General features: G+C 45.0%; 1 long non-coding RNA gene across 1 annotated transcript; it reads left to right on the top strand.

The window, feature by feature from the left end:
* The first annotated feature begins 30,429 nt into the window (after positions 1-30,429).
* On the top strand, positions 30,430-215,708 carry LOC144807780 (uncharacterized). The gene is made up of 2 exons (XR_013606440.1): positions 30,430-30,622; positions 214,729-215,708. It is a non-coding gene; the product is annotated as an uncharacterized LOC144807780 (long non-coding RNA).
* Positions 215,709-256,040: the final 40,332 nt, after the last annotated feature.

The following is a 256,040-nucleotide window of genomic DNA, read 5'->3' as shown; positions in this document are numbered from 1 at the left end:
GAAAAGAGGCAATGCGTTTCGACCTTTCTTGGGGGACCAAGATGATGTATTTACTAGAAGGTCTTCATCAGGGCCGTACAGTATTCACGTAGGACCTATGTTACCAGGTATGCTTTTCTTGGTGTGCCAGAATGTGGTTATTTATGATCACCCAGGCTCGTCAGTTAAGTCTTTTTTTCTTTGTTTGTGGCCCGCCGGCGGAGAACAAACAAACGCCTGGAGGAACAAGGAGTGGTAACCCAAAGAGCCAACACGGGAGCGTCGAGGGACCAATAAATGCGTCCTTCAAGAAGGAAGATCGAGAACACCTAATTATTGAAGGCACCAAGTTCTTCAAAGAAAAGACTGAACTGACCAGCCTGGATGATCATAATAACACATCCATACTGATGTTTGTTTGACCTCACAACAGGGACCTGGGATGTGTGCCATGTGAGTGTGTCACATTCACTATAGCATCTTGGTCAGAGTTGCAGTCACAGGGCCTCATAGTAGTTGTAGTCAGTTCAATGTAACTTTAGCAACACTTGACAAATGTTAAGCTGTATGACTAGTGCAGATCAGTGGTGACATGGTAGACCAGTGAGAAAGGGAACAAGCATTGGCATAGCCAATAGGTCTCGCTTTCGGGACCTTATAAGTGTTTAGTTATGCAGCACAATATCCTTGGTGCAACAAAATCAACTGTTGCATGGCTAAACACTTATACAGTCCCAAAGGCGAGACCTATTGGCTATGCCAATGCTTGTTTATATTAATGCTGGCAGGGGTATGATGCGGGTTATATCTATGGAAGTGGGTTGGGTTTGGGTGGTCGGACATAGGGTTAGTGTGGTTAGGATTGGAGTCTGGTTAGGGTTACAACTAGGGTTTGTTTTAGGTTCAGGAAATGATGTAATATTAGGGTCAGAGTTTGTGTTAAGTTTAGGGTAGAAGTAGCTGTAAAGACAAGGTGATGTGTTGATTCAGTAGTCAATTACAATATAAACTGGCTCAGTCAACTGGCACCTTTGATGTAGTGGTATATTGACATGGTGGTTATCAGTGTAGTAACATACAGCCAAGTGTACCCCTTAATGTTCTGCTTTGGGGGCATTTATTTTCACTTACTCACTCTTTGCACTTAGAGAATAGTATAACACAAACAAATAACCAGTATTTTTTTCACCCAAAAATAAAAGGGCGGCAATGCTGCACTCAAGTGACATTTGCAACTCCTATTAATTTAATCCACCACAAAGAAGCTGGAGTAAATGCATGAAATTGTTTACTTCATAGCACAGAATATCAAAACAAGCAAAAACTACTAAATTTTCCGCGGTGCCGGAGTTGCATGTTAGCCACCACAAAGCACTCTGACACCTTGTCAAGGACAATAAGAGGTATATCAATGCAATAACAATCCAATGTAACGCAAAAAGCATATAAAAAGTACCTCATCACACCTTAGTGCCTTGTTGTTGCCCTGAGTAGATCCCGAAGGAAGCACTTGCCCATGTTTACTCGTAGGGGTCACAATATTACCCATGGCGGAATTCCTCCTGTTGTCAATGCTAGCATCCCCCATTCTGTGCAGATTTTTTTTTCCTCACTCCTGTTTGTGTTGAGCCAGTATTTGATAATGATGGCGTACCGGTATTCAATAAAGCTCCTCCCTTGGCAGATGTTTTGTGTGGCATCTTTGATAACGTGGGGGAATAGAGTAACTGGTTATGAGACGTGCTGGTTTGAGCTCCACAGAATGCGAGCGCCCGTCTAGTCCTCCTGCCCCCCAAAAACTGACCTTGTGAAATGGGGTCCAACGAGAGAGCAAACCGTAGTTCCAAGCCTAATAATTGCAGCAATGTTTGTACCTTCTGATGCTGTATCCCCCAGAAGCAACCAGCTAGTCAACAGAGATTGTGGCTGTTAGATAGAATGAGACAATTTACAGCTGTTAGAGCGGTAACATTCATTTGGCATTCCCCACCCTTTAGTGAAATTTCTTTGCAATCAATATCCAAACATTGGGGTAAATGAAAATGGGTACCTATGCCTCCTTTGCTTACCCTCGTTACTTATCCAAAGCGGTGAGTCCGCTGGAAGCCACAATCTGCTCAGTCTGTTCCAGAGAACGCTGGAGATGAATCGGCCAAATCTGTCAGTTGGAGCCAAACACCAAGGCTTCACCGAGTAAACCCGCCCAGCAGCCTGGGTAGGTGGGACGGCCTGGCCTCTCTGGGCACTCCAGGGCCCTTAAGGATGACTCCCTCTGAAGCGTCGGTAGAAGTGCACCTGCATCCCCCCAAAGTCTGGCCCTGGTCTGTCCAGTATTTTCAAGGAAACAAAAGGTCCTCAGCATAAAAGAATAAATGCAAACAATGTTATATAGACCACAATAGGCTACTATATATCTCAGTCCCTTATCCAGCCGGACAGGGAGTTTAATAATCAAGGGAAGCACAGCTCGCAACCCGCGTCCCCACATCCCTTCAACAAACAGGCGGATTAGTCACTGAACTCACCGCGATTCCACAGATGGCGTCAAGGCTCACGCTGCCCCCACTCGGGTTACTTAGAAGTTGAAAGCAGGAAACCAAAAACGCGGGGCACTTATCAGTACCCCCACAATGCCAACTGAAGCCCGCACGGAATTATAACTCTGGCCGTGCTCCCGGAGACGGCCTCAACGTGCACGCTGCAGCCCCTGTAGCGCGGCTCTCTCAGATGCTCAGACGCTCAGGAGGACCTCTCACAGATTTCACGTATCCTTGTGACTCCTCGTAACCGAAGCCTCCATTGAGCTGCCCATCGAGGATCGCTGCAACCCAACCGGGCGCCTTCCAAATTGCCACCAACTGGCGGTTTTAATTCCTGTTCAGGCAAAAATAATTCCTTAAGTCCTGAAGATGATCCCTTTATAATTTGAGCATGGATCGAAACGTCGACTCTTTTGAGTAAAACATACGCCTTACCTTATTGTATCATTGCTTGTATGGTTTACTTCAGAACACACTGCTAATTTTGATTTATGACAGTGGCCTGTTAGCTCTCCTTGTTTGCCTGATAACCTCTCACTTTACTACTTTCTCACTCTTCACTGTACGGTACAGGACTGTGCCCTACTGTAACTACAATGCTTGTAGCTAATATGTACCCTAACCTTGAACAATTTGATTATTAAACTCCCTGTCCGGCTGGATAAGGGACTGAGATATATAGTGGCCTATTGTGGTCTATATAACATTGTTTGCATTTATTCTTTTATGCTGAGGACCTTTTGTTTCCTTGAAAATACTTGATACCCATGGTCCTAAGCTACCTACTGGGTTCCCCTTGTTTTCTAAATAACCTGGTCTGTCCCGTGGCAGCACCTGCCCGCACCGGCTCCAGCGATAGTATGGTGGCAGGACAGCAGGGCTGGGTCAGCAGCAGTGGCAGCAACAACATAGATGGATCAATGGAAAAGAGGCAGGTAAGACCAGGAATACTTTAAATCATTTCAGACCAATTTGCGGTTGGTTAAAGAATAGTTTTGGCGGTCCCTGCAGCCGAAAATCATGCCTCTAGTCCTCGGCCTGTGATCTTGGCGGAGAGCTCCGGCGCACAACAAGTGCTGCGACGCCATTTTGCCCCAGGGTGGAACCAGATGATTAATTTGTTAATAAATTGTAAAGCATTGGTCCCCACCTTTTAGTAAACAATTTGTAAATGTTGTGAACACCAAGTGAGCAAAATGTGCTAGGCTTTGAAGATTTATGGCTTTCCTCCCAAAGAATTTGTGTCACAATGCGTATTTTTGAAGCACAGTAAATCAGTAACTTGATAAAACAAGCATTGGCCGCACGACCCGGCCGGGAGTTTTGTGCGTGCGCAAAAATTACATTTAAAAAAAAACGCGAGTGGTGCGCTCGAGCACACTCGACGGAAAAAAGTGTTAGCACGTTGGGCGCGCCTGTGCAGGTAATAGCAAGCTGGTGGCCGGCCTGGGTAGTACTTTTAAACCACCTACTACATTTCTCGCCAGAGCAGCGCATGCGCTGGCTCTAGCGAGACCTAAAAAGGGGTTAGCATATTGGTCAGAGTTACAATCATAAGGATTTATGGTAGTTGTAGTCAGTTCAATGTCACTTTAGCAACACTTAAGAAATGGTAAGTTGCATGACTAGTGAAGATCAGCAGTGACAAGGCAGACAAGTGAGAAAGGGAAAAAGGAGTGTAGCATCTTGGTCAGAGTTACAATCACAAACCCTCGTGGTAGTTGTAGTCAGTTCAATCTCACTTTAGCAACACTTGTGAAATGGTAATCGGCATTACTAGTGAAGATCAGCAGTGACATTGCAGATAAGCCAGAAGGGGCAGATGTTATATGTGACAGACATTAATAGGTGTGATATCAATGAGGAGGTGGTGTTGTGAACACAAATTAATATACACATCACTATCACTGATTTGTTTCAAATGATGGTTTTGAAACAATCCCAGACAGGGTGGTCCCTGTATACCTGTAAATTACTTGGGGACCCCAACTCCCTTGCCTAGTTCATGGTGGGGCATCGTTTTGCAGAGGAGTCTATGGCAACAGGTAGTTGTATGACTTACTGCTGATTTCGTCCATGAAGGACTGGGTTTTTAAGGTGGTCGAGGTGGTAGAGCAGCTGTAGGACGTGTCCGATAGTCCCCATTGACGGTAGAAGACAGGTAGAGGTGAGTTTCGTCCTTATATCCCTCCCTTTCCACTGTCTCTAATGTGGTGGTTGGACAGCCACGGTCATGTTGGCTGTAAAGCAACTCATAATTGGACCAGCGGTTTCACTGGCAGTCAAAGCCTCCAAAAGCCTCACATGCCTGCTCTGCAGCTGCTGCACTTGGAGTGCGCTTGCACTGTCAGCAGGTCAGCAGTGGTCTTCGCAAAGCCAATTCGCACAACTCATAACACATCGGTCGGACCTCTGAGCTCACCACAGTTGGACTGCCAGGACAGGGGTCCATGGACCGCAAAACTCATAATAAAGTCCCTAATCTGGCATTAAAACAAAAGTGTCGGACCACACTCAAAGTAGAATTTTAAGAATAACATTATCCCTAGTGAATGAAAATCATATTACTGCCGATGACACTCCATGCAGATCATGCAGGCAAGTTCATACATATGCTAATTGCCATTCAATCTTACCTGATGAAGGATGATGAAGGTGATGAAGGAGCCTTTCCTAACCTGGGGAACGTCACCCTATAGTCACACACAGCAGGAATATATAAAGAGGCTCTTTACTCCCAATGCCATAGAGAATATTTACATCTATTTATTTAACTTGTCTAACACACAGGGCCTAGGGTCTCTATCGTCATTATCATCCATTCCACTACGTATCTTAATCTAATGTGCACTAGACGGTGCATACTGTCAGCTGTTCACATTATTAAATACCAAATAAAAATCTTCCTTAGAATATGACATGTTAATATTATCCAAGTTCCTGTACCTTGCCCCCGTAAGTATAGTATATATGATCTTTAGTTCAATATCTGTCCAAACAGGACATGTGAAAGTCATTTATATCCAATGGAAATATTGCCATAAACATATAAAAATACACATTACATACAAGTCAAAAGCCCAATGTAGCAGCATGATTTGAGAACGGAACACCCTCCAGCTACAAAAAAGGAAAGTTCCCACTCACTACTTCAAGAGACTGACACCGCCGACCTGCTGTTGTGTTCCCTCTGCCGATGGCTCTCAAATCTATTAGTCTCCTTTATTTCCATTGTACCTGCATATGTGCCTACATCCGGCGTCATTACACATAGAACTCTGCAGGAGTAAAGAGCATGTGATGGCTATCTTAGTAGTAAGGAATCTGCATCTAACATGTGTGAACAAGGTTTTATTGCCGAAACGCATAGCGTGGAAATAAACTTCCTGATTTATTTACTATATACTTCATTTGAAACCTGAAAGTGCATTATTATCGCGAAGCGAAAACGCATTTGGGATATATATATATATATTCACTGAAAAAAACATAGGTTTCACACAATAATACATATATTTAAATATTTAAACATTACTCACTAATATTTATTTTTCAGAAAGACACACATTCACTGGATGGTGTCATCAGTGATGTCATGAGTGATGTCACTGACCATGTCATGAGTGATGTAATATGTGACGTTATCAGCAGTGCATTGCACGCGCAAGTTATAGTGAGTCCAACTAACTATAACGTGGGAATTTCAATGGTTTTATGCGAGTAAAATTTCCAGCTAACTATAACTGGTGTGAAACTTATGTTTTTTTCAGTGAATTTAATAGGTTTTTTAAATGCTAATTCCTAACTATAACTGGTGTGAAACCTATGGTTTTTTCAGTGAATTTCATAGGTTTTTTAATAGCAAATATCTATAGGTATGAAAGTAATAATTTTTATAACAAATTTTTAATTGTGTAAATATATATATATTTTTATATTTTTTTATTGTTTGCCCCGGGGCGCGTACCGGTGCGCGTACCGGTGAACGTACCGGGGAGCGCAATGTGGCGAAGCGCCCCGGTGCACGTACCGGGGAGCGTCCCGAGAGCGCTATTCCCGCGAACGAAAACAACATCATGACGTTTCGCGTAGTCGCGTGATGCGTCATATGACGCACTGCGTAAGCGCACCCGGAAGCACGCGATCGCATACGATCGAGCAACGCCCCGGGGCGCGTAGCGTAAGCGCGTCGGGTCATGTGATCTGAAAATAACACTTTTCACTGGTGCAGATCAGTTTTGGTTTCCAAATGATGAGAGCTTGGATCATGTGACTTGAAAATAACACTTTTCATTGGTCCAGAACACTTTTGTTTTCCAAATGATGAAAGCCCCCTCCTTTTTTCCTTATTCTGACTTAGTCCTTTGACTGAGGAAGACCTGTTTCGAGTTCTATCTCAGAAAATGGCTACAGTAGTATCAGCAGCTGGAGCATCTGGCCCACCACCACCACCACCACCATCTAAAAGACCACCAGAAGATTATATTGGTGGTGAACAGGAAGAGGAGGAGGATGAGGAAGAGGAGGCACAGACAAGGGAGTTCCTGCCAGAAGATAAACAGCTCTACAAACCCAAAGAGCACTTTGTATGGCAGTTCTACAAACTCCCAAGGGGTTTTAAAAAAGTCAACGCAGCAAAGGTGACTTGCTTAATTTGTGGTGCTGAGCTATCCAGGGGGAACCCTAACAAAAAGTATTCCTTCGGGAATCACATGATGATTCGCCACATGATGCGTGCGCATCCAAACAACTACTCTAATGCAGAGTTAAGGGACCTCTGCAGTAAACTACCCCCATCAACTTCTCGACGCTCAACATCAAAACAGACAAAGTGTAATAGGGTGAAAATGAGAAAAGTAAAATCCCTAAAGGAGCGAAAGAAGGGAAGAGAGAGGAAGAACACTAAACTAGAGATAGTGGGAGAATGTGAGTGGGTTTTGAAAGAAAAAGATAGGACAGAAAAAAATTGAGAATGAACGGTAGTGGCGTAACTGGGATAAATGAAGAACGGTGAGGGAGGGTAAGAAAAGACCAGTTAGTATAAGTAAAGAGGGGTGAAAGAGAGTGAAAAATTGAATTAGGATAAGAGATGGGGAGTGACAAACACAAAGGACAGAGAAAATAAAGGTAACAGTACCTGAATGTGTTTGAGTGAAATAGCAAACAAAGATAAGTAATGCAGTTTGTGTGAGTTATAGGGAGTCAATGGGTGTAGGTCGGGGTGTCGGTGTGTAAGGTGTTTCTGTGGTTGTGGCTGTGTGGGGTGTTTCGGTGTGAGTGGAGGTGAGGGTGTGTGAGATATGTGTGAGGGGTGTGTGGGTGTGGGGGGTATATGTGTGGGATGTATGTGTGTGTATGGAATGTGTGTGTGTATGTGAAGAGTGTGTGTGGGGGGATTTTTTTGTGTGTATGAGGTGTGTGTGTGGTGTGTGTGTGGGGTGTATGTCAGAGGTGTGTGTATGTGTTGGGAGGGGGATGAGGTGTGTGTGTAGGAGTAAGGTAAATAATTAAGAAAAACAGAATGAGTGAAGAAGCAAAGGAAGGGAACAGAGGGTAAGTGAAGTAAAGAATAGGGACTGAAAGAAGTTGAATATGAGAGGGGAAATAGGGAAATTGGAGTAAACATGGAGAATAAGAATAAGTGAGGGAAGCAGAGTAAAGAAACAGGAGTGAGGTTGGTTGAGAAAATATTAGTGAGCTTAAAGCTGGTGATGACAAACTATATTTTTTTAGTCACACTTACCATATAAATAATGTAACTTTAATTACATTTTTTACTACACTTTGTATCTGTGAAAGAGAGAAGAAAAAATAAGTTATAATTAGTAAAATATGTATTTTAAATTAAAAGATACAAATGAAGAGGTTAAAAATCATAACAGTGTATCTAGAAATAAAGTAAGAGTGAAGGACACAGAAAGGGAAATAAAGTAATGTAGAAGGATAAAAAGAGAAAAAAGTAAAAGAATGAGAGCAAATTACTAAGAGTAAGGCATATAGATTCACTGACACAGAGGAAGAGAAGAACAGAGAAATGAACTGAAGGTATGAAAGATACTAAAACAATGTGAGTTAGCAAAACTAAATCAGGAAACAGTAGTAAGTAAAAAGATAATGACTGAGACAGAAGACAGTCTAATTAAGGATGCATTTAGAAGAATGAGGAATAGAAGATAACTGAGAGTAAGTGAAGAACAGTCATAGAGGGAAAGGATGAAGGGAGAGAGGATAATATACAACGATTGAGGGAAATGGAGTGAGGAAGTTAGTAGACAGACACACTAAGAGAAAAACTGAGTGAGGTGGAGTACAATGAGTGAGAAAAGGAAATGAGTAAGGGATCAAAAAAAGGAAAGAGAGGAGAAGACGACTAAAACAGTGGTACTGAGAGAAAATAATTTGGTGATGAAAGTAAAGAGAAGGACATTGAAAGAAAGGAAATGAGGGATAGTAATGGAACCAGAGTAAAAGAAATGGGATGAAGAACGATGAGAGAGGAGCAGTGAAGTTGTTGTAAAAGAAATGATAGAAGGTAGATAAACACAAGTGAACATAACACAAGGAGAGTGAGGCACTGAGGACATAGAAGTAGTGAACGAAAAATAGATAGAAAAGGTCAAAAGTAAGGAGCAAACAAAGATAAGCGAGGGAGAGTGGGTGATTTATAGTGATAGAGTGCGATAATACTGCTGAGTGAGTAAACAGGAATTACTAAAAGAGCAAAGGAGGAAAATACGGAAAAGGGAAGTAAAGCAGAGAGACTGAAATCTGAAAAGTTATGCAAGGGAGAGAGGGGATGCATACAGTTGAAATGAGAATGAGGGCTTGTCAAAGAAGTTGAGTAAAAGAACGGGGGTTACAGAGAGTGAGAGAAAGACATTATAAGTGAGTAAAAAGAGCTCAAAGAGGATGGAAAAAGGAAAGTGAGTGTCAGAGAATGGGAATACAATTTAATTTACACAATCCAAAGTATAGAATAACTTGTACAACATGTTACATAGTTTATTTTTGCTGTTCTCAGAATATATTGAATTTCACTTAAAACAGTGAGTTCAAATTACTCATCATATGACAGCGGAGAAAAAAAACACAATCTAAAAGATTGTGTTTTAAAAAAAACCTTAGATACTGACAAATGACAAATGTACACTAATCTTTGATTGACTTACTTTTCCTTGAGGCCAAATAGTATATCATGGAGGTCCTTTTCTCGTTGCAAAGTACTTTGCTGTTCAGTAAAAAATCAATTTCATCGACTTTCTAGAAGAAAAGCTCCAAGAACATCTGAAATTTTTTCAATATTTTCATATACTCCTTTTTTTCAGTCATGACTCTTTACTCATTCCTGCACCTTTCCATTTGGCCAAATAGTGTCAGATGTATGAGTATATATCAGTACTCCTCCCGTCTTCATAGGCCAATTACCTTTACCTAAATTTTGGCTGTAAAAACACTAGGTATGAATTTATAAAGCCAAAAGGCAAACGTTGTTTGAAAGTCAAATGAGAGTCGTTACATTGGGTCCAACCTTTAGAAGTTTTTAAATAGCATGTGTAATGCCCTGATGTTGTAGAAGGACCGTCATGAAAAATAATAGCTACAGTTGTAAAGGTTCTTCCTGATATCGATAACTGAGAAGCCACAACATTTTTAATAGAAGTTGTCAATTTAGTTCCATCAGGTCTACATCGTTGGAACATTAAAATGACATAGTGACCATAATTTTGTAGAAATAATGTGGACAGCATTGCAGACTTATATTGGGTACACACCATATTGTGATCCGCTGCTTTAACTAGATTATTAAAAGGCACTGATTTGCAGTCTGGTAAAGTCAAATATATAAATCTTTCAGAGTCTATTCTAGTAGTACTTGATGTAGCACAGTTATCACAGTCATGTTGCCATTGATAAGAAAGGTTAAAAAGATTTTTTATATCTACTCCTTCATCTTGCAATACATCAAACATATACATTAAAAATTCCTGACAATCCTGCTGAATATTCTGTGAAAATTGATTTTGACCTGATCATATGTCTAGAAGATTTCTAATTTCTGAAACACTTTCTATTTTTGCTCTATCACTACTACATTTCTATAACACAGAATTCAATAAACAGCACAATGTTTGTTCCCGATTTTCGACAATCTGTTTTTGTAAATTTTGAAGAAAAAAAACAACATTAACTACTACATTAGCATAGCAGTTGACACCAGAACTGTTTTCAAACTGAAATCCAGCAACATCTTCAACAGAATCATTTTTCTTTCTCTTTACAATTACACTTTTATCTACTTTATGCCTTTTTTCTGATACCTCACTGCAATTACTCTCATTTCTTCTTTTTCGGCCTACCACACGTTTTTCAATCAGAGGATATTGAGGCAAATGTGGAGCATACTCTCTTCTTAACCTATTGTATTCTTTAACACAATGTAGATCTGCACAAATCTTTGTTTCATCACACTCAATCAAGTACAATCCTGATAAAGTTCTGACTCGTGAGAATGCCACATATGCCATACCCTCTTTAAACACAGAACTTCCAATGTTCACCAAAGCGCTATCTACACTTAAACCTTGAGACTTATGAATTGTCACCGCATATGCCAAACAAATAGGAAACTGTTTTCGGCGAACATATAAGTCTTTCACGAGCAAAAATCTAGCTGAACAACGACAAATTTGTTCTATTTCATCAATGCCATAAAATTTTATTTTTAAAATTTCAATTCCATCTCTATTTTTGTAATTCACAAAACCAACAACATGACCCATTGCTCCATTTACCAGACCTCTTTCAACATTTAAATTCCTTCTCAAAATGATACGATAATTTAAACACACATTCAGAGTCTTTTCAAAACCAGCAGTTTTAGATATAGTCTTCTCTAATGAATCCAATTTTGATTTCAAATTTTCAGACAAAATAATTGTTGCTCCCATATGCTCTATTTTATCTGTAGCTTCCAGTTTCACTATCTCTTCATTTTCTAACTGTAACATTTTGTTATTGAACATGGAACATTCTTTCAGAGTTGGCATCAAACATATGCCAGATTTCTTCTCGTTAATTTTCTTAAAAATATTCTCTGGAAGAATGTTTTCATTTGGGTACAAATTTGAAATTAATTGTCCATGTAAAGCTTCTTTCCCTTGCTGACTTAGTTGTCCGATTCTTACATCTTGTAAAATATTTTTATAATCTTCATCCTGCCGCATATTTTGAAGCAGTTCTGCATATTTGAAGTTTAACCATATATTAACGTTTCCAATACTCCCTAAGCACTTCCTGGTATCTTCATGCGTGAGCATTTTGAACACAGGTTGTCCTTTCACTTGAGTCAACTGCAGAAGATCTCCAAAAACAATAATATGTTTTCCTCCAAATAAGACATCAAAGTCTGTTCTAAGAATTTCTTGCATTCTCAAATGCACAAAAGCAAGCATTATATTTGACACCATGCTTACTTCATCAATGATAAGAAGTTTCATTTTCTTCAGGACTCTCGAAACTTCGGAACATGCATCTCCAGATAGCTTGTGATACTCCAATTTGTTATCATGCTCCACTGGCAGCATCAGTAAACGATGTAAAGTAATCCCTTTAATGTTATGTGCTGCCAGCCCAGTTGGAGCGGTAACAACACAAGACAGCGATGATTCAGTCCTTTTCTGCAGATAAGTTGCAATTGCTTTAATCAGAAAACTTTTTCCAGCTCCCGCTTCTCCACTCACGTACAGTTGGACAGGCTTAAATGATGTACATGAGCACTCTTTTTTGTCATGACTGAATCCATGTTCAATCTGTTCTGTGACTTCGTCATATATCTGTTTCTGCTCAAGGTTTAGTTGTTTCACCAAATCTTCTAAGTTAACTTCATCAACTTGAGCTTGTTCCATAGCTCTTTCCACGTCATCCATGGCAGTGGCAGCTTCATTTTGGATAACTGGTCCTCCAAGTGGATCCTGACTCAATGAAGCAGAACTCTGACTGTCTTGAGAACTGTCTCTAGCAATCTCTGCAGCAATTGTGGCTTCTTGCTCTATTTCTTCGTTCAACATTTGCAGATAATTTAGAAAAACAGGAAATTCTATGGTATCCTTGGTTGCATTAAAAGAATCTTCGTAACAGAGAAAATCTCCAAGTAGTTCCTCTTCTGTACGCCATGGCTTAAAGAGTTGCAAAAGAGCTAAATAGTAAAATTCCCTTTTCTCTGGATTTCCGCAACTCAATTTTCGATGATTAATCAAATGGCCTTTTTTCTGTCTCACTAGACATCCTTCACACCCAATGATAGCATGTATTCCATTGTTAATATCTTCTCTGATGGTCCTCTTATAAATATAGTTTTGCAGAACTTCATACAAACAAACGTTCTCAAGATGACTACTTCTATTTGGATAATATGTATCCAACATGTTGGTCTTCAAAATAATTGTACTTTCTGGTTCTTTCTCCGCCAAATACTCTATTTCTTGTACAGATTTCAAAACTCGATTTCGTGTTGCAGCAAGACCTAGACTCACCCAAATGATGGTTCTAGATTTGGCATATAGACTTGCTGATGACAATCGATCAGAACATTCATATGCTCCAATTTCTCGATGTGACAACATCTTCAGACTGTAACTGTATAATTTCTTGCTTAGACTCTTTTCATGTGAAATGTCCTCCCACATTTCCTTCAGTTCTGTCTTTTCTTTTTTTGTGATGTAAGACGTCACATATCGAGCCACAGCAATAGAGTTGTCAGCAACGAATTGAATATCCATGTTAGCATTCCACATGGACAAAATCACTGGGTTGTAGTCGTTGATGTACTTGGACTCTTCGTTTCTTTTTAAATTGTATGTATTTTTTGGTGATTTCCTCGTCACAGTATGTCGCAGAGAAGACATCAAATTATTTACTCTTCCTTTAGAAATCACTGGTCGTGAAAAGGCGAAACGACATTTTGTGTAGAACTTGTCCTTGTTTCTGAATTTTCGACGACAGTACTTTCCACAACGATGGGATTGAAAGCGTAAAACTTGTTGCCTTAAACTGTTTTCTTCGGTAGTTTTCGGAACAGCACATGTTGAATACTCTTCAATGAAGCTCATCACTGTCTCATCCGAATCTGTTCCAAATTTGGGTGCATCTTTAATCCACAACAACATATGTATGTGAGGAGCACCTCTCGCTTGATACTCCTTTCTCCACAAGAAATCCAAAACCTCTCCAAGGGGAGGATTTTTTTGTTGGTAATAAAAGACATCATAGCTTCAAATCTATGATTGAAATATCTGCATACATTTACTGGATCCAAAGAACACAGTTCTCCAGGTGTTTTGAATTCTATATTTTGTATATTTGCATTTGCCTCTCGTAGAAATTGAAGTAAGTCCTCCCATGCATACTCGGCACAGCTAAGAGTGAGGAACCATGTAGGAGTTCCTAAGTTTCTTAGCATACATTTCAATTCCCCATGACGACGGTACCAATACTCGTTTGTACCACGCTGACATGCCATGAGATTGATTAGATGAGATTCCAAAATATTATCTTGCAGATTCACTTTCTCCATAAAGTCCCTCGCCGAAACATTTTGTAGATATGCTCCACTTTTCAATATATGGTTTACTGCATAAGAAAGCCCAGACAAGTCACTTTCATACAGTAGATGAAACAAATAGGGAATACATTGACGAAACCTTGGATCTTCAGCATATAATCTTACAGTTCGATATTCAGATGCAGGAATTTGAAGTGGTCGATCATCATATCGTCCACCTCGACCTGTTGGAAATAGCTGTGGAAAACAACGAGCTTCCAAACTTTCTTCCCATACACTAACGGAACTTCCTTTTGCTGCTTTCATTTGAAGCAATTCAATTGCATTCCCCATTACTTCTTTGGAATGCAAAGGATGAACAGTATAATGTTCATATATTTCTTCACTTCTAGAGACATCAACTTTTTCAATTTGGCCGACTGAACAATCACTGTCTTCATCTGCAGCTGTTTCCTCTGCTGCAACACATACATGTTTATAATACTCATTGTTTTTGACTAAATACAACGTTGCCTTTTTGACTTTCCTAACATCCACTAAATCTTGCCAGATTTTTTTACTCTTTGTCGGAACCCCATTAACTAGAATAACTAAAGGTTCCTCTTCTACTTTTTCTATACCAATTGTATCAATATTTTTTTTTTAAATCTAGAGGCAAATAAACAACTCTTCCCTTTAATCCTCTCTGCAAATCTGTAGGAGGCAATTTCCCTATCTTAGGCTCCATGCGAACAATTGCCTGAAAAGGGTGGACACATTGAATCAAAATAGACTCATATGTATTTAAATCCATCAATTCAGGGGGAATGTCTACCAACTCCAGATTATTATGAACAGCTCTAGCAGGCATTCTGTTTTGATTTAATTTATCATTACAATATTTACAAATACGCTGATCAGAACTCAAATCCAAACAATTCTCCACCCACAAATAAGTTGCAAAATCCTTCCACTCATAATTATTCATCTTTTCACTTTTTACGTATAAATCAACTAATCTAGTTTGATGCTTATAATGACTTCGTCGACAACACACACAAGTAAAATTCGGCCTTTCACTTGATTTCACCTTAAACCTGGTAATTTCCTGCTCAAACTTTTCTGTACTTGAAATCTGTACATTGTCTTCCACATTACCTTGAATTGCTGTGTCAATTTCTACACTATCCTCTTATGTTATCAAAATAACAAATCTCAATTTCTTCACAAATCTCCTTCACATCTAATTCAGTTCCATGCAAAAGAACACTGTTTAATTGTTTAAGCTTAAGTGCTGGACTTTTTGCATAATACAACATTCTCACTAATTTCCTCATTTTGGTATGATGCACTGCTAACATCCTAAAATGATGAAAAACACTCCGACAGACTTTTCTAGAAAGACAAGCCAGTGAATGGCCTTGCAAACCTGTCTTTTCTCTCACTCTGCAAGGATCTAAGTCTTGCAACAACTTCACTTTCTGCTTTAGACTTTTCTTACTATATGTACGTAAGAAATTACAAAACAAATCAATTGATTCCTGTCACACACTACAAATACGACTACACTTCCAAGTGTACACTGGACCCTTAGTACGTCTCCCTAAAACTTCATCAGTTAACACCTCTTCTGGTTCTCTAGGCACAAGTTTCTCTTTTTCAATCGGACAACCGTCTTTCACTTCATAGGCTCGACCACTGGTGTCAACTGCATGCACTAAATCATTCTCCTGGAAGTAACTCTCCTCATTAAAAAATGGCTCACAACTTGAACTGTGCATCCATTCTCCAGAAAAAACTTTACAAAAATTAGTCCGATTAATTACTCTTTTCCATCTACTGTTCGATTTGAAAACATCAATTGTCTTGTTAAGTGTCCTAATTCTATTGATTATTAAAATAAATAACTTCTTCTCAACTTCAAAAGCCTGATCAACAATCTTCTCTACACTTTTTTTTTTCTTATAAAAAGCAGCTCTCTGTTTACCTTTCCTAATGTTTTTTAACAAATTTAAAACCACTCTATTGCGAAACATTCGTCTACGAATGTCTCTAAACTGATTCTGCCTTCTATTCCTATACATATTATTCTCTCCTGCTACAGTTGTAGGATTCTTTGAGGTTCTCTCCTTCCTTTTCAAATTTACTCTCTCATTTTCTTTTTCTACATGCTGTCCATCATTTTTTTTTACAGTACATATGTTCCGAATAAAAGACTTAGTTGTCTTACCAGGAGCTTGGTTCCTGTTTTTTGAAGTATTTGTTGTGGAAGAGTGCTGTAATTCCGTTGCTGTTTTTGATTTTTCTCGGTTACGTTGTTTTCTTGTCCTTTCCCTTGTGGGCATGTTTGCTTACTCTTGAAATCTTGATTTCAATCTGTGTTAAAGAAAAAAATAGCACATTATAGACCACTATTACCAAACAACAAAGCAATGACAAAAAGCAAACGATCTATTCAGGGTTACAGATCAGGTGAGGATTCTCCAGGGGTACACAAAAGGTGAGGCCTGTATTGAAGAGTATAGTGGAAGACAGTTCTGTCCACAGGTACAAAGAAGATGAGACCTATGTCTAAGTCCACTGCACTCTTATACACAGGCTTCACCACCTATGCTTCCCAGGAAAGCCCTCTCTCCCACTACAGTCTTGATCATAAACCTCACCTCATCTGTCCCTATGGACATGTCTCACCTCATCTGCACAATCTACTTCCTAATCTCAGGTAACACAGATGACATAATTGATCCTCATTTATAAAGCCATGCGTCAGTTTTGCGCTACTGAAGCGTCACTTTTTGTGACCCATTGGCATCATAAAACATGTGCCTTGTTGCACCATATTTAAAAAGTGACGCATGTAGGTAAATGCGTCATTTTTAAAACCTTTTGCATCACATTATACCTCTGTCAAGTGTAATGTACAGAGAGGGGTCATTTCTCTGCAAAAAGCCTCGTAATAATGACACAGTGAAATCTATAAAATTTCACTGCGTCACTTTTAGGAAACTGTTATGTCAAAATCTTGCACCTGCCTCACAGTAGGGATAAGACTGAGGCAAACGCTTTCACATGGGGCTTTCCCCATGTGATACGATTCTCACACCTAAGCAGGAGTGCTGATGAGATGAAGACTCTCCAGGGGAGCACAAAACGTGAGGCTTGTGTCCAAGAGTGCAGTGGACAAGACTAAACTGGAGTAGTGTGCAAGAAAAAGATGAGCCTCATTTATAAAGCCATGCGTCAGTTTTGCGCTACTGATGCGTCACTTTTTGTGACGCATTGGCAGCATAAAACATGTCCCTTGTTGCACCATATTTAAAAAGTGACGCATGTAGTTTGATGCGTAATTTTTTAAACCATTGCACCACATTATACCTCTGTCAAGTGTAATGTACATAGAGGGGTCATTTCTCTGCAAAAAGTCTCGTAATAATGACGCAATCAAATCTATGAGATTTCACTGCATCACTTTTATGACACTGTTACATCAAAATCTTGCACCTGCCTCACAGCAGGGATAAGACCGAGGCAAACGCTTTCACATGGAGCTTTCCCCATCTGATACGATTCTCTCACCTAAGCAGGAGTGCAGATGAGATGAAGCCTGTCCAGGGGAGCACAAAAGGTGAAGCTTGTGTCCAAGAGTGCAGTGGACAGGACTAAACTGGAGTAGTGTGCAAAAAAAGATGAACCTCATTTATGAGGCCCTGCGTCAGTTTTGCACTGCTAATGCGTCACTTTTTGTGACGCATCAGCGGCATAAAACATGTACCTTTTTGCGCCATATTTAAAAAGTGACGCATGTAGGTAGATGCGTCACTTTTTAAACCTCTGCGCCACATTATACTCAAAAATGAAAAAAGCCATTAATTTTCCCCAAAATCGTTTTTCACATCACATTTAGGAAACACAGCACAGGTCCTATGTACAAGCATTCCATATCATTACTGAAACCTCACTATTTTACAAAATACAATTCCTCTATGCAAACAAACTCAATATGCTTCCTACACTGAGTTAACACAGGAAACATCATTGTAAAGAGTCAAATTGACACCTGTGTCTAAGAGTGCAGTTGGGGATAGGCTTCATGAAGCCTAGTCCACTGCACTCTTAGACACAAGCCTCACCACCTACGCTCCCCAGGAAAGCCCAAACATGTACCTTTTTGCGCCATATTTAAAAAGTGACGCATGTAGGTAGATGCGTCACTTTTTAAACCTCTGCGCCACATTATACTCAAAAATGTATTCATTTTGCCCAAAAACGTTTTTGATATCACATTTAGGAAATACAGCACATTTCCTATGTACAAGCATTCCATGTCATTATTGAAACCTTACTATTTTACAAAATACAATTCCTCTATGCAAACAAACTCAATATCCTTCCTACACTGAGTTAACACAGGTAACATCATTGTAAAGAGTCAAATTTATTTCTTTAAACATGCACACATTCTTTATTCTTTTAAAAAAATGTAAAAGCCATTCATTTTTCCCCAAATCGTTTTTGACATCACATTTAAAAAACACAGCACAGGTCCTATGTACAAGCATTCCATGTCACTACTAAAACGTCACAATTTTACAAAATACAATTCCTCTATGCAGTAAAAACTTTTTACCAAGCATTATCAAAAAGCATGACACAAAGCAACATTAAAAAACCACAATTTGCTTCCAAATCTTCTCCATAGAGTATACAAGTCTCTATGTATATTAAATGAATCATAACTCACCTTTACAAATGCTTTAGGAGATTCACAACAGTGTCAGATACACACACCAATATTTCTTTAGCAGAGCAAAAGGTATGTTCTCCAGGCACTGCAAACCTTAATGGCACAGAGAACCTCTAATTCTACACACATATTCCTCATGGTAACCAATCAAAACTCTGCCCTCTGTATTTTCAAACCAACACCCTTCCCCCCCTCAGCCCTTTCTACCTGTTACCATAGCAACTCCCTCCTCACTGAGCTCTCAGGTTTAAAAGTTTATTCTACAATGTTGCAAATCACCTCAGCAAGGATGTTTGACCTGCGAATACACCAGCTTATCTGGTGCAATGTTTTTTTAAATGACTTTTTTTTAACCATTGAAATTACTTCTTACACAGAACACAACCATGCACCCTAACTTTCAGTTTTCAACTATCTCAATCTACCAATCATTGCTTGTGACTCGCGAGCACTGAAAGTCTACAGTTTTTTTTTTTGCAGACTCCTATTGTTCCAACTGCCATTTCTTTCCCACACTTCATCTGACTGCACCAGAATCTCCTCTCACCATGTATTCTGTCTGGATTATTGGACATAGCTATATCCACTGGGCTCAAAGGTATGCAGCTACCAGAAATTTTCACAACCTTGATTTATAAAATGTGAACATTAAATGGATTGGCCAGAGAGGATTAAGATGTCACCAATTGACTCCATTGGTGAAAACCTTTTTGCATTTGCCACACCCTAACCTCATAATTCTGCACTGTGGTGGAAATGACTTAGGCACTTTGACTGGGGTAGGTCTGGAAATGCTTTTAAAGGACACCTTTGGGCAATTGATGGCACTTTTTCCTCAAACTGCCTTGGTATTTTCCAATATTTGCCAAAGACAGAAATGGAAGTGGTCCAACCAATTTTGTCCACAATTTGAGAAAGCACGGAAACATGTGAATAAATCTGTTTCTGCTTACATGAGAGACTATGGAATGGGTTCAATATACAACAACAACTTGCGTTACAACATGCAAGATATCTACAGAGGAGATGGTGTGCACTTCTCAGATGAGGGGAATAGAATATTCCTCCTGAATTTAAGACTGTGCATTGGTACCTACTTGTAGGTACCTAAATCAGCCACAAGACCCAAAAGCTCTTTTCAGAGCTACCCTACCTCTGATCACTCAAAATGATTATCTTTTTCTAACTTTTTTCACTATTTTTCACTAAAGTACGCTCCCCGGTACGCTTCCCGGTGCGCGTACCGGGCGCTCCCCGCGCGAAAATTTAAAAAGATTTTTTATTTTTTTGGGTCTATATGGGCCTCCTAACACCCCCTCAGAAAACCTAGGGGGTCAGGAAGTGCCTACCGTGCCCCCTTATACCCTTTTCCAACATTGTTTGTTCTCCATTTTCTGACTCAAATGTACCGAAACACAAAATGGAGGACTCCCGTAGCGCTGCCGGTACGCGTACCGGGGCGTGCACCGGGAAGCGCTCCCAAAAATGTTAAAAGTTAATTTACATAAAAACCACTGGAGACACTTTCACCAAATATAGAATAGGCCATACTACATACCAGTCCCTATCATTTTCCCAAATTTGGTGGAATTCCATTGAGCCATTTGAGCTGTAGCACTGTCTAAATATCCTGAGGTAAATTACATGACTAAAACACATATGAAAGTGTTAGAATTTGCAACCAATGAAAATGTTACTTTCATTTTGTATTTTTATGTGCTGACATTTCATTGGTTATGAACATGAATATATATGAAAAATGAGAGGGAAACGCGGCCATTTTGAGTACTACTACCTGAGGTACATTTATAAAGGATTTCCTCTGAAAACATAAACTCCTTTCTGAAAGGTAATTTGTTAATTTTTAAGGGGAACTATGTTCTGCACTTTAAGTTAAATTGGAAAAACGTTTTCTGATAGTTTTTTACTGTCCCTCTGTTATAGTTATAGATTCATATAGGCTTCTCTGTTATAGTTATGGATTGATTTAGGCTTCTCTAGTATATTTATGAATTTACTTAGGCTTCTTCACATGCACTTTTTTATATTTCTACTTCCTGCCTGATACCATACACTGCCCAAAGATAACTTGACTGTTAAAAACTCAAAAGTACCTCTCTGAACTTAAACCCAACAGTGCCCTATCTCTACTGATATATTTATTTTTTATGCAATTTACAGCAACATAATGGAAGGAGATCAAAATAAATGTAATATTTCATTCGAACTTGATCTTCAGGACAACCCAGAGGAAGAGAATAACGATTCAGATTTTTTGGATCAGTCTCTTGATGAAGAGTTTCGCAAATATGTGGAAGAAATGGAATCATGTAATCCAAATGAGGACATTCCCGACGACATAATGTTGGAAGTCTTATTACATTTTGAAAAATCAGAGCAATAAATGTATATTTAATAATTAAAAATTGTTCCAGACATTATTCTTTTTTATATGTAATCAATGAAATAGTACCAAAATGAATATAATATAATGTGAGACTTATAGTATACTGTGCAATTTTTTTTGTGATACATTGTAAGTTTGCTCATAGTTACTTCCTTTCTCCCACTATATTATCTCCAAAGTGTATTTGACATCTGTTTTTGATCTCCTGCCTCCTTTCTCTCACAGTCTGTCTCTAATGCACGATATCACTGCCAATTTTCTATACATTTAGAAGAGATTAAATGTAATACTGGAAAACATCATAAGGGAGCAGGATAGACTACCTCTGATCCCCTAGACCTTCTCAGAGTGTGCTTAAAGGATCTGTTTCTACTTTCCTGACAGACTATGCTATGGATTCCATATACCACAATAACTTCTGTAACAACATACAAATTATCTACAAAGGAGACGGTCTACATTGAATTTAAAACTCTGCATTGGTACCTACATGTTGGTACTTAAATACGCCACACAACACAACAACTCTATTCAGAGCTACCCTACCTATAAGCACTTTAAATTATTATTTTACTGTTTCACTGAGTTATCCCCATGTGTGGAGGGGGGGGAGGTGTGTGTGGGGGATGTGTGGGGTGTGTCTGTGAGGTGTGTGTGTGTGTCTGGGGGGGGTGAGGTGTATAGGTGTGTGTAAGTGTGTGGGGTATGTGGGTGTGGGTGGGGGTGTGGCTGTGTAAGCTGTGTGTGTGGGTGTGGGTGTGTGGGGTGTTTGGGTGTAGGTGTAGGTGTGAGTGTGTGCGGTGTGTGTGGGGGTGTGTGTGTGTGGGGGGTATGTGTGTAGGATGTGTGTGTATGTGTGGGATGTGTGGGTGTGTCTGTGAGGTGTGTGTGTGTCTGTGGGGGGAGGGAGGTGTGTGTGTGGGATGTGTGGGGTGTGTCTGTGAGGTATCTGTGTGTGCGTGTGTGTGTGTGTGTTGGGGGGGTGAGGTGTGTGTGTGGGTGTGTGGGGTGTGTGGGTGTGGGTGTGGATGTGTAAGGTGTCGGTATGGGGCTGTGGGGTGTTTGGGTGTGGGTGGAGGTGTGCGTGTGTGAGGTATGTGTGTGGAGTGTGTGACTGTTGGGGTGTGGGGTTGTGTGCATGTGGGTGTGTGTGGGACGTACTTGTAGGTACCTAAAACAGCCACAGAACCCAAAAGCTCTTTTCAGAGCTACCCTACCTCTAATCACTCAAAATGATTATTTTTCACTACTATTTTCACTATTTTTCACCAAAGTACACTCCCTGGTACGCTCCCCGGTACGCGTACCGTGCGCTCCCCCCGCGAAAATCGAAAAAATATATAAAACATTTTGGACCCGCGGGACCCTTTTATGGCCCCCACATCAAACCTAGGGGGTCAGGGGGGGTCTACCCTGCCCCCTTTTGGTTATTTCCCCCTTTGTTTTTGCCACCTCTTGTGTCTCGATCCTACCGAGACACAAGATGGCGGCCGCTCCAAACAGTTTGGAATGTTTACAGACACCCGAGAGCCAATCAGCTCTCCGTGCGCAAGTCGCGTGGCGCGCCCGGAGCGCGCCCCGGTGCGCGTACCGGCGCACGCACAGATATATACATTTTTTTGAACCTAAATTACTCAAAATCCTCTGGAGCACATATCTTGAGACATAGCAAAGGCACATCGGGCTAGCAGTCCCTACAATTTTGCCAAGTTTGGTGAAAATCCATTCAGCCATTCGAGCTAAAAGTGCGACAGACCGCCCTATGGAAATTAACATGGGGAAAACACGTTTTGGGACCCCCCCTTTTATCTCGGCCCCCGCTTGACGGATCCCCCCAAACTCTCAGAGAAGGAGCGGAGAGCCGCGAGGCAAAGTTGCTGAAAAATTCAGGCAGATTCCTCAACCGGCGCCAAAGTTATTCCCAATAGAATGTTGCGATTTCCCTATGGAAATCAATCCTAACTATAACTACCTACTGGCGACCGCCAGTAGGTAATATATATATATATATATATATATATATATATATATATATATATATATATATATATATATATATATATGTATATATATATATATATTTACACACAGACACACACACACAATATGTAAGTATATATACACATATGTAAATATATATAATTAATTACATTAATATGCACAGAATATTTACATTATTGGCCAGCACCTGCTAAAACACACAGGGGCAGATTTACAAGCCCCTTGTGACACTTTGAGCTGCTGTTGCATCACTTTTGTGACGCAACGGCAGGATAAACAATGCGGACAAATTACAATGTGACGCATCTAGGGAGATGCATCACATTGTAAAGCCATGTGTCAAATTATACCTGCATCAGGTATAATGTATGCAGAGTGGGCGTTCCCACGTTGGAAAGCCTCGTAGAAGTGACACAGTGAAATCTACAAGATTTCAATGCGCCATTCTAGGATGCCACTGTGTCAGAACCTTACTCCGGCTTGAAGCAGTCGTAAGGAGTGACGCAGTAAAATGAGTGCTGGAGGTGCGTTGTGCTTGCGACATTACTCGAGAAATGTGTGACTTTTGGGCCAACAAATGCGCCAGAATTCTGACGCAACTGTCAATCCTTGCGCCACGGTGCGCCTTATTGTAAATACGGCGCATCCATGGTGGCGCGAGGGTATCGCAGGCTGGTGCAGGGAAAATGATGCATCTCTACAGATGCGTCAGTTTCTTGTAAATCTACCCCACAGTATATTCTCAGGTCTGAGTTGGTGGGACTACATCTGCTCCCTTTCCGGTTGAATGGGGAACCCGTCAGGAGTGTCCCCTCCATTCTTCTTTGCATTATCCATAGAGCCTTTAGCGAGTTGGGTTCTTATCAATCTACAGCTCTGAGGGTTTGAGTGAAGACCAGGGCTGGAGGAGAAGATTGCATAGTATGTTGATGACGTGCTCATCTTCCTGACTGGTCTCTGTGACTCAGGCCACAGCCGCGGCTGCTCCGGATTCTGGAAATATTTGGGAGGTTTTCAGGGGTCTGGGTTCACTGTAGCAAGTCCTCGGTTTACTAGTGTCCTGAGTAACCGCAGGCGTTCCGCTATTCGGTGGTGTAGTCACTGCTGACGAGGCCCGGGAGTGGGCCCTGAACATACAGCTGCAGATGGACTGACTTAAAGGCGACCTGATGCACTGGGCGACGCTGCTCCTTACCCTTTTTGGTAGATTGGCCATCTTTAAGATGGTGGCCCTTCCCCGGCTTCTAGAATTTCCTGTTTTCCCGTGCCCATGATTCCCTTCTGAGGGGATTTCTATGTAATTCTGGTCCATCCCGATCGCCCTTTCCAAGTGCTATAAATCTACATATAATGGTCGTATTGCCACACGGTACCTGTGGTCCTCTGATAGGAATGCGCAGTTGGTCGTCTTAAATGAGTGATGGTTTGGGGGCTTCGGTGATCCCGCTTTTGCGTCTGAGGGGTGGCTCTGGGCTCGCAGACCCTGGTGTATCGGCTGTATGGGGGAGTGATCTCCTGTGATCTCCCACAGTCAACTAAGGTAGACCTTCAGACATGGTGGGTGATGGGTAGGTCCATGGGGTGGGGGAACGGCTCACTAGGGAAACCCCCTTGTGAGAGGGTACAGTTTTGCTCAGGTGGTCTAGCTGCTGGGGTCCTCACATTTGGTGTATTACGTCTCGCCCAGCTGGGGAACATCCTTAACGGGAACTTGCTCAAATACTTTCCCTACCTCCAAGAGGAGTACCAGCTGCATCAGAACCAATTTTACAGATACCTGCAGCTCAGACAAGTGCTCACGCACTATCTTACACACATAGAAGGCATTCAAGAGTTCAGCCCCTTAGAAGCCAAAATACTTTTGACCAACATTGTCCACCTCAAGATTTCAGCCATTTACCACTCTCTAGTAGTCAATGCACCGGACACTTTTATGGCACTCAGAGATGCATGGGTTTGTGGACTGGGCCCCCTGGGGGACAAGGACTGTAGAGAGAGGCACTGACTTCTCCTCATGAGACTTCCGTCGCCTTTCAGTACTGCATAATTAAGCCGCACTATTTACATAGGATCTATTACACCGGGGAGAGGTAGTGGAGAAGAGCTCTATTTACATCTGTTAATTGTTTGAGGTGTCAGACTGCCACGGGATACCTTATTAATACAGTCTGGGGCTGTGCTGTTCTCACCAATTTCTGGAATGGGGTTTTTGATTGTTTAGAAGGGGTTCTAGGCCTCTCCTTGCCACGCTCTCCTTGGTGCACCTTACTGCACATCTCGGATGACGTGGATGGTAGTAGACACTGTCAGGTGCTCTTGTGGTTGAGGTTCACTGTCGCTAAACGCGACATAGCGAAGGTCTGGAGGGGGGCGCTGGCTCCTTTGCTGGCGGTTTAGAGGGAGGTTTTGGACCGCTACTTGGACCTTGAGTATCCTCTTTACGTTGCTTGGGGTTGTCCTATGAAATATTAACAAATCTGACAGTGCTGTGCGAGATACTGTGGGATACAATTGGAGCCATGTCCGCAAATGGGGGATTCCTTGGAAGCCAAGATCAGATCTTTTGTATCCTGAATGTTGTTCGGGTGGAGAGGGAGCTGGAAGTGGAGCCGTTTAGTACTTGTCCCTTCTTTTTCTTTTGCTCTTGCTGCTGTCGGTGGTAATGCTGAGTGTGGATGCTTTGTGGTTGGTAATATTTTTGTATTGTCTCGTTTTAATGATGGTCGTAGCTATCGGTCAGTCTGCCAGACTTGATTGGTCTGTTATTTTGGCGATTTCAAATATGTGCTCATTGCGGTTTACTCTGCTGTACAGCCTTCTCTTATAAAACTCAATAAAATGTTTTAGGGGGAAAACGCACAGTATACATCTTGAAACAAAAGTGTTTGTTCGGAAAATAAAGCATAATGAGACTCAGACTCTACAACACATGGGTTGGAATATACCTTGTGCATTACATTATTTTAATATTAAGCTAGTTAAGAAAATAGTCACAAGCCGCTGCCATAGACAAGTATGGGCAAGAAAACGCTTAATGATCCTAACCTTGAAATCCCTCTGAACCAGCAGAGCACATTAAATAAAATGGCTTTACAAAGGTCAATGCAGTTGAGCCACCTAACTCTATGTTAGTTAGAGGAGTCTGTAACTATTAATATTTAGATCTAAAGCTGATTGAAATACAGAGCTTCTTTATGATCAGCCATATGTTGCAAAATGTTAACGCATATAAATCTTCCTATAACCTTTGGATTTAAAGGAAGCCATGAATTAGGGCAGTATCTGTTAGTCTCGCATTTAATACCTTATCTCAGTAAGGAGATGTGAATTCTTGGTTCAGAATTTTCCCAATGTGAAAAAACTCACTAATAAATGGGAATACATTAGAAATTGTGATGTAGGCTTCTAATTTACCATATCATGAACGCCTACCTCTCAGGTCCCTTTTCATGTCTAGCAAGTAGAAACAGACAGTTTTAGTAGTCTGGCAGGTTTCAAGTCAGCTAACACACAGCATACAACTCAACATAAATATAATGGGAGTTTTGGGAGAACCCCTGTCAGCCATTGGCGTGCTGGATTGTCTGTCATGGGACCAGCTGCTGGCTTTTTTTTAGATGTTTATAATTTTAGCTTTTACAGTTTCCTACGTGAGGAGGCAACACAGTAGTTTGTCTATATTCCTGTTTCTCCTAGCCTTTATACTCAACATGCATTCAAGCACACTTACTATAGTGACTTCGCTGCTCAGACCCTCACTGCTGCAGTGCTAGAAATGCTCAGCACTGCTCGAGACAGTAGCAGGAATGAACTTAAATGTTTTTCGCAGAATACACATTTTTGCAAATGGTAAATTTACCTATATCAAAGTGCTGAAGTTAAGGTGGTGTAGAGAATGACTTGTTTAAATGTGTATACAAATGTGTATAGCAGTGCAGGGATATTTATTTATTTCACCATTTTAACTAGTATCAACAGACTTCAAAGTATTCCAGAGGTCAGAAGGTAGGAGTGAGAGTATTATGGGACACAGTGACAGGCCCGCTTTGGCAAAATCATTTGATTTGATGATTGTCTAGTAAGTGGATAGAGAATGCATGCGCTGTACAAACATCAAACTTATTGGCTATGATAATGCTTGCTTGCCATGAAGCGCTAGGGATCGAGGGCGGTCAAAAGCATTTGAAAAATGAATGCTATAGATTAAAAAAACAATGCTTTTATTGTACCATCCTTTTTTAGGTCTCGTGGCGTTAACCGCGCGAAAGCGCGGTCTCGCCAAAGACCTATTGTTAGCGGCTCAGCTTCCCAGGAGACAAGAGCTGGCCACGCGCATGGGATCGGAACGGGCCACGCGCGCGCGAACGCGCTCGCTGTGGCCATCTCCTGTCTCCTGGGAAGCGCAAACATACACAGGCACACCTTCCCCTCCTTACGCATGCGCTCACACAGAGACACACACACGAGCGCACATACACGCAAGCACACATACAGAGACACCCCCCCGCCGCCGCACACATACACACCCACGCGCACACACACACGCACCCCTCTCCCCCCGACAACTAAGCCCCACTTACCGCCACTCCGGACTTCTGCAGCCTCCGCGGGGCTCTCCCTCGGGCATGGGAGCCCCGCGTCACCACTGCTCCTCTCTGTGCCAGTCAGTCCGTGGGAGCGGGCTTTAGAAGACGGAAGTCCCGCCCACGATAGGTTTCAGTTTCGCTCACGTCTTGTTAACAATAGCGTGCTGCTTGTTGTTGTTTTGCATCCATTTCACGGCGCAGGCACGGTCTGACAGAAGCACTGGTACAGGTCATCAATCCCGGCAGCGCGAGGCTGGTGCCAAGCTGGATAGGCTGTGAGCCTCCTCCCAGATTGAAGTGCCTCATTGCCTGCCAGGGTGACGTCTCTGACCCGCCGCAGCCAGGAGCCAAGGATTACCAGGCCCTGCACCAGAGGAGCCCCGCCGGCTTCCGGCCTCTTATCCGTCCTGTAAAGTACGGGGATGTAGTTGAACACCCTCCATTAGCAGTGTCCCTCAGCCCTCCAGTTCAGCCCCCTTCTCTCGGCTCCCTCGCCACAGAGTCCCTCTGCCCTCCACTCCCTCTCCTCTCTCATCTGCTCTCAGCCCTTCTTTCCTCCCTGGAGAACCGGTTTCTTCTATTTGGATAAGACGCTCCCGGACGCCGGCGGGTCTCGGGCCTGAGAGACACACATCCCGTAGTCACAACTGGTCATGTACATGGCAATTTCCGTTTTGCGTCCCTCGCATTCCCAATGAAACCCATAGCTCTTAAAGTTCTTTTTTTTTGCAGGGAGAGCGGGTTCATTCAAACACATTTCAGGCGTCACTATTCTGTTCAATGCATTTATTTTATACAGTCTTATTAGATGCAATTTCACCCAAACGTTACATTATTCCGCATTTTAGAATATTGGAATAGTTTGTACTATCTTTAAAAGATGCACGCTAGAGGAGGTGGGGGCGTTGGGTGGGGTGGGGGCCTTTTTATAAGAAAGTAAAGTACACTTTTATTGGGGGGGCTGGGGTCTTTGGGGTTTCGTCAACTGAAGGTGGTCCCTTTCGCAGACACCTGCTGTCCTCTCTGTCTCTAGATGCCTTAGGGATAATCCCTCAAATGCCCCAATTTGGCGACCCGAAAATAATGCACTTTTTTTGCCAGTTTTCTCTACCTCCAACCCCCACTTTTTACGGCTATTGGCTCCAGGGTAATTTTTGTTCGTGAGGTGATAGAAGTACGCTTGTCAGCTGTCGGAAAGGCATAAGCCTCAAGCTGAACGGTAATAACCTTTGAAGAAGGAACCCTTGTGGCACTGAAAGCTAGTCTTCCGTACCAACTGCCCTTTTCCTTTTGTTCACCTAAGCATCACAGTCACCAATTTGCACAGGTAGTATTGTTGCGTGCATTGTATCTTTGTAGGTATAGCTACCGAAACGTTATCATATATCTTTATTCCAGACCATAACTGTATTAGTTATCCGAATTTGACGTATGTGATTTGCGTCTATAATGAGAATGTCACGAATCTGACCCCTTCTTTCACGCTGTTTTCTTTTCCCTATAATCGCAAACCAGGTATATGCTTCCCAGGCCTTAACATACAGACCTATTTTGATTACAAGTGGTTTTATTAAGGCCCGTCACAGACGATGACTAATGCGTTATGCTCTACTGGGGCAACAGAGAGGCAGGAGTGATTGTGCCTTGACTAGTCTGGTGAAGGGGGGTCTGGATGAATAGGGTGGCCCTGAGGGAACTTTTGCCCTCGTGACTTTGCACAGGGCAAGGATGAGGGATGTGAAAGGCAGGAGAGGCTGTGAAGGTTTGTTTTATGCATGCCCCCTTTTGTTACATTGCACAGCCCAGCAAAGCCCAAGCAGCCTCCCTGAAACCCGGAGCAAGTGACAGCAAGTAGTTCATTGGAAGGTGGTTATCTGTGTACAACCACCCCAGAATTAACATTTTACACTCTATTTGCACTTTACTCCCCCTAGTTGCACTTTTCTCACTTTTCTCCCACTTTTGTAGTCCTGAGACTGATTTGTGAAAAAAACAATGTTATATATGTACTGCACAACGGAGCGATAGGCTAAGTGTTCGTTGCTGACATCAGCTGTGACCTACAAATCCTGTCAAGGCCCACCCAGCCAGCCCTCTACCCTTCACAGATCATTACATTTATTCATTCTTTAGGTGTACATTCGGGCACAGAATACTTTGGCGCAAATTACAGCCTCCGTCACTGAGTGTGTCTTTGGAATCCAATTTACAGGCTGCTGGAAAATAAGGTGTCATGTGCACAAATGTTTGCAAGCCCGTTTTGTGTGTGCGCTAATGCCCAACTTTTCATTTACTTTTTTTGCGTAATTACTATCTAAGCACTGGCGAGGAGTGCCTGGGTAAAACAGAGCGGGACCAATTTAATTCCAAATGGTCAAAAAGTTCTTTTTATATTTAGAACTAAACATTCTTCCTGCTGGAATCTCACCCTACTCCCTCCTTCCTTCACTGTGGTTTTGTTTTTGCAACTCTTGGAAGCCTGGTACAGTGATGTCAGTGCTTGTTTTTTAACTGTCGCCTGCCCAAGATCAGGAAGCAGGCATACCGAACCGGCACCTCCTCACCACTTCTTGTCAGCCAATAGCAACCCCCATGCCCAGCATACACAGAGAACTACACTGCTATGGCACAGCACTACCAACTGCCTGCCTTCCTGCCCCTACACTGTTACCCTGCGGTGCAGCCACAGGACAGTGGCTACATTGCCCGTGTCTGCCCCGCAACACGTTGTTCCTGCCATGGAGGTTTCCTACAGCCGGGTGCAGTTAATAAATACAGGGACCCAAAGATATGTGGCATCAAAGAATAAGAACGGACGTGGTACAGGTAGGCTTTTTTTAATTTATTTATTAGTTTTCGCTTTTATATAGCGCAAACTTTACCCGCAGGTATCAGAGTGCTTTAAATCAGCATGCTTATAACAAGCAAGACTAGCACTCTAGATTACTGCCAACTTTGCTTAGCATAAGCAACAGCTAACCATTCACAAACAATGTTTATATACCAATTGCAAATTAAAAAAATGAAAGCAAAGCATTGTCATTTACAATGCCAGTAACTCAAACTTTAATGCTGCGAGACCTATTGCATTGTAAATGCTTGTTTCAAATGTTTTTGCAAACAGTTGCTTCCAGTTGCTACTATGCCGTTAGCCAACTGATTATTGATGTGCAATAGTACCCATGCATTTCAATGGAAGTGGAATCTAAACACCCTATAGAAAAATGGCGAGACTAGAATACTCCTGCTGGCTAGATCAATGTTTGATTGAACAATGTCTAAAGAGAGTTGCTGAAGGGTCCAGAGCAAAAGAAGCCTATGGCTGAAGTAGACTAAAATAAGACTGGAGTACATTTTCACAGCGAATGGCACAAATGCCAAACACGTCAAATGCCATACACCAACATCGGATCTCAATGGGCGTCATTTACCTGCATGCACTTGCCTTATGTATTAGCGATCTAGTAAAAACAGCACTATAACTTATCAGCTCTTACCTTTCTCATTTATCCAAAAATGATGACAAACGGCTGCTGTTCTGCAAAATATCTAAGGATACTACTCTTTATTTTCATTTTTTCTTATAGTGTCATCTGTTATTAATTAGTTCTGCTTGCCACCGTATTAGGTGTGATATCTGTGGCATTAAATCATATATAGATTTTGTTTTTCCTTTTCATTTCAATAGGATATTTTTTTATTAGTCAAATTATATCATGTGAATAATTCTAACATGTGTTTTTCATTTTTGTTAAATTTTTCTTTCTTCTTTTCTAATTATTTTTTCCCTTTCTTCTGTTAAATTTCTTTCCATTCAAGACCCCTTGTATATACTTTAGTATATACTTTTATGTGTATGTACATTGTGGGCTCTGGGGATCAGCCCTAGGACTTGTCTGCTTCCGCTTTTCTGTTCAACTGCCTCTATTTAACTGTCCTGATGGAAAACGACCAGTAGAGGTCAGTAAACTAGCAGAATTGCTTTCTGCTGCGGGACTTTCTTTTTTTCTTATTTTTCTGGCAATTGCCTCTATTTAACTTTCTTGAAAGAAAATGACCAGCAGAGGTCAGTAAAACACCAGAATCACTTAAGAATTCTCTAGATTCCAGTCTATACAAATTGGCTTCGACGAGCACCCGTAGACAATAATATTTTTTTCAAATCTTGTATTCTTAGTGATATGATCACCGAAGGCCCTGATTTTATATTAAAATCAGAGCTTTGGACTGTACCATTTCCTGCTGAAAGGCAATATTTCTCTGCATGTGTTCCCATACCTGACGTGTCACTCTTTTTGGTGCTTACTTTCCCCCCATGTTAAAGAACAGTAGATGTGTCAGCACCCAGGCTAATGTGCTGCATAGCTAAATACATATAAGGTCCCAAAGGCGAGACCGATTGCATTGCAAATGCTTGTTTTATCATGATCACTTCGATGTAAATTTATTTCCTTGTGCTGTGCACCACCAACAGCATTTGTACATAAAATAGATCTCATGGCCCTGATGAAGCGACATGTTGTTGTGAAATATTTGTTGGCCTAAGCAATATTATCTCTTGGTTTGAGAATACAGAATAAAATTACAATGGATGAATATTAATTGAGTTTGTACTCGTTCTGCTTTAAGACCTCAAAAATACTCAGTGTTTTCTCTATGTTCAAGGAAAACACTCCCATTCACCTCATTCTCCTCAAAGGATTTTCTCTTGACCCACCTAAGCCCCTAAAGAGACTTCTATTTGCTGCTGACAGGTTAGGTGGGAAGTACAAGTTGTAGAAATTACATAAAGTAATCATGTCTATGAGGCCCTGATTATGAGTGCTGTGAGGAAGGGTGGGTGGAATGATATTTATTGCATCTGTTATAATCCAATACCCCAGCGTTCGGACTTTAACAAGTCCGTTAAATTTTGCCAATTACCATTTATGCACTGAAAAAAGGGACAGAACATGAAGATGTTTGTGTTTTCCACACCAAATTCAGCATGTCCTTGTATTTACCCACCTTTTCCCATATTACAGTTTGGCAGATCTGACCTGCCGCAATAAATCAGGGGGGTGTTTTTTTCACAGCTTGTGTTTACTAGGTGCGGTAAACTCTGACCCACGGGCAATTTCAACCCTGCACAAACAGATGTTTGCACTGGAGCGGTTAACTAGCATGGCACTCCTAATCCAGTCCTAGGCGCCCAGTATGCCTTATGTTCCTAGTGCTGGCTGCATGACCCCTATAACCAGTGATAGCAAAGCCCGTGCCAGCCTTCCAGAGAGTTAATCGGGAGTGGCAGGTGATACCTCAAATGAACATCCATGCAAATGTGTTATGTTGGTGTTCAATGTTTAGCAGGCTCTTGTGAGGAGAATCCTCAGGTATTCTCAGGAGGATGGAACTCATCTGCACCATTAAATTGTATGACAAGTGAAGCATCAATTTCTCATGTACTCTGCTGCTATTGACCCCTCAGTAACAAGATGGCGGATGCTTACACGCCATCGGTGAGAATAAAATAAGTAGGGCCCTACAGCGCCAAGGACTCCAACTCATCAATAATGTCACAATAATACATGGATTTATAGGTTATATTGCAATTTTATTCAGAAATGAGTGTTATTTACTAGATGCACTTTCATACAGCATTCCTTTCACCTTGCAAACTGAACAGAACACCGCCTCGCCCACGCACATACACTTTAGCAAGAATGGAACGATGAAACCATTGTTTACTAATGGTGTAATTTAATTAAACCTTTTTAAAGGTGCTCCGCTATTAGCTGATGCATCGGGCCTATAGATGAAATTATACTGGACAAGAGATTTGTGGTGTCTTTGTTCCTACTATACACTGTCAATAAGTCATTCTTTTCCGGGCGCCTTGACTTGCTAATGCCAATGATGCAGCGCCCCCAGACAAACGTGTCATCGTTTATCAAATGTCTGCAGGGAAACGTATTCTTTAGAGTGCTTTCCGCAGTCTCCTCATCACTAAAGTATATTTATATTTTTAACAATGAGGCACACGATGTTTTCTGGCAAAAGAACAAAATGTAACTCCTATACTGGCCTTTTGTTGCATAGGGCTTTGGGTGAATTACAGAAACTTTGCCAACTTTGCTTAATATCTTTAGCAGTGGAAACATCTAGCAGTGTTTTTTTTACTATGGCAATACATTGATAAAGAACTTGGAAAATGTAAATGAATGTATAGAATACGTGTCGCATCTCACGCCGAGTAAAGGCAAACATTTATAAATATGCTTAGTATGCTAATACAGTCAATCTGATGTCATCAAGACCAGGCCCGGACTGGACGTTGCGGGCACCAGCGCAATCTCCCGGTGCGCCGCAAGGTGGGGGCCGGTTTTGGGCTCCTGGGGGCCGTTTTTGTTACAGGACCGTTTGTGCAGCATAGCTGCAAAATCGGCCTGGCTGCAACAAAATCGGCCGAAAACCGGCCCCGCAAAGAGCTCGGTCGCACCCCCAACAGCCCCCCTTCCCGGGAGGGGGGGGGGGAGGGGGGAGGGGGGCGGCCGAGCACTTAGCCAGGGCCGGTTTTCGTTCCCAGTCCGGCCCTGATCAAGGCCAACCAGGTCTTATTACATAGATTTTGCAACCATTTTCCTTATTTACATAGATTATACTGATGCAATTTTATTTATTGTATACATCAAAAGTGGTACGATTTTGCAGCAACATATGCAGCCGGTGCAATATGTTTCTTTTTGCTAAGGCCTGGCCAAACAAACTGTTAGAGCCAGAAGATGCAAACGTTTGTGCAAAACTGCTGTTCTACGAGTGCAAACTATCCGGCCGTGTCCGCCATGAGCAAACCATCGGTAGGCCACGTTAACTGGGGGAGGAGGGAGCAGAACACCCTTTTAATTCGTGTATCACCTACCCTTACCCCGTATGTACTTTTAAATGTACACTTTCCAGCTAATAAATCTTTGCCGTCAAAATTATTGTAGAAGAAATATAAAGTATATGCGTTTCCAGAATCTGTCTCCTCGATTAATGCGGTAAGTGGATGGTTTCTGTCAGAGGCGCAAGATGGAGGGCCCTATTGTCCTGAGGAATGGGCGCGCTATTAGCCGCCATTATTTATGAGCCCAGGCTTGCTAATCCTCCCGGAGCCCTGTGCGCGCCCGCCTTCAGGCTTTTGGGTTGTCACGTATAGTTGAGGGATGCATGTGTACTTACTTCGCAGAGTTCTTAAGTCTGTAAATGTTGCAATGCGAGACTGGGAAGTTTTATTTAAAAGGAAAGCGCCGCCTGTGACGCACATAATCCGAGCCGTTCCTTGCCGGGCAATCACATTAGGAAGGAAATGCATTTTATACATATTGACGATGTTTCATGGGTGCTATGCAGAATGGCTTCCGGTTGTACAATCTTCCTCCAAAGGTTTAATATTTAATTGCCCTCAGTACCTCACTGCTGCAGTTCTTGTACTTTTCACAACCTTCTGTAATATCAGGAAACGACGCCGGATATTTTTTTCTGCAGTGCAGGGGTAGCTGTCTGGAGGAAAGAATTGTGGACTGCGACATTTCAAGATTTCTAGTCCATTTTTTTTCAATTAATAATAACTCGCGAGAAATTGAGGTGGAAGTGTGCGTGCTTGTGGGCAGATACGTTTTAAGGCATGGGCAAAGTGGTCTCTGACCCAGGGCCCCAGCCTTACAGGGGGCCCCTGATATAGGCAGCTCTGTTCTGCAGAGAGTCTTAACCTGATGACCTTTAATAATTCTTAAACAGATTCTTTTAAATACCGTTTTTCCTTTAATTTTTATTTTGGGCCATATGTGAGAGTCTATTACAGACATCTTACAGAGAAATGTTGTGTTTATGTTTATGCAACATCCATACAAAAACATTTCTTTTAGACCAAAACAGGACCTAACATATGAGAAATGGGAGGGGTGTCACAGAGATTATTTGTAGCAATATTAGTGAGCTACTGCTGTGTTACAATAATGAAAAAACACATCACTATCCCTGATTATTATATATAAACGCATTTAAAATTTGGACAAGTGTGCCTGTCAGTGACCTGGCCACAGAGAGCAGGAAAGAGCTGAAATTGGATAATAAATTCAAAGTTTCCAACAGGCGCCCCCAAAATACGTTTTGCCCAGGGCCCCCCAAAATCCTTAAAATGTCCCTGCCTGTGTGCATGCATGCCTGCGTTGCATGAGGGTTTGGCGCAATGCAGGAAGCGTAGTGGTCCTGATGGCTTAAACTGAACACTGACAAAGGGTATTTATTGTATAGAGTGTGGCTGTTTTCTAGGATGCTAAAAATGTTTTAAAAAATTATGAAAATGACCCAGAGGCATTCCCCAACATGGTGGGCACCAGCTTATGCAGCGTACCTGTTTGCTCCTGATATGTTCTTGTACTTAGTCATTAAAATTAATTAAATATATTGCAGCAGTGCAGAGAAGAGCAGGTACTCTCGGCCCAAGCTGATTGCTAGGTCTGGTTTCATCCGATTTTGCTACAGGGGGCCGATATTGCCAGCCCCGGTAAAAAAATGGCTGCCTGGGGCCCAAAACCGGCCCCCACTCTGGCGACCCACCGGAGAAACGCCCAGTGCAACTATGGTCAGTCTGGCCTTGTACTCTCCCTTTCAAATCAAAGAAGTGCATGTACTCAGTATCGCACAGGAACTGCCCATTTAATACACTGGGCATACAGGCAAACCTCCTCTGCTTTCATGTTTTAAATTAGGCAGGCTAGACCGGATATACAGGAAAGCATGGGTGCAGCCATTGGATGCTGGATTTCGCTGCGCTCGTCTGGGAGCGGCAGGGGGAGTGAAACACATTTTTAAGCATAAGAGTTTGTACGAGCTCCAAAGCAAGTTAAAAGGAAAGCAGGGGGCTGGTATGTACACATGACAGTGGTAATGGGAATGCCTGGACTCCACTGAGCAACTGGTATTCCTGTTCCACCCTTTTAAGGGGATCAGCACTTGCGGGGCCTAAAATACAAAAAGAACAATTGATGGACAGAATACAGAACAATGAAATACATTCACCCCAGTACCGAGATCTGGGCCTAAATCCATTTTTTTTTTTTGCTCGCCATGCCATTCCAGTTTAGACCCAGCCATATACAAATCAGTCTTGACCCAGCGCCCAATGGGAACAGTCCAGCCCGAACTGCCAGGCCAGGTCCTCCCTGGACTGGAAACAAGCATCCTAGGAACGGTTTCGGGCTTTCAGCCCTCATCATCCAGGATAGATTGACTCCAGTGGCATGGAGAGCACGGGACCCACGTCAGGGCATACCCGTCCCACTCGGGGTGACAAATGCAAAAGAACAATTGATGGATAGAATTCAGAACAATGTCATACATTCACCCCAGTACAGAGATCTGTGCCTAAATCCATACTTTTTTTGCTCACCATGCCATTCTAGTCTGGAATACAGGCCCCTAGAAACTGCACCTTCTGATGCTGGGGTACATTCGCATTTTACCACCTACAAGTAGTTGGTAAAATACAAATGTTTTCCGACCACTTTTTGGTCGCAAAACATTCACACATACCACTGTGATTCTGTAGTAGGAAGGGACACCCTAAACACATATCTTCCTAATACTGAATCACAAATCCACTTTGCAATTGGGTAATAGGTTACCAAAACGCAAATAAGGCTTTGTACATAAAAAAAATGCTTTTTGTCATTAACAGCCCGATTCACAGTATCGGGCCATTTGCAACCTCAAAAATGCTTTGTACGTCTGGCCCTTGGTTTATTAAAAGAACTTATCGCTGCTCATTATTTATTGACATTTCTTTCTAACCAGAGTGGGCCGGTTAGAGTGGCATAGCAAATAGCTGGTAAATGATCAAGGTATTTGGTAGTCTGTTGTTTCATAGTGTAATAATTGCTGTTGTGTTTGTGATCAGTTTCTATGCTCAGTTGTCACACATCAAATTTAGGATTATCTTTGCACACAATTACCAGATGAGCTCAGTATGGTATGATGTTCAACAATTTATGTGTCTTTCATGGAATACAAGTGAGAGAGCGCCATGTTATTTTGAAAATTTTAGGGTTGCATTATAATCTCGCGTAGTCAGCACCCACATATTTAGAGGACCTTTACTAATGTAGTTTAGAAATGTAATAGTAGGCCGGGGATCAGTGCAATATGAAGTGGTGTGTTTATTAATAATAGATTAATGTAGTGCTTTAATTAGAAAATGTGATGCTGCATAACGTAGAAATATAATCTTATGTGAAATGTCGTGTTAATAATGATGTGCCTTAATGAAATAATACATATGTTTATTAACGAGTGGATTAACATAGAGTTTAATGTGAAAGATTTTGCTTGCAGAATTAACGTGAAAGTGATGAAATGTAATGTCATGTCGTGTTTTAAATGCGTTTAAAAATGCAAAGGCCTGGGACATGCTGAAGCCAGTAGAGGCCTAACTGTATTTTTCGTTGGTTAGCCTTGGTCGGAATGAAATTATTTCTCTCGCCTGGGAAAGGCTGTCCTCAGCAAATATTAAATTGTAATTTCGAATGTTGCAAGGATGGTCTCATGTATTTTAGCTTGCAGGTGCAAGGCCACAAGGCTTGTTAGGTAGAAAAGTCCATTGTTTAGAAGTTAGGATAGTAGGCGCGAGCACAGAGGAGCTGCCAAAGAATTTGGGAGAGCAACATTCAGCGGAGAAGGTGCCTGGGACCGAAGGATACACCAACGGATGATCGATGGTGAGGTGCCATATTGGAAAAATCCAGAGATCCACACCTGCCAGAGGGGCGTACCTCTGGGCGTGTCGACTGTTTTTGGGGTTTTGTATTAGGGACAGCACCCGAGGGTGGAGAGGCAGTTCGGAGCAGAGAGCAGAGAGTAGACATCAGTCTAGGAGTTAGGAAGTGGGCTTGGGAAAGGAAAGATGTAGATAGTTGTGAACTTGAGGCACAGTAAGGTGTAGCAAGGAGCATCGTAGAACGAGCTCGGTATTTGAAGTCACCTATTGAAAGTGAATGTACTTTTTAGGAAGTCTTCACAGCTGACACCTTTTCTTTCGCCTGGGAGGTATGTTAAGTAGGGATGTCACCTTAGAGTTAGAGTAGGGACAGTCTAACGGAAATTCTTCCTTTTGTAAATGCAGTCCAGATTTTCGACATTGTCAGTTATGACATGTCTAATGTTGCTTGAATTAACTTTGGTTTTCATTCTGAGCCGGTTGAGACTCTTGCGTAGAATTACCTTTGGATTAGTGCCAGTCTATTTCCTGAATCTTTTGCTGAGATGTTTGTATATTCAACTATTTTTGGCTTTGTAATAAATTTTCAAAACTTCAGTTCGTAGTCAGTGGTCCTTTGAGTCTAATTGAATTTGGATCGTACATTTGGTTGAGCTATGAATGAGAAAATCTTTCCTTTACGCTTCTATGATAGGGAAAAAGATCCAGTCGACCAGACCTAGGATTCTAGAGATTGGTATGAAAATCTAGATGAGAATCCCAGCTTCCCCACAAGCACACATCAATAGATTTTTTCACACTGAGTATTTTCGTAGACTGCAAACAAGAATTCTCATACTTAGTCAGGTTCACTCATTCGACTATTGACCAACTTGTAAAATTCTTAGGGACCTATTTAGAAACTGCATTTTGCAGAATGTTTAGTATTACTACAATACCATACTTTCTACATGTTTTGCCACATAATTTGGAGATTTCATTAAAAAACCTTGTTTCTAGCTCAATTGGATGAACATAATACTTTGCTAAATGTTTGCTAATTATCTTCCTCTAAATTCCTGTGATATATGGTCTGTTTGTTTAGGATCTCTTTTTGCCTCAGAATTACTTGTAATGTAGTTATGCTAGGTCAAGTTTCACAACATTTTCTAATGTGGAATGTTTTTTTACTGATTGATATGCAACCTTCATTGTTCTCCCAGTCACTCCCTCTCCTCCTGCTTTTTTATCTTAAGGAGATTTTTCTCTGCTATTAGTATTCCTCGTGTGAATGGTTTAAAACTTTCCCATATAGAGACTGCCATGACAGTACTATCATTACTTTGGAAGTATTCCATTATTCACTCCAAACATTTTCTAGTTCCTCTTGACTCACAATTGTGGAAAGAGCTGTCTTCCGGTAGGTCTATTTTTTTATAGTGTATTCCTGTATCCCCAAATATCAGCTTTATTGTTATCAGAGTATGGTCTGAAACAATTGGAGGGAGTATCTCAGTTTCAATACATTTAAGCCAACAGGAACTAAAAAATTAGCGTAATCTTGCCTGACTCTTGATTTATTTATTGGAATATGTAAACCTGGATTGAGAGAGATGTAGTTTCCTCCAACTACAGACCAACCTATGATGTTTAACTAATTCCTCAAGAATTTTCCTTATTTTTGGATTTCTTATGAAGTCTCTCCAGTACAGTTTTCTCCCCATGGCACCTAATATATAACAATTCACTCCTGTTATAATTGGAAACGGTAAAGATGTCTGTGCCAGCATCAACTGCTGCAAAGGACGTGGGTCATCCACAAGTGAGCCATAATATGTACAAATCATCAGATGGCTGTTTGCCCTTAATACTTCATTAAAACCAATCGATGTTCTACTATCCCATCTTTTTCTTTATTATTCCTAGCCTTCTGTATTTACAAATCAATATTGCCACACATCCAGCAGCAGCATTTACAGTTGATTGCCTTGTATTTGTAACCCAGTTTATTTAATACTGGCTAATCTGGTATCCTCAGATGAGTTTCCTGTCGTACAACTATGGTTACTTTTATGTCCTGTAATTGTTGCATGAATGTATTGCACTTTCTCAGGTGATTCAATCCATTTATGTTTATTGAAACTATCTTTATTACATTATCCATTATGCTTTTGAGAGGTCATAATATTTTAGTCCCCTTCTTCACTGTTTTCTCTTCCACTTTTTCTTTTCTTACCATGCCTCTTCTCTCAACTTTCCCTCACCTTGACCCACATTCATCATCTCCCATTGTCTTTCTTCCCTTACCACACTACGGTCCCATTACCCCCTTTACTTTCCAAAGGCTCAGCTCCTCGCAGAGCAGAAGCTGAGCGACCCACCCATCTCCAGTTATAAGTACACTGTTGTGCATGCTAGTAAAAAGATGGTTGTGGTCAGCAGGTGGTGAAATCTATTAGTCATTACCCATTTATAGAGACCATTTTTACTTAGTCTAGGTCTTTGCTGTTTGATCTTGTGACTTCATTCTTCAGTATCTCAACTATTTTTTATCTCCATTTTAACAGCTCGTATAACCATTCCTCTGCTGAGTTTTGTTTCTGTTTTTAACCAATGGCTTATTCAACTTCATCACTTACGCTGAATTATTTGTGTAGAAATGTTCACACTGTTAAGCACTTGCATGATCCCACTATGTTCTATGTTTTGTTTCACTGATCAGTATCCCAGATAAGATTTGAAGTGTGTAGCTGCCTTTTGATTTAAAAAACTTTGTTATTTTTGGCTCTGGTTAGTATAGCCTCTTTGACACGATAATTCAAGAAAAAAGTGAGGATTGTGTGAGGCGCTGCCCCATCTTTAAGCTTTTGGAAGGGTACGCAATGGACTCTGGCAATTGCTGGGTCATTTGTCTTCCTCCTCTGAGGTCCAGAGAAATCAATTATTCTTATCGATTGCTCCAGGAATTTTTCAGTGGTTAGATTGCCTTCTGCTCCTTCAGGAATCCCTCCGAAATCTCAGACTGTGCCACTCGATCTGTTTTCAAGAGCTACGTTTTTCCTGTTTTTTTATTTTAATTTCATTTCTCTTTCATTTACAAGTTGCCTTTCCAAACACCTATGTCCTATTTAAAATATGTTTCGCTCTGCATTTTTAATCATTCAGGTAAAATGAATCATTTTATCACCTGTGCTTTTTGGCTTGTATTTTATGCTATACATTTCTACTTGTGTCTCTCTCTGCAATTAATTTGTATTTCGAATTGATTGCAGTTTTGATCAAGTTCGGTACTGATCCCAGGATCTCATTGTGATAGTTTTTTCTTGCTCTCTGAAACTTTACTTGTGATCTCTGATCTTTTCATTTTTTTCTTATGTTTTGTTGGGGAATATCATTTGTTGATATTCCCCCCGCAGAAACCCGCTGCCAACAGCAAGGCAGCCAATGCGACTGTGGGTGGGAGTCCTGCACCACAGGAGGAGCTGGAGAAAATGGTGGCCACAGTCATCAGTGGTGAGACGGTGCAAGGAGTTGGGAGTCCAGACACAGCTCTATATGACTGAACACTACATCAACAGGGTGAGTAACGACCAGGGACTGGGGGGACGGGGGCAAAGGGGCAAAATGGCACACATGCATAATCATGTGGCGCACACTGCACACCCACAATGACCTTGGATCATGTCCCTGATCCCCGTGGCACACTGCAGCACACATACAAAAACCAAGTAGGCCCCCGTGCACCATGTGCCCAAGGGGGCCCACATCACCAATCTCACAACTAACACATGCACACGTGCGAAACACAGCAAAGATGCATATTTGTGAGCCACACTGACAATGAAAGTGACACTACAGGACAATCATCATGAAATGGTGCACGCCACGACACTGTGGTGGCTGAGTGTGGACCACATCCGGAAAGTAGAAGGTCACACTCTGACACATCCATGTGCACAAACAACCCCTGACGTCAACAATACATCTGCAGACAAACAATGCACTTGAGAACAAAAACTGTCTAAGAGCATAAATGACCCAGGTCACCAACATCTGAGCACTGTAAAAACACTAAAGTCAAAGGCACACCGCCTCAAAGGGATAAGGGGCAGCAAAATCATGCTGCAGGGGCGAATCCCCCACAATGCAGCACACACACATAGCAATAACAGCACATCCGGTATACAACCTTTACAACTAATCTTTTACAACGAACTACCATTACAACGCAACTTTTACAACGCAAACTATTACAATGCATTGCTCTGGGGGGCGCTCTAGGATAGGGAATAGGTTAATTTACTATCCAATGACCTTCCCTACTATCCACGGGGACTGCAGTTGGAATAGTAAATTAAACTATTCACTATCCAGCGCCCAAAAGCATTATGCGTTGTAATGGTATGCGTTGTAAAACTTACGATGTAAAGGTAGGCGTTGTAAAAGTATGCGTTGTAACGTCATACATCCGCACATCCACATTGACGACGATGTGGTACAAAGTGCAACACTTACACTGAAGAACAGAGGACACAACTGGGTCCGCTTGTGTGTTGAAACTGGCCAATCACACCTGACATAGCAGGAAACTGTGAGATGAAAATGTATGTGTACAACCTCACATCCGTGATGTAGTCCAAATGTCCACTGTCCCGCATCACATAGTCCGCTCCTCCCAGTCACAATGTGCATTGTCATGCAGTCTGTATGTAAACGTGAACAATGCGTCAATATACATGTCAACACAATGTCAAAATGCATCCCCCTTCACATTGCAGAGGGACAAATAACACCTCCAGCAGAGCAGACAACTCATCTGTAATGCTGAAGAGGACCTCCACATCTTCGACACCGATGCCCTACAACAGTTCATGGACATCTTAGGCAATCCACTTTCAGGAGCAGGGCAGCCCAGCTGCATTGAGGAGACCCCACCCCCTGCACGGACCACACAGCTGGAAGCACCCACCACCACGGCTGGCTCCCAGCACCCCATCGAAGCACACATCACATTCCAAGGCCAGGTGTCAGACTGCCAGAAGGAGCTGTCCGAACAGGTGCAGGTGGGGTTTGACCTCATGGAACCAGAACTAGATCATATACGTGGGTGTCTTAGTCCCATCAGGGACCACTTACACTCCCCAACGGAGACCCACACTGCGACAGAGACACATGCATTTGTACTTTTCCAGTACTGAATCCCGGCCAGAGACCCGGCATAATCATTCACAGCCCCACACTGGACTTGCGTAAGCCTGCCCAGTACAATCCTCTTACGTACTGATTGGGGGACAAAAAAGCTACATGTCCAATGTCTTACCTGCTGCCTGCGGTGACATTTTTGCGTCCGCTGTACACAGCACAATGTATTGTTGTAGGGCCCGGGGCCCTCATGCATACATTATGACCACACAGACACACTCTGATAGTTTGTGGAACTGGCAGCGGCATGTGCGCCCGGCACCTTTATTGCCAGGGTAACATGTACAGTGATGCCTGTGCTGGATGTGTGTGGGGTAAGTGTAATCCAGCCCTCATGGAGTGGTTGGTGCTGGCAACAACTTAAACAGTGATCACAATTAAAGCGGAAACAGAAAACACTAGCATAACAGAAACAACTGCGAAGCATCATGGTGGTAGCCGGAGCAAGTACAGAGGTCACCCAATATGCAATCAGAAGGGTCCGTGGGTTGCTGTGCACTGAGGTTGGGGCACCAGAGCTGAGCGTGTTCATGTGAACAAATTGTCTAGCATTGTGTCCTTTCGGGATATTCCTGCTGCAGCTGCAGTGGGGTGCGTTACACCTGCATCATCTTCCTCATCATTGTCCCAGGTCTTCCACACTGCCTGAGGTGACATTGCAGCGTGAGCTGTCCACAGAAATGGCCCATGAGTTGTTGTGCACTGAGTTAGTGGCACCTGAAGAGCTGAGCAGGGTATCAAGCTGATGATGGTACCCTCGACAGGTGTGAGCAACTCTAATAGTCTGCCAGCAAGACACTTCCGACTCTGGCACCTGTTGTTTGAAGTTGGTCCTGGCAGTGGTGGCATGTCATGCTGCGGTGATGCAACGTCCGGGCAGGTCAGGACTCAATTTGATGTATGAGTCCAGGTGGACTGCAGTTGAGGCAGAGGCAGCGGACAACGCATGACCACATACACATGGCATTGATGACCCCCAGTCCATCGACTCAGAGGCCATCCAATATTCTATCAGACAGGGTCCATGACTTGAGCTGCACAGAGTTAGTGGCCCTGGATGTACTGCGGCTGGCACAGGCACACCGCCACGGGACAGTGACTTGCGGTGTGCTGAGGTAGGGCCACACGAGCTGAGCGGATCCTCGTCGATGTCGAAGGTGAGTGTAGCTGTGGGTTGCGGGGGACAGTGGAAGGTGTCCTCCAGGGCATGATGCAGAGGGTAGAAGCCGTCCGGAAGCAGCAGATGGAGGAGTGGAATGCTACAGCCTCGTTTTTACCACCAAGTCCATATCACCGACATGATGATGAAGACAACCCCCAGTCCATAGACTCAGTCACCACCAAAGTTCAACCAGAAAGTGTCCATGAATGTCGGGGCACAGACTTAGTGGCACCGGTTCTAAGTGTGTAACCTACTCGACCACAGTGTGGGCCGAAGGAAGTAGTCAGCGAGGTACCAAAGACACGTGTGGTTGGAATGCTATACAGACTTGGTGGCACCACATCGAAGGGAGTACAGTGATATCAAATGTCCCATGAATATATGAACTCGCCCATTGGGATATCAAGACTCAGTTCCAAATGTGCGACCTACTTGATCGTGGTGTAGGCCGGAGGTAGCTGTAGAGTTTGTCAATGAGAAAGGAGTACGGCGGGCCTGTGTCACAGAGGCCATGATGATCGGAGGAGGCTGCCAAGGTCGCGGGCCTTGGGCTTGGATCTTGCACTGGCACGTGGTGGGCCCTCTTGGAGACATTCTGGTGTTGGCAGGTGAGCAGTGAGGCCTGGGTGTGCAGGAACGGACACGGCGGGTTCGGGGACCAGCATGCCGTGGTGCAGCAGACACATAGGATCACAGGCAACGCCACTCACGGCGTCAGCCTCGTGGTGGGATGAGAGGTGCCGCCCTGGAAGAGACGTTGGGCATTCCGGAAGAGAACTACGCCCAGAGCTACGTGCTTTTTATTCACACCCCTATGCTAGCCTGGCATACACCGGGCCAGCCCACTCCGCTCATGCTTCCAGAGGGGGATATAACAAGCTACATTTCCACAATCTTCCCCACTGGCTGGGGTGACATGGTTGCGTCCACTGTCCACTGTCCACAACACTCCAAACAGCAGCAGTCTATGTCGACATGGATATGTCTGTGGTCTGCATACTGCAGTCTGCCCAGCACATCCACACCACACTTGGCATTGTGTACATTCTCATTCATGGATCATTTGCCTCCTTCGCACATGCCTGGTTCCCACCTCTCCCCAGATTCTGCTATTGTGTGGCTGGGGTGCCATGCCATTGTTGGCTCATGTACATGGCTAGCCCAGGTTACCACAGTTAGTTGTGCTGTTGGTGCTGGGCATGTTGTTTGGCATGTTGTGTGTGAGTTTGTAACATGAGCATTCCCAGAGTTTTGAGTTGCATGATTGTTGAGTTGGGGTGTGTGGTGTGTTCATTTGGTACTTACCAACGAGCAGTGCATTTCCGTAGGTGCCATCCGGGAAGCAACGGTTGATGTTGGACTGTCGGAAGATGTAGGTATCATGAACACTGCCTGGGTAGTTGGCGACGACATTGTTGAAGAGGCCACGGTGGTCCACTATTGCCTGCACATTGATGGAATGCGTGTGCTTTCTGTTGCGGTAATTGTATACAGTCTTGGCAGGGTGCAAAAGTAGAACATGTGTGCAGTCAATTGCCCCCAACATGTGCGGGAAGCCAGCTATGACGTAGATGCCTTGCTTGGTCTCCTGCTGTTCCTGCGCAGTGTGGGGGAAGTGAAGGTGCTGGGGTATCAAGCTGATGATGACATCCAAGACAGTTGTGATGAACTTTGATGGAGCTGGATGGGAGACTCCTCTGACTCTGGCAGTTGCTGGTTCGAAGGTACCTGAGGCCAACAGATACAGCACAGCCAGCGGCTTTGTCTGCGGAGGGATGTTGGTTGTCAACTGTGTGGGTACCGGCAGCCTGTGGGGAATGATGTTCAGGATGCGGAGGATGGTTTTCCTTTTGTGCATGTAGTAGGCAATGACATCCTCTGTGAGGCTGGTGAGTTTTCTAAAGGTCCGTTGTCTTAGTCTGCGCTGCCTCTATGGTAGTCCGGGGGTGGTGCGGTGGAGGCTCCCGGGGCGTGGCAGGCCTGGGTGTGGTTGCGGTGGGTGTTGTGGCCCTCTTGGGGCTCCAGCCTGCATGATCTGTAACTCCACGGCATCTGTTGTTCTTCAGGTGTGGCTCTGGGCTAGGTCCCCTCTTCTGGTGAAAGTTGTTGTCCGACTTTACACCAGGTCAGAGCAGGTGTTAATTTCCTGCCGCTAACATGCCTTATCGCCTGTTTTGTGGTCCTATCACCGATCTGGCTGGTTGTTGAGAATGTTGCGGTGTGGTGTTGCCGCGGGTATTTGCATGAGAACGCCTTCTCTGCATCTAATTAGCGATAGTTGCCAGAGTCATCTGTGGCGATGTTTTTTGCTGCTGCTATCGCGGGAAAACTGGTGATATTGGCTTTTAGTACCAGCTTGAGAATGGGGCGATAAATTTATCGCCACTTTGGCTGCGATAAAGTGCAGATAACTTGGCAATAAATCCTTGAGAATATGCCCCAAAGTGGGTAACCACCCATTGATTTAAAGAAAATCCCGTTTGTCTTTGGGTAGTATAGCCTCTATGACATGATAATCCAAGTAAACAGTGAGGATTATATGATGCAAAACCTTATCTTTAAGCTTTTGGAAGGGAAAGCAATGGACTCTGGAAATATTTAGGTGATTCCTCCTTCCTCCGAGGTCAGATGAATCAATTCTTTTATTAGTTGCTCCAGGAATTTTTCAGTGGTTAGACTGCCTCTGCTCTTTCCTGGAATCCCTACGAATTTCAGATTCTGTCACTGGAATCTGTTTTGCAGATCTTTGTTTTTCCTTTTAATTTTTTTTGATTTCTCTAAGATTTACCCGTTGCCATTCCAACACTTATCTTCTGTATCGGATATGTTTTCCTCTGCATTTTGAATCCTTGGGGTAAAATGTATCATTTTATCACCTATGCTTTTTGGCTGGTATTTTATGCAATGAATTTCTGCTTGTGTCTCTCTTTGTAATTCATTCTTTTATCAGACTGGTTGTAGTATTTGAACAAATCTGGTATTAATCCCAGGTTCTCTTTGTGATAGATTTGTCTTGTTCTCTAAAACATTACTTGCAGTTTCTGATCTTTTCATTTTTTTCTTGTGTTCTGGTGAGGAATATTTTCTGTAGAAAGGTTGAAATCCAACTGAGCAGTACATATTTCTGGTTCCATCTTAGTCTCTGAACGGGACGCAGATGAGCAGCATTCTGCACTTGCTTTTACATTGGAGATGTCTATTGTTTTTTATTGAATAAAATCATCAGTTCTTCACATTCATCATCACTGTCTATGGCGTTTAGCCTCCAGGTTAGCTGTCACAGTGACTCTACCACAAATGGAATATGATTGGTTAATGGCAGGTCAGTTGTTATCCGATGTTGTAGGTATCTTTACTCAGTAGTATGTCGGTTTTTTATTAACTTCTTAGCAATACGTTTTTTAATATTCGTCTTATCAGATTTTTTAAATCTGTTGTGTAAATGTATCAGAAGTAAATTGTCATAAAATACAGTGTCTGGTTGTCAGCTTTTGCCATTAAGATTAGAGGGAAGACTTCTTCTGTAAGTCAACAGGCTATGAGGATATTGTGGCGAATGAGTGGCCCTTTATTTCTATTGTGATTCATGTTTTTAGCTCTACCCCATCTATCTGGGGTTCTTGCATATGATTGTTTGATATTGTATTGGTTCCTTTATTTGGGGTATTCTCCCCAGATGGTCTGATCACAAGAAGTCCCAGTGAGGTTAAAAGAGATGGTGTTATCTTTACTAGTTCAGGAGAAACCTTTGTAGTTCAAATGTGCAACATTCTCATCATCATTGTATCTTTATTTCGACAGCTTTTGTCATAAAATAATTCACAAGCATTAAACATTTTAAGAGAATTAATACAGTTTACACAAATTATCCAGGTAGTAAAAGCGAGAGTAGTGCAAGTAACCAAAGGGCCTGATAGTCATAAACAGTCCATAAGTAATTTAAAGTGTCCATAAGATCATCCATTGCATACCTGGAATATCAATTCATTCATATATGCATCAGTGCATCTACAGCTTAAGAAATAAATAGATCTACATTTAGGTAATGTTAGTTAGCAGCCTTCTCTTATTCCACATGGCTGCCAAGTATTTAGCTACCACAAATACAGTCACAGTGGAGAGATCTGTTTTAAAAATTCTGAAGGCTTGCATACAATGTGTGAAACCCAGGTTTTTGCACAGGGGAATGATCCAATACCTTCTAAACTTTTGGTAGGCTGGACAAAAAAACAATACATGCAAGTCGTTTTCCTGCTCGCAAATACAACCAGGGCAGTTTTTTGGAGAAGACGAACACCACTTGCTCGTAAAAACTCTGATTGGCAGGGTGCCGTATCTCCACTGTAAATACAATTTTCTGGTTAAAACAGGATAAATATCATTTAAAACACCCTCAAAGTAATAAAAGTCTTTGGTAAGTAGAAATGTTGCAGATAAAGTGCCAGTTCGTGCGTTCTGTGTCAGGGCGGATAGTTTACTTTCATAATACAACTTTGCCAAATGCTTGCGTGGGACCCGAATGCAGGCTGTCTCTGGATCAGACCACAGTAGGGGCAGTCCTATCCTCCCAAACTCCTCTCTCAGATACTTGAACCATGGGAGTTTCCCCACAGTAGGGAGTCTTAGGATTTCCATGAGCTCCAGCCTGTAGTTTGTGAGCTCTGGGGTGGTCCAAAGCCTCCGCAAAACGTTAATGGTTTCAGCCCCAGTTCCTCATCTATGGGTCTGAGGCCCAGGTCAAGCCTCAGCGGTGCGAGGGGCGGGCTGGAGAGCAGAGCTAAGAGGCGCCTTAAAAATTTATTTTCAGTGGCAACAATCTCGGGTCTACACTGGTGGCCCCAGAGTTCACCACCATACGTTACTGCCCCCCTTGCCTGTAGTTTATATATTTCTAGCGGTGGGCCGATTGGTTTAACGGAGGATTTGTTTGATAACTTGAAAATGGCCCCCGCTCGCTGGGCCAATTTGAGTTGAGATTTAATTTGATGGGGGGCCCAGGTCATGTTTTCATTTAGGGTCACCCCCAAATACTCAAAAGTCTGGACCCTTTCCAACCTAGCTGGACCTATCCTCGGGGTTGGGCGTGTGGTGACTGGAGGATTAAAAATCATAAATTTAGTTTTGAGGGCATTTATCTCTAGGCCTCGTTCGAGGCAAAATGCCTCAAAACCATCCAACACGCGTTGAATACCCATAGGGGATTTAGACAATAGCAAAGTATCGTCTGCAAACATAATTGCAGGCAACCAGCTAGCTTAGGGGCATCGTTGTTTGGTACCGCATTCAGGTGAGCGATTACCCCGTTGACGTAGAGGCAGAACAGGGTCGGTGCAAGCACACAGCCCTGTCTCACCCCCCTGTCAACAGGGAACCTGGGCGACAGCGCACCGTTTTTTCCGCACCTGACCTGTGCAAAGTTCACCTTATGGAGCCGCATTATTATGTTCAGAAGTTGGAGAGGTATTCCCAGCTCTAGTAGCACAGACCATAATTTCCCCCGTGGGACCAGATTGAAGGCTGCACGAAGGTCCACAAAGACAGTGTAAAATGTACTGCCCTCAATCCTGACAGTTTTCCAGAATAGAAGAGTCAGACGAAAATATTTGATCCGTAGTGGATGTATTCTTCCTGAACCCGGCCTGGTAGGGACTCAGAATTGAGCATTCCTCCATCCAGTCTAGGAGGCGGTCTAAAATCAGCCTCGCAAAGATCTTTTGTGGCACATCGATGAGGCTGATGGGCCTGTAGTTGGCTGAGAGAAGAGGGGAGCCCTTCTTGAAGATAGGGACAATCTCTGCTCCCAGCCAAGTACTGGGGACCGCCATCCCCCTCTGGACGGCATTGAATATGGCCATTAAATAAGGCGCCCAGACCATGGGTTCATGCTTGAATAGATCGCCTGGGAGTTTGTCCAGCCCCGGCGCTTTGCCTGCTGCAAGCTTAGATATTACTGCACAGACCTCTCCGACAGTGAAGGGGTCCCCGTCAGTTTGAGCAGTAGGATTAGACAGCAAGCCCCCTTGATCTCCATTACTTTCGGCATTGGCCCCTCCGTAGAGGGTGCGGAAGTGATCCTCCCACACGCCTGCGGCAATGTTTGGTTCAGCTGCCGGCAGAGGCTCGCCCGACCCCGTATTCACGATTAGCCAGAATTTCCGAGCGTCTCTTGTTTTGAGGGCAGACATTAAAAGTGGCCCAGTTGTCATTGTCCCATTCGATCTTGGCGTAGTGGATAAGTCGCTTATATTCCAGTCTCCTAGATTTTATTAATGCCTTGTTATTATTTTGCTTCACAGCCCGTAACAAGTCTGCCTTCGCCTTTCTACAGGCAGAATTGTACCAAGTGGCTCTAGTGCCCCTGGTTGTCCGATTTGGCGCCAGGGGATTTAGTACCTCTGCTAAGGTGCTGGTTAGCTCCTGGTGTAGGACCCCTAGTTTTTGATGCATGTCAGGGGTACAATTCTGCGTAGTTAAAGCACCAACAGCTTCCAATACAGGGACAAACCAAGCATACAGCTCAGCTACTTGCTCAGGATGTGTTACCAATTTGTCCCATCTAACTCTACGCCTATTGCTAGATAGAACTGCCCTTGAATCGAGAGCATCATTGGGCATATAGTTATCTTTAGAAATGCCAGGAGAGGAGAGCTCCAAGATCAACGCGTTATGATCACTCTCGCCTCTGGGAATGACCCTGAAATCGATGACCTTGGCCCAGGCATGGCTTTCAACAAATATGTAGTCCGAGCGAGACTCTTGGCCAGGCTTATTGAAAGTACATATTGGGGGGATATCAGATTTTGCACGTCCATAACAGGCCCTAATTGAATGATTAAGTGTTAAAGCCATGATTTGGACGGCTAGGGGGGTCCATGACCTGGGAGGGGTCCCTCTATTGGGGGTATATTCCAGTACTCGTCCTCATCCAGGTTTGCGCCGTCCATCAAGCCCGGGAGTGGCTCGAAGTGGCAATTCAGGTCACCCCCTACCACAAGTGAAGTACCATGAGGAATGGTGTTCAAGAATAAGGAAAGCTCCTCAATGGTTCTGGACTCGCTTGTAATATTCATAGGCCTGGAATACACATTAACCAATGCGAGCCTTGAGGCGTTCGGCCACTCTAAGACTACGCATTGTACATCCTCCGACAAAGTGTTCATGGTCCTGGCTTTACAACCCAGATGGGAACCCACCCAAATAGTTAGGCCCCCGGATGGCTGACCCTTCCCCCCCACCTAGCCGGGACTGAGAATGAGGCAAAACCACTCCGTAGTTGGTCCTCCCTAGCCCAAGTTTCCTGGAAGAGGCACACGTCATTATTATATATAAAAAAAAAACACTCTGGACAGCCCATTTTACTACGCAGACCAACCAAGTTCTAGGACAATATTATCAGTGAGTCGGCATTGGTTCTAGATCCCCTATTTGGGGAGCAAGGTCCTATTTTAATTGTATTGGCTAATAGGATATGTAAGATGTTTGGGCCTGGAGTCGGGGGGTCACAATTGCTGGGTCCAGTGGGTGCGCATGCCAGTGGGCTTGGATGGATACTCTCCCAATGGTCAGCTCCTTGGGACCTTTCTTCACTCCTACGGTTGACATACCCCCTCTGGTGAATTAAGTTAAGGGTAGAGCCATCAGTTGTCCAAGGTCGACCTGCTACTCCGTAGTTATGCTGTAGTCAGTCGACCTGGTCCAGGCAGCTGTACCGGTTGTAATCAAGGTACCGGGTAGGCATATAGGTGTTGTAGACCTTGTCCCTAGACCGCCTGCTCTGCGCTCTGGGTACCACCCTAGTCCAGCCCTCCTCTAGCCCCTCTTCAGGACAGGAAGTGTCAGATGGATAGAAGAAGGACAATGGGAGAGACTGGATGACTGTATCGGGGTCACCGGCCGGCCAATTACAAATGTGGGAAACGGTTCTAGAGTCCCTAAAGTTTACTAGGACACAATCCCCGCTAATATTCTTGGTGGTATTGCCCACCCAGGTAACCGTTCTGACCATCAAGATTTCACTGGAGATATGTGGTGGGAGAGGTCTGTGTTTATTCAGCCAACTTGCGACTTTATTTTTAAGTGATGGAAATGATTCAGCAGCTAAGGTGTCGAGCCCGGAGACTCCCGTTAAGACCACTGCAAGGGGAGTTGCTTCCGGGGGTAAGTCTATTACCAATTTCTTACTCGATATGTTACTCTCAGTGGTTTTTCGCTCTCCATGCGAGATAGGCTTTTTAGCCAACCTCGGAGAGCTAACAGGAGGGGCAGAATGGGTATTCCTAATTGGAAGACTCTGAACTGTAGAGAGGGTGGTTGCTGTGGGATGAGTGTTAGTTATAGGGACAACTCCCTCGTTGGTGTCAGGCTTCCTCTGCGTGATTTTGGCAGTTTGTAAACAGTCAGCCATAGCCCCAGCAACCTTTTCTAGGTTTGTTAGCCAAAGCTCGATTTGGGCAAGTCTAGCATCTAGGGGGCCTAGCAGGGACTTCAGAAGGATACCTATATTAGGAATCGTTAATTCTCCCCCGGCCAGGGTTACCCCACCAGAATTAGAGTTGTTAGGCATCACTGTGGGAGAACTCAGGTCAGAGGATGTGAGAATTCCGCTAGTTGCAGGGGGAGCCACCTTGCCTTGTACCTGGACCGTGGGATCAGGGTGGCTGGAGTGTTTAGCTAATTTCGCCTTTTCCCCCCCACTTGTCTGAGCCCCGCGTTTTCTTTTTGGAACTGCCTCCTCTCGGTTCCCCCGTAGCTGGCGGGTATTAAGCTCAGCTAGCGAGTTATCACAAATATTGGGCACTAGAGTAGACTCGGGGATAGCCTGTAGGGAATCTCTGCCCCTTGCGAGGCTACTCCTGGGCTTCGGCGAGGCAGTGGTTATCAGACAATCGTCCTGGCTTAGAGAGTCAGCAACAGGGGAAACCATGTACCTTTCCGGAGTTCTAGCATTTGCTATGTGCCCCGGTGAGGATCTCTTAGCATTGTCAATTCCCTGGGACAGTCGCCGTTCTAAAATAGTTATTTCGTGGGATAGCACCGAATTTGCTCTGACCAAGAAATTGTCCAAAGTACCTGCCACATATGTGCCTGAAGACGTTGCTTTGCTCCTGGTCTCTCGGCTCGTCATTGTCCGACCTGGCGTGTAACAAGATGACCAGTGTTCGTGAATGGCCTGGATCACACCACGATGGTCGCAGTGAAGGCCAAGAGGGGTGGCCCGGTCCGGTCTTTCACGGTCTCGAACAGGCTAAAACGGGCCCGCCCTTGGCCCGGGCTTTGCTCGGCAAGCGCCCGCGCGCGTTCCGCGCAGCGGCTAGCGTGCCGATAGATATAGAGCATGGGGGGAGGGGCAGGAAGAGCACACAGAGTCACACCCTACGGGCTGCTGGTCCTCGCATGCCCGCTATCGTTGAAGCAGAGCCTCAGAACACACCAACAAAGTCCTCCTCTCGAGCGGCTCCCGCGAAGCGGGGGCCGCGAGGCGCTGGTTTTATATCCGGCATGGAGGGGGGGCGGGAAAAGCACCCAGCGTCATACCCCACGGGCTGCTGGTCCTCGCAGTCCCGCTATCGTTGAAGCATAGCCCCAGAACACACCAACAAAGTCCTCCTCTCGAGCGGCAACATTCTACATTTGAACTTTCCCAACCAGATATTTTTCTCATTAAGTTTGGGATTTCAATTACATTTCCACCTCGTTATGTTGCTTTCATTACTGGCTATCATCTCTTTTTTTACATTTAATTCGAAATTTTTATTGTTTACTGTAATAAACGTGTATTATAGGTTTTTAATTGTAAATAGCAGCCTCCCTCAGCCCCCTCCATTACGTTAGGCCCTTTATTTCTTATTTTGGGGTTTAATAATCCTCCTAACCTGTATTTCGGATTGGTGTGCGAATTATGGCTTCCGTGGCTGTTGTGCAAGTTTTGGATGTGGAACTGGAATTAACTTGCAAATTTCGGTAGTTTTACTGGTTTAATTTGAAACCATAACTTCACTTTAAATGTGTTTTTATGGGAATTTCAGAAGTTTTTTAACCATAATAAAGAGAAGCACAACATCACGATAACCTTTTTTTAGTAGACTTGATGAAATGGATCTCCAGGATAGGTAATGTTTTTAGATGACCAAGGAGTAGATTGAATTAAGGGACATTTGTATTAATGTTTTAGCATTCACAGAACATCCAATGAGGTAAATCAGAAGGTTTGAAAATGCAATGCCAAAATGCTTTTAAAAATGTGGAAAGCCCAATTAATGATTTGGGAAAGGTTTTTGAACCATTAAATGATTTTAGGAAACCATTCAGAATCGATATTTGGAAGGTGTTTGGTAGCTGCATCCCTTCCAAATACTGATTTTGAGACCGAATTCCAGTAATGTTTTGTCACCACCTCATAGGGGTTGGTAACCCATTTGCGAATAGGAATGTGTCCCCCAAAAAACCCTTCTCCTTTGTGAATGCTTAAAATAAAAGTTTTAGGAGTAAGCAATAATAATGTATAAACATGTTTGTAAAACATTTAATTTTTCTTTTTAAATGCATCCCGTTTTTCATTTAGGAAAATCCCTTCATTTAAAAAATAAATAAAAATTATTGCTTTATGGAAAAGCAATCACAGACATGGTGGTATGCAGCAGGGCCAGCGTTAGCATTGGTGGCGACCAGTGCTACAATCTTTGTGCCCCCCCCACAACCTCCATCCCCATGAATTGCCTCACTACCACACTCTACCTCTGGCCCTTATCCCTCCATAGCCCTTATCTCACATGCATTTAATTTGTTCTATAGCGCTACTCATATCAGTGTAGGTTGCCAGCGCACTTTACATCACACAAACCAACTAATTGTGCATGTGAAATCAGTCTATAGGAATTGTTACAAAAGACAATACGGATTACAAGGTGAAAGATTCAAATGTCACTATTATGATACTAGTCAGAGTGACAACCTAACTGTCTGTGATAACTACCAACTCTCCATGAAACATCAGGTCAATGCTGTCTCCTCAGCCTGCTTCCACAAGCTATGCAAAGTCTTCAAGTGGCTTTCCATCAGCACTAGGAAAATGGTGGCCCAGGCCCTCATCATCACCAGCCTGCTGGACTACGGCAACGCACTCTATGCAAACACCTACACCACACGCATGAAAATACTCCAGAGGATCCAGGACACAGTATCCAGACTGATCCTCAACCTGCCCAAGAGAATCCACATTACAAAGCACCTGAAAACCTGCAAATGTCTCCCCATCCAGAAAAGATGCCAATTCAAGCTTCTGACCCACGCCTACAAAGCCATCCACGACCAACGGCTTGCCTACATGAACCACCACCTGAATTTTCACCTACCTCCCATGAACCTCTCCTTCACTCACTTCGCCCTCGCACAGATACCACGCATCCGCCTCTGCCACTTCGGAGGACTCTGCTTCTTCCACTTTGCGCCAAGTCCTGGAACACTCTTCCCCTCCCCTCCATACTTCACCCTCGCTGATGAATTTCAAGAAAGGACTCAAGACCTGGCTTTTCAACTTACACCCGCAGCACAGCGCCTGAATACCCTCTCGGGTGATAAGCCATGCTATACAAGTACAGCTTGATTGGTTGACTGCCTGATCATTTAAGAACTTCCAAGTAGACTGTGTCATACAATCACTCATTTAGAACCTTTTGCTCCCCCTGCTGACTTGAATACATTTCTATCAATAATGAGTAGTATGCTTAAAATCATAGCAGAAACCTAGGCTTCCCATCCCGTGCTTAAAAAAGTCTGCCCCATACCTGCTGTAGCTTGGTACACTTAGGACTGAATACCTGCAAAAGAAATAGCTGCAAACTTACTTTTGGCTGATATCAAAATCGCAAGCTACTACCTTATGCTTCTCCAAATAGCATTTGCAAAATCAACAGTTGATGGACAGAATGCAGAACAATGTAATACATTCCCCCCAGTACATCCATTGTTTTTTTGCTCACCATGCCATTCCAGTTTGAACCCAGCCATATGCAAATCAGTCTTGACCCTGTGCCCAATGGGAACAGTCCAGCCCGAACTGTCAAGGCAGTTCCTCACTGGACTGGAAACAAGCATCCTAGGACCGGTTTCAGGCGTTCAGCCCTCATCAGCCAGGATAGCTTGATTCCAGTGGCATGGAGAGCACAGGACTCCCGTCAGAGCATACCCATCCCACTCGGGGTGACAATTGCAAAAACAACAGTTGATGGACAGAATGCAGAACAATGTCATACATTCACCCCAGTACAGAGATCTGGGCCTAAATAGCATAGCGCACAAAGAAAAAAATTGACTACCCAGCAAATTACTGGGTAGAAGCCATTCTCTTGGCAAACGCTGAAAGCAAGACATTATTTAAAGCTTTTCAAAGGTAGTTGGCTACCTTACACCATTATCGTTTTCTCATTCATTACAGAAAAGGATTACAATCAGACTTTGAATTGGCGATTAAGCTTCCCATGGTACAAAAATCTCCTGTTTTGTACCCATTAGTTACACTTTTTTAAACTATTAACAACCCAGTCCTCGCCCACCATCTATGATGAATACCTCTTTCCACGATCCTTCATTTCCTTTTTTTGGCCCATTCACCTAACCTAAATATCGACATTTCTCTTGTCAGTGATATATTTCCATCCTCCAAAAATCAAACAACCCCACCTTGACCAAAATGAGCGATGCTACTACTGCCCCATCAGGCTCTTTCACTTCCTTGGAACAGTCTTTATAGAGCTGTAGCTCAACCCAGTCTGCCTTATGCCCATGGTCTGGTGTAGAAGCTAACATTACCCAGGTTGTAGATAAAATATCAATAAATGATCACAGCAGTGTGTGTTGCTGGATAGCAGTTGACTTGTTGGTACCCTTTCATACTTTGTCAACGGGTTATACTCTTTCCACTCCTTCATGGGCATCACAGATATTGCTTTTGGAATGGTTCACCTCATATTTGAGTGAAATAAACAATATATAGTGATTTAATTCTCTAGATCTCCACCAATTCGGTTTCATATGTATTTCCTCCAGGTTTTAATATAACTCCAATAATGTTTAACCGTTACATAATGCCTCAGGGAGTACTCCGTAACCAAGGAAACACTTTCAGGCATATGCATCAACGGAAATACCTCCCGGTAAAACAGCGATTCGGAAAAACAGGCCGATACCGACCGCAAAACCATAAATTGCAATGCATCAAACCGAAAATCGGAAAAAAATAAAGAACCGCTAAATGGCCCCGCGGTAAATTACCGAATCGTTAAACAGACATTCGGAAATACCGAACCACAAAGCAATAGTTCGGAAATACCGAATAGGCAATAACGAATGGAAATGGTATGCATGAACAGTCGCTAATACCGGAAATCCCCAAAATCGCTATTTAGCATGAGCAAAATAAGGGGAATCACAATCAGGAGGTAAAGTTAACAGAAGGACAGAAAAAAAAATTTAAACCCCATCAGCAGGTGCTGACAATCAGTTACCCTTCATAAATGCCCTGGGAAACCCCACATGTACACCAAAATGGCTGCCCTGTACGTGCTTGCTAGGAGGTGGAGGATCAACGCCCAGGCCCAGCGCAGGAGGATGATACAGGACAGGATCTTCAGGGTTCGCATCACTTTGCTGGGGCAGACCGAGGAACAGGTGTACGTCAAGTACAGACTGAACCGTGCCATGATAATGCACCTAATAGCAGACCTGACACCCTTACTGCAGCACGAGACCCGTCGGACCAACGCCATACCTGCCCATGTGCAGGTGCTATGCTGCCTGCACCTGCTTGCATCTGGAAGCTTCCAGGGGGTAATAGCTGAGACAGGAGGCGTGTCGCAAAGTGCCTTATCACGCTTTTTCCACCGGTTTCTAGAGGCCATGCTGACATTTCTCAATCGCCACATCACCTTCCCCAGAACCCCCCAGCAGCTAACCCGCACCAAACGGGAATTCTACCAGGTGGCACAATTCCCCCATGTCATCGGGTGTGTCGACTGCACGCATGTCCCCATCTGTCCTCCATCAGCCACCGAATACATTTACCGCAACCGGAAATCGTATCATTCAATAAATGTTCAGGTGGTGTGCAATGCCAAGTTGATCATTACCGACATTGTAGCCCAATTTCCCGGGAGCACACATGACGCCTACATTTTCCGTCACTGTGGCCTCCACAGGCGCCTGATCAACGGAGAATTCGGAGAGGGACACCTACTAGGTACAAATAGCTGCATCATCGTACTCCCCATCCACTCCTTCCCCACATGTATAATTCCATTAATGCTGATTACCATTCTCTCCCCATCCTGCAGGTGACAGCGCATACGCATTGCGTGAATATCTCCTCACGCCCTATCTCAACCCAGCTACCCCGCAAGAGCAGCGCTACAACAGGGCACACATCAGTACTAGGAATGTGGTTGAGCGAACATTCGGCATCCTGAAGAGCCGCTTCCGAATACTGCACAAGACTGGAGGTGCTTTGCAGTACGACCCAGTGACCTGCTGCCAGATAATTGCTGTGTGTGCCATCCTGCACAACATCGCCACGCGCATGGGGATACACATAGAGGTGGAGGGAGAGGAAGAACTGCGTGCCCAGCAACCCCCCCCACAACACCAACAGGCACATGTGCCCAACACAGCTGAAGGGCAAAGGAGACGGGCATACATCACACGTAATCATTTCTGAGACAGGTAAGAGAGTGACTTGACAACAGGATCAGTTTTGCAAGGGTTTAATGGGCATGGACACCTGACTGGTGCAGAAAAACGTAACACAAACAAGCTGCTGCCGCAGCGAAAAAAACTAGCAATGTCCCTTCTCAGAACAGGTGGCGCGTGAGGCACTTTGGTCTGTCCATGGTTACCTCACCAAGGACAGTGTGACTATGCCACATGTTTACTTCCGTTTGCCGCGTACCCCCAGTCTCTTGTCCTGTGACTCCTCGGGTTGTACACGATGGGAGTCAGTGGCAGTTGCACTGCGGCCACTGCGCCTCCTCACGCTGGTGTCCGGCAGGGAGACGCTGCTGACACTGGAGGCTGCCTCACTCCCCTCTTCCGCCCCCAGACTGCTGACACTGGCTGACCCTGGCTGCAGTTGCTCCACTGCAGTGGTCACCCTCTCAAGGGCCTTTGCCACATCCCCACATAAATGACCAAGATCCACTTGCAGGGACACGGACCTGCGTGACAGCACAGCCGTGCTGTTGCACATCTTATTGATGGCCTTGTTTGTGGTATTCACTGCCAGCATGACCTGCCTGTGACGCCGGCGCTCACTCCTTTGGCCTGCGAGTATGGCACGTGTCAGTTCTTGCAGGCACAGCTTGATGTCTTTGTTGCCCGCAGATACGGCAGTGGTGTGCTCACGCACTGCGGCAGTCATGTAGCCTAGTTTGTTGCATAGTTGTGTCATGCTGAGTTTCATGGCACCCATGTGTCTCCCCTGCAGGCGCTGGACACGCAGCATCCGGGCCTCCACTACTCCGTACCCTCCGGACAGATCGACCGGTCTTGCAGCAGCCCGACCCGGGGACACAACCCTCTGCCTGATGCGCTGTCGGCCTGCAGTGTGGCTGGTTGGAGTGACGACAGCCTGGCGTGGAACATTTGGGTGTGATGAAGATTGATCTGACTCCATCACGGACAGGGCGGCAACATCTGCTCTGTGGCTCTGCGGAGTGGGCAGCACTGGTGGTGGTGGTGTCTTGGTCCGCGAGGGTGGTGGTGGTGGTGTCTTGGACTGGGAGGATGGTGGTGGTGGTGGTTGCTTCGGCCGGGAGGACGGTGGCGGTGGTGGTTGCTTCGGCCGGGAGGACGGTGGCGGTGGTGGTTGCTTCGGCCGGGAGGACGGTGGAGGTGTTGTCCGGCGTGGTGGTGAAGGGGAGGACATGACTTCAGCTCCCTCTGAGCACTCCGCTTCTGACAACACTGGCGTCTCTGAGATGACAAGGTGGCCACTGTCGTCTGAATCGATGGGGGATGCATCTGTGTGTGAAACAGTGCATAGTTAATATCATGGTATGGTATGTGACAATAGCTGTGGCATCTCACAATAAATTACTTTTGTTGACTGACATTTGACCCTTGGCAGCTGTATTCATCTCTGGGCTCAGGCATGCACCCATTCATGTATTGACTACATCTCCCATGGTGCAACACAGTGGTGAGGGTGTGTGTGTAGGGCAACGCTACATGTGCACTGGGTCTGGCATGGGGGAGTGGGCAGGGACTACGTACACGCTGCATCGTTACGCTGGCATGCCTCTTACCTTGTCCTCCTTCCGCAGCACCTGAGGTGTCCAGACTTGTGACCCCCACAACAGCTTCACGTTCTATGGTGGCCTCCACTAGATCCTCCAGGTCAGTGTTAGGCGTCACGTTTGATGGTCCCCCTCCTGTGCCAGCAGCATCCCTGACCCTCTGCGCAATCTTCTCCTTGGCCCTCTTACGCAGGTCGTACCATCGTTTTTTGAGGTCGTCGATGCTGCGGTGGGTGACTCCGCAGGCATTCACCTTGTCCATGATGCGCAGCCACATCTTCCTTTTTTCTGCCTCTGGCACCTTAAGCGACAACTTGCCAAATATGCGATCATGGTTGCTGCTCACACTCTGTATGAGGATTTCCAGCTCCTTATCTGAAAACTTTCGTTTTCGCTTTCGGGATGTGTCCTTTCCATGCTGGGGGGCCTCCTTCTCCATCCTGTCCTGCTACCTTTTTCCTGCTTGCTTCTGGTTCAGTGTGGGACCTCAGCTCCTGAGCTCTGCCTCCTCCTCTGTGCAACTCCGGACACTGAATGCAGCGTGGGTGTCCTACTTCCTGGTTGTGATGTCATCAGCCTGCTTCCGAAGCGTCGCGTTATTTTCCCGTTTTCGGTATTACCGATTCCGCTATTACCGGATCCGGTAATACCGACTCGGTATTTCCGATTACGGTTTTTGTTACTCGCGCTGGCGTTTACTCGTTCTTTATTAGCGATTATTACCGACTCGGTATTTTTTACCGATTACTTTGATGCATCGCGGTTTGCATGTTCATATTAGCGATTCGTTATTTTTCGGTATTACCGACTGGTATTTACGAACGTTGATGCATATGCCAGTTTGTCTTCTAAAACACTGATGATGTTCGACTACAGATATAGGAGGTCCTGTGGACACAAGAGGCCACTCGTCTCCTCCTAGCATGCTCCACCCGTGGATGGTGAGGGCAAGCATAGGTGCACAAGAGCACACTAGTTATTACCAGAGTGGTGTGATATAACTTATTAAAAATGTGCAGCACCTCTCACTCGGACGAAAAGATGAGGTCATAGATTATAGTCCATTAGATTCCCCATGTTAGACTAATGTTATGATTTGTTACCTTAGCCTCAAATTGTAAAGTGCTCTGATATCCTTCGGGATCAAGTTCTCGCTATATAAAACTTTATTAAAAAAATACCTTAAAGTGTATTCAGCAAAATACATTGATATACTGAACACCAGTGTGGACCTCATTCAACCTGAATGCTTTAGGTATGTCCTAAACTTTTACCAAAAGTGTTTGCCATTATGAACAGAGGAATCACTGAGACCATTCACATACGCCCTTACTCAAGTTGTTTTATTAACATTTGGTATGCTGCATGAAAAACAAGCCATGGCACATCAGACATGCCCCTACCTCCCACTAGCGCCTGGCACCAGAGTGGAGATAGGGCACAAAAAGCCAGCGACTGATGCTCCTGACAGCTATAGCGCAGGATTGGTACCCACATACTGCATCAGGGAAAAAACATACCACTGCTGCTCCCAATCGCTCAGCTCCAGAGCGGGGTACCAGCCAAAGCTAGCTGAAATCCCTGCCCTTACCGTCCGGCATTCCTGCGTATCTGGAGAAAACTGTGCAAGTCAACTGGAAAAACAATGTCAAAACTGGAGCTACAATCAAGAAACAAGCCCACGAGTGGTGCGCGCGCGTGCCACTGTGAGCCATGGCTTATCGGTGTCTATTACACGTACCAAGGGCGTAATAGACACCAATAGGCTATGGGAGGAGCAATGCTCCCGCCTCGTGCCAATTGCATGCAGTCTTTTACAAAAAGACTCACGCAAAGGCCAATGGGGGAGCTGAAAAGGAAACGCACACGCACGAGCGTGTGCGAATCCTAGGTTAGCTCAGATTCCCCGTTTTTCCCTTATAAAATGTCTCGTGCTGCGCAATGCACCGCTAGGCACAGGACCTAAACAATCAGGAGTCTTCCTAAAGATCTGTGGCTGATCCTCAATAAGCGATTGTCACAAAATAGCAATTTCCTCAACCAACCGTTCATTTTTACAGATAAATTATGAAATATGTATATTGTACCACCTTTATATTCATGCACATCTTTAAAATTATGTTGCTTACTTAGGCTTATCTAAGCATGATTTTATTGTCAAACTCTAGTACACTGACATAAAAGAATACTCGGTGTAAATGTTCTGTTTTCGAGGTAAACTTAGGTCCAATAATATGGAAATGTTAGACTAATGTTTTTAACAGTAGAAATGAGGAATCACTCAAATCAATTTCGCAGTCTTTATATAATGCTGAGCAAACTTCAGAACACTTATGAAAAATGAAAAAGATTAAAAGATGTTACCCCTTGGTCTGATACTGTGGTCTATATAATTCAGGAGAGAGACCTCCTCTTATAAACAAGGAAAACATACTGAGTGTATTTTGTTCAAATAAAAGTGCATCTGCCATAATGATGTGGTCCATAAAATAAATGATGAAATAGCCATAAAACGTATTTAAGAAGATCCCAGTCAGGCGATCTTTACCTCACGGGCTCATCATATATTAGCAAGGATGGTAATACGTTAATGGCACTTTGTGCCAATTTCTTGTGCTGTCCGAGCAGTCACGGGGGGAATGCTAATGGATCCGAGCCCTTCATTATGAATACCAACCAAACCTCTACAGGTACCAAGTGAACAGATCATCCAAGAAGGACCTTGAATTTTGATAGTTAATGTGAATAGAATCTTGTGGCATAGTTTAGGAGCAAGAAGAACAAATGAACAGAAGCAACATCGGAGAATCAAACTAGAAAGGGTATAAAAGAGAAGGCAAGAAACCCAAATAAAGACGAGCCCGAAAGCTACACATATAAAGAAAAAATAGAAGGAAACAAAACATAAGTTGGGGAGTGCTAAGAGATAAAAGGCATGAATTTTGAGTGTCCAGAATTTAGTTCTAAGCACCTCGGACATACTATAGAATTGGTTATTATTCTTGTATATGATCATTATTTTTGGTTTGGTTATTATTCCTGTACATGATTATTGAATTTTGCTCCCCTTAAGTCATTATGCTCCATCGTCTAGCACATTCTTCGTCAACCCAGGTGTATAAATGATCTGTTAGATGTTCAACATTTGATTCAATGCCTTTTAGACTCCCCATTTGACTCTTGTTTCGATTATTGTTTTGGGTACTGGTTATTATTCCTTTATATGAATATTGTATGTACTCCCCTTATCTCTCTATGCTCCATCGCATAGCCCATTCCTACTCGTGCACTCAGGTTATATTGAGCTGCTATGTTTGTACTAGTTGATTCAATGCCCATTAGATTCCCCATGTTAGACTAATGTTGTGATTTGTTACCTTTGCCTCTAATTGTAAAGCGCTCTGATATCCTTCGGGATCAAGTTCGCGCTATACAAAACTTTATAAATGAAAAAAATGAATAATAATAAGAATGTATTGATACCCACATGAACCCTTTTTAGCAACAGTAGGATAATGAAAGAATGGGGAAAAACATAACATTCTAACCTATATCATTCAGTTTGCATGCAACTTTTTGATGACATTTCATAACCCACTGTGCTATATTAGGGTTATTACTTATGAACTGCAAGTAACAAAAGGATCTCTGTGACAAGAGCAGTAATCTACTGAGCAATCCACATAAAATACAGTTCGATGATTTGTGTGGTACACATACTTTGCAGTAGGGATATTAATCCTTTGCGCTACTTTATCATAAGTGGAAACTGCCACTAGACGAAACTCCAATCTCTCTCCAGCTGAAATCTCAATCACCAGAGTGCCTCTAGGCATTTGCATTGCTACCTCAAAACTGGTGGACACAGGGGGACATTTGCAGTAGGTGCTTTTTAAACAAATTTTATTTCCAAACAAGGCACCCTTCAAGGTCAGTACCAGGTGCCGCTGCACTGGTTGCAGCACCCTAGAACTGGCCGAGGTCTGCTCACCCTAGCAGCCCACCATGCTTGGGGCTGTAGCCAATCATAGAGGGTTGGAATTTGTGACCAATCTCATTAATATTTTTGTGGTAGATTGAATTGCAACCCAGTACGATTTTATATTTTGTGAACCAACCTATTAATACATTTGGTAAATGTCAGTGTACAAATTGCAACCTTTTTTACCAAATATGTTTTTAGTACATGAGGGCTTACGTTTATAAGTTTACTAGAGGGGAACTTGGACAGTAAGGAATACTCTTGAGCCACAATCTTATGGTTACTTGGTCTGGCTTTTACCATTTAAATAAAACTACACATATTCAGAAAATTCAGAAGGCATCAGTTGTTTCCTTCCTCCATAATTGTCTTCATATACAGAATATAAAACACAGAGACCCTCTTGCAAAAATACAATTCAGGCTAAATGCAATTTTAGTAACAAAACCTGCCATCACTGTCCAATTTACACATAGACACATTTCTGTTTTATTATATAAAAGTGTACATTTTTATTATTTTCATAAGCAACAAAGTGCATACAATCTTGTTAATATTCTTACAAATGCTATATATTGTATTTGCCATAAAATGTGCAATTGCATGTGTTTTGCAATTCAGAATTGAATTTCAGCTTTGACATTGTCGATGTTTCTACTTGTCTTGTTCTTTACTAAACAACCAATTGAAAATGGTATCAATACTGGAACACTCAATATTTGTGTGGGTCTTTACATTCCTAATAAATGTACATAATGCATCTGCAGACGATTTGCAAAACATTAATGTTTATTGAACAGAAATAGTTTACAGATTTGATCCATGGAGGTTGCAAGCAGTGAGTATTGATCCATGTATGTCACAAGGAATGTTTACTGTTAGAACCGGGAGTCTCTGGTTGGCAAAGGTAAGTACCTTGGCCCAAGTAGGGACCCCTAGCTCCGGTCAGGGCAACGGAATAACCCTCTGAGATAACCCCTGCTCACCCTCTAGGTAGCATGGCGCGAGCAGTCTAGGCTAAACTCGGAGACAATGTGGATAACATTTGCACTTAACACAACAGCAATTCCCAATCCACCACAAACTGAGACCACACAGGTAAGTATATATAAAATATAACTTTATCTAGTTTCAGCATGTAAATGAAGCAGTTGCATGATAATCACTTCTTTAGAACAGATAGCATTTCTAGTTTAAAGGTTGCACGTTAAACACTTCACCTAGAACAAGGTTGCACTTAATTCTTAATTGGTCTTTCTTAATCTCAGGAAGTTCTCAAAACAAATGTCTCTAGTCTCTTAAATCAGCACTCAAAAATATGGCCACTGATTTATATGCCATTCGCTCTCAAAACGAGCAAGCAAACAATGCCAATGTAAAACAACTATCCCCCAAGGGTCCCCTGGCTTCAGGGACCACAAGCGCTTCTTGCGCGGCTCACCCGGTATCCTGGGCGAGGGAGGACTTCTTTCCTTGTGCTTGTAGTGACGCGGGTCCCCCAGGGGCACCTCGCGGGTGCCGGCTCAGTGTTGCTCCCGCCCGGCCGGTCTCAGGACGCTCTCCGCCCGCTCTGGATCCTTCACAGAGCAGCGGGGAGCAGAGACGGCAGGCCAGGGGCTGGAGCACTTACGGAGATCCCTCGGCGGGGTCAGGTCACTTCTTCCCGGGCCCGGCGGTGATCGTGCTGAGTCCTCGGCTTCGTCAGCTGCCTCAGCGAAGGCGGCCAATCCCCTCGCGGCTCCTCAGGCGAGCCTCCACAGCACCCGGGAGTCAGCCAATGGCAGTGCGGCTCCCGGGACAGTAAACAATGACGCTGCGCGACTCCGGCCAATCACGGCCCACCACTGCTGATGACGCTGCGCCGCACGGGCCAATCCCGTCGCGGCGTTAGTGAGGGGGCTCGGCTCCCTCCACCAATGGGAGCGCGGCGGCTTCGTTCTTCGCCGCGGCAGCGCCTGGACCTCTAGGCAAGTTACGGGGGGGGTTCCTGGCTCCGGGCCGCGGTGGTGATTTGGCGGCAAAGGGTTTTCAAGGGCGCTGGTCCCGATGAGACCCCCCTCTCGACCTCTCCACCACGTTGGAGCGGATTTCACGAGGGGAGGCGCCACGAGCCTCCAACCCTCATAGGAAATGTGCCGATGAGCACACCGATCCCTTCCTCACGCTCCGCAGTCGAGTACACCACGCCCCCGGTCCACAACAGCACGATCTTGCAGCTGTTTTCTGGCAAAGCTTTAGGAACCTTTAGCCCTGGGTTCCCAGCAGGAGGCCAGCTCTTCTCAGGCCCTTGGAGATTCAGTAAAGACACAGCACACAGCAAAGTCTTGGTAGGTTCAAGCAGGCAGGGTCACAGCACGCAGCAAAGTCCCTTTCCCCTCTTCAGCTTTCAGTGGCCACAGCAGAACAGGTCAGCCCTTAGAGCACACAGCAAGGCAATCTTCCTTTAGTTCTCTCGCCGTCTTCCTTCCAGCAGAGGGTCCGTCTTGGTTGTAGAATTTCAGAATCTAACTTTCTGCAGACAGGGGTCCTTTCCTTATACCCCCAATGTCTTTGAAGTTCTTGGTGCATGGAGGCCCTGGGTCCAGTCTAAACCAGTTCTGGGGGTTGCGGAGCACTGAGGTGTCTCTGGCTTTCTTCTTCCTGTCAGCTTCAGGGCCAGGGGGGTCAGTTGACCACCAGGAGAGAGCGAATGTGGGGGAGGTAGGCAGGCACAGCCCAGCACCTATCTGGCATTCCTTCCTCCCTCCTCCCAAGCAAGCAGATGTGCCCTTTCATCCCCAGGATGGCTCCGACCCTCTCCTCTGGGGCTCTGCAGCCCCTTCCTGTCACATCCAGACCAGGCAGACATTCCACAAACCCAGGCACATAGAAAAAGGTTTAGACAAGAGAACAGCCACTTTCTAAAAGTGCTATTCTCCAACACAGGATTTAAAAACACCCTTCACTAAAAGATGTGTCATTAAATTCTGAGTCCAGGGATATCTCTCATGGATGTTCCATCTTGTTCCTATAGGGAGATAGGCTGGGATCCAATGGGACCAGCCTCCCCAGGCTACCCTAGGGAGCCCTACAGCCCTACAGCAGTGAGCACGCAAAGTGGCTGCTGCTCTCTACCAGAGCATGTTACCTGCACTAGTACACGCTCTACCCTATCCATTCACTGCACCCTACCCAGGGGGGTACCTGGAGTCTTCCATAGGGGTGGCTGATGTGCACAGACAGGGGAGGGTTAAGCCCAGCCAGTGGGGACACTGGCCAGGCTGACATGGCAGTCACTGACTGCACACAGGCTCTGCGCTGGCAGGCCTGAGTCACCATTTTAAAGCTACTCATGTGGGTGGCGCAATCCGCGCTGCAGGCCCACTAGTAGCATTTGTCATCACCGGCCCTGGCACACACAGTGCACTTTACTAGGGACTTCGGGGTGCTACAAATATGCCAATCAGGTATATTCACTCAATATCACAGTTTACAGAGGGAGCACTTACCCTCTGACACTGATCAGCAGTGGCAGAGGGTCCAAAGCATCTAAACCAGCAAAAACGAAATCCAGCACAGCATCAAAACACATGAGTCAGAGGCAAAAAGATGGGGGAAGAACCACGCCAAAAGGTGTCAGGTCTAACACGTGTCCCCTCCAGCTGAAAGTGGGGAGAACTACCCAACCTCTTGGGAGTCCTCATCACTAAGGCGGAAGAATCTGGACAGACCGTCAGCGTTGGCGTGTTCTGTACCAGGGCGGTGCTCCACCGTAAAGTCCATCCCCTGTAGGGAAATGGACCACCTCAACAATTTTGGATTCTCACCCCTCATCTGCATTAACCATCTGAGGGGCCTGTGGTCGGTCTGAACGCGGAAGTGAGTCCCAAACAGGTAGGGCCTCAGTTTCTTCAGAGCCCAGACCACAGCGAAAGCTTCTCTTTCAATGGCACTCCATTTCTGTCCCCTGGGGATTAGCCTCCGGCTAATGAAAGCCACAGGTTGGTCTCCTCCCTCATCATTGATCTGTGAGAGCACTGCTCCCACGCCTTGCTCTGAAGCGTCAGTTTGCACAATGAACTCACTTGAAAAGTCAGGTGCCTTAAGCACCGGTGCTGTGCACATGGCAGTTTTGAGGGTGTCAAAAGCAGTTTGACAGGCCTCAGTCCAATTCACTTTCCTGGGCTGATTCCTAGATGTCAGCTCTGTCAAAGGGGCCACAATGGTGCCATAGCCTTTGACAAACCGTCTGTAATACCCGGTGAGACCTAGAAAGGCTCTCACCTCCGTCTGGGTCTTGGGGGGTTCCCAAGCCAGAATGGTATCAATCTTCGCCTGTAGGGGCGCCACCTTGCCGCTCCCCACCTGGTGTCCCAAGTACACCACAGATCCCTGCCCTATCTGGCATTTACTGGCCTTGATAGTGAGGCCTGCCTTCTGCAGAGCCCTCAACACTTCAGTGAGGTGTTGCAGGTGTTCCTCCCAAGTGGAGCTGAACACTGCAATGTCATCCAGGTAGGCTGCGCTGAATTGTTCCAGCCCTGCCAGTACCTGGTTGACCAATCTCTGAAATGTGGCGGGAGCATTTTTCAACCCAAAGGGCATGACACGAAACTGGAAGTGTCCTTCTGGCGTTGAAAATGCTGACCTCTCCTTTGCCCCGTCAGTTAAGGCAATCTGCCAGTACCCTGAAGTCAAATCAAAAGTACTCAGGTACTGGGCAGCTCCCAACCGATCCACCAGCTCATCAGCTCTGGGGATGGGGTGCGCGTCAGTCTTCGTGACCGCATTGAGCCCACGGTAGTCCACGCAGAACCGAAGTTCTGGGGGGCCACCGGGGGTAGCAGCTTTCTTAGGCACTAAGACCACTGGGCTAGCCCAGGGGCTGCTGGAGGGCTCAATAACCCCGAGCGCCAACATCTTGGAAACTTCTTCCTTGATGCTAGCTCTGACCTTGTCAGCCACCCTGTAAAACTTCTGTTTCACAGGCATGCTGTCTCCAGTGTCCACGTCGTGGACGCACCACTTGGTGACACCTGGGATCAGGGAGAACAGTGGGGCGAACTGACCCAAGACTTGGCGACAGTCCTCCTGCTGTTCTGGGGTCAGGGTGGGGGAGAGGACCACCCCATCCACCGACCCATCTTGCTCCTTGACTGCCAGGAGGTCAGGGAGAGGATCACTATCCTCCTCCCCTCCAACATCTGTAGCCATGAGCATAGTCACTTCAGTCCTCTCAAAGTGGGGTTTGAGGCGGTTCACATGTAGCACTCTCAGGGGCTGCCTGGGAGTCTTCAGGTTAACCAAATAGGTAACCTCGCTCTTGCGCTCCACCACCTCATATGGGCCAGACCACTTGTCACGGAGCGCACAAGGCTCCACTGGCGCCATCACCCACACCTTCTGACCAGGTTGGAACTCAACCAGAGAAGTATTCTGGTCATACCACCTCTTCATTTCCTCCTGGCTAGCCTCCAGGTTCTCTTGAGCGAGCTTCCTGAAGCGCTTAGTCTGGTTGCGAATGGCCAGCACATAGCTGAACACATCCTGAGGGGTTTTCCCACGGGATTTCTCCCACCCCTCCTTCACCAGAGCCAGAGGTCCTCTGACAGGGTGGCCATACAGCAACTCAAAGGGACTGAACCCTAATGATTTCTGAGGCACCTCCCTGTAGGCAAACAACAGGCATGGCAACAAGACATCCCATTTCCGCCTCATGGGCTCTTCCAGGCCCATAATCATGCCCTTCAATGTGCGGTTGAATCTCTCAACCAAACCATTTCCTTGAGGGTGGTAAGGAGTGGTGAATTTGTAAGTCACCCCACACTCACTCCACAGGGACTTCATATATTTAGAAATGAAGTTTGTCCCGCGGTCCGAAACGACCTCCTTCGGAAATCCCACCCGGGAAAAGATCCCCATCAGGGCACGGCCCACCACTGGGGCGGTGACTGTCCTGAGTGGAAGGGCTTCCGGGTACCGAGTGGCATGGTCCACCAAGACCAGGATAAACCTGTTGCCTAGGGCTGTCTTGGGATCCAGGGGCCCCACGATGTCAATGCCCACCCGCTCAAAAGGGGTGCTCACCACGGGAAAGGGTTGGAGGGGTGCCACGCGCTTCCCTCCACTCTTGCCACTGGCCTGACAAGTCTGACAAGACTTACAAAAGGCAGAGACGTGCGTCTTCATCTGGGGCCAGTAGAAATGGGTGACAAGCCTGTGATAGGTCTTGTCTTGCCCCAGATGTCCTGCGAGAGGCACGTCATGAGCCAGACCCAGTAGGAAGTTCCTGAAGCGCTCCGGTACCACCAGCACACGGGCTGCGCCGGGCTCAGCGAACTTAGGCTCACTATAAAGTAAGTCATCCTCCCAATAGATCAAATGCTCCTTGGACCCCAGGCCTGCGGCCTGGTCAGCAGCCTGCTGCCGCACACCAATGAGAGAAGGGCACTCCTTCTGAGCCTGGCAGAATTCCTCCCTGGAGGGACCACCTTCCTGCTGCCACTGGGACAGCTCAGGCAATTCCCCTAGTTCGGCCACCTGCTCCCCCGTCGGTTCCAGGGCATCCTCCTCTGGGTCTGCCTCCTCCTGGACCGTGGGAACAGTGGGGGCCGGTTTCCCGCGCCCTCTACCCCTTCCTCTCTTGGCAGGTCCCTGGGCCATTTTTCCAGGCTCCAGCTCTGTTAGACCGCCCTCTCTTGCTGTCATTGCACGGGTGGACACACAGATCCACGCGGGCAAACCCAACATCTCCAAGTGAGTCCTGTGCTCCACCTCTTTCCAGGGGGAGCTCTCCAGGTCATTACCTAATAGACAATCTACAGGCAAGGCATCACTTACTACAATCTCCAAAACACCGGAGACTCCTCCCCATTCAAATGGAACTTTCGCCAGCCTGCAGTAGCGCACTGAACTGTCAGCTGCCACCACAGGCCGGAGTACCTGGGGAACAATTTGCTCTTCAGACACCCACTGACACCTAACAGATGTCACGCTGGCCCCTGTGTCTCTCAGAGCCTCCACTACCTGTCCATTGATGGTCACCTTCTGCCCGTATTTCTTAGTGTTTTGGGGCAGCAAGGTTTCCTGGGCCATCTCTCGGTCTCCTAAGGAGACAAGGGTCATCACTGCTAACCCTTCCTCCCCACTAGAGATCAAATCCCCTCCCAAAGCTACACTGGCCAATGCCGGTGCTGGAGCACCAGAAGGTGCTGGAGGTTTCTTTGGACATTTGGGAGCAATGTGCCCCACCTGCCCACATGTAAAGCAGGTAGGTGGGGGCCTGTTGTCCTGCTTGCCCTTACGGGGCCAGGACTTCTTAGCCTTGGGGGGTTGAGACACCTTCTCCTGGGAACCAGTTTGGGGCCCTTTAGAAGACTCCTTTTGATTACCCGTGTCCCCCCCACTCTTCTGCGGAGGACCCTGTCCACCCTTGGCTGGGGTACTTACCACCCCCTTGTGGACCCTGGTGCTAGTCCACCGGTCCGCCTCTTTAGCAAGCTCACTGGGATCAGTTAACTTACTATCCAAAAGATGCTGGCGCAGCTCTGGGACACACAAACTACTTAAGTGCTCCCTACTAATCAAGTGACACAACCCCACATAATCAGTAACTTTGCTGCCCTTCATCCAACCTTCCAGTGCACGCGTGTACATACTCACACACTCCACCCAAGTACTTGAATCAAGCTTCTTGAAGTTCCTAAACTTCTGGCGGTACTGTTCAGCAGTGAGCCCATACCTGAGGCACAAAGCCTCCTTCATGGCGGAGTAGGACAAAGCATCCTCTGCTTCTAAGGGTGCCAAAACATCCCTCCCAGAGGCCTCAAAATGCTTCCACAATCCTGCTCCCCAATTCTTCTCAGGCACTTCATTCATCCTTAGGGCTAGTTCATACGCTCTAAACCACGCATAAATATCATCACCCCTCTGATAATTCTGTACCAGATCCTTTGGTATGTATACCTTACCCGCCTGTACTGGTTGTGCGCTGCCACCATTAGAACTGGGCACCCTCTCTTTATATTTGATGGCCAATTCCTTCATGCCCCTCTCATGAGCCAATTCGAGCTTCTTCTCCTCCAAAGCGAGAGCATCCCTTCTCTCCTGCGCCGCTCTCTCCTGCGCCTCTCTCTCAATTTCCAGGCGCAGTCTCTTCTCATCGGCGTCCGCTCTGAGTTTCAAAAGCTCAATCTCATGGGCCCTAGTTCTCTGATTCTCCTCCACTTCCTCTGGAGAAATATTCCTACTGGAGTGGGTGCTGCCGGCCCTAGACGCTGGCTTCGCCACTGGCAATTCACTGGGCCAAAACCCAATCTCCTGTGCGCCACCCTCTTCCATAGGAGCTTCTGGGACACCATGCTTGGCCTCCCACCAGGCCCTCAGAGCTGTCTGTAGCTCTTCCTTATTTGCGCCGCCCCTCACTGGGCATTCAAGCTGTTTGCAGACTTTTCTCAGTTGCTCCTTGTTATAGGTTAACAACTTCTGGATTTCAAATTCCACCTCCACGTCTCCATTCACGCTTGGCGCTTTCCGAGACATGATGCTTCCTACCCCTTTTTCAACTAAAAAGGTTTCACCAAAAAGAAAAAAATCCTGCGCAACCTGTTCCGCTAAACTAGACTAGTGATGTACAAGAAATTACTGCCGGTCAAGTGCAATTATTAGTTCAAAATCCGCACCGCGAGCCACCAATGTTAGAACCGGGAGTCTCTGGTTGGCAAAGGTAAGTACCTTGGCCCAAGTAGGGACCCCTAGCTCCGGTCAGGGCAACGGAATAACCCTCTGAGATAACCCCTGCTCACCCTCTAGGTAGCATGGCGCGAGCAGTCTAGGCTAAACTCGGAGACAATGTGGATAACATTTGCACTTAACACAACAGCAATTCCCAATCCACCACAAACTGAGACCACACAGGTAAGTATATATAAAATATAACTTTATCTAGTTTCAGCATGTAAATGAAGCAGTTGCATGATAATCACTTCTTTAGAACAGATAGCATTTCTAGTTTAAAGGTTGCACGTTAAACACTTCACCTAGAACAAGGTTGCACTTAATTCTTAATTGGTCTTTCTTAATCTCAGGAAGTTCTCAAAACAAATGTCTCTAGTCTCTTAAATCAGCACTCAAAAATATGGCCACTGATTTATATGCCATTCGCTCTCAAAACGAGCAAGCAAACAATGCCAATGTAAAACAACTATCCCCCAAGGGTCCCCTGGCTTCAGGGACCACAAGCGCTTCTTGCGCGGCTCACCCGGTATCCTGGGCGAGGGAGGACTTCTTTCCTTGTGCTTGTAGTGACGCGGGTCCCCCAGGGGCACCTCGCGGGTGCCGGCTCAGTGTTGCTCCCGCCCGGCCGGTCTCAGGACGCTCTCCGCCCGCTCTGGATCCTTCACAGAGCAGCGGGGAGCAGAGACGGCAGGCCAGGGGCTGGAGCACTTACGGTGATCCCTCGGCGGGGTCAGGTCACTTCTTCCCGGGCCCGGCGGTGATCGTGCTGAGTCCTCGGCTTCGTCAGCTGCCTCAGCGAAGGCGGCCAATCCCCTCGCGGCTCCTCAGGCGAGCCTCCACAGCACCCGGGAGTCAGCCAATGGCAGTGCGGCTCCCGGGACAGTAAACAATGACGCTGCGCGACTCCGGCCAATCACGGCCCACCACTGCTGATGACGCTGCGCCGCACGGGCCAATCCCGTCGCGGCGTTAGTGAGGGGGCTCGGCTCCCTCCACCAATGGGAGCGCGGCGGCTTCGTTCTTCGCCGCGGCAGCGCCTGGACCTCTAGGCAAGTTACGGGGGGGGTTCCTGGCTCCGGGCCGCGGTGGTGATTTGGCGGCAAAGGGTTTTCAAGGGCGCTGGTCCCGATGAGACCCCCCTCTCGACCTCTCCACCACGTTGGAGCGGATTTCACGAGGGGAGGCGCCACGAGCCTCCAACCCTCATAGGAAATGTGCCGATGAGCACACCGATCCCTTCCTCACGCTCCGCAGTCGAGTACACCACGCCCCCGGTCCACAACAGCACGATCTTGCAGCTGTTTTCTGGCAAAGCTTTAGGAACCTTTAGCCCTGGGTTCCCAGCAGGAGGCCAGCTCTTCTCAGGCCCTTGGAGATTCAGTAAAGACACAGCACACAGCAAAGTCTTGGTAGGTTCAAGCAGGCAGGGTCACAGCACGCAGCAAAGTCCCTTTCCCCTCTTCAGCTTTCAGTGGCCACAGCAGAACAGGTCAGCCCTTAGAGCACACAGCAAGGCAATCTTCCTTTAGTTCTCTCGCCGTCTTCCTTCCAGCAGAGGGTCCGTCTTGGTTGTAGAATTTCAGAATCTAACTTTCTGCAGACAGGGGTCCTTTCCTTATACCCCCAATGTCTTTGAAGTTCTTGGTGCATGGAGGCCCTGGGTCCAGTCTAAACCAGTTCTGGGGGTTGCGGAGCACTGAGGTGTCTCTGGCTTTCTTCTTCCTGTCAGCTTCAGGGCCAGGGGGGTCAGTTGACCACCAGGAGAGAGCGAATGTGGGGGAGGTAGGCAGGCACAGCCCAGCACCTATCTGGCATTCCTTCCTCCCTCCTCCCAAGCAAGCAGATGTGCCCTTTCATCCCCAGGATGGCTCCGACCCTCTCCTCTGGGGCTCTGCAGCCCCTTCCTGTCACATCCAGACCAGGCAGACATTCCACAAACCCAGGCACATAGAAAAAGGTTTAGACAAGAGAACAGCCACTTTCTAAAAGTGCTATTCTCCAACACAGGATTTAAAAACACCCTTCACTAAAAGATGTGTCATTAAATTCTGAGTCCAGGGATATCTCTCATGGATGTTCCATCTTGTTCCTATAGGGAGATAGGCTGGGATCCAATGGGACCAGCCTCCCCAGGCTACCCTAGGGAGCCCTACAGCCCTACAGCAGTGAGCACGCAAAGTGGCTGCTGCTCTCTACCAGAGCATGTTACCTGCACTAGTACACGCTCTACCCTATCCATTCACTGCACCCTACCCAGGGGGGTACCTGGAGTCTTCCATAGGGGTGGCTGATGTGCACAGACAGGGGAGGGTTAAGCCCAGCCAGTGGGGACACTGGCCAGGCTGACATGGCAGTCACTGACTGCACACAGGCTCTGCGCTGGCAGGCCTGAGTCACCATTTTAAAGCTACTCATGTGGGTGGCGCAATCCGCGCTGCAGGCCCACTAGTAGCATTTGTCATCACCGGCCCTGGCACACACAGTGCACTTTACTAGGGACTTCGGGGTGCTACAAATATGCCAATCAGGTATATTCACTCAATATCACAGTTTACAGAGGGAGCACTTACCCTCTGACACTGATCAGCAGTGGCAGAGGGTCCAAAGCATCTAAACCAGCAAAAACGAAATCCAGCACAGCATCAAAACACATGAGTCAGAGGCAAAAAGATGGGGGAAGAACCACGCCAAAAGGTGTCAGGTCTAACATTTACAATTTACGTACAATAGTAAATTGTGAAATGTGCAACCCTGTTGCATTTGACAGCAAAGTGAATGACTCCTAGAAGCATATGTTGTTATTAGATTCATACAACATATTTGCTGTAATAATCTAAAAACAGTATGTAATTATTTCATACATATTTCGTGTTTCAGAAATTCTACACATTCAAGGAGTTAGTTTAATTGAAAATTGAAAAAACGTTGAAGGGTTCAGATTTCTCCCCTGATTGAAAATATCTGGAATTCCTGTCGTACCTTCTTTTATAACATGCTTTTATTTATTAATTACAAATAAATAGGATAATAATAAGTGTTATTTGTCACACATACAAAAGCTAGTAAGTGAGATTGTATGGTCAGGCGTATCAAGAAAAGATTAGGTGATTCAGCATCATGACTACCTCAAAATTATACATTGTTTTCTGAGAGAATCAAGTCAAAATTCAAAAATGTAATCCACCCACTAACCCCAGACTTGAGAATGCTTATTGGTACATCTCCTCGTTTGACAAATAAGCTTTTTTAAATTGAACACCCAGCCTTTCTCTGCAGCCAGTCAAGAAAATCACATGGCATTATTGTACCAAACAAAAGCATCAACTTCTGTCCCCAAATATTAAGATCAGTTCAATTGGGCATCCATGGCATGATTTCCTCTAACTTTTTGCAGTCTGACCTTCTGCTTGTGATTACTTGCTGCTTCCTTTTTTACTGGCTTTAGGACTCTGACCACTTCACCACTGCTAACTAGTGCTAAGGTGCATGTACTCTTTATCTGAAATGTGGTTACATTGGCTTACCCACAATTGGCATATGTGATTTACTTATGAGTCTCTTGAAAAGTGAACTATGTGTGCCCAGGACCTAGAAATCAAATGTCATTAGTGGGCCTGCAGTACTGATTTCGCAACCCATGTCTGAGGCTGGCCACTGCAGAGCCTGTGCATGCAGTTTTAAACTGCCATGCCAACCTGACAAGTTAACCCCAGGGTAGGCCCTGGACAGCCCATAAGCAGGGTGTAGTTTATTAAAAAAAAAGTCGGATATGTGCTTTCAAGTTTTACATGTCCTGGTAATGAAATACTCCTAAAGTTGTTATTCACTATGGCAAGGCCCATCTCTCCCATAGGATAGCATTGAGACGGACTTATAATATTTAATAAGTACAGTTTCCAATTGAGAAATTATAGGAAAACTACATTTAGTGTCTCTGGAATCACAATTTAAAAATACAACTTATAGTGAAGTTGGTTTTTAAATTGTAGTTCTGAATACAACTCATGGTGAAGTTGGTTTTTAAATTGCAGTTCTGAAAAATGCCACCTTATAGAAAGGTGGAGTTTTCTTACTTAAACCATTTGGTGCTTTCTCTCTGAATCTAGAATACACGTCTGGGCTGGGTGACAGCTGGTTTGCTGCTTTCCCTCTAGACAGCCAAACCAAAAAAAAAGAAGAATTAGTGTGACTGTCTAGTCATCTGCATGTTGATGGGGCTGCCTGAGCAGGAGGGGAGTACGGAGTAGGAGCTGACACTCTCATGTGAAAGGACGTTGTCCTGCCCCCACACAAAGGATTGCATACCCTCCTGGAGCTAGTCTGTTTCCATGGCAGGGAAGGGCTGGGTCATGTGCACAACAAAAGACCTTTCTTTGAAGTCTCCCTACTTCAAAGGCCAAATTGGGTACAAGTACTGGGCTTCTGACCCCACCAACTCAGAACACTGTTGAAACTAAGGACATTCTGCCAGGAAGAAGAGCTGCTGTGCTATAAGAGGGACTGACACTTAGCTAACTGCTTTGCTGTGTTGGTCTTCTGCCTGCTGATTGCTTGCTGTATAAGGGACTGGCATTTTGCTCCCTGCTTTGCTGTGTTGACCTGAGGCCTGCTGCTTCTTGCCTGAAAGAGAGAATGACTGGATCTGCTCTCTACATCCTAAGGACTTAAGACTCTCCAAGGGCTTATTGGCTTGCCTCCTGTTGCTGAAGTCTCAGGGTTATCAAATACTTCACCTTTCAACTTCAACCCAGCACCTGGAATGAACTAGCTGGAAGTCTTTCCCTGCCAAGTGTTGCCAATCCAGTCTAGGGCCCTAGGATGTGATTTTAAAGTGCTGCATCTGCCAGCACATGCTCTTCAGCATCTCTGTGCCAATCGGACACTGATGTATTGCCTACCGTGACATCGGGGTTGACACATCACAGCCGCTATGAGGTTTGGACCAGGTGCACTGCACTTGGCACCACTGCAGCACCTCTGGAATCAATGATTCCGATATCAAAGCATCGCCGCCAGAGCGTGGAAAAGATCAACACATCGTCTCCAGTGTAGATTAACTCGGCAAATCGCCCTCGCGTTCCGGACTCTGCATTTCTTCATGTGAACCTATGTGTAAAGATGAATCCAATACAATAGGTTGGAGGAAAAAAACTTTACTTTAATAAGCACACATGAAGAGACCTCCAGCTCCTTCACCAACCTCTTCTTACTGGTCTATACTTCACAACATAACATTCTGAGCTCCTAGCAACCCGCTCAGTGTTCCATTAAGCATAGATCCTTACACAATGCCTTGCCACTACTGCATTTTTCGTTCTGCAACAAGGATTAAGTTACATTGCTCAGCGGGCCCTGCATGGCTCCTGCAACCGGCCTGCGCTCAGTTGTGTGTGGCCTGAACTCTTGACTTTGTCCCGGTCCAGCGCGACTTACAATAACCCAAAACACCATTTCCTTTTAAGCGCTATTTTTCAACTATTCTTTAATAAAATCATATCTTGACTTGTACTTATTGGAGTTTTGTCGGTTTGGCCCTATTTTGTTCAAATTTAATTATCTATTTTTCTAAACTGGTGTGGGCTCTTTTTGTGGTGTTTTCACAGTGTTACTGTATGTGTGTGCACAAATACTTTACACCTTGCCTCTTCAGATTAGCCTGACTGCTCTATTCCAAGCTACCAGAGGGTGAGCACCGGTGATCTTTTAGTGTGCACCTCACTTACCCTGACAAGGATTGTGGTTCCTGCTTGGACAGGGGGCATACCTCTGTCAACCTGTAATCACAAGCCCATCCTAATATTTCCATGATAAAATTAGCACTGACCAACATTTGTTAGCATACGACTTTGCAAGGCTCAACTAAAATTGCTAATCATTAAATGATGAACGTTCAATTTTTAATCAAACTGTTCACTCTGATAGCCATGTTTATTTTTCTAAATAAAATAAATTCATTCATCCACCATTCCATTAAAGTAGAAAGTCTGTGCTCTAAATTAAGCCCAAACACTGGACTTCATCCACAGAGATTTTGCTAGGAGCACATTTGAATGACTTTCCTGGAACTCCTAGCTTTCTCCATTATTTCGGGAGTAAGCCAGGAGTAGTCTTGGAATACAGAAATAAGGCAGGATTGCTGCAAAAGAAAGTCACACATAGTTGTAAGAAATTCTTTACAAATCTTGCCCTTTGAATTTAAAATCAATGGAGTATGGTTAAACAGGTTATCCTAGTTTGACTGGGCTGTTAAGAGGATAAGCACTAAGATGCTCTTATACAGAGGCATTAGAAGATCAGATTGGAGAGAAAGTAACTTGCTCAAATATGTTTTTCAGTGTCATTGCCAGTACCTTCTTTGTACTTGACCAGTCTGAAAATGAGGCGCCGGGAAACCCCTACGGATAGCTGTGCGCCTTGCAAATTTAAATACCATAACATACCAAGATTTCAAATGTTAATGTGTTGAGTGTTGAACTTTGTCAATGCTCCGAGATAGAGTGCATCCAGGGCTTTACTCCTTTATAATGATCAAACAGTTAGATAGGTGAGGCACAATGCCATCTGAGATTTACCTGTGAATATAGTAAGGAAAAGCTACCTTTTTTAGACTTTTTGGTCAATCTCTCAGAGGGTACTCTGGAGACAAAAGCCTGTGTCAGGACCGGAGGTGAGGATTATGCTTTACCTTCTTTGCTTTAATTACATATTAAACAAACAGCAGCCATTAAAGCAATGTAAACTACTTTTCTCATGAACAGTAGGGAAAAAAACACAAGTGCTTGATAGTCCTTCATTAATGTCCATGACCAGGTCCCAACAAAGACCTCTGTCACTGCCTGCTCTCCCTCTTTCTTCACTGTTCAGCAGCCATTTAAGTTCTTCATTTTTTCTGCAATCTACTGTGTTTTCTGAAACAGTATAGGGAAAGGCTTTGGGTTTCAACATCACACCACAGTGCATTTTATTCCCTTTGTATTCTTCATAGTTGCGGGACCACACCCTGAATTTTTATCCCGGTGCGTCCTCCGCCCCATTGGGGGTGCTGCATTCAGCTGAGAAGCTCTGGCCCCATGGTGCGCGTCTCCTGCATTGGGAATTAAGACGTGCGCCGTTGAAGTCTGAAATTGCTTGCCCCTTGCCCTGGATGCTCAGGGTCACACCCAGCGTTCAGCTAAGTCTGTATTTTCCCCCGATTTGTTACAAGTGATGCCGTACAGGGGTCCATATTAGTGCTGTGCACATTTCTACACCCTGAGGGATCTGTCAAAGATTTTAAGACATTTGAAAGCCCAGGCAGCTTGTTAACCCTCAATACATAAAGGTGTCCTGTGTCCCCAGGGCTTGCGCCTCCAAACCTGTGTGCCTTGGGTCCACCCATAAGTGCATGGGCACCCTCCCAGCCCCATAAATGTTGTTATGATTGCGTAGCCACACACTTTATGAGGGCCTCCTAAGCCACACAACTTAGGTTTAGGCCTTTCTGGATAGTCCCACAACATATTGATTTCCTACCTATAGCGCAAATCGCTCTGTACTCTAACTGTGCGGGATGTTGCAGGATGCTTATGAGGAGGAAGATTCATTGGCCGACCTCCAATGGGATGAGGATTTTTATGAGACATTCAATACCTCGATATATAGGGTGGTTAAGGATGATTATGGTTCCCATGGAGCAGGGACTTTCAGGCAAAACTGCGCTCGAGCGCGCAAGAATTACCCAGTTCACTGTCCCTGCCCTGGAAAACCCTCCTCAGGATGCCCCAGGTGATGGGCCCCCATGCCCAAAAAAGAAGTATGATAAGGGGTCGATAAGGACGGATGTTTGAGTCTTAAACAGGCCTTTTTAACAAAGTCTTACCCCCAGGATAGCATCCTTCTGAGACGTATACCGAACCGCTCCACCATGATACCCCTTATCAACAGGATGGGGATTGCCCCAGGGAATCAGATGAGGATGAGGGCTTGTACAGATCTGGGCGCCCATACGCAAACTCTGTTCCCTTGTCAGAAGGGGATTCAGATTTGTTGGATCCGGACGACATTGTCAAACCTAGATAAGTCGAGTGGATTCCAGCCAAGAAGGTAGCAAAATATGTGGCGGTACTGCTTAGGAACCCTCTGGAGAAGAACGCCCACAGCCGCCTTAGAGCAGAATGCCGCCTCCCCACATTAGAAGGGAAAGTAGCTCTCACACTTGACATTGATGCAAAATTGGCACTTTCTTGTAGAATTTTGTTAAAGACCTTAAGAAGGATATTGATAGGTCTTGGCATTAGTGCCAAGATAAACTTATGGATGCCATCTGTCCTATGACCAAAATATTGGATATAGCAGAAGAGGCCAAAGCATTGGGTTCCCTCATTGTCCAAGAAATTCTGTCCAACTGGGCGCATCATGTCATAGTTTCATGGGCAGCGTAAACTGTGCCCTGTCAATGGAGTGTTGTCGCTCCCTTCTTATCAAGGTAGACTCCAAGCTGGGGGACCTTGCCTCTTCGGAGGCAGGCGCAGTGGCACAGAGAGAATTATTTGAGGACCCCTTCGTGAAGGAGCTGGGAACATTTGTGGAAACATTTGCATCACTTGACAAGGCACAGGCTAATATTAAAAAACTTCTTTGTGCCCTGGGTTTTTCATGGGGCCTTTCGTGGTAGGGTGCCGCAAGACCGACTATCTCTCCTATTCTTCCTCCTCCAGGAGACAAGGCTCTGGGCGCGGACAAAATCAGGCTAATCCGCACTTCAACAACTTCTACCTGACATAGGGACAGCGCTTCCGTGGCCGTCCTTCCCTCTGTCTAGCTAAAGGGGGGAGGGGGCTAGCATTGTTTTTTCCAGATTGGGCTTCCATTTCATTAAATGCATGGGTTTTACAGGCAGCAAAGGAGTTCCAAATAGAATGTTATGGTTTCCCCTTCCAATGCAAGCAATCCTGCCCCATTTGCTTCCACCCACGATGTGGCATTGATAGACGAAGAGGTGTGAGTCCTACTGCAGAAAGGAGCCATCTGTCTTTCAATGGTACATCCACCGGGATTCCTCAGCAACCTTCTTCTAATCTACAAGGCCGACGTGGCCGCAGTCCTGTAATCAATATCAAGGATTTCAATGAGTGGCTGGTATACCACCACTTTAAAATAGAAGGCATTCATCTCCTCAGGGACGTGTTGCTGCCATCAGATTGGATGGTACACCTTGACCTGATAGATTCCTACCATGTGGTTCCAAACTTCCCTCCTCACAGTTGGTTTCTGCAGTTCATATGGCGCTCTCAGACCTTCGAGTTCCTCACTCTGCCCTTCAGCCTATCATCGGCCCGAGGTGCTTCACAGAGGTGCTTAAGCCTGTGGTAGAGTTCATGCGAACTCAGGGAATATGGCTTATCATCTACCTGGACGATATGCTCATTCTAGCCCAATGCCCCAAGAAACAGGTGGAACACCTCCAGATATCAATAAATCTGTTGCAAGGGTTGGAGTTCTTTATAAACGAAAGGAAGTCTCTTCTCACTTCAATGCAGAGGGCAACCTTCCGAGGGGTTGTCATTGATTCCATAGCTTCATCCTTGAGTCTTCATTCCTGGAAGGTTGCAACGATAATACACAAACTCCACCAAACTCCAGCCAAACTGTGCATAACTCTCAGAGAAATCGCCTGTCTAGTGGGCCTCCTCTCCTCTTCAATTCAAGCAATCTTCCTCAGTCCTTCACATTATCGAGCCTTGCTGTGCTTAAAGGTGCACCATCTGAGGAAGGTACTCCCAGTTGGTTCAGTTGACGGTCAAGGCCAAGGCCAAGGAGTAGATACAGTGATGGCTTACCCACATGGAAGCTTGGAACTGGAGAGCAATCTTTGGTTTCACTCCCTATCTGGTGATAGAATCAGACACCAGCAGGTGTGGCTGGGGTGCCAGGTGTCGGGAATTCTCCAAAGGCAGAAATTGGTCACCTCTAGAACAACACTTATACATAAATTGTATGAATCTCCTGGCAGGATCCTTCACGGCTCAGAGTTGGACAAAAGATCATATTCAGTCTTCAGTTCTATTAAGGATGGACAATGTCTCAGCAGTGAGATATATCAATCACTTAGGACATACCAGATCACAAGCTCTGGTAAACATGGCAAAGGAATTTTGGAATTTCCGCCTGGACAATCAGGTATCGGGGATGGCAGAGTATCTCCCAACCCAGGAGAGCCAGGTAGCGGATTGGCCCTCCCGGTACCTGCAGGGTCACAACATTGGACCCTCAGGTCTTCCAGGGGTTAACCGACAGGTGGGGCTCATTCTTGATCGACCTGTTCGCATCTCGCCTAAATAACCACCTGCCACGTTTTTTCAGTTGGAGACCGGACCCTCTAGCGGAGGCGACAAATGCATTTATCCAAGAGTGGGGTCAGGAGAAGGGTTACGCATCCCCCCCCCCTTTTCGATGATCACTCAGGCATCAGCTCAAGTTCACAGACAAAGGGTGAACGTGATCTTGATAACTTCCATATGGAAGTCTCAAGCATCGTTTCCAGTTCTTCTGGAACTTTCTTGGGCTTCTCCAATCTATATCCCCCACTTTCCTCACATTCTCTTTACATCTCATAGCGTGGCAGATTACAGAGAACGCTGGAAGCTCCTATGCCTTTTATGACGCTCTGAACTCCTCCTATCTAGATCCTGGACAGATAGCACAACAAAACGCTACAGTTCATCTTGGATGAGATGGGTGTGTTGGTGTCTGTGACAGGATGTGAATCCCATGGAATCTGAAGTAGTCCAGATCCTCAATTTTCTTTCAAGCTTAGCAGAGGATGGATTAAGGTATCGTTCAATTAACAAATTTCAATCCGCAATCCCAGCAGGACATGCCCTGATAGATGGGGCCCGGTTGGAGAACATCCCTTTGTTTGTAGAATACTCAGAGCAATTTGTCTCTCTCTTCCAACTGAACCACTCTATGTGGCACTTTGGGATGTTAATATGGTATTGAACTTTTTCTTGTCATGGCAACTGAATCGGTTTTTGTCCCACAAAGAGATTTCAGCTAAATTAGCTATGTTACTTTCTCTCATCTCCTGCAGAAGGGTGTCAGATGTGTGAGCCTAGATATAAGAGCTAGGGTACTTTCCCCTGAAGGGGATGCTTTCACACTAAGTAGGCACACCAAGTGCAATGCCCGCACAATTTCTTACCCAGCTTTTGCAGATTCTCCTAAACTATGGGGCCCATTGGCCGGCCTGGCGGGGACAATCCGCCTGCCATCTGCACAGAAATGACCCCCCGCCACATTAGGATGGCTGGGGGATCCGCGGCGGACGGAAAGACCGTCCGCCGCTTTTCCGCCTCGGTCGCCTTGCGACCGGGGCGGAAAAGGTCTAATATGGTGGCGGGCCAGGGGGGGGGGGGTGGAGGGTGCACATGGGGGGTATTCAAAGTTTCATTTCAAAGTGCAACATGGCAGGCACCGCGCGGTGCCTGTCACGTTGTGCTTTGAAACGCACAACATGCTTTTTTAGCATTGCGGCGCAGCAATGTTAAAAATGCGGGATGCACCCGCCACTGTGGCGGGTGCATCCTAATTCCAAGGCCATAAGGGCAGGGGTCCAGTTGTCTGACAAGAAGGCGGGCCCGCCCATCATCCTAATAGGCCCCTATGTGTGGTGAAATGCCAAAGCATATGAGGAGATGACTGAGGAAGGCCGCCCTCCGAACGAGAGACAACTTCTCATTGCACTGCGAAAACCACACAGAGATATCTTCACCTACAATAGCCAGCTAGGTTCTTTGGGTGATGCAAGAAGCTGGCATTGACACTTCTTTGAAGCACATTCAGCAAGAGGGGTAATTGCCTCAAAAGCTTTTTGTCTGGGTGCATATTACATGATCTCATGCGTGCAGCAGACTGGTCCTCAGAATCTACGTTGGAGAGGTACTACTTTAAGCCAATGGTGGATGCAGCCCAATTGTTGGTAAGTAAGTTTTGAAATAGCATAATCCTCGACTCTGGTTCTGACATAGAATGAAAATTTGCCTAGCTCAAGTGAAGGTAAGTTTCAATTCTATTACGTACACGGAGGCGAGGATTATCCTACCAAACGATCAAGCTAGACGCAGCAGGGCTACTTATGTGGGTGGCACAACCAGTGCCCACTAGTAGAATTCAATTCAGTGCACTTTACATGTGACTTACCAGTAAATCAAATATGCTAATCAAGGATAGCCAATCATAATCACAATTTACACAGGGAGCACTTGTACTTTGGCACTGATCAACAATGGAAAAGTGCCCAGAGTACCTAAACCAGCAAAAATTAAGTCCAGCACACAGTCAAAAAATACGGGAGGTAGGGGCAAAAAGTCAGAGGAAACCAAGCCAAGGATATCAGGTCTTAGACAGACCCACCCACACTGGAGTAAGTAGTATGTTTTCATTTGATCATTTGCACTGTTAAAACTGACATAAGATTTACATTCATATTGTTATCGGTTACATTACCAAAGTTTGCATGACTGGTTGATGCTTTACATAAGAAATGATGTTGGAATGGTCACTGACACAATGTGTCTTTGCAGGAAACAATAGGTTGAAACAGGATGCATGAAGGAAATTGTTGGCATGATTCGCACAAAGAAAGGGGGAGAGCAGGCAGTGACAGAGGTCTTTGTTCGGCCTGGTCATGTACATTGAAGAAGAACTATCAAGCTCTTGTGTTTTTTTTCCCCAGTGTTTAAGGGAAAAGTAGTTAATATTGCTTTAATGGCTGCTGTTTGTTTAAAATGTTTTTAAAGCGAAGAAGGAAAAGCATAATCCTTGCCTCTGTGTCCTTAATAGAATTGAAACTTACCTTCAGTTGAGCTGGGTAAATTTACATTGCATACGAAACCCATGGACCGAAACTCATTACTCTCCTATAAGACCTTCCATCCTAGAGCATTGGACAGTTTCTACGCAATACACGTAATTGTTCACAGGTGTCTAAATATAAATAAAGAACATGCACAAGACCTGTTCTCACAGCTGGTATCCAGAGATTATCCCAAGCATTTCATGAGAACCACAGAAAAATGAGCTAGGAATAACAAACGTGCTGCTTTGCTGGAAACCAGACCCCAAATCATCCCAGATAGCCTAGTTTGTGTTAGCACTTTCGCTAGGTTTTCTACCACCATTACACGTGTGGTGCTGAACAATTGGCATATATTAAACAACTGAGACTTGACATTTTAACAATCTTTATTTGTCTTTTAGCCATAGCCAGAACCTTAACAACCAGCTGGTGCACACAAGACCTCTTTCCCCTCTGACATCTAATAAAGAGACCCCATGGACTCTACCATCAGTCAGGCATAATTTCCCATGTGAATCCTGTGGGGTTTTACATATACAAAGCACAATACACACCTTGAATTAGGACTGAACGCTACATGGGACCTATGACAGCAAGCCAACTGTAACAGTGAAAAACTCATCTACATGATTGTATGCCGCAGTGGCCTAGGCTATGTGGGGATGATGACCAGAAAAATAGGGTATGCATCACCGAACACTGTAGAACCATCAGGTGTCAACACAATTGAAATAAGTTGATGAGACACTATGTAGAAATTGAACACACGGTAGACAAATTATTCTGGGCCGTATCAGACAACCCCACCAGACCAGCCAATTTTAGAGATGTGACACAATTATTGTTTGTTAAAGTACATCATGGGTGCTCCGATTGAAGAGTTATAGTGAAGGTATTAACAATGACATTTCGTGAACTGCCTTGTCTTAGACTGTCCTTATCAGTGACGAAGGCATGTGACATGACTGTTTGTTAGACATCTTGGGTCGGGAGTCACGATAAGGATGAGAATATTACAGTTACTGTAACCAGGGACTCCGAGTAAGAACACCAGACCACATTATACAACACATTTATTTGACTTGCAGATGAGAGAGAATATGAGAGTTCTTGGTAGTGTAATGATAATTTCTATCTACCCCAGTAAATTATACATTTTTGGATGATATGGAGCAATGACACATATGCTCTTTAAGAACTTCTCTCGGGATGAAACAAAGGGCAAAGGCTGCACTTGTATAAGCAAACCGCTAAGGGAAGAATTACTGGTCCCAGCGTCCTATTGTCCCCTATGATGAGTGGCATGTCGCATTGATGACGTGTTTCTTCCATTCACCCCTGTAAATGAATTTTTTCCATAACTTCAAAAATATGTTGCTTGCCTTAAGTCTACCGATTGGCTGCTTGGTCTTTTATGATTGATCCCTCTGTGGCAGTCTTCGTTGAGTTGATATTGAGTAATTTCACACGTTTTTTCAGCTTTCTCTCAGAATATATTAAATGAACAAGGCCATGCTTCTATGAGTGTACTGCGATGGGCAGAAGTACTTTTCCCAGCGGCCCGCTCCCTTCATGATGAGCCATCCATTTTGCCGTCTTAATGGACCGCATTGGAGGCATTGGCGTACTCGTACCTGGTGAGACTCGGCTCTGCTCAAGGATTAGCGGGTGGGTGTTGGGACTGCCTCTTTCTTTCATTCTCCATATTATGTTGTCAAATGCATTGTGAAAGCCCCTCGTTTATGACCATGGAACCCATTCTTGTAAATGGAATTGGGGATACTTGTGGGCTCCTTCAACTACTCAAATTTCTCATTGATGATGCTGCCCTACATGTGGACTGTTTATACAATTGTTGATGTTATTGTCAAATGTTGTTGTATGATTCATGACACGTTGTTTGATTTAGTGGATCCTGAGAATGATTATGTATCTGTATTGAAGAACCGGGATAACCCACTTACTGAGTCTCGGCGGCGGCGGAACCGCCCAAATCTTCCATACCTTTCATACTTAGTAAAAGGAGACACAGGAGCCTTCGTCTGCAGGAGGAACCCAGATTTATTTCAATAGCCCGGGCTATGGAACAGAGTCCCAAGCTAGTCAGAGAAAAAACCCAGGAGGCAGCTACTTCACTCTGTAGCTTACAAGCCTTTTATACATTTTCCATCCCAGTCTTTTGGCTGTCAGACCATTGTTTAATCAGGGCAGTGTTTACAGTTGATAACCAGATCCAGATAATGTTTGTAGTTAGTGACCTGGTCAAGGCTTGGTACACAGATCATTGTTCAGTCCGGTCCTTCAAGTCATTGTTTAATCACCCTGATCAGGGCCCAACAGACAGACCATTGTCTAGATAACCTGATCACGGTGTCAAGGATGTTTACCAGGCTAGGAGCAGGAGATGGAAAACAAGCTTGTTTACACAGGGCGTGGGTGTCTCATGGCTTTCTGTTGAACTGCAAAGAACATGGGGTTGGGTGTGCGACAGTTCCTGGGCAGAAATGCAGGCTGCAAGATGGTTTTTGTCGTGTCAGTTTAGATTTTCCTCAGGCATCAGCAGAAATGACCAGGTGGGTCGTGTGGAAGTGTTTGATACGAGATGGCAATGAAAAAACAATGGAGTCCCGGTACAGATGATGCGAATCAGAAAAACACTTTTCCTCAGTATTGACAGTGGATTCTCATTTTGCTGCTTGTTTTCAATGCTAGTTTGAACACTGAGAGTGTTGCCATGGCACCTCAAGAGGAGGCATTGAGACCCAACTATTGCGGGTAAGGCATGCCATTTTTAGTACCCTCAACTTTTCCTGTGTTCTATTACCACACATGATTAGCTAAGCTGTTCTCTCACGTGGTGAGCGAGCTGCACTATTTGAGTTATATTTGTCTCAGCCTATTTGGCTTGTCTGATTCCGAGGCTGATTCATTGAAGTTCTAATTATGCTTCATCCATTTACAGGGCTTTGAGAGGTGGATTCCCTTAATTTCTGTTGACCACCATTGTATCCGATCTTTTTTCTTTTGCACTAATTTGCACATTGGCAATGCAGAGCAGAGTGATTTTCTATTGATCCTGAGAAATGCCGCTAAACCTTATCGAAGGGGAATCTAAGGGAAGAAACATGTTGACCACATTATAATTAGTGATACATTGATTTTTCCCTATATAACTTGCTTTATGTGTATTTTAATCTGTAACAATTTCTACCTCAGGCTTTAAAGGGGGAAAGGAAAATGATGCATATGCAAGTAATTGTGAAAATAATAATAACAAATAAGTTCAAATGGGAGAAAGGGATGCAGATGTGAACAGAAGGGGTGAGAAATAGAAGACTACAGGGGTAGGCTAGTTTAGGCAAAGTGCAGGTGTGCAAATGTAATGGAGGACATTTGTGTGTGTCATTATCAAGATGAGAGAGACAGCATATTCAGTTCTGCGGTATAATAGTTGAATGGGTTAACCCACCTGTTAAAACCATATATGAGCAATTAAAAGTTGAAAAGTTCAATATGGGCAAATCAAGGTACACTTTTAACATTGTGTGGTTAATAAAATACGTACCTGGAACTATAGCAGTGCACATTACTAAAAGCGGTCGCTTTACATTCACTTTGTGAATGTGTGTGTATTAATAGTCTTTTTTTGTTTAAATCTTTTTTTTATTAACATTTTGCCCATTTTAAGCATATAGACAGAACAGTGTTTATACAGCCAAAAGAGAACGGTGGTTGCCAACTGTAATGAAACAAAAGGGGACAGATGGGTATATCACAGTGGCCGCGATGGGCCGCCCTGCAGTATCCATGGACAAGACATATCAATGTCGAAGTGTTTCTGCGCCGGAAGGCTTGCATGCAGACAGCATAGATATAGTGCAAATTGAACCAAACTGGGGACATAGGGCACAACAAAAGGAGGACAACACAAAGCAAGTAAGGGTGGGGGGAGTCGCTTGAGACCTGCTCGCGTGTCTAGTGCAGTCAGGGAGGCTAGAGCAAGGGGTATCAGATAAAGAATGAGTCTTAATACAGTAGGATCACTGCAATCAGGAAGTGAGTGTTACCCAGCATCCCCTCCAGTGGGAGATGGATTACAGATAGCGGCCCCAGAGGTCATGCTTGGGTCCCCTGTGTTAGTGACCATTTCCTGGAGTGTTGAAACCATTGTGTCCCATTGCGGCACTAGTGGGAATATACGAGTGCCGATCAGGTCTTCCCTATGCAGTGCCGTCCCCTTCACCCTAGCTCAGTTTAGCAGGGAACAATGCCAGGCTAGTGTATGAGGTGATAGAGGGGATCTCCAACACTTGGTAATCAAGCGTTTGGCTTTTATGAGCCCCAGGTCTAGGAATCTATTGGCAGCCCTGTACTTCTTGTTACATCCAAAAAGGTGCAGTATGTGGACCTCCCAGTTAGAAGGAATAGCACGGGATGTTCAGGCTATCAAGGTAGTTGTTATGTTGCTCCAGTGTGTATGTAAAACTGGGCAGTCGCAGAGCATGTGGAGAATGTTGGTGTCTAACTGCTGGCAACAAGGGCAGGCTGCGTCTATGCGGAGAAAATACCTGTTGATTTGAGCCGGGGTAAGGTACGCCAGGTGTAGCACGAAGAATTGAATTTGCCTAAATCGCTGATTGTGTGGAATGTATGTTGGGCTGCCCTGGACAACGGTCCACTCCCTGTTGGTAAATGCCCTCCCCAGATCCCCTTCCCAATGTTGTTGAAGCCGAGTGAGGTCAGCTTCCATGTCGTGCCAGATGGAGGACGCGAACCAGCATATCAGGTGACTTTCAGTCCCCATCACATGGAGGTATTGCAATGTGTGGTGCATGGGTGGTTCCTGAGCGAGTACACCCCATTTAGATGACCGTGAGGCTATGAGTACCCTGTGTAGTAAGAACGACCCCGGGAGTAGGTTCCCCCTCGGCTATGAAGTCTTGATATGGGACAAGGGAGCCCTCCTGGAAAAGGTCTCATATGTCCTGAACCCCCTCCGAGATACTGTGTTGCAGCTCAGCTTCAGTGGTGTACGTGCCTCCTCGTGGAGTTCGAAGCAGCAGGATAGCGGGGGCTTAGGGGATAGTAGCTCTGGTAAGGAAGAGACTCCTATGAAGGCATTTATAGGCTACGTTGAGTAGGAGTGTGTCGGGGGTCTGAGCTTGGAGCGCAGCTGAAAAATCCTGCAAAAGGCTACCTTGTGCTAGTGGGGGTTGTAGAGAAGTGGTGTCAGGCAAATAACGGGATGATAACCATCCGGCAACCCATTGCAATTGTGCGGCTAAGTAATACTGCTCAAACTTAGGCACGCTAGGCCACCTGAATCAGTGGGTAGGTATAGCTTCCCCATGGACACCCTGCGACGCGAAGCACCCCAGATAAATTCCCTCACAACCCCTTCCCACTGCCTGAAGAAGGGAGGGGCGATGATAAGGGGCAGAGAGGCGAAATAGTAGAGGAGGCGGGGAAGGACTATCATTTTGATAAGTGCAATCTCCCGGAGATTGCCAGAAGGAGAGTCTTCTAAAAGCCTATTTGGGATCGGATCGCCGCGGCGGCCCGAAGTATATTCCCAACAAAGAAGTCAGCTCTGGTGCAGCATATCTGCATCTCCAAATAGCGAAAGGGATCAATGCACCAGGTAACCAGCATTCCCCCTAGGATGTATCCTGGATCAGGGGTCTATTTTAGGAATGGCAAAATTATAGATTTTGCTGCATTTACCCTTAGTCCCGAAGCGTGTGCGAAGTGACCAAGGGCCTGGTCAAGCGAAGGCGGGATATTATGGAGGTCTCGGACATATAACAACAGATCATCTGCGTATAATGAGATAGTGTGTGCACCATCTCCTAACGTAATCCCCATGTCGACATGAGAATGAATGTGAGCCGCCAGCGGCTCTACGGCAAGCGCGAATAGGAGAGGGGACAGAGGGCATCCCTGACGGGTCCCGCGTTGCACCTGGATGGGATCTGAGACATAGGGTCCCATCTGGACCTGATCCGATGGGTTATGGTACAGCAAGCGCACCATATAAAGAAAGTATGGTCCTATGCCAAAGCCTGCCAATACTGCGAATAAAAAGTTCCAATCCAACAAATCAAAGGCCTTCTCAAGGTCTAATATCATGCAGCCTGAGCGAGGCCAAACGATGGGGGCGTACTCCGCCACTCGAAAGTAGCGCCGTATGTTCAACGCGGTATTACGTTGCGGCACAAAGCTATTCTGGTCGGAGTGGATGAGATCGGGGACAAGCTGAGCTAGCCGATTGGCTAGGATCTTCGTCAGGAGCTTATAATCCGTGTTTAAGATGGCGATTGTCCGATTCGAGCCAGGCAATGTGGGGTCTTTACCTGGCTTCAGTAGAGAAACCACATTGGCTGTATGCATCGTCGAAGGGAGAATCCCATCCGATATTGCCGCTGTGAACAATGAGTGAAGTTGCGGAATTAAATGGTCCGAGTACGTCATGAAGAATTCGTCCGGAAGCCCTCTGGGCCTGGCGTTTTACCGGAGGACAGGGAGCTCAAAGCATCTTTTATTTGTCTTCCATTAAGGGGGAGTCCAGGTCAAGAAGCTGATCAATGGTAAGCGTGGGCAGCTCCACTGTAGCTATGAAGAACTCCACACTCTGAGCGTTGCCCATCAATTGGGACTCATATAGCCGAGCATAGTGCTTGGTCATCAGAGCATTAATGTCCTTCTGTGTACCTCTCTCCTGGCCCAGGTCATCAATCAGTAGTTGTATGGGCCGCTGGGGTTGCTCCTGCCAAACCAGGTAAGCTAGCAGCCTTCCAGCCTTGTCTGCTGAGGCATGGGTGCACGCCGAGTGTGGCAGGTAATTTTGGCACCTCAGTTGCTCCAGTAGTCTCTCCCGTTCGGCGTAAGCATCATCTAGACTTCGCCTCTGGTCCGGGCAAGTGACGACCCGCCGCGTCTCAAGCCGGAGCAGTCGACTCTCAATGGTCAAAAGTGAGTTGTCCAATTGTTTGCGCATGCTCCAGGTCTGCCCCAGACAGTGGCCCCTGATCACAACCTTAAAGGCCTCCCACTCAGTAAGGACTGAATCTTTGGAAGCTGTGTTGAGATCAAAGTAAGTGGCTATGATAGGGTCTTCCAACGCAGCTGTTTGCAAACGCCCGACCGGATTCGGAGGAGGCTGCGCATCCCAGGCCAGATGCATTAGCAATGGATTATGGTCAGAATGCGTTTGACCCAGATAGTCAGGAGACTGTATCAGAGGGAGTAGAGATGCGGAGGTGAGCAAGCGGTCAAGGCGTACATGTGGATTATGGACCGGGGAATAAAAAGAGTATACTCTGGAATACGGATAGCGTTCACGTCAGATATCAGAGAGTGCCCAGTTGTCGATCCAAGACCTCAGGAGCTGCGCGTTAGAGGAGGCCATAGTACGATGGTCGTCAGATGTGTCTCCTGCAACAGCGCCACACTCGTTGCATGACGCTGCAAATAGGCGTAAATGGCGTATCGTTTGGAGGGAGTGTGAATACCCCTGACGTTCCAGGTTACTATATCAAGCGTAGTCATTGGGACAACTTAAGATGGGCAAGTCCCACCTGTGGACCATGACTCCTCCCGTGTGCTGAGCCATCCCAGGGAGTGTATGTGTAAAGGCAGCAGGCCTGTGGGCGCAGTGACACTTGCGTGTGTATTAATAGTCTTTAATGACCTCCTTACTTACACACATTGTCCCAGGAACTATTGACTGAAATCTCTCAAAATTGGACAATTCAGCCAGTTATAAATTTCACCAAATGGGCAATGTCCCTAGTTTCATGCATTTCCCGGCTCTGATATTTGCTATAGTATAAAAGCTAAAAAAAGAACTCTGGATTTCTGTGCAAATATTTCTGTAAAACACATTCTCACCATTAAATCTACCAAGACATAAAACAGCCCAGATTTCTTCAGCTTGCTGTCTTTTAAGACCCGTGCAAGTTAAAATCATGTTTAGGCTTGCTTGTTTTCAGTGTTTAGTTTTTGAATTTCAGTGGTGTTTTCGAAGTGTTTTCACAACATTTTGAAATCGGTGTTTATTGGTGTTTATTCAGCTGCCTAACCCCCACAGGTGTTTACAGAATCTGTCGCTTCTTTGCAGTGATTGTTATAACACACATAGTCACTTTATAGAAGTATTTCAGGGTATGTAGAATCTTCCTACTGACAGTTTGTCCAAAAGACGTATAGTGCAGTCTGTGTATTGCTCTCTCACTTACACTCACAGACTCTCTCATTTCATTAACTCTTGAACTCACTTTCTCAAAACTCTGTCTAGTTTACAAGACTATTAGTAGAGTAAGAAAGCAAGAAAGCGTTATATTCACATGTATAAATAAACAAATTCCAGACACAGCTGGGCGGGGGTCACCTACTCTTTATTAATTATGACAACATTGACCCTGCCTATAGCATAGTACCTTGATTAACTTTCAAAATTTTGAATTACATAGGAAGAATTTGTAGCACTGCATTCTGGAACACCGGAAACTTGGGGGCATATTTACAACAATAATGGCAGAGCACAGGTTAGCTCCAAAATAGCCAACGCCACGTTCTGTCACTGTAGAAATGCAGGGATGCCCCGTATTCACAATAATACGGTACATCCCTGCGTTTCTCTCTCGCTGGCGCTAAATTCAGCTACCTAGCCCCAATGCAGAGACCTGCTTTGAGGGAATTATTGATTATGTGCAGGAAGGTGTCCCCTCCTGCACATAAACAATCCATAATGGTGATTTGAAACTCCTATGTGTGCTGCATTGTGCAGCACACATAGAAGTTGCAAATTGTCATTTTTTAGATGATTGTTTATGTGCACCGTCCTTCACATAAACAATAATTCATGGCATTTTGCTGTTCCTATGTGTGTTGCAGAAAGCTTGAACTTTTGTTGTCTTGCTGATCTCGTATGTGGAAAGCCTTTTGTTGTGCTTTCACCACAGTCCCATGCACATGGTGTTAACACACTTTTCACAAGTACCTGTCAAAGTAACTTGCATTGAATGTTTAAAGCCTTGGGAGGTTGGCAGTTCGCCTGCTGTCAACACAGTCTTGTGAGCAAAAAGGCCTGTTGTAGCTATAGGATTTACACATTCTGTGTTTAATAGGAACTGTGATACTACATATGGCCAAGATTCCTATGGGCCAGCCGTTTTACCACTCAGTGACAGAATTAAACAATGCCAACAGCTCTGATTTGATTGTATTACACCCAGATTCTCTTCACTGTGTAAAATAATTAGATCAGGCCTAAAACATGCTTCTAAACCCTGCATTTATAGTTCAAGGACAAAAATTCTGGATGGAACAAAAGGAAAAAGAAACATTTTAGTAACATCCATAAACAACACATCTTTGTATAATGGTATAACAAAGTCACATTGTGTTGGCCCTGTCAGGAAAAAAACGAAAACATTAAGTATTCTCTGTCACTTTATTTTCTTTGAATGACATTATAGTTTGCTGATGTGCAGGATTTTTTCAGCGTTTATACGTTTGTATTGATAATGGCTACTTCCCTTTCAGTGGTGGTTCTATCAGCTATTACAGTTTTCAACCTAAAAATGGAAGATCAGCCTAATCATATTCAATGGAGTGAGCCTCCTGTAACCAAGCATTTACAGTAAAGAGCTATACAGTTTGACAGAAAAAATATAACTTTACCGGCCAAACTGAATGCTAAGTCTATCTATTTCTTCTTTTGTGTGATCCTGAAATGTGACCTTGTTTTCAAGGTCTCTGGCCAAGGACTGAAATTCCCACCTGGCTCAGAAATTGTAAACATATCTTAAAATGCAGAGCTCTTCACTTCCATGATAGCAATTATTACAATGGCTCCACAGGAAATAAACTCAGTTCGATGTGGGGTGCACTATACAAAAATCTTTACTCAATCAATAATTTAATAGAAATGTAATTCTAATTCCAAATCTTCATCATGAAAATGATTAAATGTTATATCATAAGAAATAAGTGAGGAATTTGTATCATGGCGAGATCTTTACCTCTTTTTTCTGGGGCTCCTATCCTATTGCAATCTAAAAGGCAGAATACAGTAATTCAATATTGATTCTATATATACGAAATATGCATGAGTAATTCATTTACATTTGTAGCTCTAAATTAGAATTCCAGAAAAGTTGGCATTATCAAAGAGAAATACAGCATGCTCAGACACACTAAGGGCCCAATTACGAGTTTGCGTGAGAACTACCCACTGTCTTATGACTTTTTTAGTCACTGGTGAGCGGTTCCTTTGGCGTTTCCATGGCAGTGCCTATAAAATGGGTACCGCCATGGAAACGTCGAAGGAAGTTCCAGCACGGCATGGACTGTGAAGTCCATGACATGCTGGAACTGGGGGTGCATGCATAGTGGGGGATACATGTTGTGCCCCCCTGTGTGTATCCACATGGAATGAGGCCCAAGGGGGCCATTTTTCCCTACCGCCCCTGTTTTCATGGAGGAAAGACCTTCCCAATGACAATTTGTCCAAAAGACTTATGGTAAACTGTGCTAAGCATCGCAGTCTGTGTATTGCCCTTACACTCAATGACTTTTCCACTTCATTACCTCTTGAACTCACTTTCTCAGTACACTGTCTTGTTTACAGCACTATTAGTGGATTAAGAAAGCAAGAAAGTTTTATATTCACATGTTTAAAAAAACATATTCCGTATTTTGTGGCTCGCTCATTCCTCGGAAATATTGAAAGTGTCCTGGTAGTGGGTTATCCTGTATGTACTGTATGTCAAACTGTTGAAAATTGCTGCTTGCAAAATCTTAAGCCTGCTCAAGTTGTGAACTCATTGCACTTACTGAAGCCAGCATTCTGGCAGAGAACAAGATTGTAAAAGTGTGCGCCGACCCAAAGTGTGCATTTGGAGTAATGCATGATTTTCAGCTCCTCTTGATGCAGAGCATATTATTGATTTCTGCTAGTACACCAAATTAAAATGGTCAACATGTACAGAATTTGTTGAATTCCTTAATGTTGCCCCACAACGTTGCAGGAGTGAAGTGTGCTGCCCACAAACGCCAACAAACACCCACATGAGCATAAGGAGGATGCTGTTAGGTATGCTGTATAGTTGATTTGTTTCCCATACCTTCACTTAAAGATTTGTCTCTGCTGCAGGAAGGGATGTATGAGGTTAACAAACTATACTGGATCAAGCAAAAGGGCACAAGGGGCCCGAGAGAGTGTGGAGAGACAGCTCAGGGTGTGAGGTTACACAAACATTCTACTATCCAACCTTGCACAGTTGTATCATGGAGCTGTCTATGTCAGTAGGGGTGGCATGATCCAAGCCACTGCACCCTGCAGGTATGCGCCCCTCTTTCCTTCAATGTCCAAACATCATTGCCACTCATGTGTCACCAGCGGTACAAAAGGGGGGTGGTGATGGACGGAGCATCTGAATCAATCAAACACTCACACCCAGTCAAAAGATCTGGGTTTAATCCATCACCGTTCTTTGGCCCACTCTGCCACCCCAGCTCAGACATGGCTATATGCAAATCAGTCTGACCCTGTGCCTCATGGGAACAGTACAGCCCGAACTGCCAAGCCATGTCTTCCCTGGACCGGAAACAAGCTTCCGAGAACCGGTTTCTGGCATTCCAGCCGTCTTCAGCCCGGCTTGCTTGAATCCAGTGGCAAAGTGAGTAAGGGACTCACGTCTGAGCATACCCTGCCACACTTATGGCGGCCAAAAGCGGTACAAAAGGGGGTGGTGATGGACGGAGCATCTGAATTAATCAAACACTCACACCCAGTCAAAAGATCTGGGTTTAATCCATCACTGTTCTTTAGCCCACTCGGCCACCCCAGCTCAGACATGGCTATATGCAAATCAGTCTGACCCTGTGCCTCATGGGAACAGTCCAGCCCGAACTGCCAAGCCATGTCTTCCCTGGACCGGAAACAAGCTTCCGAGGACCGGTTTCTGGCATTCCAGCCGTCTTCAGCCCGGCTTGCTTGAATCCAGTGGCAAAGTGAGCAAGGGACTCACGTCTGAGCATACCCTGCCACACTTATGGTGGCCAAAAGCGGTACAAAAGGGGGTGGTGATGGACGGAGCATCTGAATCAATAAAACACTCACACCCAGTCAAAATATCTGGGTTTAATCCATCACCGTTCTTTAGCCCACTCTGCCACCCCAGCTCAGACATGGCTATATGCAAATCAGTCTGACCCTGTGCCTCATGGGAACAGTCCAGCCCGAACTGCCAAGCCATGTCTTCCCTGGACCGGAAACAAGCTTCCGAGGAACGGTTTCTGGCGGCCAAAAGCTTGATTCGGATGCTCCATCCATCACCACCCACTTTTGTACCGCTTTTGGCCACCATAAGTGTGGCAGGGTATGCTCAGACGTGAGTCCCTTGCTCACTTTGCCACTGGATTCAAGCAAGCCGGGCTGAAGACAGCTGGAATGCCAGAAACCGGTCCTCGGAAGCTGGTTTCCGGTCCAGGGAAGACATGGCTTAGCAGTTCGGGCTGGACTGTTCCCATGAGGCACAGGGTCAGACTGATTTGCATATAGCCATGTCTGAACTGGGGTGGCAGAGTGGGCTAAAGAACGGTGATGGATTAAACCCAGATCTTTTGACTGGGTGTGAGTGTTTGATTGATTCGGATGCTCCGTCCATCACCACCCACTTTTGTACCGCTTTTGGCCACCATAAGTGTGGCAGGGTATGCTCAGACGTGAGTCCCTTGCTCACTTTGCCACTGGATTCAAGCAAGCCAGGCTAAAGACGGCTGGAATGCCAGAAACTGGTCCTCGGAAGCTTGTTTCCGGTCCAGGGAAGACATGGTTCAGCAGTTCGGGCTGGACTGTTTCCATGAGGCACAGGGTCAGACTGATTTGCATATAGCCATGTCTGAACTGGGGTGGCAGAGTGGGCTAAAGAACGGTGATGGATTAAACCCAGATCTTTTGACTGGGTGTGAGTGTTTGATTGATTCGGATGCTCCGTCCATCACCACCCACTTTTGTACCGCTTTTGGCCAGCATAAGTGTGGCAGGGTATGCTCAGACGTGAGTCCCTTGCTCACTTTGCCACTGGATTCAAGCAAGCCGGGCTGAAGACGGCTGGAATGCCAGAAACCGGTCCTCGGAAGCTTGTTTCCGGTCCAGGGAAGACATGGCTTAGCAGTTCGGGCTGGACTGTTCCCATGAGGCACAGGGTCAGACTGATTTGCATATAGCCATGTCTGAACTGGGGTGGCAGAGTGGGCTAAAGAACGGTGATGGAATAAACCCAGATCTTTTGACTGGGTGTGAGTGTTTGATTGATTCGGATGCTCCGTCCATCACCACCCACTTTTGTACCGCTTTTGGCCACCATAAGTGTGGCAGGGTATGCTCAGACGTGAGTCCCTTGCTCACTTTGCCACTGGATTCAAGCAAGCCGGGCTGAAGACGGCTGGAATGCCAGAAACTGGTCCTCGGAACCTTGTTTCCGGTCCAGGAAAGACATGGTTTAGCAGTTCGGGCTGGACTGTTCCCATGAGGCACAGGGTCAGACTGATTTGCATATAGCCATGTCTGAACTGGAGTGGCAGAGTGGGCTAAAGAACCGTGATGGATTAAACGCAGATCTTTTGACTGGGTGTGAGTGTTTGATTGATTCGGATGCTCCGTCCATCACCACCCACTTTTGTACCGCTTTTGGCCAGCATAAGTGTGGCAGGGTATGCTCAGACGTGAGTCCCTTGCTCACTTTGCCACTGGATTCAAGCAAGCCGGGCTGAAGATGGCTGGAATGCCCGAAACTGGTCCTCGGAAGCTTGTTTCCGGTCCAGGGAAGACATGGCTTAGCAGTTCGGGCTGGACTGTTCCCATGAGGCACAGGGTCAGACTGATTTGCATATAGCCATGTCTGAACTGGGGTGGCAGAGTGGGCTAAAGAACGGTGCTGGATTAAACCCAGATCTTTTGACTGGGTGGGCGTGTTTGATTGATTCGTATGCTCCGTCCATCACCACCCAATTTTGTACCGCTTTTGGCCACCATAAGTGTGGCAGGGTATGCTCAGACGTGAGTCCCTTTTTCACTTTGCCACTGGATTCGAGCAAGCCGGGCTGAAGACGGCTGGAATGCCAGACACCGGTCCTCGGAAGCTTGTTTCCGGTCCAGGGAAGACATGGCTTAGCAGTTCGGCCTGGACTGTTCCCATGAGACACAGGGTCAGACTGATTTGCATATAGCCATGTCTGAACTGGGGTGGCAGAGTGGGCCAAAGAACGGTGATGGATTAAACCCAGATCTTTTGACTGGGTGTGAGTGTTTGATTGATTCGGATGCTCCGTCCATCACCACCCATGTTTGTACCGCTTTTGGCCACCATAAGTGTGGCAGGGTATGCTCAGACGTGAGTCCCTTGCTCACTTTGCCACTGGATTCAAGCAAGTCGGGCTGAAGACGGCTGGAATGCCAGAAACCGGTCCTCGGAAGCTTGTTTCCGGTCCAGGGAAGACATGGCTTAGCAGTTCGGGCTGGACTGTTTCCATGAGGCACAGGGTCAGACTGATTTGCATATAGCCATGTCTGAACTGGGGTGGCAGAGTGGGCTAAGGAACGGTGATGGATTAAACCCAGATCTTTTGACTGGTTGTGAGTGTTTGATTGATTCGGATGCTCCGTCCATCACCACCCACTTTTGTACCGCTTTTGGCCACCATAAGTGTGGCAGGGTATGCTCAGACGTGAGTCCCTTGCTCACTTTGCCACTGGATTCAAGCAAGCCGGGCTGAAGACGGCTGGAATGCCAGAAACTGGTCCTCGGAAGCTTGTTTCCGGTCCAGGGAAGACATGGTTTAGCAGTTCGGGCTGGACTGTTCCCATGAGGCACAGGGTCAGACTGATTTGCATATAGCCATGTCTGAACTGGAGTGGCAGAGTGGGCTAAAGAACCGTGATGGATTAAACCCAGATCTTTTGACTGGGTGTGAGTGTTTGATTGATTCGGATGCTCCGTCCATCACCACCCACTTTTGTACCGCTTTTGGCCAGCATAAGTGTGGCAGGGTATGCTCAGACGTGAGTCCCTTGCTCACTTTGCCACTGGATTCAAGCAAGCCGGGCTGAAGATGGCTGGAATGCCAGAAACTGGTCCTCGGAAGCTTGTTTCCGGTCCAGGGAAGACATGGCTTAGCAGTTCGGGCTGGACTGTTCCCATGAGGCACAGGGTCAGACTGATTTGCATATAGCCATGTCTGAACTGGGGTGGCAGAGTGGGCTAAAGAACGGTGATGGATTAAACCCAGATCTTTTGACTGGGTGTGCGTGTTTGATTGATTCGTATGCTCCGTCCATCACCACCCAATTTTGTACCGCTTTTGGCCACCATAAGTGTGGCAGGGTATGCTCAGACGTGAGTCCCTTTTTCACTTTGCCACTGGATTCGAGCAAGCCGGGCTGAAGACGGCTGGAATGCCAGACACCGGTCCTCGGAAGCTTGTTTCCGGTCCAGGGAAGACATGGCTTAGCAGTTCGGCCTGGACTGTTCCCATGAGACACAGGGTCAGACTGATTTGCATATAGCCATGTCTGAACTGGGGTGGCAGAGTGGGCCAAAGAACGGTGATGGATTAAACCCAGATCTTTTGACTGGGTGTGAGTGTTTGATTGATTCGGATGCTCCGTCCATCACCACCCATGTTTGTACCGCTTTTGGCCACCATAAGTGTGGCAGGGTATGCTCAGACGTGAGTCCCTTGCTCACTTTGCCACTGGATTCAAGCAAGTCGGGCTGAAGACGGCTGGAATGCCAGAAACCGGTCCTCGGAAGCTTGTTTCCGGTCCAGGGAAGACATGGCTTAGCAGTTCGGGCTGGACTGTTTCCATGAGGCACAGGGTCAGACTGATTTGCATATAGCCATGTCTGAACTGGGGTGGCAGAGTGGGCTAAGGAACGGTGATGGATTAAACCCAGATCTTTTGACTGGTTGTGAGTGTTTGATTGATTCGGATGCTCCGTCCATCACCACCCACTTTTGTACCGCTTTTGGCCACCATAAGTGTGGCAGGGTATGCTCAGACGTGAGTCCCTTGCTCACTTTGCCACTGGATTCAAGCAAGCCGGGCTGAAGACGGCTGGAATGCCAGAAACTGGTCCTCGGAAGCTTGTTTCCGGTCCAGGGAAGACATGGTTTAGCAGTTCGGGCTGGACTGTTCCCATGAGGCACAGGGTCAGACTGATTTGCATATAGCCATGTCTGAACTGGAGTGGCAGAGTGGGCTAAAGAACCGTGATGGATTAAACCCAGATCTTTTGACTGGGTGTGAGTGTTTGATTGATTCGGATGCTCCGTCCATCACCACCCACTTTTGTACCGCTTTTGGCCAGCATAAGTGTGGCAGGGTATGCTCAGACGTGAGTCCCTTGCTCACTTTGCCACTGGATTCAAGCAAGCCGGGCTGAAGATGGCTGGAATGCCAGAAACTGGTCCTCGGAAGCTTGTTTCCGGTCCAGGGAAGACATGGCTTAGCAGTTCGGGCTGGACTGTTCCCATGAGGCACAGGGTCAGACTGATTTGCATATAGCCATGTCTGAACTGGGGTGGCAGAGTGGGCTAAAGAACGGTGATGGATTAAACCCAGATCTTTTGACTGGGTGTGCGTGTTTGATTGATTCGTATGCTCCGTCCATCACCACCCAATTTTGTACCGCTTTTGGCCACCATAAGTGTGGCAGGGTATGCTCAGACGTGAGTCCCTTTTTCACTTTGCCACTGGATTCAAGCAAGCCGGGCTGAAGACGGCTGGAATGCCAGACACCGGTCCTCGGAAGCTTGTTTCCGGTCCAGGGAAGACATGGCTTAGCAGTTCGGGCTGGACTGTTCCCATGAGACACAGGGTCAGACTGATTTGCATATAGCCATGTCTGAACTGGGGTGGCAGAGTGGGCCAAAGAACGGTGATGGATTAAACCCAGATCTTTTGACTGGGTGTGAGTGTTTGATTGATTCGGATGCTCCGTCCATCACCACCCACGTTTGTACCGCTTTTGGCCACCATAAGTGTGGCAGGGTATGCTCAGACGTGAGTACCTTGCTCACTTTGCCACTGGATTCAAGCAAGTCGGGCTGAAGACGGCTGGAATGCCAGAAACCGGTCCTCGGAAGCTTGTTTCCTGTCCAGGGAAGACATGGCTTAGCAGTTCGGGCTGGACTGTTTCCATGAGGCACAGGGTCAGACTGATTTGCATATAGCCATGTCTGAACTGGGGTGTCAGAGTGGGCTAACGAACGGTGATGGATTAAACCCAGATCTTTTGACTGGGTGTGCGTGTTTGATTGATTCGTATGCTCCGTCCATCACCACCCAATTTTGTACCGCTTTTGGCCACCATAAGTGTGGCAGGGTATGCTCAGACGTGAGTCCCTTTTTCACTTTGCCACTGGATTCAAGCAAGCCGGGCTGAAGACGGCTGGAATGCCAGACACCGGTCCTCGGAAGCTTGTTTCCGGTCCAGGGAAGACATGGCTTAGCAGTTCGGCCTGGACTGTTCCCATGAGACACAGGGTCAGACTGATTTGCATATAGCCATGTCTGCACTGGGGTGGCAGAGTGGGCCAAAGAACGGTGATGGATTAAACCCAGATCTTTTGACTGGGTGTGAGTGTTTGATTGATTCGGATGCTCCGTCCATCACCACCCACGTTTGTACCGCTTTTGGCCACCATAAGTGTGGCAGGGTATGCTCAGACGTGAGTCCCTTGCTCACTTTGCCACTGGATTCAAGCAAGTCGGGCTGAAGACGGCTGGAATGCCAGAAACCGGTCCTCGGAAGCTTGTTTCCGGTCCAGGGAAGACATGGCTTAGCAGTTCGGGCTGGACTGTTTCCATGAGGCACAGGGTCAGACTGATTTGCATATAGCCATGTCTGAACTGGGGTGGCAGAGTGGGCTAAGGAACGGTGATGGATTAAACCCAGATCTTTTGACTGGGTGTGAGTGTTTGATTGATTCGGATGCTCCGTCCTTCACCACCCACTTTTGTACCGCTTTTGGCCACCATAAGTGTGGCAGGGTATGCTCAGAGGTGAGTCCCTTGCTCACTTTGCCACTGGATTCAAGCAAGCCGGGCTGAAGACGGCTGGAATGCCAGAAACCGGTCCTCGGAAGCTTGTTTCCGGTCCAGGGAAGACATGGCTTAGCAGTTCGGGCTGGACTGTTCCCATGAGGCACAGGGTCAGACTGATTTGCATATAGCCATGTCTGAACTGGGGTGGCAGAGTGGGCTAAAGAACGGTGATGGAATAAACCCAGATCTTTTGACTGGGTGTGAGTGTTTGATTGATTCGGATGCTCCGTCCATCACCACCCACTTTTGTACCGCTTTTGGCCACCATAAGTGTGGCAGGGTATGCTCAGACGTGAGTCCCTTGCTCACTTTGCCACTGAATTCAAGCAAGCCGGGCTGAAGACGGCTGGAATGCCAGAAACTGGTCCTCGGAAGCTGGTTTCCGGTCCAGGGAAGACATGGTTTAGCAGTTCGGGCTGGACTGTTCCCATGAGGCACAGGGTCAGACTGATTTGCATATAGCCATGTCTGAACTGGAGTGGCAGAGTGGGCTAAAGAACCGTGATGGATTAAACCCAGATCTTTTGACTGGGTGTGAGTGTTTGATTGATTCGGATGCTCCGTCCATCACCACCCACTTTTGTACCGCTTTTGGCCAGCATAAGTGTGGCAGGGTATGCTCAGACGTGAGTCCCTTGCTCACTTTGCCACTGGATTCAAGCAAGCCGGGCTGAAGATGGCTGGAATGCCAGAAACTGGTCCTCGGAAGCTTGTTTCCGGTCCAGGGAAGACATGGCTTAGCAGTTCGGGCTGGACTGTTCCCATGAGGCACAGGGTCAGACTGATTTGCATATAGCCATGTCTGAACTGGGGTGGCAGAGTGGGCTAAAGAACGGTGCTGGATTAAACCCAGATCTTTTGACTGGGTGTGCGTGTTTGATTGATTCGTATGCTCCGTCCATCACCACCCAATTTTGTACCGCTTTTGGCCACCATAAGTGTGGCAGGGTATGCTCAGACGTGAGTCCCTTTTTCACTTTGCCACTGGATTCAAGCAAGCCGGGCTGAAGACGGCTGGAATGCCAGACACCGGTCCTCGGAAGCTTGTTTCCGGTCCAGGGAAGACATGGCTTAGCAGTTCGGGCTGGACTGTTCCCATGAGACACAAGGTCAGACTGATTTGCATATAGCCATGTCTGAACTGGGGTGGCAGAGTGGGCCAAAGAACGGTGATGGATTAAACCCAGATCTTTTGACTGGGTGTGAGTGTTTGATTGATTCGGATGCTCCGTCCATCACCACCCACGTTTGTACCGCTTTTGGCCACCATAAGTGTGGCAGGGTATGCTCAGACGTGAGTCCCTTGCTCACTTTGCCACTGGATTCAAGCAAGTCGGGCTGAAGACGGCTGAAATGCCAGAAACCGGTCCTCGGAAGCTTGTTTCCGGTCCAGGGAAGACATGGCTTAGCAGTTCGGGCTGGACTGTTCCCATGAGGCACAGGGTCAGACTGATTTGCATATAGCCATGTCTGAACTGGGGTGGCAGAGTGGGCTAACGAACGGTGATGGATTAAACCCAGATCTTTTGAGTGGGTGTGAGTGTTTGATTGATTCGGATGCTCCGTCCATCACCACCCACTTTTGTACCGCTTTTGGCCGCCATAAGTGTGGCAGGGTATGCACAGACGGGAGTCCCTTGCTCACTTTGCCACTGGATTCAAGCAAGCCAGGCTGAAGACGGCTGGAATGCCAGAAACCGGTCCTCGAAAGCTTGTTTCCGGTCCAGGGAAGACATGGCTTAGCAGTTCGGGCTGGACTGTTCCCATGAGGCACAGGGTCAGACTGATTTGCATATAGCCATGTCTGAACTGGGGTGGCAGAGTGGGCTAAGGAACGGTGATGGATTAAACCCAGATCTTTTGACTGGGTGTGAGTGTTTGATTGATTCGGATGCTCCGTCCATCACCACCCACTTTTGTACCGCTTTTGGCCACCATAAGTGTGGCAGGGTATGCTCAGACGTGAGTCCCTTGCTCACTTTGCCACTGGATTCAAGCAAGCCGGGCTGAAGACGGCTGGAATGCCAGAAACCGGTCCTCGGAAGCTTGTTTCTGGTCCAGGGAAGACATGGCTTAGCAGTTCGGGCTGGATTGTTCCCATGAGGCACAGGGTCAGACTGATTTGCATATAGCCATGTCTGAACTGGGGTGGCAGAGTGGGCTAAAGAACGGTGATGGATTAAACCCAGATCTTTTGACTGGGTGTGAGTGTTTGATTGATTCGGATGCTCCGTCCATCCCCACCCACTTTTGTACCACTCATGTGTCACCAGCAAGGGACACAATGGGAAAGGGATGAAGACCATCTCCGCTGCTCACCTTCCTGCTTTCAGCCCATTTGTTCACCTACAATTGTATTTTATCCAGAAGCCTAAGTGTGCTTCTCATTCTTATGTATTGCTAATGGCCTGTTTTCTTTGTGCAGAGAAGCTTATCTCCTCACAAGAGCAGATGCCATTACAATTGCAAATCACTTACTTAGGGACTTGGGGTCTGATTTAGAGTTTAGTAGACAGGGAATTCCTTCACAAAAGTAACAGATATCCCTCCCGCCTTATTACAAGTGCATACATACTATGGCACTTGTAATAGGGCAGATGGGATATCCATCACATGTGTGAGGAAGTGCCTAGCACCATACTAAACCAGGCCTTTAATTCTAAATGTTTTCATCCAGAGTCACCGGGAACACACACTTCATTTCAGCCTGTAGTGTAGGATATATGCAAAGCGCTAGGTGTAGATGAACTCTTCCACCCGACTATGCAGACAAAGTAGAAAGGAACAACAGTACCTCTAAATAAGAGAGCAAATATATGATAAATGCCTATTCTTTAAGGGCATACTGAGAGATTTGAGGCCGCCTCTTTTGTGGAATGATACTGATTTTCACAGGTTCTATCAAAGCAATAAATTCCACATGGTTGGTCCCTGTAGACGACAACATGGAAGGCACTAAGTAAATCAGTTAGCTCAGGAGCAAATTAACGTTATTAACAGCAAGTTGACAATTTTCATTTTCACATAGCAATGCTAGCACCTCATTCTCATGGTGCTAGGGTACGCTGAGGTAGACTCCATTGCTGGTTCAGAACACCAGGCAATTACGTTTACACAAGATACCCCACCCCCAACAGATTAGCAGGTGAAGTAGGACTGAGTAGGAAAGCATACTTATCAGTAATGGGTCCTAGGGAGATAGAGACGGGTCAGAAATATTATGGGGAACACGATGGTTAGAAATACCAACTGTGGGTAGGCCCCCAGCCAATAGCTGATAGTTTCGCAGAGTACTATGCTGCCCTCTATGCCCCGCAGGAGTGCCTGGCGGAGGAGTGGGTAGAGAGATTCATTGGGGATCTCCCGCCGAAGGCTTTGTCTGATGGGACGCAGTGGCAATTGAACCTACCACTGTCAGATGAAGAACTGGCAGGGGCTCTAGGGGGGCTCAATTCTGGGAAGGCGCCGGGCCCTAACAGGTTTCCGAGCTAATTTTTCAAACAATACCATCTCCAGCTGGCCTCGCATTATCGTGCGGTAGTAGAGGAATCCAGGGAGGCCGGAAAGCTTCCCCCGGACTGGCGGCATGCGGAGGTGGTGGTGTTTCTGAAGCCGGGTCGGCCCCCGGAGCAGCATGCCTCCTACCGTCCGATCTCGCTCCTAAATGTGGAGGTCAAGGTGTTGGCCAAGGCGCTGGCTAACCGTCTCATGCCGCATATATCGGCCCTAGTACACCCAAACCAGGCGGGCTTTTTGCCTCAACGGGCGACGCGCCACAACATCAGGTGGGCGCATGTGGCACTGGCGGCGATTCGAAGGTCCGGGACTCTGGCCGCCCTTCTTCTGGCGGACATAGATAGAGCTTTTGACTCCCTCAGCTGGGCCTACCTCTTTGCCCTTTTGCGCAGACTCAATTTTGGCCCACGTTTCTTGTCATATATTCGCCTCCTGTATACCGAGCTGACAGCGTCAGTGAGGGTGTCCGGGGCAGTGTCCTCCCGCTTCTCGGTGCGGCGTGGCACGAGGCAGGGCTGCCCCTTGTCCCCGTACCTATTCGCCCTGGCAATGGAGCCGCTGGCGGCATAGGTTCGCATGGATGCACAGTTGAAGGGATTTGAGTGGGCTCCGGGGGCCTCTGATAGAATTGCGTTGTATACTGATGACGTCCTCTTCTTTTTGACGGACTTGAACAGGTCGGGCCGAGGATACTGGAAGTCATGAGAATCTTTGGCGAGTCCTCCGGACTGTATATGAACCTCCGGAAGTCCACAATATGGATACTGGGAAATCCCGAAGCGGTGGGGCCCTGGGCCGATGCGCTGCAGAGGGCGGATGGAGGGCTCGAATACCTGGGAGTGTTTCTCACGGACATGCCCATGGTGTCATGGGAGAGGAACTTGGCACCGATTTGGGAGCGCACGAGATCGGACATGAAACTCTGGTCCTGTATGCCTCTCACAATCTATGGCCGATCGGCGATTTTCAAGATGGTCACACTCCCGCGGTTGCTCCACCAGCTGCAGACCCACCCATATCCGATAGCGCCCAGATGGTTTTCACAGATTAATTCTGCGCTGGGACAGTTCCTGTGGGGGGGAAGGCGGTCCGAGTAGCGATTGGTACGTGCTTCCTGTCCACATACTGCGGGGGACTGGCGACCTCTGAAATTCTCTCCTATTATCAGGCCTCCCATCTCCTGATCTTGAATGAGTGGTGGTATGGGGACAGAGGAGACCCGGCGTACGCACTGGAGCGGCTCCTGATGGAGCCACACACCCTGCATACGGTACTGTATTCGGCACCATTGCAGAGGGATCTGCCGCCGGCTATGAAGCTAGTCTTTCGTGTCGCATGGGGTGGTGGAATAAGTTGACGGATGAGACCCCATTGTGGCATAACAGGCAACTGCTGGAGCTCGCGACCTTACAGGGCTTTCGGGATTGGGATGCCATAGGGATCTCGACCCTGGGGGATGTGGTGCGGAATGGGACGCTTAAGTCCTTCACGGACCTGCAGAAAGAATTCCACATGCCTCGCTCTCAATTCTTCCGCTATCTGCAGCTCCGCCATGCCCTTTCCCCTATCTTGGTGGGCATTCAGGCGCTCCCGGAGTTTAGCCCCCTGGAGGCCAATGTCTTTATGGGAGATCTGGAGAATAAAAAGATTTCGAGGATCTACCAGTCCCTGGTCACTCATAGTGCCCAGATGACGGACAAATTGCGAGGAGTGTGGGAGGAGCTGATTGCCTCCTCGGAGTGTCTTCGATGCGGCCGGGAGGAGGGCACCTTTTTCCATACGGTGTGGTCATGCACCGCACTGGACCGCTTTTGGCGAGGGGTTTTTGCATGCTTGTCAGAGGTGTTGGGGTGGATGCTCCCTTGAACCCCGCGGTTGGCTCTTCTCCACGTGATGGATGGGATCGGTGGCAACGTTTATAAACGGCATCTGCTGCTCCTGGGGCTCACCCTGGCAAAACAGGACATCGCCCGGGGCTGAAAGAATGATCGGGGGCCCCGCTCTCTGCATGGAGGAATGGTCTGGATTTTAACATGGGGCTCGAACAACCCATCTTCGTTGCCCGTGTCTGTCCGCGGAAGCACTATAAAATATGGAAGAGGTGGGCGGATTATAGAGGATTGTGGCTGGATCCCCCGGGTGAGTCGGATGATCCCTTTGGTGATTGATGTGAGAGGGGCTGACTGGAGAGATAGGTCCTTTTTGGCGAGGGTGCTCCCGAGAGGTGCGGGGCCAGGAGGGGCTCTGTTGCGGGTACTCCTCTGTGTATGTGTAGCTTTCAACGGGTGAATCATTGGTAGTCTATGCTTTGAACTCGGTGGTCGGTAGCGCTATCTAGGGGGGTGGCGGGGGGTAGGTTAATTGGCTCGTTTGACTCAGTTCTCTGGTGGCGGGATCTGTTTCTCTGTTAAGCTCAATGCCCGCCTGCGCTTCATATATTGTTGTGGCAGTGGTCTCTGGAGTACAGAGCCCTGTACCTTTGGATGGGCACTGTCGTCAAGACACTTTATTGGCCAGGAATGTATTTCATTTATTTTGGTTCCTAAAGCAGATGCGCACAGAGAAATAAGGTTGAATCTACTACATGCTATGCTGTGCATTTATATGTTGGATGAGCCACGGGGGGAGGGGGTGGGGAGTGGTTGCTGGGTCTTGTTCCCTTCTAGGTTTCCTAAAATTCAGTTGAGAAGTGATGTATAGTAGCAGTACTATTGAACTGGATGTTTGATTTATGCATGATGTGTTGCCCTCAAAAGCGAGGTACGAAGATGTAATCCATGGCCAGGTCTCCTTGCATATCTGCGTCCTATCTTGTCACAATCCGTCAGGGGTGATGCACTGTCTGATTATGTACTGTAATGGTTTTGTTCAATAAAATATGTTTTTAAAATAAGAAATACCAACTGTGTCTAAGGATAAGCATGAGAGAGGTAAATGGGATAAACTCTAAGTTGTTTAGGCCAGTGTCAACAAGACAAGTGGTGCTTTTACCATTTATCATGCAATCAACATAGGGACCTTTCTGATCTGCCGTAATTAAGGCATTCCGGACACAGCCTGAGCCTTTCAGGTTGTTCTGAAACTCAGAATAAGGATTTTACATGATGTGATTAAACTAATGCGTATCAGCAAGAACTCACACATTTGAAACAACATTAGTGCCGTCTCTTTTACAATGCCCCAGTTGACCACAGCAAATAATGCACACAGGGTTTCTCCTCTGCCCATTCCGTTGCCACGTCCCACCTTTCCTAACCTTTTTCTCCTCTTGGCTTCCCTCTTTGTTCCCCCCTTTGAGGGCTCCTCGTCCTCTGCCTTTACACTCTGCAGCATGTTCTGCAGTTTCAAATACATTCCTTAGGATCCAAGATGCTCCTTCTTTCCTTCCCGCAAGCCACAGTGATTTGCGACAGTCACTAATTCCTATAGCTTCTCACTTCAGTGACAAACCGTGTACAGAAGCAGCACCTCCAACCCGCTGAGTCATCTATGTCAGATGGTCAATGCCCGAGTAAAGCAAATGTGCCTTTTCTGGATGGTGTCCTCAGATGTTTGCTTTTTTTCTAAGACCTGGTTTTGCTGGAATTAGAACTCTCCTAAACAGAAGTAAAGTGACTGTGCTCCACCTTCAAATATGGTTAAATTGGCTTATTCCTGATTAACATATTTAGCTTTCCTACAAGTTCCCCAGTGAATGGTGGAGAAAATGCACCCATGGCCTGGAAGTTAAATGCCACCTGTGGACTGCAGCACCTACTGTGTCATTCACAGTGCATGTCTGTAAAACATGACTTCCAGCCTATCATATTTAGCCTAACTTCAGAAGCCTTAGTACCTGCTGTCAAACATGTCAAAATATCATTTTTGACAGGTAGGAAACCCTGTTTCAATTATTAATAAGTCACCACTTACTACACCTGCTTTCCCTCAAGGTAGGGTGCCTAATTTATATAAAAAAGGTACATGTGCAAAGTTTAAGTTGCCATGTCTCTCTAGTGATTAGCCCTCAAAAGTTGTTGTCATTGGTAGAGCTGTATCTGGATCCTAGAAAATGTAAAAGTACAGATTATAAACTTGTAATTGTACAAGTCAAACCTACCCGACGACAGGGCATCTTAGAACTCAGACTAAGGAGCCGAGAGACTCACATAATCAATAGATTTAAAACTCGTCTGAATGTCTGAATGTGGACAGAGAACTATACACCATTTTATGAAATAATGGGGGCCCTGAGATCTTACGTGGAATATAGGTATTGACTCCATCAGTGTATTCCACAAAATGAGTGTGAAAATCATAAAGGATCAGGTTGTGCGAAATTACTCGGAACTATTCGTTTTCAATAACTCTAAGCATATACATATCCACGTTGATATAGCACTTTTTAAAACTTGAATATCAAATTTTACACCCAAGATGAGTTCATTTTTATTACTTTTTCTGTTCTAGTGGTTAGGATCATGTGGGTGCCGTTTCAGTGGAATACTGAGTGTTTAAATTGACATGCCAAACATGGAGCTAGGTTTCGAATTGTCAGGTACCAAAAGGCCACCTTAGTAGGGGTTGATGACTTAAATGATAGGATAAGCTGAAAAGTGGTAAAAGGTTTAGAGTTTATGGTCATTGTTTTAGGAATTCTGCAATAAATTTCATTTTGTGGGTGATATTGGCAAATGTAGATTAAAATATTGTTGTAAAGTGGAAAAGGGTTTTACTTTGGATTAAATGCTTCCAGCAATGGCTTGAGCCTAGGATAACCTGATTCGATTTTTGGCTGACAGTGGGTACAGATTGAGAGAGAATTTCGCCTATATTAGCACTACTCTGATTCTTTGGTAGAGATATATATTGCAGGGATCTATGATGTTACAACGCGTTATTTTACAACGCAGACCGTTACATCGCAATTTTTACAACGCAGGAACCATTACAATGCAAACCTTTACAACGCATGTCATTACATAGCAGATGCTATTACAACGCATGGCATTACATCGTAAGTATAGGTAAGTATACCTTTTTAAAAAAAATTTAATTAAGTTAATTTAATTAAATTAATTTAATTAAAATACATTTTAAAATAGTAATTATTTTTATTTAATAAATTTAAATTTATTTATTTAAATTAATTTTAATAAAAATTGTAATTAATTTTATTTAATTAATATAATTAAATTAATTTAATTTAAATATTTTTTTGATTGTAATTAAATTAAATTATTTAAAATAATGTATTTAATTTAATTATTTTAATTAAGAAATGTAATTAATATAATATAATTAATTTAATTTAACCTAAAAACACCCCTGTACCCTAAAACCCAAACCCTGCCCTGAAACCTAAAAACACCCCTGTACCCCAAAACCCAAACCCTACCCTGAAACCTAAAAACACCCCTGTACCCCAAAACCCAAACCCTACCCTGAAACCTAAAAACACCCCTGTATCCCAAAACCCAAACCCTACCCTGAAACCTAAAAACACCCCTGTACCCCAAAACCCAAACCCTGCCCTGAAACCTAAAAACACCCCTGTATCCCAAAACCCAAACCCTACCCTGAAACCTAAAAACACCCCTGTACCCCAAAACCCAAACCCTGCCCTAAAACCTAAAAACACCCATGTACCCCAAAACCCAAACCCTGCCCTAAAACCTAAAAACACCCCTGTACCCCAAAACCCAAACCCTGCCCTAAAACCTAAAAATACCCAAACACCCCAAAACATATACCTCAGTACCCCAAAACATATACTCCTATACTCATACTTATTTTAAAAATTACTTAATTTAATAAATTTAATTTATAATATTTAAATACATTAATAAATATTTTTATTTATTTTTATTTATAATTAATAATAATTAAATCAATTATATAATATTAAATAAAATAAAAAAAAATTATATACTTACCAATATTTACGATGTAATGGTATGCGTTGTAATACCATCTGCTATGTAATGCCATGCGTTGTAATGGCATCCGATGTAATGGATCCTGCGTTGTAATAGCTGCGTTGTAACAGCATTACGACGTAAAAGTTGCGTTGTAAGTGATACACACCATATTGCAGGAAAGAGGAAACTTAATACTGCTTTTGAGGGGAAGGACCAGACTTTTATGAGGAAGCTGTTGTCGCAGAAAAGGATTGTTTAGATGAGATGTGTTTTCTTTTTAGTGACTCTGTCACTTTGATCTTGGTAAGACCCAAGAATTATCATTAATTTAATTGTATATACTTTCACCTACTTTAGTATAATGGATTGAATTATCTATAATATGAAGGTTATCGGATTGGCTAAGAGAACATGGATATAGTTTTCAAATTAGAGATTGGACAAGAGAAATAGACAGGGTGTTAGCAAAGATATCGAGCATTGCAAGATGATTTTTTGAACATGGATAGATAGATTTAAATAATTGATCAGGATATATCACCATTGGGGGTCTGATTTTATTTGTACCAGATTTGATAATTTGCTGCTAATTTTACATTTTTGTTGTGGTTAAAGGTTTGGGTTTCTTAGGTATCTCTTTGGTTTCTTCCAGTTCTTAGCTTTCCCTTTTGTTTTCTTTCCCTTTTCTTCCATTTCAGTTCATTCTTTATTTTTTTGTTTCTATTAGCAGCCGAATAACATCTGTTAAATACATTTGCTAAATGAACAGTCCTATTGATATGGAATGCTATGAAAAATATATACATAAGTAAAATAAATGATTCCGTTATTGATGTAATAGTGGTGGAGAAGATTTTGATATACAAAGGATAGCACTGATGTTAAGTTCAACAGATAATTAAATTATCTGAAACTGTGTATTTATATATGTATACAAATCTGCTTTGTACATGATAAGGGACAATATCGGCTATTTTTTTCTTTTCTTTGTTTGTTTTTATATTTGTGTTTATATTTGCTTTTTCACCAACCTTAAAAAAGCAGGGAGTCCATGAAACACGTGTTGGCTATAGAGAATGCTTCTTTAGACATTGGATAAATTATTGTTAAAGAACTAACAGTCTATGAATGTTCTATACTCTGATTGATTGATGATTTACCGTTATTGTGATACAGATTATGGACTGTGATTTGTACAATACATTTGGTTGTATATAAGGGTGTATTGTGTTTATATCTTAACACCTCAAAATGCTTTTATTTGTTTAGCACAGTATTCACCCTATATGGTAACTAGGGCTTACAGGGGGCATAGTGCTGGGCACTAACCTGGTATACGCACACCTTACATATGAATATGCATTTAATGCAGAAATAGCCAGAAAGCATTCAAAAATAGCAAGGTAATTTTCTAATCAATGGAGCAGAGAGTTGCCATCGATGAACTGGAGCATGTAAAGCTATGATCCATGCACTTTGGTTCTCCATTTATACACTTTTTCTCAGTACTAGTGAGAACATGTGATAAAACTGAAACGTACAGGTAAGCAAAAATGAGCAGGTCTACTCATGGGAAAAATGGGAGAAGACCTTGACAGGAAAGATACAAGTATCGCCAGCAAGAGCTGACGTTACTACTTTCTAAAATCATTGCACCAATGTGCTAATTTCAGAACAAGGCTATGCTTACTAGAATAGTTTTTTTTACAAATGGTTTTATTGTTTGTTTTTCTTCCTTTACTGCAGAAAGCACAATAGTAACATTTATAACAGTAACAGGTTTTGCATGAGGTACATTTCAGAAGGATCCTGCAGTTATTCTACCAATTGTAACAGTCAAGTGAGAACACTTATCTCAACATTTCATACAGCCCCGGCGTTTAGGTCTTATCTACATATATGATGTATTTTTACCAAGTTTTTGGCTTGTCCTTCAAGACATAGGTTGTTCCAAGGCATCACTGTGATTGGCTATATAATGTGTATTGTTAGGAATGTTGTCTTGTAGGTCTGCCCGTAGTAGCGTCTCCATGGACCCCATATTTTGTGGAATTTGCTTATGCATCCCCTGGCAGTAAAAGTCACGTGTTTGCGGCCATATGGAGGTCCATACCCTTCCTCCGTACTTTCGTTGTGGGAATTTCCACCACACCCCACCATCTCGCTACGTGCTTACTAGAATAGTTGAGCAGAAATGTGCAGTGTACGACACGGAATAACAAGATGGGGACTCTTTTAAAATGGGTGTTAGTGTCCAATATCACTAGGAGCCTGATTACGAGTTGGACAGCACATCAAACCGCCGAACCTGTGGTGGAGGTGCGATGGCGGTCAGGGACTGCCACACCAGTGATCCGACCACCGTGTTACGAGTATGGCAGTGGTACCGCTTTGGGACAGCCGCAACCGCCAGGGATCCGTGATCCCTGGTGGTGGTGCAGCGGTGTGAGGCCGCAGTATGCTTAGTGGTGCCGCAGCAGCAACGCCAAGCATATTATGAGTTTCCTCCCAGTGGGAACGCCCAAGAACCGCCCACCAGACCACAAAGGAACTTGTAATCTTGCGGGCATGCGGCAGCCCTGTTTGGTGGTGTTGGAGCGGGATGATGACGTGGCGTCCCGCTCCCACACCGCCAAACTTGTAATCGGGCCCTAAGACTTTAACAGTTTGCAAACAGGCACAAAACAAAATAGCATTTGATTAATATTATGAAACAGCCTACCTCAAGGCACATACAGGCATTTGTGTTTTAACGATTTGTAAGCAACCATTAAGGCATGTATGCAAGTGAATTTACTTTCTCAAATGTAATTATGTTCTAGTATCTCATGAAATGATCAGTTAGGTCTTGCATAACAATAATGTTTACTCACAGATTGTTTTCGAGATCAACACATTGAATGCGGTACCATGATGTAACACATTCAAAATGTCAATATTTCTTTATTCAATTATTAATTAATAATCATAAAAGTATAAGCTAAAAACCTTTAACAATACAGCTTTCAACATAAACACAGCTATAAATATATATACAATTACAATGATAAAAGTATAGAAATGTCATCTAGTATTATAATTAAAAACTAAATATACAGGGCCCGATTCACAGAACTGACTTAAGACAAAATCCTCAACTTACTACCATTTTGGTATTCACAGAAGGCACTTACTCATTTTGGTATTCACAGAAGACACTTACTCATTTCGGTATTCACAGAAGTTAGGAGTCCTAACTTTAGAAAAATCCTAATTTTAAGACTTTCGGTATTCACAGAAGGCATTTAGGAGTCCTAAAGTTAGGGGTCCTAACTTTACTACTACTAAATTGAGAAAAATACTAATTTGAAGACTTTCGGTATTCACAGAAGGCATTTAGGAGTCCTAAAGTTAGGAGTCCTAACTTACTACTACTAAACTGAGAAAAATCCTAATTTTAAGACTTTTGGTGTTCACAGAAGGCATTTAGGAGTCCTAACTTTACTACTACTAAACTGAGAAAAATCCTAATTTTAAGACTTTCGGTCTTCACAGAAGGCATTTAGGAGTCCTAAAGTTAGGACTCCTAACTTTAGGACTACTAAATTGAGAAAAATCCAAATTTTAGGACTTTCGGTATTCACAGAAGGCATTTAGGAGTCCTAAAGTTAGAACTCCTAACTTCTGTGAATACCGAAATGAGTAAGTGTCTTCTGTGAATACCAAAATGAGTAAGCGCCTTCTGTGAATACAAAAATGGTAGTAAGTTTAGGATTTTGTCTTAAGTTAGTTCTGTGAATCGGGCCCACAAAGAGCATCATACTTTGGTAAAAAGCGGTTAAACATGTATAGCAGCATTCATTTTTAAGGCACATTTTATCAAAGACATTACAGCTAAAATAACAGTTTGATCTAATACTAGTTGTAATTGCAAAAAAGCGGTTCTATATTGATGAAAACCTCTGGACTTTAAAATAGGAGACACATATCATTTTTGCAGGAAGTAATGCGTTGTGTAGAATAATAACAGATGGGCCAGAATTTATAGGGAAGTTCCATCACATGGGCATGTTAAAATGGAATTGCCATTGTATTGCCCAGGAGGAAAGCAGAGACTGCACCGTACTGAGCCCAATCGAAATCATGTGAGCAGGGATCTCTCCCATGGATTTTTAACCAAGGTAAAATAAGGCTCTGGACCGACATTATGAACCACAAGAAAGAAATTGGGTAATGCAAAACTTTCTACAAATCTTTTTCAATGCAAAATGTGATACAGTGCAGAAATGCCCCTTATAAATATTGTAGTACTTTACTGATGAAGGTATTTCCACCTCTATAGCTTCCAACTTTACTAGAGAAGTATTATGATTCTCCTATAAACTACTACAAAGTTCCAGCTCATCCACAAAAAGAGACTCTGGGACAAAGCCATCCATACATTCAAACCATCTATTTTCTACTTGTTCAGTCAGTCATATTTTCAAGGACTTCTACTTGATTCACAAAGCAATCTGAGACATGAATCTCTACCTCTTTGCCACCCCCTACCCAGCTTTAAGTCAGACAGCTCCTATTAGAGCATGGTGTGTGATAAGTTAAAGAGGGGCAGAGTTTCAGACATTAGTTTGGAGGGATCCCCTCCTCTCTCTTTTAAACCAGGCAGCTAACAGGCTGAGAGTTTGCTGACAGGAAGCTAACTCTACCTACTAGCTAACTCTACCTACTCTCTATTTTGAAATTGGGATCATAGATCCCAATTATGACAGCCTTGCATTATTGTGATTGACTGCACATCCAAACAATTGAGACAGCACGGGGCTTGCAATTAGAAAACAAACAATTTGCACCAAGCTATGTAGGAATTAGTAATAGCATACAAATTGTGTTTGTTATTTGGCTATTCTTGAATGCTCAAATAGCAATTTGTCACAGTTCTTTGCAGCCACGGGCTCAAAAACTCACAAAGTGTTGCCACATATGTATCCCATTTTGGGTGTGAACAAAGGTTTGTGCCCAAAACGGGATGAATGGGCCCACCTTGTCCGGTGTCAAAGTGTTTCCAGAGCATGCTTTGTGAGAGAAGATATCAAGATGCAGTCAGTGATGTCAGAGTGGCCCTTGCAGTGAAAAGGAAAGATACACACAAGCACAGGGACTCAGAGTGTTCACTTAACACGTATTACCCTAACCAGTAACATAGCAAGCATGTATACATAAGGAACATGTGCACAAGAACTACACAGATGCCACAGAACCCAGCACCAAGCAACTGGAAAACGAATAAACACGTTCAAACAGCATCTGCAAGGGATGGAAATCAAGAATATCCAATGTGGTAGAGTGGGCGTTGTAAGAAGTCAAACAAGCCATTAAGAAACAACAAAAAAGAGACAATGAAAAATATGTAAATGCTAAAGCAATATATAAACACACCCATAATTGTTTTACTGTACGTAGGCTGGAGTTGGAATAGTAAATCATACTATTCCTAAGTCCAGCACCCTACAGCGCAAGTCGTGGTAACGACTTGCTTTGTAAAAGCTGCGTTGTGATGTACCACGATCATTTTGATTGCGTGGTAACGTCATACATCCGTTAGGGCTACTGAAAGATTATTGGCCCAGTTCACAGAACCAGATGTGCACCTACTTCAATCTAAAGTGAGAAACATGAATTCTGAATTCACGCAATCAACATTTGCAATTCTATGAGCAAGCCCCCACTTAAGTCATTAAGTGAGTCAAGAGTAATTCTGCTAGATGCGTGTATCTTTTGTTGTGGCCATTCGGAGCAATTTCCAGGGCAGTGTTAGGAGAGGGACAACTTACAAACATTGGAAAAACCACGAAGATGTGTGCATGTTCACTAATATTTGTACACATCTCCAGCCCTAATTTCACACAATAAACATATACTTACAATGATAAACAATAATGGTGCACTTCGGGAAACAAATGTGGGATCACACTGCTTCACCTCCAAGCAGGGGCAAACCTTGCAGGGAGGTGAAGCGGTGTGCTCCCACCCCTGTTCCTGTTTAATAGTACTCCCGTGAGTCATTGAGCTGATGAGCTCGTAGATGAAGCACCCGCATGCCTGTGAGAGGTACATGACGTGAGAAAGATGTTGGCAGCCTACTCACCAAACCCCAAATTTCAAAGACTGTAATCTCTACTGATGACGGTTAAAGAACCAGAAACACGTGTCTAGAGATCAGCAATATCTGCAACAACTGTGGCGAAACACTCGAACAATCTTGAAGCAAGCAAGTAACTGAAACTGCATTTACCACCAATGCCAGGGGCGAACCTTGCTTGGAGGTGAAGCGGTGTGCTCCCACCCCTGTTCCTGTTTAATAGTACTCCCGTGAGTCATTGAGCTGACGAGCTCGTAGATGAAGCACCCGCATGCCTGTGAGAGGTACATGACCTGAGAAAGATGTTGGCAGCCTACTCACCAAACCCTAAATTTCAAAGACTGTAATCTCTACCGATGACGGTTAAAGAACCAGAAACACATGTCTAGAGATCAGCACTATCTGCGCCAACTGTGGCGAAACACTCGAACACTCTTGAAGCAAGCAAGTAACTGAAACTGCATTTACCACCAATGCCAGGGGTGAACCTTCCATGGAGGTTAAGCGGTGTGCTCCCGCCCCTGTTCCTGATCAATGGTGCACTTCCTCCAGGTTATCTTTGCATTGCAGGAGTGTAGGAGTGGGTCTGATGCCAAGGGGGATGTTGATCTAGATGATCTTTTCCTGGAGAGGGGAAGGGCCTGAATTCCAGGCCTCTCCCCTTTGCATACATTCATCTGGAGTCTTGCAATGTCCTGATTCCTGCAATGGCGCTGCCTGCCTGAGGCGGTTACTTTCTCAGCTAGGTGTGCAGGGTGCTATTAATTTGAATCTCATTCATTTAAATGTTATCACACATTCCTTCCACACAGCTCCTCAAAAGGAATATTGGTCACACCTGACAAGCATGCTTCTGCCTTTCTTAGTGAAGTTGTTCAGGATAGTTGGTGGGAAATAGAGCAGCATGAATAATAATGGTACTAGAGCAGGGTACGTTTGAGGATACTTGGTGGTCAGTACAGCAGCATGACTAATAATGTCACCAGAGCTGGTTATGTTTGACGATAGTTGGTGGGCAATAGAGCAGCATGACTAAACATGGTACTCCGGACGGTTATGTTTGAGGATAGTTGGTGGGCGCTAGAATAGCATGACTAATAATGGTACTAGAGCAGGGTATTTTGGAGGATAGTTGGTGGGCAATAGAGCAGCATGACTAATGTTACTAGAGCCGGTTATGTTTGAGGATAGTTGGTGGGCGCTAGAATAGCATGACAAATAATGTCACCAGAGCCAGTCACATTTGAGGATACTTGGTGTGCAGTAGAGCAGCATGACTAATAATGTTACTGGGGCTGGTTATGTTTGAGGAGGATCACTGAAATAATATCGACTGCCAAAATATCGAGTACCCAAAATATCGAGGAAAAAATATCTACAGCCAAAATATCGAGTTTGTATGTACAAACAGGTAAGTACAAAAATATCGAGTACAAAATATCGTTTACAAAAATATAGATGTAAAAAATATCGACTTTATTAAAAACAGTGTTAAATTAAATTAAAATGTAAAATTAATTAATAAAATATACTTACAAAGACTTAAATTATAATATATTAATTAAATATTTAATTAAAGTTATAATTTTTTTAACAATCATATTTATTAAAACATATGTATATATTAACATAATATAATTAAATATTATCCAATTTTATTTACGTACAATAGCAAAATGTAAAAAATACTATTCCCACTCCAGTGGGTGCAACAGTAGGGAAAGCGTTGGATAGCGTAGGGGTAAAAATTACTATTCCCACTCCAGTGGGTGCAACAGTAGGGAAAGCGTTGGAAAGCGTAGGGGTCAAAATTACTATTCCCACTCCAAATAATGCAACAGTAGGGAAAGCGTTGGATAGCGTAGGGGTAAACATTACTATTCCCACTCCAGTGGATGCAACAGTAGGGAAAGCCTTAGATAGCGTAGGGGTTTAAACTACTATTCCCACTCCAAAGAGTGCAACAGTAGGGAAAACGTTGGATAGCGTAGGGGTTTAAATTACTATTCCCACTCCAAAGAGTGCAACAGTAGGGAAAGCATTGGATAGCGTAGAGGTAAAAATTACTATTCTCACTCCAGTGGGTGCAACAGTAGGGAAAGCGTTGGATGACGTAGGGGTAAAAATTACTATTCCCACTCCAGTGGGTGCAACAGTAGGGAAAGTGATGCATAGCGTAGGGGTAAAAATTACTATTCCCACTCCAGTGGGTGCAACAGTAGGGACAGCGTTTGATAGCGTAGGGGTAAAAATTACTATTCCCACTCCAGTGAGTGCAACAGTAGGGCAAGTGTTGGATAGCGTAGGGGTAAAAATTACTATTCCCACTCCAAAGAGTGCAACAGTAGGGAAAGCGTTGGATAGCGTAGGGGTTTAAATTACTATTCCCACTCCAAAGAGTGCAGCAGTAGGGAAAGCATTGGATAGCGTAGAGGTAAAAATTACTATTCCCACTCCAGTGGGTGCAACAGTAGGGAAAGCGTTGGATAGCGTAGGGGTAAAAATTACTATTCCACTCCAGTGGGTGCAACAGTAGGGAAAGTGTTGGATAGCGTAGGGGTAAAAATTACTATTCCCACTCCATTGGGTGCAACAGTAGGGAAAGCGTTGGATAGTGTAGGGGTTAAAATTACTATTCCCACTCCAGTGAGTGCAACAGTAGGGAAAGTGTTGGATAGCGTAGGGGTAAAAATTACTATTCCCACTCCAAAGAGTGCAACAGTAGGGAAAGCGTTGGATAGCGTACGGGTTTAAATTACTATTCCCACTTCAAAGAGTGCAGCAGTAGGGAAAGCATTGGATAGCGTAGAGGTAAAAATTGCTATTCCCACTCCAGTGGGTGCAACAGTAGGGAAAGCGTTGGATAGCGTAGGGGTAAAAATTACTATTCCCACTCCAGTGGGTGCACCAGTAGGGAAAGCGTTGGATAACGTAGGGGTAAAAATTACTATTCCTACTCCAGTGGATGCAACAGTAGGGAAAGCCTTAGATAGCGTAGGGGTTTAAACTACTATTCCCACTCCAAAGAGTGCAACAGTAGGGAAAATGTTGGATAGCGTAGGGGTTTAAATTACTATGCCCACTCCAAAGAGTGCAACAGAAGGGAAAGCATTGGATAGCGTAGAGGTAAAAATTACTATTCTCACTCCAGTGGGTGCAACAGTAGAGAAAGCGTTGGATGGCGTAGGGGTAAAAATTACTATTCCCACTCCAGTGGGTGCAACAGTAGGGAAAGTGATGGATAGCGCAGGGGTAAAAATTACTATTCCCACTCCAGTGGGTGCAACAGTAGGGAAAGCGTTGGATAGCGTAGGGGTAAAATTACTATTCCCACTCCAGTGAGTGCAACAGTAGGGCAAGTGTTGGATAGCGTAGGGGTAAAAATTAATATTCCCACTCCAAAGAGTGCAACAGTAGGGAAAGCGTTGGATAGCGTAGGGGTTTAAATTACTATTCCCACTCCAAAGAGTGCAGCAGTAGGGAAAGCATTGGATAGCGTAGAGGTAAAAATTACTATTCCCACTCCAGTGGGTGCAACAGTAGGGAAAGCGTTGGATAGCGTAGGGGTAAAAATTACTATTCCACTCCAGTGGGTGCAACAGTAGGGAAAGTGTTGGATAGCGTAGGGGTAAAAATTACTATTCCCACTCCATTGGGTGCAACAGTAGGGAAAGCGTTGGATAGCGTAGGGGTTAAAATTACTATTCCCACTCCAGTGAGTGCAACAGTAGGGAAAGTGTTGGATAGCGTAGGGGTAAAAATTACTATTCCCACTCGAAAGAGTGCAACAGTAGGGAAAGCGTTGGATAGCGTACGGGTTTAAATTACTATTCCCACTTCAAAGAGTGCAGCAGTAGGGAAAGCATTGGATAGCGTAGAGGTAAAAATTGCTATTCCCACTCCAGTGGGTGCAACAGTAGGGAAAGCGTTGGATAGCGTAGGGGTAAAAATTACTATTCCCACTCCAATGGGTGCACCAGTAGGGAAAGCGTTGGATAACGTAGGGGTAAAAATTACTATTCCCACTCCAGTGGGTGCAACAGTAGGGAAAGCGTTGGATAGCGTAGGGTAAAAAATTAATTAAAAGTAATTGCGAATTTAATATAATATAATAATTAATCAATTAAAATTACTAATTAAATTTAATTAGCAATTATAATTTAAATCAATTAACAAAAAAAAAATAATTAACAATTAATTCTACAACAATACCAATAAATATGTTTACATATTTAATTAATTATAAATACATTACTTCCCACCCAATTCCCCTATAAACCCACAACCCACGACAGAAAATAAATTAGAAAAATTAACAATTAATCAATTAATTTAAATTAATAGCCAATTAAATTTTAATTAATTACCAAATAAAATTTAATTAACAAATAATTAAAAATGTATAACAATAAATTAATTTACATATTTAATTAATTATTATTAAATTACTTCCCACCCAATTCCCCTATAAACCCACAAGCCGCTACAAAAATATTTTTGAAAAATTAACATATTTAACAATTAATCAATTAATTTAAATTAATTGCCAATTACATTTTAATTAATTAATTAAAAAATAATTAAACATTTATAACAATAAATTAATTTACATATTTAATTAATTATTATTAAATTACTTCCCACCCTATTCCCCTATAAACCCACAACCCGCTACAGAAAATAAATTAGAAAAATTAACATAATTAACAATTAATCAATTAATTTAAATTAATTGCCAATTAAATTTTAATTAATTACCAAATACAAATTTATTAAAAAATAAATAAAAATGTATAACAATAAATTAATTTACATATTTAATTAATTATTATTAAATTACTTCCCACCCTATTCCCCTATAAACCCACAACCCGCTACAGAATTAAATAACGCAAAAATTTAAAAATACTAATTTCATTAAATATTATTATTTATAACATATATACATACTCTTCACACATATAATAACATAAAACACACTATAAAAAATTCAATAATATTAAAAATTAGATAATTTTAATAACCTATATTATATACTTTAATATTTTTGCTGTCTATATTCTGTCCAGTCAATATTTTGTCCAGTCGATATTTAAAACTCGATATTATGTCCAGTCGATATTTTGACTGTGCACCGTTTGAGGATAGTTGGTGGGCAATAGAACAGCATGACTAAACAGCGTACTGGGGACGGTTATGTTTGAGGATAGTTGGTGGGCGCTAGAATAGCATGACTAATAATGGTACTAGAGCAGGGTATGTTAAGGATAGTTGGTGGGCAATGGAGCAGCATGACTAATGTTACTAGAGCCGGTTATGTTTGAGGATAGTTGGTGGGCGCTAGAATAGCATGACTAATAATGTCACCAGAGCCAGTTAAGTTTGAGTATATTTGGTGGGCAGTAGAGCAGCATGACTAATAATGTTACTGGGGCTGGTTATGTTTGAGGATAGGTGGTGGGCAATAGAGCAGCATGACTAAAAATGGTACTGGGACGGTTAAGTTTGAGGATAGTTGGTGGGCACTAGAATAGCATGACTAATAATGGTACTAGAGCAGGGTATGTTTGAGGATAGTTGGTGGGCCATAGAGCAGCATGACTAATGTTACTAGAGCCGGTTATGATTGAGGATAGTTGATGGGCGCTAGAATAGCATGACTAATAATGTCACTAGAGCTGGTTACTTTGATGATACTTGGTGGGCAGAAGAGCAGCATGACTAATAATGATACTGGGCCTGGTTATGTTTGAGGATAGTTGGTGGGCGCTAGAATAGCATGACCAATATTGGTACTAAAGCCGGTTATGTTTGAGGATAGTTGGTGGGCAGTAGAGCAGCATGACTAATAATGTTACTGGGGCGGTTATGTTTGAGGATAGTTGGTGGTCGCCAGAATAGCATGACTAATATTTTCACTAGCGCCAGTTATGTTTGAGGATAGTTGGTGGGCAATAGAGCAGCATGGTACTGGGGCCGGTTATGTTTGAAGATAGTTGGTGGGCAATAGAGCAGTGTGACTAATAATGTTACTAGAGCCGGTTAAGTTTGAGGATAGTTGGTGGGCAGTACAGCAGCATGACTAATAATGGTACTAGAGCAGGGTATGTTTCAGGATAGTTGTTGGGCGCTAGAATAGCATGACTAATAATGTCACTAGAGCGGTTATTTTTGTGGATAGTTGGTGCTAGCTAGCTCTTGTGCCGCCCATGGTGGTCACTGCCTTTGCTGCCCTCCGCGGTGGTCGCGTGAACGAGTGGGGGGGACTGCTGGTTGTTTCTGCTTTGCTGCATAAAAGAGCAGGGGGTGGAGGCCGCTGCTCCCAAAACTCGTGCTGCTATCTTACCCCCTCTGCTACACCACTGAATGTTAGAGGAGCTGGTTTTGTTTGAGGATAGTTGGTGGGTAGTGGAGCAGCAAGACTAATAATGGTACTAGAGCCGGTGACGTTTTAGGATAGTTGGTGGGCAATAGAGCAGCATGACTAAACATGGTACTCCGGACGGTTATGTTTGACAATAGTTGGTGGGCAATAGAGCAGCATGACTAAACATGGTACTGGGGACGGTTATGTTTGACGATAGTTGGTGGGCACTAGACTAGCATGACTAATAATGTCACCAGAGCCGGTTACGTTTGCAGATACTTGGTGGGCAGTAGAGCAGCATGACTAATAATGTTACTGGGGCTGGTTATGTTAGAGGATAGTTGGTGGGCAATAGAGCAGCATGACTAAAAATGGTACTGGAGACGGTTATGTTTGAGGATAGTTGGTGGGCATTAGAATAGCATGACTAATAATGGTACTAGAGCAGGGTATGTTTCAGGATAGTTGGTGGGTGCTAGAATAGCATGACTAATAATGTCAATAGAGCAGTTATTTTTGTGGATAGTTGGTGCAGTATATGATTAATAATATTAGCAGTGACGTAGCTAGCTCTTCTGCCGCCCATGGTGGTCACTGCCTTTGCTGCCCACCGCGGCGGTCGCGTGAGAGAGTGGGGGGGACTGCTGGTTGTTTCTGCATTGCTGCATAAAAGAGCAGGGGGTGTAGGCCGCTGCACCCAAAACTCGTGCTGCTATCCTACCCCCTTTGCTACGCCACGGAATGTTAGAGGAGCCGGTTATGTTTGAGGATAGTTGGTGGGCAGTAGAGCAGCATGACTAATAATGGTACTGGAGCTGGTTATTTTTGAAGAGCTTGTCAAGCAATTAGAGGGAAACGTAAAAAAAACACCTAAAATCTATTTCTTCACATTTTCATTTACTTTTACCCTCTCACTTTTATTCTCTCACATAATATGTCTCAAATCAAGCAGAATTAGTTACCATTTTATAAGGTAGCACGCGAAAAACTATTGTCATTTTGATAATAACTGTGACAATGTAGTGCAAACATGTAATATTTGCCACATTTCTTGTGGCAAAATACATGACACTTCAAACGTTCATGTTTGCATTATGTATGTAGCGATAAAGCAATAAAAGCCTATGTTCAATCACTGAAATACCATAAGATGATTCTAAATCATGAAAGATCAAAACACATCAAGGGTTTCAGTCTTCTTCATCTCTGATTCTTTCAGAAGTCATGCTTCGTGTTTTCGATTTTAATAATCCTACAGATTCTGGTTTTTCGATTCAAGATTTTGTGTTGATATAAGCAAAGAGGGTGGCTCAGTGAGCTGAGCATTCAATGCAGTTGTCGGAAGGTCTTTCGAAGGTCGATTAATAGATAACCGTTCACTTGGTAAGAGTAATATTCTTTATTTAGAGCATTTAGAAACGGCGAAAGCGCTATATATAGAGAGCTATGTTACGCAATTTACTATAATGTGTCTACCAAGGTGCGTTATACTCTGATAACAGTGACCACCCGGAAAAAATAAAACAGCAAGGTAACAGGAATACTAGTCAAGTTTATGTAGAGTACTGGTTGCCATACTTTCAGGATGAATAACCCTTTTATTAAGAACTTAAAAAAGTGATCGATAGAAGCAAACAGATGCCTGAGAACACATACCCTCATAAATAACAAAACCTCACACCCTGCCTCCAAACCAGCATATAACGATTGGCGATAAACGCGGCCCGAACACTTTCTAAGGGGGTAGCTGACACGGTGCCAATTTGTGCTGGAAACAGACCATTTTAAATGATTGGGATTGATGGTCATTAACAGCGCTCTTATCCTTCTGTGTATTTTGGGTATAATGGCTTAGTTTAAAACAATTCAGTGGCTGACGCGCGCTGCTTTAATTAATGGCTCATTTGCAAGTGAAAGATTTAATAAAGAGAGGTCGCCGTGGGTTAGTGGTGGGGTGCAGAGTACTTAAACTATTCATAATATATTGCGGCTACATACCTACTGAAAGCCCTAGAATAAATCGTCTGCCCTATGTTCCGCATACTGATGAGGAGGCCTGTAGCGTTCTGACACCAGTGCAGAAGTTCATTAGGGAAACAGGTTGTTGGCTGCCTCCTTTGCTTTTAATAGAATTCATTTACCTTGTAGGTCTTACTCACAATATATATGATAAAATGAAACATTCTGGTTAACTTTTGTTAAAATAATATTTGCCATTATCTATCTATCTATCTATCTATCTATCTATCTATCTATCTATCTATCTATCTATCTATCTATCTATCTATCTATCTATCTATCTATCTATCTATCTATCTATCTATCTATCTATCTGTCTATCTATCTATCAATACATATATATATACATACATACATATCTATCTATCTATACACATGCAAACACACACACACCCACACACACACACACACACACACACACATATATATATATATATATATATATATATATATATATATATATTCACTGAAAAAACCATAGGTTATAGACCATATATAGTTAGGAATTAGCATTTACAAAACCTTGAAAATTCACTGAAAAAACCATAGGTTATAGACCATATATAGTTAGGAATTAGCATTTACAAAACCTTATTTTACTCACACAAAACCATTGAAATTCGCATATATAGTTAGTTGCACTAACTATATATCGCGCACCCGCAATCCACTGCTGATCATGTCACATATTACATCATTCATGACATGGTCAGTGACATCACTGATGACATCACTGATGACATCTCAAATTACATCACTGATGACATCACTGATGACATCTCAAATGACATCACTGATGACATTACTGAGCACATCACTGATGACATTATTCATGTGATAATATGATGAACCTCTTCAGACTCTAATATAACCTTAGATACACTCAGTGTAAACAGATACTCACAGACTGTCACTCATCCATGGAGTTACTCACACACCTATTCAGTCATGCAAAGAATCAATCACACCTCCATTTTCTCAACTATACAGTTATACACACCTTACTTATTCAAACATATACTAACACATATTTACTCTCTTATACAATCCCTGATACAATTTCAGAATTATCCATACAGCCACTCACACATTCACTGGCTCTTATGCACAGTTATTTATATATGTCAACTCTCACATATACTGTGTTTTACATATGTTCTTACTTTGACATGTAGCACTGAGATATCCATTCACTCACCAATACACTCATGCACATAGTCAACCGCCCATACAGCTGTTTCCACATGCACTTTTGAACCCATACATCTAGTGAATCAACTGCTCACACATCTATGCACAGAGTCATACACCTCCCAGCCACCCACACACACACTCAGTCTCCCATACAAATACTTGGGCAACCAATCAATAACCCATATAGTTACTCATATAGCTACTGATCAACACATGCAGCATTTTATAGAACAACAGACATAATGATGCACAAATTAAGACACTTTAGTCACTAACCCATGCACTCAGTGAGACACATTTAATCACTCACTCATACAGTCAGTCATGCACCTACTAAATCCTTCATCCAGACACTATACATCCACTCATTCTTCAATATGTAAGACATATTTTAACTTTACAGAAATACACAGTCACTGGATGTTGTCATCAGTGATGTCATTTGAGATGTCATCAGTGATGTCATCAGTGATGTCATTTGAGATGTCATCAGTGATGTCATCAGTGATGTCACTGACCATGTCATGAATGATGTAATATGTGACATGATCAGCAATGGATTGCGGGTGCGCGATATATAGTTAGTGCAACTAACTATATATGCGAATTTCAATGGTTTTGTGTGAGTAAAATAAGGTTTTGTAAATGCTAATTCCTAACTATGGGGCGGATTAGGATGGCGGACGGACTTGCGTCCGTCCGCCATCCCAGAGGTGGAGGGACCGTCCGCATGGGCTGCGGTGGTCCCTCCGTGCAAATTAGGATGTGACCGCCACCCTGGTGGTCACATCCTGGATATTTAACATTGCGGCGGGTGCTGCTTCAAGCAGCACCCGCCGCAATGTTAAAAGTGCATGTGTAACATTTACATGCACAAAGCGGTAGGCACCGCGCGGTGCCTGCCGCTTTGTGCATGTAAATACTGGGGGGTACCATAGGTACCCCCCATGTGCACCCCCCACCCGCCTACACCCTGGGGGCCCGCAACGGGCCCCCAAAATCAAAAGTACACATGCTTTTCCACGGCGGAAAAACCACCGCGGAAAAGCATGTTTACCAATGCTTCCTAATTTGGCTGGCGGTGTCTGATAGACACTGCCAGCCAAATGAGAGCTTTTCCGCCACGGTTGTTATCCGACCGCGGCGGAAAAGCAGCGGACAGAAACCAAGACCCACCAGCCATCGTAATGCGGCGGTGGGTCTTTGGTGACTCCGCAGAGGATTTTCCGCCTCCTCCGGGCCGGAGGTGGCTTCTGCCGGCCCAGAGGAGGCGGAAAATCCTCCATCCTAATCGGCCCCTATATATGGTCTATAACCTATGGTTTTTTCAGTGAATTTTCAAGGTTTTGTAAATGCTAATTCCTAACTATATATGGTCTATAACCTATGGTTTTTTCAGTGAATTTCAATGGTTTTTTAATAGCAAATATCAAAAGCTTTAAAATGTATTCTTCTTTAATTCAAAAAATATATTTTATATGTTTTTAATACAATTTTTTTATGTATTTTTTTTTTATTATTTTTTTTTGTTTCGCTCCCGGTCCGCGAACCGGGTAACTTCCCGTTAGCTCAATTTGGTGCCGCGACCCGGTCCGCGAACCGGTAAACGTTCCGTTTCTGCGTTTGAAAAAAACATCGTGACGCGTCGCGTAATCGCGACGTATGGCGTTCTCGCGTAATGCGTCTTATGACGCGCCGCGTTAGCGCACCCGGAAGTGCTACGGAGCTCGAACCGAGGCGCGAAGCGCAGCGCCCCGGAAGCGATCCGAGGCGCGGCACGCAGCGCGTAACGTAAGCGTAACAGGTCATATAACTTGTTATCAAAACTTTTCATTGGTTCATTTCACTTTTGGTTTCCTAATGATGTAAGGCTAGGTCATGTGACCTAAAAATAACACTTTTCATTGGTTCAGAACTATTTTTTTCCCAAACGATGAAAACCCCTCCTTCTTTCCTCACTCTGACTTTCAACTTTGTGAGAGGAAGACCTTTTTTGATTACTTAGAAATGGCAAGTCTTGTAGCTGCAGCTGGTGCACCCCCACCACCACCACCACCTCCTAGGAAGAGAGGACCACCTCCTCAGATTATCCTTCAGCAAGAGGAGGAAGAAGAGGAAGAAGAGGAAGAGACGCAAGCCGAGAGGCAGTTTTTGCCTGAGGAGCCAAGAATTTCCCATGTAAAGGAAGATTTCATCTGGCAATTTTATTCATTTCCCCAGGGCCAAAAGAAAGTAAATGCCCGCTATGTTACTTGCCTTATCTGCAAAAAAGATCTGTCCAGAGGGACAGATAAGAAATATAGCTATGGCAATTACACCATGCATCGCCATATGCAGAGGTGGCACCCTAATAATTATAGTGCTGCGCAGGTACGTGACCTGCAGGATAACCCCCCTCCTGTGGCCAGAACATCAAATGTAGAGGCAGTGACGGGACCAGAGGCGAGGGAGACGGTCCCAAATATACAGATGAAGTTTGGGAGTGTGAAACAAGTGTGTGTTTATTGCGGCCAATTGATTTGCTACAGGGAAAGTAGCATCACTTTAATCAACAGAGCTATCGACAATCATAATTGTCCAAAACTCCCCAGAAAATAAATTATCTTTTTTTGTTGTTGCTCCTGTTGAGCCCTTTATAATGAATCATTTTCGTTTCTCCCCCCCCAAAAAAAACAAAAAATATATAAAATCGTTCAAAAAATACAAAAAAAGTAAAAAAATGTTCAGAAAAATAATAAAAAAATATAAACCAACAAAAATAATTTAAAAAAAAGTTCTTTTCAGAACTACCTCCCCTTTATAAAAAATTGCTGGAATGTTTAGCACTCTGGCAACCTCTATTTCTTTTGATTTGCTTCCCGGTTCGCGCGCCGGTACACGAACCGGAAGCGAACCAGAAAAAAAAATTAAAAAGAAAAGTAAGTATAAGAGAAGGAAACAGAGAGTAATGTTAAAAGAAAGACAGCCAGAGGGAGTAACACAGAGATACTGTTTAATAGATCTATTTACCGAAGAAAAGATGGAAGAGGGTATAATTGTGAAAAACAAAATAGATAAGGAAGTGAAAGAAAAAAAGGAGAGTAGAAGAATAATAAACAAGAGTTTCTTAGAGAATGTGAGTGAATGTTCAAAATAAGAAGAAAATAGTAAAGGATGTGGAATGAGAGGTAGGGATAGAACCGGACTAAAAGAACAATCCTGAGGGAAAGTGTTAAGAAAACAGTGAGCAAAAGTAAATAGGAATAAAACAAGATGTATGATAGTGACTAAGGTTAAAACATGTGGAATAACAGAGAGAAAAACCAGAAAGCAGAAAAGAAGAAGTGACAGAAAAGTAATGATTGAAACAGCAAAGAAATGTAAATAACATAGGAGCATATTATCAACACAGGCGATAAAATTATCGCTGCTTTTATCGGCAGAAAACTGCCGCTAAAGCTGCTTTTGCGGCAGAAAACTGCCGCTAAAGCCGCTTTTGCGGCAGTTTTCTGCCGATAAAAGCAGCGATAATTTTATCGCCTGTGTTGATAATATGCCCCTTAGTGTGCTTGAACTACAGGGAGAAAGCATAATGAACAAGTAGTGAAAGAGTGATCAGTCAGAGACAGTGAGAGTAATAGAGACGGAGTGAGTGAACAGGAGTGAGGAACTATGAGAACAGAGGGACTGAGAAAAGGAGTGGAAGGAGTAGAGTAAGTAAGTAATAGAGAAAGGAATGAGGGAAGTAGCAAAGGCAGGAAACTGAGGGTTAAAGAAATGAAGCAGTGGAACTAATAGAAGTTAAATGTGATAGAAATGTAACGAAAAGAGTACAAAACATTTACCTTATAATTGTCGTTAACTTAGTCACTTGTTATTTTTATACTTTCAATCTGTGAAAGAAAGAACAAAAATTTGAAAAATATTAAAACATGTATTTAAAAATTAGAAAAGACAAGGGAAAAGATTGACAATCATCCAATTTTACAAAGAAATAAAGTTAGAGATAAACATGCAGAAAAAAAGAGAAAGAAACGGTGATAGACAGTCAGAGACAAAAAGAAATTGAAATAGAGTAAATTACTAAGAGAAAAAAAAAGAAGATACTTTCATGACAGAAAAGAAGGATAGAAGAGAAAACTAAATTGAAGTTGTGTAAGCTACTAAAAGAAAGTGAGTAAGGTAAACTATATAAGGAAAGGGTGAATAAGGAAAAGAGAGTGAGGGAGAGAGGAGACAGAGGAAGTGAAGGAAAGAGTGTCAGATACAGACTGAGTGAGGCATCTACACAATGTGATTCATAATGTTAGGAAACACAGGTAATGTAATTGAAAAACGTTCAATTTTTTTTGCTCATTCCACAATCACATCACTTGTGTTTCCTTTGCTTAGGTATCTCATTGTGCAGATGTAGTCTAGCATATGAAAGACTACGCAGAAGGTGAGCACTGTATGCAACAACTTTGACACTTACAGAAGCCTCTGCTTCTCCATGCCCCCTACACAGTCCTAAATATATACATTTTAAACTGACGGTATCTTGTTGCAGATGAAGTGAGGCCTATCTTGCAGCATGGTGCATCTTTTGCACTGCTGCTGCGTCACAAAAGTGACGCAACGGCGGCGCAAAAGAGGCGCACGGCGGCGCAAAAGAGGCGCACGGCCATCATAAAACTGCCCCTAACATTTTAAATGATTGTTTCAGGATGCCGATAAGGTGTGGCCTATCCAGAGATTTGTTTGAGGTGAGGCCTACTCAGAGTTACATATTAAATTTAGGCTTGTTGAAGAGTACAGAGGAGATAATACATGTGCAGGCCTACCAACGAAGTGAGTCATGTCCACTGCACTCTTGAACAAAGGCCAGACCTCCTCTGTCTCCCTGGACAGGCCTAAACATCATCTGGACAATGTGATTCGTAATGTTAGGAAACACAGGTGATATAATTGAAAAACGTGCAAATATTTTTGGTCATTTAACAATCACATCACCTGTATTTCCTCAGCTTAGGTATCTCATTGTACAGATGTAGTCTAGCATATCCAAGAGTACGCAGAAGGTGAGGACTGTATGCAACAGAGCAATGTACATTACTCACCTCCCTTGACACTTACAGAAGCCTCAGTTTCTCCATGCCTCCTACACAGTTCTAAATGTATATCATAAATACAAAAAGTACAGAATTAATTATACATGTTAAATGGTTTATTTTTGCTGTTCTCAGAATATATCAAATTTCACTAAAAACAGTGACTTGAAGATATTCATCATATAACAGCGGTGAAAAAAAAACACAATCAAAATGATTGTGTTTAAAAAACCCATATCACATAACCAATCAGAAATCAGAACTCCTCAAAAGTAACTTACTTTCCATGACGTCGAAGGATGTCCTATGAACAGCTTATACTCTGTTGTGCTGTTATTATTTTCAGCCCGCCACTTTCTGAAAGAAAAGCTCCATCGTTTTGACAAATATGTTACATACAATAAATGACTTCTCGCTCTCTACCGCACTTCTCCTCAAGGCCAAATCGTGTAAGAGCCATTTATAACTCTTGGAATTCTTCTAAGCAAATCCCGTCATTTTGTTTTTCCGCAACTTTCAGAAAGAAAACGTTCAAGATCACTTTCACAATCCTGTACTAGTAATATCTCACCCTTCTTGCTCACTCATGTTCCACATTTCCTATGACACTGATACTGCTTACTATGAGGCACACTTACACTACCTCTATGACTACTACAATTATTTAATTCTCTACATCACTTTTAATCACAAAGCAATTTAAAACAGTACATTAAATTATATCGACTCCTAGAATCATTATAGGTCAGTTACCTACCCTAAATTCTTTCTTCTGAAAACAGAAAGTAAGAATATTTTTAAGTCAAAAGGCAACATTGTTTCATAGTCAAATGTGAATCATTTCCGAAACATCAGCTTTTTTTACATTTTCAATAAGCTGTGTAATAAGCGGATGTTGTCAAAGGACCATCATGTCATATAACAGCTGCAGTTAGAAATGTTCTTCCTAAAATCAACAACTGTGTAGCCACAACATTTGTAATTAAAGTTGAAAACTTACTTTCATCAGGTTTATATAGTTGGAATTTTAAAATGACATTATAACCAAAAGTTTGTTCAAAAAATGTGGTCAGCATTGCAGACTTACATTACCTCTACTCCATGTTTTGATTGGCTGCTTGAATTAGCTTATTAAAAGAAACAGTTTTTCTGAACTCATTCAAAGTGCAGTTATTTTTCCATGACGTCAAGTGTTATGGTAAGAACACCGTTTGCTTTGGGAAATACTCTGTTGTCCTTTAACTAATCCGTGCCCACAACTTTCTGTAAGAAAACCTTCTTTTTTTCCAGGAACTATTTAAAACTCAAAAATAACTTTTGACTCTGTACTACACTTATCCTCAAGGCCAAATAGTGTAGGAGCCATTAGAACCTCTTGAAATTCCTCAGAGCAAATCCCGAGATTCTTTCCCTAAAATTTTGGTTGTAAAAACACCAGGTAAGAATTTTTAAGGTCAAAAGGCAATATTTTTTTTGAAACTTAAAACAGAATCATTGCAGAATGACCAGCCGTTTCTAGACTTCAAATAAGCTGTGTAATGTCCTGATGTTGGTGGACGACCGTCATGATATATAATTGCTGCAGTTACAAAAGTCCTTCCTGATATTGACAACTGCGAAGCCACAACATTTTTAATTAAAGTTGTCAATTTTGTTCCATCAGGCCTACATCGTTGGAACATTAAAATGACATACTGGCCATATGTTCGTATAAATAATGTGGACAACATTGCAGACTTACATTGGCTACACTCCATGTTGTGATCAGCTGCTTTTACTAGCTTATTAAAGGACAATGATTTACTGTCTGGCAAAGTTAAATATATAAATCTTTCTGAGTCTACACTAGTAGTACTTGATACCCTACAGTTCTCGCAGTCATGCTGCCATTGATAAGAAAGGCCAAACAGATGATCTACATCTATACCTTCATCTTGCAATACATCAAGCATATACATTAAAAACTCCTGACAATCTTGCTGAATATTTTGAGAGAATTGCGTTTGACCTGAACATTTGTCTAACAGATTTCGAATTTCAGACACACTTTCTATTTTTGTTCTATCAGTGCTACATTTCTCTAACACAGAATTCAACAAACTGCAAAATCTTTGATCCGAATTGACCACAATCTCTTCTTTTAAAGTTTCTAGAGAAAAGACAACATTAACCACTACATTAGCATAGCAGTTGACACCAGAACTATTTTCAAATTGAAAACCAACAACATCTTCAACAGAATCCATTTTTTTCCTGCTTATAATTTTGGGTTCATCGACTTTTCGTCTTTTTGCTACAACCTCCCTACTATTGGTCACATTTCTTCGTTTCCGGCCTACCACACTTTTCTCAAACAAAGGATATTGAGGCAAATGTGGCGCATACTCTCTTCTTAACCTATTGTATTCCTTAACACAATCTAGATCCGCACAAATGTTTGTGACATCACACTCAATCAAGTACAATCCCGATAAAGTTCTGACTCGTGACAATGCCACATATGCCATACCCTCCTTGAACACAGAACTGCCAATATTCACCAATGCACTGTCTACACTTAAATCTTGCGATTTATGGATTGTCACCGCATATGCCAAGCAAACAGGAAACTGCTTACGGCGAACATATAAGTCTTTTACAAGCAAAAACCTAGCAGAGCAACGACCAATTAGCTGTACTTCCTCAATGCCATCAAATTTAATTTTTAAAAATTCAATTCCATCTCTATTTCTGTATTTCTCAAAATCAACAACATTACCCATTGATCCATTTACCAGACCTCTTTCAACATGTAAATTCCTTCTTAAAATTATACGGCAATTTAAGCACACATTCAGAGTCTTTTCAAAACCAGCAGTTTTAGATATAGTCTTCTCTAATGAATCCAATTTTGATTTCAAATTCTCAGACAAAATAATTGTTGCTCCCATATGTTCTATTCTGTCAATAGCTTCCAGTTTCACAATCTCTTGGTTTTCTAAATTCAACATTTTATTGTTGAAGATGGCACATTCTGCAAGAGTTGGCATCAAACATATTCCAGATTTCTTCTCAGTAATTTTCCGAAAAATATTCTCAGGCACAACGTCTTCTTCTGGATACAAATTTGACAGTAATCGTGCATGTAAAGCTTCTTTCCCATACTCGGTCACTTTTCCGATTCTAACATCTTGTAGAATATTCTTATAATCTTCATCCTTCGCTTGACGCATATTTTCACGCAGTTCAGCATAATTGAAGTTTAACCATATATTGACGTTGCCAATGCTCCCTAGGCACTTCCTGGTATCTTCATGCGTGAGCATTTTGAACACAGGTTGTCCTTTCACTGGTGTCAGCTGCAGAAGATCACCGAAAACAATGATGTGTTTGCCACTAAATAAAACATCATACTCTGTTTTGAGAACTTCTTGCATTCTCAAATGCACAAAGGCAAGCATGACATTGGAAACCATGCTTACTTCGTCAATGATAAGAAGTTTCATTTTCCTCAAGACTCTTGAAACTTCACAACAAGCATCTCCAGATAACTTGTGGTATTGTAATTTGTTATCATGCTCCACTGGCAGCATCAGTAGACGATGCAAAGTAATACCTTTAATGTTATGTGCTGCCAGTCCAGTTGGAGCGGTGACAACACAAGACAGCGATGACTCAGTCCTTTTCTGCAAATAACATGAAATTGCTTTAATGAGGAAACTTTTTCCAGTTCCCGCTTCTCCACTCATGTACAGTCGGACAGGCTTCAACGACGTACATGAGCACTCTTTCTTCTCATGACTTAATCCATGATCAATTTGGTTGGTAACTTTGTCATATATTTTCCTCTGCTCAACGTTGAGTTGTCTTTCCAAGTCTTCTAAGTTAACCGCATCCTCCTGAGCATGTGCCATGGCTCTTTCCACTTCAATCATGGCAGTGGCAGCTTCATTTTCGATAACTGGTCCTCCTAGTGGATCCTGACTCAATGAAACAGAACTCTGACTGTCCTGAGAACTGTCTCTAGCAATCTCAGCTGCAATCGTTGCTTCCTGCTCAATTTCCGCATTCAACATTTCTAGATATTTGGGAAAAACAGGACATTCTATGGTCTCCTTGGCGGCATTGAAAGAGACTTCGTAACAGAGGAAATCTCCAAGCAGTTCCTCTTCTGCACGCCAAGGCTTGAAAAGTTGCAAAAGTGCTAAATAGAAAAACTCTTTTCTTTCAGGAGATTCGCCACTCAATTTTCGATGGTTTACCAAGTGGCAATTTCTTTGCTTGACCAGACATCCCTCACTTACAATTACAGCATACACTCCTTTATCAATATCTTCTTTGATGTTCCTCTTGAATATGTAATTTTGTAGAACCTCATACAGACAAACATTCTCGAGGTGACTGCTTCTATTTGGATAATATGTATCCAACATGTTGGTCTTCAAAATATCTGTACTGTTTGGCTCCTTTTTCGCCAAATACTCAATTTCCCGCACAGGTTTCAGAACTCGATTACGCGTTGCAGCAAGACCAAGACTCGCCCAAATGATACTCCTAGATTTGGCATAGAGACTTGCTGAAGACAACCGGTCAGAACATTCGTAAGCTCCGATTTCTCGATGCGACAACATCTTCAGACTGAAACTGTACAACTTGTTACTGAGGCTCTTTTCATGGGAAATGTCCTCCCACATATCCTTCAATTCTGTCTTTTCTTTTTTGGTGATGTAAGATGTCACATACCGAGCCACAGCCATACAGTTATCAGCCACAAACTGTATATCCATGTTAGCATTCCACATGGATAAAATCACTGGGTTGTAGTCGTTGATGTACTTGGACTCTTCGTTCCTTTTCAAATTGTATGTATTTTTGGGTGATTTCCTCGTCACATTATGTCGCAGCGAAGACATCAAACTGTTCACTCTTCCTTTAGAAATCACCGGTCGTGGAAAGGCGAAACGACATTTTGTGTAGAACTTGTCCTTGTTTCTGAATTTACGACGACAGTACTTTCCACAACGATGGCTTTGGAAGCGTAAAACTTGTTCTCTTAGGCTTTTGTCTTCCTTTGTGTTTGGAACAGCACATGTAGAATACTGTTCTATGAAACTCATCACTAAGTCATCCGGATCTGTTCCAAATTTGGGTGCATCTTTGATCCATAGCAGCATATGTATATGAGGAGCACCTCTTGCTTAGTACTCCTTTCTCCAGAAGAAATCCAACACCTCTCCAAGAGGTGGATTCTTCTTGTTCATGATGAAAGACATCATAGCTTCAAATCTATGATTGAAGTATCTGCATACATTCACTGGATCCAAAGAGCACAGTTCTCCGGGTGTCTTGAATTCGATATTTTCAATATTTCCATTTGCTTCTCGTAGAAATTCAAGTAAGTCTTCCCAGCCATACTCGGCACAGCTGAGAGTGAGGAACCATGTGGGAGTTCCTAAGTTCCTCAGCATACATTTTAAATCACCATGACGACGGTACCAGTACTCATTAGTACCACGCTGACAAGCCATGAGATTAATCAGGTGAGAATCCAAAATACTGTCTTGCACATCGACTTTATCCATAAAGTCCCTTGCCGAGATATTTTGCATCTGTACACCACTTTTCAAAATGTGGTTCACTGCATATGACAGTCCAGACAGATCACTTTCAAACAGTAGATGAAACAAATAGGGAATGCATTGACGAAACCTAGGATCTTCTGCATACAATCGTAAAGTCCGGTATTCAGAAGCAGGAATTTGATGAGGTCGCTCATCATATCTTCCTCCTTGACCTGTTGGAAATAGCTGTGGGAAACACCGAGCTTCCAAACTTTCCTCCCAAACACTAATGGGACTCCCTTTGGCTTGTTTCATTTGAAACAACTCAATAGCATTCCCCATGACTTCCTTGGAATGCAAAGGATGTACACTATAATGTTCATATATTTCTTCATTTTTAGAGGCTTCTACTTTCTCAATTTGTCCAGCACACAAATCGCTGTCCTCTTCTTCACTTACTTCCTCTTCTGCAACATATACATTCTTGTAGTACTTATTGTTTTTCTTCAAATACAATGTTGCCTTTTTGACTTTCCTAACATCCACTAAATCTTGCCAGATTTTCTTACTCTTTGTCGGAACCCCATTAACTAGGATAACCAGAGGTTCCTCTTCCACTTTCTCTACTCCAATTGTATTAATGTTTTTCTTGAAATATAGAGGCAAATAAACAACTCTTCCCTTTAATCCTCTCTGTAAATCTGATGGAGGCAATTTCCCTGTCTTTGGCTCCATTCGTACAATAGCCTGAAAGGGATAGACACTTTCAAAATAGATTCATAAGTATTTAAATCCTTCAATTCAGAAGGAATCTCAACCAATTCCAGATTATTATGAACCGCTCTAGCAGGCATCTGGTTTTGATTTAATTTGTTACAACAATAAGTACACACACGTTGATCCGATCCCAAATCAAAACAATTTTCTACCATCAAGTATGTTGCGAAATCCTTCCATTTACTATTATTTTCCCTTTCACTTTTTGCATATAAATCCACTAACTTAGTCTGATTCTTATAATAAGTGCGTCGACAACACACACAAGTGAAATTAGGCCTCTCACTTGATTTTACCTGAAACGTGGCAATTTCCTTCTGAAAATTATCTGTACTGGAAACCTGTACACTCTCTTCCACATTACCTTCTTCTTCTGGGTCAATTTCAACATTCTTCTCTTTACTTGCAAAGTAACAAAACTCAATTTCTTCACAAATATTCTTCACATCTACTTCAGAACCATGCAAAAGAGCAGTGCATAATTGCTTAAGCATAATTGCTGGACTCTTAGCATAATACAACATTCTAACTAATTTCCTCACTTTATTATGATGCACTGCTAGCATCCTGAAATGATGAAGAACACTCTGGCATACTCTCCTGGAAAGACAAGCCAGTGAATGACCATGCAAACCTGTCACTTCTCTCACTCTGCAAGGATCTAATTCTTGCAACAACTTCATTTTCTGTTTTAAAGTTTTCTTATTAAATGTCCATACAAAATCACAAAGCAAATTGATGGAATCCTGTCTCACACTGCAAATACTACTACACTTCCAGGTGTACACTGGTCCCTTAGGACGTCTTCCTAAAACCTCATTACCTAACACCTCTTCTGCCTCTGTTGACACAAGTTTTTCTTTTTCAACCGGACAACCATCTTTCACCTCATATGCTCGACCACTGGTGTCAACTGCATCATTATCCTGGAAATAACTCTCCTCATTAAAAAATGCCTCACAACTTGAACTATGCATCCATTCTCCTGAAAAAACTTCACAAAAATGACTACGATTAACTGTTCTCTTCCATCTACTATTTGTTTTGAAATCATAAATTACCTTGTTTAGTTTCCTAATTCTATTGATTATCAAAATAAATAACTTTCGCTTAATTTCGAATGCCTGATCAATAATTTTCTCAATGTATCTCTTTTTCTTATAAAAAGCCACTTTCTGTTGACGTTTCTTAACATTTTTTAACAAATTGCCAATTATCCTGTTGCGAAACATTCGTCTACGAATGCCCCTAAACTGATTTTTCCTTCTACTACCATGCACAGAGTTATCTCCTGCTCTAGCAGTAACATTTTTGATTGGCCTTTCCTTTCCGTTTAAATTGGCTCTCTTTTTCTGGACTAAAACATGTTCTGTAGTGATATTTTTTTTCTGCAAATGTTTCTTAGGAATGATTTCGTTGTCTTACCCGGAGGTTTCTTGGTGACTTGACGAGTTTTTATTGTAGAGGACTGCTGCAAGCATGTAGTAAGCTGCTGTCTTTGACGTTTTGTAGCCTTTCGGCTTCTTTGCTTCGATGGCATAGTGTAGTTTTGAAATGATCTGCAGTTGAATCTGTGGTAAAATATAATAAAAAATGTTATTAACCACTATTACCAAACAGTAAATCAATAACAGTCGTCAAAAAATTAACACACTACTTGTCAATTCTACATACAATAATTTTTAGTGCATTGGCAAATTTAAAACTCACAAATAGTAGCAAAGAAATAGAATGCTTCTACATTTGACCTGTGCTCTTTTATATGTGAATCTGAACTAATTTTATTAGCATATTTCACTATTTTATTAAAGACACTTCACACAAGCTGTTTTTGAAGTTGTGTTTAATTCTAAATGAAACGGTTAACATGGTTACTTTTCATTGCCAGTAACTTTTAAAAATAACTCTTTATAGTTCCATAGGCTCGAGCAGGTCAGCTTCCCACCCTATGTCATACAATTCTGACAAATCGGCATCCTCATCATGTTCTTCATCATCCTCAGGATTTAAATCATCCAAGGGATCTACTTCCACTGATGTTTCAATGACAAGTTCAATGATAATATCGAGATCAACAGTTTGCTCATTATCACTCATGCTTGATGTTGTCGTTATCTTTAAAAAAAGAGAACAACAATGAGATGCTGCAGAGTAAGACACAAATCTCAGAGACTATAATAGTAAAATTGTTTAACAAGAGTAACATTTTGCAGATATTATTTAACCATGTCCAGCGATGCTGAGGAGGTGAGGCCTATGTCCAAGTTTTCAGTGAACAGGACTCATCTCTTCTTAACCTTGGATAAGCCTCACCAACTCTGTGTCCCCTGCTCATACTTAAATGTAAAGGGGCAGATTTATGTTAACTGGCGCATCCCCAGGGATGCAACAGTTAACGTGCGCTGCTGCTCTGCCACCCATGATGTGCCGCATTTACAATGTGGAGCACCATTGAACAAAAATAGCACAGATGCGTCACGCATCTGTGCCGCAAAAGCGGCACATTGCAGGAATCACGTCATAAGCGCGACATGTCTACTACAATGCACAGGGGCAAGCCACACATTGCATGGTGCGTCACTCCTTATGCCTGTTTCAAACAGGCGTAAGGATTTGATTCAGCAATGCCATAAAGCTGACTCAGTGAAATGTTCTAAATTTCATCGTGTTAGTTTTACAGGGCTTTCATGCAAATGAATGCCCACCCTGCAACAAAACGCCCACATGAAACCTGACGCAGGTTTCATGTGGCACATGACTTTACACGTGACACATCTGCCTAGATGCATCAAGTTGTAAATATGTCTCAATATAGCGCGTCTTTTGCGCCGCCGCTGCGTCACAAAAATGACGCAAAAGCAGCGCAAAAGAGGCACACGGCCATCATAAATCTGCCCCTAACATTTTAAATGATTGGTTCAGGATGCCGATAAGGTGTGGCGTATCCAGGGGTTTGTTTGACGTGAGGCCTACTCAGGGTTACAGATGAAATTTATGTTTGTTGAAGAGTACAGAGGAGATAATACATGTGCATGCCTACCAATGAAGTGAGTCATGTCTACTGCATTCTTTAACAAAGGCCAGACCTCCTCTGTCTCCCTGGACAGGCCTAAACCTGATCTCCACAATGTGATTCATAATGTTAGGAAACAAAGAATGATGTAATTGAAAAACGTGCAATTTTTTTTGCTCATTTCACAATCACATCACTTGTGTTTCCTTTGCTTAGGTATCTCATTGTGCAGATGTAGTCTAGCATATCAAAGAGTACGCAGAAGGTGAGCACTGTATGCAACAATTTTGACACTTACAGAAGATTCAGCTTCTCCATGCCCCCTACACAGTCCTAAATGTATACAGTTTAAAGTGACGGTATCTTGTTGCAGATGAAGTGAGGCCTATCTTGCAACATGGTGCATCTTTTGCACCACTGCTGCATCACAAAAGTGACGCAACAGCGGCGCAAAAGAGGCGCACGGCCATCATAAATTTGCCCCTAACATTTTAAATGATTGATTCAGGATGACGATAAGGTGTGGCCTATCCAGAGGTTTGTTTGAGGTGAGGCCTACTCAGGGTTGCAGATGAAATTTAGGCTTGTTGAAGAGTACAGAGGAGATAATACATGTGCAGGCCTACCAATGAAGTGAGTCATGTCCACTGCACTCTTGAACAAAGGCCAGACCTTCTCTGTCTCCCTGGACAGACCTAAACCTCATCTGCACAATGTGATTCGTAATGTTAGAAAACACAGGTGATGTAATTGAAAAACGTGCAAATATTTATGCTCAATTCACAATCACATCACCTGTGTTTCCTCAGCTTAGGTATCTCATTGTGCAGATGTAGTCTAGCGTATCCAAGAGTACGCAGAAGATGAGGACTGTATGCAACAGAGCAATGTACATTACTCACAATAAAGCATTTCTTTTTTTTTTTAAAACGATTTTCTGCTCATAATTTGAAAACACAACACAGCTCCTATGTAGAAGCACACCCTGTCAGTACTTAAATTTGCCAAGCACACATGGGTGCGTATTTACAAGGACCTTGCACCACGGGGAAATGACTTAAATTAAAATGGGGAAAATAACATCAAAGTGACTCAAAGGCCTTGTAAATATGCCCCAAGCAGCCTATGAAACTCTAGCAGTACATATCAAGAAACCTAATTGACTTCAAGAAGTGTACACGGCCATCATAAATCTGCCCCTAACATTTTAAATGATTGGTTCAGGATGCCGATAAGGTGAGGCCTATCCAGGGGTTTGTTTGACGTGAGGCCTACTCAGGGTTACAGATGAAATGTAGGCTTGTTGAAGAGTACAGAAGAGATAATACATGTGCATGCCTACCAATGAAGTGAGTCATGTCCACTGCACTCTTTAACAAAGGCCAGACCTCCTCTGTCTCCCCGGACAGGCCTAAACCTGATCTGCACAATGTGATTCGTAATGTTAGGAAACACAGGTGATGTAATTGAAAAACGTGCAATTTTTTTTGCTCATTTCACAATCACATCACTTGTGTTTCCTTTGCTTAGGTATCTCATTGTGCAGATGTAGTCTAGCATATCAAAGAGTACGCAGAAGGTGAGCACTGTATGCAACAATTTTGACACTTACAGAAGATTCAGCTTCTCCATGCCCCCTACACAGTCCTAAATGTATACAGTTTAAAGTGACGGTATCTTGTTGCAGATGAAGTGAGGCCTATCTTGCAACATGGTGCATCTTTTGCACCACTGCTGCGTCACAAAAGTGACGCAACAGCGGCGCAAAAGAGGCGCACGGCCATCTTAAATTTGCCCCTAACATTTTAAATGATTGCTTCAGGATGACGATAAGGTGTGGCCTATCCAGAGGTTTGTTTGAGGTGAGGCCTACTCAGGGTTGCAGATGAAATTTAGGCTTGTTGAAGAGTACAGAGGAGATAATACATGTGCAGGCCTACCAATGAAGTGAGTCATATTGTGGAAAAGTAAATTTTGCCATGTTCTGTGTCCCTACGCCTCATCCATCATATGTTATATGTGCATGATCAATATGCATATGTTATTCCCCATTTCTGATTAAAGACGCAATTACAGTTGTGTCCACCTCTGGTATGTTATTTTCCAGTCCTCGTGAATACTACGAATATCAGGCCTATGTAAGTAATGTTGCCACGTTTCTCAGTGTGCACGTTATTCAATTATAAAGTCCCCGTTTCCAGGCCTCAAAAGGGCCCGGATCACAGATTCCGCTCCTGTCTCCTGAAAGCCTCGCTGAGGAGCGATACAGCCCCCACCTGTATCCTCGACCCTTCACTTACTTCCTGCCTTGCAGTGCCCGGTGCACCCCGGCTCTGCCTCTGAGTCTGCCAAAAGTATGTTATAGTTCCAGTTATCAGTTCAGTCCTCCTCCTCTGCATTCCTAAGCTACTGAACTGCATCAATAGTTTCCGTCATTGTCTAGCCTTCTCGTCTCCATGTTAGAGAAATACTGTATTTAATGGTCATTTAGTATTCTTCATCACGCACTACATGTAGAATAATGCATGGTCCAGTCTTAGAATCAAGTTAGCTTTTCCCCTCATGACTTCTAGTTTATATCAACATGTTCCCTAAACATTAGATACCAGATAGGGTTTAGGTACATGTCGCTCCGACCCTCCAGACTTTAGTCTCTGCTCCTAGCACAGAGTTCGTAGCCCCCAGCTTCTCCTAGTAACACGTCATTGCCAGTTTTCGCGCACCATTAGGTTAGAGGTCCCGGCTCCTTAGGTAGCCCCCTCCAAAGTTTCCGCCCATTCATGACATATTCTGTTACGTTTGCATCACATGTCTATGTATACGCCCAGTTACACCTCTTTTTACTGTTATCTCTCGCGACTGCTACGCGTCACGCCTTCTACTCCACCTACTGTTACGCCTACTGCAATGTAATGCTATGTGTTTGCGCTATGTATATAAGTCAATGTTTTGTTATTAAATGTTAGCGCGCTCATCCCAGACCTAGCCCCAGCAGCTGCTGGGCCTCTTTTCCCCTGCTGGGCCCCAGTTGTCCTGCTGGGCCCTGTCATTCTGTTCCTATGCAGGTTGTCCTGATCCTGTCCTTATGCTGTAATAAACCTGCAGAAACTCCTACTACCTCGAATCTTGACTCTTATTTATTGAGCTATCTGTTATGCTATAAGTCTAGTCAAAAATAGGGTATTATTTATTTATTTACCACATAATGGCGCCCGAATAGGGACTTGCCCTTTCCCCACGCGTCGGTGAAGCCACGCCGACCCCCTGACCCTCTGCAGTCGTGACGGAACCATACTGGCCAAGTGCAGATATTTCTGCTTCAAGTATCCCTCAGGCCCACGGAGGAGACGGAGGAGGCGGTCCAGCATCCGAACGAGACGGTGGAGGAACGCGGCGAGTCCCGACCAGAGCCCAAGCCGAGAGTCCAAGGTCCGAGGTATCCGGAGGCCCACCCGTAACTGAAGTCCGAAGTCCGAAGTCCGTCGTAGTCCAGTCCCGTTCGAGGCTTTCCGTTCCGTGCTGCCCGGTGAGTACCATTGCTGGGGTAGTGTCTAGACAGGGTCAGTCTAAATTGACTCCTGGTCCGTGGGTTGGTGGTACCCAAGCCCACAAACGAAGTGTTCACCTAGGTGGATACGGGTCTTGATGCGTTCCTTTATGGGACCGGTATGTTCCGTACTGTTACAGCAGTGCATCCAGTAACTCTAGTCTGTTCCGTTCTCGAGAATTCTGTTCTGTTTCTGTTTTCAGTATTTTCAGGTAGTATTCTGTTCGAACTGTTATGTTATGATATTGTTTAATGTATTTCCAATGTCGTGGTATGCCTGAATTGTTTTCCCAATTGTTATTGTTTTTCGTGTATTGTATTGTGTTCCGATTCAAGTTTAGAATGCCGCTCTTTTCCAAGTTACGTCAGTTAAAAACTAGAAAGGGTCTGCTGGAAGCAGCAGTTCCTGTTCCGCCTAGGGACAGTCCAGGTCACTTTATGTATCAGAAACATGGCATAAGCGCCATATTGTATCTAGATTTATGGGTAGAGTATACCAAACAGTTAGAAGAAAAGTATAGATGGCCCGTATCGGGTACATGGGATGCCGAATGTATCATGCGAGTAGAAGAAGCATTATGGAAAAAGAAAGCCAGACAGTCACAGAAAGATGCCATCGAGTTATGGCGTAAGGAAGCGCATAGAAGAACGGAAAAGGAAGTCAGAAAGTCAGAGTTAAGTAGAGAATCCCAAGAACGAGCCCAAGAAAGAGAATTAGTCGAGATAGGTGAACAAGTCAAAGCCGAACAGTCAGACAGACAGAGGCATGCCCTTATTAAGGGTATGTATCCTCTCCTTGCCGAAGGCTTGCCAAAAGCGACCCCAGAGGCACCCAGTAATTTCCCGCCACCATTAGTTCCGACCAAGCTACGTCACCAACCGACCGCAGCTGATATTTTTATTTCGTCCTATTTGGACGACACGGTTCCAGAATATGCCAATCCTGTTCGCGCTCCGCCTGTCCCTGTAAATCAGGCACTTCCCGTTCCTCCAGACACCGGAGTACCTGTTACGGTACCCCCGGGTCAGCCTGCCATACAAGTTCAGCCCACGTTACAATTACCGACCCTGCAAGCACGAAGAATGTCAGTCGACGATTCTAGTATAGGGGCCGCAGGAGGAGGTCCTCCTCAAACCCCACCGCCACACAAGCGTTTATCAGCACTCGAATTACATGCTCAAGCATCACAGCGTACTCCTAAAAGTAATAAGTCTGTTACAGAAATCAGGCAAGCCCTTGCCGAATGTGTCTATGACACAGTCCCAGGCGAGTATAATATGGTTTTATATTCCGTACGCGTAAGAAGGGTGACCGAGTATCTAGTCACCTTACCAAATATGAAAGAAGATCTAGACAGAATATATCGTTTCATCCGTACAGGGGATGATCCAGAAAGTATTGGCGAAATTATGTCTCAAAGGAAAGCCGAGATTCAGCTCATGATATTAAAGTTCCTGATCAATTGTTTAATAAGAGAACAAGATTACCCGTCTAAAGATCCCGCCGAAATGAGAATCCTAACAAGGTGGAGTGATAATATAGCCGAGGGTAAGCACAAGACCATTAGTGCCATGGAAAGTATGTACAAGAAAATTCGTAAAGAAATAATAAGGTTACACGAACAGCGTAAAGCAGCACAAGTAAGCGAGAAAGAAAGTATCTCTGATCCTGAAGAGGAAGACGAGAATCCCGCCAGAATAGCGTATGTAGGAAAATCCAGATTTCCAGATCGCCATTTACGTCCAGAACCTAAGTCTATTTTTCATCATCCAGCACCAGAACGAGGCTCTTTAGAGCAAGTATTTCAAGCTACCGATCACATTCTGAAATCACGAGTCGGATATAGCGAATTAAGTACCATGCACGAACAAGAACTAGCCCGATCAGCAGTCCGATGGATTACTGATTCTACCACTTTTCCAGACGAAATAGTGGCACAAATGTTTCTGAAACTGCCCCCAGCCGAGCAACGACTGGTGGGTATGTATATGATCCAGCACCTCATTACCCTGTATGAGGGTCAACATTCTGATCCAGGCCCGTTACACGATATCCTGAACGAGTTACTCCAGTACAGATGGAGAGGTCTAGGTACCGATTTAATTAGTGTCATTCTAGAACAGCGCCACAAGTATAGAACGTTCCTGAACCCGGATTTTGTTCATGTCTCACCCCCAGAAAGTAAACCATTCTACATAGACAGACAGAATCCGCTACGAGAAGTCCACCCAGTCCAAGGGGCGGGTGGCGTAATGCAACGAGTGTTTGTATACACTCCAATATCAAAGATGGAACTTCTTGAAATGAAGAAATTAATCCCCTGTCATGACAAAGATCCAGCAGGGTTCCATAGAGAATTAAAAGACATGCTCCGTATGGGAGAATACACTTACCCAGATATCATTAAAATGTTAAAGGTCCTGCTACCCGCAGGGGTGTATGAAAAGTTAAAGGAAAAAGAATGGGAGGTGGGAGAGAAAAAGATCGATTGGACAGCTCTAGAAGCTGAAGACAAGGCACGAGTACCAGGTACCGGTCTTGGAGATAAATGTAAAGATTTACCAGAATTATTGATTCAAGTTTTACCCAGATTATTGACAACTAGGAAAGAAGACTGGGATGCAATCTCAGCCTGTAAACAGAAACAAGAAGAGGATATTAGTGATTTTTATTCTAGATTTGAGAAATGTTTCAGTATTAACAGTGGTCTCAAGACAAGTAGTGAGTCATACCCTCATCTTTTCGTTACCAAATTAGTCGAGAATTCAAGTCCACAAATTAAAAACCGAGTTTTGAAAGTCGAAAGCACCTGGCAAGCAAATACTCCGTCCCAGATGCTCCAGATGCTTCAGTATCACCAGAATAGAATTAGAGAAGAGCAAGAACACGAAAGAAAACGTATGAAAGACACGAAAATGAAAGTGCTAGTTGCACAATCTATTCCTCAAGACAGTCAGAAGAGAGGTCCGAATCAAGCCAGTCACCCTGCAGCTCCCGTTAAAGGGAACTGCAATTATTGTAAACAGCCAGGTCATTTTATAAACGAGTGTGCAGTTCTGAAACACAACATAGTTACTGGTAAGACTAAAGAAAGACCACGTCCGCCGAGACAAGAACAAGTTTCACAGACTCCTCAGTCACAGAATGCACAACAGACAGTTTCCGCACCGCAGCCTATCGCTGCAACACAGCATGTTACACAGCAGATGTACCAGTATGCACAGTCCGAGTATCCAGAGTATCAGTCATATTCATGAAACAGCCTAGAGAGGGAGGTAGGCTTGCCTCTCATCGAGATACCTGTAGACCAAGAAGGTCCCTATGTTCATAGTCAAGTATTAGGGAAAGACAGAAAGTTTTTGATCGATACAGGGGCAAGTAGGACCACAATTAGTCACGCCGAAGTTCCAGGGGCTCCGCTCTCAGGCTCAAGAAATGTTTCCCTTGGATTTTCAGGAAAACCCATAGTTAATGAAATATCTAAGCCAGTTACTCTAGAAGTAGGTCCATTGTCCCGCACTACTGATCTGTTACTTACTAAGTCATGTCCAGAAAATCTATTAGGTATTAAGACACTGAAAGAGTTAGGTGCAGTTATTTGCTGTTCCCCAGAGGGAATACGTCTGTTCCTACGTGACTTCAAGGGTCACTATGTATTACGAGATTTCGATTCAAGATTGTCTAATGTTCCGCAGCATTTATGGGCGCAAGGTCCAACTGATGTAGGTTACATGCAAATCACACCCTATCGTGTGACTCTCAAACCAGGTGTAGTGTTACCACGAATCAGGCAGTACAGATTGCCACCTGAGGCTGTAGCAGCCTTATCCAAAATTATTGACGAGCTCATGGCTCAAGGAGTAGTTGTAGAAACTGACTCCAACGTGTGTAATTCTCCGATCATTCCAGTCATGAAACGTACTGATCCGAATGCACCCCCAGTATATCGATTAGTGATTGATTTACGAGAGCTTAATAAATGTATTATTCCTCAGTACCCAGTTGTTCCAGACATTTCTTCCCTGTTAACAGCCATTGATTCCGAAGCCATGTTTTTCACTGTTATTGACCTCAAGAATGCATTTTTTAGTGTTCCAATTCATCCAGACAGCCAGTTTCTTTTCGGATTTTGTTTAAATGGAAGGAGCTATATGTTTACACGCGCTCCTCAAGGTTTCACAGAAAGCCCTAGTATTTACAGTCAAGCACTCAAGAGACAACTAGACAACATTCACATGCCAACTGACACTGCCCTGCTCCAGTATGTCGATGATCTACTGGTCACAGCCCGTTCTGAACGTGCTTGCGAGCGAGCATCACTTACGGTTCTGTATTTTCTAGCCGAGATGGGGCACAAGGTGTCACCTTCGAAGCTTCAATTCTGTGTCCAGCAAGTGGTATACTTAGGACACTTGCTGTCCAAGAGGGGTAGGCAGTTGACACCCGACCGTATCCAGTTAATAGCGAGTCTTCCCCAGCCCAGAACCCAGAAGGAGGTACGTGCCTTTATCGGCCTTACTTCTTATTGTAGACAATGGATTCCCCAGTATGCATTCCTAGCCAAGCCACTGATACAGTTAACGACACAGGAGGCAGCCGTATCGACTGTCCTCCCTTGGACATCTGACCATACACTTAGTTTCAACGAGTTAAAGAAAGCCCTATGTCAAGCTCCAGTTCTAGCTACACCGAACTACAGTAAGCCTTTTACACTTTTCGTTACAGAACGCGAAGGTACAGCATTATCTGTTCTTACACAAGATCAAGCAGGTCAATACAAGCCCTGTGCTTATTTTTCGAGCACATTAGATCCAGTCGCCCAGGCGTTGCCTGCGTGCCTCAAGTCAGTTGCAGCCACAGCACTAGCTATCAGACAAAGTGATTCTATAGTTTTAGGACATTCCTTGACAGTACAAGTTCCACATTCAGTAGAAGTTCTTTTAAACCGAACACAAACTCAGCACCTGACAATTGCACGTTTAACAGGTTATGAATTGACACTGTTCCAGCCACACATAGAAATTAGACGCTGCAACGTCCTGAATCCTGCTACACTGTTACCATCAGTTAGTTCAAATCCAGACACACATGATTGTGTGGAAGTAGTTAACATTACGACAAAGCCAAGACAAGACCTGACAGATATTCCGTTACCAGATCCTGACCTGACACTTTATGTGGATGGTTCATGTATGAGAACTAGTACAGGAGAACTAGTCGCCGCGTATGCAGTGACTACTGACACTGAAGTTATTGAAACACACCGTATTGATACCCTGTCCGCTCAAGCAGCAGAGCTAGTCGCTCTGACACAAGCCTGTATACATGCCAAGAACCTGAAGGTTAATGTTTACACAGATTCACGTTACGCATTCGGAGTTGTACACGACTTCGGAGTGCTCTGGCAGGAGAGAGGTTTTATGACTTCTCATGGAACCAAGATTCAGCATGGTCTCCTTATTCAAGCCCTGTTAGATGCCATACATTTACCGACATCTATTGCTATCATGAAGTGCAAAGCACATACGAAAGTTACTGACATTATTTCCCAAGGTAATGATTTAGCAGACCGTACAGCCAAGCTTACAGCACAGACTCCAGACATTCCAGTTAATCTGACACATACTCCAGATCCGATTACATGCATGACAGTTAAGGACCCTACTCAAGATGTCATAGATATCCAGTTACATGCTACTCCTGATGAAATCAAGAAATGGTCTGTACAAGGAGGGGTCCAGACAGATCAAGGATGGTTAACGAAGGGTAGAGCCACATGGTTTCTCCCCGATTCTATGGTTCAAGTCATTATCAATACCGCACATAGTCCAGCACACTTAGGAGAAAAAGCTATGTTAGACAGTATCCAGAACATTTGGTTCAACAAGCATTTACGAGCTGCAGCCAAGCAGAAAGTCCGTACCTGTATGATATGTTGTCAGTTTAATCCAGGTAAAAGTGTCCCGGTGGAACAAGGTGGTTTCCAGCCCCCTGACCACCCTTTTGAGGTCCTCCAGATGGATTATATTCAAATGGAGCGATGTCGAGGTTTCAAGTATGTCCTTGTAGTTGTATGCGCCTTGTCCAGATGGACAGAAGCATATCCAGTCCCAGATTACACAGCCGCGACCACTGCCAAGCAGTTGGTTCGTGAATTCTTCCCTAGATATGGACTCCCTAGAGTCGTATATTCTGATAACGGCCAGCCATTCTCATCTGAACTCATGAAACACGTTTCCCTGTTGTTAGGGTACCAGTGGAAGTTCCATTGTGTACGCCATCCAGAAGCAGCTGGACTAGTCGAAAGGCATAATCAGACTCTGAAAATCCGTATAGCAAAAGTCTGTAAAGACAAGGGTGTGGACTGGTTAGTAGCTTTGCCAGTCGCTCTGTTTTACATGCGCATGGTCGCACATTCCAGATCAGGTCTGTCCCCGTATGAGGTCGTTTTCGGCCGCCCCCCTAATATGTGGGGTACTCCTAGACCCCGAAGTATTACCGATGTTTCATGTAATATGTTGACAGATTACCTAGCTTCCTTGATGTCTGCCCTCAACTCATGTCGTTCACAGGTTGCCGCCGCATTTCCAGACAATACCGAGGTGGCACCGCACGAGATCGTTCCAGGCTCCCTAGTGATGATCAGAAATTTTGACAGATCAAGTCCGCTGGAACCACGTTGGAAGGAGCCACGTCAGGTCCTCTTGACCACCCGGACTGCCGTCAAGTTGGAAGGCAGGAAGGGGTGGGTCCACCTTTCTCATGTAAAACTTTTCAAAGGACCGAAACCAGTCTTCAAAAGCATTTCCGAGAACATTTCCCAGGATTCGAAGGATTGCCAGAACATTGTTTTAAAGGACTGTCCCGCACAAGACATTATTACAACCCCTCCCTTGTTAGAGAAAACTCCGCAACAGGAGTATAAGTTAAAGCTCAGGTCTAATAAGTCAGCCAGTTTGATTGTATAAGTCCTCCCCTAGGTGAAACGGTTAGACTGTTTCTGACATGTATAAAATAGACCCCCATAGTGAGAGAGTCAGTCAAAGTTCAATCAAATGTATCGTTTTTCTGAGTTTCGTATTATTCATCAGCATAATGATTTCCTGCACCAGCTATGCTTTCTATCTGTGTTTTTCAGTTCCTCATGTAAATATGTCTGCTCATGCTACAGTAGAGCACACGTTTAGTGATCTGCCTCCTCACGAATATGCATACCGCCTCGCCATGCGTAATAACACATTTATCCGTATGTTACATTATTCACACCAGACCAGCAATGCCACTAATTGTTGGGTGTGTGGTCGACTCCCCCCTTTCCAGACACCGAAGGGAGTTCTGCCACTCTTTCCTTATCCATTCTCACACAATGGTTCGTGTGGAGCATGGTCCACGTTAACGTCATCCTCAACAGATATGTCTTTTCTTAACAGTACATGTTTCCCAGACAAGCAAGGTTTCCCCCACAGAACAGGTTTAGATTTAGAAAACGAAGTATATAATTTAGGAAATTATTCGTCGAATTTCATGGTTCTGAATGTTCAGTCTGATACTACTCCAGACTCATCCGCTATTTCAGTACTACCAGTCAAAGGCGAATTATGTGTCCGTAGTTATGGTTCTGTACACATAGGTCATAGTGAATGTACTACTGTTATCCAGTATAGTGACAGTGGGAAATCTATTTTCAAAGCTTCACGTCATTCTTATTTTATTTGTGGTCAAACTGCATATGTCCGTCTGCCCCTCGATTGGGAGGGAACCTGTTACATTGCTTTCCTACTGCCACCTGTTTTTCTAGCCCCACCTGACTATCATAGGAATTCTTTCTTAGTACACACTAGACACAAGAGAAATCTCCCGATTGTCGATTATACTGAAACTGCCGCAGAGCAATTCATTGATATAGATAAAGGTGTTTTCCCTTATTTAGGTACAGTTGTAAATAGTAAGCTTATTCGTAGGTTAACAAGAACCCTTGAAGCAGTAGTAGATGAGACTGCCTCCGCTCTAGGTAACTTAACTGAAGAGCAATCCTTTATGAGAATTGTCGTTTTACAGAATCGTCTCGTCCTTGACGTCATACTGGCCGATAGGGGCGGGGCCTGTAGAATTCTCGGATCCAGTTGTTGCATTTTCATTCCTAATAACGCGCCGTCTGTTTATTCAGCTATAACCAGACTCCATAAAATTGCCCATCTGTTACACCAAGATCTAGGCACCTGGACATGGTCCGGTTGGTTCTGGAATATAATTTCCGCATGGGGATGGAAAGTCCTGTCCTTCTTAGGTATTGCAGTAGCGATCATATTTAGCTGCTGCCTCTGTATACAATGTGGCCCTGCGATTTGCAGCATGTGTGCTACCTCTTGTATTCCCAGTCCCAAGCCCTGTTCTAAATCCCGTTCCAAGACAATTCGAGACGAGCAAATGGTACTGTATGAAATGATAGACGGTATCATGAATATTGATGTTTCCTGATGGAAACGTAGTGACAAGGAGGGAATGTGGAAAAGTAAATTTTGCCATGTTCTGTGTCCCTACGCCTCATCCATCATATGTTATATGTGCATGATCAATATGCATATGTTATTCCCCATTTCTGATTAAAGACGCAATTACAGTTGTGTCCACCTCTGGTATGTTATTTTCCAGTCCTCGTGAATACTACGAATATCAGGCCTATGTAAGTAATGTTGCCACGTTTCTCAGTGTGCACGTTATTCAATTATAAAGTCCCCGTTTCCAGGCCTCAAAAGGGCCCGGATCACAGATTCCGCTCCTGTCTCCTGAAAGCCTCGCTGAGGAGCGATACAGCCCCCACCTGTATCCTCGACCCTTCACTTACTTCCTGCCTTGCAGTGCCCGGTGCACCCCGGCTCTGCCTCTGAGTCTGCCAAAAGTATGTTATAGTTCCAGTTATCAGTTCAGTCCTCCTCCTCTGCATTCCTAAGCTACTGAACTGCATCAATAGTTTCCGTCATTGTCTAGCCTTCTCGTCTCCATGTTAGAGAAATACTGTATTTAATGGTCATTTAGTATTCTTCATCACGCACTACATGTAGAATAATGCATGGTCCAGTCTTAGAATCAAGTTAGCTTTTCCCCTCATGACTTCTAGTTTATATCAACATGTTCCCTAAACATTAGATACCAGATAGGGTTTAGGTACATGTCGCTCCGACCCTCCAGACTTTAGTCTCTGCTCCTAGCACAGAGTTCGTAGCCCCCAGCTTCTCCTAGTAACACGTCATTGCCAGTTTTCGCGCACCATTAGGTTAGAGGTCCCGGCTCCTTAGGTAGCCCCCTCCAAAGTTTCCGCCCATTCATGACATATTCTGTTACGTTTGCATCACATGTCTATGTATACGCCCAGTTACACCTCTTTTTACTGTTATCTCTCGCGACTGCTACGCGTCACGCCTTCTACTCCACCTACTGTTACGCCTACTGCAATGTAATGCTATGTGTTTGCGCTATGTATATAAGTCAATGTTTTGTTATTAAATGTTAGCGCGCTCATCCCAGACCTAGCCCCAGCAGCTGCTGGGCCTCTTTTCCCCTGCTGGGCCCCAGTTGTCCTGCTGGGCCCTGTCATTCTGTTCCTATGCAGGTTGTCCTGATCCTGTCCTTATGCTGTAATAAACCTGCAGAAACTCCTACTACCTCGAATCTTGACTCTTATTTATTGAGCTATCTGTTATGCTATAAGTCTAGTCAAAAATAGGGTATTATTTATTTATTTACCACAATATCCATTGCACTCTTGAACAAAGGCCAGACCTCCTCTGTCTCCCTGGACAGACCTAAACCTCATCTGCACAATGTGATTCGTAATGTTAGAAAACACAGGTGATGTAATTGAAAAAACGTGCAAATATTTATGCTCAATTCACAATCACATCACCTGTGTTTCCTCAGCTAAGGTATCTCATTGTGCAGATGTAGTCTAGCATATCCAAAAGTACGCAGAAGATGAGGACTGTATGCAACAGAGCAATGTACATTACTCACAATAAAGCATTTCTTTTTTTTTAAAAACGATTTTCTGGTCATAATTTGAAAACACAACACAGCTCCTATGTAGAAGCACACCCTGTCAGTACTTAAATTTGCCAAGCACACATGGGGGCAAATTTACAAGGACCTTGCACCACGGGGAAATGACTTAAATTAAAATGGGGAAAATAACGTCAAAGTGACTCAAAGGCCTTGTAAATATGCCCCAAGCAGCCTATGAAACTCTAGCAGTACATTTCAAGAAACCTAATTGACTTCAAGAAACGTTTTTAAACACATCAAGTAAACTAATTATTCACCCACATTCATGGGGAAGTGACTTAAAATGCCCTAACACACATGAAAGCGTATTTTTAAGTGCCTTGCACCATTTTTGCGTCACTTTTAACATGGCCATGTAACTCAAAGAAACAAAGTCTAAATTTGCCAAGCACACATGGGGGCGTATTTACAAGGACCTTGCACCACGGGAAAATGACTTAAATTAAAATGGGGAAGATAACGTCAAAGTGACTCAAAGGCCTTGTAAATATGCCCCAAGCAGCCTATGAAACTCTAGCAGTACATTTCAAGAAACCTAATTGACTTCAAGAAACGTTTTTAAACACATGAAGTAAACTATTTATTCACCCACATTCATGGGGAAGTGACTTAAAATGCCCTAACACACATGAAAGTGTATTTATGAGGCCCTTGCACCATTTTTGCGTCACTTTTAACATGGCTATGTAACTCAAAGAAACAAAGTCTAAATTTGCCAAGCACACATGGGGGCGTATTTACAAGGACTTTGCACCACGGGGAAATGTCTTAAATTAAAATGCGGAAAATAACATCAAAGTGACTCAAAGGCCTTGTAAATATGCCTCAAGCAGCCTATGAAACTCTAGCAGTACATATCAAGAAACCTAATTGATTTCAAAAAACGTTTTTAAACACATCAAAAAAACAAATTACTTTCCCACATTCATGAGGAAGTGACTTAAAATGCCCTAACACACATGAAAGCGTATTTTTAAGGCCCTTCCACCACTTTTGCGTCACTTTTAACATGGCTATGTAACTCAAAGAAACAAAGTCTAAATTTGCCAAGCACACATGGCGGCGTATGTACAAAGACTTTGCACCACGGGGAAATGTCTTAAATTAAAATGGGGAAAATAGCATCAAAGTGACTCAAAGGCCTTGTAAATATGCCTCAAGCAGCCTATGAAACTCTAGCAGTACATATCAAGAAACCTAATTGATTTCAAAAAACGTTTTTAAACACATCAAGTAAATCACTTATTTACCCACATTCATGGGGAAGTGACTTAAAATGCCCTAACACACATGAAAGCGCATTTTTAAGGCCCTTCCGCCACTTTTGCGTCACTTTTAACATGGCTATGAAACTCAACGAAACTAAATCTATTTGTAAAACACTTGACACAAAGCAACATTTTAAATACACAACTTTCTTCATAAATGTATCCCTAAAGCATACTATTCTCTATCTAAACTAAATGAATCTTTTCTCACCTTAGCAAATACTTTATGAGTTTCAAAACAGTCTCAGACACACACCAATTTTTCTTTAGCAGAGCAAAAGGTATGCACTCCAGAGGCTGCAACCAACAATGGCACAGAAATGCTGTAATTCATAACACATATCTCTCATGTCACCCAATCAAAACTCTTCCCTCACTTTTTTCAAATCAACACCCTTCCCCCCTCTGCCCTTTCTGCCTTTTTTCCATAGCAACCACCTCCTGAAAGACCTGTCATGTTTACACAACAATGTTTCAATTGAACTCTGAACTCTCAGTACACCTGCGTATCCAGTGCAATCTTTCATAAAATGATTTTTTCTTGACCATTCAAATTACATCTTTCAAAGAACTCATCCATGCACCCTAACTTTCTGTTTTCAGCAATCAAAATCCACCAATCACTGCTACTGAATCATTAGCACAGAAACTCCACAGTTTTTTTCATTACATACTCCTACTATTTCAACTGCCATGTCATTCCCACACTTCATCTGACTGCAGCAGAACCTCCTCTCACCATGTTTTCTGTCTGGATTGTTGGACATAGTTACATCCACTGGGCTCAAAGGTATGCTGATAACAGAAATTTACACAACCTCAATCTGGAAATGCTTTTAAAGGACACCTTTGAGCAATTTATGGCACTTTTTCCTCAAACTGCCTTGGTATATTCAAATATATGCCAAAGACAGAAATGGAGGTGGTCCAACCAATTTTGTCCACAAATTGAGAAATCGAGGAAGCATGTAAATAAGTCTGTTTCAGCTTACATGAGAGACCATGGAATGGGCTCCATCTACAACAATAACTTGCGTTACTACATGCAAGATATCTACAGAGGAGATGGAGTTCACTTCTCAGATGAGGGGAACAGAGTTTTCATCCTGAATTTAAGACTATGTATTGGTAACTACTTATAAGTACCTAAATCTACCACATACCCAAAAGCTCTTCTCAGAGCTACCCTAACTATGATCACTCAAATTTTAAATCAAACTTTTTTTTTTACTAATTTTCATGATTTACGCTTTCCGGAGCACTACCCGGTACGCGCACCGGACGCTAACCGCACAAAAATTTGAAAAAAAAATGTTTGTTTTTTTCGCACATATGGGCCTCCTCAGCCACCCTCAGAAAACCTAGGGGGTCAGGATACGTCTACCGTGCCCCCTTCTACCCATTCTGAACATTATTTGCCCTCCATCTTGTATCTCAATTCTACCGAAACACAAAATGGAGGACTCCCGTAACGCTGCCGGTTCGCGTACCGGGGCGCACACCGGGACGCGCTCGCTTAAAAAAGGTGGGAAAGTAATTCACAGAAAAACCACTGGAGACACTTTCACCAAATATAGATTAGCCCATACTACATACTACATACCAATCCCTACCATTTTCACAAATTTGATTGGAATTCCATTTAGCCATTTAGCCTGTAGAACTCTCTAAATACCCTGAGGTAAATTACTTCACAAAACACATCTGAAGTGTTGGAATTGACAACCAATTAAAATGTTACTTTCATTTTGTACTTTTTTTACCTGACATTTGATTGGTTATGTACCTGAATATATATAAAGAAAGAGAGAGAAACACAGCCATTTTGACTACTACTTCCTGAAGTACATTGCAAGAGCATTTTCACTGACAACTTAAACTTGTTTTTAAAAGGTAAGATGTTATTTTGAAAACTGAAGTATATTGTGCACTTTAAGTTTATATGGAAAACTTTTTCTGATAGTTATATACTATCCCTCTGTAATAGTTATAGATTTAGATAGACTTCTCTGTTATAGTTATGGATGGATTTTGTCTTGTATAATTATGAATTTACTAAGGTTTCATCACATACACATTTTTATATTTCTACTACCAGTCTGATACCATACACTGCCCAAAGATAAATTCACTATTAAATTAATCCCAACAGTGCCCTATCTCTACTGATATATATATTTTTTATGCAAATTTCAGGCAAAATGGAAGGAGAACAAAAAGTGTCATTTGAAATTGTCCTTGAAGAGACCAATCAAGAAAACATTGAACCAAATGACATTGAATTCATGGATGAATCACAGGACCATGAACTACTACAATGTGTACAATCTGTAGATTTCCTCCTTCAAAATGAGGACATTTCAGACACTCAAATGTTGCAAGTTATGTTCACTCAAAATAAGGACATTTCGGACACTCAAATGTTGGAAGTTATGTTCACTGAAATGTTAGACGTTCTATTAAATTTTGAAAAACAATCACAAAAATAAAAAAACAACAAAAAAACAACAAAACGAACAATTAATAAACATACAATATTTGAAAAGTATATCATTCTTTTTTCCTCATAGTACGCTCCCCGGACCGCTTCCCGGTGCTCGTACCGGGCGCTCCCCACGCAAAAAAAACAAATTTTTTTTTTGCCCCGCGGGGCCCTTTTAAAGCCTCCACATCAAACCTAGGGGGTCAGGGAGGATCTACTATGCCCCCTTATGGTCATTTCCCCCTTTGTTTTGGCCTCCTCTTGTCTCTCGATCCTACCGAGAGACAAGATGGTGGCCGCTCCGGACTGTTTAGAATGTTGACAGACACCCGAGAGCCAATCAGCTTCGCTTCGCGAAGTTCCGTTACGCGTCAAGTACGCGAACCGGGGCGCTAACCGGGGCGCGCTTACAGATATATATAAATATATATATAAAATCCACTGGAGCACATATATTGAGACCTAGCGAAGGCACATCGGGCAAACAATATCTACAATTTTGCCAAGTTTCGTGGAAATCCATTCAGCCGTTCGAGCTAAAAGTGAGTCCAACCGCCCTATGGAAAATTGCATGGGAAAAACGCGTTTTGGGACCCCCCTTTTTTCTCGGCCCCCCCCTTGACGAAACCCCCCCAAATTTTCAGGGGCTGCTCAAAAACAAAATGTTCCATTTTCCTGAAAATTTCAGCCAATTCCGTCCTCAAACGCCAAAGTTATTCGAAATAGAATTTTCAAAAATCCCATAGAGAAAAAATCCTAACTATATATACCTACTGGCGACCGCCAGTAGGTAATATATATATATATATATATATTTATTTATTTTTCGCTAAAAAACCATAGGTTTCAGGGATGTTATAGTTAGTTGGACATTTGACTCATATAAAACCAGAGAAATTTGCCTGTTATAGTTAGTTCAGCTAACTATAACTCATGCGCCCCCAATGCACTGCTGATGACGTCACATATTACATCACTCATGACATGGCCAGTGACATCACTGATGACATCACTGATGACGTCTCAAATGACATCACTGATGACATCTTCCAGTGAATGTGTATTTCTGTAAAGTTTAAATATTTTTCATTTATATCTATGCCAAGGTGTATTGAAGAATGAGTGGATTTACAAGTGCCTCAATGGATTATTTAGTAGGTGCGTGACTGATGCTATAACTGAGTAATTGAACGTGTTTTACTGAATGCATGGGTTAGTGACTGAACTGTGTGAAAATCTGTATTGGTCTCTCAGTTGGTGTGTAAGCGGCTGCATGGGTTGGTGAGTAGCTACATGAGTGTCTATATGGGTTATTGATTTGTTGTCTGAGTATCTGTATGGGTGCCTGAGTGTGTGTGTGGGTGGGTGGGGAGGGGTGTGACTCTGTGCATAGATGTCTGAGTGGGTGACTTTCTGGTTGTATGGATTCAAAAGTGCTTCTGGGAAGGGCTGTATGGGTGAGTTAGTGTGTGTATGGGTGTGTTGTTGATTGAATGAATGTACCAGTGGTATATGTGTGAGTATCTACATATGTTTTATGGCAGTATATGTGAGTGTTGGAGTATATAAATGACTATACATAAGAGTAAGTTATTTGAAGAATGGGTGTATAAATGAGTGTGCCTTGTATCAGTGATTGTATAAGACAGTAAGTATGTGTTAGGATCTGCATAAATAAGTGATGTGGTGTGTGTATAAATAACTGAGTTGGTGTGTATAACTGTATACATGAGTAAATGGGTATGTGATTCATTCTTTGCATGACTGACTAGGTGTGTGAGTAACTCTATGTATGAGTGGTGGAGTGTGACTGTATGTATAGGTGTATGAGTGCATATTATAGTACTGTATTGATGAGTAACTGTATGCATAAGTGACTGGATGTGTGTATAGACCTACAAAATAGTTGGTGGTATGTAGTATCTGGCATTGTTGTATGTATGGTTTCCAAAATAGTAGTCTGTATTTCAGAGTGGGTCTATCAAAGTTTATATTAGAGCATCAGTATGTGCATCAGATTATCACGTGGATGATGTCATCAGTGATTTCATTTGAGATGTCATCAGTGATGTCATCAGTGATGTCACTGATCATGTCATGAGTGACGTAATATGTGACGTCATCAGCAGTGCATTGCAGGCGCGCGAGTTATAGTTAGCTCAACTAACTATAACATGCGAATTTCTCTGGTTTTATATGAGTCAAATGTCCAACTAACTATGACATCCCTGAAACCTATGGTTTTTTAGTGAATTTCAAAGGTGTTTTTAAAAGCTAATTTCATATTTTAATATTTATAAAACCTATATTTTTTCTATTTTTTTTCTAATATTTTGGAACTCTATTATCCTTTTTTGTTACTTTAAAAATGATGTAATGTTTTATATCTTAAAAAAAAATATGTATAACATTATTTTTTTGTTGAGAAAACTTGAGTCCCTTACCGGTAGTCTACCAGGCTCTATCAGCACCTGAATTCTATCTGCCATATTGTTAAACTCATAAATGATGCTCAATTCGTATACGACGGATTCGTGGCACTGAGTCCCGCATAACAACATATACGTATGAGGTCGCACCAGCTGCTACTTTGGTATGCGATGGGTAGGCAGTACCAAGCCGCGCGTTAAGTCATGAATGTATAGGGTCGCACCAGTTGCTACTTTCATATGCGATGGGTACGCAGTACCAAGCCGCGCGTTATGTCATGTACATAAAGAGTCGAGCCCGCTGCGCATTGCGTATGCGATGAGTGCACAATGCCAGGCCCTGTGTTACGTTATATAGTGTATAGTGTCGCGCCGGATACACTATATCTAAATAACTTTAAAGTGTAACTGAGAGCAAGCGATAATCTAAAATATTTTAAACATTTATATATTTCTAACTATAATAAACTTATATTGTAGTAAATATATTTTCTCAAAATCACGTCGGGTACTGTCTCCTTGCGCGCTGGCTGCACAATTGCCATGTGACCTTAAAAAAAGTATTTGATTACTTCATAACATTTACCATTGAAGCAGTTGGAAAACACCATCCATTTTACTCATTCTCTCTACAGCATTTGATGAGACACACCTCTCCTGCTTATAGAGCTTTCTTGAAAACTTTTTGCTATGTACACATATCTTACACTACACACAATATGCAACACTCATTTTCATCAATATTCATGGTCTATTAAGTAGCCTTCCACCTGTGATAGCCATGCACGTAAAAGTTACATAACCAAACTTTTCCCCACTGCCAGAGATAACATGGTTGCATACGCTGTCCACAGCACAATCTAATGTGGTACCGCCCAGGGGCTGTATCATGCATAGATAATGAACACAATGACACAGATAGATAGTGGAAGTGGGTACGGGCACGTGCGCTCTACACCTTTTTATTACCAGGGTCACATATCCAGTGACGTCTCTCCTGGATGAGTGTGGGGTGAGTGTAAACCAACCCTCAAGGAATGGTTGCTGCTAGCATCAACTATAACAGTAACCATTGGATCACACACAGAGATTCAATAATAAAAGGGTCAATAATTTGTGCGGCAGTAAGGTACGGACATTAGATGTAAAATAATACAGGAAAAATTCTATTGTAAAAGTACCACAACTTGTGGTATACTGAGACACAGGCAATAGATCTGAAATAATACACAAAAAGATTGTATCATAAAGGATCCATAAGTTCAGTGCACTCAGATAGCCACATCAAAAGCATTCAGCATGGGCACAGCCAACGATGATGCATGCTGCAGGCAGACCGTACTAGGAGCAATATCTTTTGCCATCAACACTGCATCATCTGCAATAGCGACTCGATCTGAATTGTGAACACTGCTGTCTGCAGTGTAGGCCAGAAAGAGTGGCAAGGGCCCACAGCCATGTGGCGTTGACTTATGCTGCCCAGTTTGCAATATACAATGCAAGAAAAAGCATGTGCGGAGCCAGCCATGACGCGTATATGTGTTGCGGACAGAGCGCACTGGAGCAATATCTTTTGCCTACAGGACTGCGACATCTACAAAAGCGACTCGATCTGAATTGTGAACACTGCTGTCTGCAGTGTAAATTAAACGCAGTAGTCACACAGGCATCCATGAATTTTTTTTCTCACTTCCTCTTCACAAAATACAACAACATAAATTACAGAAAACTCCGCAATAAGTAAATCTAAACAATTCGATTCACGATCTCTGCTGTCCACAGTGTAGATTGTTATTCAGTGTTCTTTGCCACTACCAAGTAGAATTTGGTCATTGTACTAAACCTATAACTCATCTAAAAAAAGTTCTTCAAGCAAATATACTAAAAGGATATTGTATATATTTCAATAGACATTGTAGTTATCACCACTCAATCTGAATTGTGAGCCCTGCTGACCGCAGTGTAGGCCAGGGGCAGTGGTCATTAACGCCTCACAGCCACATGCCGTTGTATTCCGAAGCACAGAGTTGGTTGCACCTGATCGGAGGGGGTACACAGAAATAATCACACACTATAACTTCTGACATCCTCAATCATACAATCAACAGCCCGTTTCACTGTTCAGGCCTGCTGTACTGCGATGCAGTCCAGCCACTGGAGTCGGCCAAGCCCAATAATCATGTGCAGCAGCTAGCTACGGAAGCACAGAGTCTGATGCACCTCAATGGAGGGAGTTGTGTAAAACCAAGTAGCAGGTAATATCGGACATCATCCATTGTGGCATCAAGACACCGTTCCACTGTTGGGACCTAGAGTAGGTTGCACCTGGTAGAAGGGAGTACCTTCATCTCCACTCTCAGATGCAGTTCTAACATCGTCCATTGTGGAATCAAGACACCGTTCCACTGTTGGGACCTACACTTGGTTGCACCTGGTCAGAGGGGGTACACAGAAATTACCACACACTTTAACTTCTGACATCCTTAATCATAGAATCAAGACCCCGTTTCACTGTTCGGACCTGCTGTACCGCGGTGTAGTCCACGACTACAGTCAATCAGGCCCAATAATCATGTGCAGCAGTTAGCTACGGAAGCACAGAGTCTAATGCACCTCAACGGAGGGAGTTCTATGAAAACCAAGCAGCAGGTAATATCGGACTTTATCCATTGTGGCATCAAGACACCGTTCCACTGTTGGGACCTAAAGTTGGTTGCACCTGGTCGAAGGGAGTACCTTCATCTCCACTCTCAGATGCAGTTCTAACATCGTCCATTGTGGGATCAAGACACCGTTTCACTTTGGTACCTGTTGGACTACTGTATTAGTAATATACAGAACACTCCTCGCTGCTGGACCTCAGAGTGGCCGCTGTGTGCCTGTGTCGCGGTAGCCAGCGTTGATCTCAGGAACCTTCGGACATCGCCGACCTCGGCCCAGAAGCTTCCGCCGGCACGTGGTGGACCCTCTTTCACATAATGCGATAGCAAAAGGTAAACTGTAGGGCATATATGCGTCGCAGTGGCCATGACGGTTTCTGAGTACCAGTAGGCTGAGAGCATCATTCACGCAGCCACCTCCGCTCACGGGCTCAACCTCATGGGGGTGTAAGCTGCGCAGACCTGGCAGACACGTTCGCTATTCCTGGACCAAACCACACCCACAGAAACGTGCCTTTTATTCATACCCCTACATAGCCTTGCATACACCGAGCCAGCCCACTACGCTAAAGATTTGAGGGAGAAGGGGGCACGTACGCGCTATGTTATCGTAATCTTCCCTACAGACTGTACTATCGTGGTTGCGTCCACTGTCTACTTTACTCAATAGACCACCAGTGTATGTTCACATGTACATGTCTGTGCTCTGCATACTCAAGTCTGTCCGGCACATCCCCTCAACACTTTGCATTGTATACTTTTATAATCGAAAACCACTTGCCACCTTTGCACATACTTTGCTCCCATCTCTCCCTGCAGTCTGCAATGTGTGGCAGAGGTGCCATGCCATCTTTGGTTTGTGTCAATGGCTAGCCACGGTTCGTTGGCAGTATCGTTGTGTCTGCTGGGTGTACATGTTGTTTGTCATGTTGTATGTGATTATACAAGGTAGCACGTTTATTCAAGAGAAGTGGTTTATCCCATTTACATATCGCTGTCTTAAAGAGGATACAGAAGTTTTTCTCACAGGTGAAAAGTGTGACCACAATAGCAGTCATTCATTACTATCCAAGAATGTCCAACTGCACGACGCTTCTAAGCTTACAGCCCCTAATCTTGTGTGCTTTCTTAAAAGCACTACAACTCCCACAATCAGACCAACATTCACACAGCTTTCTAATGGCAGTTATCTGCTTCTCAATAACATCCACTCCTTTGGAATGTGAGCTGGTATACCTTATGTTCTTGCTGTTTCAAACCGAGTAACTTCCTATGGCAATGTCTATTCCCACCCACACAAAACATCTCCCAAACTTCAACTTGGCCTTCAATTCCTACTTCAAAATCAGATCTCATTACACTAACCGAACTAAAGCGCTTTTGTTCAGAACAGAAGTGTCCCTCATTTCTGCAAAATAAATTTATCGACTGCAGATAGCGCGAACTTCAAGTAAAATACAGTCCCTTTTAAATACGAACCTCCCATTACACTTTGTGAATTGTTACACAATTTTCAACACATCTCACACTCAAGTTCTGCAACACTTTTTTAACAAGGTCTCCTCCGGCCTTCTCACAGCCTTTCAAACTGTTTTTGGTATAGTGCCAGACTTCATTCATTCGATCATCTCTGGAATAACAGGAACAGTGCCCATAATTCTCGCTCTCTTTGCAGCCATCCTACTACTATTTTTGCTTGTAAAAAATGGCTGCGCTTCCTGTGGTAACAACTATGTCCGACAGAATACGCCTCAATGAGAAGCTACATCAATACAGTAAAAAAATGGTACAACTTTTCAGCTGCTTGCCTCTATCTACAACATATGCAATCTGTGTGCAACCATCTTTTTATTGCAAAACTTGCCCATTCGACTGGCAAATGTATCTATGCCTTGCCAACATCCCAACAATCGCTCCCGATATACAGCAGGTAAGCGAGTATCTTGAAAACCATGAACTTGATTGTTCAGGCAGTGGAGTAATGACGGATGCAATGCAAAAAGGTCTCGTGGCGGAATGGGATTTCATGAGTGATGTCACTGACCATGTCATGAGTAACCCTGGGCGAAGCACTACGCTACGCTCGCGGAGTTTGCGACGTTTTTGCAACTTCGCACTACGCAAGCTCACGTAGCACAGTGCGAACATGCGTAGTGCAGCGTAGCGTAGTGCAGCGGTCATTTTTTGCTTGTTTGCGGTCCTGAACGTCATGTTCGCGACCGCGAGCAAGCAAAATGGCATCCCGGCGAGTTTCTCAACGCGAGCAGGTCAGGTTTCTCATTGTGAGTGGTTGCGCATGCTCGCAACCGCTCTCAATGAAAAACTACCTGTTCGCGGTGAGAAAGCTGCCGCTCGAGTAATAACCTACTCGAGCAGCAGAAAACTACAGCTCGCACTGTGCAAGATGCCGTTTTCAATGCTTGCACAGTGCCGGATGCTTGTCCGCACTGTGCAATCATTGAAAATGCATCTTGCACAGTGCGAACATGCTACTACGCAGCTCGCGTAGTGCTACGTGAAGTTCGCGTAGTGCGAAGTGCACTTCGCGTAGCTTCGCGTAGCGCTACTATGCGAACTACGCCCAGGGTTAGTCATGAGTGATGTAATATGTGACGTCTTCAGCAGTGCATTGCGGGCGTGCGAGTTATAGTTAGCTGAACTAACTATAACGGGGGAATTTCAATGGTTTTGTATTTTGTATTTTTTTTTGTAAAATTTTTTTATTGCAGAGCTATACACTTGACACATCAACAGTTTGCACAGCGTAGTTGCAGGCTCAGTCCCCACCATAATATGATACACAGCCATTTAGCCCTCAACCCGGAGGTCGGGCGGCGGTTCTCGTGGTCCTGTTATGCTCCTAGGTGTGCTGGTTCGTGTAGGGGGAGGATGGTTCAACCGCCTTCTGCTTTATGTGTTTATTCTCCTCTTCCCTCTCCACTCCTAGTATTGGTCGTTGAACTATGTCAATGCTCTTGCTGGTCTGCGCCCCCCCCTCCCCCTCTGTGTGTCTACGCCTATGTCTGGTGCTAGTGCATGTAGTTATGGCGTTGGTCGAAGGAGTTTTACGTGCTTCCCTTTGTGTGCGTGTCTGGTACCAGTGCTGGGTGACCGATGGGTGTCAATGGAGTTGATGGGCCCTCAGTCTCCTCCCCTTCTAGTTCCTCTAGTGTGTTGTCTCTTAGAGCTTGAACCAACGCCTCCCACCCCCTCGCCGCATCCTGCGCTTTCTCATCTGAACTTCGGCGGTCAATGGTTTTGTATGAGTGAAATGTCCAGCTAACCATAAAGTTTTTTTTAAATGCTAATTCCTAACTATAACGTGGCTGAAACCTATGCTTTTTTCAGTGAATTTCTAAGGTTTTTTAAATGCTAATTCCTAACTATAACGTGGCTGAAACCTTTGGTTTTTTCAGTGAATTTCAAAGGTTTTATAAATGATAATTTTTAAATGTATTGTTATATTTTTTTATACTGATTTACTACATTATTTTAAATTATTTATTTTTAGATATGTTTAAAGGAATTGAAAAATAAATGTTTTTAAAAATATTGACATTGTAATATTTTTTTATATATATTTTTAATTTATATATATTTTATATAGCAGGCAATGATATCCTATGGGAGGAAATTCAAGTTACTGTAACTACGATTAGAATTACTTTTCAAGATCAGTAGTGGGCTGAAAGATGCAGCACTGAGTTCTCTCCTGATAACAGGTGAGTAAATCGGAATTCGTAGTTTGGTTTATTTTAGAGGAATTTTTTAATGTTTCAAAACTCCACACAGAAAAATGTCCAAGTGAAACTAGTCAATGTTAGCCTATGGCAGGAAATTCAAGTTACTGTAACTACGGTTAGAATTACTTTTCAGGATCAGTAGTGGGCTGAAAGATGCAGCACTGAGGTCTCTCCTGATAACAGGTGAGTAAATCAGAATTCGTAGTCCAGCAGATTTTTAAGGAAGTTTTTAAACTTCCAAAACTCCACACTTGGTAACATTTTCAAGTGTAACCAGTCAATGTTAGCCTATGGAAGGAAATTCAAGTTACTGTAAGTATGATTAGAATTACTTTTCTGGATCAGTAGTGTGCTCAAAGATGCAGCACTGACGTCTCTTGTGATAACAGGTGAGTAAAGCAGAATTCGTAGTTCGGCTGATTTTACAGGAATATTTTGTTCAATAGTGAAGGAAGGGGTGGGGCCTGAGGTAACATGTGTGCAAACACGCCCTGTGGCACGTTTTAGGTTGGGGAATTAATTCCTCTTCAATCCTGAGGTCCCCTGTGAGCCAACTAGTCCACCAGGTAGTATGCGCCAGGGAGCTGCGTTGCAAACAGGTGTTCAGAGGGCACGCCCCCTTTTTACAACACTCTGCAACGCAGCTCCGTGGTGCTTACTGGAGGTACCTGTTGGACTAGTTCACCCCTAGGGGACCTCTGAATTGAAGAAGAATGAATTCCCCAACTTTAAACGCGCCACAGGGCATGTTTGCATATATATCACCTCTAGCCCCGCCCCCTACCTTCACCACTGTGCAAACACGCCCCGTACCGTGTTCTAAGTTGGGGGATTAAGTCCCCTTGTATACTGGGGGTCCCTGGGGGCCAACTCGCCCACCAGGAACCTCCAGTATGCGCCAGGGGGATGCGTTGCAAAGAGGTGTAAAAAGGGGCGTGGCCTCATTACACCTCTCTGCAATGCAGCCCCCTGGCGCGTTTGCAGAGGGGGAACTAATTCCCCTTGCATACTGGGAGTCCCTGGGGGCCAACTAGCCCACCAGGAAACTCCAGTATGCGCCAGGGGGCTGCATTGCAGATAGGTGTAATGAGGCCACGCCCCTTTTTACACCTCTCTGCAACGCAGCCCCCTGGCACGTTTGCAGAGGGGAACTAATTCCCCTTGCATATTGGGAGTCCCTGGGGACCAACTAGCCCACCAGGAAACTCCAGTATGCGCCAGGGGGCTGCATTGCAGATAGGTGTAATGAGGCCACGCCCCTTTTTACACCTCTCTGCAACGCAGCCCCCTGGCACGTTTGCAGAGGGGAACTAATTCCCCTTGCATATTGGGAGTCCCTGGGGGCCAAGTAGCCCACCAGGAACCTCCAGTATGCGCTAGGGGGCTGCGTTGCAGAGAGGTGTAATGAGGCCACGCCTCTTTTTACACCTCTCTGCTTCGCAGCCCCCTGGTGCTTTTCTAGAGGGGGAACTAATTCTCCTTGCATACTGGGGGTCCCTGGGGGTCAACTAGCCCACCAGCAACCTCCAGTATGCGCCAGGGGGGTCCGTTGCAGAGAGGTGTAAAAAGGGGCGTGGCCTTATTACACGTCTCTGCCGTGTGCCCCCGCTATCATAATTACTTTGCCCTGGGGGGGGCAGTCCCCGGGGCAATGTGGGGGGATTGGGCCCCCCACACATTTTTGCATTATGCCCTCGGGATTTGGCCCCCCGGATGCTAATTTGGAAAAAGCAGACCTTTTTTTTTTTCACGGGGTACGCGTACCTACGCGTACCCCGTGATTTAAAAAAAAGAAATTGGGGGGGCCTTGGGGGTCCTTGTGGGACCCCCTGAGCAGGCTTAGGGGGTCAGGGTGTTTCTACCCTGCCCCCTTTTTGCATTCAGCACATTTGTTTTTCTGCTTTTTTGTGCCTCGGCTGCCAACAGTTCCTGGTTTGGAGTGTTGACAGCCAATTAGCATTCAGCTCGTGTTCGGGAAGGTACGCGCACAGTAAGCTTACGGTAAGCGCCTCAAGATATATCTATGATTTTACTTTTGATTTTCTCAGGAACTACTGAACAGATTTACACCATTTAACAAAAAGGGTGATCTGAGAAACCGAACTCTACTTTTTTGCGAAATTTGGTGTAATTCCGTTCAGCCGTTTGGGCTGTAGCCCTGGCTAAAGGTCCTATGGAAAATTGCATGGGGAAAACACGTTTTGAGACCCCCTTTTTTCTCGTCCCCCACTTGACGGATCAACCCCAAACTTTCAGGGAAGAAGCGGAGCAGGCCATCTTCTTGGAGAATTTCGCGAAGATTCGTCCACCGGCGCCAAAGTTATTCCAAATAGAATGTTCCGGATTTCCTATGGAAACGAGGTCCTAACTATAACTACCTACTGGCGACCGCCAGTAGGTAATATATAAAGGCGTGAAAGGCTTAATACATTTTTGTTGTTATCAAAAGCCAATTGAGTTTCCTCCGACCATACATATTTCACATTTGTCTTTAATAAATCTCTCGAAGGCTGCACCTTCAAAGCATACCCCTGCACAAACCTTACGTAGTATTCACTAAGAACTAAAAATCAACAGAGTGTGTCTTTATCCTCCGGAACAGGTGCAGCACTAATGTCTACTAAAAGACTACTTTTAGGTTTAATGCTGCCCAATGACAAATTATGACCCAGGTAATCAATGCTGCTTTCCACAAATGTATACGTCTCCTGATTCACAGGCATACCATACTTGTTCATGACTATGTTCAACAATTCCAAATGGTGAGAAACATCCTCAGAATGAATAAGAATGTCATCCTGAAATGCCTGAATACCATTGAATCACTCAAATATATGATCCATTAACCTGTGAAAACCGCTCGCTTCGGAAGCAAGCCCAAACAGAAGTTGATTGTACATATAAGCACCAAAGGCAGTAATGAAAGTGGTGAGGTGTTGAGCACTCTCGCTCAACGGAATCTGGTGATAGACAGATCTTAGATCAATTGTAAAAAAACTTTACTAGAACCCAATTTAGCCAACATACCGTGGGGCAGATTTACAAACCCCTTGCGCCTCTTTTACGCCGCTGTTGCGTCACTTTTGTGAAGCAGCGACGGCGCAAAACCAGCGTCATGCTGCGGGGTATTTACAACGTGACGCATCTGGGAGATGCGTCACGTTGTAAAGCCCTGCGCCAGAAGTAGGCATTCCTGTGCAGGGGGGGCGTTCCGGCGCAGGAACGCCTCCTAAAAGTGGCTGAGTGAAATCTACAAGATTTCACTCAGTCACTTTTGAGCCCATGCTGCATCAAAACCCTGTGCCTGATTGAAGCAGGCGTAAGGATTGATGCAGCATTGTAAAGAAAGGGCACCCCAGAGTCTTGCTGGAGCTGCGTCGCGCTTGCGACGCAGCTCCAGCAATGGGCCGCCTTTACGGCACAGGAGCGTCCCGCATCTGTCCGTTTTTGCCCCATGGTGTGCCGCATTGTAAATACGATTCAGAAAAGGGGGTGGTGATGGACAGAGCATCTGAATTAAGCAGAACACTCATACCCAGTCAAAAGATCAGGGCTTGATCCATCACCGTTTTTTAGCTCACTGCACCATCCCAGTTCAGAACCTGGCTACATGCAAATTAGTCTGTCCCTGGCCCAGTGCATCATGGGAACAGGGCAGACCAAACTACCAAGCCAATTCTTTACTGGAAAGGAAACAAGCTTCCGGGGACCGGTTTCTGGCATTGCAGCCGTCTTCGGCCCGGCTTGCTTGAATCCTGATGGTGCAGTGAGCAAGGGACTCATGTCTGAGCATACCCTTCCACTCCTATAGTGGCCAACACGATTCAGAAAAGGGGGTGGTGATGGACAGAGCATCTGAATTAAGCAGAACACTCATACCCAGTCAAAAGATCAGGGCTTGATCCATCACCGTTTTTTAGCTCACTGCACCATCCCAGTTCAGAACCTGGCTACATGCAAATTAGTCTGTCCCTGGCCCAGTGCATCATGGGAACAGGGCAGACCAAACTAGCAAGCCAATTCTTTACTGGAAAGGAAACAAGCTTCCGGGCACCGGTTTCTGGCATTGCAGCCGTCTTCGGCCCGGCTTGCTTGAATCCTGATGGTGCAGTGAGCAAGGGACTCATGTCTGAGCATACCCTTCCACTCCTATAGTGGCCAAAACGATTCAGAAAAGGGGGTGGTGATGGACAGAGCATCTGAATTAAGCAGAACACTCATACCAGCAAGGCTCTGGGGTGCCCTATCTTTACAATGCTGCATCAATCCTTACGCCTGCTTCAATCAGGCACAGGGTTAGGGTAGGGTAGTGGAGAAGTGTGGCTCAGGGGTTAGAGGCAGCAGACCCGGAAGCTGAGATCGGTCCTGGACCAGGGTTCAATTCCCCGCCTCGGCGGGGTCTTGGGCTAAAAATTCCACGGACCCGATAATTCTCACCCCGGTGCCTCCTCGACTCACGGGTTCACACTCTGCGACTCTGGGCAATAGCTTGCTTAATCTCCACAACGGCCCCTCGCGGCGGGATGCCTGACTTTCACCTTGTGGATACCCTGCTATCTCACAGGGGAATACCAGGAAGGGTTCCCTAAGCAAGCGCCGGGAAACCCACTGCGGGTAGCTGTGCGCTATATAAGCTCAACTACATTTACATTTACCCAGTCAAAAGATCAGGGCTTGATCCATCACCGTTTTTTAGCTCACTGCACCATCCCAGTTCAGAACCTGGCTACATGCAAATTAGTCTGTCCCTGGCCCAGTGCATCATGGGAACAGGGCAGACCAAACTACCAAGCCAACTCTTTACTGGAAAGGAAACAAGCTTCCGGGGACCGGTTTCGGGCATTGCAGCCGTCTTCGGCCCGGCTTGCTTGAATCCTGATGGTGCAGTGAGCAAGGGACTCATGTCTGAGCATACCCTTCCACTCCTATAGTGGCCAAAACGATTCAGAAAAGGGGGTGGTGATGGACAGAGCATCTGAATTAAGCAGAACACTCATACCCAGTCAAAAGATCAGGGCTTGATCCATCACCGTTTTTTAGCTGACTGCACCATCCCAGTTCAGAACCTGGCTACATGCAAATTAGTCTGTCCCTGGGCCAGTGCATCATGGGAACAGGGCAGACCAAACTACCAAGCCAATTCTTTACTGGAAAGGAAACAAGCTTCCGGGGACCGGTTTCTGGCATTGCAGCCGTCTTCGGCCCGGCTTGCTTGAATCCTGATGGTGCAGTGAGCAAGGGACTCATGTCTGAGCATACCCTTCCACTCCTATAGTGGCCAAAACGATTCAGAAAAGGGGGTGGTGATGGACAGAGCATCTGAATTAAGCAGAACACTCATACCCAGTCAAAAGATCAGGGCTTGATCCATCACCGTTTTTTAGCTGACTGCACCATCCCAGTTCAGAACCTGGCTACATGCAAATTAGTCTGTCCCTGGCCCAGTGCATCATGGGAACAGGGCAGACCAAACTACCAAGCCAATTCTTTACTGGAAAGGAAACAAGCTTCCGGGGACCGGTTTTTGGCATTGCAGCCCTCTTTGGCCCGGCTTGCTTGAATCCTGATGGTGCAGTGAGCAAGGGACTCATGTCTGAGCATACCCTTCCACTCCTATAGTGGCCAAAACGATTCAGAAAAGGGGGTGGTGATGGACAGAGCATCTGAATTAAGCAGAACACTCATACCCAGTCAAAAGATCAGGGCTTGATCCATCACCGTTTTTTAGCTCACTGCAAATGCGGCGCATCCATGGTGTTGCAGGGATGCGCCAGTTAATGTAAATCTGCCCCCATGAATTTTAGGAAGTGGATGGCAGTCCACCAAAATATTGCGATTCAACACTCTCTGCACATAAACGGGTCTCACCATTTTTATTTAGAGCAATAAACGCAGCAGAAACCCAATCAGAAGAGTCAACAGGGGAAATAGTACCTTGACTACTCATATTACCCAATAAATCCTTCAGTTCCTTACGAACCGATAGAGGCATATGTATAACTTTTTGCACTACAGGACAAGCATTAGGTTTCAATTTAATCGTGTGTTCAACACCTTTTAAAAACACAATCCTAGCACTCAACATATGAGATAATGTTTCTAATATATTGTCACGGTTATTGTCACTCATAACACTAATAGCTGACACAGGCATCTCACCTAAAACAACAGGTTCAGTCTACCAGGCTTAATAATGATGCCTAATTTACCCTGGTCTTTCCACCACAGAATATCACATCTATTTTCAGCCACATAAACTTTTGTAAAAATGTTCATGCCTTTGAAAGTGACACTGCTATTAAAATACCCCTTCATTATAATATCATAGTCTCCAAAAGCCTTAGGATTGATATCCGTAGGGATCAAGAGTTTCTTAGACCACAATTTTCCATAGGTTTTCTCCGCTAGAATGGTAATGGGTGAACCTGAGTCTGCCATCACACTTAAGTCAACAGTACCAATAGTAACATCACAGATTGGTCCTCTGCACCTTTGCTTTTGACTGGCTACAATTTGAGCATCAACATTAAGTAAAACAATATTCAAAGACTCACATAGTTTTTCTTTATCCACTTCTACCTGGTTTACCTTGCTTCTTGTTTTTTGTGATTTACAAACAGAATAAAAATGACCCACTTTCTTGCAGTTAGCATAGCGTTTACTTTGTACAGGACATGAGGCACTGTTTCCAATATAAGATTTCGAACCACATCTATTACATACAACCACTTTCCTCGTAAAACATTTTTTGATACAGCCTTATTAACCCCTTCGCAGCTGGGGTAATTCCCCCGCTGTGCTGGGGGCGGGGGGCGCGTACAGCGCCCCCGTGCTCGTGTGCTCATGATGAGCTGAGTTCGTCATGACCACACCCGTTTCCGTGGAACGTTCAGCACAGCAGGGGAATTATCCCCACGTGTGAGCATTCCACGGCTCCTGACGAGGTCAGCTCGTCATGAGCACACGAGCACCGTGACTCATGACGAGCTTGAGCTCGTCATGAGCATAGAAGGTGTTAAGAACCGCACTAACTCCAAATCATCAGCATCTGCTATAGATGTCAGTCAGTCAGTCAAAGCTTTTATTTCGGTTAAGAACCATAAAAAGACAGTTCACAATTACATAGTCTTAATTTAAAAAGGCGAGTTAAAAACTGGTAAAAAGACACGATAAAACTGAATCATAAAATGTACATATGGACAATAATAAAAGAAATGATATAAAGCCAGTACACCCATAACGTGGTTCTCAAACATAAAATAATAACTAGGGTCCCACTCAGTAAATACCTCTACCATGGTCAAGGGAGAAACCCTTAGCTACTGGGCGGTGTTTTTGAGCTCCCTTTTAAGATTGCACATCTAGTGTACCACATAGAAATGAGGAACCTTGATGTAGCAAACACGACCAAGGCCATGGTGTCCGTTCTTAGAATTCTCAACACTGCCCTATAGTCTCTAAGGCCTCTGGACTTGCAGTACTGGACTATCCATTTAGCCCTTGCGCCGCGGTAGGAGGGGCAGAAGAGCAGAACGTGCTGATCTGTCTCCTCTGCAACCCCGCACACGGGGCAAGTGCTCACTGGTTGTGCACTCCCTGTCCATTTATGGGTGAGCCCCCTAAGCGGCAGTGTGCCATGCCTAAATTGGATATATAACTTCTTGGCCAGCGGAGGCTGGATATCATCTAGGAATTTCTCAAATCCTGGGAGTGCCTTGAAATCCAGAAACTGCTCGGTCAGCCTGCCCATAGAAGAATTTGTGAGGACATTAGCGAGGCGATGTTGATTTAAATGAAATGAAATGAAATGAATGAAATGAAAAAGAAATTTATAAAGCGCACTGCGGCCGAGCGGCTTCCTGGCGCTGGGGAACACAACCATATCTGCCAGAGGCGGGGGCAATTAGTCAGGAAAAGCCTGGAGAAAGAGAAAGGTTTTCAGAGCTTTGCGAAAGTGTGAAAAGATAGGGATGGAACGAATAGAGAGAGGGAGAGTATTCCAGATCTGAGGGGCCCGCACCGACAAGCGAGTGCCTCCGGTGCGGGATTTGCGGAAGCGGGGAACGTGAAGAAGAGAGAGAGAAGAAGAGCGAAGAGAGCGGATTGGGGCATGAGAGGAGATTAAAGAATTGATGAAGAGAGGGGCAGAGCGAGCATGTGCCCGAAAAGCCAAACAGGCAAGTTTGAACTGGGACCTGAAATGAACGGGGAGCCAGTGGAGGGATTTAAGGGCGGGAGTGATGTGGGAAAACTTAGGAAGACGAAAAACAAGACGGGCCGCCTGGTTCTGGATGGCCTGGAGCCGGCGAGTTTCGTAGGCGGGAATGCCTACGTACAGGCCATTTCCATAATCCAGGCGGGATGTAATAAGGGCAGAAATAATGACTTTGAGGGCGTCGACAGAAAAGAACCGGGAAATTTTACGAATGAGGCGGAGGGAAAGAAAACAAGAGGAAACAACTGAGCTGATGTGCGCGTGCATAGAAAGATCATTACTGATCTTAATGCCCAAAGTCCGGACAGAAGAGACTGGAGAGGGGGAAGGGCCAAAGGAAGAGGGCCAGTGAAGTGGGGACCAAGGATTGGAGGGACCACCAGTGAAAACAAGCTCAGTCTTGTCAGGATTGAGCTTCAAATGATTGAAGCTCATCCATTGAGAGATGAAGACAAGGGTAGAACTGAGCTTGGGAAGAGAATAAGTGGGAGAGGAAAGGTCAAAGACGAGCTGGAGGTCGTCTGCGTAGTTATACACCGAGACCCCCAGCTCAATGAGAGAGGAAATGAGAGGACGGATATAGAGATTGAAGAGAAGAGGGGAGAGAGAAGAACCTTGGGGGACCCCACAGGTAACCGGTAGGGGGGGTGCAGAGAAATCAGAGAGGTGAACTGCCTGAGATCTGCCCCGAAGGAAGGACGCGATCCAGGATAGGGCGGTGCCCTGGATGCCCGCTGCGCTGACACGGTCGAGAAGAGTGGCATGGTCGACCGTATCAAACGCAGCGGACAGATCCAAGAGGACTAAGGCCTGAGGGAGGTTGCTGTCGGCCTTCGCTTTCAGTTCGTCCAGGACCGCGAGGACCACACTCTCAGTAGAGTGGCCAGGTCGAAAGCCGGCCTGGTGAGAGGCCAGAATGTTATTCTCCTCGATGTAATTAGAGAGGCAAGATGTCACGTAGCTCTCAAGGATCTTCCCAAGATAGGGAAGAAGGGAGATCGGCCTGAAATTAGATGGAAGAGAGGGGTCCAGGCCAACTTTCTTCAGGATAGGAAGCACAATGGCAGTTTTAAAAGAAGAGGGGAGAGAACCCAGAGCTAAGCAAGAATTGAGAAGAGTTAAAGGAGGGGTAGGACAACTAGTGAATAAAGTTCTAAGAATCCGAGCGGGTGCGCAGTCAGCCGGAGAACCAGACTTGACTTTGACAAGAAGGTCGAGGAAGAGCTCAGGTGAAATAGGGTTAAAATGATCAAGAGCGGAGGATGGAGAGAGGGAGTGATCCGGTAGGTTGGGTGGGGGCACGATGGGAATGTTAGCCTTAATGGTGATTATTTTGTTGATAAAATAGTCGTTAAGAGAGTGACAGAAGGAGAGGGAGGGAACAGGGGAAAGGCTAGCACGATCGGAGGTGGCAAGGCTGCGCACCAATGAGAAAATCTCGCGAGATTTGTTGGCTGAGTGGGCTACGCGCTCCGAGAAATAACTAGATTTGGCCGCTAAAATGGCCAGTTTATAGTTGCTTAGGAGAGCCTTGTAATTGAGACGAAGAGTGGGGCAGTAGTTACGACGCCAGCGGCGCTCAGAACGCCTGAGCTCTAATTTCAGGCGTCTGAGGTCGTTGGTAAACCACTTATGAGCGTCGTGAGGACGGGCTGATCTGATCTTTTTAAGTGGAGCAGCCCGGTCACAGGCCGAGGAAAGCCAGGTGTTAATGGTGGCCGCCTGATTCTCCACAGAGAGATCAGTCAGGGTGGGAGCCGATGAAGACAGAATAGAAGAAAGATCATTGAGATCAGTCTTGCTCCAACACCGGGCCCAGATGTTTTTGGGCAGGGGGGCCTTCTCGGGCTGAGATAAATGAATAGAAAAGGAGATCAGAGAATGGTCTGACCAGACACAGGGAGAGATAGAATTGACCGAGGGACTGCACCGTAGAGACCAAATCTGGTCCAGGGTGTGGGTGGGCACCGAGACGTGAGGCAGAAAGTTAAGACAACGGAGGGTGGCAGAGAAGTCTTTAGAAGATGAATCCTCCCTCGGATCGCCCGGCCAAAAATTGAAGTCCCCGAGCAAAAGTATCGAGGAGTTGTTTACAGCCAGAGTGGCCAGGAGATCCTGAAGGGTGGAGACAAAGGAAGGCATGTTTTGAGGGGGGCGATACAGAAGGATCACCGTGAGGGGGACCGGGAGGTTAGTGGAGCGGGCCACCAGAAAATCAACACCAAGGATACTAGGATGAGGCAGGAGTTGGAATTGTAGCGAGCGGCGGATTATCATGGCCACACCACCTCCAGTTTTTCCGTCAGGGCGGTCGGCACGGAGGGCATAATGGGTGACAGGAAGGATAGCCAGGAGATCAGGAAGTGAATCCGAGGAGAACCAAGTCTCGGTGAGGAACAGGAAATCCGGGGAAACAGTGTCCAAGAGGTTGTAAAGAGCAGTTTGGTGTTTTACAGCAGAGCGAGTGTTAAGAAGAAGAGCGGAGGCAGAAGGGTAACCGGGGGAAGCACAAGAGAGGGGAAGCGTAGGAGAAGTTAGAGAAGGGGGAGTGAGTGATACTGGACCAGAGGGAGGAGAAACATAAAGACCATGCGAGGATAAGTGTTTGACTGTGGAGGGAGAGAGAGGGATAGAGACAGAGAGAGAAGACAAATGGGAAGAGGAATACACCAAGGGACGGGCAGGGTCGGAGGCCCCTGGTCCCGGCCCGTCGCGGACGGGCGCAGACGGGCTTGCCTTAGGCGCGCCCGCTGCGCCCGTCCGCTGCGCGAACGGTGAATACACATGTTAAATAGTGAGGGAGGAAGGCGAGATCAGGGGGGCGTGGCCAAGAAGTGGGCGTGGCCGGGGGGGCGGCCGCTGAAGGCGGGAAGCGAGTGGGAGAGATGCCGCTGCAGCGTCCAACTCGGCTGCGCGGGAGGGAGGGAGCGAGGGCAAGGTCCCTGAACAGGTGAGGAGAAGGTGGGTTTAAGAAGCGCACTCAAGCGCTGTAAAATCAAAAGAATCAGGGCTGAAATGAAATTGCAACTAAAAGCTCCCGCGGATGGCAGGGAGTGATCCTGATGTGAGTCAGCTCGTATTCAGCTGCTAAGTAGCGTCCCGGGGGGCGTGGCCAAGAAGTGGGCGTGGCCAGGGGGGCGGCCGCTGAAGGCGGGAAGCGAGTGGGAGAGATGCCGCTGCAGCGTCCAACTCGGCTGCGCGGGAGGGAGGGAGCGAGGGCAAGGTCCCTGAACAGGTGAGGAGAAGGTGGGTTTAAGAAGCGCACTCAAGCGCTGTAAAATCAAAAGACTCAGGGATTTTTTGGAGATCTGGGAGCAAGCCGTCTCAGGGGACGTCCACAGGTCCCCCATTCCAAGTGCTAGAGTAAGATGTTTAATGTAACTCAGCCATGGGATTTTTCCCACTCCACTTACGGACAGGAGATCGCGCAGATCCTCTCTGAAGCTCTCTAATTCTGGGGTGGACCAGAGCCGTTTCCAGTACAGCAGTGGACGGTTCGAGATGATATCCTGTATGGGGACTAATCCCAGATCGAACCTTAGAGAAGATAGGGGGGTACTCCTTGGTAGACGTAAAATCCACACCCTGCATGATGGCATTGAACAGGACACACATATAAGGCGCCCAAAACCTTTGTTCGGACCGATAAAGGTCACCAGGGATTCTGTCCAGGGCTGGAGCTTTCCCAGCAGCCAGGTTTTTGAGCGCTGCATTTACTTCCATCAGGGTACATGGGTAGTTAACTTGGGTTGTGCCCCTCAGGGACTCAGGGGCCAATGGTCTTAGTAGTTCCAGTGCAGCAGCTGGGTCGGCTAGGGGATCAAGCGAGTATAGGGGTTTAAAGTGGGCAAGCCACGTATCCTCGCTGAGATTAGGTGATATGGCTGGCATCTCTGTCACCGATCCCCCCCTAACCAAGTTCCAGAAGGATCTATAGTCCCGGGTGGCAAGGGCCCTGCTCACCTTATCCCACCTATCCGCCTCCCATTCAGATTTGGCCTCTGTGACTAGAGTTTTGTAGTTTTGTCTAGCCTTCCTGATTCGTCTGGATGACCCCATTTTAACCTCCTTTACTAGGGTGGTTTACGCCTCCCTGCAGTTTTTGTTGAACCAGTGTTGTTCATTCTTCCGGGCCCCAGGCCTGCCCGGCTTGGAGGTGTAGAAGTATCCTGCCAGTGCTGAAAGGAGCTCATTGTGGGTGTGCTGGAAGGCTACAAGGCTCAATGGGTCTAAATTGAGCCCTGTCATGTCGCTGGCCACTACTAGAGCCCCAGCTATGTGTTTGTAGATTTCTGCTAGCGTGTCAGGGGCTAGTACCACCTTCGCCCAGCCAATTCATCTACCTCCAGCCTTTTGCAGGTAGTTCTCATTTTGTGAGGGTTCCCCTGTCGTCTGTGTGTTGTGAGCCCCTAGGTGGATGGCAAGTTCCAGCGTTAGAAGATTATGGTCACTCTCAACCCGGGGGATTACCCTAAACGATTTTAGTTTTGCCCAATATTCTACGTTAACCAGGATGTAATCTATTGTGGTGGTCCTGTCTAGTCTATTAAAAGTATGAGCACCCGGTATATCAGGTAGCAGTCTACCATTGCATGCCCTAAAGGAATTAGAAACAACCAAATTATTGATTGCGAAGACCAAAGGGGATAATCACTTTGCTGAATACATGTGGCATTCGGAGATTAACCAAATCTCGTCCTCCTCGGTCGTGATCGGGGGAATCCCCCAGAGTGGCTCAAAATGACAGTTCAAATCTGCCCCTATCACCTTGTTATAAGAAGAGGGGAAGGATGAGAGTAGTGCCTCCAGGGCCTCTAAGGTGGATAATCCTAGCTTGAGTGGGGTGGGGCGTAGATAAATGTTAATCACGGCTACCACCGAAGCATCCTTAAGTGTAAGGAGAATGCATAGGATATCAGAGCTGTGTGTATCAACTATCTTAACTGAGCACCCCAGGTGTACTGCTACCCATGTGCATAGTCCTCCTGATGGTCTTCCCCGAGGACCTTGCACTGCCGGTGTGTGATAGGACGCAAATCCTACCCTACACGGGGCAGACAAGAGCCAGATTTCCTGGAATAGGCATATATCATAGCCATCCATCAGCTCTCCCCACTCCGGGATCTGTAGTTTTGCCCCCAGCCCTGCCACGTTCCAGGACCCAATCAGGGAGGTGCTAGGGGATGCCTGGCCACCGGGGGATTCCGGTTGTAGATCGGTGGGAGATGATGGACCACCCTGGCAAGCACCCGGCTCCCGGTCCCCCTCAGAAGCATTCTGACTCGTTGGTGGGCATGGGGATGAAAAACAGACCTCTATGGGGCACTGGTTTGGATCCTCAGACCCTGTTTTATTACTAATATCTCCCTCACTCAGCCTCTCCATGGAATAGTTAGCCGTGGCATTGTCTTCCCTTTGCGGTATTAGTCAGTCAACGTAGCTCAGTGCCCTATATCTATTGGCCAACGGCACGTTGTACTCCCAACCATAGCCACTTAAATGAGAGGGGGGTTTCGCCATGGTCTGTGGGTATAAGTAGCCCAAGTGATGAGTACAGATCTTACTCGTATTTTCAAACCCGCCATTACCTAAAATGTGTTTGACCACCTCAGTGTCCCTAAAATTGATGATAACACAGTCACCTCCTATGTCCTTGTGTCTAGTGCCCAACCAGCTGACTCTACGTACAGAAAGGATCTCCCCCTGCCCCGGTCCTACTCTTGGCCTGTGCCGATTTAGCCAAAATATGGTTTTGTTTTTTAGCTCTTGGTAGGATTCGGTGGAGCTTGTTTCCAGGGGTGGAACTCCTGTAAGCACAACCACATAAGGCATAGCCTCAGGCGGGAGCTGGGGTCGTGGAGCAGGTTTGAATGAGCTCTCTACCTGTCGTTTCTTGGGGGCAGGGGGAACAGATTTACCATCGGCACGTGACTGCATCACTGGTGCTACCAAGGGTGGTGGCGTGCACTTGTTGATGGAACAATTGCTTTGGGAGTCTCAGATGGTGCCTCAGATGGACCAGCAAATCTGTTTGGTGCGATAGTGGGCTTCTGTACGACTACATGGGCCATAACGTGTGGTGAATTAGTTGTTTGTATGGGAGGGCTACCCACCGGACCCATGGCCGCTGGAGTACCAGAAGTGGAAGCTGTACCCCCTCCCGTAGCATAATTCCCCTGTGAGCTAGGTCGCTGCTGCTTCCCTGGGCATTTATTAGAAACAAGTGACAAGATTCTATCTAATCTTGATGATAAGGGTTTCACGTAAGAACTAATTACTTGTTCTATGTGGGCCTGCAATTCAGTCATCAAGTGTGTGACCCAAAGAGGTGGTACAGAGGAAGGGCGGGGGGGGGGAGCTGACTCGGACTGCACTCTAATGGGAGAATGTAATTTCTTCCTCTTCGTGTATTTTCTTGTCATTTTCGTTTTCTTCCTTTTGGAGCTAAGCACGGAGTCATTGGATCAGTTGAGTGGGGAACCAATGGAGAGGGTGGATCAGAAACAATCACCTTTGGTATCTGGGCACACGAGAGATCAAGGAAGGAGGGCAATTGGTAGGCGGTCGACTTAAATGGGTTAGCAATTGTCGTAGAGGCCTCCCCTTCTATCCGTGGGAGGACTAGTGCGGGCGTTGAAGATAGGCGCCTTTCCCTATCTTCGATGGCCGTTGCTACTGCTCCTATGGTTTTCTGGAGCATAAGATCAATTGCAGTTAACGTCAGGAGTGGTTAAGTCGTGGCGACTTGTTGCCTAGTTCTGGGGCGTGAAAGGGAAGGGTTGGTAAGTTTCCCCATACTGGGCATACCCTGGAGTAAAGTACCTCAAGCGTCAATTACTCCAGGTGAATGAGTAAGAGGACGGGATGTAGGCTAAGTGAGACCCCCTTTTATACTTAAAACTGAAGCTTTGACTGTTTAAGACAACGATCAATGTTGCACAGGGCCACTAATGCAACAATGGGGTAGTATTAAAGTTACAACCAAACACACATCTCAAATGGATGACCGGGTGGTCAGTAATTTAAGTCTTACAGTTTTTTGAGGTGGGTTGTCAGGGGGGTGGCCCAGGCCAGCCTCGTCCTGCCCCGGACTGCCACAGACTGTCCCGCCCTTGTCCCGGGCTTCTCCCGGGCTTCTCTCCGGGACGCTCCCGCGCAGCGGAAGTACAGGTTGAAAATAAGTTTGTAGAGGATCCTGTGGGCGGGGCTTGGGGCGGAACGCGGGAGCAGGTGATGGTGATGGAGCAGGGACTCCTGGGTGATTGAGTCCCTGCAGGCAGTCACAGCGCGTTCTCCGCCAACGTTGGAAATAACCCCCAAGGCAGCCAACAGCCCGTCAGTGTTCCAGGGCGAGCAGGAGCAACGAAGCGGCACCCGCGGAGCGGGTGCGGCGAGGAGTCCACACCAGCGCACAAGAACGACCCTGGTCAGCAACCGCAGGCAAGCCTCCGGTGCGCCTTCCACCGCAAAACAGCACCCACACGCTATAGATGTAACATTTGAATCACTGACTAAATTTTAATATCCTCTGTAAGTATCTTTGTAGAGCTAACAGAACGCTCAATACTGCGGGCAATACACATGACTTCATCAAGAGATGGATTTTTTTGCATGTTAAAAACCATTCTTGGATTTTTTTGTGATAACAATTAAAAACTAATTGAGCATGTTAAAGAAACATCAAGACCAAGCCCAAATTCACACTTAGCAGCTAAAATTCTAAGTACTGCTAAATAATCCTCTTTAGACTCATCAACCATCTGCTTCCTTTTGAAACAATTATGCCTCTCGAGAATACCAGAGGGTTTGTCTCTATATTGTTTGGATAATCTAGCAATAGCTTCTAAATAAACATCCCTGGGTACCTCATCAGAAAGAGGTGTAGGAAAAACAGGCAAATTATCAAAAGCTTGTTGACCAGCATCACCCAAATGATTGAACAATAGAGCACCACGACGAATAGCATTATACTTAGAAGTGTCTATTGCTACCAAAAAGTTTTCAAAAACCCTAAGTCATGCCCACAAAGGCACTGAGGGTTCCCCTGATTCTGAAAAAAATGTGGAAGTTGAATAATGTTGCTTGAAGAAGCCATCATTGAATATTTTTCTGACTGATTCACGAAGATAGATGGCACCTCTGTAAGAGACCGCTGATCGGTCCTTGAGAAACAGAAGCAGCTAGGATTGTAAATACGGCACCCCAGATAACATGCTGATTACTTATCTGGAGCCCAGGATCAGCTTTCTTGACTCGGTGGCCTGAGCGGTTTTGGCGGCCTGCACAGCTCTTACGGCACTGAGATTCTCTCTGGAAGCCAGTGTGGTGTCTCTCTCTCTCCCATTGTGTCTGGATTGCTGACTGAGCTTGCTGGTTGGCCTGGGAGGCTCACGGCCCAATTTCGCACCAAATCTGGAACACCACTCAAGTCGGCTAGTTCTTACGACGATCGAAGTGTGGAGGGGATGCAGACAGGACCGGGGGCTGCCACTGCTGTACCCGTTGTTGGACCTATCCAACCCCAGCGCATTAGGGGAGTAAAACCAGCCTCAACCACAGAAACTAAGGCTGCTATGAAGGGGAGGAAGGTGTCAGAGGCTGTCCTTAGCAAAAATTCTGTGAGTGGAGAGGAGGTAACGGGGGAAAGGCGGACATATCTTCACAGCAGGCTATTACACATTTCTTCCCTCCCACAGACGCTGGGGCCGGAGGATCACGGCTGATCTCCAGCATTGTGGTAGGAGGGGAAGGGGGGATCGACCAAACGCACACTACCCCGTCAAATAAGGTGCGGGGTTGTGACCTAGTAGTCCGGTACATTTGGAGGAGGGGACCACTGGGGTAGATCTCCTGAGCCATGCTGAATCTATCTATCTGGCCCCACAGACTGAGCAGAATGATATCCCAGTTGAGTTAGGGGGGCAGGTCATTGAACATAGAAAGATCGGGCTGGTGGAGCAGGACCACCGCCCTACATAGGGGGGCAAAACTAAAGCAAAGTACTTAGTAGAAGGGGCTTCAGGGTGCAGGTCCCCAGAAGACTCTCTGGAGTTGGGGGGCACATTATTTTCCCTGAATGATGGTTCAAATATGAGCCCTGTTAAATCTGAGGGGGAAAGTGCCTCACTGTCCTTCAGCTCTGGACCCAGTAGCCAATTGATGTGTTTGACACGGTGGTACAGAGGAGGAAAAACATCAGGCACAGTAAGGAAGCGTCCCCACCCGGGCAGCTGAGGAAGCCATAAGGAAACATTCAAATTTTGGACTAAAATGGGACTATTCAGCCACATAAAAACCACATGCAGAGCCTGATGAGGTGACTAAAGGGGTTTAAGGTGGGCATGACTCTGAGGAACCAACCTTGAAGCTGATATACGAGTCAATTAAACAACATCAGGAAGAAACGCACCTGGATGGTAAAAAATCCCTTATTGCGATGAAGAAACTCCAAAGGGCTGTCAGAAAAGTGGTCAAAGCCTGTACCAAAATCAAAGAAAGACTAACTGCAGCTGAAGAGCAAACTGCTGGACTGGAAAATGATGTCAAAAGAAACCAGAATCGGATGGGTGCTCAAGGTTCGCAAATCATGGATATTTAGTGGAAACTCGAGGACTTTGGAAATCGGCTAAGTCGAAAAAAATTGAGAATTTTAGGTATTGAAGAAGGGGAAAAAGGGGGTGCTATCAGAGCTTATGTTCTGAAGTTTTTGTAGACTGCCTTTCCAGAACTTCAGCAGTAAAACTGGGACATTGAAATTCACCGAGTTCACCACTACTCACTTACGCTTAAAACCCCTGACAAGCCCCTTTAGGTGGCACGCAACAGCTGAGAGCCATCATAGTTTACTTTTCTACTTCGGGAGGCAGTGTTCAGCAAGGCAGGACCGGACTCTAAGCAGTCTTATGAGGGGCAATCTTTTTTTACATGCCCTGATTTTTGCCACGTACATGGTTGAAAGACGCTGGCATCTAAGGCAACTGATCCAATCATGTCAAGCACAAGCTTTAATTAAGATTAAATCCAGCTCACCTGAAAATGATGTATAACAACAAAGTCAGAGCTTTTATATCAGAGATATATGTGAAGGAATACATGGACGAAATGTTAAAGTAGAATCCGACTAAGAAACCCTAACTGATCTGAGCTTACAATTCATGACTTTTGGGCCTATGGGAGGCATCGTCTAATGCACCTATTAGTGCTACTGCTTCATGATGTATAAAATATTGATTTAATAAACTATGGGCACCGAGTGGCGGGGGGCAATGGCACCGGCTCCATCACCCAGACCTTTTTGGGTCTGTCTGCTTCCCTATATGGGTGGGAGGTTGGGAAGGCGGGCAGGGGAGGATGGTGAGATGGGGAGGGTATCTGCAGGAGTGGCGTGGGTGTAGGTGTGGGTTAAGGGGGGAAAAATGGGCATGAAGAGAATTTGGAGATTCAGGAGATTCTATGATAGTGCAGCGAAGACTCCCAGTGAATATGGGGCTAGGGTATTATCCAATGGAAATGGAAAGCTTGATCTGAAGATAGCACTATGGAACCATGACTAATTTACCAATTGCAACAATAAATGTTTGTGGCTTAAATGACCCTGCCAAATGGCGGAAGGTGGCAGAGGACCTAAAAATATTGCAGTCCGATATTGTTTGTTTCCAGGAAACTCATTTCGAGGGGTCAAATAAAAGGGTGCTTAAGCAATTAGGGCATAATATTCTGGCCTACACCACCCACGGTACAAGAACAATAGGGGTGGCCATTCTAACTTAAAATAAAGACCTTTTATGCACAATGCAGCTAACTGATGGATACGGTTGATGGGCCATAGTTGAACTACATAATGCCACACTCTCATTTACTATATGTTCTATATATGATCGAACAGGGGATGGCCCAGTTTTTTGAGCTCTTAAATCAGGAGCTGGCCATTTGGCCAGCTCCAATTATAATGTGCGGGATATGAATATTAATGGGATCGACGGGTTAAGGGCACAGGAAGATACACATGCCGCAAGCTCAATGTTTATAGAGCCCTCACCCACCTGATCCATGGCAATGGGTTGATAGATGTTTGGCCGCACCTCATGCCATCAGATCCAGGAAGTACGTATTTTTCGGCGTCACATACGACAGTTGCCAGCCTTGATTACTTTATGGTCTCTTAAAGTATAATAGAGGAGTGTAGTATTGAAAGGTACCTTTGAGTAATGTCTGACCATAACCTCCTGGTATTAGGGATAACACTGATGGGGGGGAAACATACAACAAAGCTGGACATTTGAAAGGAGTCTATTGGCTAATGAGGGCTATATCACTCACATGAAGAAATGGATAGAGGAATTTATGGAGAGGAATAGAGGTAGCCCCAGGTTGGGTATGGTGTGGGATGCCTTTAAGGCTGGTATTCAATGAGTTTTACACCATAGTAAAAGACAATGCCAGCAGCAGAATGATTTGTATAAAAAACTATAGAGGAAGAATTAGTGGTCGCAATTGAAGCTGGGGTACCATAATAGGAGATAGTGGATAAGCTCGCCCTGGCCAAAGCAACAATATGAAAGGCAACGACTGAGAAAGTAGCATGAGGCGGGCAGGATATTATTAGTACAGGTAGCAAGTTGGACATACATTGGAGGTGCGCACTAGGAATCTGGTAACAACTGCCTCCGGTATACAGGAGGAATTTTGTAGGGTTTATGAAAAACTATATGATGCTGAGAGGGACGGTGATGACAATAGAATCAGGGGATATCTAGGCCCAGAGTGCAGGGAGAAATTCTCTCTGGAGAACATAGAAACTCCGGAGGCCCCTTTTACATCTGAAGAAATATTTTGTGCACTTCGTGAACTCTCAGCAGGTAAGGTGGAAGGTCCAGATTGATTTCCTTTAGGGTTTTACAAAGTGTTCTGAGCAGCCCTTGGGCCTGACTTAATTAACACACTTGCGCAGGATCATATGGTAGAGCCCCTGACGGAATCATGGGCATGGGCCAGTATTCTGGGTTTTTGGAAAAAAGGGAATCTGGCCACAGACCCAAGTTGATATCGTCCAATCACCCTAATGAGTATTGATGTGAAATTATACTCCAAGGTCTTAGCAAATCGACTGAGCCCAGTTATTGGGCAAGTCATTTCACCTCGGCAACATGGTTTTATACCGGGTAGGGTGACTACGGATCATGCTCTGTGATGCAGCCCTGATCGCAGGAGACTCTATGGCACTTTTATTATTAGATGTAGAAAAAGCATTTGATAGGGTCTCCTGGGATTATCTGTGGGCCATTCTTGAATGGGTCAGGACTTGTAAGAGGTTCATCGAGGCCTTGCGGGTGATGTATGTAGCACCAACAGCCAGAATAATAATAATGGGTGGTCAGACGGGGGAAATTAAGATAAAAAGAGGGACTAGGCAGGGCTGCTCTTGCTCTCCCCTATTGTTCGAATGCTACATTAACCCATTTATACGGAAAATTGAGACAAACTTAGACATCAAGCCTATATACTCCCATCGGTTTGAAACCAAGGTCTTGGCCTATGCGGCCGATTTAGCGATCATTACATCATTCCCCGATACCGCAGTGATGGAAATTGTGAAAGAAGCAAGGGCTTTTGGAAACATCTCAGGGTATTTGCTCAATCAACATAAAACCCAAATTGTAATTAATGGGCACCTGAACACAGCTGATCCCCGGGTAGTACATTCAGCAATTTATTTAGAGATAAAGATATCACCCAATGTAGATCAAATTATGGAGCTGAATCCAGCACCCGTTATACAGAAAGGGTCACAGGACTTTGATAGGATGAAAAATCTACACCTTTCAATTGTTGGCCGATGCAATATCGTAAAAATTATTTTTCTCCCTAAAGTCCTCTATTAGTTTAGATCTATACCCCTGACATTTGATAAATCTTCTTTTAAGAAGCTGGAGGTTAACATGTTCATATGGGCACAAGGAAAGACCAAGTAGGTCCTGAAATATATGTCTCGGCCTGGGGAGAGAGCTGGCTGGCCCGTCCCTGACTTCAACCTGTACTATTTGGTGGCAGCCCTTCAATTTATGTGTGGGCTAATTGGGGGAAACCCCTCGGATCCCTGGAATACTGGGAGAGTATCCAATATTTATGAGCCATTGGTAGGGAAAGACGCCAAAGATTTACTTCTGAAGTTTTGTGAACCCAGCTATCATAAGGAGGTTAGGTTTATGATCCTTCTGGCCACTTTTCGATTGTAGGGGACCTTGAAGAAAAAGACGGGGATAGGAAGAATGAATTATTATACTCTGCTCTATTTGAATCCCTTATTTTTGGCAGTTTTTCCTGACAGATCAATGAAACGATAGATGGATTTAGGGGTAAAGATGGTCGTGGATTTGTTTAGTGTAGTTGGATTGAAGGCATTTTTTGAGATACAAGATAGCTATGGGGTTTGCCAGAAGGATTTTTTAAAATATTTACAGATACGTAGCCTTTTGGTTAAGAAGACAAGTGGTCCGAAAGTTAAAATAATCATGTATTCATGGACTTGGTACGGGATAATGAGGGCTCTACTATTAGCCAGATTTGTAATGAGTTGAGCAACCTGCGATCAGATGATCTCGAGAGGCAGGTAGATAAATGGGACCACAGACTTGGTATGTAGGGATCGAGCTTTCTTGAATCCCTGACAATTGGCCATTCAATACTGTGTTTATCAGGGCTGTAGTAGGCACAGTGTTATAAGACAATCTTAGATCTATATTATACGCCTGCTAAAATAGCCAAATGGGGTGGCTCAGTGGGTATCTGTTGTCCCGCTATCAAACCCCTGGGGCAGACGTGGTCCGTATGTTCTCTACGTGTCCACAACTTGAAATCTTGAAGAGAGACATAGAGATATTTCTGGAGCTTTCCCTGAAGTTGAAAGTAGTGTTAACACCCGAGTTAATGGTGCTGGGAGTTAGCTGGTCGGGGCAAGATGGAGCTAAGTCGTATTTTTTATTTCTGCCCATGGTGGTGGCCAGAATATGTATTTCTACAGCATGGCTGGACCCGGGTGGCCCCCTTATATTCTCAATGGCTCGTCCGTCTCCTATTTATTTTTAACCTTGAAAAAGGGATCTATGAAGGAAAAGGCAGGAGGGCTAACTGGGTAAAACTATATGGGTTCCGATTTATCAATGGCAGAGTGAGGATGGGGGGGGGTCATTGATGTACTATAGATATGTCTTATTGTATTCTTTTTCCAATAGTGCTTAATCAATCGTTTATGTTTATATCGTGTTTTAACCTCGAATCTCCCTGGGTAATGTATTTATTCATGTGCCCTTTGTAAAAGCTCGAATAAAAATACTTTAAAAAAAATATATGTATATATATATTTTCCTGACGGTACCCGAATCAGTTGTAGATGGAAATAAATAAAAATGAAACAGGCAGAAAATACAAAAGTACAAAGTTTGCCTGTCACTGAACTTACATTGTGAGGAAAATAAAAAATTAAACAGGCAGAAAATCGGAAAGTACAAAGTGTGCCTTTTACTGAATTCACGTCGTGTAGAAAACACAACAATCCATAGAACTGCCTACACTGCAATGAGCCAGCGATCACAGCATGAAAAAATCCTGAGAAATGCGTGCACTGCAACGACTCCCAGTTCCCACAACGATGCAAACATATATCCAATATGGCTGCCGGGTATTGTTGAACGTACTGCCTAAAGGAAATAGAGCATGTTGTGACAGTGTCTCAAACAATGACGCGGAGGACGTTCCGCCAGAAGAACAACAGCCAGCTATGTGGCCATAACCTAGGGCAGAAGATGCAGCTGTGGCTTAAAAATATGCAGGGGCATGCTCTAATACTTGAAAGATGCCACAAGTGGCAACACCTCAGGGCAGATGCTGCACGAGGGAGCTGTGGCTTTGAAAGGTGAAGGAGCATGCTCCAATACTTGAATGAGGGCACACGAAGAACAACGCCAGCAAACTGCCAATGCAGGTAATGGCCTCTCAGGCTTACAGTACCTTTAAGTGATGTCCTTGATGTCAAATCCCCAAATATAATTAAATATAAAATACAAACTCCAAGTCAGTGTTAGGTGCGAGGTCGGGGCCTCGCACGTGAACAAGAAACCTGGAATGACTGGACACACTCTCAGCACATAAGGTACGCCGGAATGACCCCGAGCGGTCTTCCGCCATTTATTATATACCTCGGGCGTGCCCGCCACGAGGGTGCATGTATGCATGTACAAAGGCGATACATTGTAGTGCAATGGCCGAGTGGCTCTCTACATCCCTCCTTCAATTTAGTTTGCTCCTGGAACTATTTTTTTTTCTTTATCAGGGCGAGGTCCATACAAAGTCCCTTAGTCTCTGGCTCGGTCCGGGGTTGGGCCTTAGATGATACCGGTGGCTTTGGCGGCCAGGGGAGCCAGCAACCCCAGCCAGGGTTGTTTCGGCATTCCGTGCTGGCGACAGAGGTCCTGACACGGTGCCTCGAGGTGAGCTCTGTTGGCGGATGTCTTCGTTCGGTCTGCCGGGGTTCAGGCACAGTGCCGGGATCTCAGCCCATAGTCCATCTTCGTCCTGACAGTCAAATTCTGCACCCGACGCTTCTCCGGTGTCAGCGGGAGTGCCATCCGGCCCTCCTATCCGTTTGAAGCAGGATATGTTGCGGGTGACAGTCTGGCAGCCTAGGCGTGCAGTCACCATGGTTCCCTGGATCTTCTCAACCGTCCACCTCTCGGGCTCGAAAGGTGTCCTGAACTTCCACCCTGGATGACGATCTTGGTCACCACGGTATCTCCTTCCCGTAATCCAGGTTGTTTCGCATGTCGAGCCTCACTCGCCTTCTGGTTGGTACTGATTCTTCGCGACTGAATCGCATCGCTGTCTCTTGTTTCTGGTGTCCATGTGGGGGATGTTGGTATGTTTCCCCGTGGAGCTTTCTTGAACAGAGCGGGCGCGGGGCGCACTTCGTGGTGCTGTGTGGGGTCTGTCTATATGCGCTTAGAAATTGATCCAGAGCTGGCTCCGGGTCACTCCCATTGTCCACGGCGATGCGGAGGGCCCTGTTGAGGGTCCGCATGAGACGTTCCACTTCGCCATTGGCTTGTGGCCATAATGGTGTGATTTTCCTGTGCTTTATCCGGAGGCCTTCCAGATATGCTTCAAATTCCTTTCCTTGAAATGGCAGCCCGTTGTCTGATTTTATTTCTTCAGGGAGCCCCATCGTGGCAAAGATGTGGTCTAGCGCTTTCTTGACTTGACGAAACGCTACGGACGTGATGATTTCCACAATGGGAAATTTCGAGAATGAGTCTACTACTACCAGGGTGTGTCTGCCATCCGGGAAGCTCCCGAAGTCGATGCTCAGGTGAGTCCACGGGGTTGTTGGCGCATCTTCCGTGATTATCGGAGCCGGGGCTGGATCTGACCCGGTAATGGTGCAAGCATGACACGACCGTATCATGTCATCTACCATGCTGTCCATGGCAGGAAACCAGACTTTGTTCCTCAGCCGGGCTTTCGTTTTGGCCATCCCTTGGTGGCCTACGTGGGCAATCGTGAGCATGTGTTTTTGGAGGCTTTCAGGTACAACGATGAGGTGCCCTCGCAGCACGACTCCTTCGTCCCCTACGCTCAGCTCACTGCGGATCTGCCATATCTGTCTACGGGCATGGCTCACTTCCGGCCTCAGACCTTGCACCCCGTCGAGGAACCGAGTCCAGCTGCCATCCTCGAGGGCCTTTTTGACTCGAGTCAGTGTCTCATCTGTGTTGGTGGCTTCAACGATTCCTTGCAGAGTTAGCGTGTCAGGACAGGCTGCCAGGGATATCATGCGGACGAACTCTTCGACGACTTGCCCGTCTGCGAGTGGGATTGCCTTTTTGGTCACGTCTGGGTGCCGAGACAGATAATCTGCTAGGTTGTGGGCCCCAGGTCGAAATACCAGAGTGAAGTTGTAGCCCTGTAGTTGGACCGCCCACCGCTCAATCCGTGGGGGAGCTAGCCTGGACGATCCGGTAAAGAGTGGCAGGAGTGGTTTGTGATCCGTTACTATGGTGAACTCTTGTCCACAGAGGTATAAGTGAAAGTGTTGGCAGGCCCAATTAATGGCTAGCGCCTCACGCTCGATCTGGGCATACCGAGTCTCCGTGTCTGTGAGGGCTTTGCTGGCGTAAGCAACAGGTTTCCATTCATCTAGGCCGTATTCTTGGAGCAGTACTGCCCCCAGGCCCACAGGGCTGGCGTCTACCACGAGTTCTGTCCTCCTGCGCGGTTGGAAGTACGCCATTGTGGCTTTGTCCAAAAGACCCGTCTTGATGTCTTGGAATGCTTGATTCGCCGCACAGGTCCAGTCCCACTCCTGGTCGTGTCGCGTGAGCGTTCTCAGTGGTTCTGCTAGGGCCGCTAGATTGGGTATGAATCGGCCACAGTATGTGGCCATTCCGAGGAAGCTTCGGACTTCGGATGGGCTCCGGGGTGTGCTTGCATTCCGGATGGCTTTGGCTTTCTTCGGGTCCACCTTGAGACCTTCGCGCGTAAACGTATAGCTGAAGAAGTTGACGGCCTCTTGATAAAATGAGCATTTCGCCCTGTGAAGGGTTAGTCCGTGCTCTTGGAGTCTCTGCAGTGTGGCTCTCACGTGGGCATGATGTTCCTCCAGCATGTTTGAGTATATGAGGATGTCATCGCTTAGGTTAATTACTCCGCTCAATCCCGACAGAACTTCTCTGATCGCGTTCTGGAATACTTCGGCCGCTGATGACACGCCGAAGCTCAGCCTCTTGTACCGTCGGAGTCCGTTGAGGTCGGTGATATTATCGTCCATCGTTGGGGTGATGTGGCGCTCCCTTTTCACGGCAGCGTTGGGTAGCCTCATATCGACGCACAGTCTGATGGCTCCCGGCTGCTTGGGCTTCGGCTCTACAACCAGTGGAGATACCCAGGGAGTTGGTCCGGATACCTTCTCAATGACATCTAGGTCTTCAAGTCTCTTGAGCTCCGCCTCAACCTGGGGTCGGAGATTGAAAGGCACCCTTCTGTGTCTCAGGGCGACTGGAAGTATGGAAGTGTCTATGTGTAGTCTCACCTGCTTTCCTTTGAGCTTCCCGAGGCCACTGAATAGCGCGGGGAAGTCTTGTAGCATATTGTCGGCGTGCGATTGGTGGACTTGGTGGGTAAGAACACTAGTCCTAGGTCTTCGGCCGTGTGACAGCTGAGAAGCGTGCCCTTCTTGCCTTCGGTGATGTGGAATCGGGCCTCTGTTGTGTACTCGCCATTGATGATGGTGGTGCTGATGACTCCTCGCAGTGGCAGTGGTTCAGTGCCGCCATACGTGTATATGCGTGCGCTTGAGGGGGCAAGTGTGGGTCGGGGCGACATCAGTTCATATTGTTCGGAGTCCATTACATTTACCGATGCCCCGGTGTCGATGAGCGCTCTAATTTCTGTTCCCGAGACCGTACACATGGGGGGGGGGGTGGCCTTTTCTTTGTGGAAACCCGGCTGACGTATGATATGACGTACACTTCGTCATCGTCCTCATCTTCGTAGTGCGGCCTCCTGTCTTGAGCTTGCGTGTCAGGAGGCGGGTGTTCTGAGTCCAGTGATAGTTGTCTCACCCTTGACATCAGTGACCTAGGTACATATCCGCCCCGCGACCTGGGGGCATTGGGCCTGTACCTCCCTCCTTGGCACACTGCAGCGAAGTGATTGAGCCTACCACATTTCGAACATGTCTTTCCTTTTGCGTTGCATACTGCTGTCGCCGAATGGTCTCCACCGCAGTATGCGCATTGGGCGTCTCGGGCTTGCCACTGACGTGCGCGACCACCGGTCGGCCTTCTCTGAAGCGCGTCTATCCTTTCTTCCTTGATGGGCGCCATCTTGGGTGTGATCGGTGGGGCCATGGGGGAGCATAGCGCCATTTCCATCTCATCAGCTCTGGAATCCGACAGTGCATGAGAGCGAGCGAGAACAAGGATGTCGTCCAGCCTGATTCCGGGTTGCCTGAGGATGAGTTTTCTGAGCAATTTGGATCTGCAGCCTACGATGATTTGATCCCTGATCTCTTCACGCGGGTCAGTGAATGGGCAGCTGCTGGCCAGCCGGCGCAGCCTGGCATAATACATGTCGACGGACTCAGCCTCTGTTTGCCATGCTCGTTTGAACTTAAATTTTTCATAGTCGTCGTTCAATTGGGGATCAAAATGAGCATTTAGCGCGTTCACCGCCGCGTCGTAGTTATCCTCGCTACCTGTGTTTGGGAGGGACTCGAAGAGGTCGTAAATTTCCGGGCCCCCATAGAGGATCAATAGTGATCTTTTCACCGTGTTATCGGTTTCTCGAGTGCCTTTGAAGTATAGATTCAGGCGGCCAAGCCACGCCTTCCACCGCGGTGCCGCGGTTGCCAGGTCAGCTGTCTCACTGAAAGGAGGAATGGGGGCCATCCCCGTGTGGGCATGACTGATTAGCTGCGGGCCAGTGTCGCGGTTTTGGGGTAGGCCAGCGGGGCCTGGTTGTGCAGCGTTGGTGGCGGGCGCAGCCGTCGCGCCTCCCGTCGCAGGATCTGACATTCCTGCGTCTGTGAGTCTGTGATCTATGCTCCAGACGTAGGGCTGTTGGAGGCAAAGAGGCTGTGTCCCTCAGGTGGATGTGCGCGGCAGTGCAGAGAGACACGCAGGGTGTGATGAGGAACACTGTCCTTGATTTTGCCAATGTTTGTTTGCCGATGGACCCCACCGTGATGGAGGTAGGGCCGGAGGAGCCTGATCCTGGATCGGAGCACTACCGGCATAGTTATGCGGGCGTGGGTGCAGGCTAGAGAGCCACAGCAGGCTTGGATTAGACGTGCAACGTCTTTCCTTTTCACCCCCCATCCGGGGCAGCGCGCGAGGTGTAGCGTGCACGCGCTATGCGCCTGGGCAAAGGAGGAGACACACGGCCCTGGACGCGAGCAGCGCGGGGCCAGGCCAGGCCGCAGGGGCGCCACGCAGGCGGGACAGCAGGGAAGGCACATTCACCCGGTAGTTGCATGGGCAGGCTCCCGCCGGCTGAACACGCTCCCTTTGACGGAGGCGCGTGGTCGGGGGCCTCCAGCTGAGCACGCACGATGAAACGGAGCCGGGGGAACGGCTAGGCGGGTGAGCTCCGCGGCCAGGGACGGTGCGTGCAGGCAGCGTCGATGAGGTGGATCCCAGCGGAGGACAGCTGAGGATGCCGGCAGGCAGACAGGCACGCGCGGGGGCGGTACCGGCCTCGTCGCCAATGTTAGGTGCGAGGTCGGGGCCTCGCACGTGGACAAGAAACCTGGAATGACTGGACACACTCTCAGCACATAAGGTACGCCGGAAAGACCCCGAGCGGTCTTCCGCCATTTATTATATACCTCGGGGCGTGCCCGCCCCGAGGGTGCATGTATGCGTGTACAAAGGCGATACATTTTAGTGCAAAGGCCGAGTGGCTCTCTACAGTCAGTAATCTGCTGGAACACAAATATTCATGAAATCGATCACAAACAGGGCATAGGTGAGTCCAGAATCACTCGTCTCCAAAAAGATGTTGCATGTAATGGAAGCAACAAAAGGAAAAATACACGAAGACTGAAACTGTTCGCTTGATATGAAAACAAGTTTAATCCAATTAAAAGATCCACAACAGCTTCCCTGCTTGGCATCTAGATCGGTCTGCCTAAGCTCACAATCTGAAACATTCCCCAAAGTAATAGTCCATATTCCATTACATAAATGAACTGCTTAAAGGGACATATGAGAAACTTACACTTTATAATGGGTGTGTGAGTGGCTGTATGGGTGAATAAGTGGGTGTGTGAGTAGCTGCATGGGTAAGTGAGTGGCTTTATTAGTAAGTGAGTGAGTGTGCGTTGGCTGAATAGGAGGGTGAGAGGCTGTGTGAGTGGCTGTATGGGTGGGTGAGTGGGTGTCAGAGTGGTTGTATGGGAGACTGAGTGGCTCCATGGGTGAATGACTAGGTGTGTAATGAGTGAGTGAGTGGCTGTTTGAGTGGTTGTGTGGGTAAGTAAGTGTCTGTGTGAGTGGCTGTATGGGTGAGTGAGTGGGCGTGTGAGTGGTTGCATTGATGTGTGAATGTGTATCTAGGTGGATGTATGGGTGAGTGAATGGGTGTGTGTATGGCTGTATGGGTGAGTGAGTGGCTACCTACATGAGTGACTGTTTGGGTGAGTGAGAGGGTATGTGAGTGGCTCTATGGAAGAATGAGTGATGTGTGACTGACTATGGATGAGAGAGTGAATGTGTGAATGGCTGCGTGGGTGGGTGAGTGGGTGTATGGGGTAAAAGTGGGTGTGTGAGTGGTTCTGTAGATGATGGAATCAGTGATGCCTTTTGAGATGTTATTAGTTATGTTATCAATGATGTCACTGACCATTTCATGAGTCATGTAATATAATAGGTCATAAGCAGGGCATCGCAGGGGAGTAAGTTATAGTTAGCTCAGGTAACTATAACTGCTGAATTTCTATGGTTTTGGACATGTGAAAACTGAGTTTAACTATAATGTCCCTGTAGGGGACGCTAGTGAGCCCGAAGCAAGATGGCCGCACGTTAGTGCAGCTCTGCTGGTCGGGGCCACAATCCGTTAATTATCCTACAACTCTCCTAACCATCTACATTGGAGAGACAGCGCATTTGTATCCACATCACTTGCTGCATCGCTTATGGTGATTTAGAGGGCTGCTACGACAGGGGAAAGCTGTAAGACGACCTTTGCTACTCAGCGAACAAAATGGCGGCTGCCGGGAGCTGAGACTGGTGGCGAGGTATCCTAGCTGTGCCGCCGCTGCTCCTACCTGTGATCGACAAGCACTCTGTGGCGTAGAGGTGACGGACGCTCGAGGGGTGTGCAGGTAAGCCAGGGCATCGCTCGGACCTGAGTTGTGCGTGGTGACCATCAACCAGCGGAGATCGTGCTGCCGGCGGGACGTCTGCCGAGGCCTGAGCACGGGCGGAGAACTGCCGGCTGGAAGGTGCATGGAAGCCAGTCTAGCAGCTGTGGCGCAACCCGGCTGCAGCATACAGATTTCCAGCGCGGGGAGGCCGGGTGCCCTGCTGGCCTCGTGAACACTGGTAACGACTCTGACCGGAGGCGCTGCTCAGTTCTGTGGGCGGCGGGCGCTACCCCAGCTGGAGTCAGGCGCTTCATCAAACAACAACGCGGTGTGTTGTATGACTGAGGCGGGCGGCGAGCCTGGGGAAGCCGAGCTCTGTGGAACAGTCTCTTATACACAGCCGCAGTTACAGTTGTGGAGTGCAGGGATTCATGGACTGGAGCTGATAGAAGAGCATTATCACCTGACTGTGTGTGCATGGTAGGTTTAGGCCGTGTGGGCCGTGTTGGTGACCCCCTGTGGAAACTTGCTAGAATATGCGGGACAGTGCTAGCGATCACCTCCCCAGGCCAACATTTTCTGGCGTGCTTGCATGAAATGTGTGGCTGCGGGTCCTGTTTTGACCTATCTGTCTGCCTGCCCATCATTGAAAGAAGGAGCATATATCGGTGGGTGCTACATATCACAGTGCTGGCTACTTCGGCCGTTCCCCTGCGGTTTGCTGGCACATGTGACGTAACTCTTCAGCTGGCTACGGACATTAGAATGGCGAGTGGAAACAAACAGCTTTGGGCCTATACAGTTTGGGGGGCACCTGCTGCTTGATCCGATTGCAGAGCAGTGGTAGGGCCACGTGGTGAATTGACGGCCCTGCCTCTGGGCGTGCACTTCTCAGTGAAAGACACGATTCAGGAGAGATCTGAAGAGTGCTGCTACTGCGGAGGAGCTGCCGGCAATCCGGTACTGGGCTGATGTGCACTGGTTGATAAGTGGCTGCGCCACAGTGTGTAGATCCCTGTACAAGTTGTGACTGACTTGGGTGACTTGTAGCCTTACCAGTGTGTTGCGCTGCTGAATTGCATAGCCAGACCACTGAAAGTGGAGGTACAGAGATTGCGGATTGTAACTCTCGGTGGCAAGATGGGTAAACCGAACTTGCACTTACAATCCACTCTCTCATTTGAATCTAAGCGTCTGAAGAACACTCAAAAGCAAGCAGCGTCTGATACGAAAACGGATATGGAGATAAAATGTTGGCAATGCAGCAGAGTCTTCATACTATTGATGGCAAAATAGACAATTTAAATCTGCGTATGGACACCATATCAGCGAAACTGGACAAGCACGGAGTTCGTCTAACTGAGGTGGAGAAATGCATCTCAAACGCTGAGGACAAGGTGGAAAGCGCCACGAAGTCCTGCACTCAGGAGGAGAAGATACTAGAGGTCATAGGGGCTAACAACGAGGATTTGGAGGCGAGGTCGCGCCTTAACAATCTGTGCATCACGGGAGTTCCCGAATCCACCAACACGGGCAAATTGGAACTCTATGTGGAGTACATGCTTAAAACCATACTGGGTGATGAACATTTTTCCAACGTGCTGGTGGTGGAAAGGTTGCACCGGTCTCTCGCTCCACATCCTGTTCCAGGGGCGCCTCCGCGCCCGATCTTCGCGAGACTTCTTAATTACCGTGACAGGGATGTGGCCCTAGGTCTTGCAAGTGAGCTGGGCACTACTAAATATCAGGGGCTGGAGGTGGCGTTGGTCCCAAACTTTACGGTTGTGGTGCAACAGGCCTGGCTGGAGTTTCAAAACGTAAAACAAAAAACTGCAGGATATGGGAATACAATACGCCATGTTGTACCCTGCTCGTCTCAAGATAATGTATAGGAACAAGCCATGGATCTGCATGACTCCGAAAGACGCTATACAATTCATTAAACAACTGGAGAAGGGAGATGCGGCTAGACTGGCTGGTGATGATGCAGACAATGAGGATTAGCATATCGCTGCAGTTCGTAAGATGATCCTATTTGATATATATGACTTTGGTTACTTAATAGTGATGTCGCAGCTACCCATAGCCAGAATGATGCATGACCGGGACAACAGTGAAAGGCTATACTGTGCAAAGTTAATACATGAGAAAGGGGGTATTGGAAAGGTTGGGTATTGCAAGGATGTATCTAAAAGCGCAAAATTTACCTGAGTTGCTACATTGGTGGCGATGCCGGTAATAGAACTATGAATGCCCATAAAATGTTAGTTATGTCATTGGGCGAGGGTTGGGTGGTGTGGGACAATGAGTTCAACACTAATTAGATTGCCTATTTTACATTATTCAGTTGTCCCTCTGCTTTCTAGCACAACCGGGCAGGACCACTGAGTGATGTATTGTATTGTTCCTGTTGATAGATGTGGATTTATAACTGCATGCCTAACAGTGGCTGCTATTGTCACGTATATCATCATAGGTTATATGTAAGTTGATTGTGCTGGGAGAAATGATAGACTTGACCCGACCCCCCCAGCTACCAACATGAGGGTTGTTGGGGGGCTGGTGTTCTCCGTGAGGGAAAACCCCACGCAGTTTCTCAAAGGGGTTATAGGCCGTAAGAGGGCTATCTACTCACGACGGGACGGGGGGCACTTTGTTTCTGATTCTTGTTGTGCTGGGGTACCTTAGCATGATTGGGATGCTTAAGTGGGTGGGGGGCTTTGTTGGGGAATTGATCCAAGGTTGCGTTTTAGAAAGCAGAATGCATGAAAGTGTAGAATGTATCGCACATGACATAGGTACACAGAATGGAGCTATTACTAAGGTTCTGAGCAGCACTGATGCCACTGGAGGGCGGTAAAGTAACGTGGATAACGTGGAATGTCAGGGGATTAAACAACCCAAAGAAAACCAGGCAGGTGCTGGCGTTCCTGGATTGCAAAAAACAACAAGTGATGGACTGAATGTGGATCAATGTCACACACTCCCCCAGTCAAAAGATCTGGGCCCAAATCCATCGTTTTTTTGCACTCCACACCACCCTGGGTCAGATAATGGCTTTATGCAAATCAGCTCTGACCCTGTTGCCCCATGGGAACAGTCCAGTCCGAACTACAACAGCCATATCTTTCCCAGACCGGAATCAAGCATCCGAGGACCGGACCGGTTTCGAGGTAACACCTCTCTTCAGCCCGGCTAGCTTGACTCCAAGTGGTGTGGAGTGCCTGGGACCCACGTCTGGGCATCCCCAGCGCACTTAGGGCGGCAATTGCAAAAAACAACAAGTGATGGACTGAATGTGGATCAATGTCACACACTCCCCCAGTCAAAAGATCTGGGCCCAAATCCATCGTTTTTTTGCACTCCACACCACCCTGGGTCAGATAATGGCTTTATGCAAATCAGCTCTGACCCTGTTGCCCCATGGGAACAGTCCAGTCCGAACTACAACAGCCATATCTTTCCCAGACCGGAATCAAGCATCCGAGGACCGGACCGGTTTCGAGGTAACACCTCTCTTCAGCCCGGCTAGCTTGACTCCAAGTGGTGTGGAGTGCCTGGGACCCACGTCTGGGCATCCCCAGCGCACTTAGGGCGGCAATTGCAAAAAACAACAAGTGATGGACTGAATGTGGATCAATGTCACACACTCCCCCAGTCAAAAGATCTGGGCCCAAATCCATCGTTTTTTTGCACTCCACACCACCCTGGGTCAGATAATGGCTTTATGCAAATCAGCTCTGACCCTGTTGCCCCATGGGAACAGTCCAGTCCGAACTACAACAGCCATATCTTTCCCAGACCGGAATCAAGCATCCGAGGACCGGACCGGTTTCGAGGTAACACCTCTCTTCAGCCCGGCTAGCTTGACTCCAAGTGGTGTGGAGTGCCTGGGACCCACGTCTGGGCATCCCCAGCGCACTTAGGGCGGCAATTGCAAAAAACAACAAGTGATGGACTGAATGTGGATCAATGTCACACACTCCCCCAGTCAAAAGATCTGGGCCCAAATCCATCGTTTTTTTGCACTCCACACCACCCTGGGTCAGATAATGGCTTTATGCAAATCAGCTCTGACCCTGTTGCCCCATGGGAACAGTCCAGTCTGAACTACAACAGCCATATCTTTCCCAGACCGGAATCAAGCATCCGAGGACCGGACCGGTTTCGAGGTAACACCTCTCTTCAGCCCGGCTAGCTTGACTCCAAGTGGTGTGGAGTGCCTGGGACCCACGTCTGGGCATCCCCAGCGCACTTAGGGCGGCAATTGCAAAAAACAACAAGTGATGGACTGAATGTGGATCAATGTCACACACTCCCCCAGTCAAAAGATCTGGGCCCAAATCCATCGTTTTTTTGCACTCCACACCACCCTGGGTCAGATAATGGCTTTATGCAAATCAGCTCTGACCCTGTTGCCCCATGAGAACAGTCCAGTCCGAACTACAACAGCCATATCTTTCCCAGACCGGAATCAAGCATCCGAGGACCGGACCGGTTTCGAGGTAACACCTCTCTTCAGCCCGGCTAGCTTGACTCCAAGTGGTGTGGAGTGCCTGGGACCCACGTCTGGGCATCCCCAGCGCACTTAGGGCGGCAATTGCAAAAAACAACAAGTGATGGACTGAATGTGGATCAATGTCACACACTCCCCCAGTCAAAAGATCTGGGCCCAAATCCATCGTTTTTTTGCACTCCACACCACCCTGGGTCAGATAATGGCTTTATGCAAATCAGCTCTGACCCTGTTGCCCCATGGGAACAGTCCAGTCCGAACTACAACAGCCATATCTTTCCCAGACCGGAATCAAGCATCCGAGGACCGGACCGGTTTCGAGGTAACACCTCTCTTCAGCCCGGCTAGCTTGACTCCAAGTGGTGTGGAGTGCCTGGGACCCACGTCTGGGCATCCCCAGCGCACTTAGGGCGGCAATTGCAAAAAACAACAAGTGATGGACTGGGTGGTGTGGAGTTCAAAAAAACGATGGATTTGGGCCCAGATCTTTTGACTGGGGGAGTGTGTGACATTGATCCACATTCAGTCCATCACTTGTTGTTTTTGCAATTGCCGCCCTAAGTGCGCTGGGGATGCCCAGACGTGGGTCCCAGGCACTCCACACCACTTGGAGTCAAGCTAGCCGGGCTGAAGAGAGGTGTTACCTCGAAACCGGTCCGGTCCTCGGATGCTTGATTCCGTTCTGGGAAGGACATGGCTTTTGTAGTTCGGACTGAACTGTTCCCATGGGGCAACAGGGTCAGAGCTGATTTGCATATCGCCATTGTCTAACCCAGGGTGGTGTGGAGTGCAAAAAAACGATGGATTTGGGCCCAGATCTTTTGACTGGGGGAGTGTGTGACATTGATCCACATTCAGTCCATCACTTGTTGTTTTTGCAATTGCCGCCCTAAGTGCGCTGGGGATGCCCAGACGTGGGTCCCAGGCACTCCACACCACTTGGAGTCAAGCTAGCCGGGCTGAAGAGAGGTGTTACCTCGAAACCGGTCCGGTCCTCGGATGCTTGATTCCGTTCTGGGAAGGACATGGCTTTTGTAGTTCGAACTGAACTGTTCCCATGGGGCAACAGGGTCAGAGCTGATTTGCATATCGCCATTGTCTAACCCAGGGTGGTGTGGAGTGCAAAAAAACGATGGATTTGGGCCCAGATCTTTTGACTGGGGGAGTGTGTGACATTGATCCACATTCAGTCCATCACTTGTTGTTTTTGCAAGTTCCTGGATTGGCACAATGTACAGGTGGCATTGTTACAAGAAACCCACTTAAACAAGCGGCTGATAAAGTGGCCAATAGATGTGGGTGTGAAATTGACATCGTCTTACTCCTCCTATGCGAGAGGGGTTATGATTTTGGTTAAGAAAAATCTTTAGTTTGAAACATCACATGTGGACATTGATAGGGATGGTCGGTATATAATAGTGCAGGGGAAATTGTATGGAATGATGGTTACTATAATTAATATTTACGGCCCCAATGTTGATGACCCTGATTTTTACGAGGTGTTATGGAGCAAGGTCTATAGATTGCAGCCAACTGCCATTATCTGTGGCGGAGATTTTAATGTGATACTGAATCCGGCTGTGGATTGTCACACCAACTCAGACCCTGCTGTTAAGAAGGCTGCACAAGCTATTAAGAATGGTATGAAAAACTTATCCCTCGTAGATATCTGGAGATTGAGACACCCTGGGGCACGGGAAGGTACCTGTCACTCCTACGCCCACCAATCCTGGTCCCGCTTGGACTACTGGTTGACCACTAATGACATAAACTCGCTGGTTACGAATGCTACCCATTTGCCTAGGACACTTTCTGATCACTCCCGCTCGTTATTCACTATGATTATACCTATGTACACACCGCCGCTGTTTCAGTGGCGCTTGTAATCTTCTGCTCTACAAGATCAAGTGTTTCCGGAGGGCATCAGGGGAGCCATTTTGCAGTACTTTGAACGCAACATAGGCACTGTAGAAAGATTAGGCACTTTGTGGGAAGCGTTCAAGGTGACAATCCGTGGGGCGTGTATTGGACTCCAGGTTGGGGTACTTAAATCACTTTGGGGGTCTATGAAGACCCTTGAACAAGAACTAATTGGGCTAGAGAGACAGTATGAAAGTGAGCTGGATGCTGCTACGTTAGCGACCATTCGATCAAAGATCACTGAGTATAACAAATTGGCAGACCTAGAAGTGAAACTTATGGCAAGGCGCTGGACGGCAAGATACTATGGTGAGGGAGGACGACCAGGTAGAGCGTTGGTGGCTTAAATAACCGAACCCTGGGCAAAACACAGTGCAGTGCATTCCATTAGTGTAGGTGGTAATAGGCATTGTGACAGCGAGGGCATTATGGCCTCTTTTGTAACTTACTATAAGGATATGTACGGCCGGAGGCAGACTGCTGAGGAGACTGAGATAGTGGAATATCTTGCAGATGTGGCCCTAGTATAGTTATCGAAGGGACAGCAAGATTTTCTAATGTATCTGTTGACCTTGGATGAAATACGTGATGCTGTCAATGCACTGCCGCATGGCAGAGCCACGGGCACAGATGGACTCCCTGTGGAGTTTTACAAAGAATATCTTGATATATTGGCGCCCCATCTTCAGGCCATGTTTGAAGATGCATATGAGCAGCAGAGGCTGCCTGATACACTCCGAGAGGCGCTCATTATAGCCCTACATAAACCTGGTAAGGAACCTGATCAGTGCGAATCATATCCTCGCAACCAGACTGCAGTTGCTACTACCTGTGATGGTATTGTCAGACCAGTCAGGATTTGTCCCTGCCCGTTCTACAGCACACAATTTAAGGATGCTTTTTGCAGTAATGCACCTTCTGAAACCCACTCTGCCTGCTGCGGCGGTCTCGTTGGATGCCGGAAAGGCGTTCGACTCGATCTCCTGGCAGTATATGCTGGCGGTGCTGCAACGGCATGGGGGTGCCGTTCATATTTACTAATTGGATCAAGCTGTTGTACACGGCTCCAGTGGCCCGTGTCCGCATCAATGGTAGAACTTCTGACACATTCCCGATTGGACGGGGGACAAGACAAGGATGCCCCCTGTCACCTCTAATATTTGCACTAGTGTTGGAGTCCCTGGCCTGCATATTGAGGCAACAGCATGCACGAACAGTGCTAAGCTTTCAACAGTGACCTCTGGCGTTGTCTATGTATGTTGACGATATGGTTTTGTATGTTCGCGAACCTGAGATACACTTAGAGCAACTTATACAGGAATACATTAGATTTGAATGGTACTCAGGTCTGGGCATAAATTGGGACAAGTCAGTTGTGTTCGCCATAACAGATTGTACGAAACAAGTGCAATTAGAATGCCCAGTGGCGTGGAGTGCGAGCCTGTCAAATATCTAGGAATCTGGGTTCATAAAGATCCACAGACTGTTATACGCACAAACTATGGTACTGCGATAGCTCGTCTTGAAGACCAGGTCGCTAGATGAATACAGCTCCCATTAACATTTGCAGATAGGGTGGCTCTGCTTAAAATGGTGGTTCTCCCGAAATGTCGGTATTTATTTGTCAATATACCCATTATTTTGCGGCATAATTTTTGTAATACACTGTGTGGGATACTGATCACTTTGGTCTTGGGAGGGAAAAAGCCACGCATTAAGTGGGAAGTGCTAACGCTCCTATATGAGAAAGGTGGGTTCCGAGTGCCAGACATACAACTATACTATCTGTGCGCGCAAGCACAATATGCATCATATTGGCAGAATGCGCCGCCATACACCCCACATGTGGCTGTTGAGGCGGGGGCTGTACACCCAATACCACTGAAAGCAATGGTGGTAAATGACACTACGGTCTTTGAGAAAGCTGAGATTGACACGGTGCAATGCACAAATCACGCTTGGAGGGAAGTTGGGAAACGTGTCCGACGGCTGCCACTATACGCGCCAGCAATGCCGCTTCTCCACCATGGGAAGATATCTGTGACGTGTGAAGCAGGGCCACTAAACATTTTGAAAAATGTGGGTAAGCGCACTATGGGGGATGTATTCCCAGGCGGTGCATTCATTGGACCGCAAGCCTTCTCAGATGGTGGGGACGGGTCTATTATGGCCGCCTTTATATATAGTAGACTGCGAGCAGCGATAAAAGCTTTATATCCCTGTTATCCTGCCAAACCCCCCGCCCTTGCGGCGCCACAACACGTCTACGTTGCACAATCCAGGGCTAAAATTATTACACGCTTATATAATGCCTCGCAAGCAGATGAAGTGGATGTGAGTGTAGGCCCGGTGGGTAAATGGAACGACATATTGCCACAAGCACTGACTGAAGATGAATAGGATACATGTTGTAAGCTAACTGGGCAATTCACTGCAAATGGGAATCTACGCCTGATTCACTATAAGTATATTCATCAGATGTACTACACGCCAGGGCAACTTTATAAATATGGATTGAGGGACTCGAGTAGCTGTAGGCGTTGTGGGGCAGAGGCTGCGGATTTTCAACATCTAGCATGGAGTTGTTGTAAGGTAGCGGAATTCTGGGGGAAAGTAACTGAAGCATTAACAGATATGGTGGGGTAGCCTGTACACTGTAATATGACTATTTGCCTTCTAGGCAATGTGCTGCACCTCAAAGCGTGTAATCGCAAACTGGTTGCTTTGGCGCTACTACTGGCCAAACGCAGATTGTCACTACATTGGGATGGTAGACCAGCGCCACGATTTCCACATTGGTTGAAAGATATTGCTTACTGCCGTGCCCAACTTCTCTGTTATTGGGAAGAACTACCAAGAGCCTCTAGACCGCAAGACATTTGGGGGCCGTTTACTGCCTATGTCTTAACTAAATCGCCTGACTGATGACATCTCCTACATTACTGTTATGGTTGAATATGTAACTGTAAGATCTGTGATGCTCTGTAACAAAATTATTTGTGATGAGACTATACCAATGCACGGATATAACATTGTACCAATTTGATGCTCTGTATTCTGTACTGTAATGATAATGTACATTATTTTTTATGCTGTTATATTATGAAAAGCTATAAATAAATTTTAAAAAACTATAATGTCCCTGTAACCTTTTGTTTTTGAGTGAATTCCTAAAGTTATTTTTAATTCTATTTCCTAACTATAACATCACTGTAACGTTTGTTTTTTTCTGTGAATTGCTATGGTTTCCTATGGTGTGTGAGTGGCTGTATGGGTCTGTGAGTGGATGTGTGAGTGGCTGTATGTGTCTGTGAGTGGGTGTGTGAGTGGTTTTGTTGTTATGTGAGTGGGTGTGTGAGTGGCTGTGTGTATCGGTGAGTGGGTGTGTGAGTGGCTGTTTGAGACCAATATGGAGTGTGTGAGTGGTTTTGTAGGTGTGTGACAGGGTATGTGAGTGACGGTATGGGTCTGTGAATAGGTATGTAAGTGTCTGTATGGGTGTATGAGTGGGTGTGTGAGTAGGTTTGAGGGTGTTTGAGTTGCTGTATGAGTCTGTGAGTAGGTATGTGAGTAGCTGTGTGAGTGGTATATGAGTGCCTGTCTTGGTGTACGAGTGGGTTTGTGAGTGTCTGGGTCTGTGCGTGTATATGTGAGTGGTTATGTGGTTGTATCAATGGGTGTGTAAGTAGCTGTATGGATCTATGAGTTGATGTGTGAAAGTTTTGTGGATGTGTGAGTTGCTGTGTGAGTGACTGTATGGGTGTGTGAGTGTGTGGCTATATGGGTCTGTGAGTAATACGAGAGTGGCAATATGAGTGTGTGAGTCGGTATCTGAGTATCTGTGTGGGTGTGTGAGTGAGGGTGTGAGTGTGTGAGTGGTTCTTTCAGTCTCTGAGTGGATGTATCAATGACTGCATGGGTGTGTGAGTGGGTGTATGAGTGGCCGTATAGGTTTGGGAATGGGTGTGTGTGGTTATATTGTGTGTGAGTGGGTGTGACAGTGCCTGTGTGGGTGTGTGAGTGAGTGTGTGACTTAGTGGCAGAATGGATGTGTGAGTGGGTGTTTGAATGTCTGTGTGGGTGCGTCACCAGATTTGTGAGTGACTGGACCAGAAGAGAACCTCGCCAACAAGAGTTCACAGTTTTGCACAAAATGTCTACCCAACTGGAGTACTTTGTGTTGGCTAATTAGTAAGTGCTACCTCGTTGGGTAAATGTCTAGTGCATAATCTGCACTACAGCTGCATAATGCACCACGAGGAAATGTGTCCAGTGACCTTGTGTGCATGTAATTTCAGAAATGTGATTGTTCTTAGAGGCCAGAGTCATAAATCTATGATAACATGAATCCTTGCTAGACAAGACGATGAAGTTATAAAGAGGGGAATCTCCATAAAACAAGGGTACTTCCTCTTAACTTTATGAAGTAAGTACTTTTTTGTTTGCTGAAGATGTCTTCGTATTCCTTTGCATCAAGAGGGGAATACCAAAATTAGAGCAAAACATGCTTAGGGGCCTTTTGGGAAGCTGTCCATCCAAGTGGAAAAAGGCGGGAAGACCTTTGCATACTACTAAGGAGAATGGGGCAGGGCCAAACAGGTGGAGCTTGCCAATGATTTTGGCCATTCGCATACTCAGGGTATTTAATAGGGCGAACAATGGACTCTGCTCTCACCAGGAGAGGATAAGATAGAAACCATTTGTCACAGTCACTACAGATCAGATTGCGCTCCAATAGACTAATGATGCATTCAGCTTTATTACAAGTTTCAAGGGGAGGGGGGCCGAGTGGCCCCCTCCCTGGGCCGATTTTGGCCCTGGTGACTCTATCTCCCAGGGTCTGGCCTCTTGATGCTGGGTGCTCTGGAGCCCATCCAGTGTGCAGAATTTGGGGTGATGGGGTGAGCCTCAATGTTCAGTGAGCACTGCTGGCTCTCCACCTCCAGTGAGAGCCGGCATTGCTCCTGCACACAGGGTACAGCAAAACCACTACATGCATGCAGCACCAATTCTTTCATCTTTTTTCCTGCCTAAAACAGATGAAAAGTCTGCTCCCAGTGAGCGGGAGCACTTTTCCTTCTCTCGTTGGGAGGGGACTCACAGTTTGCTCTCACTTGGCGGGAGCTGTAAAAGCTCCAGCCTAGCAAAAGCAAGATGCTATCTCCTGAGGGAGAGCTTCTCAGGAGTTAGGGAGCCAGCCCTAGGGGGGTGGCAGTCCCCAGGGCCATTAAAGGCCACTCTTCTTCCTGCAATATCTCAGCAAACATTTAAAAAATGCCTTTTTCACCTAGCAGAGTTCCTGGGGTACCCCAGCACCAGAGTTAGGGGGCCGGGTATTCCTACCCTGCCCACTTTTTTTTCTTTTACTTTATTTTAGGGACTCAGCTGAGCCCGAGGTGCCAAAATGGCTGTTGACACTTTCTGGTTGAAGTATTGGCAGCCAATCAGATATCTGCACGGGGAGTGTTGGATCCGCAGAGCATCCGCGTCCCTAGATATACAAATTTGTTTTTCCTTTAATATCCCAGATATTACTGAATGGATTTACACCAAATAACAAAAAAGGGCTCTTTCTGGATGAAACGCTACCTGTATGCCAAACTTGGTGTTAATTCCGTCCAGTGGTTCGGGCAGTAGTTGTCAAAATCCTTATGGGAAATTGCGTGGGGAAAAGCATTTTGGGATCCACCCTTAACGAATCACTCCAAAACGTTCAACACTGCAGCTGAACTGAGTGTTGAACTAATTTAGCAAATTTCAGGAAGATTTGTCAAGTGGCGCCAATGTTATTGGCAAAACAAAAAACGCTTATCCTATGGAAACTAGGTCCTAACTACAACTACCTACACACACACACATATATATATGTACACAAGCATTGACCATGAGGACGGAATGAGGGCTACAAGGCATTTTTTGAATAAGAGGCCTATCAACCTATATCAGCACACTAATATGCTGATGGAAATTTGTAGGTTATACCTCATTAACAATCACTTTATCTTTGGAGGTGACACATATAAACAATTGAAAGGAACGGCGATGGGTACCTGCTTCACCCCCAGCTATGCTAATTTGCATATGGGCTGGTGGGAGGAGGAGGTGCTCAAAGTCGAACATGGTAGGGATTGGACGAACCATGTTGTAAAGTGGTCAGATTTATTTATGACCTATTCATTGTATGGAATGGGCTAAGAGAGACAGCTGAATTGTTTATTAACAAAATCAATTTGAACAATTTAAATCTGAGATTCAAAGAGAATATAAGTGCCACTAGTGTGATCTATCTTGACTTAGAGGTTTATATCTCTGTTGGAGCAATTCACACATGAACATATCGGAAGCCGACCGCAGGCAATACAATCTTGCATGCGGCAAGCTTTCATCCTCCCAGATTGAAAATGAGTATCCCGTATGCAGAGAATCTAAGAATGAAGAGAAATTGCAGTGATGAGGCTTCTTTAAATGAGGCCAAAACTGATCTAAACAATAAATTCCTGCAAAGGGGATACAGGAAAGAGACCCTTAGTCAAGCAAAAGAGAAGGTGAAACGCATATCAAGAAATGATCTATTAAAAGCAGATAAAGACAAGGTTGCTATAAAATCCAAAGACTCCAAAGGTCAGATAAGAATGATCAAAAGAAAGTGAGAGAAAGTCTATGCAGACATTGGTATCTCGTGAAGCAAGACCCAGTACTACAAAGGCAAATCTCTAGAAGACCCATGATAACATACAATAGGGCTAAGTCAATGAGGGATGACTTATTCAAAGCAACCCCGGAAGTGAAAAAGAAAAGTGGATGGTTGAAAGTCAGTCCGGGTTTCCATAAGTGCTATAAATGTAGGGCTTGTCAATATGGAAAAAATGAAGAGCTTGTTATATCTCCCTTGCTGAATAGCCCATGAAAAATAAGATTGCCCTTAAACTGCAAAAGTGAATATGTGATTTACGTTCTAAGATGCTCATGCCCTAAAATGTATATAGGGAGCACAATTCACATGGTGCATGTATGAATTTTACAGCACCTACGGGCAGTAAAGAATAATGATAAGAATTATGAAGTTGCGAGACACATCAATGAAATGCATAAAGGAGATTGCAAAGATTTGGTTTATTTTGCAATAGACAAAGTCCCGAAAGAACCAAGAGGAGGTGATCATGAGAGGAAATGAAGGAAATTGGAATCAAGGTATATACTCCTATTCAATACTAAAAGTCCCCATGGTTTATATGTTGAAGAGGATCTGCATGTACATTTAGTCTGAAGGCCAGAATAATCCATTTCAATATCAGTTGTATCTGATTTTAATAATGTTAAAACAGAGGAATTTTAATGGACCTTAAGAACGAAATCTAGTATATATGGCAATTGGCCTATGGTATTCTATTCTTGTATATGTTGGAGGCTACAGTTAAAATGAAATATATAAATGCATTTAAAAATGATATATTGTCTAGATGTGGAACATCGTATTGTTTAAAAATATTGAAGCGCTTGCACTTTATTTTGCACAATGCGTTATTTGCACATAGAACAAAGTACTGTAGCACTGAAGCACTTTATTATACTGATAATGCACTGCTAAAATTTTAATAATGTAAATAATATATTGGATGCATAAATATAATATTGCTTTCCATCTGTAGTAATTCTCCGAAACACTTACATACATAAAATATTGACAAATTTATAATATTTTTTGACAGAATGGCGAATAGAATTGGTGTAACAAAATCTACTGAAGAATTTGGATTTCGTTTCAGGGTACTTGCCCAGTATTTTTCGCATGGTGAAAAGAAGGAAACAGACTAAATGGGCGGCATAATGAGCTTTATAATATTTTGATAAAACTTGCAGGTAAATTGGCATACATAGAAAATATTTTAGGAAAAAGGCTATAAATAATAATAAAAACAGAAAAAAATGCACAGGGATAGTGATTAGTCAAGCATGAAGTAATGCATGAAATGATGATATAAAATGAATTGAGATGTTTTTTATCAATTGGTTTTAAATGGATATTTATTCACTGTGCACTTTTCTAAATTATTCCCTTCTTGCTGATACATTGATTATGAAAGAATGCATTTTGTAACAATGTCGAAAGTTTTGTATAGTCTGTTGTCCATGTCTGTTGTAAATAGTGACCATGTGACCTCCTTCCTCTGGTATAAGATTTGTTTTATTTTAATGGCTGCCCATGTGAACAAGGCAGGTGTGCCGAAACGCGTCATGCCAATCCTTAAATAAACCCTTTACTGGATGGCTAATCTGCTTGAGTGTCGGTGTCCGATTTCTTAATCTGGCAAATCGGTTTTGGTTGGAATATATATATATATATATATCACAATAGTCTTCAAACCTCCACGCAGGCGAAATGAAGAAGCGGACCCCACGGCTTCAGACAAGGAAATACTTTATTTATTCCAACCTTCCTTGTTGACGCGTTTTGAGCATCAAGTGCTCTTGTTCACACAATGAGCACCCGCCAGCCATTTTTTTAAAGTATGCTGTGTGAGTAACCACCCTCTGTGAGTCACATGACCACATCCATGGACATAGAAAGAATACTTGTAAAATATACTCGAGTTTAAAACACAATCTTATGAGTGTTATTTAAAAATTCCTGTTTTGTTTCATTGATATCTGCATAAATGCAAAATATATACAACAATTCATAAACATATATTGGCAGTTTGTCAATTAATCTTCAACAGCATAAATGCTGGAATAGGACAAGAGTCTAAAGTGGCATAGTGCAATAAATAAGTGCAGAATATATACATATAAAAATAGAAAACATATATGTATAAAAATATATATAAAAATATATAAATATATATGAACATTAAATATCTCTAACTAAAGTCTATTCCTGTTTAAATGCATTAGTTCTTTCTTCATTATCAAATTTATGCTACACATAACCACTCTATACACTTTATGCCTATTTACACCAACATGTTTATAAAGAGAAATGTCCAAACAAAAACATTTTGCCCAAAAATGTTTTTAAACTCAAACCATCTATCCATGGATCACTGTGGTTGGTTCAATATATGTGTTTATAAAAATGTGCTAACCACAACCTTTAACCAAAAAAGGTTTATCCTATAATCTATACTTGATAATCAAGAAAGAAAATAAAAATAAAATAATATCTTCAAACACTAAATCTCACAAAGGGTGTATATACAATTATATCTATAAATTGATGTTTAAAATATGATGTTGTAGTCTGCTTCACGGGAAAATAAACCAATTATAGGATATTAACATTTTTAGGATACAATTTATACTCTTGTATTCTTCAGATATCTACAGCTTATGAACTAACAGTTATTTGATGGGAAATCATACTCATATCAGTCCATACAGATATTACTCACGTCTCAAATTTGTATTTTTTACGGGAAATTGTGCAAATCCTCAGTTGTATTTAATCCATTTGGATGTTTGCTATCCAGTTCAACTATATAACCTGTTTCCTTTCTCCTTAATAATTTATCTTTGTTGCCACCTCTCCTCAGGGGTGCAACAGCATCGATCACAAAGTAAGACAAACATGATAAATTATTGCTGTGTAATGCTCTAAAATGCCGTGCAACCGGATAGGTGTTGTCATCATTGACGATTGCCCTCAAATGCTGTAAGATCCTGGCGTGCACCTGCAGCTTCGTGCTTCCCACGTACCGCAAGCCACAGGTGCACACCAGGACATACACAGCATACTCTGTGCGACAGCTGTAATTGCCTTTGATCGCAGTTTGAAATGTGGAGAATGGAGTATCGTACTGGGTTGTAGTAGTACCGAATTTGCATGCCCTACAGGCTGAACATTTATAGAACCCATCTTTGGGCTTTAACCAGGTACTTCCACTACCCAGTTCTGGACTGGCTTTCGCATGCTTTTTGCTTTCCTGTAAGTAATAGTGGGACTATCAGGCAGTCTACTGCCCAAAACTCCATCGGTTTTAATGATGGGCCAGTTTTTCTTAACAATAGCTTTAATTTTTCGCTCCTGTTTACTGAATGTTAGTATTAAACGAGGAGTATCATCAACACCTTCCTTGTTGGAACTTTTGGGTGCTGATAAAGAATCCCTGGACCTTTCTTGAGTCTTGGATAGTGCTCTAGACAGAGTTAGATCACTATACCCTCTTGCCTTAAGACGTCCCACCATATTTTTAGCTCCCTCTTCAAAACTTTTAGGAGAGCTACAGATTCTTTTAAGACATAGAAGCTCCCCATAAGGGATACTTTCGATCAGATGTCTCGGATGCCCACTGCTGGCATGTAGAATACTGTTGCCAGCTGTTGCTTTGCGGAATAGCGATGTCTCAAATGTGTGATCTTTTATCTCAATCTGTACGTCCATCAATCTAACGTCATCAATAAAACGCATCCAATATCGTACATTTTTAAAACCTGGGGGTGACGATGAGATCCCGCTACTCCCACCAGCCAACATGTAAACATGCATAGCTGGGGGAGAAGCAGGATCCCATCGCCACACCCCTTATCTGTCTCCAAATGTCTTTACCAAACATAAAATAGTTATTATTCAAACACCAGCTCACCAACTTATATAGCATTTGATTGTGGATATATATATTGAAAAACACCATGCCCTCAGGCGAGGCAGCACACGAGCGGCAACGCAATCCAGCGGGTAGAAGACACATCAGTATGCCGGTGTCAGCTCTCAGTCGTTCTTCGCCTGTCGCGTTTCTGAGCCCTTTGCTTGTCATCAGAGGCTTGACTGTCCTTGGCGCTCAACACTCCCAATGTTAATTGAAAAAAACTCAAATGAGTGTGAACGCTGCATTGTCGGATTTGTAGTAAGTGTTGATTCCCTGGATGGGGGCGCCACAGTTAAAAACATATACAGCCCTGTATGGGCCCCAGAATACTATGTCCATCAATCCCTTGGTACCTCTTCACATCGACACCAGCATACTGATGTGTCTTCTACCCGCTGGATTGCGGTGCCGCTCGTGTGCTGCCTCGCCTGAGGGCATGGTGTTTTTAAATTAATACGCGGCGGCCCGCCCGCGGAGGCATACACCACCCCGAATGCTGGGGGTTACAGGACTTTGAATCACCGAATCCTGATGTGAAGCGGTACCAAGGGATTAATGGACACATAGTATTCTGGGGCCCATACAGGGCTGTATATTTTTCAGCTGTGGCGCCCCCACTGGGCAGCCTGGGGGGACACTTAGCCCCCGTCCAATTGTTTTTTTTAATCGGCCTGGCCTCCTTTAAGATAAAAAGAAATGGCCAAGCCCCAGAGATGTGGTCCCCAGGGTTGAAAATGGCCTGGGGAATAGGGACCCACAGCCCCCCTTCCCTTTCCCAAAAAAATAAATAAAGATAGGCTTAGCCTTAGGGATGGGGTCCCAACCAGCTCTCTGGAATTCCACTGCATAGGACTAACAGGAGGTACCAGGAGGGCATCTTGGCCCCCAATGTCTCTCAGGAATAAAGTGTACTTCATCCCCCAACCAGTAGTGCACCAGGAGGCATGTTTGCAGAGTGGTGAAGAAAAGGGGTTTGGCCTGCTATCAGATCTCAGCAATCCTGTTGTGTGGGACTTACTGGAGGTAATAGGAAGGGTAGTTGGCCCCCAAGGACGTCCTTGAGTGCCAACTACCCCATCTGTTACCTCCAGCTAAGAGGTCCTTGGAGACCACACCCACTTACTCCACCACTCTGCAAACATGCCTCCTGGTGCACAAACAAAATAATAAAGACTGTAAAGCTACCAAGTTTAGTACGGACAAACTTGACTGTTCGAGAGGCCAGATTTTCACATTTTCAAAGCGCTTTGACAACATCCGCCAACAAAAGTTATCATCAAGTCTCCAGAGCAATGCCATGCAGAGAAGAGAAGAAACTAGTTCTGAGTTGAGCTCAGAAGTCAACAGAGACAATGAGGACAATCGTCAGATGACATCAATACCATCTGTGGAGGATGAACTCCGTTTTTTATGATGGGACCGAAATGCAAATTTGAAACCGTTGAGAGGTAGGTGGCAAAGGCAGAGAAAAAACAGGTGCTCTGGGAGAAAAAGCTACCACCAAGTCAATCAACAAGAAGGAATGAGTAATGGGAAAGACAACACCAATATAGTGAATTTAACTGATCTTGAATTAAATGCAGAAGAAAAGAAAATGCTTTCTCTTGGTTTATCATATTGGGCCCCAATAAATATGGACTATGTCCAAACTAGAATAGATTGTTTTGAATTTGTTAGAAAGTTAAGGCTAACAAAATTATTTTATTAGAGGAAAACATCTGGGCAGCAGTATCTCCAAGTGCATGACGCTTCTAGCAACTTGGTGGTCTCAGATTTTAGTCTGCTGAGAGACTTGGGTAATCTCTCCAGAGGGAACACTAACGTTGTAACTGATGATAGTTTAGTTATGAATCAGGAATTGAATGTGTATGGGAGACCGGAGACACCTTTTATAGTGATAGGTTCCAAAACGCGAAACATACCACTTATGACCTTTCGAAAAGCAAGATCGATGAGGCAGGACCTTGTTATTAATATTCCTGGAACCCAGCAACAAGAGACATGGCTGAGTGGGAGTAGAGGTTTTAAAAGATGCCATAAGTGCAAAACATGCAAATATGGAGTCAACACCACAGAAGTACCTCTACCATTTTCGGAAAGGAAGTGGAAGATCAGGAAACCCCTGAATTGCAGGAGTGGGTTTGCAATACATGCTCTAAGATGCAGTTGTATGAAGCTCTATATGGACAGCACTATTTTACGTGTGCATCAAGATTTAACTTATCTGGCAGCAAAGCATTTCGAAGCTGCACATGCGAGTAACACATTGAATTTAGAATATTTTGTGCTGGATCAGGTGCCAAGTAGACTGAGAGGTGGAAATAGAGAAAAATGTCTGAGGCAGCTTGAATCCAGATATATTTTAAGGTTAAACTCCAAGAGCCCAAATGGCCTTAACACTGATGAAGATTTACATGTCCACTTATGAGCCAAAACTGTAAATGAATTAATATAAGACATTGCTGCATTGTATGATAGAGAAGGGCAGGAATGTGCCGTGTCTAACAACATACGGTGCATTCCTGTCTTTTCCGTGCACTGGCACACAATGTGCTGCCTAACACCAATGCAGGAACCCTTGCATCATGGTGCAAATGTGCCTACGTTCTAAGCAGGATTGTTTAGTGCAGGAAGAAACACTTTACTGTGAAAAAACCCTACTGTGAGGAATTTTCTTCTTTCAATGTATGCTGCAGAATGCAATAAAGATATTTCTCCTAGTTATACCTCACCTGGGTAGGCGTAGCATTTTGACGCGTTCCCAGGACTACCACTAATGGTAAATCTGGGAATGTGCCAAAATCTATGGATGTATGCGTGGGAACACCCAGGCTCCACCCATGGAATGCCTCACTGCCGCAGAGAATACAACACAGCGAGTTGCACTGCATTGCATTACTCTAGATTTATCAAGCCACTCAGGGCCACGCAAGGTGGCCTTACATGGCTTGAAAAATCTGACTTGGGTTTTGCATCGCCCTTGCGCTCCTTCGCGAGGCACAAGGGCAATGCATACTCTACATAAATATGCCCCTAAGGCTGAGATACTTTTCGTACCCGTTCTATTCCAATACCGCTAGGATTTGATTAAATTGGATGTGATAAATAGTGCCCAATTATGATTGCTGCCCTAGAAAAGGAGCAAAATATGCAGATTTTGGTGCTTACTGCAACAAACTCCACATGTGCCGTTTTTTATCAGCCATATTTTCCACGGTAAATTCGGGCAGGTTTAATCTGCCAAAATGTAGGCAGAGGGGCGAGGCTTATCACACAGTCTGTAATTGCATTATGTGCAGTAACAAGGGTTACTACTGATTTCACAATTAATCGTGCCCACCATAATTGGGGCCACAGCCTATGCCTAAAACATAGGATACTTGAAATGAGGGACATGTGCCATCTAACCATCATAATGCTTTGGATCAAATGGATTATAAAGCCAAAAAAAATGAACTTGTAAAAAGATACTGATTCACATTCTGCTATCTGGCTTTAGATATTTTCTCTTCAATTTATGAATATTACCAAAGGTTTTAGCTAAGTATCGTTACAATAATTGATAACCAAAAATATTATTAATATGGATTATCTTTAGACTTAAATTGCCCTCAATGTACAGTTTTGGCTACAGAATATAATGCCTGGTTTTGACCCATTTATACCATACTATGTAAAGTGTGCACTGTAAGGGATTTTAATTGTTTACATTTAGCCGCTATAGGCAGGCTAAGTGGAGGATTTGAACTTTCATAAGTATCAGGAATGTGTTATTCACTTCCACAAAAAAGAGGGAAATTAGAAGAAACTTTTAGAAAATAAATATTTTCATTAGGGAGCACCCCAACTGCAAAATACTATTTTGCCCACACCAATCGACGTCCTTGCACCATTCCTGCTCACAAAGTTACTTTTTATTGTTTCTAGTTGACACACCGTCAACAGTTCAATTGCATCTATAAAATAATGCAGAGTTAGCAGCTGGGATCACAAACTTCCACTTTGCAACTCCTGGTCCCACCCATGTGAGCTCAGTCTCGGAGAAGAGAGAGTCAGTGCAAGGTACAGAATTAAACAGTCCTCTTTAAGTATACTGTTTGGTTTATTTTGTTTAAAGAAATTCCCTAAACAAATCCCTTTTGCTAGCCACTCAGCTGCTTCTCATATTTTTCTGAGGAACTATGGATGGTGGACAGGGGTAGAAACATTTCATTCCTCTGCCATATCATCAAGGCATTGAAGCTTGAGTAAAAGTAAAAGCCTGCCAAATGGAGTGGAAGCCTACACAACACTGTTAATGGATTTCAGACAAGAGTGGTCCCATAAGGCAGCTGGCCTGTATTCAAAAGTTGCAGCATGAGGATCCAATGCTGGGTCATCACCATGGCTGGTACCTTTCAGGGCCTAATGCGACCTGCTTCTATTATCCTGACAGGCTCATCTCCACGGTAAGAGGTGCCCTGGGTGGGAAGAAGACTTCTATGATGGAATGTGGGTACTTCCTGAACACAACATATTAGTCTCGACCGGGCATATAACTGTGTGTATGAGTGTACAATTGCCCATTATGATTGGCGCTGGGTGTACGAAACTACACATGAACACTGGAGGTTATACCTGCATTTATTAGTCTGAAATGGGCATATAATAGTACATCTCAACATATGAACTCATACCTCAGCATATGATGGTTGTGCTTAGTCATTCGTAAGCTGTGCCTGACATAAGGAGGTCGAGCTTGGATATTTAAGCCTATGCTTGAGTTTTGAGGAGGCTATGTCTTGCTGTCGAAGCCATAACTGGCCATGTGAGCCACTCATGTTCATTAGATGCTGGGTAAATTACACTTGTGCTTGGTCAAATGATGGCTATTTCAGGCACACCATGGTTGTGCATTGGCATTCAATGTTCTCTGGAAATGTGATGCTGTGTCTGGACATAACGATGTGGATGGACAAATAATGTTTGAGGCCCTGTCTGAAAACGTGATGGTTGTGCTTGGTCTTTAGAGTCTGTATGTGTCGAATCTGAGAGTGTGTCTAAGCATCTGACGTGGTACTAAGGTTGGGCATCTGAGGCTGCAACTGTAGCTTTAATGCTGCGTTTTGGACAACTGAAGTTGGGCGTGGGCACATTATGGTTGTACCTGGACATTTGAGTTTCCTATTGGACATTTCACATTTTAATTGGCCATTTGAGGATGTATCTGGACATATGAGGATTGTATCTGCATATCAAGGCTGGGCTACTACAAATTATAGCTGCACACCTGGGACATCAAGCAACACCCGGAGGTGCGCCAGAGGTAAGCCCGTCTATGCCCGTCCACGCCAGGACGGGCCAGGACGGGTAGGGGGCTATTAAATCTGCTCCTATGCCAGCTGCCTTTGTTCCCTCCGGAACTGCCATCGTTTATACTGGTGAGGAATTGATATCATATCGTAACACTACATCCGCATATTGTACTGTTTGCATTCTGCCAGCTCACAATTTTAATTGTACTCATTGTGGTTTCTCTATGGGTCGGATGACTAAATGTAAATCAATGAAACCCCCGTGGAATTACGGGAAATCTAAGATCATTAAATTGCCCCATACCTGTGCTAAACTCCAGTTTTGGAGCATAAACTGCAGATCTTTCCCAAAGCATAAAAACAACATTTATGACTTTCTAATGGACAAAAAACCTGACGCATTGTTCCTAACTGAGACCTGGCTCCATGAGAGCTCAGGCCCTGACATTGCCACGGCTATTCCTAATGACTATGTTATGGTCAGAAAGGATAGAGATATCGGTAACGGAGGTGGCATCACAATTGTTTTTAAATCTAAGTACAGTTGCAACTTTGAAGCCTCTTCTCTGCCAGGCTGTGAAGCTGCACATTTTAAACTAGTCCTCAGTTTACTCTATCGGGACTCCTGATTTATCGACCTCCTGGGACTCCTAATGCATGGATGTCGTCCTTGTCAGAAACTATTGCCCCTCTACTCTTGAGGGCTGACAATTTTACCATCCTCGGCGACTTAAATCTCCATCTTGAGGACTCACAATGCCCTGCCAGTAAACTTTTTTTATCTGATTTAGAAGCTTTGAATATTTCATTATGTAACTCAGGACCAACTCACTCTGCAGGGCACTTATTGGACCCTGTTCTTTCCAATCTTCCTTATGAGTGTTTATTGAGTGCTCGTCCCTTGGATTGGTCTGACCATTATGCTGTATGTTTCTCTTTGTCCCATACGAAGATTATGGCTGGTAGTAGTGGGGGAAAGGTGGAATATATACGCAGGTGGAGCAAACTTGATATTACCAATTTCTTTTTTTTTTTTGAAAAACCTTTATTAAAAGCGAGTTCAGTTACAATCGATACAAAGCAGAACATCATAATCAGCCATCGGAACAGATTCAAACAGAGCAAAGCAATTAGACCATGGCAGTGCAAATTTCCGTCCCACAAATGTTCGGTTGCAACCCAGGAGAGCTATTTTGTCAGAACAACAGGATTAATGAAGGTTTAATTTTAAGATAAAGTAGAAGGGGCAGGATCTGTGGCAGTATATGTAAATCAGAACAAATCATGGGAAGTTCAAGGGGCAGGATGATCGTAGTCCAGGAGAACTGCCAGTGGGACGTAAGGATTCCATTCGGTACCAGGATAATCAAAAAAAAAACAAGCAGTCCGCCCACCAACAGTTCCCGATTGCCATAACAAAGCAGTATAAATCCCCCTTAAGGATCGAAGTAGGCAAGTGTGCAGAAAACTACCCCCACAAAGATCCCAAATAAAGAAAGGGAGAAAATAGAATTAGCCAAGAACAAGAAGATAAGAAGGCCATAGAAACAAAGAAAAAGAAGAAAACAACAACACCCCGCCCCCATCCCCCCACCCTGCACCCCTGCATGTGGCTACGGCCCACCCCCCCAGCAGTGTGCCTGTCGCCCATTGTGAACCCGAAATATAGACAAGAGTAAGAGAACTAAGGAAATAAAAAGGGAAAACGAAAAAATAACCAACAGCCCACAATAGGGAAAGAGATATGGGGGAGACTCCCCATACGGGAACCCCAACCCCCCTCCCCCCCGCCCACCTTTAAAATCAATCAGAGAACAAATAGACAATATTGGGAGTACCTACTTAATCAGGATGTATCAGTCGCTACACAGTCAAAGTCCCACAGAGGGGGCATAATACACTCCCAACCACAGAAATGGCGCCCTACGCACATTCGATTCTCACAGGGAAACAGGATCAATGATGCAGGTCCCACCCGCCCCAAAATGCCGGACCGGGGTAGAAACCACAAAGTGAAACAGTCATGGCAGTCCAGGAATAACCAAAACCTCTCCAAAGGTACATGAAAAGAGCAATCAGCCACCACCGATCGTAGTCCAAGGAATACGCTGTCCTGTAGCCGATCCGCCGTGAGACATCAGGAAGACCCCCCAAGGGAGCAAGTCCACAATATCGCCATCAGTAAGCCACCGCTACGTCGAGCCGCATTATCGCCGTGATAGCAGTAACCTTTACCACAACGAAAGTGGCGGATGAAGCTGGTGACGTCCCCAAGAAAACCTCGATTCAATAATAATCAGGACTACTTCTCATCATCACCAGAATATAGGGCCGCGGCCCCTTAGAGAAGTACAGTCGCCGTCCACCGGCCTCCAATACACCCATTCGCCGCACAAGATATAATCCATCTGATCGCCACTGTTCCAACAAGCAGCGCCACGGCACCACACGGGCAGGCTCAGGAGTCTTCGGACCCTTTCCAGTCAAGATGGCGGATTGTCTGTGTATCAGCAATGGGCAACACAGGATGCCCTCCTCCCCACTACCAAGTATCGTTAGCGGGCCCCCCCAGCCCAAAAAGCACCGTAATATTGTGCACTCACCAGCGCCCATGAGCTGGAGATAAAACGTTGATACAATTTGAAGGCATGCAGAATGCCCCAGACAGGCAGGGAGCAAGTCTCAGAGTCCGGCAGCCAACAAAAATCGCTGGGGGGGGGAGTAATGAGGGAGGAGAAGCAAGCAGCACAGGAGAATTGTGCAGTGCACCTGGAAAGGGCTGCGGCGGTGTCGAGGGTATTTTCAGGCTCCCTGGCGGGAGACCGGCGCCTCACAGGTCAATGTGTCCGCTGTTGTTGCACTGGTGGTCGGATGCAGCGAAACGCGAGGTCCCGGTCACCGGCCTCGGGCAGGCCGCCCCACTCTGACGAGCGTATCTCCGTCCCCGGAGTCAGAAATTTCGCCGGAATCGGACGCCTCACCTCGGCGTCCCTTCCGACACACGGAAGCTCCGCGCTTTCACTGGGCAGGCAAGCAGAACAGGCGGCGAGGAGGGAAGGTCGGCGGAGCCGGGACTCGGTGCGGCCATCTTGGCCGCCGGCCCGGCTCCGCCCCGATATTACCAATTTCAATTCGCATTTGTTGGACACTCAACCAGACCCCAACGTACCGGTGTCTGCCCTGAATACTGCAGTTTTAAAATGGCTGAGTATCACTGTTGAGGAACTTCTCCCCCTAACACCAAAGGGTTCTTCATCCCATCGCCCACCTGTGCCTTGATTTTCAGATAACTTAAAGCATATTAGGTCCAACTGTAAAGCCCTTGAGAGAAAGTGGAGACGTTCGTACTCCGTCTCTCGAAAAACAGCCTATAAGAAAGCTTTAAGAGACTATCACAAACAATGCAAAACGGCAAGAGCGACTTATGTTGCTAACACTGTTACGAAAGCTCAGAATTGCCCTTGTACTCTTTTTTCAGTAGTGAGAAAACTAACAGGAGCAGATTCAATTCCGGCCCCCCCTACCCTGGACGAGGCTCAATGCAATTCCATTGCAAAACTTTTTATAGTGAAGGTGGAACGCATTTACGACTCACTGAGTCCTTCCACTCTCAATATTGAGCCTTCGCCGGGGCCAGCTTTAGTTCTAGTCTCTTTGCCCTCCTTGACAACCAAATTCACTAACTGGACACCATTTGATGATGCCTCTTTTGCTTCCTGTTTGAACAGCATCAAATCTGGCTCTCCACGCGATCCGGTACCGGCCAATATCTTAAAACAATTGGACCTGAGCTCTCGCCGTGTCCTAATGAAGCTTCTCAACTCTTCTCTGTCTGAGTCACATGTCCCACAGGATTGGAAACACAAGATGGTCATTCCCTTATTGAAAAAGGTCGGAGCTGACGTGACAAATGTATCTAATTTTAAACCTATTTCGTTGCTCCCCGTCCTTTCTAAGATCATGGAAAGGCATATTAATACTCAACTAACTCACCTTGTTGAGAGTCTGGGATTTTTACATCCATCCCAGTCAGGTTTCAGGGCGCATCATTCAACCGAAACCACACTCCTAGGAGTTACCGAGAGTTTGCGACACGGTATCGACCGCAGAGAAATATCGTCACTCATCTTACTTGATTTGAGTGCGGCGTTCGATACTGTGTCTCATTCCATCCTTCTTGAGACTCTTCGGTCCCTGGGAGTGGAGGGCCCTGCTTTGACCTGGATAGCTTCCTTCTTAAGTGACCGCACTTTTCTGGTCTTCTCTACCAAAGCCTCCTCTATAGTTTGTCCATCAGCGTACGGCGTTCCCCAGGGGTCTATACTTAGCCCATTGCTATTTAACATCTACGTTAGACCCCTGGCCACTATAGTGGAGGAAGCCGGTCTTACGTTATACTCTTACGCTGATGACACTCAGATTATTTTTTCTCTTTCCAACAAGGAGTGCAATAAAATCTCAACGCTGAAATCAGGTCTGACCCGTGTGTCCCAATGGATGAAAAGTAATTGTCTTAAATTGAACAGGGACAAAACCGAGGTGGTGATACTGGGCAAGGACAAAGATCTGTGGGGCCCCCACCATTGGCCTACAGACATGGGACCAACCCCTCATCCCGTCACCCAAGTTCGGAACCTCGGGTTCCTCATAGACGAAAATCTTACTATGAGGCAACAGGCAGCCAAGGTGGCGTCCATCTGTTTTGCCACCTTGAGATGGCTCCAGAAAATTTTGTGGATGCTGCCTCTTTCCACACAGAGAACCGTAGTGCAGGCATAGGTTGTTTCCCGCCTGGACTACGGCAACGTTCTCTATCTTGGAGCAGATTCCGCAACGATAAATAGGCTCCAAGTGGTCCAGAAAGCGGCTGCTCGGCTCCTTTGTAATGTTCCGCGAAGAACATCTGCTTCCTTTGCTCTTCGAGACCTTCATTGGCTCAGGATCTCGAATCGAATTAAATTTAAAGCCCTTTGCCATGTTTTCAGGATTAAACTAGGCTCAGCTCCGAAATACCTTCAGGGCTTAATACAGTCATATAAGCCAACCCGTAATTTGAGATCCTCTGGAAATGGTGACTTTGTGGTCCCCAGGTTCAGGCTAGTGAAAATGGGTGGTCGTTCCTTTTCTCATTTGGGCCCAAAAATTTGGAACGTCCTTCCCGTGTCCCTAAAGACGGAGATCTCTCTTCTTCGTTTCCGTAAGGGACTCAAAACTTGGCTCTTTCAGCAGTGAGTAGAAGGTTTTTGTCCAAGAAGTCCAGCCTGCTAGTCCTTTTCTTCTTGAGTCTGTCCCTTGGCGCCGGGAAACCCACTGCGGGTAGCTGTGCGTCTTACAAGTTTAATAAAATAAATAAAAATAAAATAAACAATTGGCAACTAAACTGGCTATACCTCACGTAGTATTTTTTTCTAACCTCAGTAATGTCACTATTTGAATCTTTATTGTACACTTCATTAAGACCATAAAAGTGTTCCACAACAATATTAGACATGTAACCTGTCCATGCTAATATAAATGAAAATGGAGTGAGCCTCTCTCTTGAGTTCTATGGCTGATATATACTCCTCTACTCGAGCAATCACCCCAAGGCCCAAAAAGATAACGTGCCTTTCGGCGAATTTTTTAGATTGAGAAGGAACTGCACTCATCTGGAGGACTTCTATAGACATGCAGAGAATACCAAGATTAAATTGAAAAATAGGGGTTGCCCTAACAAACTAATCAAACATGCACTTAAACGTGCACGTTTTTATGATAGACAGTTTGTAAGACCAAAATAGGAATAGCAAAAAGAACAAAACACCCTTAGACAGAATTGTGTTTGTTACACAATACTCACACGTGAGTAACCAAATTAAAAATATAGTTAATAGACACTGGAAAATCCTGAACTACAACAGTGAAACTCAATTAAATAGACCGCTATTCTCCTTCCGCAGGAATAAAACAATCAGAAACAGCTTAGTCCATACCTACAAGTCCTCAACTGAAAGCCAACTTAACCTGACGGGAAGTCTGGCTTTAGGGAACTATAGGTGCGGAACATGCTCTGTATGCCCTCACTGCATAGTGAGCAAAAGCATCGAATATAAAGGCAAAAAACTCACTCCCTCAACTCTCAACAACTGCCGAAGCCAGAATGTGGTTTATCTTCTCCTATGCCCTTGCAATTTGGACTATGTAGGAGAAACAAGCAGAGAGCTACGAACACGCGTACTTGAGCACAAATCGGCCATTTGCACTAATAAATGCAATGCGCCGTTGACAGAACACTTCAGGATATCAAATCATTCTTGTGAGGACCTTAGGTGGTTCATACTAGAAAAAGTAAGGATTAGTAGAAGAGGCGGAGACATCGACAAAATGAGAAAAGTTAGGGAACAATGGTACTTTTGCCATCTCAATACCATAATGAAAGCCCTTAACACTAGGGAAGATTGGGCTAGATGCCTGTAAATAACACCAGTTCCCTAAGTCTTCTGAAATATCACGCACCACGGAGTAGCAAGACGCACTTAGCTGTGGTTTAAATTTATATAAGTGTTGAGATCAGGACTAATAGCAACTAGTCACAATACGATCGCCACCTAGCAAGTATCCATTTTAATTGAGATGTACTGTATAGGATCTCCATTCATACTTTTGAGATCATACTTTGGACTTGCTACAACCGCCCCCTTTTCATAATCCCCTTTTTGAATGACAGATATCATCTAGCAGGCACTCACGCAGTGAGGGTTCTCTTCCCTTATTGTCCTACTCACACCAGCGATAAATCTACAAGATAGACACAGCGTGAGCAGTACGCCCCTTTTTTTTGCAAACACGCATCAGGTACATGAACATTGGGGTGTATCCGATCAGGTCGGACACGTTACCAATAGAAACTTCCATTACATCCTCAGGGTGAATTTTCTCCTCCTTAATGCCTTAACCAATAGGGAGAGCACTCACATTGTGCTGTCATAGACATCCGGAAGCACACGGTAATTGTGTGGTGTACCAGAGAGGAAACCACATTCAATAGTGGGAGGAGTTGAGGATAACCCTTACCAATAGAAACTTCCATTACATCCTTAGGGAGAATTGTCTCTTCCTGAATGCCTTAACCAATAGGGAGAGCACTCACAATGTGCTGTCATAGACAACCGGTAGTACACGGTAAATGTGTGGTGTACCAGAGAAGGAACCACATTCAGTAGTGGGAGGAGTCGAGAACTACCCGCATTGGACCTATGGTTGCCTTCTTTACAAGCAACATTCAGCTAATGTTTTCCCGCCGTGCATCCATCACATGATTGGCTAAGTGGTATTTTACTTTAACCCAATCACGAGCACGGGCCGATATTTAAAATACGGCATGAATAGGTGAATCGTGCATTCGCAACGGAACCCCAGCTGAAGCGGAAGTGAATTCTTACTAGAGGTAAGGCGAACACACATCAGGAGAGATATTAGAGGCACACCTGCCCCTTTTTCCGTCTAGACTAAAATCGTGCCATGTTTTCCTTAATTTTATCTCTCAGGCATTGGGACCGGAAGGAGATCATAGTACTCCATTTCCTTACTGACAACATCACTGGGGAGACAATATCTGAGTATCTCCCACTACAGGTATGTCACTTGTAGGCGATAGAGTGACAAACCGTATTAAAATAATGCTTTTTTACGCGGTGCCCCAAGATTACTAACATTGCGCCATCCTATTATTTCTTCAACCATTAGATTCTAAGTCCCACAATGAGGATCTGGTTACCCATGGCCACGAACAGTGCAGGGTGGATAAATTAATCAAGGCGCTGTTACTGCAGGTATGCGAATTTGTAAAATAAAGACCCCCTTACTACACAGATACAATGGACCTTTACAATGTGCCCATTTCCTTTAATTAGGGCTAGAAGTCTCTCTATGCGGAAAGCCACCAAAACCATATCTACAACGACTGGACGCGCATTATAATACCCCGTCCTACGTTGTTTTGCCAACTCGACAGGTAATTATATAAATATCAAACTTTAAATGTAAAGTGGGCAGTGTCAGTGAGATGACAGAGCAGGATGTGATCTCAATCATACTTACACAAAATGATCTTACATTCCTAAGGTCTCTTATTGTTCTCATTGACTTTTATCTCCGGAAGAGTATAGAACAAGCAAACGAATCTGCTGAGACTTACAAACCTTCATGCAAAATTAGGGTAAGATAAACAGTGTAGACACTATAAGGACCATCACATAATTTACAAATAGGTTAGAAAATAGGTAAAAAGTATCATATATAACCGTAGTGTAACGGATACTTGCTTAAAGAACTGAATAGATAATAGTGCCCCCAAGATATAGGACTGTTGAGAAAACTTATGTTTCCTTTTAGCTTTTTGATGTTCAACAATGTTCAACAAGGGCATATTAGCGATGTTCAAGAGTATGTTATAGCTTTGAGATTTTAAGTGTCTTAGGCCTAGTACCTTATACCATTCTGTGATAACAGGGGACGGGCGATTTTTGTAAGAATATAGGAGAAAGATTACTCATTGTATAAATGTAATTTTATGTATGTTTATTGTAGGGTGACCTAACAGACCCCCTGTCACGACAGACAACAAGAAAGATCTTGAAAAAGGTGGAAATAATCAGTTTTAACCACCGAAACGCGTCAACGCCTATCCTCCAGTACAATTTAAGTCTCCATCACCCATGTTTATATACAAACTCTGTAGAGATAAAACAGAGGTGCTAGCATCTGGGAGCGACGAATGTACAAATTGTATTTTACAATTTTTATGTTTTACAGTTTTTGTCTGTCTTCTAGATTGTGCAGGTCATAATTGGTAGTGTAATTTGTTTTTGTTTTAATCATTTACCTGTGAACTAGAATATGTCCAGTAATGTTATTAATTGTTTTTAACTATCCATGTATTAGTAAATGATTTGTAGTACATATTTTTGTGTTTGTAATAAGAATTGATTTAATTGTGAATCCTCAGGCTATACTTTAGGTAAATCCTGTTATTCTTGCAAGGGAATCCACTCTTAGATTGATATATACAGAGACCACCCTGAGTTGACTCTTCACTGCGAAGAGGACCGTCACCCCATGATGCAGCTGTCACACCGCCAATCAAAGTGCACGACATGCTCGCCGGCCTGCCATCATCCATGGTGTCTGCACAACACCACACTGCATCTCTGTCACCAGTGGCATGTGATTCCAGCCCATTCCCCTGGAGGCCTTACCTCACTGCAGCCCTCCACACCTCGCGCGAGACGGTAAGCACACAAAATTAACTTGATGCCATCATGACTCTGGGGTGCACAAATTAATTGAATCCCTCTCCGCTGCTCGAGTGAGGACTGGAGTGCTCCCACCTCCACACAGACCATGCACAGCACAGGCCATGTCAGTCCGCAGTGGCACACAGTCACCACCAGGGAGGAGCATCCCTTCTTCCACACAGACAGCCTGGCCCAGCAAGCATGGACAAGACAATCTCCCTCTCTCCTGCGGGAACTTAAAATAGATCTGTTAAGGCACAGACCCCTCTATGACCCCAAAAGGCTTTCCCCAGACACCATCTTCCAAAGGCATCCTAAAACAACTGAGTAAAAAGACAACCAGAGCATCAAGAAAGCTTATATGAACTGTACTGTCATCAGACCCAAAATGTGGGTAGTTACTCAGACTTTAACAGAGAAAACTCATGGTTTCAATATGCTGAATCTTTCATTTGTGCCACCTATTAGTGCTATATATATTAATATGGCATCCATTCCAGCACTTGCATCTTTTGAGGTCTTTAGATCACCTTAAGTTCCCAAATGGAAGCTTTGTGTGGAATGACGTAAGTGTACCTTGCTGTAATTACTGCTCTGGAGTCTCACAAATGGAGGCTGCCCTCACCAAGTCCATAAAAGAAGAATTAATCAACTTTAGCAAAAGGGGTGCAAGCTCAAAAACCATCTCAGAGCAGGCTTTGTGGACATAGTGGAGGCACATTTCCACATATTGGTGAATGTCCAGCCAAAGGTACAAGGTGTGCAACCTGTGAAAAAGGTGCAATTATTTTGCAAAGGTCTCTCAATCAGTCCAAGGTAACAGAAACATTTCCAAGAAAACAGTAAAAAAAAGACACCCAGAGCATCAAGAAAGCTTATGTGAACTGTACTGTCATCACACCCAAAATGTGGGTAGTTACTGAGACTTTAACAGAGAAAACTCATGGTTTGAATATGCTGAATCTTTCATTTGTGCCACCTATTAGTGCGATATATATTAATATGTCATCCATTCCAGAACTTGCTTCTTTTGAGGTCTTTAGATCACCTTAAATGCCCAAATGGAAGCTTTGTGTGAAATGACGTAAGTGTACCTTGCTGTAATTACTGCTCTGGAGTCTCACAAATGGAGGCTGCCCTCACCAAGTCCATAAAAGAAAAATTAATCAACTTTAGCAAAAGGGGTGCAAGCTCCAAAACCATCTCAGAGCAGGCTTTGTGGACATAGTGGAGGCACATTTCCACATATTGGTGAATGTTCAGCCAAAGATACAAGGTGTGCAACCTGTGAAAAAGGTACAATTATTTTGCAATGGTCTGTAAATCAGTCCAAGGTAACAGAAACATTTCCAAGAAAACAGTAAATGCCATTGACTCTCATTCAAACAACAGCTACAGTGAAGCTATGGACCAATAAGAAGGAGGTTCACGTTTCTCTGTACCGTGGAGCAAGGAGGAATACATGGGAGAAGCGTCGAGTCAAACTAGGGAAGTAAACAATCACGCCTCTATCAATATAATGGATAAAATTCGGTGTGACCTATTGACACCTTTGCCAACATTCAAGTCAACTACGGTCAAAATCTTTGTATACAGAAACAAGAAACCCCTATCCTGTACCCTGTTTTCGCTACTGAACTAATTCATGATGACCAATCTGTTGAGGTGCAAGTGAATGTTACCTGGTGGACCCGGAGGTTTCTTTGCGGTGCCTAGGGGAAATATTCAAAGTGTACAGCATTTATTCAGGGTTGAGGAATAATTGGGAGAAATCCCTGCTGTTTCCAATAGGAGGATGGGTGGCGGGGGCACTGAAGCCCCTTCCAATCAGAGTGGAACCTTTGCACTTTAAATAGCTGGGTACCTGGGTGTCCAGAGGAAGCAGTACGCATTATGCGAACAATACTGAGCCACTGTTACGAAGTTTGGAGGCAGACGGGAAACATGGGAGTGCTTTTCTGATCTCAGTATTGGGGAGGGTGGTGCTCTTCAAGATGATTGCATTACCGAAGTTGACTTAAATCTTGCAGAATGGCCCATTTGAGCTCCCGGGTGCCTTTTTCTGGGAAGCACATGCACTGCTGAGATTTTTCCTCTGGTTGGATGGCCCGGCATGTATTGCGCTTTCTACACTGCCGAGTTTGGTCTTTGAGGGGGGAATTGCGCTGCTGAATAATTAGGAAGTATTATGAAGCAGCACAGGCATATATTGTGAATGATTGGGCATATGGTCCAATGTTGGATCGCGCATATCGGAAGGATAGGGAAGTGCTAGGTCAGAGGGACTACCTTCATGTGCTGTATGGGGGGAAGTTGCCATGGGATTCCCTATCAGCTACCACCACTTTTATATCGGTTTTGCACAAACTGAATGGGGAGATGGGACGGGAGAGGTGATTGACACCCCACACCCGTTGTGGGTGGGGAAAAGTCTTCACACCCTATTGAACTTACATTGGTTTAAAAAATGGGACCTGAGTGGCCTTTCTGCCCTGGATGTATGGGATGGTAATTAGATGGCCCTGTTTGCGCATCTACAGAGGGAATGTGATAAAGCCTCCTCTTAAGTCTCTAGGTACCTGCAATTGAGAAATGCCCTGCGGGCCAGGATACTTAGAGATGAGGAAAAGATGGGAGACTGTCCCCTGGAGGTATGGTTGTAAGATAGATGTTTGGATACTAAGGCCATTTCCCTTACACATTGTGAGACACATCCAGGGGGAGCTCACATCCCTAAGGAAACATTGGCAGGGCAAGAAAGGGAAGCTCAAGAATGAGGACTGGGGGAAGCTCTACAATTCCAATGGATGGTGGCCATTAGGGTTAATATCCGTTTCATTGAACTGAAAATACTGCATAGGACATATTATACCCAGGTCCTGCTCCACAAGACTGATAGGGCGCAGGATGATCGTTGCCTCCCTCAATGTGGTCAGCGGGGTGCTTTCTTACATATATTATGGGAGTGCCTGAAACTTCGACCCTTTTGAGAGGGGGGACATCATCCCTGGAGGGGGCTGCTGGAGTCCCCTTTCCTTTATCTGCCCTGAGGGAGTTGCTGGAGGTTTGGGTGGACTTGGAGGTTACCTCTTACGCTAAGTTATTGATCAATCTGCGCAATGTGGTGGCTAAGAGGAATATTGCCAGACACTGGGGTAGTCCTCACTGCCCGAGACTATAGGAGTGATGGGAAGCGATGGACCTTTGTAGAGTGAGGGAAAAAATGGTATATGAGAGATTGCCCGCGGAAATATGAGAAAACCTGGGGGACATGGGAGGCAAAGGTCTAGGGGTGAGTACAAGGGGAGGATAGCGGGGTGGGAGCCTTGGGCACACGGGATCGAGGGGAGAATCACTAGGGTGAACGCCGGATTGTGGGTGGTGGGGCTGCTGGGGGAACAGCCAATTGTTTGGCTATTATGTGTGTGGGTGAAGGGGTGGGGTGAAGGGTGGAGCCTGGGTATGGGTTGCTCTGCGATGGCTATTGTGCTCTCTTGGTTGTTTCTTATGTTTGTTTTTTGTGTAGTGTATTGTTATGGTCAGTAGAAAAGTAATAAAATGTGTAATTAATAAAAGAAAGTGTATGTTACCTAAGAAGGAGACAGGACCTTACTAAACTGCTGAACAGCTGAAAGTTACAGGTAATACATTGAGGGGCAGATTTACAAGCCCCTTGCGCCACTTTTGCATCATTTTTCTCATGTTAATAATTACGCAAAAGTGGCGCAATGGGCTTGTAAATCTGCCCCTGTATACGCATGCTTGACACTAAGAGAAGCTTTTAATTGGTTACTGATTACTTCTAGCTATATGCCATTAAATAGAATTCCCGTGCCCTTCTCGGCTGTTCCGGGATAATAAAATAGCTGTCCTGGCGCAAGCCTCTTTTTTGAGTCCTGCAAGCCGCCTTCCCAATGCCGACTCTTCTGGAAAGGGGAGACCGCTCGGTCCCCCCGAACGTATGGATGGGTGCCCGAACCTCCCGGGAAGCCATTTTGGGCGGGGTGGGCGTAGCCCGGCTGGTATGCCCAAAGCGGCGTAGCCGGGGCGCGCCTTCCCCCGCCCGAGAGGGGTTGTCCTAGACACCTCAATGGAAGACCACGCCCAGTAGGCGTATCGGGGACGGGTACACGCCCTCCCGCAGAAGGATAAAGGAGCGGGAATCCGGAAGATCGTCCTCTTGTTCCTCGAATCGGAAGGCTGCACCCACTCGTTGCTCGTGAGCCCTCGACGGAACAAGCAGCAATTTTGAACGTGGTAATCTTGTTTTTTCTCTTTCAGTTTCGAGGGCCCACAGATTTCAGGACCTCGTGGATCGACCAAGGGCGGAAGACTCGAAACCATGCCTAGCAAGCAAGCAGGAAAGGGTTCGGAGACAGAGAGGATGTTACGCCTGTTGTCGAATCGGATGGCTTGCATGGACCGAAAGCTCGGACAAGTCCAGTCGCTCAGGAGAGGTTTAGCGGAGGTAAAGAAGCAATTGGCCGCATTGAACAACCCAGGTCAGCCAAAAAAGGTGATAGGCCCGGCTTTGCCGGGAATAGTCCCCGGGGGAAGAGGGAAGCGGGTCAAGGAAAGGGCGGTTTCGGGGGGGGTCCCAGTTCCAGAGGTACCTCTCATCGCCCCCCTCGTACCGGTCGATAACCCGGTTCAGAACCCAGATGTAGGCCAGCCTATCCCGGTGGTGATCACCTCTGTCGAGGACGAGGAAATACCCCCAGAAATGGCCGCACAGTTGACGGCATGGCTCAGAACAAAGGTGGGGGGCACAGCGACCCCGGGAGATCCGGCCGAAGAAGCCAGAGTGTTAATAAAGCAGTTGCGGCAATCGAGAGATGTCGCGAAGGCGAGTGTTCCTCTTGTTCCTCCACAGGTGGCGCCGGGAGTACCAGCAGCTGGTCAAGAAAAGACGGCGGCAACAACAGCCGATCCGGGTAAGCTCGCCTTGCCGATGGTGGGGGAGGGCTCGATACCCTCAAGGCGGGAAAAAGTTGCACAGCACATTCCCTTGGCCACGAAAGAGTTAATATGGGGGGACAAATATGTCAACATGTTTTCATTGTTAACGGACCATCGTGAGATGGAGTATGCTAAAACGCAGAAAGATTTGTGGCACCCTAGTGTCTGGCGCGCCAAGATGGCCGAGTTCAGGGTGGAAGAGACAGTGACGAACTGGGTTAAGGCCTTCTCTATATTTACCGCAGTTATGGGGGAACGTAAACCTGAGGTTATGACTGAGTTGGTTTGCTATCAGAATCGCATTATGGATTTTTATTCAATGTATGAGGGGGAAGAATGGAAAGGCTATGACATGAAGTTCCGTAAAGCAAAAGAATATGATGCTTCTTTGTCTTGGGATTGTTTGGACTCGGTGTCATGGCACAAGCAACTCCTGCCGGGGGCGACAGGTACGTCCTCGCCAGGCGGGAGCGGGTCCGGAGTAGTCCGCCAAAAGCCCGGGGTGCCCTTTCGAGCAGGCACAGGTGGGGGCTATCAGCCTAGAGTTGGCGGGAATGGCGGCAAAGGAGGGGTCTGTTGGGGCTTCAATCGAGGCAATTGTAACAGACCACAGGGGACATGCAAGTTTAAGCATGTGTGTGCCGGCTGTGGGAATTCCTCACACCCGGAAAGTGCATGTAGATCAAAGAATGGCGGGACGGGAGGAAAAGGAGGACCTAAGCAGGAGTGAGGTGGACCTTTGTAACCGATTGCCTACACCCGTTGATCTCATGGTTATGATTCCGTGGTTAAACAAATACCCTGATCATGTATCCGCTGGGGTGCTGAGGAAGGGATTCTTACATGGCTTCCACATCCCGGCGGGGGAAGTTCGGGGGAACTCCTTTTGTAGAAACCAGTTATCGGTACGGCACAACCCAGGCGTGGCAGAAAAGAGAATAGCAAAAGAGGTCAGTTTAGGACGAGTGGCTGGCCCCTTTTCCTGCCCGCCGGTGGCCGATTTCATCTGTTCCCCGTTAGGGGTTGTCCCGAAAAAAGATCCGGGGGAGTTTAGACTCATACATAACCTTTCTGCTCCTAGGGGTTCCTCGGTGAATGATGCCATTGACCCAGAAGTTTGTTCGGTACGATACGCATCGTTCGACGATGCTGTGGCCATATTGAACCACCTAGGCCCTGGGGCGCTGATGGCGAAATGTGATATCGAATCAGCGTTTCGGTTGCTTCCGGTGCACCCGCAGGATCAGCGCCTGCTAGGTTTTGCATTTCAGGGAGTTATTACATGGATAAAAGCATGCCCATGGGTTGCTCCATTTCATGTGCATATTTTGAGATGTTTAGCTGTTTTTTGGAATGGGCATTTATCGAAGCTACAGGGCATAGACATGTTATGCATTATCTGGATGACTTTCTGTTTTTGGGGGCAGCCGGGAATACGAATTGCGCACAGGCGCTGTATGATTTCTGCATCCTCATGAATGAATTCGGTGTCCCATTGGCACCAGGTAAGACGGTCGGACCATCTACTTCACTGGAGTTTCTGGGAATTGAGCTCGATTCGGTGGAGGGGTGTTTCCGACTACCAGTGGACAAAGTGCTCAAATTCCAGGCTTCTTTGATGCAATGCCTGGGTGGGGAGAAGGTGACCCTGCGCCAGTTACAACAAACAGTGGGTCAGCTTAATTTTGCCTTGAGGGTGATTCCTATGGCCCGCCCGTTTTCGCGCTCTATCGCGCAGGCTATGGGTGGTCTCAAAGAGGCTCACCACCGTACGAGACTGTCTGGGGAGGTTCGCCAGGATATGCGTATTTGGTTGGCATTTCTGGCGGACTTCAACGGTCGAGTCGTCTGGAGCTCCCCGCCAGAGTCTTCGGAGGAATTAGGTCTATGGACCGACTCGGCAGGGAGCGTGGGTTTTGGCGCCATCTTTGGTGATCGATGGTCGGCACAAACGTGGCCAACATGGTGGCACTTCAACGGTCTCACAGGTAACATTGGGTTCCTGGAGTTATTCCCCATCTGGGTTGCTCTGATGACATGGGCTGACGACTTCAGGGGCCGCTCAGTGGTGTTTTGGTCCGACAATATGACTGTCGTTGATTGCATTAACCAACAGGCAGCACGCTGCAAAATGATCTTGAGATTGTTGAAAGAGATTGTGCTGCTTTGCATGAGATTGAATGTACTGTTCAGGGCGAAACATGTGCCAGGTGTACTGAATCATGCGGCTGATGCACTCTCTCGTTCACATATACAGGCATTCAGGGGTTATCTGCCCACAGCAGACCTAGAGGCAGCACCATTCCCAGAAGCATTATGGCTAATCGGTGCCTCGGATTACAGGACCTCGTGGCAGCGAGTCTAGCCCCCAGGACGAGGAAAGCATACGAAGGAGCATTTCGTTCCTATTGCACATATTTGGGTCCTGCAGGGAGTCAGAATTGGGGTCAGGAGGAATACTTCCTGGGGTACCTGGTTGCACTACACAGAGAGGGCCGATCAGCAGCAACGGCCGGTAGGCATAGGGCGGCCATTTCCTTCATGGCCCAGGTACACGGCATAGAAGACCCTACAGGTTCTTTTTTGGTGAAGAAAGCCCTTCGCGGCTGGCAGCGCCTTGAGGGTCGCAAGAGAGATACGAGGCACCCGATTGGCTTAGACAGACTGTCTCTGCTTTTAGCAAAGCTGGATGAGACGTGTTCCTCCCATTACGAAGCAGTTCTGTTCCGGGCAGCGTTCACATTGGCATTCCATGGGGCCATGAGGGTGAGCGAGCTTGTCGCAAGGAACAAGAGAGATATGGAGGGAGGTTTGTGCAGGGATCACATCCAGATAAGGGGTGATTCGATGGTAATCATGATAGCCATGTCCAAGACTGACCAGGGGGCTACAGGAGATAGTGTGGTCGTACAGCGCAAGCGTGGGTCCCCCGTCTGTCCTTTGAAGTGTGTGGAAGACTATTTGGCGCTAAGAGCGGCCGCTTGGGGGGGGAGCTTGCTCCGACACAAGGATGGCACCCCACTGACGAGATTTCAGTTTCAGAGGGTGCTGGCACTGGCAATCGCTGACGCGGGCATGGACCCGTGCGATTTTGGGACCCACTCTTTCAGGATAGGGGCTGCTACTGAGGCTACAGCCAGGGGTCAGAGTGCCGAGGAAGTGAAACAATTGGGCCGTTGGTCCTCGAATTGCTTCAAGAGGTATGTGCGCTTGCACATGTTGTAAGTGATCAATTGACATGCACTCACGTTTTCTGTCTTTTGTTTACTTTGCAGTTTCGCGAGCCTGCCATGCAGGGCGGAATTGGAGGTCGACCCTGCATCAAGAGACCAGCGGTCAGAGATCACCGACTGGAGTGAGGATGGTATGGGTCGTAGGCCACTCATACGTGAGGCGTGCCGGTGACGTATTCAAAGAAGGTGACGCGATTCACGCACCTGGGGAATACGGGTTCAGAGTGGCTTTCCATGGGAAAGGTGGGCTCGTTTTTGACAAATTTGAGTCATTTTTCGAGGGACTTTTAGGGCGGCATAGGTCACCGCCATCTATAGTCATAGTACACCTGGGAGGCAACGATTTGGTGACACTGGGGAGACGAGTGTTACTTGAACGAATCTTGTCGGCTGTTAGCTGGTTGGCTAAAAGAGTCCCGGGGTGCACGATTGCCTGGTCCCACATGATTCCTAGAAGGAGGTGGCAGGGGGGCCTTTTGGTGTCAGCTCTGAACCATTCAGTTAAACGGGTCAATAATAAGATTGGGAGACTGTTCCGTTCTGCACAGTTGCATGTCATTCCTCATGGGTGTATCCGGGGTGACCAAATGTATCTGAACGATGGGGTTCACCTATCCAGGGAGGGGAATGATTTACTCATAGGAGACTTTGTTGCATGGCTAAGAGGTTTGAGGAAGCATGACCTATAGGAGGAGTTGGGGGGGACCGGATCGTCGGTCAACTATCCGGTCTGTGGCGGTAAGGTCATGATCGGTGAGCAGTAATTTAAAGGTCCCTAGAGTGGGGCGCCACCCACAATGGATGGGAGCGCCCGGGGGAAGACGGCCATTGGCCCCTTCCACGGGGAGGCGGCACCCACTAAGGATGGGGCGCCTAGGGGGAGATGGCCATGGGCCCCTCCCAGGGGGGGAGGCGGTTATATGCCCCTCCTTACTAATTTCCCGGGGGCCGGATATCCGCGACGGCGGATAGAGAGTGTGGGGTTGGGGGGGAGAGTCCACGCTGTCCTTCCTACAGAGACCTCATACGGGAACTCGGACGACCCTTAAGATGGCGTCGAGTAGAAAGGGGGCCCCCCACCACGACAAGGGAAGTTACAGTTGGCAATGAGGGTAGAGCCCTCTGCGCATGCGCCGCTCACACAGTGAGGGCGGGAGTTGGTAGTAGGGATCTGACACCGGTTAAGACCTTGCCGTTGGCCCTTAATGCTAGGATGTACAATTTGAATTAGAGTGTATGCATTCTCAGGATGTTAGCCAAAAGTACATGACTGCATCGAAATGTAATAAATGACAAATTGTACATAATGCATAATGATGAAACTTTTATTTAATGTTTTAAATTTTGTTTCATATTTTAATAAATACGGCCGGGAGGGTGACTCCCTCCCGTCTTCCAAAAGTTCAACAATTGTCCGACTTCCCATCCTTGGGGATATGTGTTGGGAGGGGGTGGCGGGCATCCCGGCCATATGGAAAGGGGCGACCGCTCGGTCCCCCCGAACGTATGGATGGGTGCCCGAACCTCCCGGGAAGCCAATTTGGGCGGGGTGGGCGTAGCCCGGCTGGTATGCCCAAAGCGGAGTAGCCGGGGCGCGCCTTCCCCCGCCCGAGCGGGGTTGTCCTAGACACCTCGATGGAAGACCACGCCCAGTAGTCGTATCGGGGACGGGTACACGCCCTCCCGCAGAAGGATAAAGGAGCGGGAATCCGGAAGATCGTCCTCTTGTTCCTCGGATCGGAAGGCTGCACCCACTCGTTGCTCGTGAGCCCTCGACGGAACAAGCAGCAATTTTGACCCACCCACCAGCCCCTGATAGCAAATGTTTGGAGAAAAATAAAGTTTTTCTGAGTGATGAAAGTATAGGCCTTTTTTCCTTGAAGGAGTGAATAAAGGATTTATGAGAATGTAAATACGGTTCGCATTGGAGAAACTTCTTCTTGCAGGAAAGATCAGTAATAACAGTGAGATGATGTGAAATTTTTTCTTTTTAATAGGTAAACAACTGCCGTATTTATTTGTCGGGCGGTAAGGTCATGATCGGTGAGCAGTAATTTAAAGGTCCCTAGAGTGGGGCGCCACCCACAATGGATGGGAGCGCCCGGGGGAAGACGGCCATTGGCCCCTTCCACGGGGAGGCGGCACCCACTAAGGATGGGGCGCCTAGGGGGAGATGGCCATGGGCCCCTCCCAGGGGGGAGGCGGTTATATGCCCCTCCTTACTAATTTCCCGGGGGCCGGATATCCGCGACGGCGGATAGAGAGTGTGGGGTTGGGGGGGAGAGTCCACGCTGTCCTTCCTACAGAGACCTCATACGGGAACTCGGACGACCCTTAAGATGGCGTCGAGTAGAAAGGGGGCCCCCACCACGACAAGGGAAGTTACAGTTGGCAATGAGGGTAGAGCCCTCTGCGCATGCGCCGCTCACACAGTGAGGGCGGGAGTTGGTAGTAGGGATCTGACACCGACTAAGACCTTGCCGTTGGCCCTTAATGCTAGGATGTACAATTTGAATTAGAGTGTATGCATTTTCAGGATGTTAGCCAAAAGTACATGACTGCATCGAAATGTAATAAATGACAAATTGTACATAATGCATAATGATGAAACTTTTATTTAATGTTTTAAATTTTGTTTCATATTTTAATAAATACGGCCGGGAGGGTGACTCCCTCCCGTCTTCCAAAAGTTCAACAATTGTCCGACTTCCCATCCTTGGGGATATGTGTTGGGAGGGGGTGGCGGGCATCCCGGCCATATGCCAAACTCACACAAAAATACTGGTATCCACATACAGATAGCTATGCGAAAAAGTTTGTGAGACTCAGAAAAATAAAATAACTGACCAATGCCAAAGCAACTAATTTAAAAAAGCGCCACAGACATTTCAAAATGTTCTTCTTATATTAACAAGCTGTTCACTGCAGCAATACATTTCATAAATCTACTGACTAGCCCTGTCACTGCTCTTCAAGCCAGGGATGATTGCCCCCTGACAGGAGCTTAGGTAAAAGCTTCCTTCTCTCGCCATCATCTTCTTGCTGGCACTGTGACCCGTCCGCAGGTGCCCTGGACCACTTAATATTCTACTATAAACATGCACAGCCTTTATGGAAGGAGACTGAGACCACACTGAAGAGCATTTGTAGTATCAAGGTGTCCCTAAATCACTTGTTAGTCACACTGGGGATACAAGGCTGCTCCGACAGATCTTTCGTGGAATCTCCATTCAGCTAGGATTGCTTTCTGATTGATATCTTGCTCTCTTCATAAGTATTAAGACCATCCTGGGTTATAAGGAACACACCATATACTGTTACTATCACATAGATAGCTTTCTAAGAGCTATATCTGTGATTTGATGTAGCAATCTCACCGTATGTGCCTTTATTGTTGTATTGTATGCTGATCCATTTTTCTTTAATACAAATATTTGAAAACAAATATATATATATCCTGCGTTCTAGCAGAAATGACAAGAACATAGAACCTGGGCGTAGATTCTTTTTATGATCATAAAGGCTGCAAGGGCTGCTAGTTAGACTTGCATTGTATGTTAAAATGCCTGGGACCTGCGATGAAAGAATGCAGGCGAATGACTTTGCTAAACCTTCGAGGCTCCGTTTAACAATCCTTCTCGGGTGGCGCTCTCAGTCTCAGTTGTAAAGGATACAGAGCGCATCACTCATGATTAAGTATTGCCTGGAGCCACAAACGTTTGAGTAAAGTGGAGTCAGCACATTAGCGTGAGCTATTGGGCTCTCAAACCTCCAGAACAGCGATGGGGCTCATCTTTACAGGAGTCTCAGGTAGGAATGTCAGTCTGTTAAAAGCTGTACTGTTGCAGGGCTGTGGTAAACAATGCAGAAGAAGGGAGAGCAAAGCACGGATTCTAAGAAAAACTAGTTTGAAGGACAAATGATGCACAAAGTTATTCGACTATTCTTCTGGTCATATATTAAAATACTGGTAAGTCAACCCAGTCTTTTATTCTTCTGCCGTGGTAAATTGAGTGCAATTTAGGTTCATTAAGGAAATGATGTACAAAGCAGTTTTGGAGTGGCAGGCCCTGAAATACACAAAAGCACAGGATTTGTGATTGCAAAACTGTTCAAAAAAATTCTAAGTCGTAAAAGCCTTCTTGTCTCGCAAAATGGGTTCTGCGACTCAATTCGAATCGTAAATACGATTCTCAATGACGTATCAATGGATTTTGATCAGAACTGCAGTTGCAAACTTTAGATGAGATATCGAGTGCCAAGTTAGGGTGATACCTAATTCACTAAGAGGAACAGCTTCCCCTTCCAGAATCATCTACGGCAGCCTCGCAGGAAGCAGGCAGGCAGTTCAATCTACCACTGCTTACTCCCCCGATTTCTTCCTAAACTGAAAATATTTGTTTTTAAAAGCAGCACCTTTTTCTTTGAGTGACATGAACTGCTTAAAATAAAAGGTTCACTTTTTAGGAATGCAAAATCAGTGATGAAGGTTTGATGTCCTTTATAGACCACCATCCCTGCATTTGTTACCAATTATTGGAGGTTGCAAATGCCAGCCTACCTTACTAATATTCATTGTTAATATTCAGAAACCCTCAATGAATGGGAATTGTATGAGGTTATCTGTTAGTACAAAAGTAACATACCAAAACTTCATTCCTATACGCTCCAAATGAAAAAATATGAGTTATTATTTTCTTCTTTTGATATGGCATTTCGAAGTAGCCCTCACTGTTCAGAGACATTTAACTAATATATGGAACTTAACACATAAATTATGTATTGCTCTTGTGATTTTGTTCCTATTGTTTATTTGCCTTTGGCATAGATTCTATTGGAATGATAAAATGTTTTAAATGTATGTATGTACATAATGTTTGTCCACCATTATGTCCTGTGACAAAACAACATAAGGAGCCTGAATCCTCGAGTGTCGAGTCTTTGGCTCCCACCATTGCTGATGACCAGGTCACACCCATGCCTGGGTAGGCTCCATTCCCATGAGGCAGGGGTCAGTGAAGAAGAGAGCAGGGGCCTGGTTGCTGTGCCATCCACTCAATGCATTGTTTGTTTCATTCCTAACTGGCAGAGCCATGCTTTGCACGGTGGTCACGAAAAGAAAAGAAATGTCTGGCACGGCATCAAACATCCTGCCCTACATAGGGGTCCTTCTTACTCATCATCAGCCAGGAGATGTCCAGCAGAGAAGGTTTTTCTGATGGCACAGCCAGCTTTGGCTCCGCCATGAAAATATAGTGCTTTGCCCCAGATTTAATGAGTTCTGGGAGCATACAGATGGTCAAACATTTATCAGTTTTAGGCACCTCTTCTAATACCACCCATCTCTAATGAGGCCCTTAGAAGTTAACCCGCTTACACACTGCACGCCTAAAATATAACATCTACACAGTTCGAAGAAAGGAAGTACAACTCGCAAAGGTACACAAGTTGCTTCACTCTTGACCAGCGACACCAGGCTCCAGGCAGCAACTGCCGTCCTAGAACCCCAATCCTAACACACTAAATCCTCCCCAAGATTCCACCCTGAAACATTCCATCCCATGTCCCAGTCCACCATTACTTAACGACATTATAACATAACACATCCTCCTCCCTACAAAACAATCAAGATTCAGAAAACACTTAGGGGCCGATTCTGATATCGTTGGGAAAGCCCTCCATCCGAGTCAGATCCGGAGTGCTTTCCGACCGACTCGCACTCTGGGGCTCCGAACGCCCGAGTACGATGCGAACACACGCTTACGGACACGGGTCTCTCAGAGCCCCATTGAAGTCAATGGGAGCTGTTGTACGACGCTTACATAGGCTCCCATTGACGAAAAAGGTACGTTGCGCAAAAGGGCGCCCCCTGTAGTGGGTAGGCGTCTGTGCCACCCGCACTGTACATGCACATGTTGGGGGACCCGTGGGTCCCCCCTGTGACCGACTCATAAGGCTACAGGTGAAGGGGGGTCCGGCTCGGACACCCAAAGTCCGCTTCCCGGAGCTTTTACAAGTTGGGAACTCCATCTCGATCTGGCTGTCCGAATGGTCGGAATTCAGCTATATTGTGCGGCATGGTTCGCTTAGGTCGACACATACAGAGTGATCCAAGCCCGGAAATGTCTCGGCCGGCGATTTCACTTTTTCCGCCTCGTACTTGAACGCTGGTACAGTTGTACGAGTCGGTCGGAAAACACACGTCCGGCTCGTACTTTTCCCGGCCGGATTGCATTCGGAGCCATTCCGAGCGAGATCGGAATCGGCCTCTTAGAAGTGAAAAAAATCATGATGAGCAGTTTGAAGAAAAACACTAACATGCAGGAAAAAGGGTTATAAAGAACAGTTACACATGCAATGTCTGTGCAATAAGAAATCACACTGTGGGAAAGAACAACATAACAGCAAAATAGCAATGAAAGTGCACTGGCATAGCTCAGGAGAAATATATTAAACTTTAGCTACTTTAAATGTAATGAAGAATCATTGAATACCATAATAACAAAAGGAAATTGCCAGGCACGGTTCCAACATGGTTCATTATACATTCATCACGTAATCTAAATTTGGACTGTAAAGGTATAGCTCGCACAGGTTTGGAATGAATGACTTAAATCTGGCCCGATTCCTCTTCATTGTCAGAAATAACATTTAAGCTCTTGTACACGTAGTCAGGCATGACATTGGGGACAACAGTTGTTAAGCTTTTGTTCCAAACCTTTCCGTCCTCTAACGCTACACAACGTGGTCTTAAACTTCCTTGACTCTGGCAGGCGCAGATAACCTGGGATAGTCTTTAGCTACATACTGAGGTTTTTTCACTCTCACCCAGTCCCCCCCTTTAACTAGTAATGTTCTCCATGAACCTTCAACTGCACTGAACTTTCCTCGCATCTCATTTCTTATTTCCCCCACCCATTCAGCTTTATGCAAATCCATGCCCTTCCTATCTATCCACTCCTTATTCTACATAGAACCCACTATCCTCCCTCTTATCAATGTAAAAGGTGAGATTCCAGTACTTATTTGAGGCTTAGTCTCAGTAAACCTTAGCCCAAGGGAAAATGGCTTAGGGGTTTATGGAGAGAAAACTCTGGAGCTGGACTCACCAGTGTGGTCTTATCTAATGCACATTTAGTATAGGGTCTCCATCTTTCGAATATACGCATCTCCTGTATTTGACTCTTAGCAGAAAAAAGATAAAACTTATATTGAGGCCTCCCTTAGGCTTCGTGGGCAATCAGATTAACGGCAATTGAGGGCAACCATGAAACAGTTCAAGAACGAAGGGAAAGGAACCAGGAAGCAGACAGGAAAAACAAAATAAACTTGAACGGGAAGACTAACGTTGAACAAACTCTTTGCAACTGGGAGCCCTACCGCGAAATAAGATGCTAGGAAATGTCTTCCAACTGAGCTACTTAAGCTAACCTGAAGTGCTGACCCAACTCCTCCTGTTGTCCTATTGGTCAGCTACTTGTCTCTGACCGGTCCCTTCCTCCAAAAATTCAGATGTTCCTTTAGTGGGTGCTACTGTTGCTGTGTTGATGTTGTGCAGTGAATGGATGGATGTAAGCTGTGCTATACAATCTGTTTTTTGTTTTCTTCTTGGAGCCTCATGGCAGTTACTCCAGAAAGCAGTGACAGGTTAGCCATGGTTGCCCAGGCCACATTGGGCATATCTGAAATGTTCTGTCTAATGTGTTTTTCGGTGTCACGTGAGAGATTTAATATACTCGTTTGTGTTTCTTTTAGGCACATTTTAGTGGCAGTGTCTGCTAGGAATGATGAGGAAGTAACCCTCCAGTACGAGGTTTGATTGCCACTCTGGGTGAGCGTGGGATGTTTTGTTTTATGCTTATGGCATATATATATGCTGTGCATTGTGACTGGGAGCAATGTTATAGCCAGCTATATATCATATCTGTGCTTCATTGACTATCAGCGAGGTGTTCTGTCTAAAGTGTTCTATTGTATGTTTAAAGTGCATCTTATGGGCTGGTGTAATTGGGGAAAATGTGATAGCCCTATATTTGGCACATGTGCACTCTTTTGGATGTATGTGAAATGTTCTATCTAGTTTGTTTTGTATCATCTGTGTATGTGGACAATTAGTAGAAATCTGCAGAAGGAAGTTGGAAAATGATTTCTTTAAAACAGAGCCCTCACAGAGAAAGAAAGTGACAGGATTAGAATCTTAACTATCAAACCTTCTGGTATATTATCATTATATTAATGCACTACCCATCTCGCTTTGTTATGTAGAATGGCATGATGTTTTAAGCTGGTTCTTAGTGCATCATGTGGAATTAATCAAAGTGCACAGAGGTGTAGTGGACTTCATACTGTAACCCGTCATCGGTTACTGTACAGAATTCTGGATAATGATGAATTTGTTTATCTTTTCTGTTGAAAATATGTACAGGAGCTATGGGGAAGTTTTTGGGGTGACAGTTAAAGATATAACCTCATATTAAACTATTTTGTTAGGGAATGGATTATCAGGCATATGTGCATTACTTTTCTAGTAAAGGCTTCCAATCATGAGTGCCAGAGAAAGGTAATTCACCAAGAAGTTCTACTTAAACACTTAAGGCCCCAATTATGTAGGGTAATTTTATAAAACAAGTGGAGCTGGGAAAGAGCAGTCTGGATACACATATTTCAAATTCTCAAATGCTAGTCCATTAGAATTGGTGAATTTGATTCCCCCCACACCTACAGTTGGTGTGCCACAAAAAAGGAATCCTCCAGCCATGATAAAGCTTTGAGATCGTTTAATCCACTTTCTGATGAAGGTCTTGATATTTAGGGATATTGGCTTGGTTGGAGCTCTGTGATGTGTGAACTGGAAGGTGATGACGTTGCAGTTGCTCCATAACTTCCTGTCATGATGATGAATTCCAAATAAATGAAGATTGCATAACTGCTATGCCTGGCTGAATGCCTCATGAAAGACCAGTTGCTGTCGATTTAGGGCTTTCAGATTAGATAGGATGGCTATCATTTCCTGCAGGTCAAGTTTGTCAAAGCAATACATCCCAGAATCTAAACTCTAGTGTGATTCTGTGGAGTTGTAGATGGAGTTCAGGAAAGATGCGGAGAAAGCTGAATTGTGCGATAGGGTCTGTTGATTGACAGTGATGATAAAGAATAAGTAGGAACCGGTGAGTGTTATAGGAGTTAGGGTTCACCCGTGAGCTGATAAGTCTTGGAAGCTTGTGGGAGGCTCGTAGTTCTTGATAACTAATGCTGCTCCTCTGACAGTCTCCTTAGGAGGATGACAATTTCAGATTAGGGTGTGATAACCTAGCATTGCATAATGCAGCATGGGAGCTCATTCTTCCCATAGCACAATTTCTATAATGATAAGGCGATATGGCATGGTGTCTTTGATTAGGTAATAGTTGATTAGGCTTTTTCTTTGTTTATAGATCTGGTATACATGAGGTTCCAAAAAAGGTGCTGGTTAGGTTGGAGAAGCGCTGGTTAATGGTAATTGGTGAATAGGGTGGGAGAGACTAGCATGGATAGACAAAATGAGCTCAACATTGGACTTCAGACATCTCAGAAACAATGTGATGCAATTAGATGGTAGGTATGAGCTGGTGATTTCTGGTAGGGAGGTTACAAGAAGGAGGCTGGATAGGAGTAGATGAGCTGAGGAAGTGGTCTTCAAACTTATTTGCTCTGAACTGACCTAAGCAAAATATTTTGAAGTCGGGCCCCTCTCCAAAACGTTATGGCAAGGATTGGGGGTGTGGGAGGGACAGGGCTGAGCGCAGAGGGTCGGGCTTATGAAATCATTTTAGAAGTACCTTTTCTGTAACTGCTTGATCACACTAAATAAAAGACATAAAAGTAAACATGCCTCAAATAAAAACAGTTTTTGATCCAAAAATACTACTCACCATAATTGCTATGTTGTGAACCCCTTGCATTTCTGGATCCCAATCAACTGCTCCTGCTGCCCTAATTAAAACTGCAGTCCTGAGTAGCAGGTTATCTCCTCTGCCTCTTGTGTCCTTCACCACCATGCCTGACCACCATTGCAATCTTGAATCAGGTAGTTTGTCCCTTTCAGAAAAAAATTGTGCTCCCACGTTCTTTCTTCCTTTTTTCTACAATGGTGCTCTAGGTCCTAGAGCTGTAACGGAAAATAAGGTGGCATGTCCTATTTTTAAAGTGAGAAAGTCATAACTGTGATGCAGTGGGACCCTTGGGCCCCGATGCTGCTGCACCTGCTTCACTCACGATAGCTACTGCCTTGCAATAAGGGCAGTCTCCTGTTATGTTATATGTTATGTTATAGAGAATTTATAACGCCCATTAATACTCATGAGTGTCCTGGCGCGGGCGGGCAGGGGCAGAAAGGTAAGTCAGTTAAATGGTCAGGCTAAACTGATGTGTTTTCAGACGTTTTTTTAAAAGATGGAACTCTTGAAGAAGCTGAAGATCCAGAGGGAGCGAATTCCATGCAGCAGCGGCTTTCACAGAGAGTGACTGGCCTCCAATACGGACTCTATGGAAGCGTGGGACAATCACCCAGCGAGAGGAGGCAGATCGCGGTTCGGTACATAGAAGGTGAAGCGCTTCCTAAGATAGGTGGGACCGTGCCCATGTAGGGCCTGGTGGGCCAGGGTAATTGCTTTAAACTGTACTCGCGGCGCCACCGGTAACCAGTGCAAATCCCCAAGATATTGCCTAGCACTGTAGCTGCACACGGCATTAAACAAAATTTTGGCCGTGGCATTCTGTATTGTTTGAAGTTTTTGCAGCAGGTAGCCCGGTAAACCAATGAACAGAGCATTGGCATAATCCAGCCGCGAGAGGATTAAAGCGCGAGCCACTGCCTCTTTGGCCACCCTTTGGGGCAGAGGAAAGATCCTTCAATTTTTTAACGTGATCGATAAACCGGAGGTCTTTGCTAAACCACACCCCCAAGTTTTTTTACGGGTCCATCTTTAAAAAACGCGCAAGGAAATTGAGGTGGCCAAAGAGCTTGTCTGAAGTCAGAGGGAAACTGGCCGTACAAGATAACCTCAGACTTGTCCTCGTTGCACTTCAGGGAGGCCTGGGCTAACCAGCAGAATACCGATGCTAGGCACGACTGGGCGGTGGTAGTGTCCAGGTCAGAGCCCTTCCAAGTGAATAGCAGCTGAGTATCGTCAGCATATGCTATCACTTTCGCACCAAGCTTCTCTGCTAGGTATACCTGCGGGGTAAGGTAGATGTTGAATAAAAGGGGGCTCAAGGTGGAACCCTGCGGAACCCCCGTAGCAGATTCCTGCGAGAGGAAGAGCAGGAGGCCGTACAGACCTCCTGTGCCCTTTCTTAAAAATGTGAACTCCCGTCTTGCCACATCCCCCTCTTTGACATCTCTCTGAGTCCAAACAAAGATGTATTTTCAGCTTTAATTTTCCCCTCCCATAGGCCCTTGCTCCAAAACCCAAAGTAACACATGTGCAGTGGGCCTTCATGCAAGCAAGGAAGGGTCATAAAACAGCAGATTGAAGTTGAGTTTACTCCTCAGACAGCTGAGCCTTGGTGCCACTGTACTTTCTGCCCCTTTGTATTGAAAAGCAGCATGGGTGACCTGGGCTCCAATGCTAAAAAAAATGGGCCCCCACTCCTCTTTTTCATGATAAGACAGCCATAATTAAGAAGCAGTGGTAACTTACATGTTTGGCAGCAGTACCTGCTGCATTAATGGATGGCCTTTTTAAAAAAAAAAAAAATCTCACTTATATAGTTCCCTTCTTTCGGGTATTTCTTGGAGGAAGCTGTCCCTGGCCATTTGTAAACATAGAATGAGCCCTACACAGTGCTCTCTGTTCTGGTCCATCTCTTTGACAATATCCATGGATCTCGCTTCTTTCCTCTTTCTCCTGGACCATTACTCTTAGGCCCCAGGGGTCGAGAGGATCATGGTTTAGCACCTGAATGCAACTTTGTTGGTCTCCTCCCTGCCACCGCATGGACTAACTTTTTACAAAAACAACTGCCCCTAAGAGTTAATGCTGCCTTTTTAGGTGCCCCTGCCTGAAAGTGAAGGGCGGGTGGTAGTGAAGAGAGTTAAGGAAGAAACAAGCCTTCTTACCAGCCATTAATTTCTTGATTCACCTAAAGCCAGGGCCACTGGCATTATGAGATTCTGTGACAGTAGTATTTTCCGCATAATTATGGGTTCACCACATCTACTACATAATCCATCATCTGCTACATAATCTGCAGATTTTAACAAAAAAATTAATTTGAGCTCAAACAGATCAAAAGTTACTAAAATGTGGCCATGTGTTCCAGAGCAATGGATGGCCCTTCACAAAGGTTGACTGGTCCTCTTTCAGTTGCTTAATGCTGTACTTGGGTACTAAACTGGTACTAATGAGGTGAAATATTTCCCTTGGCAGTGTTCCCATGAGTAAACATTACAAAATAATGAATAAATGCTAACCACAAAATGTGCTACATTATGTCGCATAATTTGATCCTTACCCGCCGCTATTTCCAGTGGCCATGCTTGAAGCTTTATGGTGACATCGACTTGTTCTTTTTGAGAAGTAATTTGGGGTGTTATCAGCTGAGTTCAGGAATAATGGAGATATATAATGCTTGCACTAGATACTTATTTTATCTCAAACAGAGCATCATTTTGCAACAGCCTAGGTTACACTGAGTGTAACAATATTTTAAAATAACAAATTACATATTCACAGAGCTTTCTGTTACAGGCCAGTACATTACTAATGACATCATCCACAGAATCTCTTACATACCCACTCACACCCCATGTAACCTGTCATACACCCACGCCAACCTTTACACTACCATTCTCGAAACCATTGACACCCATACCATTACTTACATACCCACTCACTGATGATTAGGTCTACACACACATCCACTTGCTCACCCATACAGTCACTCATACACCCACTCACTCACTAAAACAGCCACCGATATATCCACTCATACAGCCACACAGCCATTCACACACGGTCAGTCACTCATAGAGCTACTCATACGCCTACTAAGTCACCTATAGAGACGATCACACAGGCATTTACTCGCCTATATATTTATACACACATACACTCATTTATTCACACAGATACTAACACATAATCACTTACCTATACAGTCACTGACACAAGCACACACTCTGCTATACCACACTCACCCATACAGCCCCACACACATACTCACTAGCCCATACAGCCACTGACTCACCCAATCGCCCGTCACCCACACAGACACTCAGACACCCATAGAGATAATCAGACAACCAATCACTCGCCGATACTGAAACTCACATACCCACTCACACACCCATGCGCGCACTTAGACACCAACTGACCAGTGGCGGCTGGGGAGATTTGAAAGTGGTGAGGCGAAAATAATGATTGTACTGCATTGCAGCGAGCGAGCGAGCGAGCCCGACAACGTAGGGAGGGTTCTCTCCTGAGAAAATGTTGAAAAAACAGTGGACAAATGGGGCCTTTTTCAGCAAATATGCATCTTCCATTCACCTATTATCTAGATCTCTTGCATTCTCTCATTTCAGAGACTTTTACATTAACCAAAACTAACAATTTTCTGGTAGGAAGAAACTGCTTGTAACACATTACCCGTTTAGAAAAAAGTTCAAATTTTCAGTTCAGTTTTCACCAACAGGTCTTCTTTGCCCCATACCATTATCTCAATGGTAGGTGGACTCCCAAGTACACATCTGAAGATACACCTTCACAAAACACTTTACCCATTCCAGCAAGATACAATCTTCTCTCCCAGCCACCCTCAATTACCTTTCTTTAAGGTTGTTCAGCCGTAAGTTAAAAAGTTTCCAGAAGAAGAAGAATCTTCAAAAAGGACATTACAAATAGCCAAAAATGCATAGATAACATGTGGAGTGCTGATTCAGCCAAATTCCAACATAAGCAACACATGCTATAAAACTCCAGATACCACATTTATAGGTCTGTCTTGAAACAGTGTTTGATGTCTAGCACAGACTTTTCCAATCCATTCAACCTGAAATGGCCATGAGATATGAACAGTCTTAGAACTTATTTGTCGAAATGTAAGCATCATGGTGATGTACTGAACAGTGCTGTGAGAGTAGGATAATATGACACCAGATATTTCACTGGCATGCCACTACCATGTGCCCTCATAGCATAATTTTTTTTTAGCTGGGCGCTCTTAGCTTGCTCGTTCAATGATTATTTAAAAACTAGACCGCTAGCATTATTGGAAACAATTTAGCGAACAAAGCGGTACAAAAGGGGTGGCAGAGTGGGCTAAAGAATGGTGATGGGAGGTGGGATAATTAAATATTAAAACTTACCTTTGTTAATGGCTTCCCGCTTTTATTTCCTGACAGGCTCCAGACTTCCGACTCCCGGCGTCGCTGTGAATTCCGACCTCTGAGCTGAGCTCGTCATCAGAAGGCGGCAGGCAGCCTCCCACCCCTCCACAGCAGCCAGCGCTGTGATTGGTTCGGCCGCCTGCCCTACCTACGTCATTTCTCTCTGTATGCTGCAGTATACAGAGAGCAGGGAGAGTGGGAGGGGGTACTCGAGGGCAGGGGGGAGCGGCTTGCCCGCTGTTATTAATACAGTTAATACTGTCTGTTTGGACAGCCTCTCAGGCTGCCCAAACAGACAGTATTAACAACAGTGGGGAAAGCCACTCCCCCTGCCCTCGAGTAACCCCTCCCACTCTCTCAAGCAGGAACTTCTGCTTTCTCGCCGTGCGAGAAGGCAGAAACAAATGATAGTTCTCTACTATTTGTTTCTGCCTTCTCGCACGGCGAGAAAGCAGTGGGGCGGCGCCCAAACGCCCCCATGGAGGATCTGCCACTGCAACTGACATATACAGACATTCACACAAGTCACTCACCCATACATTCACTGAGACACTTACTTATTTACTTATACAGTTACTGAGGCACCCACTAAATCATCAAATCAGGCTCTCATACACCAACTGATTCACCAATACACCATGGTATGTATTTTTAACATAACAACAAAGAAGGATACACTGTGTATCCTTCTTTTTTGTTACAGTTCTAGGGCTTATACACTGGACCCTGTTAAAAATTACCCTCCTTGGTTCCTGCTTTTGTTGAAAAATTTATTTTTAACACTCATAAACTTTTTAGAAACACTCCTAGTCACCAGATGATGTCATCAGTGACGTCATTTGAGATGTCATCAGCGATGTCATCAGTGATGTCTCTGACCATGTCATAAGTGATGATATATGTGAGGTCGTAAGCAGTGCATTGCAGGGCTGAAGGTTAAAGTTAACTCACGTGGGGGTGTGGCTTGGCATCAGCCATGATGAGTGCTTAACTATTTGGCTCTGTCTGGGCCCGCGATAAAGCCCGACATATCCGCCACTTATCCTGCAGCTGGAGGGTGTATTTAATCAGCGGTGCTCTCCCGGAAAAGTTCTGCAGCAGGAGGGATGTCTGTTGCCCCAGGTGTGCAGTGTCCTGACAGCAGCATAGATGAGTCCTTCCAGATTATGGCGATGAGCTCCGGACGGAGAAGGGGCCGAGTCGTGTGATCCACCAGCCCGCATGCCGAGCGAGCAGCTATGGATCCTCGATGCTCGAGATCCGAGATCTACGGTCTGCGGCTGGTGCTGAACTAGTTAGCCATGGT

The sequence above is a fragment of the Lissotriton helveticus genome, chromosome 1_2 (assembly GCF_964261635.1).
Source record: "Lissotriton helveticus chromosome 1_2, aLisHel1.1, whole genome shotgun sequence".
Taxonomy (NCBI): domain Eukaryota; kingdom Metazoa; phylum Chordata; class Amphibia; order Caudata; family Salamandridae; genus Lissotriton; species Lissotriton helveticus.
This window is presented reverse-complemented; position numbering and strand designations above follow the sequence as displayed.